The following is a 288,358-nucleotide window of genomic DNA, read 5'->3' as shown; positions in this document are numbered from 1 at the left end:
ATTTTACCACCACTGAATAGTTAGCTATATTTCCAGCACCAATCATAATAACTCTTTTATTAAGCAGTCATTAGTTCAATTGCACAGTTGTTGTGTGCCATTATTGCAACAATAGGGTTATCATACCATACTGGTTTTTTATGTGGTTTATAGGTATCAGAGTTGGGAGAGACTGTGTGTTACTTCCACCCTTTGGATGCATGCATAATGCCTTTCATACCATGAAGCTATTCCTCAGGGAGTAGACCTTGAGTTCAGTTATACTTCAAAGCTCTCTGATTCCTGTTTCTGAAGTATGTGGTGTCTTTAGAAATAAGAAGTTACCTTTCACGTCTGAGGAATAACCATGGTCAAGAGCAGTAGTTTCTATGTTTTGGGTGTCTTAGAAAGCTCTGGCAAAGAACTCAAAAGAGTGCTTCTCATGTCTGATTTTTGTGGTTTTTGTTAGGTAACATTTGAGTATTTGAGGGAGTATCATAAGCCCAGAGGAAAAAAATCATTAAAACTCTGTATGTACATTTATACACAGAATTCATGCCTTGTGCTTTTCTATGTATGCTTTATTCATTTAATTTTTTTAGTAAAAAAATAGTTCATAGTATGATTTCATGTGTGTTATTTAGTCACCCTTATTTTTATCTTTCCTATATTCCTCTTTTACCTATCTTCCCTTCCCCTTCTCTTAGGAACCTCTACTCCTCCATTTTTCCCTATTAGATCAATTGTATCTTGATTTTTATCTTTACCTTCCTCCCATAAAAAATTGACTTCATATAACTTACATTACAGATGGCCCCAAATTACTAGAGAAATTGTCTAAATTTTCATATAGAAAATATTAGGTATCCAATCTAACACATTAAATTTCTAGGAATGAAGAGTAAAAATATATTTATACTATACTTCAAAAATTAGTGTAAGTTCTAATATGAAAAATATGTTATTAAATTTAAGGGCGTCAATATTTAATTCAGGCAAAGGCATATTTGTTTTGATTTGATTTTGAGAAACAATGTCTCCTGTATTCAAGATGACCTAGAATGTAGAATGCTTCTAAATCAAACCTCAAACATTGACACAATCTAATTTATTTACTGTTGATGAATTACATCCTTCATCATAAACTACTCCATGAATGTTTGGGAGATTTTTACCTTGCTCACTTGCTTTCTTAAGGCTTTCAACACAGAGGAACTTACTGAGCTTTGCCTCTATGTCGAATTTCACATGTGGAAGTAGGACCCATGAGTAGGAACTACTTATATTACTCCCACATAGACAAATGTGATCTGCAAACAAGTTCTTTTTCAAAACAATTCTAAATGAAATTATCTACAAGATTTTATTCAAATATTCTCTTTCTACAACTTTTTGCAGATCTCCCCTACATACCTAATCTCATGTTTTCTCTATCAAATAATCCCCCAATCCAAAAAGTAGATAAAAAATCAAAACTAAAAGGAAGCACAAAAGCAAACAAACAAAACAACAAAAACCATTGAGACAAAAAAATACCAAAACAAATGAAAATCTCACAAAATAATGACTTTGTGATTTGTGTAGAAGGGTCCTTCTCTGGAGTGTGACTGACATATTCAGTGACACTTTGCTGGAGAAAAATTATTTTTCCTTTGCCAACATGGATTAATTGTAAGTAGTATCTTGGAGGTGGAATCATCAAGGTATTTTTAAAGCAGCACATTCAATTTAAAGTATTACTATAAATTACCAGGGAAAAAATTTAAAATCTTTAACTGGTTAAATTTTTGTAAGACAACATTTTGGTGTTGGAGTGCTATTTATGTTGTTTAAAAAAATGAATAAGCTGAGATGTATCTTAAATGTTGCAAACTTTATTTTTTTTTCTTTTATGGCATCCTTACTGGTATATCAGAATATCTATATTTTACACACACACACACTCATACACACACATATATATAATTATATCAGAAATATACATATTTATATGAATTTCAATTCATATGAGGGAATAAAAATATTACCAATTATATTCGATAAATATCCTAGGTCAGAGCCTAGGGTTTAGGTTAAACAACAAAATATGACCCATACATTTATGGTATAATATTTAATGTGTTTTTAGCACTATATAACCATGTTCAGCTTGAAGCAATACTATAATTCAGTTATTTTAACTTTTATTCAATTTTTATAAACATTATTCCTTTAATCAATAAATATCTTCTGTATCTTTGTCTTAAATCAACAAGAGAAAAGCTTCATCTCCTTCACCCTTTTCACAGCATCCTTCACTTCCTTTTTCCTTAAACTGTAAATCAGTGGGTTCAACATGGGAATCACCAGGGTGTAAAATACAGACACCACCTTCTCTTGTTCTAAGGAGTACTGCAAGCTTGGCTGAATGTAACTGAAGCTGATGGAACCATAGAACAAGGTCACAGCTGTGAGATGGGAAACATCGGTGGAGAAAGGCTTTGTGTCTGCCTGCTGTGGAGTGGGTCCTCAGGATAGCAGAAACAATGAAGATGTAGGAGATCATCACAGTCAAGAAGGTTATCATTGCAATGACTCCAGAGAAGACCAAAAGCAACAATTCATTAATGGAGGTGTCGGAACAGGACAGCTTCAACAGGGGAGGAAGGTCACAGAAGAAGTGACTGATGATATTTGGCCCACAGAAACACAGCTTCAGTAAGCCAATTGTATGCATCATTGAATTAATTAAACCTCCTATACATGAGCCCAACACAAGCCCAACGCAAACCATTTTAGTCATGGCCACGGTATATTGTAATGGGTTCACAATGACCACATAGCGGTCATAAGCCATTACAGCCAGCAGAAATCCCTCTGTGGTAAGCAGTGATACAAACAAAAAATATTGCAGGATGCATGCAGAGAATGGGATGGTCTCTTTTTCCGCAAAGAATTTCAGCAGCATTTTGGGGGCAAATACTGAAGAATACCATGCATCCACAAATGACAAACAGCTAAGAAAGTGATACATGGGCGTGTGGAGTTTAGGTGTTATGTAGATCAGTAAGAACATACCTATATTTCCTAACAAAAAGATGGCACAGATCAACAGGAACAATATGAAGAGGAACACCTTGAGTTCATCACGATTTGTCAAATTCAGTGACAAAAGTAAAGTTGACACCACCCATGAACTTGTGTGTCTTGGTACCTGTTAACGATGGACTCAGATAAATCGACCGTACCAGTAGAATATCAACATCTCAGGAATTTCAAACTAGCCAAATTATCTGTAATATAGAATCTTCCCTTTGATACCCCTGCTTATATAAGCACAAAAGAATTTAATAAAAAGTTCATTTTTTGATGCTGTTTTGTTGATTTTTGGTAATATTATCCGTGATTAGATAAAGAAAATGTTGGATTCTTAGGCAAATATATATTAAATTAAATATATTATATTATATTTCACATAAAACTAAACAGAAGTCTGGCTAACAACAGTAAAAATCTTATTTATAAAGCATAAGTACTTATGCTGGAAATATAATCTTTGTCTCCATTTTATGTTTCTGTTTTATCATTTCAATCAACATTAATAGCAGCAATGCAAAAATATATCAACATAGAAACCATGTTAAAAGTCTGAGATAATTTAGTCAGAATGAACCTCAGTGGTACAGCATTGCCTTTTGTTATTATGAACCCACATAAACACTAGTGTAATACTGATAACTATATTTACTTTATGCCTTCAAATTTGGTCTTACTCTCCAAGTGTGTGTGAGTGTGTGTAGATGTGTATGTGTGCACATGTTGGCAGTTGTGTATGTGTGTATGTCTGTGTGTTGGCATGTGCATTGAACACAAGGACTTGTACATGATATTTAAGTCTTCTGCACATTGCCTGTGACTATTTGTTTTCTTTTTAACTGTGTCAATAAGCAGAGGCCAGGCACTCAACTCTTACACTTACTCTATAACTCAGGACTCTGAGGTTTCCTGGCTTCCATAGTCTATATAAAAATAAATGCCTTAAAAATATAACAGATATTTAAAATATTAAGACAACTCTTTACAAATTATATTTGCTTTCTTGAAGCAACCCAATTTTTAAAATAGGCAATGTCTGTTAGTTCAGTGTTTCCCTGGAACTCAATTTTTCTTTACATAAATGTCACAAATAAAAAAATATAAAACACATACTAACTGCTTGTTATGAGAAATATTTTTCTTTGTTTTACTTATACTGCTGTGGTCCTGCTTCCTATCTGGAGAACCATGCATAATGTAGAGTTTAAATGAACATGCCTGTTTGACTTATTCTAAGTCACATTCCAAACTATTGATCCCCAAGAAGAACATTGTTTAACTAGCTTCTTTAAATGCCTTAAAATTCTACTCAATGCTGATTTTATTTAACTATTATTTATTACTATTTATATATTATCAAATTATTTGTAACTTATTATTGTAATTATTTATTATTAATTATTCTGCAGAATTCATGGCATATGTACCCTTTTTTGTACACTTGATTCCAGTTATTTCAAAACACAGTACCAGTTCAATTATTTATATCTTCCTTTTATTGCTTATTTTAGAAATGAAAAAACTACAAAAAAGTGAAGGGTGCAAAGATATCATTATCACAGCTGGAAGCCTATCAACATCTAGAGCGTTGGGGATCCCTGGGTAAGAGTGTCGAACAAACAAGGACACAGGGGATGCAGTGTGAAAAATAGTATTTGCAAACTGCACGCTGTGTGTTTATTAAGTAATCCTTTTATACGCTTTGGAAACAATTGCTTCAGTCAACAGTTTTATCTAAAAGAGAAACTATAGATCATGAGTTAACCAAGGACTTATTTAGATTATGCACACAAAGCAACTTACCGTAGCAAGGGTGGTCTGGGGGCTTGCAAGACATCCTAGCCTATTTTAAACAAGGGCCTCCAGAGACATTATCTCACTGTCCCAATCTATTCTAAGGCTTCCTTCAGTGAGCAGAACAGCTGCTTCATGCTGAGACTGCGGCCTCAGGGCAGCCACTTCCACAAACCACAGGGTATGTGACACTTGCTCTCAGAATTAAAAGTCAGAGGACTTGTCACTCTGAAATGTCCCATAGCATTCCATGGAACCTCTCTTAGATTCCAAGGCAGTAGTCAACACCTCCCCTGGCGTGGGTGGCATGATCCCTGCATTTTATAACACAGTCTCCAAATCTCCACAGAGGCCAACCCATCTGATATCATCAATACCTTCTGGAGCACAGGACATGTTTCATAAATCACTCAGTAAATGTCTCCGAATCTTAGTCTTTCTGAAAACTAGACAAATGACAGCATCATCTAAAGAGTAATATTGAACACTGATGTCATCATGTGTTCATTTGGGATTTGTTTCACTTATACTGTAATTAAAACTTTGAAAAAGAACCACAGTTAATAGGTATTCATAATTTAAAGAAGAAAATAATATCGTATCTATTTTATCATATTTAAATGGTAGACATAAGAATCTATTTTTACATAAGTACCTATATTAAACTATAATTCTTATTTTATGATGTAATATGACCTAACACACAATTGACTTAATATATTTTTGAGTTTGTGTTTGTGTATGTATATATAAGTATTGAATAGTTGTAAATACTATTTGATGTTCATAAAGAAAAAGAAATGTATTTAAAACAAAAAAGTGGATAAGTAAGTTACAACTAGTCTTCCCTTTATAATTTGGCAACTCAATCAGAATAAAATTTTGACATTGAGTTTAATCAGTAAGACAGTAGCTAAATTATATGATTGTTTATTTAATAATTAAATAAATGAATTTAGTTTACAAGTAAAAGAAAAAATATCCAACATCACAGCCCCTTTAAGAACCTAGTGGCCCTCTATGAACCATGTTTTCTCTAACATTCTTGCAAACAGAATTTAAAATACAACACTAAAGGTTTTTTTTAAAATGATGGGCAAATTCAGCAAATGACAAATTTGCAGGTAGCACTGGAGAAACTGAAATCTATCCTTACATTTAGGAGACTCAAATCCACAGAAACCTTGAAAAGAGAACATGAGTGAGATTATTAAAATCATGACGGAAGACAAGTTGAGATAAGATGGTCGGTTATATACATGCCTTGGTTCCAAAAAAACCTTCCCTGGAGTCAAACTCTGAAGGCTGTAATACACATTTTACTAACAGTTTCTCTGTGTTTCTACAGGGATTTAAGAGACTCATAGGAACTTAATGGCTCCCCAAAGGCATTCCATTTCCTGAATATTTTATTGAAAAAAGTAGAGTCAAAAAGTAGACCATATAATTTAGAAAAATATAGCAACAAAAACAACACATATCTTTTCTTAGTACTTTACCATGCTTTCCAGAACAAGTTACTTTGATTTAAGTCACAAACAGAAAACAAGCAAATGAAGAGAAATATCAGTGGGTCCTATGTTGGGAAGAGCACAATGAGAAATAACAAAAATAAATTTTCGTCTTAATGAGATTGAATAACAGAAATCACATCAAGTAAAATCAATGTCACACCTTTAGTTGCTTAATGCTTTCTTCATCTATGGTGTACCAGCCTGTGCAGAAATTTCCAGTCATTTACTTTACCTAAGATCATGTCTGCATGGAAATTTGTAGTAGTGTTTTAAGGTGCTCTCTACGCATATGTTTAAGTAAGAATTATTCTCAATTTTCAAAGCTACAGATAATTTCCTCTAAAGCGTATGCCTTGATTTTCTAAAACAAAAACTAGTCCTGTGAGGTTTCTCATGCCTATAATCCCAAAAACAGGCAGTAGGGATGTTGAGACAGAAAGATCCCCATTGATTCTGGAATACTTTAGACTACTACTTAGTTCCAAGCTCATCTGACCTGTAGAGTAACATCTTGAAAATAAATAAAAGAAAATAAATCACCCCCATAAAACTGATAGTGACTCCATAATGGCTATACCAGGTTGCACTCCCATAAACCATATGTGGCAGATTTCCTTTCCTATACCCTTGCGTGCATTTATTGCCTATTAACAACTTACCCTTCCTAACTGGGGTAAGAGGAAGGAGGTATTTCTTAATTATTTGTCTTTATTTTCTTGAGAAGACTTTTGTCAATCCTATTGCCCATTTTTAAATTGAGTTGTTTATTTTCTTGGTGCTTATTATTTTGAGTTCTTAGTACTTTCTACATAGAACTCCTTTGTAAAATGTATAGCTGCACATGCATTCTCTGCCTCTTTGGTTGGTTGATCATGTCTCTTACTACAAAAAGAGTTTTAGCTTAACAAGGTCCCATTTACTATTAGATATGGAGTGCTTTGTACAGACTGGCATTTTTGTTTCAGAGGAATTATGACCATTATCAAAATAAAAGAAAATCTATAGATCCCCAATTCTGTCTTTTCAAGAAATATCATTTTCTGTCTCCAACCTCAAAGAATCAATGATGTGTTTAAAAGTCCTTGTGTGAGTCACTGCTTTTGTCTGTGGTAATATAAACTTGTCTCACTTCCTGAGAATTGATTCCCAGAGTTTACACAGAAAACCCAATCCTCAGAGGCTTAGATGTTATGCAAAACAATGTACTTAACATACATTTATTCTCTCCTCTTGCCAGACATTTCTGGATTATTAAGAAAGCCTAATACATGGAAAATGTGTGACAGTACTGCAGAACCGTCATGTTAAAGGTGTTATAGCAGAAAATCTGGATATTTAAAAATAATTTTAATCATTACTTGATCAAACCTCTTAATATACACATCATGGCACAACATGAAGGACACAGCATTATATTCCTTTATACCTGGATGCTTTCAATCCTATTCTTGTGTTTGGAGTTTTCCATTGTTGACTGTTGTACAAGACATTAACTAATTGTTCTATTCCTACTGACAGATAATCTACTCTATGGATTTTACTAAAATTTTATGGATTTTTCTGAAATTTTTGCAATAGTCAACAAATCACAGCAAAGCCACCATAAGCTTTGTAGTATAATTTTTATGCATTAAGGAATTAGTTGTTTTGAAGGCATATTTAAAAATGGAGTTTTATAACCTACTAACACTTCTCCACTAGTAAGCAACACTGATATCATTCAGCCATAATTTATAATAGTCAGTTCTTTAAAAATTTGATTACCATTATCCTATTCATCCATAAATACTTTGTAAATTCAAAGATATATATTCTTAACTTCAGATTATAATAGTTTGTTATTGACATACAGAAACACGGTTGATACTTATGCAACTTACTGCAATAATTTATTAGAAGCATATGCATATAAAGCAATGTTTACCATTGACTGAGAATGTTGGTAATGTTAGATTTGTGTTATAATTGCCAGGTCCTGGGTTCCATCTCCAGCATGTAAAAATAATGGTAGAAGAAAACCAGCAAGGGGAGAGACTAGAAGGAAGCGGGAGGCAGAATAAAGAGAAATATGCTCTGAACTCTTTGAAACTCAAAACCAGAAAATTGAGAATAAGCATCAATTTTGTTACAAACAGGATATAGTATAAGGAACTTAAAATTAGAAAACAATTCCTAAAATATTTTGCGTGAATCATAAAATAAAACAAAATGTAATTCTGAATAACTTCTCATCAAAGTTAGAATTACATTATAAAGAAAGATTTCCATAGCCATAAACAAAGGACATTAAGCCTAAAGTTCGCAAGCCTAAAGAAGCCAATAACAAGGTGAACCCAAAGAAAAACATATATAGATCCTCCTGGAAATTGGAAGAAAACAAGATTGCAGGGCAAAAGTTGGGAGCATAGGGATGGGCTAGGCGTGGGGGTGGGGTTGGGGCAAGCAGAGAGAAGGGAGAAAAGAAAGACTGGAGAGAGCTTGGGGGAGTGGGAGGGTGGAGTTGGAGGAAGGGCGGATATAGGAGCAACGAAGAAGATATCTACTTTAAGGAATCCATTTTAGGGTTTGCAAAAGTTTTGGCTTTAGAGGGGATCCCAGGTGTCAATGAGGATGTCCCCAGCTAGGTCTTTGGGCAGCAGAGCAGAGGGTGAACTGTCCTTGCCCCACTATCACACTGATTATCTTGAATATCACCATAGAATCTTCATCCAGCGATGGATGGAGATAGAGACAGAGACCCTCATCAGAGCAACAGACTGAGATCCCAAGGTCCAGTTGAAGAGCAGAAGAAGGGAGAAGATGAGCAAGGAAGTCTGGATCATGAGGGGTTGGTCCATCCACTGAGACAGTGTGCCTGTTCTAATGGGAGCTCAACAAATTCAGCTGGAACGGGGTTGAACAAGCATGCCATCAAACCGTACTCTCGGAATGTGGCTGACTGAGAAGCCATTGATAAAAGCACTGGAACTTGTTTCTACTGGCTTTTTGGCCTCGATGGGGGGTTGTGGGGGCTTGGACTTCCCAAAGGATAGGATTCCCTGCCCTCTCTTAAGGAGCGAGAAGGATGAGTGGGGAAATGGGAAGCGAATGGGAGGAGGGGAGGACGTATAAATTTTTGAATGGAAAATGAATAAATAAAAAAATAAGCTAGGTATAATAAAACATGGTACTTAGATATAGATATTACACTGTAAGTAATTTTCAAAAATATTTTACTTTGTTTTAGATATTATAAGGATTAAATATAAAATACTATAAGCATACACAAGCTTACTCATGTATAATGAAATGTTTTAGCTTAGATTATGCAATTATATAGGCATTATGTGAATATTGACCTATTCTGCAGAATGAGAAAACAATTGAGCAATAAATTACATAGAGAATAAGAAATTGTTTTCTGTTTGTAAATGATTCTGATATTCTACAGTAGGAAACAGTGAGATGAAAAAGAGAAATAAATTTAAGTCAACCTCAATACCAGTTTCTAAATAACTTCTTAGTAAGTGAGTTCAAGGGAAGCAGGTAGAGAACGTACTAGAAAAGTCCATGTCTCTGAACTTTAATGTTTTACTTACCTATTATTTTTATTATATACTATTATTTATATTGTTATTCTTTCATATGTTACCTCCTGACTGCAGTTTCCTCTCCCTCTACTTCTCTCACTCATCCCCAGCACACACCTCCCTTCTCCCCCAGATTAATCCTCCTTACTTTCTCTTCAGAAAAGAGCAGGACTCCCAGTGATATCAAGCAAACCTGGCGTAATGAGTTACAGCAAGACTAGGCACATATCCTCATTTCAAGGCTGAATGAGGCAACCCAGTATGAAGAAAGGGGTCCCACAAGAAGGTAAAAGAGTCAGAGACACCCCCACTTCCACTGTCAGGAGGTCTACCAGCTGATCGTTTATGATTGGAATATTTTTCACTCACAGAAGCATCTGCATGATGACACTTTGGGTTATAATGACCACAGAATAAGAGATCTGCAGCTACCACAACACAGTTATTGGATATTATGGACAAGAGACTGCTAGTTGTTATTACACAAACTAAAAATAGCGAACCCGACAAATACTGACAAGGAATGTCTGAGACTTACGTTCTAATGAAATGAAACAGCATCTTATTTAAATAGTTTATCTCTTTCTGTAACAGTCCAATCGTCTATCACCTCTGAATTACTAGTTTGATATTTCTATATTATGTTCTTTTCTTCTATCACTTATTTGTGTGTATCTCTGCTTCCTAATTAAATTCCCAGATAAGTCCACATCTCTGATATTTAGGTTACTCCCTTTATCTTTTATGCAACAATTATTTATTCATTATAATTTTTGACTTTCTTTGTTTTGCTTTTTATAGAAAACAATTTTTCTCCTATATCTTGATTTCAGTTTCCTTTCCCTTTAATTTTTCTGAATATACCTATATTCTATCTCTCATTAGAAAAAAAACAGGGTTCTAAGGTATAATAAAAAAATACGGTGCAGAATAAAAGCTAATGTTAGAATAGGACATAATAAACAGAAGGAAGAGATACAAGAAAAGAAAAGAAAAGCCACAATATAAAGATATAGATGCAGAGATCCACTTATTCACATACTCATGAATCCTATAAAAGCATAATGTCATAGGCCAAGAGACATATACAATGGAGCTCTATGGTGAAAAAGAGAACAATATATATGATAAAATTAAAACCAAAAGAAGCAAAAACTGCCCTGACATAATACTTGTCATACTGTATTGACATAATACAGATACATTAGAAATCTGTAATGCTGAATTTGTGTTTTATTGATAATCTAGCCCTAGGCACATGGTATACCGTCAAAAACAGTGTATTTTCCCAGCAAAACTTCCTAGGAGAAAACTAAATTTTCCTTCTCAAATGGTTATCAAATGCAGATATATTTTGGATTAAGGATAGGAACAAGTGCCTACTTTTTTCAATGACAGAATTCCAGGTGTTTCAGAATCTATGAGTTCATGAGTGTCTCTCTTATTAACTTGGATGGCCTTATTTTTAATATGTCCTCCATGTCCTCTGGCTTGTATACTCTTTCTGCTTCCTCTTCTGCAGGGATCCTTTGTTCCTGAGGGGAGAGTTTTGATGAAGACATTTTATTTAGGACTGAGTGTTCAAAGGTTTCTCACTTTCGACATGTTGTCTGGCTGTGGGTCTCTGTATTTGTTCCCATCTACTGTAGAAGGAAGCTTCTCTGATGATGGCTGGGCAAGAAGTTCATCTGAGCACAGCAGAATGTCATTAGGAGGCACATTTTGCTACCTTTATAGTAGCTCGCTGGTACTGTTTTTACACTATGGAACTAGGCTATCTAGTCTTAGGTTTTTGGCTACCTAGACAGTATTAGGGATGGATTCAATTTTATATTAAACCAAGTTTAACAGCCCAACTTCTATATTTTTTATGCAGAGGAGCTCTTTTCCTTTCTTCTTTATCTAATAATTTTACTTTTAACACTTCAGTTAAATACATAAGCCACACAAATTGTCACAATATAGGACTGTTTCATGGAATCTGGTTTACTTAAATCTTTCAGTCATCAGCTACATTGTTATTCAGCCACTTAGCATACTATGAAAATTGTATGAAAAATGGAAGATAATTATTTCTGCTTTTATGGAGACTGTATAGACCCATATAAAAAGACTCGTGGACGTCTAGTCATTAGGCACATTTAAAATTTTTCTGAGGAAATATAGTAATTCACAATTCAAAAAACTAAAATATTTTGGTGTAAAATTTTATGTGACTCTTATGAAAAACTAATAATTTTCCATGAAGTCAGTTTGAAGATTCACATCAAATTTGCAGAGTCAGAGAAAGGACAGAGTCAAGAGTTGCTCCTCCCCCTACAAATGGACCTCTTGGCTGCTTTCTTCACATCCTTGTTCTTCAGGATGTAAATCAGAGGGTTCAGCACTGGGATGATCAAGGTGCAAAACACAGCAGACACTTTTCCTGTTCCGTGGAATACTGAGAGCTTGGCTGGATATAACTAAAAGCTACAGAACCATAAAGTAATGTCACCGCTGTCAGGTGTGAGGCACAAGTAGAGAAGGCGTTGCGCCTCCCCTTTACTGAGCGAATTCTCAGAATGGCAATGACAATGTGGCTATAGGACACAATGATAATAATAAAGGTGAACATAGCAATCACTCCAGAGAAGATCAAAAGCAGCATCACATTGATGTGTGCATCAGAGCATGAAAGCTTCAGAAGAGGAGGGACGTCACAGAAGAAGTGATTCACAATGTTTGGGCCACAGAAGTCCAGTCTGAGCAGACCTATTGTGTGAGTCAGAGAGTTAGTGAGGCCACCCAAGTAACAAGCAAGAACCATCTGAGTGCAGATGGTGGGTCATAATAACTGTATACATTAAGGGATTTGTGACTGCCACATAGCGATCATAAGCCATCATAGACAGGAGGATGCCGTCTGTGGTTACATAAACTGCAAAAAAGAAGCTCTGCAGAACACAAACAAAGAACATACTAGACTTGTGTTCTTATACGAACTTGACCAGTATCTTAGGAGCAAAGATAGTTGAGTAGCAGATGTCTCAGAAAGAAAGGTTACTAAGGAAAAAGTACATTGGTGTATGAAGTTGAGCATTCACCAAGATCAAGATAATCATACCCCAATTACCCACAAGAATGATGATATAAACTAGGCCAAAAAACAAAAAGAGGGGAACCTCCCAATTGTGATCTTCCATTAAGCCAATCAGTATGAATTCCTTTACACCTGTATGATTCCACACTGCCATGTTTTCATCATTCTACAGCTCCTAATTAACAACGTACTATCATGAGATTTAAATGAATAATAAATAAATAAAAAGATTTCTTCCAGGATCTGATAGTCATCATGGTGTGAGACACTGAGAGCTGACCCTGTAATAGATGAAACAAAGAAAGAAATTTTAGTGGTAGCCCACATATATGCAAAAAGTATATTTATGATGACTCAAATTACTGCAGCTAAAATTAGTGTATTCCCTTTTATCAATTATCACAGAAAAGGAAAGGATAAGAAGAACTCTCTTATGACACAATGCTCTCAGTTGGTAGAATGGAGATTTTAATTTAGAGGTTTGTATACAACCTCTGTCTTATTCTTTAACATCCATCAGCCTTCTGCTTAGGAATAATATAAACTTGCTCTAATCTCACGACAAGAGAAATGTCAACATTCTTTGGATAGCCATTTGAAAGTATTCCGCTTCTAGTTAACCTGAACAAATGGGTTTCAATACGTTGTCACCTCCCCCTTTTCAAAGACCTTACCTAAAATATGTCCACCTTATGTCTGAATCTCTGATTCATGAGATTTATGTCACCCTGAGATGACATTAATATTGAGACCTGAGCCACGACAATATAGATCAATGTTTTCATTTGTTCTTTGTCATAAGAATAATGAACTATCACAAGTGTCATTATATATGACAATTCTTTCCTTCACATTTTTATTCAATTTTTCATTTTATATTCTGTGAGTGTTCTTCTCAGCATTACAAATGGTAAAGCAATCCAGAATACACTTTGTAAAAAGGAAATAGCTTGTATGTAACCCCAAAATTTGCAATTATCTACATATTTTCTTTTCAGAAATATAAGATACTACTTCACATGTATTCTTTTGCCTATTCTTTTTGCATTGCATTGTGTCATGTTCAGTTGTTATCATTCTGAAGGCCTGCTCTTTTATGAAGGGAATTGGAGGAGCAGTGAATTGGGGAAGAGGGGAAGTGGGATGGGGGAATTAACTCATTTTCAATCCTGTAAGTCTTAAGGTAAGCATCAGAAAAACAAATTCACCATATTATTTCTTGCATCACTGATAAATATGCTTTATTTACTAATATGAACCCATATGTTCCTTTTTGTCTTTTTTTTAACTTTTTGGTTTCTTAATGATATTTATTATTGATTTTTCTTTATTCTTCTCCCTTAGGATGCACTGAAACTTCAGCATCCCCTCCCTCTTACCCTTCTACCAGTTCCCTACCCCTCTTATCTGCTTCCCCAGATTCACTGCTCCTCCATTACCCTTCATGGAAGAGTAATCCCTCTGAATGATACCAACTGAACATGGCACAATACAATGCAATAGGAATAAGCATACACCCTAATATCAAGTCTGATAAGGCAACCCAGTAGGACAAAATGTGTCCCTTGAACCAGAAAAAAAAAGGACATCCCAATTCCCATACTAGATAACCAACCACAGCATGTTTATGTGTGATTTCCCTCTGTATGCTGTGATTACCATTAATGAATAAAGAAAAGTGTCTTGGCCTGTTGATAGGGCAGAACTTAGGTAGGTGGGGGGGGGATAAGGGGGGAGGAACTAAACTGAATGATGGAAGAAAGAAGGGTGGAGTCAGAGAGACATCCTGAACCTTTGCTGGTAGGCCATGACCTCAGATTAATAGAGATGGGTTAAATTAATTAAGAGTTAGCCAATAATAAGGTAGAGATAATGGGCCAAGCAGTGATTTAATTAAGATAGACTCTGTGTGGTCATTTCAGATATGGGTAGCTAGGATGAACAAGCGGGCTTCCTGTAACATCATGTAAGCAGAGGATCCAGTACAGACCAGTTCAGGCTCCTTGATTGCTGATTCATTCTCCCTGAACCCTATTGAGCCCTCTTTATTTGATTATGTAAGTTGGAGTACTGGTCACACCTGTGGCCTCTCATCAAGTAGGGAGTCTCCACAGAGCTTGGGGCTGGTCATCTCTCAGGCATGACTGCCTGCCAGTGGACCTTCCACACTCTCTGGGTTCCCTCAGGCAAATAATAAAGAGCTTCTTTCCCAAAAGCTCAACCACAGGCCTTGCTAGTCAATACACCAGACACCCACATTTTAGTCATAGGTCATGACTGACAAAAGTTCAGGTAGAACGCCTACCCAAGGACCTCCCCCACTATCCTGATTCCCTCGAGCAGACAACCCTTGCCCACTGAAGTCTGCCAGAAGATCAGCCTATCCCTAGCCTCTTTCCCCTTCTAACCACCACATCCCAGCATTCTACACAGGTGAAACTTCTCTGCTGGATCATAGTCCACACTGTCCACCAAATCCCTTCCCCCAACCCAGGCAGAGACCTCATGCTCAACCAAGGGCCATATAGGTCAGAAGACCAAACAGGAAAAAAAAGGCATAAATAAAATATCCATGTAACAAAGACAAACCCAGGAACCAGCACTGAGACCTATAATCAACGCAAACTCAGATGACAAAATGTGAGCATAAGAACACAGTAAACAACAGCAAAAGCAATATAACACAACCCATGTTTCTTTTGAAAAGATGGAGTACTGAAATCAGCAACTTCATATCTTCAAGCAGATGATGCCCTGATAGAGAATAAATATGTGTTAATAAAATCAACTACAAGGACTTGCATATAAAAATTAAACTAAGACAAAATAGAAAGAAATGGTAAGTGCTGTATTATAAAAAAAAACATTAATTTCCAACAGTTTGGAAATCAGAAGCATGACATCGTCTGATTTCCTAGTTATAATCTGCATAGCTATGAGGCCACACTCCTATTGGAAGCCCTAAGAGCGAAAGCACTTTGTTGCCCTTTTGAGCCTATAATGCTTCTGCCATTAGCACCTGACCCATTCTTCAAAGACAGCAGTAAAATGTTTTTGTCTTCACTGTGCGTTCTTCCTTTCCCAGTTTGAATAAACAATTTAAATATATATAAACCCTACTCTCATAACCCAACATATTGTCTCTCATGGTCTTTCTCTGACTTACATGTAAACAATCTCTTTTTCAGTATGAGGTAGTATGCATGAATTCTAGACATAAAGATTTAAACAGCACTAGGGACTCTCATTCAATCTGTTACATGTGAGATGTTCAATGAAGGACTTTACATAAGGTCCACTATGAGTATAAAATAATCAAGTGATTTAATGAGATATGGAGATGTTTTTAAAAAAAAGTGTCCCAAGAAGAGAATATAGCATGTTCAAAACCCAAACTAGAATTGTGCATGATAGGAGGGCTTCTAAATGTTCCTAAATGAAAATTAAAGCAAGGATGAATGCTGAGGAATAATAGATATTGTTTGTGTGGCCATTGAAATGTTGATGAAAACACTCAGTGTGGTGGGAAAACATTTGCACAACACATCACAGTATTTAAATTTTGTGCTTCAATCTTGCAAAATATTTTCCTATTTTCATCATTTTTATTTTAGGATTTTACATTTGTAATGCTTGTTCAAAAGCAATTTATCATAAAAATTAATCTTGTTATTTTTATTTTGTTATTCTATTCAACTGCTGTATTGAATTTCATGACAATATAAATTAATCTGGTTTTAAAGGGACAAGTGTATATTTCATTAAGTGAAGTATTTACAATCTGTTTAGCATAAAAGGAACATTTTGTCTCTTTACAAGAGCCTATGAGACACTTGAAACTTCAAGAAAATTATTTGGTACCTCAAGTTTACCAGTCAGAACATAGGTAAGTCTAGCACACTGTCCCATATTTGTGGATATTGCTGTATCAAATTGAAATGACCATATACAGGAACACCTACTTAAACCAGGAAATATATCTTAGTTCCTGTCTATGTACAAGATCACTAGTCTTTGGAAGAAGAGTGAATCTGATTTCACTCTATCATAGGGAACAGGAAGTAGGCATTTTCTTTTAAACATTTTTGTAATATTGATATTATGATGCAATTTAATCATATCCCCTATCCTTTTCTCCCTCAGAACCATCCCATATCCTCATGCTTGTTCTCTTTCAATTTCATCCCCTATTTTTTCATTGATTGTCATTATATTAATATATCTATGTATATATCCATACATGGACAAATGCTTATATTTCTAAATACAAAGTTGCAATCTTTTTAATCTATATAAATTTATATTTTCTCTTTTGAAAAACTATACATTTTACTTGAAATAATGCCTCCAAATAAGGATTCAATACATTAGAGTTTGCATAAGATTCCAAATTAATACCAAGGATACATATTCAAAATTGCTGACCAGTTTGATTGCCTCTGAGTTTTCAAATTGTGCTTAAAAAGATGATTTCATTGATAATCACATGGATGAGGAGAGGAAAGCAATGTGATGGAAATATGGTCCAGTTACATTTATGACATTATCTACCCAGAATAAAGAAGAATAGGGGAAATACATAAATGCATCATCTTCTGTTAACATATGGTTCACATCTATGATGTTAGAATTGTAGGTCGAATATGAATCCCTCTAAAAATTAAATTCAGCACTTTTCTGCAGTTAATATTGCCTTCTTGATTGAGATAAAAGATTTACAAAACTAATTTCTGTTTTCTACCCTCAAAAATTTTCCTTTTAAAGACATATTTTAATTTCATTTTGCATTCTCAAATTAATGAGGCTGATCTATAGTCACAAATTAACCTGTGCAAAGTAATAGGGGATTTTTCCCCATCATTTTATAATTATATAACAAAAATCAGAATGAATGGTTGGCAATGAACAATAATACATTGATAATAGTTATGTTTTAAATATTTTTTCATCAGAGTTAAAAATGCAATCCAGAAAAAGCACATGAAATGTGCTAATGATTATTAAATTTTTTCTATCTTCATGAACAGGGAGTTATTCACATAAGTAGACATGTCACCTCAAAATAGATCCATGCCACTAGGGGAAACCTACCTCTGACACTGTCTGGAGGACCAGGAATAGAGTCTGGATAGCTCAGCAACTTAGGATAGAACCAAAGGCAACTGTTAAAAAAAAGTTCAGTGTAATGATTCCTAGTGATATTCTGCTGTACTTGTAGGCAAGAGCCAAGCTTAATTATCAACAGAAAGGTTTCTTCTAGCAACCAATGGAATCCGATGCTAAGATTGGTGTAGCATGGAAAATCCTACAAATGAGGAAGAGGAAATATTGTAGGAGCCAGAGGGGTGAGGAACACAACATGAAAACCCACAGAATCAACTACTCTTGGTGCACAGGGCTCACAGAGACTGGACCAATAATTGGGACATTGCAATGGTCTGAGTTAGACCCACTACACATATGTTATTGTTCTGTAGCTTAGTCTTCCTGTGGTACTTCTAACAGTGGCAAGGGGGGTGGGGGAGCTGTCTCAGTCTTCTGCTTGCTTTTGGGTCCCTTTCCTTCTATTGATTGCATCTTTTGTCTTAATACGGGCTTGTTGTATCTTGGTACTTGATGTTTGGTTGAAATCCCTGGGAGTTCTTCACTTTCCTGAAGAAAAAGGAGAATCAGTGGATATTGAATGAGAAAGAGGTATGGGAGGAGGGACTGTGAGTCCACAGAAGGTGGTAAATGATGGTTGGGATGTTATATATGAGAGAAGAATAAAAAAAATTAAAAGATATTGAATTTAAATTAATGTATCATTCATGCTTTAGACAAGAATGAAAAGGTATTTTATTATACATGAAATGTTGCTTTTATACATTCAAACTGTTGGAATTTATTCTTATAGATGTACTTGTATTTTAAAACAATGCACATTTAAAACAATGGCATTTAAAACAATGCCAAAAATTTAAAGATAAATAAGTAAAAATCTTTATATACATTTATGAAATTATAAAATTTGACATTGAGAATAAATCTACATTTAAACCGACAAGCAACATCAATATCACAAAGTAAGTGAGACAGAGCTACAAATTCTATCTCCTACCTTAAAATAAGTACGCCACTTAGGAGATTTGAACTACTATGGCTAAGAGTCTGAACTCTCTTATAATCTATACTTACAATAAAACCTTGTACCAGGATAAAAAACAAATGGAAGAAAATTTGAAAAATTTCTTAAAATATTTTATTGAAACGCTTAAAGAAATAGTCTAAATTGTTTAAAAGTATGTTATTTTATTAAATTAATAGGAAATAATATGTATTATATACTAATTATAATTATTAGTCTATTTCTTAAATTTGCATAAGTGTACAAATACTTTTAAGATACTATATAAGATGGTATTAAACAATATAAACATACTTGTCCTTAACATTTGTAAGAAAGTTTAATATAATTATTGATGGAACAAGTCACAAAACAAAGCAATCCCATACCAACTCGAAATTAAGATTAATAAAAGGGTTATTTATTTAAAAGGAAAACTTACAGATCACCGTCCTAGACAACAGCCACCTGCAGGACCAGGAAAAGCATCTGATAGCCAGAAGCGGAATCTGAAGCAAGCAAGCAAGAGAGAGAGAGAGAGAGAGAGAGAGAGAGAGAGAGAGAGAGAGAAATGCCGCTTATTTATAAAGCAAAAGATACCACACCCCAATGGGCTGGTATCTCAAAGGCTATTGGCTGAAGGAGCAAAAGTAGTTCCTGCAGCATTTGTAAAAAAGTGTGATATAATTATAGTGTAAATTTGTAAGCATTATATCAATAATGTTCTAAATAATTCTCTTGTCTATGAAGTATGGTGAATTAAGGATACATAATCTTCAAATTACAACATATATTCTAAATTGTTGACCATGATGTTACATTTGGATTACTGGCAATGAGCTTCCATTAGTGTTCAGTAAATAAAAGAAAAATATCACAGTCTTAAACGGAAACAGCCCTTCATTACTTACAATTTTTCAAAGTTAGAATGAACCACATGTTTTCTGTAGAAAACCTGGTTTTCACAAGTCTTTAAGGACTTATTATGTGGAACAAGGTGGTTTAATGGTAGTTTCTACTCTACTAGAGAAATAACCTGTAGCTCCTTCCTGCTGTGTATGCAAGTCTCAGTTGTCCACAGTTGAGTCATTAGCAAAACAGTAACAATAGTGAAAACACACCAAAGCAGTACTATTTTTGGTGTGGAATGTGTTATGGTGAGTGTCAAAGTTGTTGAATAGTGTAGAATATTAAATGCATGATTTGATTAGTGAATTTATTTATTCATTTATTTATTGAATTTTTAAATATAGCAGATATGTTTTGAGGTAACTTACATCGATATATAAATTCTGTGCTATTAAATGTAACATTGAATTGGCTTAAACCAGTGAAGTTGAGTATAGCAAACCAACAGCTGATATTTTTCTAAGTAAACATATGTGTTTGCTATTACTATGTAATAGAATAGTATAATTTATAGTCAGATAATTATACAGAATATGAATAAAATGTCTTTTATTCTGGAAAGAGGAGAACTAAACTTAAAATATCACATGACCTTATGCACAAAAAATACTGAGGATTATAAAAAAGGCTGTTGCAAGAAGTACAGGAGAGATGCAAGGCATAGAGTTAGTCTTAATAATAAGTAAAATTTATAGACACTAGCTGGAAATAATTAAATGTCATAGTAGATATAGTCAAATATTTGGGTCAAATGTAATAATATTTAATGAATGAAATGTTTATGAAAGTAATTAAAGAAGTAAATAAATGGAGAAGTATCACTTTAAATGAAGAATAAATATTTTTCAACATCTGTGTACCTGAAGTCACATAGAGTAGTAAATTTATAATATTATAAAAGTAAAGTATTCATTGAAATATTTTAATAATGACAAGCTATATCATTATAATCAATCTAGAATAAATATTTCTAAGTAACTTGAATTCTCATTCATTTAATAATCCCATTTCTTTCAAACAATTTTTTGACTGCATTTTTTACATCCTTGTTTCGGAAGCTGTAAATAATTGGATTCAACATAGGAAAGACAACAGTGTAAAACAGAGCGACTACCTTATCAGTGTCTGGGGAATAGCTGGTGGTGGGACGCAAGTACATAAAGAGGAGGGTTCCATAGAACAAGGTGACAGCTATGAGATGGGAAGCACAGGTGGAGAAGGTTTTGCCCCTTCCTCCCGAGGACTTGATGCTCAAAACCGTGATAAGGATGCAGAAGTAAGAGATAACGATGACCAGGAAAGAACTCATCTGGATTGTGCCACATAAGGCAAAGAGCAGAAGCTTGTTAATGTGGGTATCTGCGCATGACAAAGCAAGCAGTGGTGGGATGTCACAGAAAAAGTGGTTGACAATGTTGGAGCTACAGTACGGAAGCATAAATGTGAGGGATACATGCACCAGTGAGGTCATGCTTCCACTAAAGTATGCCAGCATTATGAGGCTGAAACAGACCCGTCGGGACACCAGCGTAGAATAAAGCAGCGGGTTACAAATGGCTGCATAGCGATCATAAGCCATTGCCGCCAGGATAAGACACTCTGCATCTGCAAAGCATGCGAAGAAAAACATCTGCACAGCACATCCATAGAAAGAGATGCTTTTCCTGGCAGCTAAGAAATTTGCCAGCATTTTAGGAGTAATGGCTGTAGAATAGCTGATATCTAAGAAAGATAAATTGCTAAGAAAGTGATACATGGGGGTTTGAAGTCTTAAGTCAATTCTAACTAGAATTATTAACCCCACATTTCCAACTACAGTCAATGTATACACTATGAAAAACACCAAGAACAGCATGAGTCTGAATGGCAGATAATCTGTGAATCCAATAAATATGAACTCTGTTGGCCTGGTATAGTTTGTGCGCTGCATTTCCGAGGGCTTCTTGCTTTTCTCATCGGCAGTCGATGATATCCAGCAATGCGAAGTTACCTGGGTGTTGAATGAACCAAGGTCCTTGTTTTCTCTTCTAAGGAAGCAAGGAGAATTAAAAAAATAAAACAAGCTAGAAAAGAACATGTCTTTGTCTCTTTACACTTTTATTACCTTTTCATTATCCACTCGTCACTTATGCATTTTGGGACTAATGAAGAGAACTAGATATATGCTATTTGAAAGCAAAGGGAAGACTACATAAGCAGAAGGAAGAGATCAATGGAGGAGAATGATGGATAAGAGCAATGCATAGTGACATTATCAGTGTCATAATCAGACCTATGAGATTGCCTGTTAACTTAAAATTAATTAAATTAAATCATATTTGATGTCATTACATTATTTTTATCACTATTTATTTTAAATTGGAACCGAGAAGTTATTCTTGATTCCTAAAAACTATTACTTAGAAGATGGCTTTTCTCAAAGCAGTAACCCTACTTTAGGTTTGCATTTTCTTCATTTTAATGTGAGATTATTTGGAGTCATTTCTGAGATTGGGAAAATAATGAATATCTTAAAATTTTTTAGAGTCGGTTAAAATTTTGGGGTCAAAAATCTATATTCTTGTATATTGTCAAGTGAATAAAACTATGAGAATGTTATTGGTATATTATGATATAAATTGTGATAATCATAGAACATCTGTGATCAAGAAATAGACAACCTAATACAAAAATATAGAATATTAAAAAGTAGGCACAAGTTGTCAGATGTGAATCTTTGCTACCTAAAATTTGTGTGACATAGGTAGCATCACTTAATCACTTGGAATTAAATGAATATATAATTTGTTGGCCATGAAAAATATTATATTAACATGTTGCAAATAATATATATCAGAATTTAAGAATAAAATAATACGTTTTATTTAGAGTTTACTTGTCTCAATATCCTGAAATGTCAAAGACAATTTTTAACTTATTTTTGGTCTGGGTTTATGGACCTCTTTTCCTTTCTGATGATTTATAATTCACTAGGGATTAGATGATAGAAAGATGGCTCTATTCAACAGCAGTATACAACAGCATACAAACTATCTACACAGAATTTTTTTAAAGTAATAACACACAGGAAGAGCACATTTGTCTTTCTTTGGATAGAAAAGTCACAAATATTCTTTCAAACATGAGAAATACAAGTTTGGTGCAGAGAAAAATCTCTATAAAAAAATCTTTGGTTTGATTACCAATACTTAAATTAAAGGTAAACGCAGACTATAAAGAATTACAAAAGCTCTAGCTCCAAGAAAAGCAACTAAGGAGATATTTTGCCATAGTTTAAATACCATAGATTATATCAGTGATTATAAATCATAGATTATACCATCTGCAAAATCAGCAGCAACACCAATATTTGACTTGAACCCTTGTCTATTGTTGGAGTTCTATAAACCCAGATATTGGAGATGCTGAGTCAAGAAGAGGAAGTTGTACAGATATTTATATTGTGAAAACAGGTTCATCAAGTGTATCTGCTTATTTGGCATGTAGTTGATACAGTTGTAAAAATGATGAACATTTGGCAGAATAATAAAATAATTTAGTGTCTAGATACATTGGCTTTTCTCCAGATAGGAGAGCAAACATTATTTCTTTATTTCCTCATTAATGACAATGATACTTATTCTAGTTGTTGGAGCTAAAATTTGAGGCTAATTAGATAAAGTATATTTTAGAATTTTAAAATTTATTAGAAACTTTTATGTTTGTCTAGTGTGTGCTATTGGAATTTTATAAAATAAGCCACATATGTCAGAATATATTTATTTATTTTTATTAGAAACAATAGAACAACTATACATACAATGAAAAATGAATAATTGAATGAAATGTCACTGAATGTAAATAAAATATAACCATGATAACATCAGCACACAATAAAGTAACACTTTACCAATAAAGCAACACTGCAGAGTAAATTTCCAGTCTATCAGTTATAAATATTCCTAATTGTAGGAGGTAGAACTTGAGTAAAATTTCATATAACTCTTGCTTACACATGTTAGTAGATAGTGATGATGCTGGTGATGATCCTGATGGAGGCAATAAACAATTAATAAAAATAATTAACTATGGAGAGTATCATATGTGTTTATACTTTCTATATTATTTAGATTCCTCAATTGTCCTGAGACATTCTATTAAAGAATTTTTTTTATAAATGGAACTGAAATAAAGGAAAGAAGTAATTTATCCATGTTCATATATTGAGTGTTCACTTGTCTACTCAAAATACTGCAATGTTTCTGATTATGAATCGTTTTATACAGCCATGAGGATTTTTAGGGTAGGTTATAAAATTCAAGAATATTAACTGCAGTCAGAGAAATTTAATACTTATTTTTAAATTATCATATAGAGCATTTAGTTCCTTTGAAAACAATCCCCAATAAGGAATATATTCACTGAGGATTTTTTATTGATTTTATTGCATTATACAATTTTCTCTGAACACCTTCCTTCCTTCTCTCTCCCCTAACCATTACTACTGTATCCCTTTTTCAAAAACATAATACAGAAGAATATAAGTACATTTTTTCCTTATTATATGATTATTATTGCTCACAGTTTCATCATGACCACTATATCAGTAAGTATATCAGTAAGTACTTCATAGTGAAATGCCAATCCCTCCTACCTGATATTTATAACAGATACAAATAATTGACCACACAAGAATGAGACATAGCAGAAGGGTCAACGAGAAAATAATCAATAAAAAGCGTCTTGTAGTGTCAATAGTTGAATCAAAGTTTCAATAAAGAGTAAAGTATTAAGAAACTTCTGTTTCATGGTAATTAATTATGGAGAGTCTCTGCTATTGTTTCACAAGTTTCTAGAATGTGAAAAGTCAGCTTCCTTCTTCTGTCAGTAATGTAAATAACAGATGGAGCGGTGTGTTTGTGTTATTGTCATAGGTGATGCTGTCTTAGGTGTAGCACGCTGTCTGCTGCCACCTGTTTTCTTAACCACCATGCAGCCTGACTCTCACATGGAATCAACACAGGTGCATATTATCTAAAGCCCAAGGATTAGTTCTGTAACATTGGTCTTAAATACTTTGCTGCTATGTCAGAGATTAAAATACTTACCTCACCACCATCTAAGACTTTTAACAGTGGAACCTATTTTGATTTAGAGACAATATTTATCTCCAGGTTTTGAAGATAAGTATTGTAAGATCACTATTTATCCTGTAGTCCATGACAAGTGGGATGTTGTCCCAGGGTAATTGCCAGCCCCTGTGGAAAACTGTGTAGGGAATTACTTTTTGCAGAGATGTGGCTTAGCTGACTTTTAGGAGTGACAACATGACTGACCATTGGGTAAGAAATAATGTCACATTTGATTACAAACCCTAACAGCAGAAAACACTACTAGTTTGTATGGCTTTTGCTACTCTGTGACAATCTTCTCTACTTTCTGTGAGAATTCACCGTGACTTCATCGACTGCATGAATTTTTGATGCTTGCAGTGATGTGAGGAAAATACAAGGAACAGATTCAGTAATGTTTGAAAAGATGCTGTTTAGGAGGCTGGATTGTTTTATCTGCCAGTTAAAAAACTAAATATAAAAAGTCTTTATTATAGCCAGAAGCAACAAAGAAAATATCTCAGACACAATAGACAGAGTCTACAGTTTAAAATTAGTTTTAGATCAGTTTCATTTCTGGAGTCATTGGGTTCTGAATTTTATATGCAAGGTGTTTTCATATACAGTAACTTCCTTTCCACCTCAGACGGTAAACAAGGGCAAAATCCAGAGGTTGTATGTTTTGGGAGTCTCTTTGATAGCTCTGTCTATCAATTCATATTATGTCTGTCTTTGGGACTTTGGTTTGGTAGCCTTTGCTTTTTGGAATGAACACTGACAGGAAAAATGAAAAAGCCAGCTGGATGGCCCCTTTCAAAGACGATGCTATAAAATTTTTCAAATGAATGAGACAACCAATGTTTCTACCCATCTGTGACGCCTATAAACCACATCAATTACCAGCATGGCAGGACAACCTTAAGTGTATAGCAGTGACATGCGCACCTTGGTAGTAACCAGCACCTCTCTATTTGGATTTAAAGTGCTCAGCCAGGAGATACAATTTCTTGTATTAACTATATAGTGCTAATGAAGTAATGGCTATCGGAGGAGAATCTACAATCTCAAATTTACTAAATCAGCATAATACCTAATGACATTTTATAAACATTTGTCCTTATACCACAGGCAAGCATGGTGTTCCTTCCTCATTAAAAAAAAATAACAAAAACAAAAAACAAAAAAACTCCACCTCTTTCTGAAACACATGCATACAACTACAGAAAACACAACTAATAAAAATGCATACTTGTGTGATCCAGTCCTAGAAGACATACACAAAACACTTTCCCACTTATGGCTCAGGAAATACCCAGAGGAGATGACAGAAATATGAGGACAGAGGTTTGGAGATTTGCTTTGAGATGTGAGATATTAGAAGCTACACACATAAGGTTATACTAACATTAGCTCTCAAACCTGAACTGAATAAGGATAACCCATCAAACACCCCAATCTGTTGAGGGAAGGGTTGCTTGTTTGTCCCTGCTGCCCAGAATCGAAATAATCACACAGAAACTGTATTAATTACAACACTGCTTGGCCCATTAGCTCTAGCTTCTTATTGGCTGACTCTTATATCTCAATTTACGCCATTTATATTAATCTGTGTATCGCCATGTGACAGTGGCTTGTCAGCAAAAATTCTCAGCATCTCTCTCTGAGGGCTCCATGGCTTCTATCTGACTCTGTCTTTCTTCCTCCCAGCATACAGCCTACCTTTCCCCGCCTAGTTCTGTTTTTCCCTGCCATAGGTACAAGCGATTCTTTATTCATTAATAAATAAAAGCAACACATAGAAGGAACCTCCCACACCACCAAAATGGTCAGGTAGGACTTCAAGATGATACAAACGACTATGTAAAAGCCACTGAGTAGAAAGCTAGGATCAGAAAAGAAATATGGGGAGGTTGTTTGGAGAAAAGTAAAAAGGGAAAAGATGTAATTATAATTTCAATAAAATAAAATAAAGTTTTGGTGAACTGGAGTGGGTATCTCCCTTCTTCTTCCATTAATTTAAGATGCTCAGTTTAGAAAAAGAAAAAAGAAAAAACTCACAGGTCTACAGCTGGGGATAAGCATTTAGCAGTCTGGCTTTCAGTTTGCCTCACCATGCTTGACTGGTCAGCCAGCAGGTGAACCATACTAGCAGTAAAATCCTTACTAAGGGAGAAAGGTTGTCCAACCTATCTCTCAGAACAGGAGTGGTGTAGGAGGTCCTTCTGTCCATGAGTTCCTTTCATTAGTTAATGAATAAAGAAACTGCCTTGGCATAGTTGATAGGGCAGAACTTAAGTAGGTGGGGAAGACAGAACTGAATGCTGGGAAGAAAGGCAGAGTAGGAGAAGACACAATGGAACTGCCAGAGACACTGGAAATTTTACCCGGAAAGCCACTGCCAGGTGGTGATACATAGACTAATAGAAAAGGGTTAAATTAAGATGGAAGAATTAGCCAATAAGAAACTAGAACTAATGGGCAAAGCAGTGATATAATTAATACAGTTTCTGTGTGGTTATTTCAGGGCTAAGCTAGCCAGATGGTCAGGATGAACAAGCAGCCCCTCACTGCAACACAGGAGGTTGGGCAAGAAGCTGTATTCCTGTCAGGTATCTGTCTAACTCCTAGTCTTTCTGGATCTTTTCCTGGATTTTAATTTTGATTTGCCCGTGATGACCCCAACAGACCTGTGCTATTGAATAACTGGCCTGCAGGTATTTGAGAAGCCTAGAAGCATTAGTGGATGGGGCTGAGCTTGAGCTATTCCCCAAAGACCTGATTTTATTGCTTATATATTATCTAGAGAATCTTCATTTAATTTTCTTGTCTTTCAAGAAGTACATTTCCTGTAATTCCTCTACTACTATGATTTTCTACCTCCCCATAGAAACAGAAATACAGAGAAAAAGTCTGTCATATTTACCCTTATAAATCATGGGCCTTAAAAAATAACCTATGTCTTTAACCGATTTCTATCAGGTATTTAGTCATAGCAATTATAAAAATAATTACTGCAAATATTTTTTAACCTTTTTTGACTACAACTTAAAAGAAAAAAAGCATTCAATATATGCTTTCAGTTCTTGACATTAAGCTCATTTTGTATACAACTTAAGGTTTTTTTTACATCAGTAACTCCTCTTTTTTGTTTGGTTTTCTATTTTCAAGATAGAGTTTCTCTGTGTAGGTTTGGTGCCTATCCTAGAACTAACTCTTGTAGACCAGGCTGATCATGAACTCAAAAAAATCTTCCTGCCTCTGTCTCCCAAGAGCTGGGATTTTTACTTTTCTTTATTCTCTATGAATTTCTATCTCTTACTTTATGACTGGCTGTGTGACTGGGTGAGTGGCTCCTGGTACCCTCTTCTCATTCCCTCACTTTTTCCTCATTATCTTCTTCTTCCTCCTCCTCTCCTCCCCCTCCTCCTCTTCCTCCTCTCCTCCCTCTCCTCCTCTCCTCTTCTTCCTCCTCCTTCTATATAGGCTAGATTTTTAATTGTATATATTTTCTCTTTCTGCTAGACCCACCTCTCCTTTCTTCTGTTCAGCTAGTGACCATTCAACACTTTATTAGATCAATCTGGTGTTTTAGGTAGACAAAGAAACACAGCTTTACATGGTTAAACAAATGGAACATAGAAGAATGCAAACCACATATTTGATTCCTTAAATAAATATTCCACAGCATAAATAAACACAAAATATCTTAGGCTAATATTCCACAAAAGGAGTATGATACATGTCCTGTCCAGAGTTGAGAGCTCCAACTTTGGTATCTCTGTACATTGAGCCACCCTGACGTTCTTTATGAAATGCTATCTACAGTGAAAAAGTAGCTTTATGAAGAGGTCAGAGAGATATACTACTTTTATGGGACTGGTTATTAGATGTGTCCATTTAGCAGAATATTGGAGTCTTCAAGGCATCCTCTTTATATATTGACTGCCGATTAGAAGGCTCCGTAGATTAGGGAGAAAAAGATTTTTCCCAAATCATTTTATTTTCTAGAAATACTGACAGATTGCCCAAAAACACGTGACTCTTAGTAGATTATTGGTACAGTCAGATAGATAATCAAAAGGAACTATTACAGTAAACATTCTAATTTCAAAACAGATGGTTGTTGGCTTAAAACAAAAAGGCAGGTACAAATTGGAATCAAGGAGGCAACACACAAAAACAAAAACAAAAAACAACTTGCAGACTAATGAGTGGCATTTGAAGCTAAGAATGACATCATTTGCATTGTCCTACACAGCTTCTTTCCTCCATCTCTCCTGATTGCAAAAACATAGTCCTCAGTTTTACAGACTCTTTTTGTTGCCTGTAGATTTTCTGATCAGATGTCTCTTGTCTAAGTTAGGTTTACATGTAGCTATTAGATGTTTTAAATTGTGTCAGAAGGAATCAATCCATCAGTTAAAGAGTCTGTCAAAGTATTATGTAAATGGACTCTCAAGATATTAGGCATATCCCCACTTGCAAATCTATCTCACTATTTCTGTGCCCTCTCCCAAATATCTCTCCAATACTATATGCCTAGTGAGAATGGCTGCTCTCAATAAAAAAAGCAATTGTCACAGACAACAATCCTCCTAGTAGTGGCAGAGAAAAGGGTGGTGTTTCTTCACATCTCTACTCCACTTAAATATACATTGAACAACTATGTCAGAATATCTCATATTTATAAATAACATCTCTATTCAATTGTATGTTTTATTTCTCTGTAGGTAGGTAGATGTAAGGTTGCAATATTTAGACTTCAGCTAGCCAAGTCACTTTTATTAAATTAAACTGTTTCGGGGGGAATACTTTAAATAATTATCTCCTGTCACACAAAGTCACAACTTCTTGAGCTCAGGATGCAATTCAGAGAGTCACTGAAAGTTAGCACTCACATGGTACATAGGACATTGCTATCATATATCTAAATAGCTGATTTTCATATGCATGTTTTATTCTCATAAATGTCCCAAACCCTGAATTCTACCTCTTTTTTAAGTTTTGTCTAGAAAAACATGGCACACAAACTATGAAAAAATAAACTACAATTATACACAGAAGGTGAGAGTAAATTCCTAACTGATTTTTTTCATACAGTTTCAAAAAGCGGTTAAGATTAAAGTAACAACTGTTAATTCTGATTGGAATGTGCATTCTGCTTCAGTCCACAGAGTGCCAACGTGGAATAGAAAGGACTGAAGTTAATGAAGTTCTCATATGAGTCATTGACATGATAAGAAAATTAAAGGTATCTATATAAATTAGGAGAAATTAATCTGAAGAATAGCAATCTTTTACAACCCAAGATTGAAGAGACTTAAAAAGGGTAATGTTTTGTTGGTCTAAGTTTTTCTGTGTGACACTTTAAGCATACTACCAAAGATAGTCTCAAAGATAGTTTATACTAACATCTTTTTTTTGCCCACTGCCATGGCCAACACTTGAGGGTAAGTGTGAGGAAAGTAGAATGAAATGTGAAATTCCAGAAGGTTTCTCCAAAGCTAGACAGGGTTGGACTTCACACTTGGCTTCATATCTAGTTGTCAAAGAAATTTGTGAGGTTCTTAAAGTTGCAAGAATGACTTGTAGCCCAAATAATAAAAACCCAGAGACAGAAATTGGTGTTCAATCCGGAATTCAGAAGAGCAAAGCATCCGAGCTACTAAAGAAGTTTTACTTCTGCTAAGGTTGGACAATATAAAATTAAGCAGACTATGCCTTTCTTTCCTCTCATTTTATATTCCATCTAGTGTTAGGATAAAAATATATGACTCCCAAGGACTGGGATAAAAGGTTAGGCACCACCACATGAGATTTCTGTGTTGTTCTTGTATAGTCAAGGATGACCTTGAACTCACAGAGATTCATCTGCCTCTGTGTCCCAGATCCTGGGATTAAAGATGTATGTCAGCATTACCTGACCTCCTGTGACTGTAGCTTTGCCTTTTGTTTTCAGATAAGATATATTTATCAGAACACAAATAATATATCACCACAATGACTAGAACTGTGGCCATTCATAAGAAAAAAAATCAGAAGAAAATGAGGTGAATGCATACCAGTAATGTCTGCTACTATATAATATACTAATATAGTATATAATATCCTTTGGAGAGTCAGTCCCACTCTGGAGAGTATTTTAAACAAACAACAACAACATAAAATCATTCAGTTTATATCACAACAAATGATTACTTTTAAAATAAGTTAGGATTAATGAACATAATATAGTAATGAAAACAAAATCATTTTCATCATATATAATTTTTTAAATTTAAAATTTTAAACACAATTTATTTTGTGAGGTGGAGTATGTACTTTGACAAGCATGTCAGAAGATAATTCCTTGCATAAGTTCTCTTTCTGATATGTCATTTCCAAGGAGCAAAGTTGGATCTTACCACTTGACACCCAGCAGTTAACCTGTTGGGCTATCTCCCTAGTTCAGTATTTTGATATTAAAAAAAAGATTATAAGCATGCAAATTAAAATCATTTACATAAGGAAAAGTGACCAATAAAATTGACATTACCACAGGGTCTGACTCTTTTAGTGACACACTAGATGACAGGGTTTTCAAAAAGACATACACACTTTGACATGGTGACACACATCCATTATCTCAGTCCTCCATAAACTTGTTGTTAGTAAATTATGAGTGTAAAGTCAGGCTATGTAACAGATTCCAGACAAGCATATCATTGGATCTTATGTCCTTAAACCCATGAGGAAAGATGTGTGCAGTAATTATGCTGTTTTTCCAAGTTATTTTGTTTGTGTGCAATAAAAATGATAACCAAACAAAAATATGTGGATGTAATATCTGTGCATATTTTCAGATTCTGTATAGATTATGTGCCTTCTACTTAGTGTTTATTTGACCACTTGTCTTCTGGTTGATCTTTAGAGTAATGACCTCTCTTGTGTCTTTTTCTACTCTTTTTCATAGGGAATTATATTGTATTATCAATTCAAATGATGTGCAACTGACATATTCTCACTAACAACAAAAAATACAATGTATCATAAATAATTTGAAGAAGTTAAATGAATCTTATACAGACTTAACTAGATTTCTATACATTTAGATCATTTTGGGAACCTGTCAATAAATATTAGACAAGTCAAAAGGCTGAGATTCAAGTCATACATGAGGAGAAAATATCAAATGCTTCCTGAAGGAATGGGCCTGTTTACACTGAAAGTCAGTAGTTCAATGTTAAAGAGAACCAGAAGATTTGCAGGTGTAAATCAAAATTACCATTGCAAATGCACAAGATTGACTAACTATTAAAAGTTAAATTCCCTAAAATTTCAAAAGACTATAAATGTGTTTATGAATTTGATTATCTTATACAACTTTTCCCAATAGCTGTAGTCTCCAAAGACAAAAAGTATGGGGACAAAACCTAGAAGAAATGGCCAAGAAACTACTGCCCTTGGCATAATCCTCAGAGACAAAGTTATAATAAGCTAATGACAGAATCAAACGGATTTGATCACTAAGTTATCCCACAATGAATATATTGCTGATGTATTGCACATAATGCATCTCAGAGAAAAGAATGTATCTTAATGAATAAGGAATGATTTCATGATAGTTGAGTTAAAGCTAAAGAACATGCTTTAAGAGCATGGAAAATGACTGGATTTATTACTTGAAAATTACAAATGAAAATATAACCTATAGTATATGAGACAATTCTTCTTAAAATCGGGGGTAACATATTTATTTGCTCAGCACATATAAAAGGTAAGCAATATTAGAATCACCTATTAAATTACAGTGGAGTGTTCTAAACACATGATCAAAAAGTATCACACATGATAAAAATTGCTTCAATTTAGTTGATTTCATTAGATTAATTTCCTTAATTCTGAACATGATAGCCATACCTATAAAAAACTATCTCTAATTATTATAATGAGATTTTGACTTCAAATGAAATTATTTTGTGGTTGAAAAAATTGTTTGGTATTCCTCAAAATTTATTGCTATTGCTAAGAATATAGAAACAAAAATAATGTTTTCTGTTTTTTTTTTTCATCATGCTTTTTGAGCTTTCTATGAGACTACAAACTCTTGAATTACAAGGCTCACACAGAATTCATCAGTCTCGGCAGTACATAGGTTTTTTAACCACTCTTTTCCTTCAGGTACACATGAAAAGTTGCAGAAAACACTATTTTATTCGAAACACATTAAATAAGACATATAAGGAACTCACTAACACAGCACTTAGTACATAAGAAACATCTCAGAAACTGTCAGTGAAAGGACAAAATATGATCAATCAGATTTGTCTGTTTATTCTTTAAATTTTTTCTTAGTGGCAATAAAAGAGTAAAACAAGAAATCAGGGAAAGGTGATTTTCTTTTGATGGACAAAACACATTTTCAGGATAGATAGTGTAGGAACCATGGTTTCCAACTAGAAACTGTCAAGGCAACTGTCACTTGTTGCCTGAAAGAGTCCCTCAACTAAAATGATAGAAATGATCAAAATACGTTCTTTTTAGGATACTATATTTTATATTGTGACTTGGATCACATATTTGATATGTTTTTGTTTTTATATCAAACTCCTCAGCTATTATGAGGTGGAAATACAGTTGCTCGGGCTGACGGCTTTCTTCTTTTTAAGGATGGGTTTTTCTTAGTTGTGGTTGCTTCCTCATATCACTCAGTGCATTATAAGCTATTAACTCTAAGCTTAATATTTTTGCTGATTCACATTTTTTACTCTCATAAAGTGAAGAACAAGGGTGATATGATAATATGGGCTTAAATGATAATGATAATGAGAAATAAGAAGTAAGCGATAAAGTCAAAACCTACTGAGGCTAGAGCTGTTATCATCTGGATCAGTCAGTTCATAGCCTATGCTATTCCTGAACTAAAATAGCCACTTGAACTTCATGGTTTCCCTTGAAGTACCAAATATTTCAGTGAGGGTATTGATACATTAGTACTAAATTTTAGATAGAAAATTTGATATAATTAGATACCTAATTTCTATTATAAATCACTTGTTAATTCATTTTATTAGTGTGTTGTTGAAGCCAGTGAGGAATCATCCCTCCAATAGTTTTGTAAATATATATTAAATGCTCATCTGTGTACAGAACTAATTATTTATTAGAACACAAAGCCAAGTAAGAATATGAAGTTGTTTCCTCCTAGAAAGCATTTTTCATCTTTTTAAAATAAAAAATTTTAAAAAATGATTTATGATAATCTATATTCTGAAAACTTTCCACATCTGCTACTGAGTTTCAATACTTTCATTCTCTAATATTTCAGTATCTTAAATACATAGTTATGATTTATTCCTACAAATTTGTTTTTATTTAGATATATTTTGGTTTAATGTTAGGATCTAAGCTCTATAAGAATAGCATCTATGCTATGTGGAATTTTATACACACTATATGTGCATCCTTATGATCCTTCATACAGAGAAGACAGATATTACATAATCGTCATCTACTCAGAACTACACAGTCAGCTACTCAGAAATATCAGGAAAAAAGAAACTTCAATTCTCCATGTGCAAGATGTTTTCTTCAAATTTATTTTGCATGAGTGCTGTGTTGCATATAAATAAGAATATCTATGGAAAAGTTATGTAAATATTGAGTGTTCCTGAGAAGCTATAAAATAAAAAGAAATTGTATAGTTATGAAAAGGAAGCAAATACACAATTTCTCAGTGTTCAGAAAGCCAAACTAGAGTTTGCAAGTAAAGACATTATAGATAACACTTTCTGTAACTTTTTATAATACTACACTCTATCCAAAATTTTTGAAGTCTTTGATATTTACTCCTGTGAATGTGGAAGTCATGAGGAGGTTTAGAATTATTTGAAAATAAAATTTACAATCAAAGTTTTAGTGACCCCCAGAAATTCAGGATTAATAAAAATTAAACACCAGGTCAGATTTTAAATTATGGTAATGTTTGGGGAAAAGAGATAGACAAAGAAACTTGAAATTCTAAGAGCAGAAATCAGTAATATGGAATCAGGAATGTACAAAACTCAAGGTTTCAGGAAATATTAACTAAATGGAACAATTACTAATCCTAAATAATTATTTTTATAGATCAAAGATGTTCAAGGCCTACATCAATGCACTAGATCTTATTATTTTTGTTTTTTATTACTTTTAGCTTTTGTTTCCTTCCAATACACTGAACTTATAATTATTTTTCATAAGTGAATTCTGCAAAATTGACATGACCTTGAGTTTTATATATTCCTCATTTCATATTACTGATCAGAAACTCATTTATTTCTTTAAGGTAATAACATTCCTCACTGTGCTACACACTGAATGCAACTGTTTATCTCCACAGGATACACAGCCTGAACCATTGAAATCATGTGTTGTTGTTCTGTGTCTTGCTCTTTTGGTTTGTGGCAAACCATCATACTTTATTGTGAGTATGAAAAACAGATTTTATATATCCTTTTCTTGCATCCTATGAAAATTTAGGAAACGTGACTACATAGGCTTGCAAAGAATTCAAGGAAATAAATACAAGTGGACATCTCTACTGGGTCTGTGGATTTGACACACAATTTGTCACTTTTTTCGAATTTGTGTAGTAAATGACTTATAACTTTGATACCTGTCTTCCATGTTTGAATCAACATTACAAAAGTTCCCCAAAAATAATCCTTCAATAGTGTTGGAATTCATCTTAATTAGATTTCCTGATATTCCCAATTTGCGAAAATTTCTTTTTGGGATGTTCTTAATAATGTATATAATTATTGTGATGAGCAATAGTTTTATCATCATAATTACTAGGACTTACTCTTCCCTGTAGACTCCCATGTATTTTTTTCTTAGAAATTTTTCTTTCTCAGAAATATGTTATGTGTCAGTCATTCTCCCCAGGTTATTAATCAGTTTCTACAGACAAGACAGAAGCATTTCCATTATAGCATGTGCTACTCAAATGTATTTATTCCTTGTCTTGGGGGTCACTGAATGCCTTATTCTGACTGTTGTGACTTATGACAGATATGTTGCCAGTTGCAACCCATTGCTCTACCCTCTCATCATGAACAATAGTTTCTGTATACAACTGGCAACTGGCTGTTGGATGAGTTGTGTTCCTGTGCATATAGGGTTCACATATTGAATCTTCTCTCTACCATTTTGTATATCAAATCAGTTGAATCATTTTTTCTGTGATGTACCTCCAGTAGTGAGCCTAGCTTGTGGGGACACTTTTGCTAGAGGTAGTGATTTATGTGATTACCCTTTTAGTGGTCACAATTCCTTTTATGCTGATTCTTGGATCTTATGTAAAAATGATCTCAACCATTCTGAAGCTTCCATGTGCTACTGGTAGAGCCAACGCCTTCTCTACATGTTCTTCCCACCTTATAGTTGTAGCTTTATTCTTTGGATCAGGTATCATCACATATTTGAGACCAAAGTCCAGCTATTCAGCAGTAACAGACAAATTTCTTTCTGTTTTCTATACAATTGTGACTCTAATGTTTAATCCCATCATATGCTGTTTGAGAAACAAAAATGTTATGATTGCATTGAAAAAGTTCCTTCTAAGATGTTTTGTGTTATGACTCAACAAACAAGTTGATTATATTTATAAACTTCTTATATTCTGAAATTGTAGTATAAATATGTCATTAATTTAATGTCTTCTCTCCTTTTACTCATTTAGGTAACTTTCCCCTTATGCCTGGTCAATAACATGGCCCCATTTTAAAAATTATTTTTATGTATAAACCTATGTACATAAAACACAATAAACATTGCTCTTTTTCATACAGTATTTGTGATTATTTTTTAACAACCTTGATTTTGAGTCATTCTGAAGGGTGCTCATGTTTTATGTTATGCAAAACGAACTCAGTGTTTATTATCTCAAGCTGCAGGGCGATTGGTAAAGAAAAGTCCCCAGACTATCTTGATACAAAATATACAGCTTTAATAAACAGAAGTAAGACTTACAACAGCTTACACCAGAATCCAACCGATCCTTCCGGACGCAGGAGCCAGGCGAAAAGAGAGCTAGCAGAGCGCATTTGCTAGGTTTATAGGCAGGCTTTTGCCTGAGGGCGGCACGCCCCGAAAACAGAATATGATTGGCTGAACTCCCCTATCAATTATCAAGCAATAGATTACTTCCAAATTTTAGTTCTTATTTATGTGCAAATAAAAATTCAAGAAAATTCTTGATTTCAAAAGTAATAATGGTGTTACTAAAGAATTGTTTAATTCTTTTCATGATAAGATTCCAAAATAACTGCTCTATTTTCTATTTCATGAAAGTATCATGCAGATGTAAGCTGTACTGCAGAGTTCAGTGCCACCTTGACAAAAACTAGAGGCAGTAAAGAGGAGGGAACCTCAGTTGAGGAAATGCCTTCATTGCTATGAGCAAAAGGATTATTTATTAATTAGTCAGTCTCATTTCACATGGTCAAACCATCAGAGTGAGGAACTGTGAATGGAAGTTTAAATGCAATGTAAGGAATATCGGAATTATTGCCTTGTGGGTAAAGAGACTGTTGCTGCAGTTTCTTCACCATAACCTATTTCTTTCTGTTACAAATTTGTGATTTATCTCACAGTTCATTACTATTTGATCATTTACCGGACACAATTTTACCTATGAATTTGCTGTTTACTGATTACATCCTCTAGGTATGTGTGAAAACAGTCCCACAACCAAGAGTTTGTTTCTGTCTCCTACATAAATGCAGGAATCTGACTTCCTGCAATAATCTTTATTGACAGGCATTTGGTCAGTGTTTAGGGTCTATGAAAAATATTCCATTGAAGACATTCCCAGATATCTGAGGAAATAGAATTATTTGTGCCCAAATTTTCAGATTCATTGCTACTCAGATACATAGAAAATATAAGCATTTGCTGGTTTTACCTCACTAGTAGTTAAAGAAGAAATGATCTAAATGTAGCTTTGTGTTAAACGATTCCTAACTCCCCATGATCATCTTCACCTCAATTTACTGATGACTTTTTTCAGAAGATTTACTACTGTGTCTTAACCTCAACACAAACAATTGACCATCTCCCCACAGCCCAGAGGAAGGCAAACCTCCACTAGCACCTCTGGTTGGCATCAAGCCAAAAATCTTGTAATTTTGAGGCTTGGGTCTCTTCTTTGTTCCAACTGCTTAGAGTAAGTGAGTAAATGCTATAAACTTCAGATCCAAAAGGCCCTTAGAATTTGCAACATTTGGCAAAAGTGGTAACGAACAGTAGACGGTAAACTTCCCTTATCTCTGATTTGGGCTGCCTGCAAGGTTTTGTGGGTCTATGTAGCTGGGTAAGAACAAAGCAAGTTAACAGAAGTTGGAGCAGAAGCATCCTAGAAATTAGCAGAGATAGGAAAATGAAGAAAAAAAGAAGAAAAAGAATTCATCAGAGGATTGAAATTGTCATTAGAATTGAGACAAAGAATTAGAGCTATGAAATTATAGACAGGACAAGAATTAGAATAAAGAAAAAGAAAAATAAAGAGACAAGGATAGAAAGAACAGATTGTGAGTAGATTTCATTGGCTTACAGTAGCATCCTTTTTGAACCTTGAGGGTAAACTTTACTGGCACGAATTTTAAAGTTTTCAATACTCCATGAGATCTGGATATAAAGCATTTTCTCAATGAATGATCATTGGTGAGGAACCACATTATTGTGGAATGTGCCATCCATGGGAAGCTTGTAAGTTCTGTAAGAAAACAGACTGAATAAGGCACAGGAAGCAATCCAGGAACAGCTGCCCTCCGTGGTCTCTGCATTAGCTCCACCCTCCAGGTTCCCGCCTTATTTGAATTACTGCCATGACTACCTTCGGTGATGAATAGCATTGTGGAAGTTTAGGCTGAATAAATCCTTTCCTTCACAATTTACTTTATGGACAGGATTTTTAGTCACAGTAATAGAAGTCCTAAATTTGACAAATGTTTACTCCATCATAATGTAGAAATGAGTTAGCAATTAATAGGGAAAACTCAATTATTAATGCTTTAATGCATTTTAATTAATAATTGCTAAATAATTATATAATTATTTTAAAGAAAATTCAACATCCATTTGATGTGGTATTCTCCTATGTATGCTGTGAATGTGTGAATTACATTTGATTAATAAAGAAGCTTTTTTGATCAATGGCTTAGCAGATTAAAACCAGGTGAGAAATCCAAACACAAATTAAGAAAGAGCATAGGCATAGTCAAGGAGATGCCATGCAGATGCCGAAGGATTAAGATGCCTGGAAACTTTCCTGTAAGCCACAGCCTCATAGTGATACACAGATAAACAGAAATGGATTAATTTAAGTTGTTAATAACTTGGCCCAAGAGTGTTGCAATTAATATTGTTTCTGTGAGAGATTATTTATGTGTGAGCAGCTGTGAAATGAATAAACAGTCTTTGTCTACATCCAGTTGACATTGTGTATTTTTCATGTTAAAGACATCTTACTCTCTGATGAGTAGCCTGCTCACACACGTGGGTTTAAACAATCCTTTATCAGATGGACTTGGTGGTACACACATTCAATTTCATCACCCTAGAGGCAGAGACAGGTAGATCTCTGAGTTAATGGTCATCATTCAGAGCAGGTTCCAGGACACCCTGTGTTACATAGAAAAACCCTGTCTTGAAACCCTCCCTCCACAAAACATTCTTTTCCTTAAAACATTCCTCTCTTTTTTTCTTTAAGTTCTGTAATTAATGGATGTAGAAATATTTTTTAATTGTTTTCTAATATTTTGAAAAGTGGAAAACATTGGCATTCCATTGAATTTTAGTATTAACATATTTGTAAGATTTATCAAAATATATCACTGGAAAACAGTGTATTCAAATGCATCTCAGTGGCTTTACAAATTTTCTTCGAAGATGAAGATAACCCATCCTCTAGGCTAATCATTTTCTAAATATAAACCTCCTTCAGGAAAGCACACTTTATTTAGCCAGGTTTTGCATAGAATCATAGATCACACTAAAATAAATAATTCAATGAATAAATAAGTAGGTATAATCCTCAATATGCTAATTATAGCAATGTTCAATTTATTCTTTTTGTTTTTTGAATGTTTAGCATCACAATTTTAAATTTTCATTTTCTTTTTTAATTCTGCAATGTTTTAATCTTATAGATGTACAATTTATTCGTATAGGACACAAGGATGGTAACCTGAGGCTAGATAAAATCAGGAGACAAGATCTTCAGGAGTGGTTGATAAGTGGTAGTAAGTTAGAGCTTTGCATTGCAGAATGAGGAGAGACAAGGGTAGCAGTGTGCTAGGTAGGGAATCTTCACTAGTATACATTATAGGTTTTACTTAGTATTTTTATGGGACTCCTGGCTATGAGAATGAATGGGTTTCTGACCCTCACTCTTTGGACTCTTTTTCTCCATGACTTGCTGTGTCCAAATTCAATACAATATTTTTGATTCTTATTATTATATTTTAATTTGTCAAATCGGGTTGTTAACTCTTAGAAGCTGGTTCTATTCTGCCAAAAGTCTAAAAGAAGTGGACATCATATTGGGGAGGAACTAGGAGGTGTTGAAGAATGGTAAATTATAATTAGTCTATAAAATATAAAAAATAACCAATTTTTAACAACGAAAAAAGAAATACAAAAATGAATAAAAGCAAATAAAGGCTTGTGCCAGTATGCCCTGTTTTGGTTTTACTTTTTTAATAATGGTAAACAAAATTGGATATGAAGTTGATGAATTAAGAGATAGAAAATGTTATTATTCTGGAATGCGGGCATGTAGTAAAGTTTTACCCAGTTATAACAATGATTGACAGCAGTTCCACTGAGGAAACTCTCAGTACTCCAATAAGAAAAAAATACACAGCCAGGGTGTGGTGGTGTACATCTTTAATCCCAGCATTCCTGAGGCGGAGGAAGGCAGATCTCTATGAGTTTGAGGCCAGCCTAATCTATAAGACCTAGTTCCAGGACAGATTTCAAAGCTACAGATAAACCCTATCTCAAAAAATAAAAATATAAAAGAAAGCAAAATGCATATTTTAATCATATCAGTCCATTTTTAAAAGTGTATGTCTCAAATTTTGAAAAATTATGGATTTTCTACCATTGGTTATCTATCAATTTTATATTAAACACAATGGAAAACAAATCTTTCAATACTCTCCTCCCTATAGATCCTTGTTGCTGGACCCAAATGTCTTCCTCAGGAGAGGGGGTAAGAAGGCACTATGTCCATGTCTTAGATACTGGGAGTCAGGCACGAAGAATACTGCAGACTTATTTATTTAACAATGGGGATAAACTTATAAACCCTCCCGGAACACTGGCTTTCTGATTCATTGAAAGTTGACATCGCTTGGTTGTACCTCACTGACTGGGCACTATTATGACCTCTGACAGTGCCTGTTGCTAGGCACTCAGGAAATATCATGTGGTCATCAAACATCAACTAGGACCTCTGACAGCACCAGGCAGACTACAGGTTTCCTCCCTTTGGTTTGGTTGGCCTTAACTTCCTACACATCCTCACACTAGATAGTGTGTATTGCAAAGGATGTGCATATAAGCATATATATTTATATTTATATGTATAATATGTAGTAGTTCAGTGAGGTAAAGAAAAGCAATGGAAAATATCAGTAAAATTCAGGATTCTTTTTGGTTCTCTCTAGAGATTGTGTATTGTGAAATTCAGGACATATTTTTTAAAGAAATCTGGACATGTGGAGTTTTCTATGGAAAAAAACAGAGAAAATGGATATAATTTCTCTTTTCATGTACCTCTACAAGTTTTCACTCCTATTAGGAAAGGTACTAACTATTAATAAAAGCCGTCACAAAAATAATGAAGTATTTTTAGTCTAATATATCATACTTGATTTTCTCCACAAAAGTAAGTGTCAACTTTTTTGCAGAACATCAGTAAACATACTCTATCACACAATAATAAGGACTAGAGTAGATACATTTCAAGCTTTTTAGTATTCTTACAATATTTTATATTACCTGCTACGACCTTATTAACATAATGGAACACAAACATCTTATATAAGATTTTATATGTTACAATCTCTCTAAGGATCTATTTTCTTTGCTCAAGATCAGAGAAAGATAGATATTATAGGGTCACCGTAGCAGAGTATTGATCTGAGGTGAATGGTGGTTGTATTTAAAATACTGAAATTGGGCAGAGCACCATCTGCTAATATAGTAAGCGCAACTTATCTTTATTTCTTAGATTGCAGCTTCGTGTACTCAACTTGACCACTGAATAGTAACAAATTAACTTTGAGTCAAGATGCTATTATTGTGATAACTATCTGAAAAGGAAGAAAAAAACAAAAACAAAACATCCCATCTAACATCTCTACTTTTCAAACTTCTCTAGGTAGATTTTATCATTATTTTTCTGGTTGCAATATGATGAGATTAAACTAGTTTTAGAAATATTTGTGTCTTAAATGGTGTATTATATCTGTCACATTCTCTATATATTGCTTTAAAAACTCAACATTAGCAAAAAATTACTTACATAATTTAGCTACTAAATATGCTACCACATCACTAGCTTTTGCAATATACAATTCACATGACTTTTACTTTAAAGAAAAAGTTCAGAGAGGCCAGATTTTATCCCAGTTTTGCTATTTTGTTGTGATTCAATTTTGTATTAGCACTAAATATCACCATGTATTTATGTATATACCATTTGAAATTATAATTTCTGTAAACTTGAGCTCAACTCTTATAAATTAAAGACCACCTTACTTTGTATTTCAACAAAAATAGTAGCCATCTGTCCATTTTTATTGTACAATCCTTCTTCATCTGAAATATGATTTTCTGGGTGAGTTTGTTTTATAGTGAGACATTGTTGAACTCATGGTGATGTTTTAAAAGTAATGTTAAACAAGAAAACTATGTTTATTTTTATCTTAAAATAAGCCCAGGATTGAGCAGGCAAAAGGGAACTACACAATGGTGACTGTGTACATGTATTGATTTCTTTTATGTATCATGCACACACTCAATAATCATGTTGTGCAATTCTTCATTGATGAATCCATAACTTCCTTTTACATGGAGGGAATGAGAATTCTAGAGTTTTTGACAGTTGCTCCAGATCAAAATGTGGTGTTTCAGTGTGACTATTTAGAAAGACTTCTGCTATTCACATGATGAAGATCTGAATTTCACTTTCTCTTACAGATTTCTGTTCAGTATTTGATCTGTTGGTTGTGAATAGAATGTTTTATGTTGTATTCTGTTTCATTTGTAGAGTAAAGAATCAAGAGCCAGGATGACAGGACATAAGTTAATGAATAATAATGTTACAGATTGAACATTCTGCCTTTCACCAACCTGGTTGTCATCAGAACTGAGACCTCTTTACTATCTATCAAATCCTGGGAGATAACTTCAGAGCTGAACACCAATTAAGACCCAGGAAGTTTTCATTGTCCCTATTAATTGGTTCCTCTGAAACTTGTTTAAAAGTGTGACAGATCATTTATTAAGTTTTGCAATTATTTGTCTCTGAGCACCCAATAAGTCTTAATTATGCTCAAGGCATCTTGTTAGAAAGATCTGTAGGAACTGTTTCTCTTTGGAGACCCAGTCCTGTACAGGTAATAAGAGTTAATAAGAGTTTAATGGTTTCTCTGCAGCATTAAGTACTGTACCCTAGGCTCCAAATTCATGAAAAGTTTTATGTAGTTATGAGAATGCTTGACTAAAAAGTACACTACATGTGATCTGTGATATTGAGAGGGAACCAAATAAAAATAGGGATATAGAATAAGTTATGATCATAAACTGGTCTAAGACCTGACCTTTCTGATGTTTTAGAGTAACGTGACATGTGCTCAAAAAGGCAGGATGGAAAGGGCATGAGGACAAAAGACGAAAATATGTTGGGGGAAGAAAGGAAGGAGAGGGAGGGAGGAGAGGAGGAAGGAAAGGAAAGCAAGCTCAGATAGATGTCAAACTGGAAAGGGAATATTAAATCTTTTATGATTAACTTATAGTTTTTCTAAAGAACTTAATATTTAAAGATAATGCTATATTATGATAATTATGAAACTCCTGATACGGCAGTGAGGTGCTTATTGGACCTGAGATCCCTTATTTCCTGATGAAGCCAATTAGTGGAGGAAACAACTTTGTTCTCTCAGGGGAACACTTGCTGGAATTGTTCTAGTCTTTCTTCATCTTTATTCACATGGTTGTTTGTGAATTTATCTAGATGTTTTCTCTGAGAAACATTTGATAGCAAATTAAGGGATATAAGTTTTAGAAATGTATTTAGATATTTATATGCATAAACATTTTATTTCTTGTGCTTGGAAAATCATTGTGTATATACACATTTACCATAGCACACATTTAAATTATCTCAGTGGAGATTCGGAAAAGATTATTCTCATACACTTCTTGAGCCCCAGGTCAAATTAGGGAGCTACCAAGATCCTATCAGATATGTAGTTTGCAAATACTTTCTTTTATTCTGTCATTTATCCCTTTTAGTTTAGCATATTCCATTGGTCCATTTTTGGTTTTGTTTTCCATTTTACCTAAAAATATTCCTACCTGTGTCATCCCCTGAGTGTTTCTCTAAATCTAGCAGTTCCTTAGTTTAATTCTTAGAGTTATGTTTTTAAGACACAGAGTGTTGAATGTTGGATAAGGTGAGAGACATAGATTAATTTTATTTATCTCATGTAAATACTCTGTTTTTTCCCATGACATTAATTTTAAAATTTCTCCTCATTTCTACAGTTTATGGTCATGGCACATTTGTTCAATAGCAGATTGTATATATTTTTTGAAGGTGTATATATTTTGTTTGCCTATGGATCTATTTTAATGCTAGTGTTTTACTCTTTTGGTCACTATTACTTGAAAATTTAGTTTGGGCTCTGACTACTTTGACTCTGATATCTTTTGTGATTTCATATAAGTCCTAGGTGTTTTTCTGGTTTTGTGAGGTGTGACCGTGATATTTTTGTCATGGTGTTCATCTCAGTAATAGAAATCCTAACATACACAGTCACATAACCTTTCTCTCTCCCTCTCCCCACTCTCTCTTAAAGAAAGTTTAATTACTTGGACTGACAGTGCTCATTACAAGAACTATAGACTAACAAAACCACAATACCAGACAAGAGGAACTTCCCTTTGAAGGCTTAGCCAGGCTGGTCCTGGTGACTCTCAAAAACAATATTATCCATGTAGACCTTGGTTGCCTCTCAAGGGTTGATAGCTGACCTTTATTGCTGAAGACACCATCTATTTAAGACATAAAACTTGGGTCTGGAGCTGGATTTGACCTGAAAGCCTCTTTCCTGTGGCATATCTTTCATGATTCCAAAGTTTACTATGAGCAAAGGAAGGAAGCAATTAAAGAGTCCAAATCAGATAAAATACTTATGAACCTACGGAGAGCACCTATGGACAGAAATTACTAAGTATAAAGGTGCAAACAATGGCACTCGCAGGCTGGTGGTAGCCAATGGCTGTCTAGTTGGCTCTAAGACTCACTCGACAGAAGGAAAATCATGCATGGTACTAGAAACCTAGCCATGTTTCCTGGGCTGGTAAGAGCACAGATCTTACACTGGGATGGATTCTGTTGATTCTATTCTACCAGCAGTTTGCTAGAAGATTATAATTACTACATTCTGAATCTTATCCTTATATCTATCTATAGGTAAGTATAGTGATCACTGCTATAGAAGAAGCTTCACTTTACAGCAAGTGAAGACCATCCCAGAAATCCAGAACTAGACAAAACATCTCCACCCATCACAGTTCCTGCTCAGGGAACATCTTAGAAGAGGATTTGGAAATACTGTATAAGCAAGACTACCAAGAATCCTGCTGCGGAACAGTTTCTCCTGGAACTGTTTGCATAAACAGGACCGGTACAGTGGCAGTGTCAACAGATATGTTAATGTGGAAGGTGAAAGTTATGTGTGGTGTGGCCCCTTGGTAAAGAACGATGGAATTAATCCCGGCTAGGAGGAGAGTTACACTTTCCCAGAGATGAGACCAGTTATTGATTGTTCAATGCAGAGTGTATGCTTGTTCAAACACACACACACACACACACACACACACACACACACACACACTCACTCACCATGTGCCAAATATAATAAAAACAACAACAAAGAGGCTACCCATGCATTGTTGATACCTATGGGAGACCTGCTTCTTCTGGAACTGAGACAGTGAATGGGAATGGTGGAGAGCAGAGAGGTGAAGGAGAAAATGGGAGGGGAGGAGAGAGGAGAAACTGCAGCCCTACAGTCAGGATGTAAAATAAAATAATACGTTTAATTTAAAGAAGTCTGTCAGCTTTAGCGGGATGGCAACATGAAGGGACTTAAAAGAGGATAATTGTGAGGAACTGGAGGGTAAAAAAAGATGAGGAAATGATACAATGCCATTTCAATTTAAAATATTAAAAAATAAAATTAAAATATGTTCATAATAAATATATTGATAAGGTAAGCACAACAGATATTCAAAATGAACTGATAAATCATTACAACTCAAGCCTCCAGCTTCCCTAACAGCAAATATTTTTAACAGTATGTATGATTCCTTCTACCAAATTTTTTGCAAGGATACACCGGAATATATTTTTAAGATATACATCAATAAGATGAGGAGCACTGAATACAGAGTTTATCAGTTTATATCCTTGATTATCTGAATGTTAATTAATTATAACAACTCAATAAATATTTATGAAATGCTGCCTTGCTAAGAATGAGTTTAGGGCAGGGAAGAAAATCAGGGGACTTGCTTCTTTGAATCTGTGGTTCTGGGGACACATGGGGCAAGTTTCCATCCCAAACCCATGCAGATTTTACAATGTAATAAATGGCACAAAGTTTGAGATTCTTGGCTTTAGAGATTTTGATATGTACAGATTCTCTTAGAGTATTCAGCGCAACAGAACTCATGTATTGGAAGATGCAGTTCCCTGTCCATCATGTGGCTGGAGATGCTGACCACAGACATTGCTTATCCAGCACCACAAGATGGCGTGAATTCTCCAGAATTGCCTATTGAGCTGAAGCTCAGAAAGGTTTAGTGGTTTATAATAAAAATGTCATATAAGACAGTTTTTTATAAACTTTTTTAATGATTATTTGGGAATTTCACATCATGAGCCCTGAGCACTCTCACTTCCCAGTCCTCCCAGGTCTCATTTTTCCACCCTTGTGATCTCCCCCACCATCACTACCCCCAAAAATAGAAGAAGAAAAAGTAAACAAAAAGAAAAAAAAGCAAGTTCCAATTTTGTTGCCCATATAGTCACTGAAGACACATGTCCAAGCTCCCAGTGTCTAGTCCCTTAAAGAAAACTGGGTTCGCCCCACCTGTATTACCCAACCTCTTTCCCTTCCACAGAAACCACTTCAGCATCCTTATGAAAAACGTTAAAAGTTCTCTTTGATGGCTTTCAGTCTAAGCTGTTACTTTTTGGGGGTGTAGGGGTGGGAGTAGGGTGGGGATATGAGTTGTCACAAAAGCCTTCTATGTGTCTTTCTCTCAACTTTGAGTCTGTGGTCATCAATGCCTGGACAAAGTAGCTTCTTTGTCCTTTACAGCCAGTGGGAGCACAGAGAATAGACAAACTCATGGTTTCTGGCAACAGCGTGGTCCTTGAAAACCCCCATGATCTCTGCATTAGCACATGCCACAGACCTCAGCTTGGTCTCCAGGGACAGCACAGGCCATGGACATAAACATGGACCTCTGATGCTGCTCAGGCCAGGTAAACCATCCTAGCTTTTGTTCAGCAATATAGAGCAAGGGCAACAACACAGTCTCAGGTGACAGTGCAGGCTACGCAAATCAATATGGACCTTAGTGGCATTACAGTCCATGGACATCAATATGACTTCAGGCAAAAGCACAGGCCAATGACAACTGCATGGCTTTAGGTAGTAACACGGGCCACAGAAATCAACAGAGAACCAGACTGCTTGAGGACATGGCCTATATATGGCTCTGGAGCAGCAGCAGCAGGAACTCAGATATCAGCATGGCCTCAGGTGGAATTGCAGGCCACTCACATTGATATGAACTCCAATAGCAGCATGATACATGGTCATACTTTTGTTTTGTTTATAATATTGCCAAGGCTAAATTTTAATTTCAACTCCATGCGTGCTGTATTATTTTGTGCCTCTTATTAAAAATTCCAAATCCCACTGAAACCCATAGAAGTAAAAGATGAGTACCTTCTTTCAAACTTCTACTTCATGGTTGCTCCTTCTCAAGCTCAACTTATAAGTCCCTTCTTTGTAAAAGGCATTTGATTTTTTTGAGAATATAATCATAACATTTCCCTTTTCCTTTAGTCCCTCCAAACACTCTCATATACCCCTCCTCCTTTTTGAAAATTTATGGCCCCAATTTAAGCTGGTATTGCATGCATGCATGCGATATCTATCTATCTATCTATCTATCTATCTATCTATCTATCTATCTATCTATCTATCTATCTTCCTTCCTTCCTTCCTTCCTTCCTTTCTTTCTATTTATCCATCCATATATCTACATCTATCTCTATCTACTTAGGATAAAAAGCCATGATCAAGAAACTTAGGAAAGATAAGGTTTATTCAACTTACACTTCCGCAAGATTTTTCATAACTTAAAGAAGTCAGGACAGAAACTCAAACAGGGCAGGAACCTGGTGGCAGGAGCTGATGCAGAAGCCAAGGAATGGTGCTGCTTACTGAATTCTTCTCAGAGATTCTTTATCCTGCTTTGTTCTAGAAACCACGACCAGCAACCTAGGGTTAGTGCCACTTACCATTGGCTGCACCATCTCTCATCAATCGCTAATTAAGAAGGGTGCGTCCACCCACTGAGACGGTGGGACTGATCTAATGGGAGCTCACCAAGGCCAGCTGGACTGGGAGTGATGGAGCATGTGATCAAAATGGACACTCTGAACGTGGCTGGCAATGAAGGCTGACTGAGAAGCCAAGGACAATGGCATTGGGATTTAATTATACAGCATGGACTAACTTTGTGGGAGCCTGGTTTGTTTGGATGTTCACCTTTAAAGACCTGTATGAATGGGAGAGGACCTTGGACTTCCCACGAGGCCCGGAACCCTGACTGCTCTTAAGACTAGAGAGGAAGGGGGAGGTGTGAAGGGGGAGGGAAATGGGAGGCGGGGAAGAGGTGGAAATTTTTAATTAATTAATTAATTATAAAAAAAGAAAATGCCTTACCACTGGAGCTTATGAAGGCATTTTTAGACTAGAAGTTCCTTCTATTCAGATGACTCTAGCTTGTGTCTTGTTGACATACAACTAACCAGGAGGGATACACATGCGCGCACACACACACCTAAATATAACCTGTTCCTTCCACAGAATGCCACTTGTATGTGTTTTCAAGACTGAGCATTTGACTTTGGACAACCAATTGATGTGCTCTTCTTTGGGGAAGGCGAACTCTCCAGCACCCAGCTTTTCTCAGTTTCTTACAATACTCTATCTAAGGTTGGGGCTTCATGGGCTTTTCCATGTCCAGATTGGTCTGCTCATTGATATATCCCTTATTTAACTTACGTTTGATTGTTAATATTGGTGAGACTTTATGAGTTTTTCTTCTAATGTTAGTAAGAGACATATTTCAAAGAAAATTCTGGGGTCCTCTGGCTCTTACTATTTTCCTGCCTCTTCTTCTTCAACATTCTTCGTTCCTGCCTCTTCTTCTTCAACAGACCCTTAGTTGTGTATATATAGTATAGATGTTTTTACTGTCTGTTGTACAATATAAATCAATATCAGTTATATTGATACAATGTTTATTATATACTAGAATCATTTCTGATATCTACTGTTTATAGGATATCCTACATACACTGTTTTTATAGTTTCTTTATAAATGAATTTATCCTTTGATATTTTTATACACATATATAAATATTATATTCTGGTCATCCTCACCTTCCATTTTTTTTGTCCCTGTCCTCACCACACCAATCCCTTCTTTTCAAGAGGTTTCCATCCTACAATCATTTCTTTTGTTTGGATTTTGCTTTTTACCCACTGAGTTTAGTTATAGCTTCTCACATGAACATGGAGAAAATATTTCATTTGGAAAATGGGGAACTCGCTAATGGCAATATTATTGATGATTATGTCTCTTGCTAGTTCCTATTCATTTCAAATTCATCATTTAACTCACAAAAAGTTTTTCCCTTTACAATAATTGGCTCTGGATTGATCTATCTCTCATTGGTGACCTTGTTCTAGAACATAACTGAACACTATAATTGGTCACTTGGCACCAGAACAGCACATGGAGATATTTTCTTTAGCAATAGTTCCCAGTGGGCTAGTCAGGATTATATGATTCTAGTACCAGTAGAATTAAATCCCAATGCCATTGTCCTTGGCTTCTCAGTCAGTCTTCATTGCCAGCCACTTTCAGAGTGTCCATTTTGATCACATGCTCCATCACTCCCAGTCCAGCTGGCCTTGGTGAGCTCCCATTAAATCAGTCGCACCGTCTCAGTGGGTGACGCACCCCTCGTGATCCTGACTTCCTTGCTCATGTTCTCCCTCCTTCTGCTCGTCATTTGGACCTAGGGAGCAAAGTCCAGTGTTCCAATGTGGGTCTCTGTCTCTATCTCCATCCATCGCCAGATGAAGTTCCTATGGTGATATACAAAATATTCATCAGTATGGCTATGGGACAAGGCCAGTTCATACACCCTCTCCTCTGCTACCCAGGGAACAATTTGGGGATCTCTCCTTGGACCTGGGAACCCCTCTAGAATCAAGTCTTTTGCAAACCCTAAAATGGCTCCCTTAGTTGAAATATTTACTTCCCTGCTCCTATATCAGTCCTTCTTCCATCCCACCCATTCCATTCCCCCAAACTATCCCGAATCCTCTCCTTCTCCCTTCTCTCTACCCATCTCCCCTTACATCCACTCCCCCGCCCCATGAACCCAAGTTTGCCAAGCAATCTTGTCTACTTCCAATATCTAGGAGGATAACTATATGATTTTCTTCAGGTTCACTTTCTCACGAATGCATCTTTAATGAGCATCTAGGGTGATTGCATTTTCTGGGTATAATGAATTGAGTGTTTGAGATAGGCTCTCACTCTTTGGATAGTGTGGCCTAGAACTCAGTAGGTAGCCTAGGTTATCCTCAGACTTATTGTGGTCTTAGGTTTCCAAGAGCTTGGAATATATTCACGTGTCACCAAGCACTATTGAATTTTCAGTTATAGCCTAAGATGCAGTAAGAATAATACACTATAAAACCAAATAGTTTAAAGGCCTAATGAAAAATTGACTTACTCATTCCATGCCAGTGTTCCCATATAGACCATAGGATTCCCAAACAACCTATCCATACTGGAAGGGCAATGCACTATTAAGATCATTTGCTAATTTTAATCTGATCGTTTATTTACTTCATTGTTAAAACTGAGTATGTTTTGGATCCCTACTTTGTGTATTTGCTCCTTGTTTTCTTCCATTCTGAAGTTTGTCTCTTCTTCCTGCTGGTTGCTCTCTTTCCTGTCTGGAAGCTTCTTTGTTATGTGCGGTTCCAGTTGTCTATTTTCTTTTGTTTCCTGTGATTGTGGAATTACAACACAGAAACCACTGCCCTTTCTAAACTCTTGAAGGACTTCCCTGGATTTTCTTAAGTTATTTTGTGGCTTTAGGTTTTACATTTAAATAGCTTTTATTAAGAATTTATCCATGCACAGGATGAGTGATTGGAGTCAAGATTTAATACTCTCCATGTGAGTTTTTTCAACACCACTAATTAAATCAGTCATTCTTCCAGTGGTTCATTTCGACAAGTGTGCTGTAGATTAGCTGATTATACAGGTATAGATGTCTCTCTTGAAGTTAGAATCTCTGATTTGTTCAATGGTGGACAATATTCAATGACATTAACAATTATAGAAAAAAAGCAAAAATCATCATGAGACATAATTTCACTCTAGTTAGTGTGGCTATATAGAATATATTATATAAAAGATTTATATAAATTTTTAATAAAATGTTTTAGTTGACTTAGAATTTAAAAAATGCCAGTATGCATGTGAAGCAGCATCCTAAAGAGATGTTTGCATGCTTACCCTTACTGTGATACTATTCACTATTGCAAATACATGGCATGAATCAAAGTGTTTGCCTATGAGTGAAGAAGTATAATACACATCCAGTGGACTTTTATTCAGTCATAAAGAATAGTGCCCTATCATTTTCAGAGATCAGAACATGAGAATATTAAGTAAGTAAAACAAGCTGGAACAGAAGACAGACAGTGCATGTACACAGTAAGAGCAAGGAAATATGGACGAAAGCTGGAAAGAAGGAGCCTACGATGATTAGTGAGCAGTAATTTATACTAATAAAAGTAAAAATGTAATATTAAAAAGAAAAGACTAAACCATGGGTTCAAAATGAATTTAATTAGTTTGATGATACAGAAAATCTTGATATCCCATTAAAGAGAAAAACAGTTCTTATTAATAAATCTTACTTTAATTACTCTTTAGTTTACTTTTTTCTTAATTTTTTTAATTGAAAAATAGATTCTTCTCTCTTACAATACATCCCAACTATGGTTTTCTTTCCCTTCAGTCCTCCTAGCTCCCTTCCACCTCCCTTTTGTTTCCTCTTTAGAAAAGATCAGGCCTCCAAAACACAACAGACAAACAGGACAGAACAAGATACAACAGGACAAGGCAAAAGCCCTCATACCGAGGGTGGCCAACACAATAAAAGGAGAAGAATCTTAAGATCAGGCAAACAAGTCAGAGTATACCTACTCCCAATGTTAGTGGTTCCACAAAACCACCAAGCTAGCAGCCATAATAAATATGTGGAGGACCTGGTTCAGATCCTGGCAGGCACAACGCTTGCTGCTTCAGCCTCTGTGAGTCCATGTGAACTCTGCTTATCTGGTTCAGTGGGCCATGTTCTCCTCATGTTGTATCCCTTCTGAGTCCTACAGTTTTTCCTCCCCCTCTTCTGTGGGTTCCCCATTTCTGAGGCAAGGGACCTCATAGAGACTTCTGATTAGTGTTCTCTCTCTCTCTCTCTCTCTCTCTCTCTCTCTCTCTCTCTCTCTCTCTCTCTCTCTCTCTCTCCCACACACACCGCATAATGCCAGGATGTAGGTCTCAGTACCAGCTACCATTTGCTACTGGAGAAAGCCTCTGTGATGATGACAGGACAAGACACTGATCTATGAGTGTAGAATATCATTAGGAATTTTTAATATCATTATTACTATTTTTATTGAGCTCTACATTTTTCTCTGTTCCCTTTCCTACCTCTCCCCTCCCCTTTAACCCTCTCCCAAGGTCGTCATGCTCCCAAGTTACTCAGGAGATCTTGTCTTTTCCTACTTCCCGTGTAGATAAGATCTGTGTATGTCTCTCTTAGGGTTCTCATTGTTGTCTAGGTTCTCTGGGATTGTGATTTGTGGGCTGGTTTTCTTTTCCTTTTTTTTTTTTTTTTGACCAGTCATGTTTGGTACAACCCAACCCTAGGTCTCTGGGTTATTCAGGTTCTAGTCTCTGGTCATCCAAGCAGTGTTGGTCAAGGACTGCCTTTTGTGGAACGGTCCTCCAGTTAGAGCAGACATTGGTTGATCATTTCCACAAGTGTTATGCCACCATTGCCCCCTAGAACATCTAACAAGTAGGTGAAGGGTTTTTTTTTGGCTGGGTTGGTGTCCAGGTTTCTCCTTCCATACCCTTTAGAGGATCTTGTCATACCAAAGAGACGGGAACATAGGGGTGCAGTTTTCTTATCAATAAACCTTACTTTATTTTAACTAGTTTTTAGTTTACTTTTGTCTTACCCTAACTCAGTCTAATAAATGGCTCTCCAATAAACTGTCTACCACACTGTCAAAATCAACCCTAGTTCCTTGGGATAGATAAGCCTCAGACATTACGCATTCTGGAGTGCACAATTAGATCACTATGCACCATATGTGCAAACCTGGGTGTGTTTATGGCATCCATAAAAATAATTAATAAACTTAAGGCAGAAATGTGAATAGAGCCATTTAAAAGTATTTTATTTTTGCCATCGGATAGTTAAAGAAAAGTATAGTATCATTATTTCCAGATATCACCATCAATTATTTAATTTCTGAAGTCATTTATGGAGTACTGTACTTTCTTTATAAAATTGAACTATTAATGCCTTATGATGTCCAAAGTAAACAATAAAAGATTTGAAATAAAAAAGGTGGTATACAAATTCATAAAGATGGAGAATTAGGTTGGAAATGTAAGTGATATGCACTATTATATATTTAGTTACTGACCTCTGTGGGTAATATGGGGCTGATCTGCAGTTCTTTGTAGTGGTACCCAATTCACTACACATACATATCATAATTGCTAACATTTACAAACCAGTGATTTTACTTTCCAGTTTGTAGAATGGTAAATAATAGAGAAAATACATAGTGCATTTTCAGTCATAATTTAATCTTTTCATAGAAAGTACAATAAATACCCAAAATCATGGATGAGAAAAATGTTACTGAAGTGAAGGAATTAATCCTTTTAGGATTCACAGGAGACTTAGTGTTACAGCGGATACTCTTTTTCATCTTCCTCATCATTTATGTCATCAGTCTCCTAGGGAATATCACCCTGATTTCTCTCATCTGTAGTGATTCCTGACTCTACACACCCATGTATTTCTTCATAAGAAACCTGTCATACCTGGATCTCTGGTACTCTTCTGTCTATGCCCCCCAAATCCTGATAACATGTATTTCTGAAGACAAAAGCCTCTCCTTTGCTGGATGCCTGGCTCAATTCTTCTCTGCCGGGTTGGCCTACAGTGAGTGTTACCTACTAGCTGCTATGGCTTACGATCACTATGTGGCCATTTCCAACCCCTTACTTTGTTCCCAGGTTATGTCCCCAAGGTTATGTGCCAGTTTTGCTGCAGATTCTTACTTTGTTGGCTATTTAAACTCCACCATTATCACCAGCGAGACATTTACCCTGAACTTCTGTGGAGACAATATCATTGATGACTTCTTCATTGATCGGCCTCCTCTTGTGAAGTTGGCGTGTAACATGAAGGAGAGCTACCAGGCTGTGCTGTATTTCATACTTGCCTCTAACGTCATCGCTCCCACTGTGCTTATTTTGGCCTCCTACCTCTTCACCATTGCAGCCATCCTGAAGATCCGCACCCACCAGGACCATCTCAAGGCCTTCACTACGTGTGGTTCTCACCTGAAAGCTGTCACCTAGTACTATGGTTCAATTCTCTTCATTTACTCCCGGCCAAGCACGAGTTACGCCCTGGAAAGGGATAAAGTGGTGTCAGTGTTCTATACGGTGGTGATTCCGATGCTGAACCCCTTGATTTACAGTTTAAGAATCAAAGATGTCAAGGATGCCTTGAGAAAAATGCTAGATACAGCCAAGTTTTCATGAAAGAAAAAAAAGTCTAAGCAATTATAAAATGTTTATCATCATGCATTTTTTTCTTATCTGGTATGATCAGAAATAAGTATACTCTGGATGTGAAAGTAATCCCTTACTGTGCAAAAAAGAAGTCTGTGTTTCCTATACATTGAATTATATTCTTTGAAACAGTAAGATACTATTAAAATGAAAATAATTTCTTTCTGCACACATAAGATTATCGTTTTCTCATTTTTATTTTAAGTTATTTTAATAATTGTACAAATGTATAGAATAAATAGTGTCCATGTTCAACATTTTAATGTCACAAATATATTTGTTTCTTCTTATTATTTTTATTCATTTATTAATCTCTGTGTATGTTTTGTGTATGTATGCGTGTGGTGGTATGTGTCCATGCCAGCAGAACAAAAGTGTCATGGTGTGCAACTGGAGGTCAGTGATCCACCTCTGCTTCAACTTTTTGTTTTTAAATAGGCTTTGTATGCTGTTCACTGCTGTGTAGGTCAGACTGCAAGTGTTCAGGAATCCTCTTATTTCCTGTCTCTGCCTCCAAGCTCCTCACAGGAACTCCAGGATGTGCCACATGTGCTTCGATTTATGTGAAATTTGAGAACTCCAATTCATATCCTTATGTACTCACTGAACTTTCTCCAAAACCTCATTTATAATTTAATGATAACACAAAGTATTGGGTTTCATTATTATTTTTCAATCAGAATTTGTTTTTGTTGATTTTGCTTTTCTTTTCTCCTTAACCCTCTGCCACCTCTTTTGTTTGTCCCTGAAAACTCCTGTCCATCTTCATCCTTAGTTCTTGTTCTTCTTCAGTTCCTCTCCAACATCTTCTTCTCCCCTTCAGATTGCAAAGTTTATTCTCATACTTGTTTGTGTGTGCGTGTGTGTGCAGGTGTGCACAGAGTGCATTAAAATCTGGACTTCATAGATGGGAGAACATGGAATATTTGTTTTTCTGAGGTTAGATAACCTCACTTAGAATAATACTTTCCATCTACTTTTAGCAGATTCCATTTTTCCTTACGCCTGAACACCTGAATAGAATGCACACACACACACACACACACACACACACAAACACACACACACATACACACACAAACACATGAAATTTCTTCATCAGCATCTAGGCTGAATGAAGTTGAATCACTTAACAAAACTGTTACACTTGTCATGTTGAAATCTATTTGATAAGGACAGTGGGATTATGAGAAACTTTAATGTTTCAGAAAACATTTTGCAACTTGCCTTTACTTTAATATCTCAAAGTGAAATTATATAGAAATTATATAAATGTTTATAGAATTATTAGCAGTGTTTGATGTATTCAATGGTCGATTTCAAGCCATTTACATTGGTAAACAAACTGGAATCTAAATCTGGATCTGATAACTGCAAAGTACGTACATCACTTAATGCGAATAAGAGTGGTTAGAAAGTCATACTAGAAGTCAAGAAAGATGATGACTCAGCAGTTAAGAACATTGGTTTCTGTTCTAGGGGATCTAGTTCTGAAACCCCAAATTGAGCCTTGTAAGCATCTGTGACTCCAGTTCCAGGGGATATGGTTCTTCCTTCTTATATCTTTGAGCAATAGGCATGCATGTTGTTCATGGAGAAGCACATCAAAATAACTCTTCATTTTATTCATAGATTTGTGAATCTGGTTTAGAAATTAGATATTTATACTTGTATTTACTTACAACAATGGCTTAAATGTAAAGCAACCTAGCAACCTAATGATATTAAAGGTGTCTTAGTAAGGGTTTCAATTTCTGGGAAAAGGCACCATGAACAACTTTTGTAAAGGAAACCATTTAGTTGAGGCTAGCTTACAGTTTCTGTGGTTCATTATCATCGTGGTAGTAACACATGGTGGCCTTCAGGCAGTCATGGTGCTGGAGAAGGAGCTGATAGTTCTGCATCTTGATCTGTAAGCAACAGGAAATGAACTGTCTCTGTCCACACCAGGCATAGTTTGAACATAGGAAACCTCAAAGCCCATTCCCACAATGACACACTCCCTCCAAAAAGGCAACACCTATTCCAACAAGGCAACACCTCCTAATAGTACTACTTCCTATGAGCTTATAGGGGCCAATAAAATTGTAAGTCAAGCATGAAATCATATATCTATATCCATATTCATATATAGGAGAAAATTCTAATACATGCCATAACATGGATACAATTTGGAGACATTATGCTAGGAAAAACAAAATATTACTGAAAAGATAGGTACTGAGTAATTCTATTTACAAAACACTTAGAAATTAAACTCACAGAAACAAAGTGTCATGGTTGCGCAGGACTGGAGGGAACAGGAAATGAGTAAAGATTCTATCTTGCAAGATGATCAATTTCTGTGAGCAGATCCTGGCAACGGGTACATAAACTATACCTGCACTGATTGCCAATGAGCTATACACTAACAACCAGATCAAAATAACTGGATTGAAGATATAACTCATCAAACCTCACTGAAGGGGCTTTAATTTGTAATAAGCATGTACTAACCTAACACAAAGGGTCACAACTTATAGACATGCCGAGAATAAATGTCTAGAGAGTGCTCAGAACTAAAAAGAACATGTTTATTACATGTCTTCCTTTCCAGGATATGGCATCATTATGCAACAGGGGGGCAGAAAGACTATAAGAGTCATGGGAAACAAATGAATATAAGAAAAAAGTGTTTTTCCAGATGCAGTAGGGTAATTTCACATATAATTCACAGTGGTTGTTATAGAATATACAAGACCTGCATGAGCTTAAGCTAGACCAAATTTCATCACTAAAGGAGTGGTTGGATCTGAAATCATGCCTCAAACTGAGAATTGGTAATTGAGAGTTGTTGGGAGATAGAGATTTAGTTTTCTTTAATTGTCCGGCTACTGTTAAAGTAATCCAGTGTTTAACTATATAAATAATAGTATATAGACAGCATTAATTAGGGTATGATCAAATACAATGTATAAAATTTTTTAATATTAGTAAAAATGTCTTTGAGTCCTTTTGATTTGCATTCTTCTTTGGACTTCCCATGGGGCAGGGAGCCCTGACTGTTCTTAGGACTGGAGAGGGAGGGGAAGCTGGGGAGGTAGAGGGAAGGGGGAGGCAGGGAGGAGGTGGAAATTTTTAATAAATAAATAAATAAATAAATAAGAATATTAAAAATTTCTTTAAGTGTTTTTTGACCATTTGAGATTCTTTTACATTTATAGGGGTGTATGCTATAGGTATTTGCATCGGTACGGATCTTGGTTTACTGATAGAAATTTAAGGTCAATTTTGTTATACTGTGTATATGTATTTCTGATCTTGATTAAGGTATTATGTTTGTCTAGCTCATTTAGAAATGTAATGTATAATTTAAAAACATAGGTTAATTGATAATCATCTATAATAGTCAAGCTTGCAGTCATGTTAATTAGATTTTCTAGATGGACAGATATGTATTTCATATGGATAGACATTCTTCAAACCTTTCAAAGATCGTCAGAATATGACATTCAAAATGTTTAAGAATATAGAACTTTTCATAACAATGAGGCACATTTGCTTCTGCCAGCACCAATTATTTCAAGAGGAAAATGTTTGTATTGGGACATCATGTGATAAAGGTTTACTGGAAAACCTCAATAAGACAGAACAAGTATGTTACTCTTGATTCCATTATTTTCGCTGCTCTGTGCTGTTCACACTAGTAGCATGAGTTTCTTTAATTTTTTGGAACTCACATTTGTGACCAGATAGATACAATCTCCAGTGAAGACAACATGGAATGGAAATGCTGCAGAGATGATGAATTCTCATGAGCCAATCCATGTGGATGCTGCAGCATGATTGCTTCACACTGTGTTGTGTAATTTGTCTTCTTTAAATGACATTTATATAACTTCATTGAGAAGTCTACACAAAGTATTTTTTGGTTACATTCAAGCCCTCTGTCCCAAAATTTCCCAATTATGATTTATTTCCTTATTTCACTGTCATATCCTTATTCTTTGCTTCTAATGTCCATCTTCTCCTGTTCATATTGCCCATATATTCTTGTGTGGGGGCCATCCTCTGGAGCATGGTTAACCTGTCATAGGTGAAACTCTTAAAGAAAACCTTCTCTCCCTTTCCCAGAAGATATCAAGTCCTCAGCTAGAAGTAGGACTTTGTTCTCAACTCCTCCCACAATGCTTGTTTGAGAGTGTATCTGAGCACAGCTTATCGAGTATACATGCTTGGGGAGGAGAAGTCTAGAGACTGATCAGTCTTAGAGACTTATTAAAGTTATATTGATATGTTTACTTTCTGAGCTTCAGGAGAGTTTCCTACTAGATAGACTATTTCACCTGACTTTAGAAATTCTATTGGTTTACCTTCCTATGTTTTAATGAGCCCTCCTCTTAGTTGGAAGGTTTTAGTCTCAGAAGAAACTGTCCAACCACAAAAGCATAGTTCAACCTACTCTTGAACAGGTATTGTGCTACAATTGGTAAAGTGAGACCATTATAAGTCCAGTAAAATTCAAAACCACAACAAAGATGTACAGACACTATGTTGGGTTTATTGCATCCAAATTTCTCATCTTCACTTTTCCCCTACTTTCTCTTAAAAAAATGTATTCCCCCTCTATTTTTTTTAAATTAATTTTGACATTACATACTCATGTTCATATTGACTATTATTGAAGAATCCTTGATAGTATTTGGACAAAAGAAATTAAGGTAAATTCCCAACCTATCATCATTCTATAGGATATTTCTTTTACATATTCATGTTATTGAAGATGATAATTGGGTAGTGATTAGGAAGGAAAATAAAATGAACTCCAGTCATCTGAGAAAGTATTACATGCTTTCCACTCTCACACTCAACTCAAGTTCCACCCTTTAAAAGCTGCTTTAATAATAGCATAAGCCTAGTTCATAATTAGATATAAGTGTATATGAAGGGAACATGAGCAAAGTTCATTATATAGAAACCTGAATATATTACAATTGAACTCATTATTTATTATACTTAAAAACAATTATATGTTTAAAAAAACATGAAAAATTTTTGGTGGAATTTCAAATAATAGAAAATTTATTTTTTTATACTCAGTTTTCCAACCTGGCTCTCATTAGTTTGTTATCACTTAGTCTTTTGCTTGCTTGGTGCAGACACACTTAGACATTAGAAGGAGCTAACTGGAAGAGTTTTCTCAGTGCTTCCTTCACATCTTTATTCCTCAGACTGTAGATCATGGGGTTCAACATGGGGAACAATACAGTATAAAAGGTCAATACCATTTTGTTCCTCTATAAGGAGTAACTGGAGCTTGGGCGAGAGTAGATGTAGAGAATGGAGCCATAGTACAAGGTCACAGAGATGAGGTGGGAGGAGCAGGTGGAGAAGGTCTTGAGGCGGCTTTGGTTGGAGCGGATCCTCAGGATGGCAGCAATGATGAACATGCAAGAGGCCAAGATGAGCAGGGTGGGAGTAATGACATTGAAGGCTGTAAAGAGCCACCTGAAGAAATCGCCATTATAAGATGGCGCAGGTCGTCCTGCAGCTTGGAGGTAAACAAATCCTTTTGAAGTTGCTGAGTGGGCCTTGGCCTGCATTTGCATAACTGAGCCTTGGTTCCCTTGCCTATCCCAAAGCCCTGGGTTTCAGCAAAATGGTGTTCACCAATCAGGACAATGTCCGAGCCTCTCCACCCTAGAAAAGCAGCTGCCGCTTGGGTCTCTCTTTCTTTCGCTTTCTCTCTCTCGCCTGCTCTCCCTCTCTCTGTCTTTTCTCTCTCTCTCTCTCTCTCTCTCTCTCTCTCTCTCTCTCTCTCCCCCGTTCCTCACTCTCCCTTCAACCGAGAGGCTCCAATAAAGTGTGATCAGAGAAGAATCCTCAATCTGTGGTCGTTCTTCCTTGCTGGTCCAGGAGCGCACCACAACTGGTACTAAAAACCCGCGATTCAAAACTCTGCTCACGGAGCAGTGACGTTGGGAAAATCCTCCAGGTATGCTGATTGCTGGGGTTGGTACAGAAGCACCAGGACAGCCTTTCAGAATCATATCATAAAGGGGAGGATACAGAATAGGCCTAAAAGAAGAAAGGAAATATCAAAGAAAAAGGATCCGCAAATAGTAACAAAAGAAACGGGGAAGAAAAACCCCATAAGTTCAGTGCAGGAGGAGCTTGAGAAAACAGCTGCCAGATATGAGAAAAAGAGAGGTAACCGAAGGTGGGGCAATGAGGACGTGTTTATGACGGGGTATGGGTACGGGAGACCCGCGGCGCCTGCGGCTTCTGCCCCTCCCCCGTTCGTCCCTCCACCTACGTACTCACTGGCAGCGACTGGGGGCTGTAGTTTTATAGGGAGGCAGACTTGGTAGTGTTTGACGACTGCCTTCCCTGTTCTTGAAGAACCACAGAGCTTTTGAGGTGATTTTTGTCTAATTTTGATGAGAAAGCTCAGTCCCTGGCTCTGACGTACAGAAAACTTTAATTTTGGTTGAGGAAAACAGGCTGGCAAGCACAACTTGCGCCCGATGATAGTTTGTTTCCTAGGCACTTAGGAACAGAGAGACAGGCTGCTGGATGGAGCGGGGAGGAGCGCAGGCAGCCGCCGGGCCCTGCCTATGAGCGGCAGGGCCATAACAGGCAGGTCAAGGAGGGGAGAGAAGCAGCGACACAGCCGCACTGACAAGATAAAAAGGAGAGTGCTAGGCAGCCGAAAAAAGCGGCGATGCCTGACTGGGGTCGACAGTGGCAGCGGCTATCAGCAACACTGAAGTGGCGGGCACGCTAGGCTCCTGGCTGACTCCAGCATCTCCCGGGTGGGGGCTTTGGGAGAAAGACGCAGGGCAACACCGGGCGCAATGCAGGTTGTGGGGGGGGAATTGCCACCTCGGCAGCTTCAGAGGGAAGACATATCTCCATAGTGACATGGGCGAGCTGAGGCCCGGATTACATCGGAGGCTGTCTGTAATGTTATGTAAAGCTTGAAATGATGCCAACAGAGCAAAGGCTGCGCACGCCTGCAACTAAGGCCAGGCCAGACACAAATGCCTTTAAGCTGACAGAGGCCACGAGCCTACGGTTTTTTGGCAGGCAGTTGCTACCTTTGGGCTAGCTCAGAAAGCCCACCATAGCTGGAGAGTAGCTTCACCAGGTTGCCAGTATCCTAGATAACAAAGGTGGACCAATAGCCTGGGGCAATGGGCGGGGCAAACAACGTTAAGGCTGCTAGCTCAAGGATTTTCCATCTCAATAGAGAGCTAAGAAAGGGGGCTGGAGAGATGGCTCAGTGGTTAAGAGCATTGCCTGCTCTTCCAAAGGTCCTGAGTTCAATGCTGGGAGTTCAATTCCCAGCAACCATATGGTGCCTCACAACCACCTATAATGAGATCTTGTGCCCCCATAAAGATAACAATTTTAAGAATTCTATCCAGTTATGTAAATGCTCATGTACTGGATCAGATAATTATTTTCTGCCCCTGGAAAAGTTCCAGATGGACGTGATTCTAAAAGATGTTTTGGGGCTGGCCATTCAGCCCAATTCAAAGACCTGCCACAAAGGTGCAGGCCAATTAAAAAAAATAATGTTTTAAGGTTGGCTATTCAGCCCAATATTAAGGCCAGCTCTGGTGGCGCAGGCTGGTAGGATTTGCTAAAAAAGGCTGAATTAAGATTCTTTGCCATTCTCCATACAGGGTAATTTCCATCGCCCCAGGAGACAGAGTGGCTCAACTCTTGGTTCTGCCTTCAGGGTGTAATAAACTTCCAGCAGAAAGGTTTGTCCTAAAGGATAAAAGCCTTGGATCTGCAGGAATGGATTTGGCTTGTTTATCCTTGGAGCTTGATCAGCGGCCAGTTTTAAATTTGGAAATAGAAGGAAAAGTTTTTTCAGGCCTGGTGGATGCATGGAAATTCCATGGGAGCAAGAACTGTTCAATATTATCCAGAATTGGTGGCTGGCCAAGCATTAATGGGAATAAAGCTTTGCTTAGCCTACTTTGCGAGAATGCCTGACAAGTTGGTAATTCCCTATACAAGGGAACAGGTAGAGGTTTTGACAGCCACGGTGGATGGCTGGGCTATCCTGCTTTGTGCATTCCCAAATGTTATTGACAATCATGTGCCAAGATACCCCTTGATAAATTTTGTGGAGAAAAATTTGGTGTATTTCCCCAGGATTACCTCGCCTCACCCATTAGAAGGAGCCTTAACAATCTATACAGATGGCTCCAAGATGGGGAAGGGGGCTTTGGTGGCAGGAAATGCTAAACCTGTGGGCTTTCAATTTCGGCCTGATTCCCCCCAAGTCACTGAGTGCTTGGTGGTTTTGGAGGTGTTTCAGAGATTTCTTGAGCCATTTAATGTAATTTCAGATTCACAATATGTGGTCAATGCTGTGACCTCTCTTGAGGTTGCAGCCTCAATTTGCAGCTCAAGTACAGTGTCCAATCCAAAAACAAAAAGGGTGAATAACTAAAGCAATGTCCCCCAGAGAAAGGATCTCCCTTGCACTCTTTACACTTAATTTTTTTAATTCAAAACATTGCTGAAAAGACAGCAGCAGACAGGCATGCCCTGTATGAAAGCTCTACGGAGCAAGATTTGGTCATGTGGAAAGATGTATTGGTTAACAAATGATACAGACCGGATCCAGTGATTTCCAGATCCAGGGGAGCTGTTTGTGTCTTCCCTCAGAATCGAGAGGATCTAATCTGGGTGCCAGCAAGACTGACCAGAGAAGTGAAGGATGCTGCAAAGGATGAAGATTCGTGCGGAGGCAGCAGGGATGACCCTCTGGGTGGTGACAAGAGCAGCTATTTCACATTATCACCTTGAACAGCACCCGTGTGCAGCCTCTTACCTTTGAGCAATTTTCTGACTGACTCTATTCTGCCTTTTCCTTCCTTCAGAATGGGTGAAAATAGGGATATTTTTTGGCATGCTGCCTAGGTGGATGTGCGGTATGTCTGTGGTTGGTGTACCGTCTACAAGCCCAAATGAGGAGGAACAAGGTCATTGTGACACAAGCCTTGGCTGTCTTGGATTGTGGATCCTCACCCCAGATTTGGCTTTCAGCCTTATAGAGCTCGTAGGCAATATGCCATGCATAGCCTTTGCACCCTCTAGGGACCAGATAGTCCCATTGCACAGTGGAAGGTATGCATAGGCGAGTGTGTATAGATACAGCCCTTGCACTCCCAGGGAAAAATTTATCCCATTGCACGGGAAGGGTATATCTTGTTTTTTCATTTCCCTCGATCGATCCACACATTATGAGGTGGGGACCAGATTGGGAAATAGGTTCTGCCTTATCGCTCTTAAAAACTAAAAGGGGGAACTGTAAGGAGCCACCTGAAGAAATCGCCATTATAAGATGGCGCAGGCGGTCCTGCAGCTTGGAGGTAAACAAATCCTTTTGAAGTTGCTGAGTGGGCCTTGGCCTGCATTTGCATAATTGAGCCTTGGTTCCCTTGCTTATCCCAAAGCCCCTGGCTTCAGCAAAATGGTATTCACCAATCAAGACAATGTCCGAGCCTCTCCACCCTAGAAAAGCAGCTGCTGCTTGGGTCCCTCTTTCTTTCACTTTCTCTCTCTCGCCTGCTCTCCCTCTCGCTGTCTTTTCTCTCTCTCTCTCTCTCTCTCTCTCTCTCTCTCTCTCTCTCTCCACCATTCCCCGCTCTCCCTTCAACCGAGAGGCTCCAATAAAGTGTGATCAGAGAAGAATCCTCAATTCGTGCTCGTTCTTCCTTGGTGGTCAAGGAGTGCACCACAGGAGGCTAGAAGGAAGTACAGCACAGACTGGTAACTCTCCCTGACATCACATGCCAGCTTTATGAGAGGAGGAACATCACAGAAAAAGTCATCAATGATATTGTCACCACAAAAATCCAATGTGAATGTGTTGCTGGTTAATATAGTTGCATTGACAAATCCTCCTGTATAGGAATATATAACCAAAGAACTGCACACCTCCTTTGACATAGTTTGAGCATAATGTAGGCGATTGGAGATGGCTGCATAGCAGTCATAAGCCATGGCAAATGGTAGGAAGCATTCACTATAGGCCAATCCAGCAGGGAAGAAGAACTGAGACAGACATCCAGCAAAGGAGATGCTTTTGTCTTCAGAGATGCAGGTCACTAGGATCTTTGGAGTGTAGACAGAGGAATACCAGAGATCCAGAAGTGAACGTGCTTGTGATCAAATCAGACTCTCTGAATGTGACTGACAACGAGGGCTGACTGAGAAGCCAAGGACAATGGCACAGCGTTTTGATTCTACTGCATGGACTGACTTTGTGGGAGCCTAGTCTGTTTGAATGCTCACCTTCCGAGACCTGGATGGACGAGGGGAGGGCCTTGGACTTCCCACAGGGCAGGGAACCCTGACTGTTCCTAGGACTGGAGAGGGAGGAGGGAATGGGGGTAGTAGGAGGAAATGGGAGGAGGGGAGGAGGTGGAAATAAATTTTTAATAAATAAATAAGTAAGTAAGTAAGTAAACAAATAAATAAATGAAAAAAAGACTGTTGCCTGAGATGATCAAGATTCACAGGACACTACATGTAGGACTTGATCATAATTCTGAATTTTCTTTAGGTCCCCAAAAGATTATCAGCACCCCAAACAGTAGGAAGTAGCCTGGAAAACTCTGCCCAGAAATACAAAAAATAAACTGTGGATGTTCTTGTTTTCTTAAAAAATGGGGGAGGGAATGGTGCGGGACAATCCTGTATTCTGTCAATTATGTTTTAAATAAATGATTATTGGCCAGTAGCCAGGCAAGAAATATAGGCAGGACAACCAGACAGAAAGTAGAAATGGGTCAATGAGAACAGGAGTATTCTGGGAAGAAGGCTGCTTTTCCACAGTCCTGTCCAGACACTGAAGAAGCAGGATGTGACCTTCCCTGATCAAAAAGGTACTGAGCAATGTGGCTAACATAGATAAGAATAATGGACTAATATATATTATAAGAGCTAATACAAAGCCTGAGCTAATGAGCCAATCAGTTTATAACTTATGTAGACCTCTGGGTAATTTTCTTTGGGGCTAAAAGGCCGTGGGACCTGGTGGGAAGACAGAAGCCAAGCAGGCCCTCATGTTACAACTCTCTGTGTATTTTACATCTTTATGTGGCTTTATTTTAACCTCTATTTCTTTTATTTTTATTTTACATTTTTGGATTTTTTGAAACATAGTTTCTCTGTATATCTTTGACTGTCCTGGAATTCACTCTGTAGACCAGGCTGTTTTGGAAGCCTTTCTCCAGAGACTCCCACATACTGCTTCTACATTTCTTTCAATTTCACAATCTCTTTTAGTATTAAAACTTTATATATATATATATATATGAATATTATACTATATATATAATATGACATTATTATATTATTATAATATGACATATATATATATATATATATATATATATATATATATATATATATGATATGAAATTCCCCCTTTGTATGCTGTGAATATGATTGATAAATTAGTAAAGGAAACTGGTTTGGTCTGATAGGCCAAAAGAATAGAAGTAGGTAGGGAAAACTAAACTGAATTCTGGGAGAAAGAAGGGTGAAGTTAGAGAGAAGCTATGGAGCTGCTGCCAGAGACAGAAATGCTGCAACCTTGCTGGTAGGCCATGAGCCTCATGGTAAAATATAAAATAATGGAAATGGATTTAAATTTAGAAGTAAGTGTTAGCTAATAAGAAGCTAGAGCTAATGGGCCAATCAATGATTTAAATAATGTTTTCTTTTTGATTATTTCTGGTCTTAATGGCTGGCACAACCAAGTGGCCTCCTTATAACATATATGTGTAGATACATATATTCCTAAATACAACCTGCTCAATCTGTATCATGTTACTTTTTGTATGTTTTCAAGACTGATCGTTTGATATTGGATAACCAACTGAAGTGCTCTTGTCTGGTGAATACAGAAGACTATTTCTTTTGCTCTCAGCATGCTATAGTTGTCTTTAGTTTTCTGGTACAGTTCAGGCATTCTGGCCATTTCTCAGTCAACCTTAGTATGTCTATTGTTGTTGTCCTTGTTAGAAAACTTTAGTTAGTCAAACTGGTGAGACTTTATGTGTGTTGGGAGTATAAATACTGTAAAATTTTGGAAATAAAATTTAAAAATTGTAGGTGTCATTTGCCTTGTTTAGTTAAAATAAAAATTAATTTCTAACATTCATGCCCTAATTGCTATTTATCTTTTTACAAAATCTGCAAATAGCATCAAAGTTCAGTAAGGTAATAAACAGAAAAAAGACATCAAGATGCTTAATACCAACAGAGAGTGATATAAACATGAGGGAAAACAAAATTACTTACAGTTATACCAGTAAGTGAATATCTAGAATTTAACCACATTAATATAAACTGTAGTATTTAAAACTGGCAAACTGATACATATTCTTCCATCATTGGGAAAAATATCAGCATGTAGACTCGATGACAATACACAATTCTTTGTCAAAAATTCTCTGATCACTGTCACAACTTTCTGGAAATTAATTACAGATTCTCACAGTCATTTAGTATTTTCTTCCATTTAATCTGTGAATGTGAGTTAATCTGTATTTATAAGTTTTTTGTGGTTTTGATCAAAATTTTTCATAGGAATTTGGAGTCAAAAAGGGCACTCATTAATGGGGAACTCAAAGAATGAACAGTTGGATTCAAGACTGTAACATCTGAATGCAATTGTTGTTAAATCCTGAGAAATCTAGTCCATCAATGGTTGCCCAGGTATCAGGTAAATTAGTAGTCTATCCTCCCAGTGGCTGTAAATTTACAACTAGTTTTTGATGTGTTATTGTTACATGAAATTCTGTATACATTTCCTGGTTCAAATAGTTTAAAATTGAACATGGATAGTTTTATAAACTAAGTAATGAATTTATCAGATGAAAAAAATGTGCCCATATTAGGCAATATATTTTTCAATGAAAGACATATATAAGACATCAAAATGTTGTTGTGTCTGTGGTGTCAAAATGTACCTTTTAATTTACTCTTAGAAAGGGTATACGTTCATTCTTGTTCAACTGTCTTACATGAAATGTCTTACATAAACTGTCTTATATAAAATGAAGTTAAACTTAGGTATGTGTCAGAAATCTGCTGATTTCAGACAAATGAAGTCATAGGTAGGTTTATCACAGCATTTTTTTTGTCATCTATTGGTCCCTTACCTCAATAAATAACAGAGCTGGAAATTTGACTCAGTAGATGAGTGTTTCTTTTCCATCAGAAAGCCTAAGTTTCATTCTTCAATGCTACAATAAAAGCATCCCTACAAATTTAAAATATTTTCCATCTCTGGTTCATGTTATACTGAAGTAATGAATGACAGGAGAAAGGAATTCTCTACAATTCTAAATTAACTTGGGAAAGGAGTTGTCCCCAGGGTAGAGAACATTCCTTTTTAAATAGAATAGTATGTTATGTCAGGAGAATATATTTTGGAAGGTATTTGACCTCTGTTTCAAATAAAGGAAAACTCTTGACTTTAGAAAAATAAACTTCTTTATAATTTTACTATTGTATGTCAATAAATCAAGGTAAGAATAACAATTTGCCTAATTCCAAACAGCATAGTCTATGTTTAACGGGCAACATATTTGTGCTCATATATATACATATATATATATATATGTATATAATATCAGCATTTGGATAAAATTACACAAAGTAATGAAAAGAAAAATTAAATCATTTATTTTGGTGAAGCTTTATAAACCATTTCTGCTAAGCTTTTTATGACTTTCCTGACATTTGGTGATATAAGATGCAAATAAAACAGCATATACAGTCCAGTTTAATATGGAAGATTAATACATTAAGAATCATGGTTTTCACCATAGTATGTGCTAAGATGTGTTACATCATTATGTTATGTTAAGTATATGTTTAAATGTTTCAATGATATAACAGTTAGAGAACATATATTCTAAAATTCCAATTATAAAAATAGAGAATGAAAACGTTGATTGAAGATCATTGATAGGGGCTTGACACCTATAGTGATTGAAATAGTTCCTTGTGGCATACTGTTAAGATTTTACAGCAGTGAATCTGAAAATGTTATAGAAATATTAGCATATTTTCATTTGGTTCTACAGAATTTTGTCATTAGAAAACTCTCCAAAATTAAGACAATTATATAATGATACAATATACATTTTATATAATTTTTAATTTTTTGAACTATAATTACTATAATGGACGTAAATAAAAAATCACATGCTTATATCAGTAGATGCAGAAAAGTCATCTCTATTTTTACTTAATATTATTTTTAATTTCTTAAGTTCATTAGTTAAACTTAATACAATCTATATTAAGGATTTTAATTAATACCACAATGTCCACATTAAAAAATCATTATTTCAAATGTGATAGCAGCTAATATTCACAACATATTAATTAAAATCAAATGCTTACAGTTACTTAAAATTTCTACTGAATTTCTTTCTTAGTATAAAAATGAAAGTTTGAAAGTTGTTAACTGACTCACCTATATACAAAGACAAGAGAGAGATAGAAGGGAAGAGACAAAAACACAGAGAGAAATGTTAAGCGATTTGAAGCAGATTGTTTAGGCAATTAGTGTCTATAACTTGCTAACAGGAGCTAGGGAAATTGCTTGGGAGTAGACAGCTAGTCTTGAATGCATAAAGTTATGGTTTCAGCTTTTGCACCACAATCAAATGAAACTACAGAGTATGTACTATTTGAAAAAAGCTCTAATCACTATATCTTTTGATTTACAAATAATTTTAAAAATATCCATAAATATAAAGAATATGAATTCTGATTGCATAGATTTTTACAACAAACTTACAAAAATTTTAAATGTAAAATAAAATCTCATCAATCGTAGTTCTCAGCTTATCATTAATTTTTAATTAAATTTGCAATATATGAAATAGCATATATAAAGGATTATTGGGTAAAAAGGAGTTTAGAAAACCACATGAAAACATAGAATAAATTTTTCTCTAGATAAATTTTAAGTGAATAAAAGACTTTTTCTATGTATATATCTTGAAAACATATATACATATTTATGCAAATATATACATAAATATATGTAAATATATTTGCAAGATGAACTGAGAACATGCAAATATCCAAATGTGAAGACATCAGTTTCAGAATGATATAACATAGATGATGATAAGGAAGTGTACTTCTTGTTGAATCATCTCTACAGATGAAACACACAGACATCAAGAAAGAGGACAATGCATCCACAGTTACACAGTTTCTCCTCCTGGGATTCTCTGACCTTCCCAAACTCCAGGGTTTTCTATTTGGTATGTTCTCCATAATGTATGTGAATATCCTAATTGGAAACAGCTTCATAATTGTGATAACCAGAATAGATTCTACACTACACAATCCCATGTATTTTTTCCTGACAAATTTCTCTTTTCTGGAAATTTGTTATGTTTCAGTCACTCTCCCTAGGGTTCTGTATAGCATTTGGACCCAGGATAGAAGCATTTCTCTTCTGGCCTGTGCCACACAAATGTATTTCTTCCTAATGCTGGCAGCTACTGACAGTATTCTCCTAGCTGTGATGTCCTATGACCGCTATGTGGCCATCTACAACCCTCTGCACTATCCTCTGGTCATGAACCAGACGAAATGCACACAACTGGCAGTGGGCTGTTGGCTTGGTGGCATACCTTTCCAGCTAGGGCAAACATGTCAGATATTCTCTCTACACTTCTGCAACTCTAACAAGATAGACCACTTCTTCTGTGACATACCCCCTGTGCTTAAGCTGGCCTGTGGAGATACTTCTGTTAATGAGCTGTATGTCTATGTAGTGGCTATCTTGCTTGCTGCAATCCCTTTTATATTAATATTAACATCATACAGCAAAATTATTGCCACCATCCTTAGACTGCCAACTGCTCAAGGATGGGCAAAAGCCTTCTCCACATGTTCTTCCCATCTGGTGGTGGTGCTTTTGTTTTATGTCTCTGCATCTATTACTTACTTAATGCCAAAGTCAACACATTCTGCATTAAGTGACAAGCTCCTCTCTCTTATTTACACCATTGTGACCCCCATGTTCAACCCCATGATATACAGCCTTAGGAACAAAGATGTGATTGCAGCTCTGAGAAGATTATTGCTTAGAGCATAGTGCAATGGATTTAGGTACAGTGATTGAATTGCAACCGTTGTTCTCACATAGACTGTTACATCTGTATTTGTGCTTTAGGATGTTATTTACTGTTTTGACCTCTCTTTGTTAGTTTTAAAAATTAGTATAAAATTACTTTCTATAGAATACACTAACTAACTACATGTGTATAATACATTCTCTACTTCTCTCAAAACTCAGCTCCTCCATCCTAATCCTTCCCCACATATGTCTTTTTATTTTCTTTCATAAACTATGGAGATGAATTGAGGCTCTCTGTGTGACCACACGTTTGACTATATTATATGTAATTAACTGAGGGCACTGACTCCTGCTCTCACTGAATTTGCTAGCAGATGAGATTTCTGTAGGCAGAGAAAGTTTCCTCTTCATTTTCATAACATATATTTAATATATCCGGTTTCATTCTGGCCCAGTGAAGGGAAGAACAGAAGCTGTTTCTTTAAAATCCCCTTTACTTTGTTAAGCTCAATTGTTGGTATCTTCTAAGTACTCTCCCCTTCCTGTCCCTCTCTAATCCTTTGTGTCTCCTTTTCTAATATTCCTAGAACTTTATTTGGAATATAGGTGTCTTGTACAGAACTGAGTATTCAATTCTTATCTATTGTCAACAGTTTAAGCAGGTATATTTATGCACATTCGCCATGAAGAAAATGCAATGTGTATCACAATCTCTGTATAAATACAGTAAGCTTAATCAGTCTATTTTCATGTGAAATATCAATAAATGTAATTTGCATTGTCCCTAATCTTCACATCTGTATTTCTTAGTATTTTTGTTTAATACCATATTATATTTAACAGTTATAATGGCAAATTGTATGTTAAGTAATGAAATTTACAGTGTTACATCAGAATTTTGGTAAACTTTGAGATGGCTAATCAATAAACTTTGAAAGCAACATTGAACCTACCATGTGTCTTGGTAACATAACTGCGTCCTAGTAACAAATTATGCTCTTTTGGATTTAATTTTCAAACCTAGGATGACTGAAAATATTGTCATTTAATTTTACATCTATAATAAAACTATTGATACTATTATAGAATTTGATCAGTAGGCATCCTGACTATCTATGTTTAGGATATGCTGTGTTTCTTTCCATTTCTACAAATACATAACAGTATATATTTCTCATATAAACTACTAGTTTATATAAGCTAGTGTCTTGACATTATATAAGATACTTTCAGTATACTTCCTCCTAATGTCCTACTTCCAAAGTTTTCTTGGCCTTTCTCTATTTCTAACACACATTGTAATATATATATATATATACACACACATAGTGCACTTATATACATATATGAGTTGAAACATGAACATGAATAAAATACAGAGTCCACTAACGGCAGACAAAACAGGCAATCATTCATGAATGACAGTAATAAAGTCATATTTCTGAGAAGAATTATGTTTTTTCAATTCTATACATTTTCCTCTAAAGGGCATAATTTGTTTTTCTTCATGTGTTTCCATAACAACTATTGTGTGTTTATATGCCACATTTTTTAGTAATTCCTTTTGCAAATGATACTTAGTTTGCTCTCCCCAATTGCCCATTATTAACCATGCTGAAATGAACAACTATGTGCCAGTTCTTCTGTGATCTGATAATATAGAAACATTTGAACATTACCCCAAATTTCTATAGCTTGACCACATGGATTATTTATTTTTAGTTCAGAAAAAATGATTTTTAATGTTTCCTTCACTAGAGACTAGATTTTTCTACATTCCACAAAAATAGAAAAATTATCTCTTTTTTTCTTGTTCTCACATGTTTGAGGTATTTCTTTCCTTTATTTTGAGTTTCAATTTATGTATATTGGTGTGTGTCTATGTGAATTTATGTCCATAACAGGAAGTAATGAGGGACTGGAATGCAGAAAAGTTTGTTATTTCCTTTGAAACTTTAATTTTTCTTAATCGCTAAGCTACCATTCCAGCCCTGTTATTTATTTTCAATGATTAAAATTTACAGTGTGTCTAGATGCAATCATAGTTTAGTTTAGATCCAATTTTATTTGATCTCCAGTTTGGTAGAATGTTTTACTCTATTGAGTAGATACCTGCATATCACCTTTTGTGAATTGAGTGTTTCAATAATCTGTTTATATTTTGGGAAATTTAAAACATTTTCTCTTTTAGCTTTTTTTAAATGTTTATATACTCTAGATATTATTCTATGCCTGTTTAGGTCCAGCAAAGATATCTTACATTCCATAGATGACTCTTTGGTTCATTGTTTCAGTTGCTGTAGATACCCATTTTCATTTAATTAAATCCTTTTTTGTCATTTTTAATAGGGTCCTAATGAGGAAGTTATACCACTTTCTAGGTCTGATATTTCTTATAATTTCTTGAGAATTATTCTTAGGTTTGTTTTTCTGATAGAATGCTAGTAGCCTGTGCACCATATAACCACATTTCACCACAATAAATTCATAGGTTGGTACACAGTGTGTACCAAAGAATAAGTCATTTAAGAATCCGTACTAAATGTGTGGTTCCAGAGAGATGGCATCATTTACTTAAACACTCAAGGACACAAACAGTCTGTATCAAAAATGGTGCCAAACCTGCCTTTAAAATGGAGTCCCTTAGGTCAAAGGAAGTTCTGGGTAACCACGCTTTACAAAACATGAAGAAATAGTATAAGGAAAAGAATTATAGCAACACTTTTATATTTATGTCTTATGTTAAGGATAGTAATTTAAAAAGTAAAATAAAAATGAAACAAAGTAAACGTGCATAAAGAAAACAAAGAAATTTTTTATCAGAAAAATATATGATCTACAAAGACTAAAAACCAAAGAGAAAGGTCTCATATGTGCAGTAAACAAGTGAAAGTTTAGCTTTATAGAGAATAAGACATAAGCTTCTGTAAAGGGCTTTTTAAACATTTAAAATTAAACTTCATTGTAAGCTTTCTTACTATGTTATAGGATGTTTTTTATGCCCCTAGTACTTATCTGTGGGTACTTTAGTATACTTGCTAAATAAGATATGTCCAGTGTACAATATCAGTATGAATCCTATGATGAGAGCCAATGACTACTAATTAGATGTCAGGCCTGCTTTACAGGATGAAATTTATATCTGTTACTATAAACCTAGTCAAAACCCAATAGCTAGGGAAGTCATAGGCATTGTATATCCCTGTTGATTTCCTAGGTGGTTATTTGGTTACTGATCTTCTATTTTTTTTTAAATTTATTAAGCTCTACTTTTTTTTCTGCTCCCCTCCCTGCCTTTCCCCTCCCCATTCAACCCTCCCCCAAGGTCCCCATGTGGAGATCTTGTCTTTTTCTACTTCCCATGTAGATCAGATCTCTGTATGTCTCTCTTAGCGCCTCCATTGTTGTCTAAGTTTTCTGAGATTGTGGTTTGTAGGCTGACTTTCTTTGTTTCATGTTTAGAAACCACCTATGAGTGAATACATGTGATAATTGTCTTTCTGTGTCTGGGTTACACACTCAAAATGTTTTCTAGCTCCATCTATTTTTCTGCAAAATTCAAAATGTCATATCTTTTCTGCTCTGTAGTACTCCATTGTGTAAATGTATCACATTTTTCTTATCCATTCTTCAGTCGAGGAGCATTTAGGTTGTTTCTAGGTTCTGGCTATGACAAAGCTTCTATGAAAATAGTTGAGCACATATCCTTGTGGCACATTTGAGCATCCTTTGGATATATACCCAAAAGTGGTATTACTGGGTCTTGAGGATGGTGGTTTCCTAATTTTCTGAGAAAACGCCACACTGACATCCAAAGGGGCTGCATTCCCACCAGCAATGCTGAAGTATCTCTTTTCCCCACAGCCTCTCCTGCATAAGTTGTCATCAACGTTTTTGATTTTGGCCATTCTTACAGAAATAAGATGGAATCTCAGAGTTGTTTTGATTTGATCTGATGAATAAGGATGTTGAACATTTCCTTAAGTGTCTTTCAGTCATTTTAGATTTTTCTGTTGAGAGTTCTCTGTTTAGGTCTGTACTCCATTGTTTTTTTATTGGATTATTTGTTTTTTTGGTGACCAATTTCTTGAGTTCTTTGTAAATTTTGGAGATCAGACCTCTGTCTTATGTGAAGTTAATGAAGTTCCTTTCCCATTCTGTAGGCTATCATTTTGTCTTGCTGACCATGTCCTTCGCTTTGCAGAAGCTTTTCCATTTTAGGAGTTCCCATTTATTAATTGTTTATTTCAGTGTCTGTGCTGCTGGGTTATATTTAGGAAGTGGTCTCCTGTGCCAATGCATTCAAGTGTACTTCCCACTTTTGCTTCTATAGGGTTCAGTATAGCTGGCTTTATTTTGAGGTCTTTGATCCATCTGGACTTGAGATTTCTGCATGGTGATTGATATGGGTCTATTTTCATTCTTCTACACATTGAAATTCAGTTATGCCAGCACCACTTGTTAAATATGTTTTCCTTTTTCCATTTGATATTTTTTGCTTCTTTGTCAAAAACCAGGTATTCGAAGATGTGTGGATTGATATCTGACCTTCTTTTCAGTTTCATTGTTCCTCCTGTCTGGTCTCCTAAATTCTGATTGTGGTGTAGAGGAATATGGTATGTATTCACTCATAAATGGATTCTAGTCATAATTAAATATCTTTGAGCCTATTATTCGTGATCCTAGAGAAGCTGGATAGGAGGGTGAACCTGAAGAAAATTCAGGTAGTTTTCCTCCTGGAGATTAGAAATAGACAAGAGTTCCAGGTAACCTCGGGTGCATGGGGGGGGGGGTAGGAGGGTTGTTGGAAGGGGAGAGGGTTAGAGAGGAGGGAGCAGGGGAGGAAGGGGGAATGCTCGGGGGACTGGGAGGGGGGAGGGAGGAAGGATAGATATGGGATCAGGGAAGAATATATCTCAACTAAGGGAGTCAGTTTAGGGTTTACTAGAGACTTGATTATAAATGGGATCCCAGGTCCAAGGAGAGATCCCCAGATTGTTCTCTGGACAGGGGAGAGGGTGCCTGAACTGGCCTTGGCCCATAACCATACTGATGAATATTTTGCTTATCACCATAGATCCTTCATCGGGCGATGGGTGGAGATGGAGATGGAGACCCACATTGAAACACTGGACTTAACTCCCTAAGTCCAAACGAGAAGCAGAAGGAAAGAGAATGTGAGCAAGGAAGGCAAGATCAGAGGGAACCTTCATCCGACGAAGGATGGCGATACAGACGGAGACCCACATTGGAGCACCAGACGGAGTCCCCCAAGGTCCAAATGAGGAACAGAAGGAGGAAGAACATGAAAAAGGAAATCAGGACCGCAAGGGGTGTGATCACCCACTGATACAAGGGGACTGATCTAATGAGAGTTCACCAAGGTCAGTTGACTGGGACTGAGCGAGCATGTGATCCAGCTAGATTCTCTGAATGAGACCGGATTCTCTGAATGTGGCTGGCCTGGAGTCTTTCTGAAAAGCCATTGACAATGACATTGGGACTTGTTTCCTCTGCATATACTGGGTTTCTGGGATCCAGTCTGTTTGGATGCTCACCTTCCTGGACCTGGAGGGAGAGGGGGAGGAGCTTGAACTACCCACAGGGCGGGAGACCCTGACGGCTCTTGGGGATGGAGAGGGAGGAGGGGAGGGAGTGGGGGGAGTGGGAAGGAGTTGGGAGGAGGTGCGGAAATGGAGACTTTTGTATTTTAATAAACTTTGAGAAAAAAAAGCAAAAAAAAATTGTATTTTACGGTTAAGATGATTAATGCAGAGAATGTTCACTGATAAAAGTGCTAAGAATCATTGGCAAAATGGAAAGAAGGGAAAATGTTCCACGCCCTGTAAGCAGCAGAGCTCAGCACCTTCAGCCCCATGATTCTGGGTTTGGAGTTAAGGATAGAAGAAACGTGTTAGGGGATTTGCCTCCATGATTAAAGAAAGCTGCTGAAGTCAGGCATGTGTCATGACTGCCCTTGAAGGCAGGTCTAGTAAAGATGTCACTGTGTGAGGCTTTGAAGTTGATGCCTGGATGGAGAACAAAGATGTTAGAGACACAAGAGTCAGGGGATAATGGGATGTCTGCCTAGGAGAGGTGCTAAATGGGAGAGGAGCCAGGCCAGGAAAAGAAAGTGTTTGCAGTCACCAAAACTGAACAGAGTTGAGATCTGGAGTGCGTTCAGGCATTAGAAACAGAGATTTAGAGTTTGAAATTTGCCCAGCTGGTTTTCAATCTTGCTATTGTCCCTTCTCCGCATTTTTGAATGGTAATATATATCCTATGCTATTGGATGTTGGAAGTACATAATTTGCATTTTGATTTTGACTTTTGCATGCAGTTACAGTTAAGAGGCTGTATGAACCTCAGGAGAGACTTTGAACATTGGGTTTTAAAACATTGGTGAGTCTGTGATACACTATGGAGACTTTTGAAAATGGACGAAATGCATATTCGTTATGACATTGTTACAAGATTATGAGGCCACAGAGTGGAATGAGGCAGTTTGAATGTAAATTGCCACTTAATCTCACAGAAAGTGATCATTTCCTGGAATTTTACTTCTCATTTGCCCGTGAAGCCCCCAACAAACCTGTGCTATTGAATAACTGGCCTGCAGGTATTTGAGAAGCCTAGAAGCATTAGTGGATGGGGCTGAGCTTGAGCCATTCCCAAAAGACCTGATTTTATTGATTATATATTATCTAGAGAATCTTCATTTAATTTTCTTATCTTTCAAGAGGTAAATTTCCTGTAATTCCTCTAATATTATGATGTTCTACCTCCCCATGGAAACAGATATACAGAGAAAAATTCTGTCATATTTACCCTTATAAATCAAGGGCCTTAAAAATAACCCATGTCTTTAACAGATTTCTATCAGGTATTTAGTCATAGCAATTATAAAAATAATTACTGCAAATATCTTTGAACCTTTTTATGACTACAACTTAAAAGAAAAACACATTCAATATATGCTTTCAGTTCTTGACATTAAACTCATTTTGTATGCAACTTAAGGCTTTTTTTACATCAGTAACTCCTCTTTTTTGTTTGTTTTTCTATTTTCAAGACAAAGTATTCTCAGTATAGTTTTGGTGTCTGTCATATAATTAATTCTTGTAGACCAGACTTTCCATGAACTCAAAAAATCCTCCAACCTCTGTCTCCCAAGAGCTGGGATTAATGGTGTGTGCCACCTATGCCAGGCAGTAAATCCTCTTTTTTTAATATTTAATTAAATTTGAATAAATTCAAAGTTTATTAAATTATAAAAGTTTTCATTTCCACCCCTCCTCCCAACACCCCCCCACTCCCCCCACTCCCCCTCCTCCTCCCTCTCCATCCCTAAGAGCAGTCAGGGCTTCCTGCCCTGTGGGAAGTTCAAGTTCCTCCCCCTCCCTCCAGGTCCAGGAAGGTGAGTATCCAAACAGACTGGATCCCAAAAATTCAGTATATGCAGAGGAAACAAGTCCCAGTGTCATTGTCAATGGCTTTTCAGAAAGGCTCCGGACCAGCCACATTCAGAGAATCCGGCCACATTCAGAGAATCTGGTTGGATCACGTGCTCGTTCAGTCCCAGTCCAACTGGCCTTGGTGAACTCTCATTACATCAGTCCCCTTGTATCAGTGGGTGAACGCTCCCTTCGCGGCAAATTTTTGTTCCTTCATGGAAGAATGGACCGTCAAAGTTACACATCAAAATATCTACACCTCAGAAATTTTTAAAAATGGGATGATAAATATAAATACACAAGTTCTCTTTCTTTCTCTTTCCCTCTCTCTCTAATTGGAGCATTATGGAAGATCAGAAGTTGAAGGTCTTCCTCAAGCTACATAGTGAGTTCAATACCATCTGACTCAAAAAACATTAAAATACTGTAAATTCATTTTAATTCTTCATTGTAATTGCACATAAAATTCTGAATTTAATTTTTCTAGATTTCTCTGAAACATTATTCACAGAATGTGTGAACTAACTACTAAATCAAATTCCCTTATCATTATAAATATTTAAGGAAGAAGCAATGAATGAATGCAACTGAATGATGGCCTCTGAGCATTCAAACAAACAAGCCACAGTAAATTTGACTCTCCTCTATTTGTGAAAGTGTTGTCATTTCAGTTTTTATGCCTCCAAGCTTTTCATGTTACCACAATACTCTTTGATTATTTAAATAATTAACTTAATAAATACCCAAAGTTGTTCATCAATGAAAATCTTCTAGTATGGTTTTTAAAATGAACTCAAAACTTATAGAAGCAATCATTACATATAGGGTAAATATCATAAATGATGAGTGTCCCGGGTGAATAGTGAACATAGAGTGAAGTTATTTGGATGATTCAGAAACTTTTTACTGCGAGTTAATGAAGTCTACTTGCAATTGTATAATTACTTTGCTGTGCAGGGAAGGCAGGCAGCATTAGAAAGTGTCTTAACAGTATTGCTTTCTACTGAATCTCAAGAGAAGGCATAAGCCTTTACAGATATGTAATGAATCAGTGTGTTCTCATTCTTTTTCAGATAAAAATTCAAATAGATATTTTAGCCACAGAAATGACTGCAAATACTACATGTTTTCCTTACATTATTAATCCTATGCATTTGCTTTATTGACACAAAGGAGCTTACTAGAGGGAAATATAAAGATGGTTTACTTTTTGAGGAGTTATTAAAAAGTCAAATCTGCTCATTCATTTTGAAATTGTAAATATTTGTTCAATGCTTATTATTTAATATATCATGCAATTAACTTGGTCAACAATCATAAAAGTATGTGAACAGAAATACTTTATAGAAAATGGAAATTAATAAAAGACTAACTAGAAAACATTACATTGCTACATACTCTAACTATAATTAAGTATTTTAATTAAGTGCCTTAAATATGCTAGGGATTATGTTCAGTTTTTAAAAATTAATCAGAGAGAATGTGGCAATTACATGCAGTAAAATCAAGGTCTTTGAAAAATCTATGTCAAGAAAACTGTCCATGTCTTCTTTATATGTAATTCAATCAGTAATAAAGATACTGAAATTATTACATAGTGTTCCAAGTCATCTTCTTAAACATTGTTTTAAAATAGTTATTGTTTTTATTTCTCTCTTTCTTTCTCATTCTTTCCTTTCTATAATTGTTGAAATGCAGTCTTTTTCTTCCCTTCCTTTCTTTTTTCCTCCTTCCCACTTCCCTCCCTCATGCCCTTCCTCCCTCCTTCACTCCCTCCCTTGCTTCCTCTCTCTTTCTTCTCTTTGAAGTGGAGAACTAACATGGTGGCTTAAATAAAAGCTTTATTTGTGTTCATAACATCAGTGTTTCAGAGTTCCTGCTTTTTCATTCATTCTCTTATTTTACATTTTATAACATTTTAAGTCCTTTGATATTAGTACATGAGAGATTGAGTCTCACTGCCCTTTGATTTTCATTTGTTTATGATCAGTAATGGTGAGCATTTTATCATATAATTGCAGTATATTTACCATATGTGTCTTAATCAGATTAATGCCTACTCAAGGTTTTTAATCATTTCCATCAGCATCATTATTTTGAATCTTGTTGCGAAATAGTTGTATGGATTCTCCAAATGTATTGGTTATGTTTTGTGTTCAGTTGACACAATCTATAGTACCTTGGGAAAAAGGAGAAATGGTTAAGAAAAACCATCTACCATATTAGTCTGGTAAATTTGTTCATTACTTACATTAGTAAATTATGGGGGTGCACCCAGCTTAATGTGGTTGGTGCTACTTGTGGGCACACTTTTCTAGGGTGTGTAAAACCGCAAGGTGAGTATTAGAACTGAGCCCAAAGGCAGTATGCTTTCATAGCTTTTGATTCAATTCTTGCCTCAATATTCCTATCCTGATTTCATTAAATTATAGAGTGTGATGCGGTGCTATCAGCTGAAGTAAACCCTCTCTTTCATTGTTGGCTTCTGAGAATATTTTTTATCATAGCAAAAGAAGCTCTTAAGACAATTGTGATTTTGTCTCATATTTAAAGTTTGGAATTGTTTTCTTCTGACTTTTTCTTTGGTTGGTGCTTAAATTATTGGGCAGGAGCTATTGAATTTGCGATTCGTACCAACTCATTTCTGCTTGTATTAACAAATTTTTGATATTGTATCTACATAGTAACCTCCATGGTTATTAGTCTTTATCTTTTTTAAATGATTTCTTGTCTTAAATGTATTCTTAAAAATTAAAAGATTTTTCTGGGCAGTGGTGGTGCACACCTTTAATCTCAGCACTCAGGAGGCAGAGGCAGGCAGATCTCTGTGAGTTCGAGGCCAGCCTGGTCTACAAGAGCTAGTTCAGGACATGCTCCAAGCTTCAGAAAAACCCTGTCTCAAAAAAAAAAATAAAAAAGATCTTTATTTGAATTATATATTATATACTAAACCCACATACTAACAGCCACACATATATGATGTTAAAGATTAAATGAAGAAAAACAGACTTTCGAAAATGGATCTTATTATAAAGCTTCGACTGTCCTGGAATGCTCTGTGTACACAAGACTGGCAATGAACTCACAGAGATGCCTGAGCTTCTGCTATTTTAGTACTGATTGCCATCAAAATTGGCATTAGGTAGTATTTCAAACTAGTTTCAATTTGCATTTCCCTGATGGTCAATGACATTCAAGTGTTGCTCATTTGTTGGTAGTCAAAATTTCTCGCTTTTATTTATTTTTACCCTTTTATTAAATGTAAAATATTTTCTCACATAATATAATGTGAAGACAGGTTTTCCTCTGTCTTTTCTTCCCAGTTTCTTCACACCTCCTTTTCCGTCCAGATCTTGGATGAGCCAAGGCAATAGTAAAGTTAAAGGGCCTGAAGAGAAGGCAGTAGATATGAGAGCCACTGGTATACGTATTCAGGAATTCAGAATTCAGGAGTCCCATACAAGTACTAAACTCAAAGTTATTGTGTATATCCATAGGATCTGGTGCAGACCTGGATAGGACCTGTGCATGCTGCTATTTAGTCTGTGTGAGTTCATGTGCACTTTGCTCAATTGTTTTAGAGGATTGTGTTCTCCTGGTCTTCTGCCTCCATTATATCTTCCTCACCCCCTATTCCTTCCCTTCTTTGAGGTTCATTTATCTCTGGAGAGGTATTTGTTGGGGACATCTGTGTTCTTCAAGGTCTCTTTTTTTCAGCATAAAGACTTACTGTGGGTCTCTGTATTTTATTTGCCTCTATTGTAGTAGAAAATCTCTCTGATGTTGGCTAAATAAGGCACTGATACATGAGTATAGCAGAATATCATTAGTAGTTATTTTATATTTTAAACCAATACTATTTAGTTTGCCTTAGATCTCCTAGTTATCTAGACTGGTTCTTGGTCACCCAAGCTGTGTCAATTGTGGGTTTTATCTCATGGACTGGGCTGCAAGTAAAATAAGATACTGGTTGGTTACTCACAAAAGGATAGTTTCTCTATTGCCCTAGCATATTTTGCTGATAGAACAGATTGTAGATCAAAGGTTTTATGGTCGGTTTTATGTTTACTTTTCTCTTTTAACTGTCCCCAGAGTATGTTTCCATGACATAGGAACTAGAATGTAGTTATGAAGTTTCTATTTAAGTTCCATCTCATGCTCTCCGTAGTGAATGAGTTGTCAATGAATGAATGAATTAATCTTGTCAGTTTGTAGAGAGCAACCTACTGTTTTGGCAATAGCCTAGGTTGTTTGTGTATTTACATGGGAATGCATTAGACATCAGTTCAATTGTATTATGATGCATGACTAATAGAAACTCAGAAACAGATATTAGGATTCAACCTGAAGACCAGAAAAGCAAAGCAGCCAGCCACTGACTCTTACCTCAACCTCAGTCTGAAAATGGTATTCCTGCCTCCAGCAATCTCAGAATGAGTCTGTGACTGAGAGTTGTCTCCTCCCATTTTATAATCCTCTCTAGTTCTGGGATTAAGGGTTTACATAACTACCACCTGGTTTCTATGGAAACCTAGTGTGGCTACTGGGATTAAAGGTGCCTGTTACTGCTGCCTGGTCTTTTAGGCAGGCCAGTATGGCAGTTTTCCTTTTCTGATCTTCAAGCAAGCTTTATTTATTAAAATAGAAATGAAATGTCACTGCAGTGTTAAATTATTCCAGGCACTGGAAGCTTAGTTTGATGTCAATTCATCACCAATAATAGCTCATTCTTGGCCATTATTTCCAGACTTCATTAGGATTGCCTTTGTAATTATAGGAAATTTCCACTGAATCAGGTTTCCATTCTACAATGCAAATTCTCTTCAGTTCTAGCTATCCTGTTTCTCCCTCCCTCCTCTAATCCCATCTTCCTGCCCACTTCTATCCTGATCCTCATGTTGTAGACCCCGCCTTTTCTCCACAGCTCTCATCCACTCATAACACCTATTCCGTTTCCCCCTTCCAGGGAGATCCACCTTCCCCACTCCCTGTTCCTTCTTCTATGACTAGACTCTCTGAGTTTCTATTGTAGCTCAATTCTCATTTATCTAATGACTAATATATATCTGCAGGCTTTTTGAAAATCCTGCTCAATGGCCACCTTCAGAGTACGTAAAAAAAAAATCCATGAATGTGGCAAGGGCTAGACATTTTTGTCTGAGAGTGACTAAGGAAATATATTCTTTCTGATGGTAAATTTCTTTTTAAACTCATTTTGAATAATCTTTATCTGAAGAATCTCTTTGCACAGTTACATCTCTTTACATATAGTGCAGACATTTCTTTACATGCAGATTTCTCTCTTCTACACAGCCATACATCACTACAGTTACATCTATGTTCACACTGCTATACTCTCCACACATTCTCCCTACATTCTTCACACAGCAACATACCTTCACATTTTTTCTTTACACAGCCACATCTCTCTCCACACAGTTACATTCTCTACACAGCCATATACTTCTTCTGCATTGCTGTGCATCTCATCTGCACAGATTTCTCACCATTTAGCCACATATCTTTCTACACACACATCCCTCCTACTTATGTAACTCTCTTATACACAGCACATTTTCTATATTTCTCTACCCATTCAACTACATCTAATCTCTCTCTCTCTCTCTCTCTCTCTCTCTCTCTCTCTCTCTCTCTCTCTCTCCATGCTTAGCAACATCTCTCTTTCAGCATACCCACACTTCTGTCACATTTCTCCCCTCCTACTGCAATCTCTGAACAAATATGAACCACATTTTCAGGGTCACACAGCACTTTTTGAGTAAACAATAAGGAACTGAGTCATTCTGATCACACAATTCCTCTCAGGCTAGGGAGGTCGTGCTCACCAGGCACAGTAAATAAAGTAGGCAGGTAGCTCTGACTGATCAGGGCTCCCAGACAAAAATGACATTGAAATTCAGAACTTAAATAATAAACAATTAGGTGGCTTAACCTTGAGGCTAGGAGTACATGCTGAAAGTTCATTATTGCAGGAGGTCATGTATACCAAAGTTGTTTCATGCCTGATTTTGAATTGACAATAAACCTTTCTTTTTTAATTGTTTCACATGAAAACTTAAAGGACAGGGAAGGACAACTTTTGTGTATTTGTATGTATATAACCTTCTCACAAACAACTACAGATGTTACCAGATATTATTATGCTTATACAACATAGTTTTTAAATACCTGACATTCTAGTCTTTTCAAGTGTTAGGACTAAGTGTAGAGACTCTCAGTGTATGCTTGTATGTATGTGTCTATCTATCATGTATCTGTCTGTCTGTCTATTATCTATCTATCTATCTATCTATCTATCTATCTATCTATCTATCTATCTATCTATCATCTATCTATCCTCAATCTCCCTGTCTATCATCTGCCTATTTTCTATGCTTTTTTTCCTCAATTATCTATACTCTCAGATTTCTATAATCAACCTTACCATTATTTAACTCTTTATCACTTTTTTAGCTTTCCATGTTTTATCGTCATCTTTCAAATATCAGCAAATTTATCTTTTTGTCTTTCAAATATTTATCTATTATTCATCCTTCTCTTTCACTGAAAAACACCTGCAGTCATCAATCATCTGTCTAGACATGATCTCTTTAAATATTCATCATATATCTTTCTGTTAACCATTCACCCATCATCATCTATTTATCTATATATTATCTGTTATCCACATATATCTGCTAACTATCCAATTAATTATTAGTCTTTTATCATATATCTATCTTCTATATACTGATCTCTATGATACCATATCATATATCTACTGATCTATCAGTTACCTCCCATGTATGTAGTTACCCAACTATCACCTATTTATATAACATCTATTTATCTGTCTATCTATCATCTCTATCTATCTATCTATCTATCTATCTATCTATCTATCTATCTATCTATCTACCTATCTATCATCTGTCATCTATCACATTTCAACAATATGCTTACTTATCCATGTGCTTGTTTCTTGTGTAACTGTAGTATTCTTCTTTTGTCTTTTGGGGAATTATAACTAATATTGAAAAAAAGAGTATTATATAATTATACAGAAATATTGTTTAGCAGTGAGTTACTTTCATGCTTCCATGTTCAGGAATTGATATGTTATTGAAAAGATGTGAAACTAGGAATAACTTACAGAATATACTGACAGGACATGATATGAACTGCTTCTATAAAAGTATAAAATATTTTTGATATGGATTTTATAACAAACACTTTAAGAGGTAGATTTCTTTGAAGACTCTTCAGATTTAGTTGAAGACTCTTCAGATAACATCTTTGTTCTTGGTAAACTAAGAGTGATGATGGCATTGGATCATTCATTCTAACATCATTATATTAAGTAATAAAAGAAGAGGATAAACAGAACATTCTCTAAGAAGTTACAAGGCTAAGATTTCCTGACAAAAAATGTTCAAATTTAGTTTTTGATTAGCTAATATACAGTATTGTTGATCTTTCAATTTTGCAAGATAAATACTGTTAATAATAAGGGATTGATAGCACAAAACATTTACATGCTAAAAAAATCACTGAGAAACACTTAGAGAACAGTTCAACATCCTTAGCTATCAGGGAAACTCAAATCAAAATTACTTTGAGATACTATTTTACACCCATCAGAATGGCTAAGATTAAAAACACATATGACAGCCTAAGTTGGAGAGGATGTGAAATAAGTCAAAGACTCTTTTAGTGATGGTAGGAGTGCAGGCTTGTACAGAAAGACAATTTGAAAGTTGGTACAGAGTTTACTCAGAAAATTGAGTATCAATCTACCTTAAATCCACTCATCAGTGAATATTAGCTATAATATAAAGGATAACAAGACACAATATATAGCATCAGAGAATCTAGGTATCAAGGAGTATCCAAAGGTTTATCTTTCTGAGACTGGGTTAACTCACTCAGTATGATATTTTTCTACTTTCATCCATTTGCCTGAAAACTTGGGTATTTACACAAAAGATGCTTTATCATATGCTCAACTATGTCCTTTAATAGCATTATTCATAATTGCCAGAACTTGGAAACAACATAGATGCCACTCAGCCAAAGAATAGACAAAGAACTTGTGGTTTATTTACATAATGGAGTATTATTCAGTGTTAACAAGAAACAGCATCATAATATGATGAAGTTTTCATTCAAAGTGTGTGCAGTAATTATGCTGATTTTCCCAGTTATTGTGTTCATGTGCAATAAAAATGAGAACCAATCAAAAACATTTGGATATAATATATGTGCATTGTTGTAAAAGGAGCGGCAGGCTGTGTCCCACCACCTGACTCACAGGTAGCTTTATCTGAAGTAACTACATGGAAACTGTATTCTTTTAAACACTGCCTGGCTCATTATCTGTAGCCTCTTATTGGCTAATTCTCACATCTTGCTTAAACCCATTTTTAGTAATCTGTGTAGCATCATGAGGTGGTGGCTTACCGGGAAAGATCCTAACCTGCGTCTGTCTCAGAGAGGAGAGACATGGCGACTGACTCATTGCCTTCTTCCCAGCATTCTGTTCTGTCTACTCCACCCACCTAAGGGCAAAGGCAGTCTCTTTATTAGCCAATGAAAGTAACGCATAGACAGATGACCCTCCTCCATCAATTTCCCTTTTTCTCTTTAAACAAAAAAGATTTTAACTTTAACATAGCAAAATTACATATAACAAAACATTTACAAAGCAAGAATTATAGTTACTATATCTATATCTATTTTATCATAACTAAGGAAAACTATAACTATAACTAACTATTCTTCAACTCCATCAAAGACTCCAGAAGGATATAATATTACCTAAGTAAACGAGAAGTAAGCAACTATCAAACTCTAGAAATGACAGAGACATCTCGCTGTCTGGACAGTCACCCAAAATTTTTTTGTACTGTTGGGGCATTCATCTTCAGCCTATAGGCCCATAGTTTCCAGCAGACATTTCATGAAGCAGAAAGTTTTAAAGGCATTTTAGTCACTATCTTCTGTGTCCTGCAGAATGTCTCACAGACTCTTTCATGAATCAGGAACCCCGAAAGACCATCCCACCTTTAGGCAAGTTCAGCAGTCTTCTCTCTATGGGTTTTCTGTGTCCAGTTCATGCAACAGTCCAGGCAAGAGTAGTTTATTGCCAAAATGCCTAACCAACTCCATAAGGAGCCTCTTCGATGTCCATCTTCCTCTTGAAGTAGATTGCTGCTGCCAGTAGCAGACGTGTCTCACTGACATGAAAATCCCTAAGTTATTAAAACATTGAATGTCATATTCTGTAGTCTTTGAAAGATATGAATAATGCCTATCTGAAATATGTCTATACACATCTAGAAATTCTAACAAACATGACTACAAGCTTGATTATTATTGATGATTATCCATTAACAACCTATATTTTCTAATTATACATCACATTTTTAGAAGAACTACACAATAACAATACCTTAATCAATATCAGAAATACATATACATATAACAAAATTAACCTTAAAATCCATACCAAAACATATTATTCATATCTGTATCATTTCTCCCTTTAAATGTAAAAGAACATTTATAAACAATATCTTGGAATATGGAAGTAGTTATTTCTCTCTAAACTTCTTCCTGATGTATATGGGCATTGTTAATCAGGTCTTTCATGGTATAACCTCTGTGCCAGGTTCATCTCAGTTGGCAGTTGAGTGAAGTAATTTTCTGAAGGTATTCATGGTGAACTTTCAGGCGGTCGTGGTCTATCATACCATATTGGGATAGAAGCAATCCACAGGGTCTCATGCTCTGTGAAAACAAAAGAAGAATCTCTTTTCCAAAGTATCATATCCTTAGATCCAAATTCTGAAATCAGAATACCGTTATAACCATTCTGGTTTAGCTTGGCAGCCCATATAATAAAATGTCTCTCTGTACTTAGCTCCTCCACAGTCAAAAATTTTAAAGAAAACATAATATACAGAATGCAAACTCTCTGTGAATTTTACATTTTTATGTGGCTTATTTTTATTTATTTCTTTTAATCTATAACTATCTGTGCTCTGTCTCTTTAAAGACTTTACCCTTATTTAAACATATTAACTTCATTCTCTATATTCCTTTTCTTCTCTATCCCAAGCCTACATACAGTCATCCAACACTGTGACCCATTTAGAGGTCTTTTATGTCTGAATCTGTCCTATTGTGAATCTGTAATTTTTTACTATCAAGGAGCATTTTTGGTTTGCAGTTTTAAATCACTAAGCACTTAAGAATCTAAGCTGTGACATTACTAGGTCAAAAACAGGTACTGCCTGCTTGCCCTGCCCAGCCCAACATGGGTGAGCTGCTCATGCCTCTGAGCCTTGCACATTGCACTGCTAGCATGGTGGAGCTGCTCATGCCTCTGAGCCTTGCAAATTACACTGCAAGCATGGCGGAGGCACTTGTACCTCTGAGTCACAGCACACAATGAACCCCTTTTAAGCATACAGTGAATCTAGTTGCCATCAAACAAATCGTAGCACTTTACTCCAAATGCTCCATTCAAAAGCTCTGTCTCCGGCAGGAGCCAGACAGAGATTGCAATGGCGGCACAGCCCAGAAACTGGTTTTTCAAAATGGCCACTTTCAAGTAGACCTGATCCCACTGCTTACTCAGACAGGAAGACCTGAGTCATGGGCATGGTGTCAGCTACTTTGTTCCCGACCCTGAGTGGGCACACAAACATCTGGGCCCAGAAATTTTCCATAGCCGGAGTTTGCACCAGCTGAAGGGCTCATGATGCTGCATTTTAAAATGACACAGCTTTTTTTCTGCTGCTGTTGCTGAATCAGGAAATCTCTCTACAGCACACCCTAGCAAACACCAAAAAGTTGTGTTAAACTCTCTCTTCCCCCTTTTTTAAGCCCTCTCAGGTTTTCAAGTGAATTTAGTTACCACGTTGGAGCACCAATCTGTTTAATTCACTTTCCCATTTTTTTTAAACCCTCTCAGGTTTTACATGGAGTTCATTGGTATTCTGGGCGCCATTTGTAGAAAAAGCGGTGGGCTGCATTCCTGCCTGGCTCCCGCATGGCTAGCTTTACACCCAGAAATAAGAACACACAAACTGTATTCATCTAAAACACTGCTTGACCCATTATTTCCAGCCTCTTATTGGCTAATACTCACATCTTGCTTTAACCCACATTTAGTAATCTGTGTAGCACCATGAGGTGGTGGCTTACCGGGAAAGATCTTAACTTGCATCTGTCTCAGAGAGGAGAGTAATGGCAACTGACCCATTGCCTTCTTCCCAGCATTCTGTTCTGTCTACTCCAACCACCTAAGGGCTGGCCTATCAAAAAGCCAAGGCAATCTCTTTATTAACCAATGAAAGTAACACATAGACAGATGACCCTCCTACATCAGTGCATATTTTTAGATCCTGTATAGAGTATGCACCCTCTACTTAGTATTTAATTGACCACTCTTTTTCTGGTTGATCATTAGAGTAATAACTTTTCTTTTGTCTTTTTCTACTTTTTTATCATAGGAAAATTTTTTTATTCTGTTATCAATTCAAATGATCCGCAGATGATATATTATCACTAACAATGAAAAAAATAGACAATGTGTCATAAATAATTTGAAGAAGTTAAATGAATCTTATACAGACTTAACTAGATTTCTCTACATTTAGATCAGTTTTTGGAACTTGGCAGCAACTATTAGACAAGACAAAGGGCAGATATTCAAGTCATCCATGAGAAGAAAATATCAAATGCTATCTGAAGGAACAATGGACCAGTTTACAGTGAAAGTCAGAAGTTCAATGTTAAAGAGAACCAGAAGATTGGCAGGTGTAAATCAAAATTACCATTGCAAATGCACAAGGTTGATTAAACTATTAAAAGTTTAATTCCCCCAAGTTTAATAATACCATGAATGCATTTATGACTTTGACTATCTTATACAATTTTTCCCAATAGCTGTAGTCTCCAAAGACAGAAAGGATGGGGACAGAACCTAGACGAAATGACCAAGAGACTACTGCCCTTGGTATATTCCTCAGAGACAAAGTTACAATAAGCTAATGACAGAATCAAACAGATTTGATCATTAAGTTATCCCACAATGAATATATTGCTGATGTTTTCCACATTATACATCTCAGAGAAAAAAATATATTTTAATGAATAAGGAATAATTTCATGATAGTAAAGGCTAAAAAACCTGCTTTAAGAGCATGAAAAATAACTGGCTTTATTACTTGAATAATACAAATGAAAATATAACCTATAGTATATGAGAAAATTCTTCCTAAAATCGGGGTAATTTATTTATTTGCTTAGCACATATAAAAGGTAAGCAATATTTGAATCACCTATTTAATTACAGTGATTTTTTTCTAACCTCATGATCAAAAATTATTACACATAATAAAAAAATGTTTCAATTCAGTTTATTTCATTAGATTAATTTTCTTAATTCTAAATATGATAGCCATACCTATAAGAAACTATCTCTAATTACTATAATGGGATTGTGATTTCAAATGAAATTATTTTGTGGTTGAAAAATTGATTGTTATTTCTTGAAATTTATTGCTATTGCTAAGAATATTGAAACCAAAATAACATTTTGTTTTGTTTTCCATAATGTTTTTTGAACTTTCTATGAGACTTTGGACTCTTGGATTACAAGGCTCATACAGAATTCATCCATCTCCACAGTATGCAGGTTATTTAAACACTCTTTTGCTTCAGCTACTCATGAAAAACTGCAGATAACTCTATTTTATTTGAAACACATTAAATAAGACATATAAGGAACTCACTAACACAGCACTTAGTACATAAGAAACATCTCAGAAACTGTCAGTGGAAGGGCAAAATATGATTAATCAGATTTCTCTGTTTAATCTTTAAATTTATTCGTAGTTGCCATAAAAGAGTAAAACAAGAAATCAGGGAAAGGTGATTTTCTTTTGATTGAGAAAACACATTTTCAGTAATGATAGTATAGGAACCAAAATTTCCAACTAGAAACTGAGAAGGAATCATTTGTTGTTGCCTGAAAGAGTCCCTCAAGTCCAATGATAGAAATGATCAAAATATGTTCCTTTGAGGATACTATATTTTATATTGTGACTTGGATCACATATTTAATATGTTTGTGTTTTTATAATAAAGTCCTCATCTAGTATGAGGTGAAAACACAGCTGCTCAGTCTGAAAGCTTTCTTCTTTTCAAGAAGGGGTTTTTCTTAATTGTGGTTGCTTCTAATATCACTCAGTGTATTATAAGCTATTAACTCTAAGCTTAGTATTTTTGCTGATTCTCATTAACTGAAGAACAAGGGGATACAAGGGTGGGATGATAGTACAGGAGAATTGTCTGTATTCTGTCAATCATGTTTTAAATAAATGGTGATTGGCCAGGCAGGAAGTATAGGCGGGAAAACCAGAGAGGGAGTAGAAATAATGCAACAAGAACAGGAGAATTCTGGGAAGGAGGAAGTTGATTCCTCCAACTCCTGACCAGACCACCGAAGCAGCAGGATGTGTACTGCCCCTCTGAGAAGGGTACTGAACTATGTGGCTAACATAGAATAGAATAATGGGTTAATATAAACTACAAGAGCTAATAAGTAGCCTGACCTAATGGGCCAATCAGCTTTATAACTTATAGAGATCTCTGTGTGATTTTCTTTGGGACTTGCCGGTTGTGGGGTACCAGGCGAGACAAAAAACACAACAAGAAAGCCACCTCATGTTACAGGACAATAACGTGGGCTAAAATTATAATGAAAATGAGAAGTAAGAAGTAAGCAATAAGTAAACACCTACTGAGATTAGAGCTGTTCATAGCCTATGCTATTCCTGTACTAAAATAACCACTTGAACTTCATGGTTTCCCTTGAAGGAAAGGCAAGTACCAAACATTTCAGTGAGGTTATTGATATATTAAATACTAAATTTTAGATAGAAAATTTGGATAATTAGACACCTAATTTCCATTACAAATCACACATTGTTAATTCATTTTATTAGCATGTTGTTGAAGAGTGAGGAATCATCCCTGCAATAGTTTTGTAAATAAAAATCAAATTATCACCAGTGTATAGAACTAATTATTTACTAGAACACAAAGCTAAGTAAGAATGTGAAGTTGTTTTCTCCTAGAATGCTGGTGTGGGAGAATTGTCTGTATTCTGTCAATCATATTTTAATAAAACGCTGATTGGCCAGGCAGGCAGTATAGGCGGGAAAGCCAGACAGGAAGTAGGGGTGGAGCAAAGAGACTGGGAGTATTTTGGGACACAGGAAGCTCTCTCTCCACTCCTGCGCAGACCACCGAAGAGACAGCATGTAACCTGCCCAGCTGAAAAAGGTACAGAGCCATTATGGCTAACATAGATGAGAATAATGAGCTAATATAAGTTATAAGAGTTAACAAGAAGCCTGACCTAATGGGCCAATCAGTTTATAACCTTATGGAGTCCTGTGTGTGATTTTCTCTTTGGGGCATGCCGGTTGTGGGGTATCAGGTGGGATAGATACCCCAACAAGCCGGCCCTCATGTTACAGAATGCAGTTTTCATCTTTTTAAATTAAAAAATTTAAAAAAGATTCATGATAGTCTACATTCTGAAAACTGCACATCTGCTGCTAAGCTTCAATTCATTTATTTTCTAATATTTCAGTATCTTAAATATATAGTTATGGTTTATTCCTATAAAGTCTTTCAAATTTAGATGCTTTGGTTTAACGGTAATCTCTAAGCTCTATAAAATTAGCACCTAAACTTTGTGGAATTTAATACACACTGTATGTGCATCCTTATGATCTTTCATACAGAGAAGACAGATATTACATCATTGTCATCTACTCAGGACTACACAGTCAGCTACTCAGAAACATCAGGAAAAAGAAACTTCAGTTATCTATGTGCAAGTTGTTTTTTTCAAATTATTTTGCATGAGTGCTGTGTTGCATATAAATAAGAATATGTGTGAAAAAGTTATGTAAATATTGAGTGTTCCTGAGAAGCTATAAAATGAAAAGAAATTGTATAGTTATGAAAAGGAAGCAAATACACAATTTCTCAGTGTTCAGAAAACCAAACTAGAGTTTGCAAGTAAAGATCTTTTAGATTACACTTTCCATCATTTCACATAAAGTTACACTCTATTCAAAATTTTTGAAGTCTTTGATATTTGCTCTTGTCAATGTGGAAGATATGTGGAGGTTTAGAATTATTTGAAAATAAAATGAAAAATCAAAGTTTTAGTGACCCCCAGAAATTCAGGATTAAGAAAAAATAAACATCAGGTCAGATTTTAAATTATGGTAACATTTGGGGAAAAGAGATGCACAAAGAAACTTGAAATCCTAAGAGCAGAAACCAGTAATATGGAATCAGGAGTGTGCAAAACTCAAGATTTCAGGAAATATTAACTAAATGACATAAATACTAACCCTAAATAATTATTTTTATAAATCAAAAATGTTCAATGCCTACATCAATGCACTAGATTCTATTATTTGTTTTTTTGCTCATTTTAGCTTTTGTTTCCTTCTAATATACTGAACTTGACTTTTTTTTATATGTGACTTCTGCAAAATTGACATGATCTTGAGTTTTATATATTCCTCATTCCATATTACTGATCAGTAACTCATTTCTTCCTTCAAAGTAATAGCATTCCTCACTGTGCTACACATTAAAGGCAACTGTTTACCTCCAAAGGATAGACAGCCTGAACCATTGAGATTATGTGTTGTTGCTCTGTGTCTTGCCCTTTTGGTTTGTGACAAACCATCATACTTTATTGTGAGTATGAAAAAAAAATTTAAACATCTTTTTCTTGTATTCTATGAAAATTTAGGAAACGGGACTACATAGGCTAACAAATAACTCAAGAAAATAAAAACAAGTGGACATCTCTACTGGGTCTGTGGATTTGACACATAATTTGTCACTTTTTTTATAATTTCGTTGGAGTAAATGACTTATAACCTTGATACTTGTCTTCCATGGATGGATCCACATTACAAAGTGCCCAACAAAAGAACCATTACACATTGGTGGAATTCATCTTAATTGGATTTTCTGATATTGCCAATTTGCAAGAATTTCTTTTTGGGGTGTTCTTGATAATCTATTTTATTATTGTGATGAGCAATAGTTTTATCATCATAATTACTAGTACTGACTCTTCCCTGCAGACTCCCATTATTTTTTCCTTGGAAATTTTTCTTTCTCAGAAATATGTTATGTGTCAGTCATTCTCCCCAGGATATTAACCAATCTTTATAGACATGACAGAAGCATTTCCATTATAGCATGTGCTACTCAAATGTATTTATTCCTTGTCTTGGGGGCCACTGAATGCCTTATTCTGATTGTTATGGCTTATGACAGATGTGTTGCCATTTGCAACCCAATGCACTACCCTCTCATCATAAACAATACGTTCTGTGTACAACTGGCAACCAGTTGTTGGGTGTTTGGAGTTCCTGCACATATAGGGTTCACATATTGGATCTTCTCTCTTCCATTTTGTGGATCAAATCAGTTGAATCATTTTTTCTGTGATGTACCTCCAGTAGTGAGCCTAGCTTGTGGGGACACTATTGCTAGAGGTAGTGATTTATGTGATTGCCCTTTTAGTGGTCACAATTCCTTTTATGCTGATTCTTGGATCTTATGTAAAAATAATCTCAACCATTCTGAAGCTTCCATGTGCTACTGGTAGAGCCAAGGCTCTACATGTTCTTCCCACCTTATGGTTGTAGCTTTATTCTTTGGATCAGGTACCATCACATATTTGAGACCAAAGTCCAGCTATTCAGCAGTAACAGACAAATTCCTTTCTCTTTTCTATACAGTTGTGACCCCACTGTTTAATCCCATAATATACTGTTTGAGAAACAAAGATGTTATGATTGCACTGAAAAAGATCCTTTTGAGATGTTTTATATTATGACTTGCAAATCATGCTTGATTTATTCTTAATATTTTTTTTTATTTTCTGTAATTGTAGTGTAAATATGTCATTGATTTACCTCCTTCTCTTTTTCTTACCCATTCCATGTAACATCCCCGTTGGGTCAGCTCAATTTCACAGCCCTATTTTAAAAATTATTTTTACATATAAATCCATGTACATAAAACACAATAAACATTGGCCTTTTTAATACAGTATTTGTGATTATTTTTCAACAACCTTGATTTTGAGTCATTCTGAAGGGTGCTCATGGTTTTTGTTATGCAAAACCAACTCAGTGTTTATTATCAAGCAATAGATTACTTCCAAATTTTAGTTCTTATTTATGTGCAAATAAAAATTCAAAAAAAAAATTCTTGATTTTGGCCAAAGAGTGTTGCAATTAATATTGTTTCTGTGTGTTATTATTCAGGTCTAGACAAATGTGAAATGAATGAGCAGTCTTTGTCTACATCCAGTTGACATTACATATATTTCATGTAAAAGACATCCTACTCTCTGATGAGTGGCCTGATGACACATGTGGGTTTAAACAATTCTTTATCAGATGGACTTGGTAGTACACACTTTCAATTTCATCACCCTAGAGGCAGAAACAGGTGGATCTCTGAGTTAATGGTCATCCTAGCATTCAGAGCAAGTTCCAGAACACCCTGGTTTACACAGAAAAACCCTGTCTTGAAACCCTCCTTCCAAAAAACATTCTTTTCCTTAAAACATTCCTCTCTTTTTTCTTTAATGCCCAGAAAGAAGAGATTTTTCTTTTGTTTACACAGGAGATAAGCTTCTGATGACTCATTACTGATGAAGAAAAAAATAAAGTTTTATTGGCTTTGGATTCATTCTAAGTTAAGAAAAATAAGCTTTGATGAAGGTAAACCCCTTGAAAAATCTTCAATAGGAGTAGATGGCACAGATGATTCAACATTTTAGAGCAATCCTGCTCCAGTTTCCTCTGTGTTCTACATCCAGAACTGCTTCAATACTGCTACCTGGAATGATCCAGACTTACAGAATACTTCAATCAGGACTTAACCTTAATCCTAAACTTTCTTTGGGTTTCCATAACATTATCAGCTCCCCTTATATGCAAGAAGTAGCTAGAAAACTACACTGGCATTATCAGAAAATGAACTATGGATGCTTGTCTTTGCTTGGTGTTTTGGTTACAAGTCGTTATGGATAATTTTCAGGAAAAGAAGCTTAGCAAAAGAAATTAGATTCAAGGTTCCTGTTTTGAAAAGAAAAAAGGGATATAGATATAGCAGGATGAAAGGATAGATTATTGAATCTACTCTGTAAAGAAAAATGGGAGGCAATAAATATGATAAGCTAAGATGGTAGATTATCATATCTACCTATGAAAATTAACTACTAGTTTGATATGGTGGTAGAACAGGCTTCTATTAATCAAACCCTTTCCTTTGTGAATGCGTTATGATTTGTTACATTTTTGTGGGCTATGAATATTACTTTGAAGGAATCTTATACTAGTGAGTTTAGTTCCTATCTTTTGTTTTAGAATGTTTCTCTGAGAGCCCACACACTATTAAATCCCGTGATTGTTTTAGTTTTCTTTCTTTTTTCTTTCCCTTTCTGTAGTATGAAATAGCAGCTTTGAGGGAAAAGGTATTCGTGGTTGTTCTTTCAGAAACTGTGGCTTGAACGACTGCTGGGATGACCACTCCAGTGCTGTCTTGTTGGTTCAGGTACCAGCCGTCATATCACTGCCAATTACCAAAGAGACTGAGCAAATTGAGATGACCCTGTATCGAGAGAAATGAGATTTTGGAGTGACAGCTGCAGTGGTTGCTGTCATTGTGGTGTTTGCTGCTGCAGCCATGTTTGCAGGACTGGCAATAGCACAAATATTATTGGTGTCGGACACCGTGGATAAACTGGTGAGACAAGTCAGCAATGCTCTCCAGACTCAGAATGCCCTGAATGTCCACATTAAATTTGGACTTTCCAATTTAAATCAACAGACTGCCATATTGTAGGAGCAGGTGGACTTATGGCTAGTACAACAAATGTCTTGTTCACACTTTTATCATTCCATGTGTGTGACATCTCTTAATATTGCTAATGCCTCTTATGTGGTGAAACAACTCAATGGTTACTTGAGTAGCCCTTGAAATGTTACAATTAGCACACCAGATTGTTGATACCTGTGTGCCCTGTTTTAGCCAAACGGTTGGTAGAATACCATAACCCAAATGGGAGGCTGGATCCAGTGGTGACTAGCGACCCTATTGCTGGCAATCTTAATGCTTGTTGCCATGGGCATTCATCTCTGAATTCTGCGTAAGATCATACAACCTATGAGAATGCAGCATATGGTCACTTAGCAAGTTGTCCTGAGCCTGTTGGCCAGTAACTCGAACGTACCCCAGGTTTGGTTGCAAATACTGCACAAACAATGAAAACTTCTACGTAGACAGGCAACATCTACAGAATAGGTCCCGCCTAAGACAGGGAAGGGGCCTCCCAAAGATGAGTAAGTGTTTACTCTTCTGAAATGACCTAGGACAGAAGGGTCTTCTGTTTTATAAAAAATTTAGGGGGGAGATGTTGGGACCTTTTGGAGTCCTGGCCTTCAGCTATTCTTCCCTGCTAGAGCCTTCTGATTAGAGTTACTAAAAGCTGTGCCTTGCCTTGAGGATCAGAGGATAAGGTTTTCACATGTTGCCCCACTTGACTGTTGGGTATATAAGTCTCCATGTTGCTATTGAATAAAGGGCTTCTTACCAGTGATTAGACTTCCACGTGTCTGTCTCTGTGTGTGTTTGTGTTTGAGACAGCCCCTTGTCTCAAACTAGTGAAGTAAATTCTTGAACATAGAGCACAGATGGGGACGCAGTGTGCAGCAGCCCAGGGCTCAGTACTCCCAGCCTGGGCAGGCAGCAGGAACAAGTCTGCTAGGAGCACAGTCTGGAGAGCATTGCATATTTCCACCGCCTTACATAGAGATATTTCCAGGCCTTGCACTGTGCTGCATGGCATATTTAGTTATTACTCAGATAAAAAAGGGTTTATTTTCTGCATGCTCCTCCTCAGAGTTAGAGCATTGAGCACAGGATTTACTCTCTTCTTAAAATGTGTTTGTGTGTATGTTTGTGTCTCTGTGTGTCTGTGTATGTGTATGAAACTGAGTGACTACATGGTTTTAAGAAGGAGCTAAAGGACTGGGAAACTAGATGAGTAGCAAAATTCTTCCTTCATATGCAGGGGTCATTGAGATCTATTCAAAATACTTCAAAAAGATGAAAATAACTAATTATTTTGGTTACCACTTCATTATGTTTCTGCTGTCAGAACTTGTGTTTCTTAATAAATGCACACAAAACATAAATATTAAGGGTGTATAGGATCAATAGCCCAAGGTTATCATTTCCCTCATTTATTAATTTTTATTATTACTTTAAACTCCCTGAGTAATAAGACAAATTTTGTTTCATTCAGTTAAAAAGTGACATGGGAAAGGAATTTTTCCCTAGAGTAGTGAAGATCTCCCACTGAAATTGCAGTGTATCTTCCTCCAGTAGAATATATACTAGAAGATGGCCAGTGTAACACTAAACAAATTCTTAAACACAGTTCAACTAATTTCTTCATCAGTTCTGAAATTTATCAATCAATAAATGTAAGAATTCTATATGTTTAAGTCTGAAATGATACTCTTAAGCTACTTTTGGCAAATGTCAAATTTACTTCTGCTTTTATTTTTTTTAGTATCAATATTCTAACGGAATCACACAAAGTATTGAAAAGGTTTTAAGGACTTTTTATTACTTCAGATTGACTTTTTGCTGTTTAATATTTGACATTAATTACACAAATGAAAAAATATATTTTTAAAAGAAAGATGAGGACAATTGTTGTCATTGATATTGTTATCTTATGTGCTAATATGTATCCCATCATTTTATTTTTGGACAGATATGTTTAAATGTATCTGTACTAAATCTGGATTTCCAACTGTATAGCAGATGATCAAAATGTTTATGAATATGATTGAAGTTTCTTGGTAACCTACTGTTACCTAAAGTGTTCCTAATTGTTCATGATACATTAATCTGGAAACATTAACATATTTCCTTTGGGCTTTAAAGAAATAAAATTTCTTATTTCCCATCTTCAATTTTACTCATACACTTTTTCATAAAATTAAAAGTGTTAGGTGTACTCAAATTGTTTTTAAGTGTTCCTGTTAATATCACAGCAATAACTGCAGTAACAGAAATCAGTGTTTCAAAAAGGATGCAAGTTAAATTAAGGTAAGGTACATGAATCCTAAACCTACCTGAGATGCCTACTGATTTTCTCTTTCCTACTGTAATTTCTCACTTCTAATGGTATCCAAAAATATCTTCAAATTGTTAGAAACAAAATAGCAGACATGTTAATCCATTTGAAGAAGGAAATATGTCAGGTTAGAATGTTGTTTGACATACATGAATCCGTGTGTTAGAGCAGAGCAACAAATAAAAATATGAGAATTTAAGAACATTTTGAATCATATAATTGCATTAACTCTGTCTTTTCTTGTAGTTTTAAATGTTAAAACTCATAAAGCTGAGTAAAATTACTTGTTCTTTTAACAGTGTAAAACTGAGACTTCTCACCTAATACCAAGCAAAATATCAGAGAAATTTAATATAGAAAGAAGTAAAATTCTAGTAATGTCGAGGTAATGGGTCTGTTCATCAGGTTTTTTTTCTATAGAATATCTCATCAGTTTTGTTGAGCCCAGTGTAGAGATGCTTTCTATTACTTAAAGAGCAATGGGGGGTGAAAATTGTAAGCAGGAGCACATTGAAGGAAGAACAAAGTGATATTTTATATGTGGCATTGTTGTGGTGGAAACAGTTTTCGGGGAAAATGTTTGTCTAAACAAACTCAGAAAACAAACTATTTTCTAGTCCTTAATGAAATGGATAAAATTTTATCATTGTATTCTATAATCAGGTACATGTTTAGTTAGGTGGTTGAATAAATCTTCACATTAATTTTATGATGCAGTGTAGGAAAATGGAAACTTCTTAGTTGTATGTTTGTGACTATGAATCACACCTTCACAATGTGGGCACTTCCTACTAGTTTCTATTCCTTAAATTTTCAGTTAATTCATTCCCATCTTTTAATAATTGCTTTTTATTAATTAATATTCATTATGAAAACCTAAAAATTGAAAATAAATTATATTTTTACATTTCTATACTCAGAAAAATTATTAGTTTACTTTTTCGTATTTAACACAAGCTTTCTAGCTTGTAAATATGTTTTAGAACTAACATCATGGAAAACCATGCACATGTAAGTCTTTAAATATAAGTAGTGGTCTGCCTTCTATATGCTGTGAATTTCACCTTTTTTTGTGATTTAATAATAATTAAACGCATCCTTAAAATATATGTTGTGAGCTATTTCTGTTAGAGTTGATGAAATAAGAGCATTCCAATGAACTCATCTACTGAATACATGACTGAATAAAAATTATAGAATGTATATAAAAAATATGGAATATCATGTATATATGACACCACATGAAATTATAACATTTGTCTGGTGACAAAAATGAGAATGAGATGATTGTGATAAATAAGAACTTAATAATAAATGCATAAATGAACTCTTGGACTGATACAATGCAGAAGACAGACTGAAACAAAGGAGAGCAAAATATTAAGGAAAATAGTGAAGATTTTAAAGATTTGGGAACAGCTCAAAAAAAAGTGCAGTGGATATCCTTTCTGCAGCATCTCTACTTTCAGAGCATAGAAGTGCACACCTTCTTAGCTCTCCCTTTGGCCATCAATGTCAGTGGCAATTTTTCTGCCTCCTGAGTTAATCTATACTAGAAGATAATCCTGAAAATTAGATTATCCACCTTAAATTTTCTTAAAACCTGCATTAAAGTGCTGAATGTCAATTTTTATGGACTTTAAAATTGAAGATAAGCTTGGCATTACATATTAGTAGCACCTCACTATGCGTGGTAGTTTGTTAATAATCATTTAACAATGAAAGGTTTTGTGCCAGAATAAAGATATTAAGAATATTTGAGAAAATAAGTTTTAGATAATAAATATATTCTTGCCTAAATTCTTTAAAAAATTTTTAAGAGTATTTAGAGCAGCTGAGGTTCACACAAGATAAAATCCCAGCACTTAGAGTCAGAAGAGAACATGAGTTCCCACTCCTAACCTAAAAGCTATTTACAATTGATACCTGCTGTGAAGTGGAAAGCATGACTTCTCTAATAAAGTGTCTCTGAGTACACAAACAGCCCATCTTGCCCAGGAGGACTTGGAAGAGATAGCATAAACTTCATGTTTTTTTTTTTTGTTTGTTTGTTTGTTTGTTTGTTTTTTCTTTTTTTTTTAGCTTTAGTTTTAGCTTTGATGGTCTTTTGTTTTACTTGAAAATGATTGTCTTATTTTTTTGTTTGCTTTGATTTTCATTGTTTGCAGAGAAAGAGTAACAGAGAAAAAGAACATAGAGTTGGAAAGTAGGGATGTGGAAAGGATCTGGAGGGTGTGGGCAAAATGAAAAAACTGATAAAACATATGTAAAACAATAATTTAAAATAGCAAAGTGAATCTTTATTAAACTGCAAAATCATAAAGTGTGATAATTACACATACAAAAAGTAAAATATTAGGCAAAAAGAAAAAAATATAAACTAAAGGAATAGAATCGTTGCATAAAGGAGGATCTACTTTGGAGTTCTGCTACTGAGATATAATGGCATTCCTTATTATTATTAACTAGAACATACATTGACATCTAGTCAGGAAATTAAAAAAAGAAAAAAATTCCTAATGAGCATATTTAAGAATTTGAGTATTATGCTGTTTTCAGTGTACAGATATACTCTGTGAGTTCAAGGCCAGCCTTGTATAGAAGAGCTATTTTAAGACAGGCTCCAAAGCAACACAGAGAAATCCTGTCTCAAAAAAAAGTAGATAATGACGAGGAAATCATTTCACTTTTGCTTGAATTATCTCCACAGATGGAATATACAGTGAACAAGGCAGAAGATAATTCCACTACAGTGACACAGTTTCTATTTCTGGGATTTTCTGAGCTTCCCAACTTACAAGGATTACTGTTTGGGATGTTCTCTGTAATGTACATGATTATCATAATAGGAAATAGCTTAATAATTGTCATAGCCAGAATTGACCCTGCATTACAAAAGCCCATGTATTTTTTTCTGGCAAATTTTTCATTTCTGGAAATTTGTTATGTATCAGTCACTCTTCCTAGGATTCTGTACAATCTTTGGACTCAAGATAGAAAAATTTGTCTTCTGGCCTGTGCTGTCCAAATGTTTTTCTTCACAATTCTGGCAGCTACTGAGTGTTTCCTACTGGCTGTGATGTCCTATGACCGCTATGTGGCCATCTGCAACCCTCTGCACTATCCTCTGGTCATGAACCCAACAAAGTGTACTCAGATGGCCGTTGGCTCTTGGCTCGGTGGCATCCCAATCCAGATAGGACAAACTTGTGGGATATTCTCTCAACGTTTCTGTCATTCCAATAGGATAGACCACTTCTTTTGTGATATTCCACCAATTCTCAAGCTAGCCTGTGGGGATACTTCAATGTGTAAGATGGCTGTCTACGTAGTCTTTATGATGTTTGTTGCCTTCCCTTTTATGATGATACTGGGATCTTATAGCAAAATCATTGCCACTATTGTGAAGTTGCCAACAGCCACAGGACAGGCAAAAGCCTTTTCCACATGTTCTTCCCATCTGGTGGTAGTCGTTTTGTTTTTTGGATCAGGAACCATTAACTACTTTAGGACAAAATCCACTAATTCTGCAGGAACTGATGAGCTACTCTCTCTGGTCTACACAACTGTGACTCCCATGTTCAACCCCCTGATATACAGCCTTAGGAACAAGGATGTAATTGCAGCTCTGAGAAGAGTTTTGCTTAAAATGAAGAGCCACAGAGTTATATACAAGTGAATGAACAGTTTCTTCAACACTTATCAGAAATATTCCAAATGTTTTTATTCCTTTTACATGTCTACTGTGTTTATGTTATAATATGATCTACTTTTTAAATTTAATGTATTTAATTAAAATATGTTTACATCATTTTCCATTTCCTGCCCCTACTTCTAACCTCTCCCATGTCCCTTCCTCCAGTCCATTCCATGTTACCTATACCATCTCCTTTCCAAAATGATGGACTATTTTTCTTTGATTATTATTGGTATGCGATTAGATAGTTGATTATAGATAAATAAATATTTAAATGATAGATGATGTCTAAGTAGATACATATAAAGATGCATATATATATAAATGACTGATAGATGATAGATAGTTATATAGACATAAACAAATACATTAAGACAACTTTCTCAGTCTTTCTGTTTTGTTTGTGCATACACGATTTCAGGCCAGATAGCCTCATCAAGTATCATTTTCTTTTTTGCAAATGAAAGCTATTTTGGAGGATGATGCTTGTTGGTTCCCCACCACTTTGCCCTGAAATAATCACACAGAAACTGTGTTAATTAAATTATTGCTTGACTCGTTAGCCCTAGCTACTTATTGACTAATTCTTACATATAAATTGAACACATTTCTATTATTCTATATATTTCCACATGTCTGTGACTTACTGGCTAAAGTTCTGGTGTCTTCCTCCAGTGGGGCTACATGGTTCTCTCTGACTCCGCCCTTGTTTCTCCCAGCATTCAGTTTTGTTTTCCCAGCCTACCCCTATTCCCTGCACAGGTCCAAGGCAGGTTACTTATTCATTAACCAATAAATGTAACACATAGACAGAGAACCTCCCACACCAGGTTATTAAAGAAAACCACAACTGAACATAATGTAGATAATAATGGGTTATGAAAAGTCCAGCACCAAGTTATACATCTTCAGCTCAACTCCTGCATACAAGACTCAGGAAACATGACAGAAGAGTAGAAGGGGATTATAGAAGTCAGAAGTCAAGGATTCCAGCTGTGATGCCAGAAGTGGTGGCTTAAGTGAGACTTGAACAATGATAATATCAATAAATATACTTTCAAAATTCTTTTGAACTATCATAAAATGGTTTATGTCATAAAATATAATTTTTAATCCATCCTCATCCATAAATTTCTATTATATTCAAATTGTTGCTCACATTATTTCCACAAATGGTTGTAGTTAAAGTTCTTAAAGTTTTTTTTAAACAAGAGATTATGTTAATATTTTGTGTAAAATTGCTCAGTGGTAGTGTGCTATGTTTTCAAAGCAGTCATCTTTGGTTTTTGATTTTGCGATTGCTTTCATTTTTTATTGTAGCATTGAAAACCAACAAACAAAACAAGAGCATCTACACACAGCCTATATATATTTGCTAACCATAGTATCTTTTAATCTATATTATTCATAAGTATCAAAACAGGTTTATTCATTTAAGATATTTTGATTATGGTGATGAAAGATGAGGTATTTTAGTTAGTATTTTACTGTTTAATATGGAGTTTTATATATGGAAAATGAAATTTTTTAATATTCCTGATATCAAAATGAAATACTGAGTATTTGCAAGTATATCACATCTTACTATACTCAGTTTTTCTCTAGGTATTAAGCTTGGAATCTTGAATAACATCCACAAGTAGCCTTTAAAATATAAATGGAAGCTAACTTCCTAATTGCATTGAATATGCCTCATTAACTTTAAAGGTGAAATCCTTAATATGAAAATGATTATAGATGAAATTGATTTGAAAACATCTCTATGACATGTTGACTTCAATTGGTTTGGATGAATAGCAGTTTAGCTGGGTCATTTAAGAGTTCTAATGTTAGCTTTGGAATGTCTTTCAAACTGAGGTTTATACACAGACCAACAAATATCTCATATTATCCCTATGGTGAAATTGTGCCCTAAAATTTTAATTATCGATTGTATTCATTTTATCAATATAATTGAAATAATATTAAATCCATTTCTGCCATCCCTTTTCTCCTTTCTGTTTTATCCCATTATTCTCCTTTAAATCTCTATGAAATACTTCACTCTTATTAATTGTCTCTTTTTCTTTTATTATTATTATTTTACAGACACACATTCACACATACATACCTAAAAGCAAATACACATGTGTACAAATACACAATTATATGCAAATACAACATGCTGTATTTTTTTTATTTGCAAATATGTGATTTTTAAAGCTGACCAAACTACAATAAACAACCAGAAAGGGGCTAATCATTAGGAAAGCCTAGTTTTCCTTTTACCTGTAGAAAGTATTTACCTGTGTTCTTTTTTTTCTTTTTGTTTAAGACTAGAAGCCTAGGAAATTTTCCTCTTCCCATGTTAACATGTCCATTGCTTTTACCTTTATTATGCACTATTTTATGCAACCACTTTTATTTTCAGTTTCTAAATTTTATTATTTAAAAAAATACAATGTATATTAAAATTTTAATTAATACCATAGTATCTGCATCAAAGAAAATCTTTGTTTCAAAAGCAATAACAGTTAATATTTATAAAGAATTTAAATATAAATCAATACCTGTAGTTAGTTTGAAATTTCTTCTAAATTACATTCTTAATATAAACTTGAGAATCTGAAGAATTGTAAATGACACACCAGAATATACAAAAGATGGAGAGAGAAACAAGAACAGAAACGTTAAATGTTTTGAGAAAGCTTTTTTATCTATTATCAATTTGTGTGTATAACTTGCCTAGAGGAGTTGAAGGAATACCTTGGGGGAAGAGAGGTCACCTAGCATTCATGAAGCTATGTCTGAGACAGTTGCATCACAAACAAAGGAAACTGCAGAGTGAGTACCATTTAAAAATCTAGGATTACTGTGTCTTTTGATTTACATTTAATATCCAATAATTTCAACAATATAGAAAATATAAATTATGATTGCATAGATTTTACATAATATTCCACAATTTTATATGTAAAAGAGAATCTCATCAAATAATGTGTACAATTTATTATGTACTTTGCAATGAAATTGTATATATTTTGGATTATTGGGATAAAGGGGATTTAGAAAACCACATGAAAAGATTGAGTAAATTTTTCTGTTCATAATTTTAAGTATATAAAGGATATTTAATCAAAATGAAATTGATTTGTAATAATAATAAAAAGCAATTTTGGAAGAATATTAAGGAGACAACTAGAAATGAAATAATTAATTCAGAATTTGTCACATTGGATATTTAGATAAACATTTAAAATATTATGAGTCATTGTGCCATTAAAAAGAATATGTATTATATATCTAGTGGAGAGCTGCAAGAGCAGAACCATTTACCTCAAAGGTACATTTAGTAACAAAGAGTATATGTCATTGCAATTTCTGATTTAATAAGGTATTTATTTGTAAGCAAAACTTAAAATACACAAATAAGACGCAAAGCTGAGGATAAGGAAGTGTACTTCTTGTTGGATCATCCTCACAAATGAAACACACAAATATCATGGAAGAGGACAATACTTCCACAGTGACAGAGTTTCTCCTCCTCGGATTCTCTGACCTTCCCAACCTCCAGGGCCTTCTATTTGGGATGTTCTCTATAATGTATGTAATTATCCTATTTGCAAATAGCTTCATAATTGTGATAACCAGAATCGATCCTGCACTACACAATCCCATGTATTTTTTCCTGTCAAATTTCTCTTTTCTGGAAATCTGTTATGTTTCAGTCACTCTCCCTAGGGTTCTCTATAGCATTTGGACACAGGACAGAAGCATTTCTCTTCTGGCCTGTGACACAAATGTGTTTCTTCCTAATGCTGGCAGCTACTGACAGTATTCTCCTGGCTGTGATGTCCTATGACCGCTATGTGGCCATCTGCAACCCTCTGCACTATTCTCTGGTCATGAACCAGACAAAATGCACACAGCTGGCAGTGGGCTCCTGGCTTGGTGGCATACCTTTCCAGCTAGGGCAAACATGTCAGATATTCTCTCTACATTTCTGCAACTCTAACAAGATAGACCACTTCTTCTGTGACATACCCCCATGTGCTTAAGCTGGCCTGTGGAGATACTTCAGTTAACTAATTGTACGCCTATGCAGTGGTTATCTTGCTTGCTACAATCCCTTTTATATTAATATTAACATCGTACAGCAAAATCATTGCCACCATCCTTAGATTGCCAACTGCTCAAGGATGGGCCAAAGCCTTCTCCACATGTTCTTCCCATCTGGTGGTGGTGATTTTGTTTTATGGTTCTGAATCTATTACCTACTTAATGCCAAAGTCAACACATTCTGCATTAAGTGACAAACTCCTCTCTCTTTTTTATACCATTGTGACCCCCATGTTCAACCCCATGATATACAGCCTTAGGAACAAAGAAGTGATTGCAGCTCTGAGAAGATTATTGCTTAGAGCCTAGTGCAATGGACTTATGTACAGTGATTGAAGAGAAACCACAGTTATCACAAAGCCTGCTACATCTGTATTTGAACTTTGAGATGTTAGTTACTGTGTTGTCCTCTCTTTCTAAGTTTTGAAAGTTAGTATAACATTACATTACATAGAAATGCACTAACCAAATTTTTATATTGTCAATGATTCATGAAAAAATAACATTTTAATTAAATCTGTTATATGACTTTTTTCTATATATGTGAAGAACATTCCTTACTTCTCTAAAAGCTCAATTTCTCCATCCAAATCCTTTTCCACGTGTGTGTCTTTTTGCTTTCTTCAATGAACCATAAAATTTAACTGAGGCCCTCTGTGTGACCCCATGTTTGAAGGTTTTATGCATAACCAATTACAGACTCCTGCTATCTCTGAATTTTGTAGTAGGTAGGATTTCTGTAAGTAGAGTAAGTCACCTCCTCATTTACATTACTTGTTTTTGATATGACTAGTTTCATTCAGGCCCAGTGAAGGAAGAAAAGCTGTTGTGAGTTCAAAATCTCCATGGTTTTGTTACACTCAGTTGCTGGCATTTTGTAGCCATTGTCCCCAATCTGACACTTTCTATTCTTTCAGTGTCACCCTTTATAGTATTCCTATAATTTTTGATAGGTATATAGATATTTTCTATGAGGTTGAGTATTCAATTCTTATTTATTTTGAACAGTTTGAACAGCCAGGTATATGTGATTTCATGATGAATAAAACGTAAGGTGTATCACAAGCTCCATATGAAAACAATAAGCTGAATCATTCTGTTTTCATGTGAGATATTTATGCAGGTCTAAATTATATTGTCTCTAATTATGACATGTGTTTTTCTTCTTATTTATTTATTTATTTATTTATTTATTTATTAAAAATTTCTACGTCCTCCCCTCCTGCCTTTTCTCTCCCCCTCACCACCTCCCTCTCCCTCTCTAGTCTTAAGATCAGTCAGGGTTCCCTGCCCCGTGGGAAGTCCAAGGTCCTCCCCCTCCATCCAGGTCTATAAAGGTGAGAATCCAAACAAACCAGGCCCCCACAAAGTCAGTCCATGCAGCAGAATAAAAACCCAATGCCATTGTCCTTGGCCTCTAAGTCAGCCTTCATTGCCAGCCACATTCGCCACATTCAGAGTGTCCGAAAAGAGGAATATTATGTACTCACTCATAAGAAGATTCTAGCCATAATTAAAGGACATGGAGCCTATAATTAGTGATCCTAGAGAAGCTAAATATGAAGGTGAACCCAAAGAAAATCATATACTTATCCTCCTGGATATTGGAAGTAGACAAGATTGCCAAGCAAATCTTGGGTGCACGGAGGTGTGGGGGGGTGGATGTAAGGGCCCATGGGTAGAGAGAAGCGAGAACGGGAGGATTCAGGAGAGCTTGGGAGAATGGGATGGGTGGGATGGAGGAAGGGGGCATATGGGAGCAGGGAAGTAAATATCTTAATTAAGGGAGCTATTTTAGGGTTTGCAAGAGATTTGTCTCTGGAGGAGTTCCCAGGTCCAAGGAGAGGTCTTCAGATTGTTCCTTGGGCAGCAGAAGAGAGAGTGCCTGAACTGGCCTTGTCCCATTAGCCACACTGATGAATATCTTGCATATCACCATAGAACCTTCATCTGGCGATGGATGGAGATAGAGACAGGGACCCACATTGGAGCACTGGACTTAGCTCCCAAAGTCCAAATGAGGAGCAGAAGGAGGGAGAACATGAGCAAGGAAGTCAGGATCACGAGGGGTGCATCCACCCACTGTGATGGTGGGACTGATCTAATGGGAGCTCACCAAGGCCAGCTGGACTGGGAGTTATGGAGCATGTGATTAACATGTTTTTCTTCTTTTTAAATATCATATATACTAACAAATATAATGACACATAAAATATTTTTTAGCATAGAACACGTTGATCAACAAACTAGTGAAACTTGAAGTGTTCTGTTTGAATTTTGGTAAACTTAGAAATTCTAAAACAGAACACCTTGAAAGCAACATTAAAACCTACCAGGTATCTCAGGAAGATTTCCGCACTCACATAAAAAAGTAGGTTTCTTTGAAATTATTTTTAAAACATAGGATGACTGGTAATATATTTAATTCAACTTCTATACCAGAATTTATTGGGGGAAATTATAGAATTTGATTTAGAGGTGTCCTGACCATCTGCATTTGGAATATATATTTTTCTTCTTCACATCCCTACACACCAAAAATGGTATATATTACTTGTATTTGTATATGCTACTATTTTATAAACGTTTTTTTCATATAAATCCATAATATATTTCAGTAGATGCCTCCTATTAAAGTCTTTCCTCACCTGTCTTTTTGGCCTCTCCTTCTATTTCTCTTTAACAATAGTATATTACATACATGAGTTATAATACACATCACTATATATATAATATAGAATCCAGAAATGACAGAAAACAAGAAACAAGGAATCTTTCATTAATGACATAAATAAACTCATATATTTCTGAAAAAGAATTAAATTATCATTTTTTCAATTGTATGGATTTTCTGTAAAGAGGTTGTAGTGATATTTCATTTGTAAGCACTTAAATGAACAACAATGTGCCAGTACCTATGTGATCTGTTGATATAGATCCATTAGTTCTTTACCCTAAAGTTCTATAGTTTGAACATTTTGGTTTGAAAAACAAATCTCTAATGCTTCTTTCCATAGAACCTAACCTGTTAAACATTCTACAAATGTATAAAATAGTCCTTTCTTTTTTTGGCCTTGCTTTTGTAAAATTTTAGTATTTCTTTCCTTTATTTTGATTTTTCTCATTATTTTCATTTCTTTGTACCTGTGTGAGTTTATGTCCATTACAGGAGGCCAGGGCCACAGGAAGACAGAAAGGCTGTTATATCCTTTGGAACTTTAATTTTTCTTTATTTCTAAACTACCACTCTAGTTCTTTTATTTGCTTCCTTAATGACTAAAATTTAACAGGGTTTCAAGATACAATCTCAATTTAGTTTGGTTCATTTTTCCTTGATGTCCCAAGAGGCAGAACATATTACTCTATGTGCAATGAATATCAGCTTATTATCATTTGTAAGATGTCTGTTTTAGTGGATGGTTTATATTTTGCATAATTTAAATTATTTTCTCTTTAATTGTTGATATATATATATACATACATATACATATATATATATGACATTAATTCTATGCCATATCTTGTCTAGAAAAAGTATCTTAAATTTTGTGAATGTCTCCTTAGTTGATGTTTCATTGCTGTATAGAGCTGTATAGATATTTTTTATTTAATGAAATAATTTTTGTGATTTTTAATAGGGTGCTGGTGTGGAAGTTGTACTACTTTCTTGGTCTGTTGTATCTTATAAGTCCTTGGGCATCATTCTTATGCCTAGTATCTGATAGTATTTTAGTACCCCATTGACCATATAATCTCAACATACCCCAATAAATTCATTGGGTGTCACTCACTGCTTGTGGGGGCCCAGGTCAGAGTTTTTTAAGAATCTTTGCTGGATGTGTGATTCCAAAGATATATCATTTACATAAATATCCAGGTACACAATCAGTCTATATCCTAAATAAAGTCAAACCTGCCTTTTAAATGGATTCCCTCAGGGAAAAACAAATTCTGGGAAATCATTCTTTATACTAAATGAAGTAAAAGTGTAAGGAACAGAAGAAATAGAGCAACACTATTATATTTCTATCTTATATTAATGATAGTGTTCAAAAACAAGTAAAATTAAAATGAAATATAGTAAATGTATGTAAATAAAACAAAGAAATTTTATCAAAAACAGGTGTAACCTAAAAAAACTTTCAAGCAACAAGAAAAGTCTTCTTTGTCCATTAACACCATGAAAGGGTGAAAGTTTAGCTTTACAGAAAAGAAGGAATAAAGTTTTGTAAAGGGTTTTTTAAACATTTAAAAGAAATTCCATTCTAATTTTTTTTTTGCAATGCAATGGGATGTTTACCTTCTCCAATACTGGATGGTGTGTGTTTTAATATTGATTTGCCAAGTGAGATATGTGTACTGAGCAATATCAGCATGATTCCTGTTAGGATAGCAACTGACTCCTAATTAGATGCCTGGCCTCCTTCACAGGAGGGCCTAGTCACAACCCCATATCCAGGGAGAACATAGTCCCTGATAGAGATCTTCTTGATGGTGACATTCTAAGTGGTTATACCATCACCTGCCTTCTAAATGCTGTCTATGATGCTCCCAAACTTCCTCCAAGTAACTTGTCTTTTACAGTTTGTGATGATTAATGCAGAGAATTATCACTGGCTAAATTGCTAAGAATCAGTGACTAAATGTTCAATTAAAGATGGGAGATTCATATCAACTTTCTTCAATCCAGTGTTCTGGAAACATCTTGAAATATTAGGTATAAATATGTAAAGACCATAAGCTGTGGAAGTGAAGTGTGGTAGTATAAATTTAATTAACCCCCATCATCTCATAAGGAGATACACTCTTAGGAGGTGTGACTTTGTTGGAGTGAGTATGGCCTTGTTGGCAAAATGTGTCACTTGTGGGGGATGCCTTTGAGGTTTTCTTTGCTCAAGATACCTCCCATGTCTCAGTCAACTTTCTGTTTGCTGCAAGATGTAGGACTTTCAGGAACTCTTAGAGTACTATATCTGCCTGTATTCTACAACATTCCTCACCATGATCATGACAGATTGAACCACTGAATCTGTAAACTGCAACTCCAATTAAAATGTTTTCTTTTTTTAATTGTTTCCATAGTCATGGTTTCTTTTCAAAACAATGAAAATGGTAAGACAGAAGCTGACATTCAGGGACTTGGGTACTGATACAGCAGGCATGGCCACATTTTTGTTTGAATTAATATGTACTTTGGGCATTTGAGTTAGAAAAGCAGTGAGATACTTCAAGCTCTGCTTAATGGGCAGTGCTAGTAGGAGCATGGAACACAGTATTGCTAAATTTTATTTGGTGAACTATGGGGATCAAGAGTGTTCATAGAATAATGATAGCATGTGGTCTATAGACTAGCATTGTGATATGTTGGTGAAGAAAATGACTGTTCTTTTTTCCCTTTGTCTGAAAAATCTAAAGTGAAGTGTTTTAGATAAGTTTGTTGGCATATGAAATCTCAAAACATTCTAGTAAGGACTTTTCCATGTAGATATCAGTGGTAATTGTGATAAAGATTTAAATATAAATATAAAAGATTTAAAATATAGAAAGCTGAGCAGAATAAATTAAAAATTTAAATTTAGAGGCAAAATAGAGCACCAGAAAGTACAATGGAGTTATGTCCTGCAATCAAGGAAATAAATAGATTAAACAATTGGAATATTGATAGTAGTAACCAAGGCAAGATCTCATCCAGCTAAGTTTTTAACTTGTGAAAATAAAATTTAAAAAAAAATTAGTAATGGTATATAGTGGGTATCATCTTTGATCCCAGCACAAAGAAGACAGATGCTGGCAAATCTTTGAGTTTGAGGGCAGCTGGGTCTACAGAGCAAAAAAGATTCCATCATGATGATTAATTAAATTTTTTTGTTTGTGGAGTATGGTTTCTCTAATATTCAAGTTAAGTTTAGTCATCTTTTTTTCTTTTCTTGTTCTTTAACTTTTATTATTTTTATTATTATTATTAAAAATTTTCACTTCCTCCCCTCATCCCATTTCCCTCCCCCTTCCACCTAGTCATCTTTTTTTTCAAAGTTTATTAAATTATAAAAGTTTCCATTTCCGCCCCCCTCCCAACACCCTCCCACTCCCCCCACTCCCTCTCCTCCTCCCTCTCCATCCCTAAGAGCAGTCAAGGTTTCCTGCCCTGTGGGAAGTTCAAGTTCCTCCCCCCTCCCTCCAGGTCCAGGAAGGTGAGTATCCAGACAGACTGATCCACAAAATCCAGTATATGCAGAGGAAACAAGTCCCAGTGTCATTGTCAATGGCTTTTCAGAAAGACTCCGGGCCAGCCACATTCAGAGAATCTGGTTGGATCATGTGCTCGTTCCGTCCCAGTCCAACTGGCCTTGGTAAACTCTCATTTTTTAAACTTAATTGTGAATTATTCTCCAACTATCCAAACAACTTATTATTCTTTGCAATATGATGTAAAACATTTCTCAATACTTCAGCTTTACAGGTAATTCTCCTTCAACTTCAAACCCACAAGTCATCAAACTGCATCTGAGGCCTACCACAGACACTCTTCTTTCCAATTCTATAGCCTTCCTTCCTAATATTTATATAGATAAATTTATTAAGTGCTATAATTTTTAGCTTTACTATACTGTAGGGTATAAAGGTATAAAGTGTTTATGTAACCACTACTATATAAAAATAAACTATTCACAGCATCATGAATCTGTGTTTTGCGTCCATAGTCATATATATTTGTGTCATCATCATCATTATTATTATTATTATTATTATTATCATTATTTGGTTTTTCGAGACAGGGTTTCTCTGTAGCTTTGGAGCCTGTTCTGGAACTAGCTCTGAATACTAGACTGGCCTCGAACTCACAGAGATCCACCTGCCTCTGTCTCCCAATTGCTGGGATTAAAGGCATGCATCACCACTGCCCAGCCCATAGTCATACATATTTGTGTCTTAACGAGGTAAGAGTGAGTGTTGTGTTTTGTAGCATCATCAACACATATGAAGTTACCTTTTAATATATAATTTTTTCCAAACTGAATATCACTTCCTCACCAAGGGAGAAAGGTGTCTCATATGACTCAGAAAACAAGCAAATATCAACTCTCTCAGAAAACAAATATACAAGATTTAAAAGACCCTCCCAAAGTTTGAGGAAGTATCAAAAAATAGCTGGAAGATGAGATTTTTCTAACCTGGAGAACTGCTTGTATAACATCTAACTCTGATGCTTTGAGAAAGTTCTATAGAACGATTCAGGAATGCTTCTTTTATGGACTTCACCAAGTTTGGGCTGAGACTTTCTTAATGTTGCGACCTTGAATCATTCATTTTTTCTGGTCTTACAGAAGATGGTAGAAATATCCTGCTTAGAATCAAATACATGACATTTTATGTTCTTGGCACCCTTTTCTAAGCATCAGTTGATATTCAGAGCAAGGAGAAACTTCTATGATTAAGTGAATGTAGCACAAGCTATTGTTGTGGGACAATAGTCTGTACCCTGTTACCTGTATTTTAAAAAAATGCTGATTGTCCTAATATCTCAGGATTCTTATCAATTAATTCTTACAAAATATATCAGCCCATAATTCTAGTCTGTGGTAGCCACATGGCAGAAACAAAGGTAAAACGTCTTCTCCAAACTTACATATTTTTGACATAAATTTTAAAGTCAAGGAATTTTTGAAATATATATATTGAATTAATCCAGCAGCATTTAAAAATCACAAAGTTTTTTAGCAGTTTTTGCTCCTCCCTCAGTCAACAAACAATTTAAAGACAACATAATAACATACAGTATCCAGAATCTCTGTGTATTTTGCATCTTCTTTTTAGTTTCTTTTTTAATTTATTTATTTGTTTATAACAATTTCCACTTCCTCCCCTCCTCCCCATACCCTCCCATTCCCCCCACTTCCTCTTCTCCTCTCCCCCACTCCCTCACCTCCTCCCTCTCCAGTCCTAAGAGCAGTCAGGGTTTCCTATCCTGTGGGAAGTTCAAGTTCCTCCCCTCTCCCTCCAGGTCTAGGAAGGTGAGCATACAACCAGACTAGGATCCCAAAAAGCCAGTACATGGAGACAAAACAAGACCCAGTGCCATTGTCAATGGCTTCTCAGTCAGCCCCCATGTCAGCCACATTCAGAGAATCCGGTTCGATCATAAGCTCGTTCAGTCCCAGTCCAGCTGGCCTTGGTGAGCTCTCATTCGATCAGTCCCCTTGTATCAGAGGGTGAACGCACCCCTCGCGGTCCTGATTTCCTTTTTCATGGTCTCCCTCCTTCTGCTCCTCATTTGTACCTTGGGGGCTAAGTCCAGTGCTCCAATGTGGGTCTCCATCTCTATCTCCATCTATCGATAGATGAAGGATCCCTCTGGTCCTGCCTTTCTTGCTCACGTTCTCCCTTCTTCTGCTTCTCATTTGGACCTAGGGAGTTAAGTCCAGTGATCCAATATGTGTCTCTGTCTCTATCTCCATCCATCACCAGATGAAGGTTCTATGGTGATATGCAAAATATTCATCAGTATGGTTATGGGCCAAGGCCAGTTCAGGCATCCTCTTCTCTGCTGCCCCGGGAACAATCTGAGGACCTTTCCTGGGAGAAGATTTTCACCAACCCCTCATCAGACAAAGGTCTGATCTCCAAAATATACAAAGAACTCAAGAAACTAGACACTAAAACTCTTATTAACCCATTAAAAAATGGGGTACTGAACTGAACAGAGAATTCAAAACAGATGGCCAAAAGGCACTTAAGGTCATGCTCAATCTCCTTAGCGATCAGGGTAATACAAATCAAAACAACTTTGAGATACCATCTTGTTGATATACACCTGTCAGTATAGCCAAACTCAAAAACACCAATGATAGCCTATGCTGGAGAGGATGTGGAGTGAGGGGAACACTCATCCATTGTTGGTGGGAATGCAAACTTGTGCAGCCACTGTGGAAATCAGTGTGGCGGTTTCTCAGGAAACTGGGAGTCAACCTCCCTCAGGACCCAGCAATTCCACTCTTGGGAATATACCCAAGAGATGCCCTATCATACTACAAAAGCATTTGTTCAACTATGTTCATAGCAGCATTATTTGTAATAGCCAGAACATTACAATAGAACCTAGATGCCCCTCAATAGAAGAATGGTTAAAAAAGGTGTGGAACATATACACATTAGAGTTTTACTCAGCTGTAAAGAACAATGACATCTTGAATTTTGCATGCAAATTGATGGAAATAGAAAACGCTTTACTGAGTGAGGTAACCCAGACACAAAAAGAGGAATACGGTATGTACTCACTCATAAATGGATTCTAGCCATAGTTAAAGGTCTTTGAGCCTATAATTCGTGATCCTAGAAAAGCTAAATAAGAAGGTGAACCTGAAGAAAATCATATGGTTATCTTCCTGGATATTGGAAGTAGACAAGATTGCCAGGCAAACTTGGGTGCACGGGGGGTGGGGGGTAGAAGTAAGGGGAGATGGTTAGAGAGAAGGGAGAGGAGGAGGATTGGGGTTGGCTTGGGGGAATGGGATAGGGTTTGCAAGAGACTTGATTCTGGAGGGGTTCCCAGGTTCAAGGAGAGGTCCCAATATTGTATTTTGCATCTTTATGTGGCTTTATTTTAACTTCTATTTCTTTTATTTTTATTTTTCATTTTGGTTTTTTGGAAGCATGGTATCTCTGTATATCTTTGGCTGTCTAGAATTCACTCTGTAGACCAGCTTGTTTTGGATGTCACAGAGATCCTCCTACCTCTGCCTTCCAGGTGTTGGGATTAAATGTGTGTTCCAACTAACCAAACTACTCTCTTTTTTCTTTTAAGGACTTAATCGTTTTTTTTCTTCTTCCAAGCCTATATATATTTTAAACAACAGTAAACCATTTAAGGTTTTTTTTCCTCTTTCAATCTGACTTTACTGTGTATCTTTCTTTTTTCTGATCTCACGAATCTTTAAATTGCTAAGCAATATGGCTAGGATTCAAGCCATCACTTTGATTTTTTTTCTTTTTTTCTTTCTTTTTTTTTCTTTTCTTTTTTTTCTGAGAGTTTAGCCTCATGGCAGACATACCGGCTGGAGCCATGTTTATTATCACAACTCTATGCTGTTTCAACGTCCCTGACACCACCAAGAAGTAAGCAGTCAGCTTTTCATCAACACCATTTAAGTGTTTCATGGCAGGACCTCTTAAAAGGCCTGCAAGTTTTTGCAGCTAAAGCTGAGTCAGGAAGCCTCTCTTAAATGGAACACTTGCCTCTAGCAAGCAGAACCCACCCTAGAAAGTGCTGTTCTCAAAATGCTATGCTTAACTCTTCTTTTCTATATAGAATAATTCCGAAGCTCTCTCAACCTTTTAAGTGGATTTGGTGAACCCCACATTGGCACGCCATTCTGTTTTCTAAGGTTTCCATCCTGCCCAGTTCCTGCAGTCTTTAAGTTCCTAAAAAATCACACAGAGTTCTACAGTAATTATAAATTGATTGGCCTAGTGTCTCAGGCTTCTTATTAAATCTTATAACTTGTATTAGCCCATAATTCTTGTCTGTGTTAGAAACACGGCTTGGTAACTTTTTCAGCAAGGCAGAAACATCTTGCTTGCTTTGTGGCTGACTTGCTCTTTATCTGGGTGATGACTGTAGACTGAGTCCTCTTCCCAAAATTCTCCTGTTCTCTCATGGAATCCATAATGCTTATGCCCTATTTCACTTTCCTGGAGACCACATGTTGACACCCAGGCATTCAGGCTTGACAACAAAGAAGCAGAACTGGAAGCTATCTGTGTTTGCTTCAGCATTTTCTATGGACAAGATCCTACAACCTGTATGCTCCAGTATGAAGTTCTCATCCTCAAATTTCTCCCAGTTGATTAGCCTACAGTCAGTATGAAATTGTGAAGCTGCAAATCTGGTACACGAATCCTGAAATAATTCTGTTTTAGAAGGTACCCTAACATCCACATATTTTTCTACTGATTACAACATGAAAATTTTCAGTTGCCTTTAGAAATTCCTATGAAAACAGCTCAAAAGAGTGACAGCACAAGGATCCACTCTGACTTCCATATGGAAAAGCAGTCACAGAAAATGGCAGGGAAGGCACAGCCCAGCAACAAGACTTTACCTGTTTCTGAATCATGAATCATGGGCAAGAAAGAATCATGTAAAAAGCCAGCGATGTTTTGGATGCTTGTGGGGTTGCTCCAAACAACAATCTTTAAAAGCTGTCACAAACCTGTCACTGAGGTTTTATTTATTAAATAATGACTTTGAGCCACAGAATTCATCCTTATAGAATATTATCATTCTAACAGTAGTTTTCATTGAAATATATGTGAGAAATTACAAAACATACTTATTAAACCAATTTTAAGTATGGATCTTTTATCTTATACTGGTGACAAGGAGTGGAATAGAATCTCAGAAAAGCTAAGGATGATGAAGCTCAAAGTTGGCTACATAGATTTTAAAGGTAAAAGATCACTTGAAATTCAAATACATCAATCGTACATGAGGGTCACAACTTCTGTTTCCTCAGTATAGTAGTTGCAGACGCAACATGAAAATAAATTTTGATTTCTTCCTTTATCATTTGTATTAGTTAATGTTTAGTTTGTATAAGTATTATTTTTTAGAGATATATCTAAATAGTGGTCAGGGTCATAAATAATTCCATGAGTTATTATGACGGTAGAATGCAGAGAAGAGTCTAAGCAAACACATGATGTCTTTGCAAGATAAATTTATCTTAATATCTTCAAGTTTATAAAATACTAGATATCAATATGTTTATTTTAAATATCAATTTTAGTTAGTCCTTCTTATCTGTCTCTTTGTCCTGTCAACTATTCCAATCCAGCTGAAACTTTCCTCTTTCCAGTCTGCTGTCTCTAAATGTTTGTTGTTGTTCTTGCTCTATTTTTGTCTCATTCACATGATATCTAACTAACTTGTTATATTATTTCTTTATTTAATTTTTTAGATTCTGTATTTGTCTTGTGGGAAATTCATAAAATTTATTTTATTATATTCATTCTCTATCTCCAATTCTTTTCTTATAGCCTTTTCTTACCAATTTAATACTTTTATTTCTCCCAATCATTTCTACTGTATACTATCCACAGTATACTGTATACTGTCCACAAACCCTTGGATGTGGAATCATTTACTGATGTTTGCTTCACTTATCAGAAGTTATACTATTGAAAAAAGATATCCTTTTCCAAGAAGCTACCAATTGCCAATAATGTTGTGGAATATTTGAATATCCAGTGGAATATTTGCTTAATTATACAGAGAAGTGTCATCTTCCACACATGGAGAAGTTCTAGGATTAGGGTAAGACTCTCATCATTAAACACAAAACTTTGCATAGATAAACACCTCAGATTTAACATTAGATAAATGTTTGTGGTACAGAAGTGGATATTTTAATCTTGCATTATTACATAAATATATTATTACAAACTTTTTAGTTCATTCCTTCTCTAATTTCTCCATAGCAATATATATCAAGTTTATTATCTACACTTCATGTGAATCAGATATCCCCTTCTCTTTTTATGGTTTGGTTCTCTATTTAAGGTCTCAGAAGTTTATGAAGGTGTTGACTCTTGATGTGCCATCTTAACATAAGGTTATACTAATTGGAGTATGAGAATTCACTTCTTCACATATTTGTGTTTTAAAGTTTCAATCCTGTTTTAGCAGTTAGTAGAAACATTTCTAAACATCAAAAGATTGCCTTTAAAATAAGAGATGTGATTAAATTAATGACATGTCATTTCATGGATACCACATTAACAGTAATTAACAAGTTTTCATTAACAATGAAACTATGTAATATTAAAACTTCCTACACCACAAGTAATTAATACTTTATTTTCAAAAATGTCAAATCTTTTAACAAGTCCCATATGTTTATAATTTTATCATCTCTAGGAGTATTCACAACTCATTATTACTATACTGCAGTGACTGGGGAAAATTATAGTTTTTGTTCTATTTGCATAGGCTACTTAGCAAATACGTTCCCATGGAAGAGTCTTGGGAAGGAGAGTATTGTATGCTTATGCAGTGATATCATTTGGTCAAATTATAAAGGATAACTCTTAAGTAATTGAATAGAAATCAAAACACTTAGTTTATGCAAAGTTCAAAGATTTAAAAACATTGAAAATAATTGCTAGTATATCAATAACATGACAAGGATTCATATGATTCACCAATATAATCATGACTATAAAATGTGACTTGCAATATTTTAAAGACAATTCTTAGGAGAAAACATACTTATTGCTCCCTTCATGATTTTCTGGTATGATCATTCATTAGGAAAAAAAGGTACTTATTTATAAAAAAAATAGGATATGTATGCTGTTTATTTTTAATTATTTTAAGAGGAGTTTTGCATATATGATTCTCAGGTAAATTGATCTGTAGTTTGCACTTGATTTTTTTTTAAAGAAGAACAAAGATTTCTTACCATAGTAATACTAACTTCCCAGAGTGAATTTGGAAGTGGACATGATCATTAATTTTACAGAATAGTTTGAGTAATAACCAATATTAGATTGTTTGTATTTTTTTAAAAAATATCAATCAAATTTTTCACTCCCTCCCCTCCTCCCATTCTCTCTACACACCCTCCCATCCCACCCCCCTCTAATTCTAAAAGAGGGTAAGGAACTTTGTTTTGTGGAAGGTCCAAGGTGTTCCCTACTGCATCTAGGTTGAGCAAGGTATACATTCAAAGAGAATAGGATCCCAAAAAGCCAGTACATGCAGTAGAGCTAAATCCCAGTGCCACTACCAGTGGCCTCTCAGTCTGCCCCAGCCACACAACTGTCAGCCACATTCAGAGGGACTAGTTTGGTTCTATGCTTTTTCCTTCCCAGTCCAGCTGGTGTTGTTGAACTCTAATTAGCTCAGGTAAACAGTTTATGTGGATGGTCTTGTCCTCTTTGCCCATATTCTCATTCCTTCTACTCTTCAATTGGACCTTGGGAGCTCTGTCCAGTGCTCCAAGTGCGTCTCTGTCTCTGTTTCCTTCTGTTGTTGGACGAAGGTTCTATGGTGATATTTAAGATAATCATCAGTCTACAGGGCAAGGCCAGTTCAGCAACCCGCTGCTCTATTGCTTAGGGTCTTAGCTTGTGGATTCTGGGAATTTTTCTAGACTCAGGTTTCTTGTTAACCCCATAATGGTACCCTCAATCAAGATATTTCTTTCCTTGCTGTCATATCTGTCCTTTCTTCATCTCGACTATCCAATTCCTTCAAGTTATTCTCCAACCCTCCCCTTCTCCTCTCTTCTTACCCTTATCCCCTGCCTTCTATTCTCTTATCCCCATGCCCCCAATTTTGTTAGGAGATCTTGTCTGTTTAATACCAGGTAGGTCTACATATGTGTTTCTTTGGGTTCACCTTATTACTTAGTTTCCTAGGACCATGAACTATAGGCTCAATGTCCTTTGTATATTATAGCCAGTATCCACTTATGACTGAGTACATACCATATTAAATTTTTTGGTCTGGGTGGGTTGCATCACTCAGGATACGGTTCTCGAATTCCATTTATTTGCATACAGAATTCAAGATGTCCTTTTTTTTAATTGCTGAGTAGTACTCTATTGTGTAAATGTGCCACACTTTCTTTATTCATTCTTGAATTTTGAGGGGCATTTATATTATTTTCAGGTCCTGGCTATTACAAATAATGCTGTTATGAACAGAGTTGAATAAATGTTTTTGTGCTATGATTGAGCATCTTTTGGTTATATTCCCAAAAATGTTATTGCTGGATCCTGAGGTAAATTGATTCCCAATTTTCTGAGAAACCGCCATATTGATTTCCAAAGTGGTTGTACAAGTTTACATTCCCACCAACAACTGATGAGTGTTCTCCATACTCCACATCCTCTCCAGCATAAGCTATCCCCTTACTCCACATCCTCTCTAGCATAAGCTATCATTGGTGTTTTTGATTTTAGCCATTCTGACAGGTGTAAGATGGTATGGCAGAGTTGTTTTGATTTGCATTTACCTGATCGCTAAGGAAGTTGAACATTTCCTTAATTATCTTTCATGCATTGAATAAGTATTATACCTGACGAGGCTTTAAATTTAATATTGTTGGTAGGTTTAACAATGACATTGATTTTCTGTCTCATTATTGGTCTATTTTTAATACTCTATTTACTTAATATTTAGTATATCCTAAGTTTTAGAATTTTTGCAATTCTATATCTGTAAATTTACTAGACAAGACTTTGCAGGACATCTCCTCATGGTCTTGTGGATGAACTATACATTTTTCATCTCTAATTTTGTTAATTTTTCTCTTCTAATTATGTAAGATTAAAATATCTGACTGTCAGTAATGTTGCTGGCAGGTGTTGTACTTAGGACACATTAGAAGATAACTTCATTACAGAAATCCATAGTGATTTAGACCTTTATTTCTAGTGACTATGTAGTTTACCTCCAATACTTAGTAAGAGAATCCCAGGAGAAATGTTATTGATGGTTATTAAATAGGTTCAGGTTAGTGATATTTCTCAGGTTCTAAATACTACTACATAGGAGTACTAAACTGTTTTTCTCTTAAAATTCAAGAAAACATGGAAAAATATAAGGTAATTTATAGAATTTATAAGGTATAAGGTATAAAAAGTATAAGGTAGAAGGCACTTAGTAAATGTTTCAGAAAGTTCTCATTACATTGAAGCAAGTATACTTCCATCATATACTAATGTTAATTACAAGCACTTGTGTTTCTGGAGTGTCTGCTAGACTGCTAGAGCATAACAATGTGATAGGAGGGTGGTTCATCTTCATTCCTCTGGTTAGTGTAAATTCTCCCCATGGGAATGATAACCAACAACATCATACAGCTAAGAAATCAAACAGATAAACAAACAATGTGAATGCTTACATTTCATAGATAATATGAAAGCTGTAATATGTATTCTTCTGGGGTTAGTGAATAATTGGAAAGTGTTTGGGGAAGAATTCTGTGGAGATGTTACGAAAAAAGTCTAGTGTGTCATATACAATAGTAATTTGTAATATGGACACTTGCCAAATTAATTACAAGCTTGGACACCTAGGTATTAATTTAAGTGTGACTAGTTATCCCCACTGGAAAGAAGTATTTTCTCGATAAATGAACTAGGGTGTTTAGAAGACAAGTAAGGTTCTGATTTCACTGTGTTATAACTCCTGTTTATATATATTAAAAACAAAGTATTTCAATAAGAAAGAACAACTTTTACAAAACCAAAAAGGTAACCTAAAAATATGTTCTCATTTCTCTCTACAATATAAGTTTAAGGATCATGATTTAACAATTCATATTAATCATCTGAAATAATGAATTTTAATTTATTGAACTTAAAGTTTTATTGCTTGGTATTCTGGACATTTTTACTGTATAATTTAATTGATAAAATAATGTTGTAATCCACTAAAAATTTATTTCTTTACATTTATCTATCATTATGAAAAAATATTAAGAAGGATAATGAAAGAGTGTTGTTTTGATTATAATGAAAGCACATTGAGTTATGATGCTAATAAAGGGCAATCTATGATTGTAACAGCTTTCCTAGAAATACTTTCCATGTATTAAAGATTCTCCTGGCAGACGGAAAAACAAACAGAAATTGTTTCTTCTATATTACAAGTGTCATGACTGCTGAACAGTAGCTGATTTGATTATTAGGATTTGTACCTTTATATTGGACATATGACGTCCAACAGAAATCCTGACAGAATTTGTATGTAGTATGGGACTAAATCTGCTTAATATGGTAAAAGTTGTTTTACTTTTTATGAAATTAATTTAGATAAAAGGAAAATATACAGAATTTTTCTCAAATGAGTAAAGAATAAAAACAATTGTACATTTTATGTAGTACCACATATTGTAATCTAATCGGTAAAAATTAGTATGATATTTTAAAATCTTGATTCACATGAAGTAGCCAACTCTAGTGATAAGGTGTATCATTACTTTACTTTGAAATCACGCATCAGTTGAAGTAGTAGAGAAGAATCTTCTATGTATCTGTAATACAATGGATCATGTTACATTGTGTGGAGTGCAGAACAGACATGAACACAGACCAGAAGGGGGTGTTTTCAGAATCTAGACAACATGATTGATAACTAGATTAGAGTTTTGTTTTTTTCTGAATACTGTTAAATATTTGAGTTCACATAAATAGGCAAATATAATACTTTGTGGTACTTTCCTGTAACTACCTCTGAATGTTTTCCAACCATAAAAGGCACATTTTTATAGATGCATATAATTTTTCTTTTCTTTGATTAGTATACAACATCTGCTATTATGTTAGCATTGGCCTATTTTCCAGCCTTATTTCCTTCATAAAATCTGGTGAAATCCTTTCATTAACAAATAGACACCAAACAAAATGAATAGACGAAAAGAATTAAGAAATTTTAAATAAAAATTTGAAAATGTGACAAAAAGAAAAATCTCTAAAATTTCAAAAAACAACATGATTGTTTAAACTAACAACATCTGTTATTGGGAGAATGTTTTATTTTATGAGACATTTTACTTTTAAAACCAGGATTGCTTTGATCTCACACTAATACTCTAGCCTCCAAATCCTAAGAAATTGGATTATGGATACGCATTACAACAACTTGTTTTTCATGAACATTTTGATTCTCATTTTTTTCATGTACAATAAACAGTGGGGACATAAACAACTTATTTTTATTACATGAATTGATGAAATATAAATAATAAGCCTTTTGACCTATTTTATGAATGTGATTCATGATAATTCTCACAAGCAACATGTGATGTCTATGAAATCTGTAAATGCACTGAGTTTCCCATATTAGAAGGTTTCGAAATATGTATTTCTTCACGTCAAAAATATAAGGAAATAGTTGAAGGTATTTAAGCTTGGCTTTCATAGGATCCTGAGCTAGAACATAGTATTAGAAACAATAGATTGGGGGAATGAATACATAGAGTTGCACGGTTATGTAAAAAACTGTCAGAGTTGAAGTTTGGTTAAATAGCTCAACGATAAGGGAAGTTGCTGCTTGAATTCAATTCTTTGGTTCCACAAGCAAGAAAAAAATCAAATACCAATAGAAATAGTATGACTTCTGCTCATGGGTTGTGGAATTTGTACAAAACCCTGTGCAGGCTACAAACACAAAAAGAGAGATAGAGAAAGATGGAGAGACAAGGAGATAGAGAGGGACTGAATGAGAAAGGGATAGGAGAGAGGTGGTGAGGAGAGGGGACATGAGGAGGGGGAGAGGGGAGAGACAAAGATAATAAAAATTATAAATAGGCAATTTGAAATTAAATAATTCTTTGTATTGCATAAAATGAAGGGAATTTAGATATATCAAATATGAGAAGTTAAAAGAAATTTTAATACCAATTTAAAATGATAGGCTTTATGTGCTGTTTATCTTTCTGGGTCTGTGTTCTCTTATACAATGTAAAATTTTCTAGTTCCATCCATTCTCTGGAAAACTTCATGATTACATTTTTCTTTACAGCACAATATAATTTCATAGTGTACATATGCCAAATTTTCTTCATTAATTTATCATTGAGGAAAACTTAGTTTTATTTCCATCTTCTGGCTATTGTGAATAAAGTGACAATCAACACAGCTGAGCAAGTGTCTGTGGAGTAGGCTGCCAGATCTTGTCTATGTGTCAAAGCCATCCCAAATGATAAATCCTTATTTGTTTATTTATTGAGATTAAAATGTTTATTCCTTCTCTTTCCTACATAATACCCTACATTTTAGCCTGATTTTGTAATAATTGTTAACATATTGTCATTGCTGAAAGCTGTATATTATTTAATAAAAACATAAAGATAAATATTTTTATTTGATTCACTTTATTTGTTACTAAAATAGGTAGTGTCATTACAGATTAACAATAGTCAGTCATTTACTACACTACAAGTGAAAAGAAACATCCTTTAAAGGAATACCAACCTCAACGTTTTACACATATAAAGAGAAATGGTAATTCCATACACAGGAAAAGTAACTGGAAATTCTCCTCCATTCATTGCCAAATGAGGCAAAACCTTGAGTCCTGTTTAGCTCAGACTACATGCAAGATTAAAAACTCATGAGGGAAATTAACAATAATAAAGCCTCTAAGATGTCAAGGTTACTTTTAAAATTCAAAGATAAATAATATTCTGAAAGTTTTGAAGTTTTTAAAAGTCAGGAACTAGCTTAAACAAATTCTGAGGCTATGATAGACCAAGGGAGAATAGCGAAGTGTACCTAGAGTGGAACACGAAGATCAAGTATGTGCGTATTATCTTTCTGCTAGGGCAAGTGAGTAAAATCATGCATCTGTATGGATTTCATTGGTACAATTAGAATATATATCTAACATGACAAATACATTCAGAAGACCTTACTAATAAAACTGGTTACATTTTAATTCCTTCCTTCTATTTTCAGAGCACAGAAACTCCAACTGTAAGATTCAGAAAAATAGAAGTTATAAAGACCAAAACATACATTCCTTCTTGTTTGAAAAGAGGAAAATGAAATTCAAACTGGTAAACGTACAGAGAGCAAACAAACTAAAAATTGTCGAAACAAATCTTACTCTACCTATGGAATTTGTTCTCTTGGGATTTTCTGATATTCCCAAATTGCACTGGTTTCTCTTTGGAATCTTCGTATCCATCTACATAATTATTCTGTTGGGGAATGGAATCATCATTCTCATCACAAGGATTGAGCCCACTCTGCAAACCCCCATGTATTTTTTCATCAGCAATTTTTCTTTCTTGGAAATCTGTTATGTATCTGTCACTCTTCCTAGAATGCTTATGGATCTTTTCACAATGAGAGGAAATATTTCTTTTTTTGCCTGTGCTGCACAAATGTGCCTATTCCTTATTCTGGGGACCACAGAGTGCTTTCTCCTGGCTGTGATGGCCTATGATCGTTATGTGGCCATCTGCAACCCTCTACACTATCCTGTTGTCATGAGTCACAAGATGTGTACCCAACTAGTGGTTGGTTCCTGGATCATTGGGATTCCCATTCAGGTGGGGCAGACATATCAGATTCTGTCTCTTCCCTTCTGTGAATCTAACCAAATCAATCACTTCTTCTGTGACATACCTCCCCTGCTCAAATTGGCATGTGGAAACATCTTTGTGAATGAGATTGTGGTTTTTAATATTTGCTGTCTTGATTGTCACTGTCCCTTTCATGTTGATCCTTGCATCTTACAGCAGGATCATCTCAACAATTCTGAAACTGTCATCAAACACAGGAAGGACCAAAGCCTTTTCCACATGCTCTTCCCATCTTATAGTTGTGTTTTTATTCTATGGATCAGCTAGCATCACCTATTTAAAACCTAAGTCTAATAAGTATGAGGGGACAGACAAACTTCTTTCTCTGTTTTACACCATTTTGACTCCAATGTTTAATCCCCTAATATACAGCCTGAGGAACAAAGATGTCACAGGGGCACTGAGAAAATTATTTACGAGATTGGCATCAGTGTGAGAAAAATAATGTCCGTTAAAATATTTTTATATATTTTATACATTTAATTAGAGCATAATTTTATCTTGTAAACAAATTAATAAAATGGTTTACTCTAAATGAACTCTGTGTTTCATACTGATGTGCAAGCTTTTTAGCCATGTTCTGATGTTAAACATCAGTGTTTCTCCTTGCTTTATATGTGTGAACAGAAGCTTGTAAGTCAACTAGAAATGATTGTGCTTTGCCTACTGCAAAGAATCATCAGTAAAATCTCTGTTCTTGTGTTCCTCTCACTATTTTACTTCCCCTTGGGAACTTTTTCCTCTACTGGTTTTCTACATCTGGTCGTGACAAAAGGGTATATGCCTAGTCTCATTGCAACTCTTTATGCAGTGGTAAGTTTATAGTCACAGGAGGCCTTCTCTTTTCTGAGTGGAAAATGTTGATGGGTGAATCTAGGTGAGAGGAGAAGTGTGGAAGAGAGTGTGAAGACTGGAGGGGAGGATAAACTGTGCTAGGTATGTGATAAGTGAGGTAATAATAAAAATAAAGCTACTTTTCCTTTGTTTCCCATACCGTTATTTACAATGTATGGAACGTTCAAAATTATAAACAATATTTCAGCATTAGAGCATAGTTTTTCTAAAAGGGGACATCTTTTTAACAAAGGAAAATATCCATTGTAGGAATCCAGAGAATAATAAATTATGCCAAAAAGTCACTGTTTGCATAAACATAGGGATAAAATATGTAATCAGGTTTGCCACATACTGTCTTAAGTATGGCAGAATGGTTTGTTCTTATGTTGCATAATGGTTCTATGATGTATACACTCTTATTAGCTCTTAAATTTTGTTTTGTTTTCTAATATCACAATATGTGATTTGTATGTTTCGAAGTTCTTAGATAGAGTTATGCTTCTAATACTTCCATATTTGAAAAAATTATTTCTCTAAATAAAGCACTCCAATTTATAACAATTATATTACTATAGTCAATACTGGTGATTTAACTTGAAAACATAAAATAAATATCTATGATAATATAATACCCTCAAGCAATATTGTATATGATGATTAGAAAAATTACTCAATTATAAAGATCATAGTTCTATTATCAATAATTTTATGAAACTTAATATATGATATATTATTTTGTTATTTTAGAATAAGTTTCAGTTTTGAAGGGAAGAAATTTTGGTGAAATAGTCATTTCTATCTACAGCAAGCAAATGGTTAATATTGGGATACATACATATGCATTTGTTTTTAGAAGTAGTTATACAAGCCAACACCAATGACAATCCATCAGTAACCTACTTAAAAACATAGGCTATTATTGCAAATATTATAAAATACTACGACCAGTTGAAAGCTAATCATTCAATGTATAAGACATTTTGCGTGTGTGTGTGTGTGTGTGTGTGTGTGTGTTTACGCATCTAAGTGAATATGTGGTTTAAATGAGCTAAAGGTTTGGGAGATTAAAATTCTTTCTTTATATACAACTGTCATTAGGTTTTATCCAAAATACATAAAAGTATAAAACCTCTAATTACTGTGCTAACCACTTTATTAGGCTTTCTGATGTCAGTTTTTGTGTTTCTTAATAACTGCGCACATAACAGAAAGACTAGTTCTACAGCCCATGGGACTTTTTCCTGATTTAATCAACTTATTAATATTTAAACTCCCTGAGTAGCAAGAAAAAATTTTGTTTTGTTCAATTAAAAAGTAGCATGGAAAAGATATTTATTCCCAGAGAAACTGCACTGTGTTTTTCACCAATATAATATATACCAGTCTCTGACAAAAACAGAATTTTGAAGCACAGTTTAATTTTTTCATCAGTTTCTGAAGTTATTAATTAATAAAGGTAAGAATGCTCACCTACTGTTACCCAAAGTGTTCCTGACTGTAAAGAGATAATATTAATGAAAAAATAATCTGTAAATATTAACATATTTCCTTTGGGCTTTAATGAAAAATATTTTTATTAACCATCTTCAATATTATTAACACACCTTTGCAGAGAAATAGAATAGTTGGTGAACTCTGATTGATATTAAATGTTACTCTTAACCACAGCAATAGCTACAGTAACAGAAGTCAGTATTTCATAAAGAATGCCAATTAAATAAAGATAAAATTCATGAACTCAATATTCCTAGAATTACCTGAAATGACTATTGGTTTTCTACTTCTTACTGTAAATACTCATTTATAAAGGTTCCCAAAAATGTTTTCCAATTGTTAGAAACATAAAAGCAGGCATAGTGAGACATTTGAAGAAATTGGTGCCAAGACTATATTAAGGACACTTGTCAGGGGTAGAGTGCTTGACATATATGAACCCCTGAGTTAGAGCAGAAGCACAAACAAACAACGGAGAATGTAAGAATGCTTTGAATCATACAATTTCGTTCTCTTTTCATTTCTATTCAGTTTTAAATGTAGAAATTCATAAATGTGAGTAAAATTATTTGTTCTTTAAACAGTGTAAAAGTGAAATTCCTTCATCCAAAACCTTTCAAGAAAAATCAGAGAAGTTTAATAAATAAATACAAAAGAATTCTAGAGATGTAGAGGGAATCTGTTCATGGTGTTTTCTTTTCTTAAAATGCTCTAAACCTAGTTTAGTTCAATGTAAATATTCATTATATTGCATAAACAGTAAGCAATGATGGATAAAAGTGTAAGAAGAAGCACATGAAGTTCAAACAAAATAAGGCAGTGTTCTCTATTTATGCTATTTTTAAGGAAGTTGTTTCTGAGAGAAATATTTGGCTAAACAAACTAAGAAAATCTAATACTTCCTACTCTTCAATTAAATAAAAAATATTAACTTCATTGTGTCTACAATTAGTCATACATTGAAATAAATGGTTGAATAAAGGTTTACATGAATTTATCATGTGTAGAAAAATGAAAATTTTGTGTTATACATATGTGATTGTAAAATCATACCTTCATAATGTTAACTATTATTCACTAGTTTCTGTTCATTAAATTTTCAGTTAATTCATTTCACATCTTAGTAATTGTGTTTAGTTCATTAATATTTAATATGAAAAACTTCAAAATGGAAAACAAATTGTAATTTTCCATTTCCATTATCTTCATATCTAACACAAGCTTTCTAGCATATATATATTATATTTATATATAAATATATAAACATATATATATTTTAGAACTAACATCTTGGGACACCAATCACATCTAAATCTTTAAATATTCCTGATGGTCAGCCTCCTATTTGCTGTGATTTTGTATTTCTCTTTGAATTAAAAATGATTAGTTTAGATATTAATCAACAAATACTGAAAATAAATCAAGTTATGAGTGATTTCTCTAAGAGGAGGTGAAAATGCTATTCAATGTGTTTGTGTATGCATCTTCTGAAAATATGACCTAATGCATATTATACATTATCTCTCTGTCTCTCTGTTTCTGTCTCTCTCTACACACACACTTATATGTATATATACATATACACAAATATATATGACACCAAGTGAAATTATAATACATGCCTAAAGACAAAATGATAAATTATGATAAATAAGAAATGTATACATGAACCCTGGCAAACTAAAACAATACAGTAGACAGAATGGAACAAATGAGACTGAAAGGATGGGGACAACCAGTGAATATTCCAGTGATTTGGGATTAGCACAATGATAACTGCAGTTGATACCCTTTATACAACAGATCTACATTCAGACATAGAAATGTCCACCTTCCTTATATCTTCTTTTGACTTTCAATGCCAATGAAACTCTATCTGTCTCAAGAGTTATTCCATACAGGAAAACCACCCTTAAAATAATTTTCTGCATCCTAAACTCACAGTTGGATGACACACCATACTTAAAATCTGAGTAAAAGTTATAAATATTGATTTTTATTGCTTTATAATGAAATGTAACCATGAGTTTACATATTAATAATACCTCACTATACATGGTACCTAGTTAATAATTATTTAGCAATGAATGACTTTGTGAAGGAATAAAGAAGTAAAGAAGATTTGAGAAAATAACCTTTAGATAAATATGTCCTTGCCTAAATTTATAACAAATGTTCTGAGGATAGTTCCTCATGTACAACAGCACAGGTTCACAACAGACAAAATCCCAGCACTAAAGGCTGGGCGGTGGTGGCGCACGCCTTTAATCCCAGCACTCGGGAGGCAGAGGCAGGTGGATCTCTGTGAGTTCGAGGCCAGCCTGGTCTACAAGAGCTAGTTCCAGGACAGGCACCAAAAACTACAGAGAAACCCTGTCTCAAAAATAAAAAAAAAATCCCAGCACTAAAAAACAGAAGGGAACATAAAGTCCCTCCACTATAGAAACAACTATTTGCAGTTGATACCTGGCGGAGAGCAGAAAGTTTGTCTTTTCTAATGGAATGCCACTATGTATACCTACAGCTCACCATGCTGAGGATGATTTGCAAGACAAACAAATATCATGTTTCATTTTAATTTTGGTGAACTTTTGCTTTGTTTTGCATGAATATTGTCTTATTCTTTTTGTTTGTTATCTTTTTCATATTTGGAGAGAGAGAGAAAGTAAGAGCATTTTTCTTTCTTTGAAAGAACATAAAGTTGGATGGTAGAGAAATGGGTAGGATCTGGAAGGATGTGGGCAAAAGAAAAAATATGAAAAATACATTGCATGAAAGTATTATTTAAAACAACCAAATAAATCTTTATTAGACTTAAAAATATCATTAAATGTGATAATTACACATACAAAAAATAAAGTATTGGGTAAGAATAAAATATAAACTTAAAGATTAAAACTATTGCATAAAGGAAAATTGATGTTCCTATATTTTTATATTTATAATATTAACATTTGGATAAAATTACACAAAGTAATTAAAAGAAAAAATAAATCATTTATTTTGATGAAGCTTTAGAAATTATTTCTACTAACCTTTTCATGACTTTCCTGATATTTGTTATATAAGATCCTAATAAAACAGTATATATTGTCCTATGTAATATGGAAGAATAATATATTAAGAAACAAGGTTATCAACATAGTATGTGCTAAGTTGTGTTACATTGTTATTTTATGTTAAGTATATGTTTAAATGTTTCAGTGATATAACATTTAGGGAACATATATTCTAAAAATCCACCTATCAAAAATAGAGAATGAAAATATTGATTGAAGGTCATTTCAGGGGCTTGACACTTACAGTGATTGAATTAGCTCCTTGTGGCAGACTGTTAAGATCTTACAGAAGTGAATCTAAAAATTTTATAGAAATATTAGTATATTATCATTAAGTTCTACAGAATTTTGTCATTAGAAAACTCTTCAGAATTAAGACAATTATATAAAGATACACTTATATGTTTTTATATAAATTTTAATTTTTTGAAATATAATTACCATAATGAATTTAAATAAAAAATCACACGCTAATCTCAGTAGATGCAGAAAAGTCCATACCTGTTTTTATTTAATATTCATTTTAATTTCTAAAGTTTGTTAGCAAAACTTAATACGATCTATATCAAGGATTTTAATTAATATCACAATGTCTACATTAAAATAATCATCGTTTCAAAGGTAATAGCTGCTAATATTTACAAAATATTAATTAAATTTCTTCCAAATTTCTTCTTAGTATAAAAATGAGAGTTTAAAGGTTGCTAACCGACTGAACTACACACAAAGACAAGAGAGAGACAGAAAGGCAGAGACAGAAGCACAGAGAGAAATGTTAAGTAATTTGAGGCAGTTTGTTTTAGCAATTAGTGTCTATAACTTGCTAACAGGAGCTGAGGAAATAGCTTGTGGGTAGACAGCTTGTCTGGAACTCATAAAGGCATGCCTTCATCTGTTGCACCACAATCAAATCAAACTATAGAGTATGTACTATTTGAAAAAAGTTTTAATCTTTTAACTATTTCTGTTGATTTACAAATAGTTTTAAAAATATCCATAAATATAAAGAATATTAATTCTGATTGCATAGATTTTTACACTAAACTTCCAAAAATTTAAAATATAAAATATCTCATCAAATGTAGTTCTCAGCTTATCATTAATTTTTATTTAAATTTGCAATATATGAATTTGCATGTATTCAGAATTATTGGGTGAAAAGGAGTTTAGAAAACCAAATGAAAAATAGGATAAATTTTTCTCTAGATAACTTTTAAGTGAATAAAGATTATTTCTATGTATATATCTTGATAAACACATATATATGCAAATATATTTACACAAACACACATATATATGTATATATATTTACAAGCAGAACTGAGAACATGCAAATATCTAAATGTGAAGACATCAGCTTTAGAATTTTATAACAAAGATAAGGATAAGGAAGTGTGCTTCTTGTTGAATCATCTCTGCAGATGAAACACACAGGCATCAAGGAAGAGGACAATGCTTCCACAGTGACACAGTTTCTCCTCCTCGGATTCTCTGATCTTCCCAACTTCCAGGGCTTTCTCTTTGGAATGTTCTCCATAATGTACTTAATTATCCTCATTGGAAACAGCTTCATAATTGTGATAACCAGAATTGATCCTGCACTACACAATCCCATGTATTTTTTCCTGACAAATTTCTCTTTTCTGTAAATCTGTTATGTATCGGTCACTTTGCCTAGGATTCTGTATAGCATTTGGACCCAGGACAGAAGCATTTCTCTTCTGGCCTGTGCCACACAAATGTGTTTCTTCCTAGTGCTGGCAGCCACTGAAAGCATTCTCCTGACTGTGATGTCCTATGACCGCTATGTGGCCATCTGAAGCCCTCTACACTATCCTCTGGTCATGAATCCAACAAAATGTACACTCCTAGCAGTAGGCTCCTGGCTTGGTGGCATGCCTTTCCAGCGAGGGCAAACCTGTCAGATATTTTCCATCCATTTCTGTAAATCTAACAAGATAAACCACTTCTTCTGTGACATACCCCCTGTACTTAAGCTGGCCTGTGGAGATATTTCTCTTAATGAGCTATATGTCTATGTAGTGGCTATATTGCTTGCTGCAATCCCTTTTATATTAATATTAACATCATACAGCAAAATAATTGCCACCATCCTTAGATTGCCAACTGCTCAAGAACGGGAAAAAGCCTTCTCCACATGTTCTTCCCATCTGGTGGTGGTGATTTTATTTTTTGTCTCTGCATCTATTACCTACTTAATGCCAAAGACAGCATATTCTGCATTAACTGACAAACTCCTCTCTCTTTTTTACACCATTGTGACCCCCATGTTCAACCCCAAGATATACAGCCTTAGGAACAAGGATGTAATTGCAGCTCTGAGAAGATTATTGCATAGAGCGTAGTGCAATGGACTTATGTACAGTGATTGAATGCAACCAAAGTTCTACCATAGACTGTTACATCTATATTTGCACTTTGAGATGTTAATTACTGTTATGACCTCTCTTAGTTACTTTAAAAAATTAATATAACATTACTTTCCATAGAATACACTAACTAAAATGTTAGATTGTTAAAGTTGTATGAGTGTTAAAGTTAATGAGACAGTTTAATGAAATGTGTTCTTTCATTTTTTTCTACCCATGCTTAATATATTCCCTATTCCTATCAAAACGCAACTCCTCCAACCTAATTCTTTCTCACATGTATGTCTTTTTGTTTTGTTTCATATATGATGGAACTAAACTGAGGTCCTCTGTATGACCATATGTTTGAATATATTATGCCTAATCAACTGAGCCCTTTGACTCCTGCTCTCACTGAATTTGTTAGCGGAAAAGATTTCTGTAGGCAGAGGATGTTTCCTCTTCATTTTCATAACTTATTTTTGATGGGTCCAGTTTCATTCAGGCTCAGTGAAGGGAAAAGTAGAAGCTGTTTTTTCAAAATCTCTTTTACTTTGTCAAGCTCAAGTGTTGGTATTTTCTAACTACTTTCCCCTTTCTGTCATTCTCCATTTCTTTTGTCTCCTTTTCTAATATTCCTAGAACTTTATTTGGTATATAGGTATCTTTTACAGAACTGAGCATGCAATTCTTATCTATTGTTAACAGTTTAAGCAAGTATGTTTATGCACATTCTCCATGAAGAAAATGCAATGTGTATCACAATCTCTGTATAAATACAGTAAGCTTAATCAGTCTATTTTCATGTGAAATATCTATAAATTTAAACTGCATGACCTACAAAGACTAGCAACCAAAGAGAGAGGTCTCATGTGTGCAGTAACACCATTGTAGAGGTGAAAGTTTAGCTTTATAGAGAATAAAAAATAAATTTCTGCAAAAGGCTTTTTAAACATTTAAAATTAAATTTCCTTGTAAGTTTTCTTACAATGTTATAGGAAATCTTTTTCTGACCCTAGTACTGGTCTGTGGGTACATTTGTATTTACTTGCTAAATAAGATATGTCCAGTGTACAATATCAGCATGAATTCTTATCAACTTCCCTCACCCAATGTTCAGAAAATGATGGAAGATTGAGTATAAATTTGTAAAAGCCATACAATGGGAAATAGATGTCTGGTAGCTTGGTGATAAGCAAAATATTCATCAGTATGGTTATGGGCCAAGGCCAGTTCAGGCACCCTCTCCTCTGTCCAGAGAACAATCTGGGGATCTCTCCTTGGACCTGGGATCCCATTTATAATCAAGTCTCTAGTAAACCCTAAACTGACTCCCTTAGTTGAGATATATTCTTCCCTGATCCCATATCTACCCTTCCTTCCTCCCCCCTCCCAGTCCCCCGAGCATTCCCCATTCCTCCCCTGCTCCCTTCTCTCTAACCCTCTCCCCTTCCAACAACCTTCCTACCCCCCCATGCACCCGAGTTTACCTGGGACTCTTGTCTATTTCCAATCTCCAGGAGGAAAACTACCTGAATTTTCTTCAGGTTCACTCTCCTATCCAGCTTCTCTAGGATCACGAATAATAGGCTCAAAGACCTTTAATTATGGCTAGAATCCATTTATGAGTGAATACATACCATATTCGTCTTTTTGTGTCTGGCTTACCTGACTCAGTAAAGCGTTTTCTTTTTTTTTTATTATTATTTTTTAATTTTTTTTTTTTTTTTATTTTGGAGATGGAGACGGAGACCCATATTGGAACACTGGACTTAACTCCTAGGTCCAAATGAGAAGCAGAAGGAAAGAGAACGTGGGCAAGGAAGGCAAGATCAGAGGGAACCTTCATCCAACGATGGATGGCGATACAGATGGAGACCCACATTGGAGCACCGGACGGAGTCCCCCAAGGTCCAAATGAGGAGCAGAAGGAGGAGAACATGAAAAAGGAAATCAGTACAGCGAGGGATGCGATCACTCACTGATACAAGGGGACGGATCTAATGAGCGTTCACCAAGGCCAGTTGACTGGGACTGAGTGAGCACGTGATCCAGCCAGATTCTCTGAATGATGCCGGATTCTCTGAATGTGGCTGGCCCGGAGTCTTTCTGAAAAGCCATTGACAATGACACTGGGACTTGTTTCCTCTGCATATACTGGATTTCTGGGATCCAGTCTGTTTGGATGCTCACCTTCCTGGACATGGAGGGAGGGGGGAGGAGGTTGAACTACCCACAGGGCAGGAGACCCTGACTACTCTTGGGGTTGGAGAGGGAGGAGGGAAAGGAGTGGGGGAAGTGTGAGGGGGTTGGGAGGAGGGGCGGCAATGGAGACTTTTGTATTTTAATAAACTTTGAGAAAAAAAAAAGAAGTCTACTAGCTTGAATTTAATTGACTCCCGTAATCTAAATGGGATTGGACGTATAATAGAATGTGGTTTGGTTGAAGTACATATGGAGGAAGGGTGCCACTTTAGGGACAAGACTTGCTTTGCTCAAGATACTTTCCAAAGTCTCAGACAATTTCTTTCTCTCTGCAAAATGTAGGACTCTCAGCTACTCCTACAGTACCACATCTGCCTCCATGCTACCATGTTCCACACCATGATGGGAACAGACAGAACCTCTGAACCTGTAATCTGCAATTTCAGCTAAATATTTTCCTGTATAAGTGTTACCATAGTCATGGTGTCTTTTCACAACAATGAAAATGCTAACTGAAACAGAAGTTGGTGATTGGAAACTTCGGAGGGGGTATGATAGGCCTGTTCATGTTTTTGTTTGGAGTAATATATGCTTTGGACATTTGAGTTAGGAAAGCAGCAAGATACTTTAATCACTGTTAAATGAGCCATAAGTAGGAGCATGTAAAACAGTATTACTGAAGTTGAATTGATGAATTATGAGAAACAAGAGGTTTCAGAGGAGAAGAATGATATTATGTGACCTAGAGACTGGCTTTGTGATTTTTTTTTTGAAGAAATGATTGCTTTTTGCCCCTGTCTGAAGAATCTGTCTGTAGCTAAATTGAGTAGTATTGGGTTAACTTGTTTGGCAGAGAAAATTTTAAAACAGCTCAGTTTAGACACTGTTCTGTAGTTATTAGTGGCAGCTGTAATACAGTTTGTAATAAAAGGTAGCAAGCTGAGCAGGGTCAATTACAAAATGTAAATTTTGAGGAGAAATGTGCTTCAGGAAGTACAATGGAGCTAAGTCCCATGTTCAAGAAGATAAATGGATTAAGAAATGAAATATAGGGAGTGCTCACAGTGACAGAGTACCACCCGGATAAGATTCCAACTTGTGAAAGGAAACAAAAGGAAAACTTACTGATGGATATGCTGGGGAATACCTTTTATCCCAAAACTAAGTAGACCGAGGCTGGTGTATCTCTGAATTTGAGGGCAGTCTGGTCTACAGAACAAATTTCAGGAGAATCATGCTTAGGCATTGAAGGACAGAAAGCTGATGAATGGAATGAATGGAACATAAGGCTGATCCAATGGAATGAATGGAAAATACTCCAGACCCTTTAAGCAGCAGAGCTCACCACCTTCAGCTACAAGATTCTGGCTTTAGGGTTAAAAATAGAAGAAATATGTTAGGGGATTTGCCTCCATGCTTCAAGAAAGCTGCTGAAGTCAGGCATGTATCATGACTTCCCTTGAAGGCAGGTCTAGTAAAGATGTCACTGTGTGAAGCTTTGAAGTTGATGCCTGGATGGAGAACAAAGATATTAGAGACACAAGAGTCATGGGATAATGGGATATCTGCCTAGGAGAGCTGCTAAATGGGAGAGGAGCCAGGACAAGAAAAGAAAGTGTTTGCAGTCACCAAAACCTAACAGAGTTGAGATCTGGAGTGCATTTTGGCATTAGAAACAGAGATTTAGAGTTTGAAATTTGCCCAGCTGGTTTTCAATCTTTCTATTGTGCCTTCCCCGAATTTTTGAATAGTAATATATATCCTATGCTATGGGATGTTGGAAGTACATAATTTTCATCTTGATTTTGACTTTTGCATGCAGTTACAGTTAAGAGGCTGAATGAACCTCAGGAGAGACTTTGAACATTGGGTTTTAAAACATTGGTGAGTCTGCGATAGACTATGGAGACTTTTGAAAATGGACGAAGAGCATATTCGCTATGACATTGTTACAAGATTATGAGGCCACAAAGTGGAATGTGGCAGTTTGAATGTAATTTGCCACATAATCTCACAGAAAGTGACACCATCAGAATATATGGCTTTGCTGGATTTGGTTTAACCTTTTTGAAGAAAGTTCATCACTGTGTAGGAAAGTTTTGAGATTTCCTATATTCAGGATACTTCCTAATGTCTAAGTCAACTTCCTGTTACCTGGAAGATGTAGGACTCCCAGCTTCTCTTCCAGAAACACCTTTGCCTGCCTGCTGCCAAGATCCTCACCTTGGTGTTAATGGACTGAAACTCTGAAATGTAAACTACAACCTCAATTCAATGTTTTCCTTTATTAGCATTGCCATGGTCATGGTGACTCTCCACAACAATGACAACTCTAACTATGGTAAGAGTTATTGAAATGCTGTCTTCCTCATATGACATGACTGTTGCACATAGTACCTCACAGCACCTATGACTGTCTGCACATCTCGAGAACAATTCTATATTGACTTCGACAAGAATCATACAGTCCCACTCCAGTTAAAAGTCTATGGCTTTAATAACAGCTATTAATCTTTACTTTGATGATATCTGTAGGTCGCAGGCTCATTTAGGCTACACCTTAATAAATGCAGTTATATATTGTAACAAGGCTTTTCCTTTTTACAGCAAGTCAAACATGATACAAATAAAAAGAAATTCTATCTTCTTAGCCATTAGCAAAATTGAAAACAAACACTACAGTGAATTTCCAACTCATTCCAGTTAGAAATTCTGTAATAAAATAAAAGAAGGAAATAACAACAATAATACTGTAGCCATATAATCTGTCGCATATGTGGGTAAAGAGAACATTTATAGAGAGTTATTGAGAATAAAATGTGCCTTCATTATGGAACACAGTATGGATAATCCTAATAAAGCTGAAAATTGAACAGCTGTAAACTCTCCAAATAATAATTTGGGGTCTATGCTAAATTGTTCTAAATAAATATATCATAGAGTTTCCAAGCATCTATAATTCATAGCTACCAAATGATAGAATTATCCTAATTCCTCATCAATATATACCCGTGTAAAGAAAAATATAATATATGTGTATATGTGTATGTGTGTGTGTGTTGCATAGAAATTACACTTATTCTTTGCCTTGAGGATTTTGAATTTTTATGAGTAGAATAAAAATCACACACACATACACACAGAAAGAGAATGATTCTCATATCACATATCCAGAGGAAAGTAATGAGGATGACAAGATAAGAGAGGCAGATGTGCCCAAAATATTCCATAGACATGAAATTCAACACAATATGCAAGGCATATATACCATAAGATATTCAAAGTGATCCAAAGTTAAAAATTCTTTTTTTTGTTTGCTTGGTTTTTTTTTTTTTTGACTTACGAAATTTTTTTAAAATTTATTGAGGATTTTAATTGATTTTTTCAAAGTTTATTAAATTATAAAAGTTTCCATTTCCGCCCCTCCTCTCAACACCCTCCCACTTCCCCCACTCCCTCTCCTCATCCCTCTCCATCCCTAAGAGCAGTCAGGGTTTTCTGCCCTGTGGGAAGTTGAAGTTCCTCCCTACTCCCTCCAGGTCCAGGAAGGTGAGCATCCAAACAGACTGGATCCCAAAAATCCAGTATATGCAGAGGAAACAAGTCCCAGTGTCATTGTCAATGGCTTTTCAGAAAGACCCCGTTCCAGCCACATTCAGAGAATCTGGTTGGATCACGTGCTCGTTCAGTCCCAGTCCAACTGGCCTTGGTGAACTCTCTTTAGATGAGTCCCCTTGTATCAGTGGGTGAAGGCACCCCTCACAGTCCTGATTTCCTTGTTCATGTTCCTCCTCCTTCTTCTCCTCATTTGGACCTTGGGGGGCTCAGTCCGGTGCTCCAATGTGGGTCTCCGTCTGTATCGCCATCCATCGTCAGATGAAGGTTCCCTCTGGTCTTGCCTTCTTTGTTCATGTCTTCTTTCCTTCTGCTTCTCTTTTGGACCTAGGGAGATAAATCCAGTGTTCCAATGTGGGTCTCTGTCTCTATCTCCAACCATCGCCAGATGAAGGTTCTATGGTGATATGCAAAATATTCATCAGTATGGTTATGAGACAAGGCCGGTTCAGGCCCCCTCTCCTCTGTCCAGAGAACAATCTGGGGATCTCTCCTTGGACCTGGGATCCCCTCTATAATCAAGTTTCCTGTCAACCCTGAAATGGCTCCCTTAGTTGAGATATATACTTCCCTGCTCCCATATCCATCCTTCCTCCCTCCCCCCATCCCAATCCCCGGCGCTTTCCCCATTCCTCCCCTACTCCATTCTCCCTAACCCTCTCTCCTTCCAACAATGCCCCACGCCCCCATTCACCCGAGGTTACCTGGGACTCTTGTCTATTTCCAATCTCCAGAAGGATAACTACATGATTTTCTTCAGGTTCACCTTCTAATTTAGCTTCTCTAGGATCACGAATAATAGGCTCAAAGACCTTTAATTATGGCTAGAATTCACTTATGAGTGAATACATACCATATTCCTATTTTGGGTCAGGCTTACCTCACTCAATAAAGCGTTTTCTATGTCCATCCATTTGCATGCTTAATTCAAGATGTCATTGTTTTTTACCGCTGAGTAAAACTCTAATGTATATATGTTCCACACCTTTTTTAACCATTCTTCTATTGAGGGGCACCTAGGTTGTTTCCAGGTTCTGGCTATTACAAATAGTGCTGCTATGAACATAGTTGAACAAATGCTTTTGTGGTATGATAGGGCATCTCTTGGGTATATTCCCAAGAGTGGAATTGCTGGGTCCTGAGGGAGGTTGACTCCCAGTTTCCTGAGAAATCCCTACACTGATTTCCACAGGGCCTGCACAACTTTGCATTCCCACCAACAATGGATGAGAATTCCCCTCTCTCCACATGATCTCCAGCATAGGCTATCGTTGGTGGTTTTAACTTCAGCTAATCTGACCGGTGTAAAATGGTATCTCATAGTTGTTTTGATTTGCATTTCCCTGATCGCTAAGGATGTTGAGCATGACCTTAAGTGTTTTTTGGCCATTCAAAGTTCTTCTGTTGAGAATTCTCTGTTCAGATTAGCACCCCATTTTTTAATTGGGTTAATTAGAGTTTTAGTGTCAAGTTTCTTGAGTTCTTTGTATATTTTGGAGATCAGGCCTTTGTCTGATGAGGGGTAGGTGAAGATCTTCTCCCAGACAGAAGGTAGCCTTTTTGTCTTATTGACAGTGTCCTTTGCTTTACAGAAGCTTCTCAGTTTCAGGAGGTCCGATTAATTCATTGATTCTCTTATTGTCTGTGCTACTGGGATTCTACCTAGGAAGTGGTCTTCTGTGCCTATGTCTTGTAGACTACTTCCCAATTTCTCTTCTACCTAGTTCAAAGTGGTCAGATTAATGTTGAGGTCTTTAATCCATTTGGACTAGATTTTTGTGCATGGTGATAGATATTGATCTACTTTCATTCTTCTACAGGTTGACATCCAGTTATGCCAGCACCATTTGTTAAAGATGCTTTCCTTCTTCCATTGCATACCTTTAGCTCCCTTGTCGAAAATCAAGTGTTCATAGGTTTGTGGGTTAATATCCGGGTCTTCTATTCGTTTCCATAGGTCGACTTCTCTGTTGTTATGCCAATACCAAGCTGTTTTCAATATTGTTGCTCTGTAATAGAGTTTGCAGTCAGGGATGGTAATGCCTCCAGAAGTTCCTTTATTCTGTAAGATTGTTTTGGCAATCCTGGGTTTTTGTTTTGGAATATAAACTTGATTATTGTTCTCTCAAGGTCTGTGAAGAAGTTTGATGGGATTTTGATGGGGATTGCATTGAATCTATAGATTGCTTTTGGTAGAATTGCCATTTTTACTATGTTGATTCTCCCAATCCAAGAACAGAGGAGGTCTTTCCATTTTCTTGTGTCCTCCTCAATTTCTTTCTTCAAAGACTTAAAGTTCTTGTCAAATAGGTCTTTCACTTCCTTGGTTAGAGTTACCCCAAGATATTTTATGCTGTTTGTGGCTATCGTGAAAGGTGATGTTTCTCTGATTTCCCTCTCTGCTTCTTTATCCTTTGTGTATAGGAGGGCAACTGATTTTTTGGAGTTGATTTTGTATCCTGCCACATTACTAAAGGTGTTTATCAGCTGTAGGAGTTCTTTGGTAGAGTTTTTGGGGTCGCTCATGTATACTATCATATCGTCTGCAAATAACGAGAGTTTAATTTCTTCCTTTCCAATTCGAAGCCCCTTGATCCCCTTATGTTGTTGTATTGCTATTGCTAGAACTTCAAGCACTATATTGAAGAGGTATGGGGAGAGTGGACAGCCTTGTCGTGTTCCTGATTTCAAAGGAATGGCTTTGAGTTTCTCTCCATTCAGTTTGATGTTAGCTGTCAGCTTGCTGTAAATAGCTTTTACTATATTTAGGTATGATCCTTGTATCCCCAATCTCTTCAACACCTTTATTATAAAGGGATGTTGAACTTTGTCAAATGCTTTTTCAGCATCTAAAGAAATGATCATATGGTTTTTTTTCTTTCAGTTTATTTATATGATGAATTACATTGATAGATTTGCATGTGTTGAACCAGCCCTGCATCTCTGGGATGAAGCCAACTTGATCATAATGGATAATTTTTCTAATGTGTTCTTGGATTCGGTTTGCCAGGATTTTGCTGAGAATTTTTGCGTCGATGTTCATGAGTGAGACTGGCCAATAATTCTCTTTCTTGGTTGTGTCTTTATGTGGTTTTGGTATCAGGGTAACTGTAGCTTCATAAAAAGAGTTTGGCAATGACTCTTCTGTTTCTATATTGTGAAATACCTTAAGGAGTATAGGTATCAGCTCTTCTTGGAAGTTCTGGTAGAATTCTGAATTGAAACCATCTGGCCCTGGGCTTCTTTTGGTCGGGAGGCTTTTGTTAACAGCTTCTAATTCTTCGCAACTAACAGATCTATTTAGATTGTTCACCTGGTCTTGATTTAACTTTGGTAAATGGTATTTTCTAAGAACCAATCCATTTCTTGTACATTTTCCAACTTTGTGGAATATAAATATTTGTAGTAAGATCTGATGAGTCTCTGAATTTCCTCTGTGTCTGTTGTTATGTCCCCCTTTTCATTTCTGATTTATTAATTTGAGTGTTCTCTCTCTGCCATTTGATTAGTTTGGTTAGGGGTTTGTCAATCTTGTTGATTTTTCCCAAGAACCAACTTTTTGTTTCGTTGATTCTTTGGATAGTTTTCTGTGTTTCTATTTTGTTGATTTCAGCCCTCAGTTTGATTATTTCCAGTCTTCTACTCCTCCTGGGTGAGTCTGCTTCTTTTTTTTTCCAGAACTTTCAGGTGTGTTGTTAAGTCTCCAATGTGTTCTTTCTCCGTTTTCTTTAAACGGGTACTTAGTGCTATGAACTTCCCTTTAGCACTGCTTTCATTGTGTTCCACAGGTTTGAGTATGTTGTGTCTTTATTTTCATTAAATTCAAGGAAGACTTTAATTTCTTTCATTATTTCTTCCTTGACCCAGGGATGATTCAGTAGTTGACTGTTCAACTTCCACACATTTGCAGGCTTTCTGGTGTTCGAATTGTTATTGAATTCTAACTTTATTCCATGGTGATCCGACAAGACACAGGTGGTTACTAATATTTTTTTGTATCTGTGGAAGTTTGCATTGTTACCGAGTATGTGGTCAATTTTCGAGAAGGTTCCATGAGCTGCAGAGAAGAAGGTATATTCTTTTCCTTTTTGGAATATATATCTGTTAAGTCCATTTGATTCATTTCCTCTAGTATTTCTCTTATTTCTCTGTTGAGTTTCTGTCTGATTGACCTGTCCATTGGTGAGAGAGGTGTGTTGAAGTCTCCTACTATTAGTGTGTGTGGTTTGATGACTGCCTTGAGTTCTAAAAGTATTTCTTTTACATAAGTGGGTGCTTTTATATTAGGGGCATAGATATTCAGGATTGAGACTTCCTCCAGATGAGTTGTTCCTGTTATGAGTATGAATTGTCCGTCTCTATCTCTTCTGATTGATTTTAGTTTGAAGTCATTTTTGTTAGATATTAGAATGGCCACACCCGCTTGTTTCTTAGGTCCATTTGCTTGGAAAACCTTTTCCCAGCCCTTTACTCTGAGTAGATGTCTATCTTTGGGGTTGAGGTGTGTTTCTTGTAAACAGCATAGTGTTGGATCTGTTTTCGTATCCATTCTCTTAGTCTGTGCCTTTTTATAGGTGAGTTGAGTCCATTAATATTAAGTGATATTAATGACCAGTGGTTGTTGATTCCTGTTATTATTTTTTTGTGTGTGTATGTGTGTAGTAGAGTTTGTGTGTTTCTCTTCTTTGAGTTATGGTTATGAAGGGTCGCTAGATGTCTGGGTTATTGTAGGCAGTGTTGGCAATGTTGGATTCCTTGGATTGCGATTTTCCTTCTATTACTTTCTGTAAGGCTGGATTTGTGGCTACGAATTGTTTAAATTTATTTTTATCCTGGAATATTTTGTTTTCTCTGTTGATAGTGAACGATAGCTTGGCTGGGTATAGTAGTCTGGGTTTGCATCCATGGTCTCTTAGTTTCTGCAGTACCTCTATCCAGGACCCTCTGGCTTTCATGGTTTCCATAGAGAAGTCCGGTGTAAGCCTGATAGGTTTACCTTTATAAGTTACGTGACCTTTTTCCTTAGAAGCTCTTAATATTCTTTCTTTAATCTGTATGTTTTGTGTTTTGTATATTATATGGCGAGAGCATGGTTTTTTCTGGTCCAGTCTATTCGGTGTTCTGTATGCTTCTTGAACCTTCATAGGAATATCATTCTTTAGTTTGGGAAAGTTTTCTTCTATAATTTTGTAGGATATATTTTCTGGGCCTTTAATCTGGAATTCTTCTTCTTCTTCAATCCCTATTATTCTTAGATTTGGTTTTTTATTGTGTCCCAGATTTCTTGAATGTTTTGTGAAGAGAATTTGTTGGATTTGTCATTTTCTTTGATCAGAGCGTTTATTTTCTCTATGGTATCTTCAGAATCAGAGATTCATTCTTCTATCTCTTGTATTCTATTGGTTATGCTTTATTCTGTAGTCTCCATTCATTTACCTAGGTTGTCCATATCCAGCCAGTTCTCGGTTTGTGTTTTCTTCATTGCCTCCATTTCAGTTTTCAGTTCTTGAACTGTTTCCTTTACCTTTTTGATTGTTTTTTCTTGGTTTCCCAGGGTATCATTCACTGCTTTACTCATGTCTTCAAACTTTTTGTTATACTTCTCATCCATTTCTTTACTCATTTCTTCAAACTTTTTGTTATACTTCTCCTCCAGTTCTTTAAGGGAATTATTCATATCCTGTTTAAGGGACTCTATTGCTTTCATAATGGCACTTTTTTCCACTTCTTCTGGATTAAGGTGATCAAGTCTTTCTGTTTTCATGTTGATTTTCAGATTGTTGGAGGAGGTCTTGCCTTGGCATCTGTCCATCTCTTCCCTCAAATGCTCTCTATTGGATCTTCTGGTACTGGGTCAGGTTCCCTTGTTGGGCAGGGACTTCACTGACAGAAGGCCTACCTGTCCTCAGGCAGGCTTTTAAAACACAGGAACTGCCTCCTGCTGGGATGCGCCTACAGCCCAGGCCCAGTGCAAGGCAGCTGAGCTGGGGAAATTTTATGGCCCTAGGGAGATTGGAGAAATATAGGAATGTGTACCTGGATGGAAGCTGGGATGGCAGGCAGGAAAGCTTAGAAGGGTGGAGCCATCACTGCAGGCTGACCTGGGAGTCTAGGGGGTCGGGGAGAGTCTGCACTCTTCCTTGCTGGACTCCTGCCGTGGGCCAGAAACAAACTCACCCCTCCGATGGCTGTCTGCTAGAAGTCAATGCCGCTTGCTGGTCAAGAATGTCACTGAGCTGACACAGGGCCCACTTGTCCTCAGGCAGGCTTTTACAACACAGGAACTGCCTCCTCCAGGGATGTGCCTACAGCCCAGGTCAAGTGCAAGGCAGCTGAGCTGGGGAAATTTTATGGCCCCAGGGGGAAGGGAGAAATACAGGAAGGTGAACTTGGATGGAAGCTGGGATGGCAGGCAGGAGAGCTTAGCAGGGTGGAGCCAGCACTGCAGGCTGACCTGAGAGTCTAGGGGGTCAGGGAGAGTCTGAACTCTTCCTTGCTGAGCTCCTGCTGCCCGGGCCAGAAGCAAACTCACCCCTCCAATGGATGTCTGCTAGAAGTCAATCAAAAATTCTTTTTTGATCATAAATCACAGACAATTTAATTTTATATCTCACCATTTAGATTTTCAGTTACAAATAGGTCTTTTAAAACCTTTTGCAGTGTTCTATATATTTGTTTTGTGTGCACATACATGTTTGCATGCATTTGGCACATAAATTGGTATGCCTCTTGGTTTGGAGTATTCTATTGATTTTCTTTTGCTCTATCACTCAGTACTTTATTTGTGAGGCAAGATCATTGCAGAATCTGGAGCTAATTGATTCAGCTTGTCTACCAAACCAGCCTTTCCAGTATGCATTTTCTTTAACTCTCCAGCACTTGGGCCACAGGCAGCCTGCCCACCTCAACTGGGACTTATTGCCAAGCTCTGTCCTTCACACTCAAGGGACAAGGCATTTTTCCAATGAACTCTGTACCCATTATTTAGAATCCATATTAAATATTATTGCATTAAAACAAAGGTAATGTGTAAGCAGAAATAATTCAGATACACAAAAGAGGAAGTTCTAAATTCACTCATCTATATGGAGTATAGTGGGAATTTTGATAATAATGATATATTTTTATAGAATGTTCTGAAAATTTCCACAAGAAGAACACTCTGAAATACCATCTCCTGTATTTGAGACCAAGAAATATTTGATCTTACAAATTTTACTGACATTTTAATACATCTACATTCTACAGGTTAAAACAATAAAATGATGAAAATTGAAAGGAAATAATTCTAACTAATTATGGGATTAGTAAGATATAGAGAAAATAGAAATGAAATAAAGTACTGGTTTCAAAATGATAATGAAAGAATCACTTTCTATGTAGGTCATTGCATTCCTCTGGCAACAATGGTGTGGGAGGTCTTTCTGTCTATGTGTTTCTTTTATTGGTAATGAATAAAGAAACTGGCTTGGCCTATAGCCAGGTAAAAGTTAGGCAGGGAAAGCTAAGCTGAACACTGGAAGAAAGATAGTCTATGCTGGAGAGGATGTGGAGTAAGGGGAACACTCATCAATTTCTCGTGGGAATGCAAACTTGTACAACCACTTTGGAAACCAGTGAGGTGGTTTCTCAGGAAACTGGGAGTCAACCTCCCTCAAGACCCAGCAATTCCTCTCTTGGGAATATACCCAAGAGATGCCCTATCATACCACAAAAGCATTTGTTCAACTATGTTCATAGCAGCACTATTTGTAATAGCCAGAACCTGGGAACAACCTAGGTACCCCTCAATAGAAGAATGGTTAAAGAAGGTGTGGAACATATATACATTAGAGTTTTACTCAGTGGTAAAAAAAAAATGACATCTTGAATTTTGCATGCAAATGGATGGAAATAGAAAACGCTTTACTGAGTGAGGTAACCCAGACACAAAAATAGGAATATGGTATGTACTCACTCATAAGTGGATTCTCGTCATAATTAAAGGTCTTTGAGCCTATTATTCGTGATCCTAGAAAAGCTAAATAAGAAGGTGAACCTGAAGAAAATTATGTAGTTATCCTCCAGGATGCTGGAAGTAGACAAGAGTGCCAGGCAACCTTGGGTGCGGGGGGGGGGGGGACGTAAGAGGAGAGAGGTTTAGAGAGAAGGAAGTAGGGGAGGTAGGGGAGGATTGGGAAAAGCTTGGGTGATTGGGATGGGGGAGGGAAGAAGAGGGGAGGGAAGAAGGATGGATATGGGAGCAGGGAAGTATATATCTCAACTAAGGGAGCCATTTTAGGGTTTTCAAGAGACTTGATTCTAGAGGGGTTCCCAGGTCCAAGGAGAGATCTGCATATTGTTCCCGGAACAGCAGAGGATAGGGGGCCTGAACTGGCCTTGGCCCATAACCATACTGATGAATATTTTGCATATAACCTTAGAACCTTCATCTGGCGATGTATGGAGATAGAGAAAGAGACCCACATTGGAACACAGGATTTAACTCCCTAGGTCTAAATGAGAAGCAGAAGGAGGGAGAATGTGAGCAAGGAAGGCAGGATCAGAGGGAATCTTCACCTGATGATGAATGGAGATTGAGACAGAGACCCACATTGGAGCACTGGACTGAGCCCCAAATGAGGAGCAAAAGGAGAGAGAACATGAACAAGGAAGTCAGGACCACGAGGGGTGCATTCATCCACTGATACAAGGGGACTAATCTAATGAGAGTTCACCAAGGCCAGCTGGACTGGGACTGAACGAGCACGTGATCAAACCGGATTCTCTGAATGCGGCTGGCATGGGGACTGTCTGAGAGAAGCCATTGATAATGGCACTGGGACTTGTTTTCTCTGCATGTACTGGATTTTTGGGATCCTAGTATGTTTGGATGCTCACCTTCCTAGACCTGGAGGGAGGAGGGAGGAACTTGAACTTCCCACAGGGCTGGAAACCCTGACTACTCTTCGGGCTGGAGAGGGAGGAGGAGAGGGAGTGGGGGGAGTGAGAGGGTTTTGGGAGGAGGGGCGGAAGTGGAAACTTTTATAAATTAATAAAAAGGAAAAAAAATTGGCTGTGGAAGCCAAAAGAGGATACCCAATTTCCTAAAATTAGCATTACAGATGTTAATGAGCCAGTTGTTAGTGATGAGAATGGAACCCAGGTCATCAGGAAGTGGCATTGCTCTTTAGTACTAACCCATGAATCCAGAATCTTTAATGTGGAAATTAAAATGCATCATTGAATGAATCTAGGAGGCAAATGGTATACAAAGATAGGTAATATTTAAAATCTTATCATGTGCTGTTAGAGAACAAGTATTTAGAACAAGTATCCTGAGATTTAGTGATTTCTTTCAATTATAGGAGAACAACTAATCAATATGAGAGTTTCATTTTATTTTGTTAGTTATTTTATTCACTTTTGTATATGTTAGATTATATATATGATTAGCAAAACAGCTAGTGAAATGGGTGTGTTGAAAGATTCAGTTTTAACATAAATAATAATGAAGGGATAGTAGATAAAACACATATGTGTTGCAAGTGAATAATATAACAGTAAAATTTGCCATAACAGGGAAATATGAAAGTAGTTTTAAAGGAGAAATTTAGAGAAGAACCTTCTAGTATTCATGTTTACCATAATCATTACAGTGATGGATTATGCAGAGCAATATAATAAGGCAACTCTTATTAGAAAATTACGCTTTAAGAAAATTAACTTTGGTGAATTTTTTTTCATTGCTCATTTTTAATGTGGCATTTTTGGCTGTTTTCTTTTTGTTTTAGTTTTTTGTTTTAAACTATATCTATGGAATCGCATACTTGTAGAGGACAGATTTTGGTGTCAGGAATAATTCCTAATTGCTCTTCTTTTTTATGAACTTACAATTGTCCCAGGAACAATCCCAGTACTCAGTGAGATGGCTAGTCTAAATAATAGCTTGTTGTAGATTCTGTCTTTGTCTTTAATGGGTGGAATCATACCTGGAATTCTACAACCATGAAACATTTTCTTGGTTGTCTGGAGATGTGAGCTCTCTTCTTCAAGGTAGCAAACTGCTAGCTCCAAGCATGTAACCACAGATCATCTTTGCATGCAGCATCACAACCTGTGGATTTTACAATGAAATATTTAAAACTTATTTTGTATAAGAATTAAAGAAAAATTTTACTTAATATCAATGGACTCAATTCACCGATAACGCACAAGTTAAGAGAACGAATAAGAAAACAGGATCCAGCATTTTGCTGTTTACAAGAAACACATTTCAACCTCAAATACAGACACTACCTCAGAGTAAAGGGTTGAGAAAAGGTTTTCCATTCAAAGGGACCTAAGAAAAAAGTGGGTGTGGCTACCCTAATATCTATCAAAATTGATTTCAAACAAAAATCAATCAGAAGAGATAGAGAAGGACACTTTATCCTCATAACAGGAACAATTCATCAAGATGAAGTCTCAATCCTGAATATCTATGCCCCTAATATAAAAGCACCCACATATGTAAAAGTAACATTCCTAGAACTCAAATCACACATCAAACCCCACACGCTAATAGTAGGAGATTTCAACACTCCTCTCAGTAATGGACAGGTCAACCAGACAGAAACTTAATAGAGAAATAAGAGAACTAACAGATATAATGAATCAAGTGGACTTAACAGACATACATAGAACATTCCATCCAAACAGGACAGACTATACATTCTTCTCAGCACCCCATAAAGCCTTCTCAAAAATTGATCACATACTCGGTAACAAAGCTAACAGCCACAGATACAAAAAAATTGGTGTAACCACCTGCATATTATTGGATCACCATGAAGTAAAGTTAGAATTTATCAACAATATCCACCCCCAGGAAGCCTACAAACTCATGGAAATTGAACAGTCAACTAATGAACCACCCCTGGGTCAAGGAAGAAATAAAGAAAGACACTAAAGTCTTCCTTGAATTCAATGAAATTGAAGACACAACATACGCAAATCTATGGGACACTATGAAAATGAAGACACAACATACCGAAACCTATGGGACACTATGAAAGCAGTGCTAAGAAGAAAGTTCATAGCACTAAGTACCCACATAAAGAAAACGGCAAAAACTCACATTAGAGACTTAACAACACACCTGAAAGCACTAGAATAAAAAAAAAAAAGAAGCAGACTCAACCAGGAGAACTAGAAGACTGGAAATAATCAAACTGAGGGCTAAAATCAACAAAATAGAAGCACAGAAAATTCAAAGAATTAATGAAACAAAGAGCTGGTTCTTTGAGAAAATCAACAAGATGGACAAACCCATCTCCAAACTAATCAAATTAACAAGATCAGAAATGAAAAGACAGACATCACAACAGACACTGAGGAAATTCAGAGAATCATTAGGTCTTACTACAAAAGTTTGTACTCCACAAAATTGGAAAATGTAAAATGGACATTTTTTTAGGTAAATATTGTTGGGACCAATTGGAGTCCTGGCCTTCAGCTGCTCTTCCCTGTCTAGAGCTTTCTAGTTAAAGTTACTAAAAGCTGTGCCTTACCTAGAGGATCAGAGGTTGGGATTTTCACCTGTTGGCCATTGACAAGTGTGTATTTAAGCCTTCATGATGCTATTAAAGAAGGGCTTTTGTACCAGTGATTAGACGTCTGTGTGTCTGTCTGTCTCTGTGTGTTTGTGTATTTCAACCTCCAGCCTCTTGCCTGAATCTCACGAACTGGATTCTAGCACATAGAGCACAGACAGGGGGAACGGTACGTGGCAAAATACCATATACCAAAATTAAATTAAGACCAGGTGAACAATTTAAATAGACCTATAAGTTGCAAGGAAATAGAAGATGTCATCAAAAACCTCCCAACCAAGAAAAGCCCAGGGGCAGACGATTTTATTGCAGAATTCTACCACAGCTTCCAGGAAGACTAAAAGTTTCAAATAAAATGTATGAATTTAAAAACTTTATATTGATAAAAACAAAGTAAATTTAATACACAAATGGAAAATCAGAGAAAAAGTTTGTAGTAATATCTTACTTTTAAGAGCAAAGTACAAAGTTAAAATTTCACTACAGTGTGCCCATATTATTAACGTATATATCTCAAAACCTTGCTGAAATATAACTGAATCTAGCAAAATAAAGCTCATGTTCTGGGTTCATTTTAACCACATACCAGTGCCTTTTTAAGCTTTAAAAGGTTATGTTGTTGTTAAAAATCAGAATTACCATAATTAGCAGTTTTAAAGAACATATAACTCAGGACCGCGAGGGGTGCGATCACCCACTGATACAAGGGGACTGATCTAATGAGAGTTCACCAAGGCCAGTTGGACTGGGACTGAACAAGCACGTGATCCAACCAGATTTTCTGAATGTGGCCGGATTCTCTGAATGTGGCTGGCCCGGAGCCTTTCTGAAAAGCCATTGACAATGACACTGGGACTTGTTTCCTCTGCATATACTGGATTTTTGGGATCCAGTGTGTTTGGATACTCACCTTTTTGGACCTGGAGGGAGGGGGGAGGAACTTCAACTTCCCACAGGGCTGGAAGCCCTGACTGCTCTTAGGAATGGAGAGGGAGGAGAAGGGGGAGGGGGGAGTGGGAGGGTGTTGGGAGGAGGGGCAGAAATGGAAACTTTCATAATTTAATAAACTTTGAAAAAAAAAGAACATATAAATACATTTATCTCATTCAGCCAACGTAAGAAACTTGTGAACATAAAAAAAAAATGTGTCAAACATATGGAATTTGTTTATACTGCAGCAGAAGAGCAAAGTAAAACAAAAGAATTCAAATACTACACTTGCAGATTTTTTTCTCTTAGGATTTTTGTGTGTACCCAATCTCCAGCGTATTTTTGGTAATGTATTTAACTATTCTGATTTGTATAGCATTATAACATTAATGACAATAACTGACCCTGCTCTGCAAACCCTCAAGTATTTTTTTACTAGCAACTTTTCTTTTGTGGAAATCTGCTTACATCTAGCAGTCACCATACAGAGGATGCTCATGGACCTTTATATACAAAAAGTGATTATTCCATTGTTTTCTTTTCCTACGCAACTCTTCTATTGTCCTCATGCTTGGAGGCATAGAGTTCCTATGAACATCATGGCCTATGACCATTATGTGGCCATTTGTATTCCTCTGTACTATCTCTTGGTCTTGAAGAAGATCTGTGTGGTGCAACCTGTGTTTGTTTGCTGGATCAGAATTATTCCGGTTGTCAAACTTATCACATTTTCTTTTTGTCTTATTGGGCATCTAAAAAAATTAATCATTTTTAGTTACATCCCTCCAATACTCAAGCTTGCTTGTGGAGACACATATGTGAATAATTTAGCAGCTTATATTGCTTCAGTGGAGTTTATGTTGGTTCCCTTTCTGGTGATCATTGGCATCTATGGCAAGATTACCAGCAACATGTTAAGAATCTCATCAATTGGAGGGAGATCTAAATTTTCCACCTGCATATCTCATGTTATAGTTGTGGTTTTATTCTATGGAACAGCTATTATAAGATATGCACAACTAAAATCAAATCCATTACAAGGCACGGGGATGCTGTTGTCTCCTTTCTACACCATTTTGATTCCACTGTTGAATCCTATTATATATGCACTGAAGAATAAGGACATCTTGATGGCAATGAGAAAATTGCAAACAAAATTATTAACATATGGGAACACTTAAACTACAAATATGATTTCTTTATATGTTATTCATGTATGAACAAAAGGGCATAATGGTTAATTTTACTTCTCAATTTCCAATTAAAATAATTAATGTTGAATATCATATCAAATGAACATTGTTTGATGAACTTTAATCAATTGAATCTATGAAAATCCAGAAATAAAAATCCAGAAATTAAACAATCTTCAAATTCAGGAGTCAGCATTCTAGCACAAGGATGTAGGTGATAATGAACTTCCACCCCTAACTGAGAAGAATTTTGCTGTTGGTGTGTTCTTGGAGCAAGAAAATCAATTTTCTATGAGAATTTGAAGTAAAGATTGCTAATTTGGGGGAAAGACACAGAAAAGATCTAGAGGTTGTAGGAGTTAGGGGATGGGTTAAATGGTGAATGTGATCAGAATATCTTTTACAAAATTCTAAAATCATCCTATAAAAATGGTTTTCATGTGTGCATTTGTTCTTTGTGTATTACTGAACTGCAATTTACTTTTCACACTTTTGTGCAGTGAAAATAGTCTCTAAAGGACAATGTGATTTTGTAAAGAATTTTCTGAAACCCAGTTGTTCATTATTGTCTATGAATGGCATAATCAGAATTCCTAATTGCAAACCACAAAAGTGTACTTCATTATAAATAAAGATTATTTTTTGGAAATTGTTGGAAAGGCAATGTTCTAGTTTCTGAGATACTTCAGGTTATTGTTACATTTTAGTCAATCACAAAATATTTACTTGGTATTTTAGTGATAGGATATAAAACAGACCAAGATACATTTCATTTTTAATGTATGCAGAGGTACAATGAGTGACAGTAATGCTATTGTAAACGGACACAGGATTCAGATCACAATGAAAATGAGATTTGGGAAAAGTGTTCTAAAGTAGCAATAGAAAAGCCAGTTGGATGAGTAAACGTGACTGTATCCTTAAAATAATTGTGTAAGGTGTGATCTATAAACACTTGCCTAAATTCTGCTCTTTATTCAGGCTGGTTGGGTTCTTTGCCTATAATTTTTTAGAAGTTGATTTATGAATACAAACTCCACTGCTGAAAAGGTTTCTAGTCCTCTAAATATGCAAGATAAAGAACCCAGAATGTAGGGAAGAACATAGGCTCATTGTCCTTTAGGACAGGATTGCCTGGGTTTGTGAGTCAGGAGAAATATAAAGGAAAGCAAAGCCTTGTCAGTAAGAGTCTCAACTGCAACACCTGGAAATAGTTCACATATTTCCCTACAGTAAAACTAGCAATTATTAGCATTTGACTTTGAGAGGACTTCCCAAAATTACAAGAGTCATCTATGCCAAAAAGAGTTTACAACAAAGATTGGTCCATTCAGATATCATGGCTCTGAAATAGAACAAGAATAATTACCATCTGAGTGTCTACTAGAAATTATATTAACACATGAGTCCAGGTGGTCCCCAGGGGTAGTGTATGTATTTCATTTTAGACTACTAAATGCCCAGCAATTACCTTTTGCTGGCAGAGTGATTTCCTGAGAAGGGTTTGATAAGACACAGGTTAAAATACACTTCTATTATCCAAAGTAATTTGATGAACTAAATCAAGGTAATAATTAATTTTGTCGCTACAGTATATAACTTAGGATATATTTGAACTTAAAAATCAAGTCATTGAAGCAAAAACCATGTAATTCTGAGAAAATCCTCTAAATAAGCCAATTGTTTGCTATAGTTCCTGTATTAGTTCATTTTCTTAGCTGAAAGGAAACAATACTTATTTTAAATAATATTAGTGATAATAATCATGTTATTAATGTATTTGAAATTGTTTTAAATCTAGAACTTACAAAAGTAAGAAAGTATGAGGAATTTTTGTCTACTGAAATCTATTCATTGTTTATATTGACTCAGGGTAGAAATTAATGTTCTCAATGATATATAGGTGAAATATAGCTTAAGAAAAAATACACATGAGGTTTCTCAGAATTTCAGAGAAAATTATAGAGAAAAATTCTACATTAAGAAGAGCATTACAAAACAAAATTTGAGCAATAGCTTCTACTCATCAAGTTAAAGTTAATGAGATGAACTATATCAGATATTTGTTCATTCACACGTCAATTGAACCTATGCACTCCTATCAGTGGAGAGTGTTATAACTCAAAGCTTCAAGTCTGCCAGAATTAGTGTTTTGCGCACCTCGGATCAGAGCTGCAGAGTTGAAAACTTTCCTGAGCAGAAAGCTGAGGCTAAGGTTTTCATACCCGGAATATTTGAGAGGATAAAGGTAAAAAGTAGAGTCATAACAAACGCCTTTTTTTTTTCCAGAAAGTATTAACTTTAGAAATTTGACTCTAATTAAAATTTTAAAAGGAAGACTTAACTCATTTTGAATGAAAAGCCACAAAAATTTTTAGGGAAAAAATCTTTGTAGGGAACAAAGGTAGAATAGAGATATAAATATTATAAACCCAGACAAAATGTTAAAAAATAATGTAACACAATTATCTCCCATTATTAAAATGCTTTTTCATAATATATAACCACTAGAAAATTATATATAATAATACATGTATCAATAAAATATATTACACTTATGTATTCAATTGTTTTCAGCTACATATTTGTTTTTGAAATATCAACTCTCATAGTCAGAGTAATGTGAACCGGGATTTAATACAACGTATGGAATATGTGCATATGACTCAGTTATTTTAATGACTCACTGCAGTTCAAAATAGGATTGAATTTACTATTTCACATTTACCATGCCTGCAGATGAAGATCAATTTAAAACAGAAAAATCAAATGTCTCTACACTGGTAGAATTTATTCTTCTGGGGTTTTCTGATGTTCCTAGTCTACAGTGGACATTGTTTATGATATTTTTGTTCATGTATCTGGGAATTCTGATGTGCAACAGCATTATAATACTGTTAGCAAAAACTGACCCTGCTCTCCAGACCCCTATGTATTATTTCCTTAGCAACTTTTCCTTTTTGGAAGTTTGTTATGTAACAGCTACTGTCCCAAGAATGCTTATGGATCTTTACACCCTAAAAGGAAACATTTCTCTCCTTGCCTGTGCAACACAAATGTACTTTGTCCTTATGTTGGGTGGCACAGAGTGCCTCTTGCTGGCAGCAATGGCCTATGACCGCTATGTGGCCATTTGCAAACCTCTGCAATATTCTTTACTCATGAAGGACAAGGTGTGTTTGCAGCTGGTAGCTGCCTCCTGGATCAGTGGGATTCCAGTAGAAATTGGGCAGACCTACCAGATATTCTCTTTGCACTTTTGTGCTTCTAACAAAATTGATCACTTCTTCTGTGACATCCCTCCAATACTCAAGCTCGCTTGCGGTGACACTTTGGTGAATACAGTAGCAGTCTATGTGGTTGCAGTGATGTTTGTCATGGTTCCATTTCTTCTGATCCTTGTCTCCTATGTCAAGATTATCTGCAACATTATGCAACTGTCTTCATCCAAAGGGAGGGCAAAGGCTTTTTCCACCTGCTCTTCTCACCTGATAGTTGTGATCTTGTTCTATGGATCAGCTAGCATCACTTATTTACAACCCAAACCAAATCAGTCAGAAGGAATGGGAAAACTGCTCTCTCTCTTCTACACCATTTTGATCCCAGCTTTGAATCCTATTATATATACTCTGAGGAACAAGGACATCATGATGGCACTGAGAAAATTGCAGAATAAGTTACTGATGTGGTGGAAAAGTTTAATATAGGAAAATACAGATGAAGGTCTGTTTCATGGTTAACAAATTACAATGTTTAAAAAGACACGTGTTGCATAGAGCTTATTGTAATGAACAAAACCAGTGTAAAAGAATTAACTCATTGTGAAAATATAATTTTTGAGATCTATTAATGCTCTTATTGCTAACTATTGTATTTCCAGGCAACTTTTGTAGCATGTAAGACAGTTAAGTTACCACCAAGTTTTGGGGTCATTTGTTCAAATGAGCTTTGTATATACATTTTAGTCCTCCTTTGGTTTGCTGTTCTCTGTTCTTCAGTTTGCATTTCTCATGGCTGATCACATCCTTCAATTTTCTGCAGTTGTTACCTTCCTCCATTTGTGCTTAGGTGTCCCTAATCTGTGAGTTTTCTTAACACAATTCTCCCTGTGTCTGTTTTATAAACTTTAACATTTGTGTTTTGTGGGTTTTTGTATTGATTTGGCTCCCATAATAACTAATTTTGATCATATTTTCAATCTGTTTTTCTAGAAAAATTTGTTTATGAAAATAGATGGCACTTTTGATCTGCCTCTAATCTGTTTGTTTTCCGTTTTTCCTTAGTCAATTAATTTCGAAATTCTATATCTGCTAATGATCTTACTGTCCCATATTTTAAATTTCTCTTAGAACATTCAACTGTCTGTTTAAAATTCAGGTGTTGCTTTTACTATCTGTTTAGAAGTGTAAGTTACCAAATACTGTTGATGAAAATAACCAAGTGAACAGCATTGTTTAAATGCCAGATTTCAGTTATGTCACAAAAATAAATGTACATACACATATGTATGTATATGTGCCCACATATATGTATGCATATATGCATATGTGTATATAATTACATATAGATATAAATATATATGGAGAGAAAAAAGGAGAGACAGAAATACACAGACAGACAGAAATAGAGAGAGGGACAGAGAGTAATTTTGTTACCTTATGTAGTGACCGGACAAGTCAGAAAACTTGCCCTACCTCATCACATGTTAGAATTCTGTGTTTGTTTATGTTTACAAATAAAACATAAACATTCTTCAAGGAGAAATATGTTTCTTTCTTTTTATATATCCTGGTTTTCATGATCTTTATGAATAGTGTGAATACTGAGAAAGATATCGTAAGTGCCTTAAGATTCTTGCATGAAATTTCAAGTATTAGTTACATATTCATATCTTTTGCATAATCATAAACTTTTGCTTTGATTTCCTACCATAATGTGCACAAATATTCTTCCTCATTCATGATAGTATGTTTATATATAAGAATGGATAATAATAGTAATTTCAACTGTTAATTCAAAATTGTTCTTCTCTCTAAGTTATCATTCAAAGTGAATGTTTAAACTTAAAAGAGTTAAATATGGCACATAAGCCATTTTCCAATAGAAACTGCATAAGAATAAAATAAATTTTTACTAGAAAAATATAATTGATTCAAATAAAGTCAAGTTAAACCAAATAGAAGAGAGATCAGAAAGAGTTTAAGAGCCAGAGGACATGGAAGACATGAAAACGAGGCCCCTCAATTAACATGATGAAAGCTCATATTAACTCACAGAGACTAAGGCAGCATGCATAGGACCTGCAGGGGTTTGCACCAGGTTAATTTTGTATATATTGCAGCTTCCAGTCTAATATTGTCATTGGATGTCCAAGTGCTTGAGTGAGTAGGTCTCTTTCTGTGTCTTCATCTGGGCTCTTTCCCTCTGTTTGTTTGTCTTGACCAACTCTAATGTACCAGTTTTTATTTTACATTATTAGATTATATGTTATGACATCATTTCTAAGCCTGCTTGCTTTGTAATGAGAGAAATAAATGGACTGGATCTTTATGGGATATGAGATGAGATAATATTGAAAGATTAGAGAGTATTGAACCATGATCAGGATAAAGAATGTTAGAACATACTACGTTTTCGATAAAAGGGAAAACAAGCAATGAGGTGAAGCATGACTGAAGGCTATATTCAATGTTAATCTCTGGCACAAACACATGCAAACTATTTCATCTGCACACACACACACACCACACCACACACACACACACACACACACACACACACACACACACACTAGAAGACACACATTCAAGAATAAGAATAGGAGGACTAAAGTTTATATGACATTCAAGGCTAGAACATGAGTGTGTATTTCAGGAGAAAGCCAATCTTTTTTAAATAATACAAAAAATGCTTAAATGTACAGTTATAGTCTCATGGTGGGAAATAATGTATGTTAGACAATAATTTTTTAAATGTAAATCAGTCAATAAATTATTTTAAACTTTGAAAAAAACCAAAAAATAAATATCCCAGTAATAATAAGCAATATGGAAATATGTGGTGAGCCCACAAGACTCCACAGCAAAATTACAGCTAACAGGCCAATAGACAGCAATATGATCTGGTAGAGAACCTGAATGCAAGATTCAGGGAACACTTGTTTGTTTGACAAGTAACCATCAATTCTGTAAAATTCTTGTAATATCATGATGTTTCTCTCTTCCATAATGTCCTAGGAGTGTATAAATCATTTTTTAAACTTGACTTTTCCTTTGTGGGCAACTGAATAACTTTTCCCATACCATGAAGCAATGGTGTGAAAGCATTCACTTGACTAAACCTTTGCTCTCATATACAAATCTACATAAAACTAGTCCAACACACATATCCTATGAAAGGACTTCCACAAAGAAAAGAGTACTAAACAGCATCCACTGGGGAGGGAGACAGAGAAAGAAAGAGAGAGAGAGAGAGAGAGAAAGAGAGAGAGAGAGAGAGAGAACATCTGGGTGGCCCCTCTGTCAGCAAACTCAGGAAGGTATAATCTACTGGTCTTTTGCTCTAACCTAGAAAGTTACTAGTATTCGGTATTTACCCTTCACCTTGGTTTCAATTAACATAAGATCATAGCCCAGGAAATTAATTGTTTATGTCTTTAGACTCATTTTAACTCAGCCAGCTTGATACTGATGAAAGTCAAACAACTTGCCTTAGTTGCAAACCCTCAGGTTGTTGTGGTTACCAACACTGTGTTACCAGCAGCCGGGGAAGGAAGCAAGAGTGCTCAGAAAATGCAAAAGCACTGTTGTGTTTTTCTGCAATTATTAATCATAAACTTCTAATTACACTGAAAAATGTGGTTAGTAAACAAAAACTTCTTCTTAGAATTTTGTATCACATCTCAATTAATCCTTCCAGTATTGGCCAATGAGTTTCACAGTCATGCACGTTCTGTGATGCAAGGTGTCTCCTTGCCAGATCCATCAGTTCTTATGATTCTGTGAAATACATGCTTCTTACCTGTCTGTGTATAAACTGGAAAACATGTGGGATTGGTAGAACTGTAAGAAATACCTAGTGGGCATTAGAGTGGTCACAGCAGGAATAAAAATGACAAGACAAAAAAGATTTACCTGAGTCAATTTATTTTTATTTTATCCTCTACCCTATTAGTCAGATTTTTGTCTGCTATAGTGGTCCTTCTGAACCATGAGAGGTTTAGTGGATTTATCCCCAATAGAAATATAACAAAATAAGACATGTACACCACTATTAGATTGATAAATATAAATGAAAAAAATAAACTACTGACAGTTTTACATTCATGTAAGAAAAAGAAAAATAGAAACCTCAACGTGCTGGCAAATGATTTGTAGTCACACTTTAATCAACAGCTTGTCCTCATCCCTCACCTAGGAAAGATACGTAGGTATTTCTGTCAGTGTTGTCATCAAGGAGGTTCATTTTATGTATAAATCTTATTTTTGTTTGTTAAGAAGTTATTAGCTGGGCAGAGGTGGTTCATGCCTTTAGAACCAATACTAAGGAGACAGAGGCAGGTGGATTTATGAGATCAAGGCTAGTGTCTGGCCTACAGTGCAAGTTCCAGAATTGCAAGTGATACACAGAAAAATTCTGTCTCTAATTTTTTTTTAAAATCCTAAAATACACATGATAGTTTTAGCAAATGATAACAATGAAGAGATAAAAATTGAGAAAATGATAAGACATGTAATGAAGATAACTTTGTTAGTAAAACAAGATATAGCTAGGCAGTTTATACATAAACAGTGATATGATTTACTTATAATTAAATATAATATACTTATAAAATTAAAAATGTGCATGGAATATCTATGTTTTCATAGATTTGCTACATATATAAATATAGATGCTATAGATATCACTATCATGTATAACAAAATGATATATAATAAATGGGATGTTGTTATTGTTGTTGGAGCTAGTATAGACATAAGAGTTGGTTTGATTCCCTGAAAGTAATAATTAATAACTATTCAAAGTGATCTCCAACTGATTTTCTCATTTTTATAAATCAGTATACCAGAAAGCACATATTACCACCAATATTTATAAAAATTATTTCTGTCTCCAGCTAAAAAATACTGCAAAAAAGGAAAGCCAGAATTTTTGTGACAAGTATAGAAAAGCTTTGTATATAGAAGGAATAACACCAAAGAGACAAATAGGTGGGTATAATCTTAAAGGGGTTAGGAAGTGAGTAAAATGATCAAAATTGATTGTAAGAAAGTATTTTAAAAGCATTATTAAATATACAGATAAAACCTTTTTTAAAACCTACGGGATATGATAAACACAGTTCTAAGAGGCGAGTACATAGAATTAAGTGCCTAAAATAAATTAATAAATAAAAGTTAAAAAAGAGATCTCATAATAACAATGGCACAATTAAACAATATCGAAGCAAAAAATAATAACCACTTGAAGAAGTAGTTTGCTATACATTTTCAACACGGGACTGAAAACGATAATACAGAAAAACACATACAGACTTTATATGTGTGTGTGTGTGTGTGTGTGTGTGTGTGTGCACATATGCACACATAGTTTTCAATGGAAACAAGTTGGTTCTTTAAAAAAATCAATAAGAATAATAAATTATGAGCCAAATCAACTAAATTATGGTTAATATGCAAATTAATTAAAATAGAGATTAAAAAGGAAAACAGTACAACAAAAACTCAGGAAAACAAGACAAATATATGGATATACATTAAAAATCAGTGCTCTGTCCAACATAAAGGATAAAAGAAATACATATTTTTTGATACACATGGCCAAACATTGTTAAATTCATATCAGGTGAACAATTTCAGCATACTAAAAACCTTATTAGTGTAGAAACACTAACTGACATCTGACCCTCATATTCACCACCCAGAAAACATGATAAAATTGTTTAAGTTTAAAACACTTGTTTTCCATTGTGCATTTCTGGGTTCTTTATCAAAAATCATGTATGCACTTTTGTGAGGATTTATACTTAGGTCTTCATAAGGAAGAAAAATGTAAATAATTCTCAAAATATGCTACAGTCCGAAACAGAGGGAGAATTGTCTAATTCTTTTAGCAAGGCCACAATTATTCTGATATCTTACCACACTAAGGTCTAATAAAGAAAAAATTGCAGGCCAATTTCCCTTCTGAAAACAGATGTGAAAATTAACTAATAGAGTACTTACTAACTGAATCTAACAGCCAATCAAATAGATTATCCAATATTATCGTGAAAGCTTCATCCCAGAGTTGGAGTGATAACTTAAGACACATACTCAGTATATGTATTCCACCATATAAGCAGTTTGAAAAACACAATACTCATATTCTGTAGTCTTTGAAGTGTTGAAGATTATCTAACTGAAATACATGTTTGTATAACTAGAAATTGTAACTACCATGACTAAAGTTTACCTATTATAAATTACTATTTACTAGTCCATAAATTTTAAGTATACATGACATTTTTAAATGAACTCTATAAACATAATATCTTAAACAAGAGGAGAAATATGCATATAACAAAATTGACCTTAAGATTGTATCAATAAATCAAAGTCCATACCAATATAAAGTATTCACCTCTATATATTATATTCCCCTTATATTTTTTTTAGAAACTGACTATGACCCTTAGTTACTTATAATGAACATAAAGATTTTATTACATAATATGTAGGTCTCATATCTTCTAGTATTCTATGTGTAAGAGTTGATTAAAATGTAGAATGAACATCATAGAAATCATCTGAACCCCTGGAATCTACAGGGTTTGTGTTAACTGACAGCTAAGAAATTACAAAATTCACCATAAGTAAATTTGAAATTTAAATTAAAATGTTGAAACTTAAAATTTCCAATCATCTGGAAACCCATTTGATATAGTGAACATATTGTTGATACCGTCTAACTGATCAAAACTAGTTTGATGCTTTGGGTTATTTAATCTATCAGATCAGAATTAATAAAAGGCTTCCCTGTGAATAATGTTACTAGGACAGAAAACAAATTATCCTAGTTTATAACCATAAGAAACTAGTGTGAAGGTATATGTTCAATCCACACAATATTCAGAAGAGATAAGAGTTGGTATGCTCATTATTACAAGATCAAATATAAGCTACTTTGGTTCCAGAGAAAAGAAAGCAGAATTCTGGTAAAGTTATTAGTGCTGAGAGAAAACTCACTGCTATGAAGTAGTTGACTTCCAATTTTGTCTTAGGGTGAACATATGTCTGAGCTCAAGTTTTACCCTTGAAACATATTTGAAAGTTCAAAGAAACATTTGTAATAACATTAAAGATGCTCAATAAGTAATTGTAATAAAATATATTTGTTCAGAATTATGAAACAGAAAATATTGAATAGAAAAGGCATTTTCATGAATAAAAATCATTTACAAGACATTTTAGGAGTATATATAAAATATTAACTCATTAACTTCAGACGATAATAACAAAATGTTAGAAAACAATAGAAAATAACAATGGGAATAATTAGTAACTGAAAGAAAATTCAGAATTTATTTTTTTGAAAATTTAGATACAGATTAAAGGGGACAAACGTAATCTTATGACCTGGAACACATATTAAAACCTTGTGAAGACTGAAAAATATAAAATCTACTTAAACAAATATGTTAGGTTTGCAAATGTTTACTAAAATAATACATAGAAAAAAGACATGTCAAAGATGCTTAATACCAATTAGGTAGTGGCATAAATGTAAGGAAATATAAAGTGACTTACACTTATACCAGTATGTTATTTATGTCTAAGATTTAACAACATTAAAGCAAACTACATCATTTAAAATTGGCAAATTAATTCATAGTCTTCCATCATTGAGAATGATGTCAGCATGTGGACTGGATGACAATGCATAGTTCTTAATCATAATTTCTCCATTCGCAATCTTAATCTTTCTATAAATGAGTATTAAGTCACAGTCTTTTTATATTACTTCCTTTTATCTTCTGAATATGAGTTCATGTGTGTTTTGTTGGGGTCTTTTGGGTTTTTAATCCAAACTTTTCTAATGAATGTGGAATCAAAAAGGTCAATCACTGATGGGATGAACCTCTGCTCTGGCATCTGAATGCAATTGGTGTCAAGACTTGAGAATACTAGCCCACCAATGGTAGTCCAGATAGACAATTCATTTGGAAGTTGTAGATTTGTATCTAGGTTTTGATGTGATATTGTTACTTAAAATTCTACATATGTCCTTGTTTCAAATATTTCATGGCAGACCATTGGCAACTGTATTTATTTGTTTATTATTTGTTGGTTTGTTTATTTTTGTCAGATGAGATAAAATGTGTTTATTCTCAGCAGTATGTTTTTAAATGAAAGACATATTGAAGATATCAAAATGTCATTAAACTTGAGGTGTCAAAAAGTACATTTTACTCTACTCTAAGACAGTACAGACTTTCAGTCATGGGAAAATGTCTTGCTTATATAAAATGCAGATACACTTAGGGATGTATCAGAACCCTATGATTTCTGCACTATGAATAAGCAAGTAATATGATCACAGTAAGTTTTTTTGTCATCTCTTGATCTCAATACTCAACAAAAACAGTTCTGGAAAAGTAATTCAGTGACTGAGTGTTTCTTTTCCAACAGAAAGCCTCAGTTACAATCTTCAGTATTACAAAATTGTAGTTACCAGCTTCTGTTATTTTCAACTCTAGTATTTTTTAATAATAACAAAAACATATATATTTAGTCAGTACATATATAATATATTAATAATATCAGAAATGAATGCTGAATAAATATGTATATATTCTATATATAATAAGTTTATATATGCATATATACATATATTTAGTCAGTATTCTTTTCAGTTGTTGTTAAGAAATTTTATGTGTGTGTATGTGTTAATTTAATTTGTGATTCTTCTAATGCTAAATTCATGACTGATAGCAAAAAATGGTTCTTTACATTTAGAAATTAACACGGGAAAGAAGTTTTCCCATGGTAGAGAACAATCTTTGTTAACTAGAATAGTCCATTATGACAGGGGAATATATTTTGGGAGGCGTTTTAACTCTGTTTAAATAAATAAAGGAAAACTCTTGCTCTTAGAAAAAGAAATTTCCTCATCATTTTATCATTGTATATCAATAAATCAAGGTAAGAATTATAACTAATCTAATTCCTAAGAGCATGGACTGAATTTGATTAACAACAAGCTTGACTTCTTTTATTTTTACATTTTTTATATCAGCACTTGGATAAAATTACATAAAATAATTAAAGGAAAATTTTAATTATTTATTTTGGTTTAAGTTTCAAACACTATTTGTGCTTGGTTTTACACTGCTTGCAACAAATGATGATACATGATCCAGAGGGAAAAAAGAAAGCATATGCAATTTGTTTTGATATAAAGGACTGATGAATTAAATACCATTGTCACCAAAACCAACATAGAATTGGTAAGATGTATTTAATTATTATTCTCTGTTAGGCATATATTTAAATGTTTCAGTGATATGACATCTCGAGAACATATATCATAAAACTCCACCTATCTATAATAGAGAATGAAATGCTGAGTGAAGATCACTGAGGTGGATTTGACACCTACAGTGATTGAAACCGCTCCTAGCGGCAGAGTGTCAATAGTTGTCACAAGTAAATCTTAAAATATTTATTGCATATTTTCATTTGGTTCCACAGAATCTTTTCTAGAAAGCTTTTCAAAAAAGACAATTATATATAAATCTTTAATACAAGACCATAAATGACCTTAAAGACAAACTCACAAGCTCAGATCATTAATAATTTTGAAAGGTCTAAATCTTCTTTTGTTTTCATATTCATTTCATTTTCTAAAGTTTATTAGTAAAATACAACACAGTATATAATAATGATTTTAATTAATGCCACACTATCTAAATGAAAGAAAATCAGTATTTCAAAAGTGAGAACAGCTAATATTTATAAATATTTTATAATTTCTTTTATAGCATGAACAAGAGAATCTAAAGATTTATAGATGACACACCTGCACACCTGAAGACATGAGATAGAGAGGTAGAGACAGAGAGGAAAGATTGAATGATTTGAGAAAGTTTTTTCAGTTATCTATGTGCATAACTTGCCTACAGGAGCTGAGAAAATATCTTGGGGGTAAACAGTGCATCTAGCATTCATAAGGCTGTGGTTTGGACTACTGTGCCAGAAACAAATGAAACTAGAGAGTAAGTACCATTTGTCAAAAATGAAGTAATTGCTGTATTTTTTGATTTGTCTATGGTGTCAAAGAATTTCACAGATGTAAAAATATAAATTCTGAGTGCATAGATATTACAACTAACTTAAAAATTTTAAGTGTAAAATAGAATCTTATCAAATATGGTCTTCATTTAGCATAAATTTTGCAACGAAAAGCAAATGAATATCAGGATATATTGGGCTTTAAAAATCACACTAGAAATTTGAATAAATTTTTCATTAGATAATAAATATGTCAATAAAGAATTTTTATCATAATAAAGAAAAACAATTTTGGTATTAAAGAGCTAAATGAAAATTAAATAATTCTGAAATTGCCACTTTGGTTTCTTAGATAAACATTGAATATATTATGTGTCATCATGCCATTAACAAGAATGTTTTTTAATCACTCAGTAGAAAGATGTTAAAACAATAGCATTTATTTCAAAGATATAATTATTTCCAAAGAGTATATGTCAGGACAAATTATAATTTCATCAGTATATGTGTATAACTTTATGAATATATATATATATATATATTTGTAAGCAGAAATTAAAATCTTCAAATATGACAATATCAATTTCTGTATGATAAAATAATACCGAGGATAAGGAAATGTAATTCTGGTTGAATCATCCCCACAGATGAAACACACAAACATCAAGGCAGAGGAAAATACTTCCACAGTGACACACTTTCTCCTCCTGGGATTCTCTGACCTTCCAAACCTCCAGGGCTTTCTTTTTGGTATGTTCTCCATAATGTATGTGACTATCATAATTGGAAACAGCTTCATAATTGTTATAACCAGAATTGATCCTACACTACACAAACCCATGTATTTTTTCCTGACAAATTTCTCTTTTCTGGAAATCTGTTATGTATCAGTCACTCTGCCTAGGATTCTGTATAGCATTTGGACCCAGGACAGACGAATTTCTCTTCTGGCCTGTGCCACACAAATGTGTTTCTTCCTAATTCTGGCAACTACAGACAGTATACTCCTTGCTGTGATGTCCTATGACCGCTATGTGGCTATCTGCAACCCTCTGCACTATCCTTTAGTCATGAACCAAACAAAATGCACACAATTGGCAGTGGGCTCCTGGCTTGGTGGCATACCTTTCCAGTTAGGGCAAACCTGTCAGATATTCTCTCTACATTTCTGCAACGCTAACCGGATAGATCACTTCTTCTGTGACATACCCCCTGTAATTAAGCTGGCCTGTGGAGATACTTCTCTTCATGAGCTGTTTGTCTTTTTAGTGACTGTCTTGCTTGCTGCAATCCCTTTTTTATTAATATTGACATCATATAGCAAAATCATTGCCACCATTATGAGATTACCAACTGCTCAAGGACGGACCAAAGCCTTCTCCACATGTTCTTCTCATCTGGTGGTGGTGCTTTTGTTTTATGTCTCTGCATCTATTACCTACTTAATGCCAAAGTCAACACATTCTGCAGTAAGTGACAAGCTCCTCTCTTTTTTTTATACCATTGTGACTCCCATGTTCAATCCCATGATATACAGCCTTAGGAACAAAGAAGTGATTGCAGCTCTGAGAAGATTATTGTTTAGAAGAGTACAATAGACTTATGTACAGTGATTGAATTGCAACCATAGTTCTCACACAGACTGTTACATATGCATTTCCCCTTTGAAATGTTACTAACTGTTATGACCTCTCTTTGCTACTTTTGAAAGTTAGTATAGCATGACTTTTCATAGAAATCACTAACTAAATTGTTTTATTGTCAATGTTTATGTCTAATAAAACATTTTAATTAAACTTTTCTTTGACATTTTTCTACATATGTGTAACACATTCCCTATTCTTATTAAAACTCAATTTCCTCTATCAAAATTTTTCTCCACATGTAGGTGTTTTTGCTTTGTTTCATGACTCATTGAACATAACTTAGACCCTCTGTGTGACCACAGGTTTGAATGTATTTTGCATAATCAACCTAGAGCATGGACTCCTATTCATTCTCATTGAATGTTAGTAAATAGGAATGATGTAGTCAGAATAAGCTTTCTCATCATTTTCTTAACTTATTTTTGATAGTGTCAATTTCATTCATGTCCAGTGAAAGGGAGAACAGCTGCTTGACTTGAAAATCCCATTGGATTTGTTAAGCACAGTTGCTGGCTTTTGTAACCATTCACTGCATCCTGCCACTCTATATTCATTTGGTGTCTCCTTTTTTTTAGAGGGTATACAGAAATCTTGTCTAGGACTGAGTATTCAATTCTTATTGATTGTCAAAAGTTTAAACACCCAATATATGTGCATTCACCATGAATAAAATGTAGTATGTACCACAATCTCCATATAAAAGTAGCAATATGAATCAGTCTGCTTTCATGTGACATATTTATAAATCTAAATTACATGGCCCCTCTTCTTCACATCTTTATTTCATGTTTTTTTCCTTAATACCATATTATATTTAATAATTATAATGACACATTAAACATTTTTAAAGTATGGGTTAGGCTAATTGATAAATTGTTTAAACTTACAGTATTCTATCAGAATTTTGGTAAATTTAAGAAGACAAAAAATGATTGAAAACCACATTGAACCTACCATGTATCTCAGTAAGATTACTGCACTCACATAAGAAAGCAAGCTTCTTTGAATTTATTTTCAAAAGCTAGGATTATTTATAATATTTTCATTTAATACTGCATCTATTCCATAAATTTCTTGGAATATTAAAGAATTCGATTTATAAGTGGTCTGATTGTCTGGATTTCTTCCCATTCCTACATACACACACACAATGGTATGTATTATTTATATACTACAAATTGGTAAAAGGTTTTTTCAAGCATGTACAGAAATACTTTCAGTAGAATTCCTTCTAATAGCCTGCATCTCCTGTCATCTTGGCCTTTTGTTATTTATCTCCGAGACACACACTAATACATATTATATATATATATATATATATATATATATATATATATATATATATATATTTGAAATTCATATTAATATAAATAAAATATAGACCCCAAATGACAGAAAACACACAAACTTTAATAACCAAAACAAATAAAGTTTTATGTCTGAGAAAGAATTAATTTATGATGACTTTTTGAATTTTCCTCTAAAGGATGTAATTTACTTTCTTCATAGTTGCTATAAGATCTATGTTCATATGCTATACTTCCTTTAGTAATTCCTTTGCAAATGATACTTAGTTTGCTTTTCACACTTACCTATTATTAATATTGCTATAATATTGATTTGATAGTACCTGTCATCTGTTGATATAGGAGTCCTTAAACATTACTCAAAAGTGCTGTATCTTGGCCATATGGTTGATTTATTTTTAGTTTGGAAAAACTTTAATGGTCTTTAGAGTCTAGATAGCTTTGCATTCTACAAAAGTATGAAATGGTTCTCTCTCCTTTTCCCTTGTTCTCATTATTTTTATGTATTTGTTTCCATTATTGTGATTTTCTATTTATGTGAATTTGTGCATACCTGTGTGGGTTCAGGTCCTTCTCAGGTGGACAGGAGCCACTGAAATCAGAAAGGTGTTTAAGATCCTTTGGAACTTTATTTTTTCTTAATTGCTCCACTACCATATTTGCCCTTTTATTTATTTTCCTAATGAATAAAATTTACAGTGTAACAAGATACAAATTCAGTGTAGTTTTGATCCATTTTTTTCTTGATGACCAAAGAGGCTGTGCATTTTACTCTGTGTTGTGAACATCTCTATACTATATTTTGTAAACTGCATATTTCCAAATTTGTTTATATTATGGAAAATTTAAATATTTTTCATTACATAGGTATATATACCAGAACTATGCCTAGCAAAGATATCTTATATTCTGCAAATATTTCTTCCATTGATTGTTAAACATGGACCTTTTTATTTAACAAAATTGCTACTTTTACATTTTTCATAAGTTCCAAGTGAGTAAGATATCCCTATTTCTTGATCTGGTGTATTTTATAAGTTCTTGAGCATCATTTGTAGGCCTGGTTTTCTGATAGAATTTAGGTACCCCATGGGCAATATAATCTCAATTGACAGTCAATAAATACATAGATTAGCTCCCTCTCTATGTCCAATACCAGAGCTCACCAACCCCAACTGGACAGTGGGGGAACAAACATAGGACCAAACTAGGCCCTCTGAATGTTTTATGACAGTTTATGGATGTGGCAATGAGATCAGGATTTAGCCCTTCTGCTTGTACTGGCTTTTTTTGGGACACATTCTTTTTCGAGGGAGACCTTGGTCAGCCTAGATGTAGTGGAGAGGACTTTGTCCTGCCTCAAAGCAATGTGCTAGACTTTGATGACTCCCATTGGGAAACTTTACCCTTTCTGAGGAGTAGAAGGTAGTGGATTGAGGGGGATGTTGAGGGAGTGGGAGAAGAGGAAGGACTGGGAACTGGAATTAGAATGTATAATGAGAAGAGAAGATTTTTACACTAATTAATTTATTAAAGAATATATTTACTAGACAAAACAATCTTTCTCCAATGCTATGAAGAAATATATCTTATAAATAAAGTAATATTATATATTATATTATATATATATCACATTTTCCATTGGAAACATAAGCAGAATTTAATCTGTTGATATATGAGGAAATTATCCAAATATGTGAGCCTTTCCCACCTTGTCTGTAGATCAGAGTGGAGTTTATGTTCCTTGCTCAAAGTTGTTGATAACAGGTATGGCTACACACCTTAACTTAGGGTTGGTTACTTGGTGCTTTGGATGTTAAGATTGCCCATAGAGGTACATCCGCTCCACCCTGTCCAAAAGCCAGAGTCTTTAAGCAAACTTCTGCTATTTCTTTTGAAGAAAGGGAATGGCTTTTGAAGAAGGGAATGGCTCACTTCAGGATACTTGATCCAGGGTATTTTCACTATCTATACACAGAATGCTTAATGTAGGATTCAGGAACTTGATGTAACAAGTATTGGGGAAAGTAACTGCTTTGATTATCCATTGTGTCATGTTAAAGCAGCTTTTTGCCTTCTTCCCCCGATTCATATTAGGGTATAAAAGTTTATGGAGAAATAAACATGGACAAACTCAGAAGACAGAAGAATTCAGTAGTTAGCATTCTCTGAGTAGACCCCTGTTACTATCCTGTGTCTCTGGGTTTCTTTCTTATCTCCATTCCTCCTACTTAACATTCCTAATCTTCAAGTCCCTTCCCTTGTACATATGAACACACTTGGGCAAAGATCACAACAGAAGTTATCACATAACACGTTGCTCCTGACATTATACCTGTAAAATTGTTTCCCATAATGATTTCCCAAATCATCACAAGAATATTTCCTGTGCATCATTTTGTACTGCATGGTCTAAATTGTGGTACTCAAATGTCGAAGATTAATTGAATAAGAGACTAAATACATTATTGAATCAGTGAATATTTCTTAACCTATTTCAGAATTTTGTGAAATTTTGTTGAATACCTCACATCAACACATGAAAACAGCATTTAACTTAATATATTTCAGGACCAATTTACTGAACTCATATATTGAAAGACTATCTTACAGATATATCTCCCAATGTTAGCCTTTCTTTCACAGCACAAACTGATGATATGTTCATTCACTTAACATTTATAGCCATCAATTTATTTCATTATAACAGAAATTGAGTCATACATCATCTATACAATTTTGACAAAAATGCAAAGTGTTTTTGTTTCTGACTCCATTCCTTATACATCACATTGGGACAAATGGACATTTTCGCACAGTAGAAAGTGCACTTGGAGGAAATTTCTCACTAATGCCACCTTCCTATGTCTTTTTCTCCCTTCTGATTTGTCTCCCTTTTTTCCTCAAGTAGTTGCCCATTAACCCTTTGCTTTTGTAAACATTTTATCTTTACTTTTATCTCACAAATACATATACTTTAACTTAGGAATTCCAATAAAATATCTCAAGCTAAATATTTTGTATTGATTTTTTGAGACAGAATGAATGAATTTAATTTGATTTTTTTTAATAATTGCATCCATTTTTTTTACAAATTTCATGATCCCCATGCTCAAAATTTACTCAGGAAATCTTGTCTTTTTCTACTTTCATATAGATTAGATCCATATATGTCTCTCTTACAGTTCTCATTGCTGTTTAGGTTTTCTGATATTGTGAATTGTAGGTCAGTTTTTTTTGATTTATGTCTAAAAGCCAATTATGGGTGAGTATAATGATATTTGTCTTTCTGGGTCTGGGTTACCTCATTCAATATGATACTTTCTAGATCCATTCATTTGCATGCAAATTTCAAGATATCATTTTTTTCTGCTGTGTGTCTTTTAGCGGGGAGAATTAAATTGGGAGAAATAGGAGAGTGGCAAGGATCTGGGAGGAATTGGGGGAAGGAAGTATTATAAATGTATATTATAGACTGGAGAGCAAGGGGGAGTGGGAGTGGTGGGAGTGAGAGGGAAATGGGAGGATGGGAGGAGGTGGAAATTTTTAATAAATGAAAAAAGAATGAAAAAGAAAAAAGTATATTGTACAAAATAATTGAAATGAATTTTTTAAAAAGAAACTTTAAATAAAGAAAACTCAGAAAAGTTATTTAAAACTAACTTTGCCTGCAAAATAATTTCAAGGGAAAATCCTAGGTGTGTTCAGTGTGAATGAACACTAGATGAAGTGGTTTATCTTTTCTTTTCATAAAAATTTACTTCTTATTTTATTTTAATTTTTATAACCTAATTATATTTTATTCACAACTCCTTTCTTTAATCCATACCTTTCCTTGTACCCCTTCAGGTTTTTCAAATTCATTAATATTTTACAAACATATACGTGTATTTGTAGACATATATATTTCCTAAGCACAGACTGCTCAGTCTGTTTAATGTTACTTGTTTGCATACTTTCAGGGATGATCATTTGGTTTGGGATAACCATTTCGCCTGCTCTTATCTCGGAAAGACAAAAGAATATTTGTTCTTATTTTTGCCTTTTGTTGCTTGGTACAGTTCATGCTTTCTTGATTTTCCTCATTCCAGCATTGCATGTCTATTGTTGTTATCCTTGTTTAGTCAAATTTTAGTCAAATTGCTGCGGGAGCGCCTTCTGCTCCTTCAGCCAATAACCGCTGAAATACCAGCCCATTGGGACGTGGTGTATTTCTCTTTAAAAAAGAGCAGCAAGCCTCGGTTTGCTCTCTTGGTTCTGGCTCCTGCACCAGTGACTACTGGCTGAAGGAGCAAAAGGTGCTCCCACAGCATCAAATTTGTGAGATTTTATGTGTTCACACACATACAAATGATATAAAATTTTGCAAAGAACGTTTAGTAATTGAAAATGGCATTTATGGTCACTTAAAATTAAAAAAAAGTGAATTTCTAGCCAGACAGTGGTGGCACACTCCTTTAATCCCATCACTCAGAAGCCAAGGTAGATTTCTTTGAGTTCCAGACCAGCCTGACCTACAAGAGTTAATTCCAGGGCAGGTTCTAAAACTACAGAGAATCCCTCTATTAAAAAGTAAAAACAAAAAACAAAAAAAAAGAAAAGAAAAACAGAAAGGAAAAGAAAATAAATTTCTAAAGTCATTGTCTGAATTGTGTTTATCTTTGTACAAAATATTCAATAGAATAAAATCAAAGTATTAGTAAGAGACTAAATGGGGACAAAGCATGTAAAAGATGCTTGATACCAATTATGTAGTTGTCGGAGCTTCGACAAAAATATCTCTTGCCAGGTTAGGGCCATTGAGATTTAAAAATATAGTAAAGAAAATGAAGACATGAAATATAAGGCAGAAAGTCATAGAATAGTATTGGGAGGGAGTTTCAGTGAATACTGAAATTGCCTGCTTTTAATTTCCAATTGCTTACAATACCCAAGACCCCAAAATTTAGAAAAAAGACAAAAAAGGGCATTAACATGATATAGGGAAATGAACAGATCAGTTGAAGTTTGTGGGCTATATCAATAGTTAAACATTGTGTTGCTAGAACAAAACAAGGCATTCTTACACCGTAGACCAAAGTATTCTGTAAAGTGATCTCCTTAAAGGAACTGGAACACTCAGTTGGATCCTTAGACTTTTGTTTGAGGTAGAAACATATCTACTTCTCTATTCCTGAAAATATGTGTTGTGGTTATTAGCCACACCTGTTGACAATAACCTTGAGAGATCAGAATGATCTGAATTAAATCTAGGTGGGAGTTTTGTTTACGGTAGAAACATAATAATCTTGAAGAAATAGAGGTTAATCCCAATTCTCATTATGTTAATGTTCAATGATTTGAGTTTGTTTTTGCAATTTGTGTACATAACTTGCTTACAGGAGCTGAGCAAATACCTAGAGTTTAGACTGCTTGACTGGCCTTCGAAAGGCCACAGTGACACATTTTCCACTGTGGACATACTTCCACAGTGACACATTTTCTCCTCCTGGGATTCTCTAACCTTCCAAACCTCCAGGGCTTTCTATTTGGTATGTTCTCCATAATATACATGATCATCCTAATTGGAAATAGCTCCATAATTTTGATAACTAGAATTAATACTGCACTACATAAACCCATGTATTTTTTCCTGACTAATTTCTCTTTTCTGGAAATCTGTTATGTTTCAGTCACTCTGCCTAGGATTCTGTATAGCATTTGGACCCAGGACAGAAGCATTTCTCTTCTGGCCTGTGCCACACAAATGTGTTTCTTTCTAATTCTGGCAACTACAGACAGTATTCTCCTGGCTGTGATGTCCTATGACCGTTATGTAGCTATCTGCAACCCTCTGCACTATCCTCTAGTCATGAAACCGACAAAATGCATACATCTGGCAGTGGTCTCCTGGTTTAGTGGCATTCCTTTCCACCTAGGGCAAACTTGTCAGATATTCTCTCTACACTTCTGCAATGCTAACCTGATAGATCACTTCTTCTGTGACATATCCCCTGTACTTAAGCTGGCTTGTGGAGATACTTCTGTTAATGAGCTGTATGTCTATGTAGTAACTATTTTGCTAGGTGCAATCCCTTTTTTATTAATAATAACATCATACAGCAAAATAATTGCCACCATTTTGAGATTGCCAACTGCTCATGGATGGGCAAAAGCCTTCTCCACATGTTCTTCTCATCTGGTGGTGGTAATTTTGTTTTATGTCTCTGCATCTATTACCTATCTAACGCCAAAGTCTATACATTCTGCATTAAGTGACAAAGTCCTCTCTCTTTTTTACACCGTTGTGACCCCCATGTTCAATCCCATGATATACAGCCTTAGGAACAAAGAAGTGATTGCAGCTCTGAGAAGAATATTGCTTAGAGCATAGTGCAATGGACTTATGTACAGTGATTGAATGCAACCACAGTTCTCACATAGAGTATAACACCAGATTTGTCTTTTGAAATACTAATTACTGCTGTGACCTTTCTTTATTACTTTTAAAAGTTAGTATAACATTACTTTGCATGGAAATACACTAACCTGATTGTTACAATGTCAATCTTGTATGTCTAATGAAGCATTTTAATTAAATTTTTTCTTTGACATTTTTCTACATGTGTGTATTGCATTCCCTATTCCTCTTAAAACTCATTTCCTACCTCCAAGTTCTCCCCACATGTATGTCTTTTTGCTTTGTTTCATGACCCAACAACATTAACTGAGGTCTTTGTATGACCACAGGTTTGAAAGTATTATGCATAATCAAACTCGGGCATGGACTCCTAATCTCCATGAACTTGTTAGTAGGTAGGTAGGTAGTAAGTTTCCTCCTCATTTTCTTTTTTTTTAATTTTATTAAATTACAAGTTTCCATTTCCTCCCCTCCTCCCAACACCCTCCCACTCCGCCCACTCCCTCTCCTCCTCCTTCTCCATCCCTAAGAGCAGTCAGGGTTTCCTGCCCTGTGGGAAGTTCCAGTTTCCCCCCCTCCCTCCAGGTCCAGGAAGGTGAGTGTCCAGACAGATTGGATCCACAAAATCCAGTATATGCAGAGGAAACAAGTCCCAGTGTCATTGTCAATGGCTTTTCAGAAAGACTCCGGGCCAGCCACAATCAGAGAATTCGGCCACATTCAGAGAATATGGTTGGATCGCGTCCTCGTTCAGTCCCAGTCCAACTGGCCTTGGTAAACTCTCATTAGATCCGTCCCCTTGTATTAGTGGGTGATCGCATCCCTCGCAGTCCTTATTTCCTTTTTCATTTTCTTCATCCTTCTGCTCCTCATTTGGGCCTTGGGGGGCTCAGTACGGTGCTCCAATGAGGGTCTCCGTCTGTATCGCCATCCATAGTCATATGAAGGTTCTTGCCTTCTTTGCTCACTTTCTCTTTCCTTCTGCTTCTCCTTTTTGGAAATATAAAACGCTTTACTGAGTGAGGTAAGCCAGACCGAAAAAGAGGAATATGGTATGTATTCACTCATATGTGGATTCTAACCATAATTAAAGGTCTTTGAGCCTAATATTCGTGATCCTAGAGAAGCTAAATAAGAAGGTGAACCTGATGAAAATCAGGTAGCTATTCACCTGGAGATTGGAAATAGACAAGAGTCACAGATCCTTCATTTGGCGATGGATGGAGACAGAGACAGAGACCCACATCGGAACACTGGACTTAACTCCTCCTCATTTTCTTAACTTATTTTTGACAGTGCCAATTACATTCAGGCCCAGTAAAAGCAAGAACTGCAACTGTGACTTCAAAATCTTATTGACTTTGTTAAGCTCAATTGCTGACATTTTGTAACCATTCTCCTCATCCTGTTGTTCTCTATTCCTTCAGTGATTCATTTTTAATATTCCTAGATTCTTTAATGGTATACAAATGTCTTCTATAGGACTGATAATTCAATTCTTATTTGTTGTCAACAGTTTAAGCAGTCACATCAATGTGCATTCACCAGGAATTAAATACATTGTGTATCACAATTTCCATATGAAAACAATAAGCTTAAACAGTCTGTTTCTATGTTACATATTTATAAATCTAAATTATATTTTCCCTAATCGTCACATCTGTATTCCCTGCCATATCCTTTTTAGTACCATAATATACTTAATAATTATATTGGCATATCAAATATTTTTAAAGAATAGATTAAGGCAATTGATAGAGTAATGAAACTTAAAGTATTCTGTCAGAATTTTGGTGAGTTTAGAGTTTATAAAACAATAATTGAAAACAACATTGAACCTACGTATTATCTCAACAAGATTACTGCACTCACATAAAAATGTAAGCATCTTTGAACTTAATTTCAAAACAAATGGTAACTTGTAATATATTCATTTAATACTACATTCATAACATAAGTTATTGGAAATATTATAAGATTTGGTTTATAATTGTGTTGACCATCCTCATTTCTTTCCTTCCCTGCACACACACATAATGGTATATATTACTAGCATTTACTACTAATTTATAAAAGATACTCTCTTGCAAACACACCAATACTTTCAGTAGACTTCTGACTAATGTCGTACCTCTCTTATCTTCTTATTATCTCTCTTTCTATCTCTCTTTCTCACACACACTAATACATGCTCTAAATATACATATATGAATATACATATTGATATATAAAATATAGAATCTACAAATGACAGAAAACAAAAAATCAGACTTTTGCAAATGAAAGAAATAAAATCATATTACCGAGAAAGAATTACTTATTTTGAGTCTTTTCAGTTTGTATGTGAGAGTACTTCTGTGATCTGTTGATTTAGAAACATTTGATGCTCCTTCCTGTAAAGTCTAGACTGGTTTGCAGTCTACAAAAGTTTAAAATTATTCTTATTTTTTCTTTGTTCTCATTACTTTTGGGTATTTCTTTTCATTATTGTGGTCTTCTATTTCAGTGAATTTGTGTACACCTGTGTGGATTTAAGTCTATCAAAGGAGAGCATGGATCACTGAAAATCAGAAATTGGTGTTAGATCCTTTGAACTTAAATTTTTCTTAATTGCTAAGCTACCCTTCCTGTTCTATTATTTTTCTTCCTAATGTCTAAAATTCACAGTGGATCAAGATACAATTTAGTGTAGTTTTGATTCATTTTTCCTCGGGGGCCAAAAGGGCAGAACATTTTACTATGTGTAGTGGATATCTATTTATCATCTTTTGTAAACTGTTTGTTTCAATAGCCATTTATATTATGGATAACTTAAAATGTTTTCTCTTTTATTTTTTATGTTTTTATTTTAGATGTTAATTCTAAGCCTGATGCATCCTAAAAATTATATCTTGTATTCTGCGTATATCTCTTTAGTTGATTGTTCCTATGGATACTTTTAATTTAGTGAAATTATTATTTTGTTCTTTTTTAATAGAGTCCTGGTGAGAAAGTTATATCACCTTCTTGGCCTGGTATATCTTATAAGTTATTAGGTATCACTCTTAAGTATGGTTTTCAAAGAATTTTAGTACCCCTTGTGTCAAATAATCTCAGTTTATCCCAATAAGTTCATAAGGTGGGTGTCATTTATATAAACACTCAGATTCACAATCAACCTGTATCCTAAGTGGAGTCAAACCTACCTTTAAAACGGAATCCCTCAAGGCAAAGCAAACTCTGACAAACCACTCTTTACACAAAATGAAGCAATAGTCTAAGGAACAGAATTATATCAACACATATATTTTTATCATATATTAATGATAATGTTGAAAAACAAGTAAAATTAAAAAGATATATAGAAAATGTATATAAAGAAAATTGTTGACAATAAATAAGAATTGAATTCTCACCTTATATAAGACATCTGTATAACATCTAAACTTCTAGGAATATTAAAAATGAGTCACCAAAGAAGTAGAGAAAAACTGGATGAAGAGAATGATTACAAAATGTCAGAAAACACATAAACATTTGTGACTGACGAAGACTGGTAAGTAAAGAAAAAATCTTATATATGAAGTCACACCATTACAAAGGTTAGCTTTACAGAGAAGAAGGAATAAATCCTGCAAAGTGCTTTTTAAACATTTAAAATTATATTTTTCATTTTAAGTTTTCTCACAATGTAATATGATGTTTTTCTTCTACAATACTGGACTGTGTGTACTTTAATGTTGACTTTCCAAGAAAGATATTCCCAGAGTGAAATATTTGTATGACTCCTATGAGGGGAGCAAATGACTTTTAATTAGCTGTCAGGCCTGCTTCACAGGAGGGAAATCATGTCTGTTACTATAAACCTAGTCAAAATCCCAAATCTAGGGAAATCATAGGCTCTAGTTAGGGATCTTCTTGATGTTGCTAAGTGGTCATATTGTTACCTGCCTTATAAATGATATATATCTGTGTTGCTCACAAGCTTACTCAAAGTAACTTATCTTTTGTGATGATTATGCAGAGATTTATCAATGGTTAAATGCTAAAAATTAGTGACTAAATGTTCAGTTATAGATGGGATAACTCATCCTCCTTTACCCTAGTGTTCAGGGAACATCTTGAAAGACTGGGTATAAATATGTAAAAGCCATAAGATGGGGAAGAGAAGTGTCATAGAATAAATTTATTTATCCCCCATAATCTCAAAGGGAGTGGCACTATTTGGAGGTAAGGCTCTGTTAAAGTGGGAATGGCCTTTTTGGAGAAATTGTATCACTTGTGTGGAAAGACTTTGAAGTTTTCTTTGCTCAAGATAACACCCAATGTCTCAATCAAATTTCTGTTGCCTGCAAGATGTAGGACTCTCAGTTATTCCTACAGCACCACGTCTGCCTGCATACTACCGTGTTACTCAACGTGACAATAAGGAATTGAACCACCGAACCAGTACACTGCTACCTCAATTAAATGTTTTCCTTTTTAAGTGTTGTCATGGTCGTTGTGTCATCTTACAACAACAAAAACTCAAAACAAGATAGAAGCTCATACTCAGGGCTTGGGCACTAGTGTTTTAGGTCTGACCACGTTATGTTTGGGATAGGATGTACTTTGGGCAATTGAGTTAGGAAATCAGTGGGATACCTTAAGCACTGTTTAATAAACAATCCTAGTAAAAACCTGGAAGACAGTGAAGCTGAATTTGAATTAATTAACTATGGGATTTAAGTGTTTTCAGAGAAGAAGAATGAAATTGTGTGGTCTAGAGACTGGTATTGCAATATTTTGGTGAACAAAGTGATCGTTTTTGCCCTTGTCTCAAGAATGTATCTATAGCTAAAGTGAAGAGTTTTGAAATAACATTGATGGCAGAGGAAATCTCAAAACAGATTAGAATACTTCAGTGTGGTTATTAGTGGTAAAAATAATAAAGATTAATAATAAAAGGTATCAAACTTACTAGAAGAAATTATAAAATATAAAGTTTAAGGAGATAAAAAGCACCAAAAGGTAGAAAGGTGCTAAGATCTGTGTTCAAGAAGATAAGCAGTTTAAGAAATAGAATATAGGAAGTAGTAACCAAAGCAAGACACACCCAGCTAATTTTCCAACCTTTGTAAAGGAACTAAAGAAAATCTTACTGATGGGTATGGTGGGGATACCTTTTATCCCAGTTCTAGGAAGAGAGAGGCTGGAGTATCCCTGAATTCGAGGGAAGCATGGTACACAGAGCAAGTTTCAAGGTAGTAAAGTATAGGCAGTGAAGGACAGAAGATACATGAAAATGTAATGGACTGAGGGGACCATGTTTACAGTCCCAGTATGCATCAGAACTCAGCAGGTTTGGCCACATGGTTCTGTTTTTGGAAGTAAGGGTAGAAGAGATAGGTTATGGGAAATTTCTTCATGCCTAAAAAATCCACTGAGGCAAACATGTGTCAGGGGTGTCCCTGAATGCAGCCCTAGTAAAGAGGCCTTTGTGTGACACTTTGAAGTTGATGCCCCAAGTGCTATTTCATTTGTATTTTAATAAATAAAGCTTGCTTGTAGACTAGAGAATAAAAAAGCCCCAGTAGTCATTCTTAAAGACCAAGCAGTGGTGACACACCTTGAATCCCAGTAGCCAAACAAGTTTGTCAAAGAACGCAGGTGGTAGTGGTACACACTTTTAATACCAGCCCAATAGAGGAAAATAAGATGGAAGAGAACAGCTCTCAGACACAGTCTCATTCTGAGTTTCCTGAAGGTGGGATCGCCATTTCAGAGTGAGGTAGAAGTAAGAGCCAGTGGCTTCTGTTTTGCTTTCCTCGTCTTCAGACTGAACTTCAATATCTGTGTCTATATTTTTATTAATTAAGCTACCAATGGCACCCAACATTCAGCAACTACATCCACATAAAACCGTGAGGGCTTGGTAAGGAATTCTAGACACCAAAGAAGGGAGTTATCCACAGTTTTGGAAATGACTCTGTGGTTAAGAACACTGCTTGGTCGTCCAATGGTCCAGAGTTCAATACCCAGCAAATACATGGTGCCTCACAACCATCTGTAATGAGATTTGGTACCCTGGTGGAAGAGACCTCATCGGTCATTTTCATCAACTTAGATCATCAAACCCAATGTAGACAGTTCATCAGAACGGGGATATATGGGCTGCACGTGAATGCTTCAGCATTGCCAGTGTAAACATTTCATTTCATTCATTTTTCTTGGTAGCATCACCTTCTATAGTAGGTTCTATTTGCTGGTGGCAAGCAGAGGCATGGATCCTTCAAGAGAGATTACCTGACTCAACATTAGTGGTAAAAAGCCTTGCAACTCTTTTAAAGGCCCTGTCATGAAACATTAAATGGTGTTTTGTTTTTGTTTTTAAAATGATGTTTATGAGCAACGGACAGCATGCTTCTTGGTGTTATGGGGCTAGAAACTCTACAGAGTTGTGTCAATAAATTTTACTGACCATTTAACTGCCGAGTCTAGCTTCTACATGTTAAAGCAGAAAAATGATGAATAATTGAAAAGGAATAATTCTAACTAATGATGGGATTAGTAAGATATAGATAAAATAGAACTGAAATGGAAGTATTGGTTTCAAAAAGATAATGAAAAAAATTATTGTTCTTTGTAGAAAGTTGTTTTTCTCTAACAATACCATGATTATTACATAAAATCTTTGACTACAGAAAATATAGCTTGCTCAGTACTGCAACTAATGGAACATAAAATTTGGTACACTGTTAGGAGTTTAGGGAGTAGTAATGGAACTATTGACCTTTCTAGAAGGATGGATCAGAAGGTCATAAGGATCTCAAGTGGGATTTAAGTATTTCTCCCTACTGTCTTCTTACAGATTGTTACAATGTATAGGGAATAGAAGTTGAGTGAAGGGGACCTTTTGATTAAACACCCTTGATGTCATCTTCCATTATGTGGTGGGATTTTAAAGAAGTGCAGCTATTTTGGGGTCATTCATACTCCTATGTGACTCTTATGTAAAAGCCTACAAAAGGGTCATTGTTTTGCAAATCAGCTTCTAATGTAAATTTATAAAGTATTCTTTTTTTAATCTGAATATAATCCAATTTTACCCAATAAAGCTGAAATAGAATTATACATTTGACCATATAACATTTATTTCTGTTTTACAATGCTTGAGACTGAACTCATCAAATCTACCATAAGTGAAAAAGAACAACATCATCAACTCATCAATAGATAGATACAGCAGCAATTTGGTGTAGGGAAGAATAATGGTTAAGTATTTGGATTTTGGGGGTTTGGGGGGTGTATTTTGTTTTCTTTTGCTTTGTTTTATTACAGAATTTCTTTGTGTCAAAACCCTAATTTCCCTAGAAATGGTGTGTATACCACATTGGCCTCAAGCACACAGATCCACCAGCCTCTGCCTACTGAGTACCTGGATTAAAGTCATATGCAACCACTTCTGACTATATAAATAGGTTTCAAAACATGAACAGAATGTGAGAAAGTTTGGAAAATTATTAAAGGTTGATGTGTGCATGAGCATACATAAAATACATAGTCTAAATAACTCAGAAGAAAGTGTTGTGTAGTGCATGAAGACTATTTGTGATTTCTAGATCCAAATAGTGACACCTCAAATACCTATAGAAAATAACATAAAAGTATTCACATAATTTTATAATAGAGGAACACAATTTGATTAATTTCAGTTTCTCAGAAGCTCATTATAAATAATCCCCTGAAATTAAGTTGATGCACAAGAGAAATATTCTTCAGAGGTTTGACAGTCTTTTTTAAATAACAATCCCGATCTGAAACCAAAATAATTAGTGTAGGATCAGTGTGGCTATTTGAGGAAAGCAAAATCATATAAAACACAAAAGATTAAAATTTCCATTTGCTTTTACTGATGATTTCAAGTAGATGTTTAGAGGTAAGCTTGAGTTCTTTTCTTACACCATTTACCAAAAATTTACCTGCAGGCTCAAGATGCTCTAAAAATACCACAGATGTGTCCATGATTTTACTCTGAAAATGATCTACCCATTAAGCAGGTCTCACTTACCTCTATTTCCTTATTAAGACAGGTTTGATATTTGTCAAATTGTAGTAATGATGCCGTTGGTAAAAGAATGAATTGCATATATACCAAAAGTGAGCAGAGAGAAGTTAAAAGCACAGGCACATGTGATCATATTTATGTTAATCAATACCTTATTTTAACTTTTATTAAAGTTTTAAAAGAATATTTTGTATGTAGTTCTCTGTAGCACATGCATGTCTGATGTCCTTCAAGGACAAAAGAGGATACCAGATCTCCTGCAATTATCATTACAGGTGTTAGCTGCCTTGTGAGTGCTGAGAATGGAACCCAGGTCATCTGGAAAAGCAGGACCTGCTCTTAATGCTGACTTAGAAAACTAGGCACTCAATGTGGTAATTTACATGCATCACTAAATGAATCTAGAAGACAAATGGTATACAAGGATAGGAAATATCTAAATACTTACCATGTGCTATTAGAGAACAATTACTTAGGAAGTGTCATGAGATTTGTTGATTTTTTTCAATTATGCAGCAGAACAGAAAATTAATATGAGAGTTTTGCTTTATTTTGTCAATTACTCTTCTTACATTCAACAGTCAAGAGAGTTGATGAGTTGGGTACGGTGAAAGATCCAGTTTTACCACAAATGCTAATAAAAATAAACTAGACAAAACACACATGTGTTACAACTGAAAAAACTAACAGGAAAATCTAGCATTACAAAGGTACTATGAAAGTAGTCCTAAATGAAAATATTAGAGAAGAAAGTGATTATGTTTATCATAATTATATCAATGATGGATTGCATCGAGCAATATAATAACGCAACTCTTATTTCTTATCAGAAAAGTTTTGTTTAAGAAAACTGACTTTGGTGGATTTTATTTTTCATTTCTCATCTGTAATGTGTTTGGGTTTTTTTTGGCTTTTTGTTTTTGTTTTAGTTGCTTGTTTTTTCCCATATCTATGAGTGTTCACACTTGTAGAGGTAAGGATTTGATGTCAGGAATAATTCCCAGTTGTTCTTCTACTTAAAGAGCTGAATTATGTTCTCAGGAACAATCCCAGCACTCAGTGAGATGGCTAGTCTGGACATCAGCTTGCTGCAGATTCCATCTTTGTCTTTAATATTTTTGTAATTTTTAAATTTTATATTTTTTTAAAAAATATCTTTTCTTATTTTACATGCAAATCCCGATTCCCAGTGCCTCCTCTCCTCCTTCTCCCTCCACTTTCCCCCTTTGCACCCCCATCCACTCCTCAGAGAGGGCAAGGCTCCCATGTGCAGTTAACAAGGCCTAGCATATTATTTTGAGGACAGACCAAGGCCTTCCCTACTATATCTAGGCTGAGCAATGTATTCCTCCAAAGAGAATGTATCTAGTACTGATGTGGAAAGTCATTTTGTACATGTGTTGCTTTTATTGGTTAATGAGTAAAGAAGCTGCTTAGGCCAATGACAGGGCAGAATAGAGCTAGATGGAAAAACTAAACTGACTGCTGGGTGAAAGAAGGGAGAATTAGGAAGAAACCATGTAGCTGCTGGAAGATACAGACCTTGGAAACTTGCTGGCAGGCCACTAGCTTGTGGTGATACACAGATTAATAGAGATGGGTTAATTTAAGATATAAGAGTTAGCCAGGAACATTCCTAAACTATTGGTCAAGAAATACTTTAATTTACACAGTATCTGTATAATTATTTTTGGTCTGGGTGGTTGAGAACGCAAGAGTGGTCTCAGCCAAGGCAGTCCAAGCAGTAAGAATAAATCCTGGTCCCACAGCCAGTGGCCCCACAGTCTGCCCCAGTCATACAACTGTCACCCACATTCAGAGGGCCTAGTTTTGTCGTATGCTGGTTTGCTTGCTGTCAGACCTGAGTTGGTGGGCTCACATTATCTCAGGTAAGCAATTTCAGTGGGTATTCTCATCATGATCTGGCTACGACTGCACATAGCCGAACAAGAGGTGAGTGATCAGGTACCCTTTGATTTCCTGTACTGTACAACTCTTGTTTTGTGATTTTGCCTGGAGGCATGGAGAACATCCTAATGAGAGGGAAGGCACCTAGCTGAACACCCCATTCTCTAGGCCCTTGATACCAGGGCAAATTCCCACACCCCTCCCCCACGTGCCACAGCTATTCTAGTCAGCCAGCAGGAAAGCTTCTTGCAGGTAGGCTACTCCAAAACCTCCACCTTATGGAACAGATCATGCAAGCTACAAGTCTCAATCAGCCTTCAAACCCTCTTATTTAAAGGGACCTCAGCGGAACTCTCAAGCCCAGGTCAGACCCACCCAGCGGGACACCCCACTCTTCTGTAGAATCATACTAGGACTTTCACAAGCACATGGGTTTCTGGAGATGTGAACTCAGCTTTTCAAGGTAGCAAGCTGAAAGTTGAAAGCTGCAAGCATATATCCATGACTCCATCTTTATTCGCACACAGCATGACAACATGATTTCAAAATAAAAGGCTTAATACTTCTTTAGAATAAAAATTAAGAAAAAACCTCAATTAAAATCTTTGGATTTAAAGACTTTGTACTGAAAAAAATGAAGGAAAGGCAATATGCAAATACAAAAACAGAAAAAAGTTTGCAGTAATATCTCATTTTTAAGAACAAAGTGCAAAGATATAATTTCTGTACAGTGTGCCAATATTTGTAAATTTTGCATCTCAAAACCTCCTGAAACATAGCTGAATATAATAAAATTAATTGATGTCATGGGTTTATTTTAACTATATACCAGTTCTTTTTGATATTAAAATTGCATGCTATAGTTAATAAACAAAAAGGTGGTTAATGTCTCTGTAAAAGAACATATAAAATATTTATTTAATCTCATTCAGTCAACATAAGAAACTTGTGGACTTGAAAAAGCAAATGCTTGGAACATATGGAAATTGTTTTATCTGCAGATGAAGAGCAAAGAAAAACAGAAATTTCAAATATTACAATTACAGAATTTATTCTCTTAGAATTTTCAGATGTTCCCCATCTCCAGTGGATGCTTTTTGGGATATTTTTTCTCATGTATTTGACTATTCTGATGTGCAACAGCACTATAATGCTAATAACAAGAATTGATCCTGCTCTGCAGATCCCTATGTACTTTTTTCTTAGCAACTTGTCTTTTGTGGAAATCTGCTACGTAGCAGCCACCATCCCGAGGATGCTCATGGACCTTTGTACACAGAAAGGCACTATTCCATTGTTTTCCTGTGCTGTACAACTCTGTTTTGTCATCATGCTTGGAGGAATGGAGTGCCTCCTGCTGACAGTCATGGCCTATGACCGTTATGTGGCCATTTGCAATCCTCTGCACTACCCCTTAGTCATGAACAATAAGGTCTGTGTGCAGCTTGTGGCTGCTTGTTGGATCAGTATCATTCCAGTTGTGATTGGGCAAACTTATCAAGTTTTCTCTTTGCCTTATTGTGGATCTAACAAAATTAATCACTATTTTTGTGACATCCCTCCTATACTTAAGCTTGCTTGTGGAGACACATTTGTGAATAATTTAGCAGTCTATGTTGCTGTGGTAGCTTTTGTCATGGTTCCATTTCTATTGATTATTGTCTCCTATGGCAAGATTATCTGCAATATTCTAAAACTTTCATCAGCAGGAGGAAGATCTAAAGCCTTCTCCACCTGCTCATCTCATCTTATAGTTGTTGTTTTATTCTATGGAACAGCTACAATAACATATGCACAACCAAAATCAAACCGATCAGAAAGCATAGGGAAGCTGCTGTCTCTGTTTTATACCATTTTGATCCCTTTGTTGAATCCTATCATATATACATTGAGAAATAAGGATATCATGGTAGCACTAGGAAAATTGCAAACTAAGTTATCAATATATGGGAACTCTTAAAATTACAGCATTGTTTTCTTTATATGTTTTGCACAATTATGCACCACAGTAGACATAGTAAATTTATTTCTGCAATATCTAATTATAATAGTTAATGTTGCATCTCATGTGTAGTGAACTGTTTTGGGTGAACTTTAATTAAGGGGGTCTACAGAAATCCAGAAATTAAAACAAATTTAATTTCAGAAATCAACATCTTAACAAATTTGGTAAGGGATAATAAACTTTCATGCCTGAGAAAATTTTTGCAGTTTAATGTTCTTGGAGAGAGAAAATTAGTTTTCCTTAGAGATGTATTGACCCCTGATGATTCTATCTAGAATACAGTGGATGATCCTTTACCCAGGAGCACAAATTTGACTGCATGGAAAAAACAAAATAAAGATTACTAAGTTGGGAACAAAATATATATAGATATTGAAGACATTAGGGAACTGGTTAAGTATGAATGTGATCAAAATACATTCTATAAAATTCTCAAATATTTATGTAAAATGATTTTCATGTATACATTTGTGTTGTGCATATCTATCATTTGCAATATACTTCTCAAATTATTATTTAATAAAATAGTCAATAAAAGACAATGTGCTCATGAAAGAAATTAAAATTGGTAAATTTATTGTGGCAATAATCACCATTTTATATAAAATACAAAGTTTTAAACCTAGGAGTAGAGTTATAATAGGTAGAAACAACTGTGACATATATCAAGTGTCCAATGTGGAAACACTTAGTTTTTTGCACACTTAAAAAAACAATAACAATTCCAAAATAGTACAAAAGGGTTGTTCTTCTAATAAAACTTCCCTTTTGGTAGACTATTCATATAATTCTGGATAAAATTATCAAAATAAGGTGTAACATGATGATGTGCGGGCAATGTTACCTCTTCATCTCCAAGAAGATTAAGACAGAAGGATCAAAAAGGCAAGAACAGACTTGAAACTATATTGTGAGTTGGTGACCAGTCTGATATAAAGGAAATATTGTCTCAAAAGTTAAATAAATAAAAGATAGATATGTAAGTCCACTATAATTTAGCAGCTCTCCTTGAATCCAAATATTTTTGATTTATACATATTATTGAAACAGAATTTCTAAAGATCACGTGCTAACACAGGAGAAATGTTGACTCAAAGCTTATTATACTATGTCCAGATGTTTTACTTGAGTCTATTGTGTATAATCATTATGGAAGTGCATGTAGAGGTATTAGAAAGGATTCAGAAAGATCTAAAAGTATACAGTGCTTTGGTGATATTCAATATACCATAAGGAAATACTGCTTGCACAATTAGATCAGAGGGACTTAAAATAAATTGCACTTTCTAATATAGTGATAATACATTATGGAAGTGGAACAAAAATCAGTTAATGCATATTTGAATCAGAAAGTGTTTAGTATAGAAATATTTTGAACTATAGTCTTAGAAAACCAAAAGAAGGTTATTCTTGCTTCCTTCATGGGAAGCCCTAGCCATATCCTTTCTTCCCTGGACTCTTCAAGATGTCTCCGAATTTTCTAGCTCTGATATAATACCCCATCCTCCCATGAAAAAATCCTGAAAGGTGAACAAAACCTGCATCCAAACAATTTACAAATTGAAATTTCATTTCAAACTGAAAAAAACATGTAAACAAATATGGTTATATAAACGGAGTTTGTGATATTAGTATGAATACGTAATTCTTGAAACAACAACACTGAAATCAGTGTGGAAGATGGCAGGCAGAGAGACAGACACAGTGGTTGTGACAGCATACCCAGAGCCTGTACAAGACCAAACCAGACCAAACAAACAAGGAAAGCACACACCAATGTAATTACGTTATCTTCTGGGAAAGGAAGAGTCATTTTTCCCCTATGGTGTAGGCCCTGGTAAGTCAACAAAGTTTTGGTGGAAGATCAGACTCCCAAGACCATTTGGTGCTGCAATAATTTCTCTTTGTGGGGGATTTAAAAAAAAAAACAAGCCAGGACACCTAGTAGGTAGAAAGAGAATGGGGGGTATATCTGGTGCAAAGTGACATGGTGAAGATGACCAAAACATGATTTATAAATCTGGGAACTCATAAAATATATTTAAAATGAAGATAGGTAATAAAGAGCACAGAACTTTAGCACACAGGATCGAATCCAGTCTTACTGATTCTAGACAAGAAGTGACACTGCTAGCAATCTAATCTTCTCTCCAGTACTAGAACATACTGCCATGAAAATAAAATAACAAAATAATTCATAAGGTCAGAAAACGTGAATTGGACTCTTTAAAACAAAAATATATTGAATAACTTAATACAAAAAAATGTCCTAAGTAGGAAAGGAGTATAATTGCTTATATTAAACATGCATAATCAAACAACTAAGCTTAATTAAAGGAACATATTCACTGATGGTGGGAGCTGAAACTTAAATTCAAGACAGTTACAACTGTATACAAAAGTGTGGGAACATGGGTGTTAGTGATGAAAATAGTAAGACCATATAAGAAAACATTGTGACTGTTTTCTAAATTTGTAAACATGTATAAAAATGTAAAGAAGAAGATAAATATAGGATGAAGGTAAAATTTGTTCATGTAAACACGTTTATAACATTTAAAGCTTAGAGGAATCAGAAACTGATCAGAGATTAATTGCTAAAAAAGTCACGTAATATTTATCCAATGAAATTATATTCTTCAATGATTATTGATGAATTAATGAGAAATATTGCTAACATGAGTCTTAAATTCTTTTTCTCAAAGAGTATTTCTACACACGACATATTGAACTGCCAAGAACTTAAATTATCCTGAAGCAAGGTATTCTACTATTGAGTCAAGACATGGAATCTCCAGTGACTGTATCAATCTTATCCTTCGGAAATTTCCTATTAGGTAACATATAGCCACCAAAACCCCTTAAAATCCAGAAAAGGAATAGAAAATAGGAAATGTTACACTAAACCAACCTAGAAAAAAAAACAAAGAAAACAAAAACCAGATATCAGCACCTGGAACTATAATCTTCCAAATCTCAGGAAATATGTCTCCAATAAAGACCAGTAACTCTCACACATTAGGCCCTGAATATCCCAATTAGGATGAAGCACAAGAAAAACACCTTAAGATTGCCTATGTGACTATCATAGAGGTTCTAAAACAGGATTTATACAAATTCTTTAAAAAATCTAGGAAAACGAAAAACAGTGGAGAGAAATGAATTAAGCTGTTGAAGAGCTGAAAATGGTAATGGTATTGATAAAAAAAATCAACTAAAAAAATCAAGGAATTGTGGAGATAAAAATTTAGGAATGCTAACAATATCTACAGGGCCAGGCTTCACTAACAGACTACATTAAATGGAATACCTAATATAAGGTATTGTAGATATGAAAGAAGAAAGAGAAACACTTATCAAAGAAAATCTCAGTTCTAAAAAAAACTTATGACATAAAACATGAAACATTAAGACCAAATTTAAAAATAATAAAAATAGAGAAAAAAGAAAAAATTCCACTCAAATACCCCAAAATCACTTTTAACAAAATTATAAAAGAAAATCTCCTAAAGATAAGATGTCTTTCTTTCTTTCTTCCTTTCTTTCTTTCTTTCTTTCTTTCTTTCTTTTTTCCTTCTCTCTGTCTTTCCTTCTTTATTTATTTATTAAAAATTTCCACCTTCTCTCAGCCTCCCTCCCCCCCAGCTCCCCCTCCCTGTCTAGTCCTAAGAGCAGTCAGGGTTCCCTGCCCCGTGGGAAGTCCAAGGTCCTCCCCCCTCCATCCAGGTCTATAAAGGTGAGCATCCAAACAAAGCAGGCTCCCACCTTTAAAACAACTTCCATGGATCTTGATTCTACTGCATGGAAGATGTCTTAAAGGTACAAGAAACCTAAAAAAGGAAATGCCTAAAAAGCTACAAGAATGGTATAGAATACCAAATAGAATGAACCAAAAAGAAAGTCTCCATGACACATAATAATAGTAAAATAAGCATAGTGAGCAATAAAAAATATCAAAAACTGAAAGCAAAGGACAAATTCACACATAAAGGCAGATCTAACTTACCAACAGAAACTCTAAAAGACACAAGGGTCTGAACAAGGTTGCTGCATAGTCTGAGATCTCCGTTTCTCCCACCTACTACAGATAGCACAGATATAGATCACATGATAATTGTTCTAACAGGAAAGTTCATAAAATGAACCATCATTATCAAATAATTGAAGAGAAGTCATACTAGCATTGAATAGCACTACTGGAAGTTTTGGGGATACAAGGATCATACCTAATATGATAAAAGCCGACAGCTAACTGCAAATTGAATGGTGAGAAACTCAAAGCCATTCCACTAAAATCAGGAACACGACAAGGCTGTCCACTCTCACCATACCTATTCAATATAGTGCTTGAAGTTCTAGCAATAGCAATAAGACAACATAAGGGGATCAAGGGGATTCGAATTGGAAAGGAAGAAGTTAAACTCTCGTTATTTGCAGATGATATGATAGTGTACATAAGTGACCCCAAAAACTCTACCAAAGAACTCCTACAGCTGATAAACACCTTTAGTAATGTGACAGGGTACAAGATCAACTCCAAAAAATCAGTTGCTCTCCTATACACAAAGGATAAAGAAGCAGGGAGGGAAATTAGAGAAACTTCACTTTTCACGATAGCCACAAATAGCATAAAATAACTCAGGATAACTCTAACCAAGGAAGTGAAAGACCTATTTGACAAGAACTTTAAGTTTTTGAAGAAAGAAACTGAGGAGGATACCAGAAAATGGAAAGACCTCCCTTGTTCTTGGATTGGGAGAATCAACATAGTAAAAATGGCAATTCTATCAAAAGCAGTCTATAGATTCAAGGCAATCCCCATCAAAATCCCATCAAAATTCTTCACAGACCTTAAGAGAATAGTAATCAACTTTATATGGAAAAACAAAAAACCCAGGATAGCCAAAACAATCTTATACAATAAAGGAACTTCGGGAGGCATTACCATTCCTGACTTCAAACTCTATTACAGAGCAACAATATTGACAACAGCTTGGTACTGGCATAAGAACAGAGAAGTCGACCTGTGGAATCAAATAGAAGACCTGGATATTAACCCACAAACCTATGAACACCTGATTTTCAACAAGCTAGCTAAAGGTATACAATGGAAGAAGGATAGCATCTTTAACAAATGATGTTGGCATAACTGGATGTCAACCTGTAGAAGAATGAAAGTAGATCCATATCTATCACCATGCACAAAACTCAAGTTCAAATGGATTAAAGGCCTCAATATTAATCTGACCACTTTGAACCTGATAGAAGAGAAAGTGGGAAGTAGTCTACAAAACATAGGCACAGGAGACCATTTCCTAGGTAGAAACCCAGTAGCACAGACAATAAGAGAATCGATGAATAAATGGAACCTCCTGAAACTGAGAAGCTTCTGTAAAGCAAAGGACACTGTCAGTAAGACAAAAAGGCGACCTTCTGACTGGGAGAAGATCTTCACCAACTCCTCATCAGACAAAGGTCTGATCTCCAAAATATACAAAGAACTCAAGAAACTAGACACTAAAACTCTAATTAACCCAATTAAAAATTGGGGTACTGAACTGAACAGAGAATTCTCAACAGAACTTCGATGGCCAAAAGACACTTAAGGTCATGCTCAACCTCCTTAGCGATCAGAGAGATGCAAATCAAAACAACTTTGAGATACCATCTTACACCTGTCAGAATAGCTAAACTCAAAAACACCGATGATGGCCTATGCTGGAGAGGATGTGGAGTGAGGGGAACACTCATCCGTTGTTGGTGGGAATGCAAACTTGTGCAGCCACTGTGGAAATCAGTGTGGCGGTTTCTCAGGAAACTGGGAGTCAACCTCCCTTAGGACCCAGCAACTCCACTCTTGAGAATATACCCAAGAGATGCCCTAACATACTACAAAAGCATTTGTTCAACTATGTTCATAGCAGCACTATTTGTAATAGCCAGAACCTGGAAACAACCTAAGTGCTCCTCAATAGAAGAATGGTTAAAGAAGGTGTGGAACATATACACATTAGAGTTTCACTCAGCGGTAAAAAGCAACGACATTTTGAATTTTGCATGCAAATGGATGGAAATAGAAAACGCTTTACTGAGTGAGGTAACCCATACCCAAAATAGGAATATGGTATGTACTCACTCATAAGTGGATTCTAGCCATAGTTAAAGGTCTTTGAGCCTATAATTCGTGATCCTAGAGAAGCTAAATAAGAAGGTGAACCTGAAGAAAATCATGTAGTTATCCTCCTGGATATTGGAAGTAGAGAAGATTGCCAGCAAACTTGGGTGCACGGGGGTGGGGGGCGGAAGTAAGGGGAGATGGTTAGAGAGAAGGGAGAGGGGGAGGATTGGGGATGGTTTGGGGGAATGGGATGGGAGGTAGGAAGGAAGGATGGGTATGGGAGCAGGGAAGTATATATCTCAACTAAGGGAGCCATTTTAGGGTTTGCAAGAGACTTGACTCTAGATGCATTCCCAGGTCCAAGGAGAGGTCCCCAGATTGTTCCCTGGGCATCAGAGGAGTGGGTGCCTGATCTGGCCTTGGCCCATATCCATACTGATGAATATTTTGCATATCACCATAGAACCTTCATCTGGCGACGGATGGGGATAGAGACAGAGACCCACATTGGAATACTGGACTTAACTCGCTAGGTCCAAATGAGAAGCAGAAGGAGGGAGAACGTGAGCAAGGAAGGCAGGATCAGAGGGAACCTTCATTCGACGATAGATGGAGATTGAGACAGAGACCCACATTGGAGCACTGGACTGAGTCCCCAAGGTCCAAATGAGGAGTAGAAGGAGGGAGAACATGAACAAGGAAGTCAGGATCAGAGGGAAACTTCATCTGATGATAGACCAAGATTGAGACAGAGACACACATTGAAGTACTGGACTGAGCCCCCAAGGTCCAAATGAGGAACAGAAAGAGGGAGAACATTAACAAGGAAGTCAGGACCGCGAGGGGGGCGTTCACCCACTGATACAAGGGGACTGATCTAATGTGAGCTCACTAAGGCCAGCTAGACTGGGACTGAACGAGCATGTGATCAAACAGGATTCTCTGAATGTGGCTGACATGGGGGCTGTCTGAGAAGCCATTGATGATGGCACTGGGTCTTGTTTTGTATGTATGTACTGGCTTTTTGGGATCCTAGTCTGTTTGGATGCTCACTTTCCTAGACCTGGAGGGAGGGAGGAGGAACTTGAACTTCCCACAAGGCAGGAAACTCTGACTGCTCTTAGGACTGGAGAGGGAGGAGGAGAGTGAGTGGGGGGAGTGGGAGGGTATTGGGAGGAGGGGAGGAAGTGCAATTTTTATAAATTAATAATAATAAAAAAATAAAAACAAATTAAAAAAAGAAAAAAAAGGCTGATCTAGTACTTAAAATAAGCACCTATCTTCACACTTTACATAGCCCCATAAACTTATTATTACTAGTTTTGTTGTGGAATATTATTTCAAGATGTGCTACATTTGTTTATGCTATGAAACATTTGTTTTAATGATGCAAAAATGTGTTGCCTTCTTTAATGCTGCATTTGTTTAACTCTGTGAAACTGTGCTGCTTTACCTGTCTAAAATACCTTATTGATCTAATAAAGAGCTGAATGACCAATAGCAAGGTGGAAGAAAAGAGAGACAAGGTTGGTAGACAGAGAATAAATAGGAGAAAAAAAAGAGCAAGAAGAAGTTGCAAGAGAAGGAGGAGGACTCAAAGGGTCAAACATCGAGCTACACAGCAAGTGACAGAGTAAGAATTAAAGAAAGATAGGCAGAAATAAAGAAAAATAAAAGACCAGAGGCAAAAGATAGATAAGATAATTTAAGAAAAACTGGCTAGAAACAAGCCAAACTAAAGCTGGACATTTGTAAGAAAAAATAAGCCTCCATGTGTCTTTATTTGGGAGCTAGGTGGCAGGCTCCCAAAAGAGCAAAGAGTAAAACCAACTAGCAGCATATCTTACTTTGCAGGTGTTGAAACTGGAGCCTAGAGAGGTGAAATGACATTTCAACACAACAGCAAAAAAAGAGTAGGAACTTTTACTGACTTAATCTGTTCTTAGGTCTAGTGAATAACATGTATTAGAGCGCTTATGGAATCAGGCAACTCTATTAGAAAACCCAGGGGGCTGGGCAGGAAGAACACTGTGTGTGAAACAAAGTTAGAACTGCCTAGGAGCACATACACAGAATCTTGGTGGCCACACTAGGGATTTTGACTTTCAAGGATATTAAAATGGAAATGGTGTGCGAAGTACTTCTGTATCTGTGTTGCTTTTATTGGTTAATGAATAAAGAAGTTAGTTTTGGCCAATGACTTAACAGAACATAACCCGGCTGATATACATATATCGTATATATGTATATACATATATGAGAGGGCAGATGAGGGAGTAGGCAGAGTCAAATGAAGCCATGTAGCCCCACTGGAGACAGATGCCAGATGTTGGAAGAAACTTTACAGAGTAAGGCACAGCCACGTGGCAATACACAGATTAATAGAAATGGGTCAACCAAAGATATAAGTGCTAACTAAAAATATGCTTAACTGATTGGTCAAGCAGTGATTTAAATAATAAAATTTCTGAGAGGTTATTTAGAGTCTGAGCATCGAGGAACAAACAAACAACCTCCCACTACAAATTGATGCCCCAACATGTCCTAGCTAAATCCACATAAAACCTGAGAGGGTTTGGAAAGAAATTCTAGACACTAAAAAACAAAAATTTTCCCCCTAAATGGGCTCTGCTTTCTGGTGGCATGCTGTGGGTCCTTTAAGAGAGGTCTTGATTCAGCAGTAGGAGAAAATAAAATGCAGTTTCAAAATGGCAGCATCCTGGTTTCCCAGCACAAACAGTTCTGACTCTTTTGGGAGGTCCAGTCAAGGAGAATTTAAATGGGGTTTGTAAGCAGTGTGTTACAAACTGCTTAATGGCTTGACATAGACCTGTTGTATACTTGGAACTGGGTCAGAGTGCACGACTTGCAGAGGCAGTGAACATGCCTCCAAATGTTGGACTGGGTAGAGCCAAAATGCAAAACAGCCTTAGTCCTAGTAACACACCTTAGCATTTTCAGAAGCACTCCTGGATATAAAAGGATTTCAGATAGACAATAGGACATTTTCAAATAAAAATGACATCTACATGGGTCACAGTGTTGAATAAATGCATGTAGGCTTAGGAGAGAGAAGAAAAAGAATATAGAGAGTTATAAAAACAAGTAAATGTTTTTTAAAAAGTTAAACAAATTATTTAAAGAGACAGCATAAACTTGTAGAAAAAGCAAAAGAGTAAAATAAAAAGCCATGTAAAGATGGGATATACACACAGATTCTGGATTATGAATACTATTGTGTTTTCTTTAACTTGTTTGACTGCAGAGAGACATTTGATTCTGGGGACTGCTAAGCTAAACCAACATATATACTTTAAAGGTATCTTGATTTCAAAATTTGGGTCTAATTATATGTTGCTTTAAAAAAGAGGTTCTACATTTTTTTTCCACAGAGGATGAGAACCTACAGATTCCTTCCAGACTAATGTGGTTTAATGGACCAAGAGGCCCAGAAAGATTGCTGTGAGTACTGTCAAGAATTACTTTGCCCAACAAAAAGCAGGAAGCAGCTTGGAGAGAACTACTCCCAATTTCCCAAATATTGTTTATGAATGTTTCTTTACATTTAAAGTGAAATATGCTATAGAAATGGATACTTTATATAGGTGTGGATCTTGGATTATTAATAAAAAATTTAGGTCAAAAAAAGAAAAGAAAAAGAACAAACCACACTCAAAATGATAAAAGGGCAAGAGATAGTCAAATTCAGAACTATAATCAATTAATAAGAAGCAAAGTGAACATTAAGAAACAATAAAATAAAGAGTTTATTCTTTGATAAAATCAACAGTATAAACAAGCCCTTATCCAACTTATCAAAAGACAAAGAAACAACATTCAACTTAATAAAATCAGAAATTAAAAGATAGATATAATAACAGACACCAAGTAATTCCAGAAAATCATAAGAACATATTTTAAATATTTGTATTCCATCAAATTAGAAAATCTAAAATAAATGAATAATTGTCTCAATACTTACCATTTCTTTAACTTGAATCACAATCAGGTATGGAAATTAAACAACAAATAATAGGATAGTATACATCAGTGACCCTAAAATTTTTACTGGAGAATACCTCCAGAAGATGAACAATTTTATTTAGCAAAGTAGCTGAATAAAAATTAGCTCACAAAAATTTGTAGTCCTCCTATATATAATGACAAATGGACAGACTGAGAAACCAGGTAAAAAATAATTTTTACAATAGACTAAGGAAATATAAAAAATTATCTTGTGGTAACTCTAACCAAGCAAGTGTAAGACTTTTATGATAAATTTTACTATGTTAAAGTTAAAACCTTTTTTATTTAAACATAAAAGGGGAGGCAAAGTGGGAGTTCCCTCTATATCCTGTGATTACCATTAATGAATAAAGAAACCGCTTTGGACCTATAGTAGGGCAGAACTTAGGTAGGCAGGGGAAGAAACTAAATGTTGTTAGAAAGAAGGACGGGATCAGAGAGAAGCCATGTAGCCATGCCAGAGACAGATGCTGGAACATTATCTGGTAAATCTCAACTGTGTGGTGATGCACAGATTAATAGAAATGGGTTAAATTAATATGCAAGAGTTAGCCAATTAGAAGCTAGAGCTAATGGGTCAAGAAGTGATTTAATTAATACAGTTTCTGTGTGATTACTTCGGAGTCTGGGCAGCTGGGAAATACACAAGTAGCCAAGTGTCCTTAAACAGTCAGTTATTTTCTCCTGGGTGGTATTAGTAGTGGTAAAAGAAGTTTGTAACTTTGTTTTTTCATTTGTGGTATTGTCTTTGCTCTTAGCTTTAACTGAAACATATCAATATGTTTGTTTTCAGGAATTTTTCTTAAACGGAGTATTATATGGAAGTAACATAAAACAGAAAGCTCACATGCACTTGAATATGAAAGCAAGATAACACACAAGTGCCCCATATAATTATTATATTTGTTGTTTTATATATTTATTTGCACTTTTAGTTTTTGTTACTCATTACTACACATGTGCAAATAAATCTGGCATATAATATGACTGCTAAAAATATTAGTAAATAAATAATATCAAAGGAGAATGTAAAGAGGCTCTTTTCCAAATGCACTTCAACTGAGAGTAAGAAACAAACAACATATCTAATCATGAACGCTTTAGGAGGACATAGAATTGTGTGGGAGACTTCTCTTGTATGAAAGGGACTGGAAAGACTTGGAAGGGAGAGTATGTGAGTAGATATCATCAAAAATAATTGTGTTTATGTAGGATATTTTCAAATAAATAAATAAAAATAATTGACATACAACAAAAACAAAAAAGATGTAGTTTCTCTAGATTCATTATGGGTTTCCCTATATAGTCTAAATAGTGACAACGTTGGGCTTTTCAAGCATAGATGGGAACATACACATGTTTTTCTGCTTTTTTTCTCTCTCACACACACATAAGCAACCATGTTTATATGTGGGCATGATTGGTGTACACTTATATTCACAAACATCACACACAAACACACACACATACATGTACACACTCTATCACACATAAATAGTCATAGGCTACATAGTATTCTTTCTCTCCTCTCTCTCTGTCTGTCTGTCAATCCCCCCATCTGTCTCTCTCTAAAACACACAAATACACACACACACACACACACACACACACACACAACCCTATGAATGGGCTAGACTAATGATGATGAGTGGGGACAATAGGGATTTGTCTATGCAAAGAAAAATGTTGTGAAAAGCAAACCAGAGTTATTGCCTAATGAAAGGTTTTTTTGAAGGTAAGCTGGTACTCAGGGAAAGCTTATCCCCAAGGCAAATGTCAGTATTCATATTTAAGAAGCACTGGTGTTCAAAGTAAGCAAACTACAACTTGAAAAATTGGTGTGACTTCCTGAAATAAAACTGTTTAAGAGGTTATAAATCGCCTGAAAGTACTTGGGCACTTCATGCAAATGTCCAAAAGTAAGTTGCCATATTGTTGCTTGTTGATAACTTAAGGATAGCTATAAATTTATGAAAGAGAAAAATAAATAGTTGTGTGCACCTTAGTTAAAATGCATGACTTATTTGTACTAATCACAGACTTTTCAGCTTTATTACTTATAATATCAATACATAATAGATGTTTCAAGTAATGAAAATTTATATCATAAATGGAAATTAGACAAATTTGAATACTTGTCCTAATGGATAGTAAAATAAGAGGGACTGTTTGAACCCAAATTTAGTAATCTCATAATCAAAAACTTCACTACATTGATCTGGGAGTTATGAACTGTAGACAGTTATGAAAAGATAAAGAACAATCTTGTTACTCAAAGAGGAAATAAACATGAAGAAAATGTAAATGGATCATCAAACAGTCCTGACTTCTTTGTCCTATGGTAATATGACGTAACATAAGAATTTCTGCTTACTTTTGCTTTTAAGGCTCCTTTTCATGTTTGATCACTTGAAGACCCCTAGCACATACTACATTTGCTGTTTTACAAAGCTATACCTTAAAAGAAAAATATTATAATGTGAGAATAGAGAGTATTAATTGTACTTGAAAATAAGGAAACATTGTTAAATGAGACCCTTACAAAGAACCTGAGAAAGAATAGGTAAATGCTCTTTTCTTACACCATTTACCAAAGACAGCTTTGACCGTCAGGGTCAAGATGCTCTAAAAATACCACAATATGTCCATGATTTTACTCTGAAAGTGATCTACCCATTAAGCAGATCTCACTTGCCTCTGGTCCCTTATTAAGACAAGTTAGATATTTTTCAAATTGCAGTAATGATGCTGTTGGTAAAAGAATGAATTACATATATACCAAAGGTGAGCAAAGAGAGAAGTTAAAAACACAAGCACATGTGATCATATTTATTTGTCAATCAATACCTTATTTTAACTTTTATCATGTTTTGAAAGGATATTTTGCATATAAGTCTGTAGCACATGCATGTGTGGTGCTCTTCAAAGAGCAAAGAGGATGCCAGATCTCCTGTAATTAGTATTACAGATGTTAGTGAGTTTCCTTGTGAGTGCTGAGAATGGGACCCAGGTCATGTGGAAGAGCAGGCCATGCTCTTAATGCTGACTCAGAAAACCAGGCACTGAATGATGCATCACTGAATGAATCTAGAAGACAAATGATATACTAGGATAGGAAATATCTAAACACTTACAATGTGCTATTAGAGAACAATTATTTAGGAAGTATCATGAGATTTGTTAATTTCCTTCAATTATACAGCAGAACAAATATGAAAGTTTTGCTTTATTTTGTCAGTTACTCTTCTTACATTCAACAGCCAAGAGAGTTGATGAGTTGGGTACAGTGGAAGATCCACTTTTACCACAAATGCTAAAAAAATAAACTAGACAAAACACACATGTGTTACAACTGAATAAACTTACAGGAAAATCTGGCATTAAAAAGGTACTATGAAAGTAATCCTAAATGAAAATATTAGAGAAGAAAGTGATCATGTTTATCATAATTATATCAGTGATGGATTGCATTGTGCAATATAATAATGCAACTCTTATTTCTTAATAGAAAAGTTTTGCTTTAAGAAAATTGACTTTGGTGGATTTTATTTTTCATTTCTCATCTTTAATGTGTTTGGGTTTTTTTGCCTTTTTGTTTTTGTTTTAGTTGCTTGTTTTTTCCCATATCTATGAGTGTTCATACTTGTAGAGGTCAGGATTTGATGTCAGGAATAATTCCCAATTGTTCTTCTATTTAAAGAGCTGAATTACGTTCTCAGGAACAATCCCAGCACTCAGTGAGATGACTAGTCTAGACATCAGCTTGCTGGAGATGGCCTTTTTGTCTCTAATATTTTTTGTAATTTTTAAATTTTATATGTTTAAAAAAATATCTTTTCTCATTTTACATGCCAATCCCAGTTTCCAGTGCCTCCTCTTCTCCTTTTCCTCCACTCTTCCCCCAGCCCCCAAACCCTCCTATTTAGAGGGATCTCAGCGGAACTCTCAAACCCACGCTGGGACTGCACATAGCTTACCTGAGGTGAGTGATCACCCACCCAGCCGGACAATTTCACTCTCTAGGTCTGCAGTACTGTCTTTGTATATAACGGGTGGAATCATACTCAGTCTTTCACAACCACAAAGAATTACCTTGGGTTTTTGGAGATGTGAACTCTGTTCTACAACGTAGAAAGCTGAAAGTTGAAAGCTGTAAGTATCTATCCATGACTCCATCTTTCTTCGCACACAGCATGACAACATGATTTCTAAATAAAAGGCTTAATATTTCCATAGAATAAGAATTAAGGAAAAACTTCAATTAAAATCTCTGGATTTAAAGAATTTGTACTGAAAAAATGAAGGAAAGGCATTATGGAAAGACAAAAACAGAAAAAAGTTTCTCAGTAATGTCTCATTTTTAAGAACAAAGTGCAAAGATATAATTTCTGTACAGTGTGCCAATATTTGTAATGTTTGCATCTCAAAACTTGCTGAAACATAGCTGAATATAATAAAATTAATTGATGTCATGGATTTATTTTAACCATATACCAGTTCTTTTTGATATTAAAAATCACATGCTGAAGTTAATAAACAAAGTGGTGGTTAATGTCTCTGTAAAAGAACATATAAAATATTTATTTAATCTCATTCAGACAACATAAGAACCTTGTGGACTTGAAAAAGCAAATGCTTGGAACATATGGAAATTGTTTTATCTGCAGATGAAGAGCAAAGAAAAACAGAAATTTCAAATATTACAATTACAGAATTTATTCTCTTAGGATTTTCAGATGTTCCCCATCTCCAGTGGATGCTTTTTGGGATATTTTTTCTCATGTATTTGACGATTCTGATGTGCAACAGCACTATAATGCTAATAACAAGAATTGATCCTGCTCTGCAGACCCCTATGTACTTTTTTCTTAGCAACTTGTCTTTTGTGGAAATCTGCTACGTAGCAGCCACCATCCCGAGGATGCTCATGGACCTTTGTACACAGAAAGGCACTATTCCATTGTTTTCCTGTGCTGTACAACTCTGTTTTGTCATCATGCTTGGAGGAATGGAGTGCCTCCTGCTGACAGTCATGGCCTATGACCGTTATGTGGCCATTTGCAATCCTCTGCACTACCCCTTGGTCATGAACAATAAGGTCTGTGTGCAGCTTGTGGCTGCTTGTTGGATCAGTATCATTCCAGTTGTGATTGGGCAAACTTGTCAAGTTTTCTCTTTGCCTTATTGTGGATCTAACAAAATTAATCACTATTTTTGTGACATCCCTCCTATACTTAAGCTTGCTTGTGGAGACACATTTGTGAATAATTTAGCAATCTATGTTGCTGCGGTAGCTTTTGTCATGGTTCCATTTCTATTGGTTATTGTCTCCTATGGCAAGATTATCTGCAATATTCTAAAACTTTCGTCAGCTGGAGGAAGGTCAAAAGCCTTCTCCACCTGCTCATCTCATCTTATAGTTGTTGTTTTATTCTATGGAACAGCTACGATAACATATGCACAACCAAAATCAAATCGATCAGAAAGCATGGGAAAGCTGCTGTCTCTGTTTTATACCATTTTGATTCCACTGTTGAATCCTATAATATATACATTGAGAAATAAGGATATCATGGTAGCACTAGGAAAATTACAAACTAAGTTATTAACATATGGGAACGCTTAAAATTACAGAAATGGTTTCATTATATGATTTGCACAATTGTGCACCACAGTAGACATAGTAAATTTATTTCTTCAATATCTAATTATAATAGTTAATGTTGCATCTCATTTGTAGTAAACTTTGTTTGATGAACTTTAATTAAGTGGGCCTTCAGAAATCCAGATATTAAAACATTTTTAATTTCAGAAGTCAACATTTTGACACAATTGATTAAGGGATAATGAACTTCCACTCCTGAGAAAATTTTTGCACCTTGCATGTTCTTGGAAAGAAAAAATCAGTTTTATTTTAGGGATGTATTGACCACTGTTGGTTCTATCAAGGCTACAATGGATGATCCTTTAACCTGGTGTACAAATTTGATTGCATAAAAAAACAAAATAAAGATTACTAAGTTTGGAATAAGTAACAAAAAAGATAGAGATGTTGGAGAAGTTAGGAGATTGTTTAAGTATAAATATGATCAAAATGCATTGTATAAAATTCTCAAATGTTTATGTAAAATGATTTTCAGGTATTCATTTGTGCTGAGCATATTGCTCAGCTGCAATTTGCATCTCAAACTATTATGTAATAAAATAGCCAATGAAAGGATACAGAAAAATGCAAATGTATACAGTACATTACTTATATTGAATATATTATAATTAAATACCACTTGTATAATTAGATCAGAGGAACTTAAAACAAATTGAACTGTCTAGTACAGTGATAATACATCATGAAAGAGGAACAGAAATCAGTAAATGCATATTTAAATGAGAAACTGTTTAGTACAGAATTATTTGGGACTATACACTTAGAAAACCAAAAGAGGGTTATTCCTGCTTCTCTCATGGGTAGCCCTGGCTATATCCTTTCTTCTCTGGACTCTTCCAGATGCCTCAGGATATTCTAGCTCAGCTATAATACCCTATCCTCCCATGAAAAAAAACTGAAAGAAGAACAAAACCTGAATCCAAACAATTTACAAATTAAAATTCAGTTTCCAATTGGAAAATATGTAAAATAAACAAAGATGGTTATATGAAAAGATTTTGTGATATTACTATGAAAACATAAGTCTTGATACAGCAAAACAAGATCCATATGGAAGAGGGGCAGGCAGAGGAGTAGACACAGTGGTTGTGACAGTATACCCAGAACCTGTGCAAGACCAAACCAGACCAAACACAAACAAGGAAAACACACACAAATGTAATTACGCTGGCTTCTGGGAAAGGAAGAGTCATTTTTCTCTTATAGTGTAGGCCCTGATAAGTCAACAATATTTTAGTAGAAGATCAGACACCCAAGACCACTTGGTGCTGCAATAATGTGTCTTTGTGGGGGGTTCAAAAGAAACAAACCAGGACACCTAGTAGATAGAAAGCGAATAGGGGGTAATCTTGGGTGAATTGGCATGCTGAATATAACCAAAACATGATTTATAACTCTAGGAACTCATAAAATATATTTAAAAGGAAGATAGGTAATAAAGAGCACAGAAATTTAGCACACAGGATCGAATCCAGTCTTACTGATTCCAGACAAGAAGTGACACTGCTAGCAATCTAATCTTCTCTTCAGTACTAGAACATACTTCCCTGAAAATAAAATAACAAAATAATTCATAAGGTTAAAAAACATGTATTGGACACATTAAAGCAAAAACAAGTCTGAACAATGAAATCCAAACTGAAATAGCTCCCTGCATTCTAACACACAGCCATTATTACAGCTACATATTGACAAGAGAAAACTTATAGACTCATTGAAACTGAACTCTGTAATAAATTAAAAAAAAATCTGGTCTGTAAACTTTCCAGAATTTAATGAAAATAAATACAGTACACAACCAAAAATATAGGCCACATGATAATCGTTCAAACAAGAAAGTTCATAAAATGAACCATCATTATTAAATAGTTGAAGAGAATTCATACTAGCAATTTAATAGCACTTCTCAAAGCTTTAGAAGAAAAAGAAGAAACCACATCAAAATGAGTAGAGGGCAAGAGATAACAAAATTCAGAACTATGATCAATTAATAGAAAACAAAGTGAAGATTAAGAAAAATGAAATAAAGAGGTGGTTCTTTGATAAAATCAACAGTATCCACAAACCGTTATCCAAATTATCAAAAGACAAAGAGACAATGTTCAGATTAATAAAATCAGCAATGAAAATATATAGTAACAGATACCAACTAGTTCCAGAGAATCATAAGGACATGTTTTAAATATTTGTATTTCAGCAAATTAGATAATCTAAAAGAAATGGATAATTGTCTAAATACCACTTATTTAACTTAAGTCAAGATCAGGTATGCAATTTAAACAACAGAAAATAGGATAGTATACATCAGTGACCCTAAAATTTCCAATGGGGAACACCTCCAACAGATGAACACTTTTGTTTAGCAAAGTAGCTGAATACAATATTAACTCACAAAAATTAGTAGCTCTCCTATATATAATGACAAATGGACAGAGAGAAAAAGCAGTGAAATAATAATTTTCACAATAGCGTTAAGTAATATAAAAAAAGTATCTTGGGTAACTCTAACCAAGCAAGTGTAAGACTTTTATGATAAAACATCGAGTCTTTGAAGAAAGAAATTGAAGAAGATATCAGAAAATGAATGATCCCATATTCATGGGCAACAGGATAAATATAGTAAAAAGAAATTATTTTGCCCAATAAACATTGGGAAAAAATTTGGACAGAACTATGCCCATATTCCAAATATTGTCAAATATTTGTTTACACTTAAAGAGGTATATGCTATAGAGATTTGCATGGGTATGGATCTTAGTTTATTAATACAAAAATGTAATATCATTTTGTTATACTATGTATATATATTTCTGCTCTAGATTAAGGTATTGTGTTTTTGCAGTTCATTTAAAAATGTCATGGATTAGATAGTCCTCTATAATGATCAAGCTTGTAGTAATGTTAGTTAGGTTTTCGTTTTCTAGATATACAGAGATGTGTTTCAGATGGATAGACATTCTTCAAACCTTTCAAAGACTACAGAATATGGCATTTAAAATGTTTAAGAACTAGGGACTTTTCATGACAATGAGACTCATCTGCTTTTAGCAGCAGCAGTCTACTTCAAGAGAAGGTGGGCATCAAAGAGGCCCTTTATGAAGTTTGTTAGTCATTCAGACAAGAAACTGCTCTTGCATGAATGGCATGAAGAACTGGACATGCAGGACCCACAGAGAAGTGACTGATAAACTTGCTTAAAGGTGAGACCATCCTTTAGGATTCCTGCTTCATGAAAAAGTCTGCCAGACATTCTGTAAGATAGAGAAGAAAGTGACTGACAAACTGCCAATATAAGCAGAACTATCTTTAAAATTTTGTGTTTCATGGAAAAATCTGCTGGATTCTATCGGCCCATAGGCTGTATATGGATGCACCAATGGTACAGAAGAACTTTGGGTGTCTGTTCAGGCAGTGAGATATCTCTGTCATTTCTAAAGTCTTGGAAGTTACTTAGAATGTACTTCCTGTTTACTTAGGTAATGTATCCTTCTGGAGTCTTTGATGAAATTGAAGAATAGTTGTAATTATAGTTTTCCTTAGTTATAATAAAAGATAGAGTAGATATAAATATTGTAACTGTAATTCCTGCTTGATAACTGTTTTATGTAATTTTACTATGTTATAGTTAAAACCTTTTTTATTTATACAGAAAAGGGGAGGTGATGTGGGAGTCCCTTTTATATGTTGTGATTACCATTAATGAATAAAGAAACTGCTTTGGACCTACAGCTGGGGAGAACTAAGGTAGCCTGGGAAATAAAACTGAATGTTCTTAGAAAGAAGAACTGAGTCAGAGAGAAGCAATGTAGCCTTGCCAGAGATGGATGCCGGAACTTTATCTGTTAAGTCACAGCCATGTGGGTGATGCACAGATTAATAGATATGGGTCAAATTAATATGTAAGAGTTAGCCAATAAGAAGCTAGAGCTAATGGGCCAAGCAGTGATTTAATTAATACAGTTGCTGTGTGTTTATTTTGGGGTCTGGGAAGCCAGGAAAAGAATAAGCAGCCAAGCAGCCTTCTTCATCAGTCAAAGTTATTTTCTCCTGGGTACGAATAGTGGTACAAGAAGTTCGTAACTTTGTTTTAGAATTTGTGATATGGTCTTTGCTGTTAACTTTAATTGAAAAGTATTAATATGTTTGTTTTCAGAAATTTTTCTTAAAGAGGATACTGCATGGAAGTAACATAAAACAGAAAGCTCACATAATCATGAATATGAAAGCAAGAAAACACACAAGTGCACCATATAACTGTTATATTTGTTGATTTATATATTTATTTGGACTTGTAGTATCTGTTACTCATTACTACACATGTGAAAATAAATCTGGCTTATAATGTAACTGTTAAAAATAGTAGTAAATAAATAATATAAAGGGAGAATGTAAGGATGCACTTTTCCAAATACACTTTAGCAGAGATTAAGAAACAAACAACATATCTAATCATGAACGCTTTAGGAGGACATAGAATTGTGTGGGAGACTTCTCTTGTATGAAAGGGACTGGAAAGACTTGGAAGGGAGCGTATGTGAGTAGATATCATCAAAAATAATTGTGTTTATGTAGGATATTTTCAAATATATAAATAAAAATAATTGACATACAACAAAAACAAAAAAAGAGATGTAGCTTCTCTAGATTCATTATGGGTTTCCCTATATAGTCTAAATAGTGACAACGTTGGGCTTTTCAAGCATAAATGGGAACATACACATGTTTTTCTGCTTTTTTTCTCTCTCACACACACATAAGCAATCATGTTTATATGTGGGCACGATTGGTGTACACTTATACCCACAAACATCACACACAAACACACACATACACATACACACTCTATCACACATAAATAGACATAAGCTACATAGTATTCTTTCTCTCCTCTCTCTCTGTCTGTCTGTCAGTCCCTCCATCTTTCTCTCTCTAAAATGCACAAATACACACACACACACACACACACACACAGACAGACATACACACAACCCTGTGAATGGGCTAGACTAATGATGATGAATGGGGACAATAGGGATTTGTCTATGCAAAGAAAAATGTTGTGAAAAGCAAACCAGAGTTATTGCCTAATGAAAGGTTTTTTTTGAAGGTAAGCTGGTACTCAGGGAAAGCTTATCCCCAAGGCAAATGTCAGTATTCATATTTAAGAAGCATTGGTGTTCAAAGTAAGCAAACTACAACTTGAAAAATTGGTGTGACTTCCTGAAATAAAACTGTTTAAGAGGTTATAAATTTCCTGAAAGTACTTGGGCATTTCATGCAAACATCCAAAGGTAAGTTGCCATATTGTTGCTTGTTGATAACTTAAGGATAGTTATAAATTAATAATAGAGAAAAATAAATAGTTGTGTGCACCTTAGTTAAAATGCATGACTTATTTGTACTAATCACAGACTTTTCAGCTTTATTACTTATAATATCAATATATAATAGATGTTTCAAGTAATGAAAACTTATATCATAAATGGAAATTAGACAAATTTGAATACTTGTCCTAATGGATAGTAAAATAGAAGAGACTATTTGAACCCAAATTCACTAATCTCATAATCAAAAACTTTACTATATTGATCTGGGAACCATGAACTCTATGCAGTTATGTAAAGATAAAGAACAGTCTTGCTACTCAAAGAGTAAATAAACATGAAGAAAATGTAAATGGATCATCAAACAGTGCTGACTTCTTTGCATTAGATGATGGTAATATGACGTAACATAAGAATTTCTGCTTACTTTTGCTTTTAAGGCTCCTTTTCATGTTTGGTCACTTGAAGACCCCTAGCACATACTACATTTGCTCTTTTACAAAGCTCTGCCTTAAAAGGAAAATATTATAAAGTGAGAATAGAGAGTAGAAATTGTACTTGAAAGTAAGGAAACATTGTTAAATGAGATCCTTACAAAGAACCTGAGAAAGAATAGGATAATGCTATAAATGAAGAGTATTTGTTAAAGAGAATAGTTCTAATTATTTAAAATAAAATTCAAAGGAGGTATTCAGATAAAAGTATAATTTTACAAAATAATAAAACTGATAATAAAATAACACCAATAAAAACATACCTATTTTCCATCTTGATAACAAAAAATGAAAATGTTGACAGAGCAATGAGAGACAAATAGAACCAAGGATGCTTTATGAATCCTCAAGAAATTATATTATTTTACATTTACCTAAAATTACATGCAAAGTCTATATACAGTTATACATACATATGGATAGTCTTCATTAATTATTTTGTCAAACCTTTCTTTTCAAGCCCTATCTCTATTTTTCCTTGACCAGCACAGATTTAGGTAGGCTCTTTCTTTTAATTCAAATATGTATGTTTCCTAGTAATATATATGTGTATATATGTCATATCACTTGAGCAGACAATATCCCTCACAAAAGGCATATGCCTCACAAAGACATAAAATGTCTTTGAAGTGATAGTGGCCACTATTCAGTATCTTTGTCTCAGTTCAGTCAAATTTAATAAAGCAGAACAGATCTTATTATTTCAATTAAATTAGTTTTAACTATTTTATTTATTGGCTTTATAATTTTCAACTCTCATTTGAAACACTCTAAGCTAATGTAACAATTTAAGTTATGTATATTCTTGTTAGAAATTCAATTAAAATAACAGGTCAATGTAATGTCAGGTATGGATTAATTGCCTCCTATGATTTATTGTCTGCAGATGAACAGAAGTTTACAACAGAAAAGTCAAATACCTCTTCTCTGATCGAATTTGTCCTACTTGGGTTTTCTGATGTTCCCCATCTCCAGTGGATGCTTTTTGGGATATTTTTGCTCATGTATTTGACTATTCTGATGTGCAACAGCACTATAATGCTAATAACAAGAATTGACTCTGCCCTGCAGACCCCTATGTATTTTTTCCTAAGCAATTTTTCTTTTGTAGAAATCTGTTATGTAACAGTCACCATCCCGAGGATGCTCATGGATCTTTGTACTCTAAAAGGAAATATCTCTATATTCGCCTGTGCTACACAAATGTGTTTCATTCTTATGCTGGGAGGCACAGAGTGCCTCCTCCTGACAGCCATGGCCTATGACCGTTATGTGGCAATTTGCAACCCTCTGCACTATTCCCTGGTCATGAACCACAGGATCTGTACACAGCTGGTTGCTGCCTGCTGGATCAGTGTCATTCCAGTTGTGACTGGACAAACTTACCAGATATTCTCACTATCCTTTTGCGGGTCTAACAGAATTAATCATTTCATCTGTGACATCCCACCTGTCCTCAAACTTGCCTGCGGAGACACATTTGTGAATGAGATAGCAGTGTACATCGTTGCAATGGTGTTTGTCATGGTTCCCTTTTTGCTGATCCTTGTTTCCTATTGCAAAATTATCTTCAGCATTCTTAAATTGTCCTCATCTAAAGGAAGGGCCAAAGCATTCTCCACCTGCTCTTCTCACCTGATAGTTGTAGTCCTGTTCTATGGAACTGCTGGCATCACGTATTTACAACCCAAGCCAACCCAATCAGAAAGAATTGGAAAACTGTTGTCTCTTTTCTATACCATTTTGATCCCAACTCTGAATCCCATTATATACACTCTGAGGAACAAAGACATTATGATGGCTTTGAGAAAACTACTCAGTAAGTTAGTAGCATGAGACAAAGGCTTGCAAGTATATATGTATTCATTATTTATACTAACAGAAAAAATGTATTTTTATTCTGATGTTTTTTAATACTATTAAATTTTGTTAAACACCCTAATATTATCATGCAATCTTAATTTTATATGTTATTACATGGCTTCCATCTTTTCAGATTACAGATGGTCAGCAGCACATATCTGTTATCAACACCTTCTTTTATCATGTTAGCAAAATACTTTGCTCAGATTGCCTGAGCAGCTCTTCGGATGATTGTGATCTATGAGTAGAGACATTTGTCTTATTCTGACATGAATTTAGTTTGACGTTCATATGCTTTCTTCTTTGATTCTCTGTTTAGTTTTTCTTCCTTTTTTTGTACACTGACCGATTGAAAGTAGCTAATGTAGTAGGAGTGTAATAGGTCGAGCATGGGTGCAGGAGTAGCTCAACAGAAACTAATTCTCACTAATGACTTGTCTCTTATTTATAGATTTCAGGTGAGTGGGTCATTTTCTTTAGTCATTTATTCACCTATCACATGGTCACTTTCCAATAGATAATTCTGATCTGTGGCCACACAGAGGGCCTTGGTTGTACTGAGATACACATAAAAACAAAAGCCATGATTCTGAGAAAGGAAGAGATAGAGAGAAGACAGGATTGATAGGGCAGAGAGAAGAAGAGAGAGAGAGAGAGAGAAAGTATATAAAATTCATTATATACATAATCTGTATCTAGAATCATTATACACACAGTGTAACCTAAACTAACTGTATGCATGTATAAAATTGATGAGAAACGATGACAGAAAACAAGTGACAATGTGTTGAATCTTAATTACATCTTTTATATAAATTGAAGCAAGTCTCACTTCCTTCTTCTTTGTAACATTAGGAAAAGGTGTGGCTACTGATAGAACATTACTTTTGAAGCAATCTTGGCATTCTGTTTATTACAGTCATACCAACCATGTGCAGAAATAAGATGAAAAGTATGCAAATATGTTTAGAAAAAGATTAGCAGCAAAAATTCTATGGATTACTTAGAAAAACAGCTATTTACATTGAGGTAACTCTTATCAAAAAATTACAGATCAACATTCCTATTTCTGAAAGATGAAAATATGTTCTTTTTGAAAGTGTCAATATTTTCTTAAACTGTGAGGTTTTATTTATATATACAAATATCTTTAGGGTTTGGAGAGATGATTCAGTGGTTCAGTGTTGTTCTTGCAGAGGACACAGGAGGTCCTATTCTTGTCTCTGTAGACATCAGGTATGCACAAGGTACATAGACATAAAATTGAAAAGCACTCTATAAACATAGTTTTAAAATTAATGTATTTTTATTTAATGAATATATATAAATATCAAAATACTCATATATATATTAAGTATTGATGCATTGTTCATTAATATAATGAACTACTATTATACATATAAATGAATAGTATATTGAATTATATATATAAATATATTCTGAATATATTTATAACCTTGTCAATATATAAAATATATTGCTGACAATATAATAAAAGTCATATAAAATTTCTAGAATACACCACAAAAAGTAACACAATCAATTATAAATGAATACATTCATAATTCTTGAAAGAAATCTTAAGAATTTCAAGCACCTCGAATGCACAATTTACATCATTATATTTTAAAATAAAAGTGTGTCTCTTAATAATGTGTGAAACCTTCCCCCATAAAATCTCATAAACATGACAGCCTAAATATGAGCTGAATAAAAATGTTTCCAACAGGCATTCCAAAGTTGTTTATAAAAAGCCCATAGGGCCTTAAGCCTCACAAGTTTGTAGATAACTAAAGAGTGCTGAGAGCAAGATAACTAGTCATCATACAGAAGAAAACATCAACTGATTATCCAGTACCAGATGACCAATTCTGCAAGTATGTATGCTAGTAATACTATATAAACTCAGCTGTTATTTGTAGGAATGTCTCTCAATATGCATATATGTAGGTAACAACAGTTAATGAAAAAGAGGACAGAAATTTGATGGAGTACAAGAAAACTATATGGAAGACTAATAGAGAGAAATTGGAAGGGAGGAATATTCCAATTACATTAAAATATCCAAATAAATAAAATAAAAGTTACTTGACCCCATCAAAACAAACAAACCAAAACCAAGAACTATAGTAAACACAGAAAAATAAGGGAGATATGTAAAATAGCAATAACAATGTCTGAAACAAAGCATAAGAAATAATCTTAACAATTTACTTAAAAACAAATCCTCCAAACCTGTAATACGCTTAATTCTAGATTTGTTTGCTTGTTTTGTTTTGTTTGAGAGATAAGATCCCTCTATTTGGTAGCTCTGGTTGTCCTAAAACTTGCTCTATAGAACAAAATGATATAATGAAGTCTTCTCATTTGGGCTGATATTGCTCCCGCTAAGTATCAAAGGTCATCTATCAAAACTCCTAATATCAGATATCAGAATCCCTTTTTTAAGTTATTGCCCAGGGAAATCCAAGAGTGTCCCAAAATATATAGCTAATTACTGTTGTCCTTGATTATCTCAGAGAAGCAAAATGTAAGTCACTTTTCCTGAAGATATCATAGATTTAAAAAACTGAGCTTAGAATCTTCTGAGCAGGAAAGGATTTGATTGCTCCCTCATTGACTACCAGCTTTCATGGTACCAGAAGGTGCTTTGGAAGCTCCAAAATGAGAGAGGGTCCCAAGAGTTCAACACTATGATGTCTATAACATAAACAACCATCATGACTTGATACCCTTTAGGTGCAGTACTGGAGCGCATTCATTGACAGTAAACCTCAGCTCACTAAACAGACTTAACAGGAGGAATTCTGCTCACCAAGAGGAAAACCTATCTAAAACATTTGTCTTTATACCCACGGATAATTGTAGATTTCGAAGTTTATCAAGTAAGCACTTCTTTGAAACAGGAAAATTGCTAGAAGAAAACACAACTAATCAAAACACAGATTTGTGGAGACTAGTCCCAAGGGACACATCTACAAAACACCTAAATATAAAACACTCATGGAATATTGAGTAAAAGGTGGTAAAAAGATTGTAAAATCCAGATGATTAGAGAGTTTGCTGTAAGATTGTTTATCCTAGTCACACCAGAAGCCATATCCGTGGAGTCTCACAAACACCTCTTGTCCAAGCATGAGGTGAACAAGGATAACACCAAGGAACATGCTAAAGTGGACAGGGAAAAGCCCATTAGCTGTCACTATGACACTAGTAGCTGAGAAAAGCTTAGAGAGGAGAGGTGGCAATTTCCAGAAAAGAGCATACCAGTTTGTGTCAAGTGCCAAAGAGACAACACTAAAAACATGTACCAGTAACATTATACATACTGAGCAGCACATATTTATATATATTCCTGTATGTGTGTGTGCACATGCGCGTACACATGTGCACGCAACAGTAAACATATATACATATATGAATGCAATAAAAATTAGTGGTAAAGAGGCCATGGATTTGGAGCATCAAGAGTTTTAGAGTAGACTTTGGAGGGAAAGTAAGCAGTGTTAAAATTTTAATCTGAAAAATAAAATTAAAACTACAAAACGAAGAAATACAAAGTTCAAAATGTTATGACGCAGACATAGGATATGACTCGGTCAGCAGGTGTTTACTGTATAAGCATGGAAATTTTATTTTGTATCCTGGAGACCAGCTTCTTCAATTATGATACATTGACAAATGCTTGTTATTTTAAAGCTGAGGAGCTGGAGTCTGGAAGATTGCTGGACTTGCTAGCCCAGTAATATGTCTTAATTACTGTATTACAAGTATCAGTAGAAAGCCATGTCTCAAAAAGTGAGGGACCTCTGCTTACACCCAGGTGTAAATGTTCACCTGCACATACACCCAGAATCTGTGCATTCCAAATACACAAATATCACAAGGAAACATTTAAATTATGTAATCATAGATATATGATCAGAAGATAAAAATAAATGGAAGTGATTTTCTATGAAGGTTATGTTTATAAAAATATGAAAGGAAAGACTTTTAAAAGAAGCCAAAATGAAAGTGCCTATTTATATATATATCTGATTGTTTATAAATTCAAGCTGAATGTATATTGCTTGTATGCTTAGATTTTTATCAGATATTAACTAATAAACATTCCTGAGTTTTATTAGCATAATTCACAATGCTTGAAATTGGGTGAAGAAAAAAATATTATATATTAATTAAACATGTATAGTTAGTACACTTTAGAAAGACAACGGGGAAAAAATACTACAGGGTAAATGGTTGCTTTTACTATTATCAAAGACCACAAATGGAGAAAAAACAAAGAAAAGCCAAGAGATATAAATAGCATTTCAAAACTAAATTTATTCTTTTCTAATTTTGTTGTATTTTCAAACTCTAACATTTTATGAGTTGTCTGTAAGATCATATTAATAATGATTAGAAATAACATCATCACTTATTTAGCTAATGTAAATTAATTTTTTACTTGTTTTGCCATTGTTGCTTTATTATTTTCATTTTTATTCAAATGGTAGTAAACTCTAGAATTGAAAAAAAATATGTCTCATTCTTTTTTCTGACTATGACACAAATAGGTCTTTTTCCTCAATGTTGGACACAGAGTATGTCTTTTGACAGTGACAGCTGAATTCTGTATAGGAATTTGTAATGTTATTTAGCTGAAGAAGTCTTCCCTCAAATAAACCTCAGAATATCACATATCCTGAATCTATTAGAAAAGAAAATGGGTATACAGGCTTGAAATAACTGCTATGGGAAAAATTTTCTTTTTTTTTTCTTTTTTTTTCTTTTTGAAAGTAATTTTATTAAATTACAAGTTTCCATTTCCTCCCCTCCTCCCAACACCCTCCCACTCCCCCCACTCCCTCTCCTCCTCCCTCTCCATCCCTAAGAGCAGTCAGGGTTTCCTGCCCTGTGGGAAGTTCAAGTTCCTCCCCCCTCCCTCCAGGTCCAGGAAGGTGAGTGTCCAGACAGACTGGATCCGCAAAATCCAGTATATGCAGAGGAAACAAGTCCCAGTGCCATTGTCAATGGCTTTTCAGAAAGACTCCAGGCCAGCCACAATCAGAGAATCCGGCCACATTCAGAGAATCTGGTTGGATCGCGTCCTCGTTCAGTCTCAGTCCAACTGGCCTTGGTAAACTCTCATTAGATCCGTCCCCTTGTATCAGTGGGTGATCGCATCCCTCGCAGTCCTTATTTCCTTTTTCATTTTCTTCATCCTTCTGCTCCTCATTTGGACCTTGAGGGGCTCAGTCCGGTGCTCCAATGTGAGTCTCCGTCTGTATCGCCATCCATCGTCGGATGAAGGTTCTATGGTGATAAGCAAAATATTCATCAGTATGGTTATGCGCCTAGGCCTTTTCAGGCACCCTCTCTTCTGTCCAGAGAACAATCTGGGGATCTCTCCTTGGACCTGGGATCCCATTTATAATCAAGTCTCCTGTAGACCCTGAAAAGACTCCGTTAGTTGAAATATATTCTTCCCTGATCCCATATCCATCCTTCCTTCCTCCCCCCCAACCCAGTACACCGAGCTTTCCCCATTCCTCCCCTATTCCCTTCTCTCTAACACTCTCCCCCTCCAACAACCCTCCCCCCCATGCACCCGAGGTCACCTGGGACTCTTGTCTATTTCCAATCTCCAGAAGGATAGCTACATGATTTTCATCAGGTTCACCTTCTTATTTAGCTTCTCTAGGATCACGAATAATAGGCTCAAAGACCTTTAATTATGGCTAGAATCCACATATGAGTGAATACATACCATATTCCTCTTTTTCAGTCTGGCTTACCTCACTCAGTAAAGCGTTTTCTATTTCCATCCATTTGCATGCAAAATTCAAGATGTCATTGTTTTTTACCGCTGAGTAAAACTCTAATGTGTATATGTTCCACACCTTCTTTAACCATTCTTCTATTGAGGGGCACCTAGGTTGTTTCCAGGTTCTGGCTATTACAAATAGTGCTGCTATGAACATAGTGGAACAAATGCTTTTGTAGTATGATAGGGCATCTCTTGGGTATATTCCCAAGAGTGGAATTGCTGGGTCTTGAGGGAGGTTGACTCCCAGTTTCCTGAGAAACCGCCACACTGATTTCCACAGTGGCTGCACAAGTTTGTATTCCCACCAACAATGGATGAGTGTTCCCCTCATTCCACATCCTCTCCAGCATAGGCTATCATTGGTGTTTTTGAGTTTGGCTATTCTGACAGGTGTAAGATGATATCTCAAAGTTGTTTTGATTTGCATTTCCCTGATCGCTAAGGAGGTTGAGCATGACCTTAAGTGCCTTTTGGCCATTCGAAGTTCATCTGTTGTGAATTCTCTGTTCAGTTCAGTACCCCATTTTTTAATTGGATTAATTAAGGAAGTGAAAGACCTATTTGACAAGAACTTTAAGTCCTTTGAGAAAGAAATTGAGGAGGATACCAGAAAATGGAAAGACCTCCCCTGCTCTTGGATTGGGAGAATCAACATAGTAAAAATGGCAATTCTACCAAAAGCAATCTATAGATTCAATGCAATTCCCATCAAAATCCCATCAAACTTCTTTACAGACCTTGAGAGAACGATAATCAAGTTTATATGGAAAAACAAAAAAACCCAGGATAGGCAAAACAATCTTATACAATAAAGGAACTTCTGGAGGCATTACCATCCCTGACTTCAGACTCTATTACAGAGCAATAGTATTGAAAACAGCTTGGTATTGGCATAACAACAGAGAAGTCGACCTATGGAAGCGAATAGAAGACCCGGGCATTTACCCACAAACGTATGAACACTTGATATTTGAGAAGGGAGCTAAAGGTATACAATGGAAGAAGGAAAGCATCTTTAACAAATGGTGCTGGCATAACTGAGAAAAATTTTCTTAACAAGACACTAGTAGCACAGGTACTAGAACAACTAAGAACTGGTACAACTTGAAGCTGCAAGGCTTCAGTACTGCAAATAACCCCATCTTTCAGAAGTGGTGGCTAGAGAATAGGAGACAATTTTACCAAATACACATCCAGAAAGGCTAAGTATAGAAAGTTTTTATTAATAATTAAAAATACTACATTCAGAAAAACAATAGCCCAATTAAAAATGAGGTTCGGAACTATGCAGAAAGTTCTTAAAAGAAGAAATAAAAATATCTGAGAAATAAAGAAATCTTCAACTAATGATTTTTTTGCTGATTACACACACTGATTGTTAAGTCATATTGCTAAAGACAACATTTATATTATGGGACATCAAAAAGTTGAGCTGGTGCCTAAATGGAAGCTTCTTCATTCTGACTAACAGTCATAGTATGGAAAGACACACTATTAGAGGAGAAAGATAACCATCGTTGTATCTACAAAACCTCTGATCTGTAATGACCATCCTGTAAGTTATGATGATGCACTAGTGACTCAAATGTCAGAGTACAAACCACTCAAGGTTGGGTTTACAACTCATCCAATCAGATTGACCAGTGGTTGACACAGCTGGAGTAGATAAACCACACGCCTATGGGAAAACTGAATACCTTTTGATTCTGGTAATGGAACATAGAAATAAAGTGACCCCTTATGACATTCTGCTATACAAATCGACCAGTCCCTTGCTCACTTATCTTCTGAGAAGCTTCCTCTCACAGTAGATGCTAACTAGCACAGATAGTCACAAGTGGACAATGCACAGAGAATAAGAGACTAAGAAACACTCAGCCCTAAACTGACGTCTTCAGGAAATCCTTCCTTCCTGGATCAGAGAACTACACAGAAGAGGAAGGGAAAATATTTCAAGAGCTGAAGGGAGTGGATGACTCCACAGAAACTACACACACCAGGCAGAACAAGTCTGATGAAATATGAATTCACAGAGAGTATTGTATCACTTTCGGGTTCTCCACAGATTCAAGTCCCTGTGTTGAAAAGTGAGAAATATACACGAGTGCCTATCCCTAACAGGGAAGTTATCTGCAAATGATATACACTTGTAAAGAAAAACTTGGTTTTCTTTATGAAGACTTAGTGGGAATATTAGACATATTTTAGAATAGGTCCCTTGCCCATCAGTGAGATGTTCTACAGAAACAAAGTTAATGGTATTCTTTGTCTCATATTACTTTGTTTGGACAACTTTTTGTCTTATTGCTTATTCACTTCTGTATTATAATTTTATAAATTCTGTTCTGTGGTTCTCTCTCTTTCTCTCTCTAATGTGTTGTGTGAGAGAGAGAGGATACAGAATCTTTTATTTTTCCCCCTGTTGTATTCTATTGAGAGAAAGAAGGAGCTAAAAGGAGGAATTTGACAAAATGGGAGCATCTGAGAGGGAATGGAAGATCAAAATAATTGTCAGAATATAAAGTCGGAAAACTATGTAAGATGAAAAATACAATCATTGAAAAAATTGTTTGCATTTAGTTTTTATCTTTAAGAAGATAGTGAGTGAAACTGAAAGAGGAAAAGACTGAGATCCTTTAACAAATGTGGGCTGCACTTTTTCTTATGTAATAAATTATATGCTAATCAATAAAAGTAGCCTAGCATTGTTGCCAAACAGTGGTGCCCTGAAGTGGAGGAACAACACCTTTAATCCCAGCACTTGGGAGGCAGAGGAAAGTGAATCTCTGTGAATTCAGGGCCAGTACAGGCCGAGGTTACCTGGGACTCTTGTCTATTTCCTACCTCCTGGTGGATAGCTAAATAATCTTCATCAGGTTCATCTTCTTATTTAGCTTCTCTAGGATCACGAATAATAGGCTCAAAGACCTTTAATTATGGTTAGAATCCACTTATGAGTGAATACATACCGTGTTCCTCTTTTTGGGTCTGGCTTACCTCACTCAGTAAAGCGTTTTCTATTTCCATCCATTTGCATGCAAAATTCAAGATGTCATTGTTTTTTTACCGCTGAGTAAAACTCTAATGTGTATATGTTCCACACCTTTTTTAACCATTCTTCTATTGAGGGGCACCAGTCCATACTGCAAGAACTAGTCCCAGGACAGACTCCAAAGCTACAGAGAAATCTTGTCTCAAAACCAACAAACAAAAACAAACAAAAAAACCAAAAATATCCTGTCTCAAAAACAAACAAAAACAAAAAACAAAAAAAAGAAAGAAAATCTAAAAGAATATATGGATTTAAGAGTGTTACATGTAAATACCTGACAGGTCATTCTTATAAATATTAAAGACCTTGTAAATTAAAAAGAAACTTGATAAAAATGTTAATTAATTATTCCCAAAAGTTTTCTATTGATGTACATGGGAGTTCGATAATTTTGAGAGACAAGAGGTGCATATATGCAAAAACCAGAGTCATATGAAGGTAACTACAGAATGGTTCATATCAAGTTTACTGTATAGGAAAAGAGAAACGATACTGTGATATTAAACATATTCTTAGCTTAAAAACAACTCAAAGTACACATCTTTAGTTAGGTTCAGTTATATTAGTACAATATTCTCATGTAGAAGTCAAATAAGCCAAATAAACATTTTAGATTATTGTAAGCTCTGTATATGTTAAGATTTAAATGATTAATACAGGTAGGTATCTGTCCCAATGTTTATAGTATATTTTTTTCTTTTCTGTGATTAAATATACTAGTCGTTTTTGGACTTCCTTTTGATAAGTAAAATTCTATTACTGAGAAAGTGTAGCTTTGCAGCACAATTAATATAAACCCAAAGACAGAAATTGGGGTTCACCATGAAGATCAGAAAAGCAAAACAGACAGCTACTGGCTCTTATCTCCACCTCAGTCCGAAATGGTGATCTTAGATGACACCGTGGGTGAAATCTGTCTCCTCCCATCTCACATTCCTCTCTCATGCTAGAATTAAAGGCATGCACCATTACTGCCCGGTTTCTATGACAAACTAGTGGCTACAGGGATAAAGGTGTGAGTCACTACTGCGTGGTCTGTAAGGGTGACTAGTGGGGCTGTTTTACTCTCTTGTCTTCAGGCAAGCTCTATTTATTAAAATGCAAATGAAATGTCACTACTTAGCTCTGTACTTGAGACAGGAATTTTAATTTTTTTCTTATTTGTTAAAATTGACTTACAGTGTTTAATTTTTCCACACATAATTATTTTATTGTATAATTTATTTTGGATTTTATTTTGATTACTTAAAATTTAATTTTGATTGGTAATCCTATAAAAATAAAATATTAGATAATTTTGTAATTTTACAATATACATAATATTGTGCATAAGTTAATCTCAATTTTGTTATAGTATAAATTATTAATAAAAGGTAAATTCTTTCCTAAAAGATTAATCAATTGTCTAAATAATTTTGTTTTAAATGTACAAATTTTATAAATTTGTCTCACCAATTTGTTATATAATTTTCATTCATATTTCTTTGGTTTGGCAGTATTGTCTATTCTCTATCAACAGAAGATCTTTCGGTCCATTCCTTTGAGGACTTAGGAATCCCTTCTCATCAGCAACTAAAATATCTGTGGTTGGGATCTCACTGTCATCCTGAGTTCTGCCCCACGTGACCAGACATAAGGCCACACTTCTTGTTTCTCATTTAATTTCCATGACCATTTTAATATTTCTTCAACTTCTAATGAGCTTTACCAATGTTATTTTCTCTCATAGTACTATAGGCCTTATCTGAAATTATTTTCTAAGAATCACGAAATTTATTAAAAGTCGCTATTTAATGTATAATATGAAGCTGTCATATGTTAGAGACCTAAAACTACACTGAAGATGCTTTTGTAAATTATTTTTTATTTATTTATGTTCTTAAAGCATATTTTGACAATATTATTTTCCTCATTCATGAAGACTATTAAGATGCATAGTGTTAGAAGCAATTGTTACTCTCAGTCTTGAAGTTTGGAATACACTGATTTCTTTCTTCTTGGATTTTCCATTATGGAAGCTTAGCTTACTCCAGGCTTTCATTTCATCATAAATAAAGGTTATTCTGTTTGTTAAAAGCATAACACAGGTTATTCTGTGAATGCAGGACACAGAACACATTATAGTAGACAGACTGCAGAAAACTACATGCTCTCAGGCTCAGTCTACTATGAACCAAGGTTATACACAGTGTCTTCATAGTAGTGAACATCACAGCCAAAAGTTTTTTATTCAAGTTATGTAATTATTGTCAGCGTGCCACTGTCTCTCCCAGTGTTGCTCAGCAACGGTCTATGTCTAGAAAACAAGCCACACTGTGCCATAAGTTCCACTGGGGACCCAAATTACATGTTAAAATAGAGTAAACATTATCTAGTGAAATAAAACAGTCAAAGAAGGAAGTATTAAAGAGATTTACTGAGAGAATTTAGGTCTGAGCACCAAGATTTACTGTCAGAGATTTAGGAATGTGCACCTATTTCTGGTGGAAGACAGAGCTGCATTTGGTTGAAGAGAACCTTATGATATTCAGAAACAAAAGACCGTAACAGAAGATTACAAAGCTCTGATGATACAAGTGGTTTCATTTAAAATAAATTGGACATCTAAATCATGGTGATAAAAAATAAAAATTAATTTGCATTAAAAAGGTAAATATGACTTATATTACCCATTAGAGTTCAATATTAATGTATTCAAAATTTTCACTAAACTTAGTTTAGAAAACAAATTTATTTAATTGTTAATGTATGTTTTAGTAAGTAAATATAATTTGTACAGTAATTGTTACAGTAAACACAGGTGTTGAACCACTTTAAATTAAGGAAATATTCAGCTATGATAGTTTTGTGAAGCGCAGATAATTTTATAGAAAACTTCACATTGAAGGAGCACATTTTAACAATTTAAGAAGGAAGTGCAATATTCCTTAAATCAGTCTTATTCATATTTTAATCAGAGTCTTGGAGTTAAATAACACATGTAATATATTTGTAATACTAGTGAAATCCAAAAATAAGTTATTTTTGAAGAATCATGATGAATTCTTGGCAATAAATATTGTGTAATATAAAAGTAACGAGTGTATTTCAAGATCAATGTCATTACTTAAATTCATTACCGATAGTATAGTATTCATGCATAGCAAAACGCACTCTAAAAACTTTATGGAAATTCTGAACTTTGACGACCTGAGAATGCTCTTAAAAGTTCATTTAAGTCTTTGGATTTATTCAGACAAGAGAAACTTAAAGTAGAATTTCCCTGGCATTATTTTTATTACTCAAACATATTAGATATTAAACATTTACTTTTAAAAAAAGGATATTATTTGGGAATACCATAGTAAATAGATTTCTCCTCTTTATATGTTCATCTGTTCAAGAGCAGAAGATGCGTATGGACAGAATGTCATTTGAGTAACTATATTTAGTACAACACAATATTCAATTGAAGAGTGAGTAAATCTAGAAGTATTATATAGGAATGAATTGCATTATTTAATACCACTTGAAAACAGCATGTCGGAGAATTTTACTGCTCTTTTCCAACAATTGATTATTTTTTTCCTCTTGACAGTGAAAATTTACTTTAAATTGAATATTTTTTTATTTCTAAGCTGAAAGGCACCATAAGTATCAGACAGTGCAGAGTATACTATTTAATAAAAAAAAATAACTGAAATAGTAAAGTAGTCATGGCCTTTTCTTTGTTTGCCATTTAGGATTTGTGTGATAAATTTCACTATAACCATTGAAAAATTTTCAAAAATTTTCTTGTGTAAAGTCTTGATATTGTAGTCACACGAAAGAGAGGTTCAAGAAAGAAAATAAATGTGAAAATAGATTCATGGCTGCATCACCTTCAGAAAGATTTCAAATGTTTCTTTAAAATTTTGTCAGTGAAGGGAAATGACACTCATTACAAAAATGAATGTCAAGCAGATGGAGATTCAAAAAATATCATTGACTAAATTTTAATTAATCTACTTGGAGTAAATTCATCAGAACACATAGAATTAAGCATAGTATTTGAAAACAAATATTGACAGGATTTGTAGAAACCTGTGTACTTTTACTACCTCAAGATTTTTACCTATATTTATAGGTGTAATTCAGAAAATAATCCTAAGTAATTTTAGAATTGCTAGGTCAGTGAATAGCTTAACAAATTATGAACCAATACTACCACAATATATATCTTATACATTAGAAGAAAATGGAAAAACAATTCAACTACACCATACTTTGCAGGAATCAGTCCAATATTGAAGAATCACCTTGTGTCAATAAATGATACTTTATCTTACAATATTGAGCTCTCACTAATTAAAATGCTCAAAAAAGTATTGTGTCACAGAAATCGAAATGAGGAGTTTGAGATGAAACATAAGCCCAGTGAAGAAGGTTTACTATGAAGAAAGTCATAACACACTAGTAAAAGTTATATGTGCTCTAATTTTTCATCACTCTATTTCTTTAAAATGTGAAGTTAAACAGTGCTTATCCGGATAGCTGGTTTGTAGAGAACTTTGAAATTGTGATGGTGTACAGAGTCCTGAAAGCTCAACATGACAGACAATATCTTTGCTCCATATGAACACAGACTCTACCCGTGTCCTCTAGACATTGTGACCTGTCTGTCCTCCATTGCACTTCTATCAACATCCTGATAAGAAGTGTGTTTCTAAGAAGGATTAAATGATTAAAATCTTCTACAACCCCTACTTAATATAATTCAGAAAGGCATTTCTTTTAACTATGATATCTCAAATGTTTAAGTAATTATTGAAAAATTGCTTGTTATTTTGAAGGAAAAATGAGGTAAACATGTACAAATTAAATGATAAGATGAAAGAAACTCTTAAACTAAATAGATAAAATATGCTGTAGTAATGAAACTATCTAAAAATGAGTACTTTGAAAGTTTTAATTATAAAATAATTTTACAAATGTTAAAGAAATAAACTGTAGTATGCATGTATTAAAATACATTTGCTAAATCATTTTCGTATACAAATTTACATTTTTCCATCATTTTCTTTTTAATTGAAATTAAATTTTTACTACAACATATTCTGATTATGGTTTCCTCTCTCTGAACCCATCCCAACAAAATCCATATTTTTTTCATTAGAAAACAACAGTCATTTAAAAAATAATATGAAAATAAAGCATGATTAAAAAATACCAGCATCAAACAAAACAGACAAGCAAGAAGAAGGTAACAAGCCAATAAAATTTAAAAAAAAAACACAGAGGCTCAGATATTCCTACACTAAAATCACTGCAAGCTCAAAACTGGAAATGATTATATGTAATCAAAGGGCTTGTAAGGATTAAAAAATGCCATGACAAAGTATTATAGACAATATATAAACCCCAAATTCTACTGTGTTTGTTTTGTCCTGGACTTCCACTGTTGGGAATGGGGTCTGCACTAAAGAGTGGTTTGTATACCAATGAGACTGTACTGGAGTAAATAAATTTTTGTTTTGCAAGTGATTATCAATTGGAGATAATTTATGGATAAGGGTAGAACCTTATTACGAAAATATTAATGATTTAGTTTTCCCAAAAAATCTAACAAAATTTACATGAAGAAAGAAATAACTGTGCTCTCTTAAATCTCTTTTTTATTTTATTTCTATTTTATGGGCATAAGTGTTTTACTGGAATACAAACACTTCTTATTAGCCTGTAACTGGAGTTACAGTTGCAAGTAGGAGTTACAGTTGTGAGCTGCCATTTGTATGCTTGTAATCAAACCAGGGTCTTTTGTATGAACAGTCAGTGTTTTTAACTGCTGAGCCAATTCTCCAAACAAATAGAAGCACTGTCAGATATATAACTGGGGATATTAGAGACAATACAAAAATGTTGAGGAATTTAGCAGAATTTTCAAGTGTAGCCAAGGTCTTTGCTGTGTGGAGCATAGTTTGTGTATCCTGAGCTGTAATTTGAAGTTATATTGGTGAATCTTTAACACAATAATGCACAAGTTCTTAAATAACTAAAAGTAAAATTTGTAAGCAGCCATACTTTTACAGTGCACAGAGATTGCAGATAATGAAAATTAACCAGGTACTGGATACTAGGATAGAAACGTCTTACTCCCAATGAAATGTACACAACCACGTTGACTGACTCCTCTTCACAGATGAAAAACCAACAACAACCACAAGGAGGAAATCTGACCAATCTGAAGGAATTTGTGCTTCTAGGATTCTCTGATGTTCCACATCTCCAGTGGTTTCTATTTGGACTGCTGATTGTCATGTATTCCTTTATCCTACTGGGCAACGGCACCATTGTGCTAATCACAAGGCTGGACTCTGCTCTTCAGACACCCATGTATTTTTTTCTTGGCAACTTTTCCTTCTTAGAGATATGCTATGTATCAATTACTCTCCCCAGAATGGTCTTCAACCTTGGGACCCAGAGAAGAACCATCTCTTTCATTGCCTGTGCTACACAAATGTGCTGCACTCTCATCCTGGGGGCCGCAGAGTGCTTCTTCCTGGCTGTCATGGCCTATGACCGTTATGTGGCCATCTGCAAACCTCTGCACTATCCTCTGGTCATGAACCAGAGAGTGTGTTCTCAGCTGGTGATTTGCTCCTGGATCAGTGGAATTCCTGCACAGATAGGGCAGACATCACAGATTTTTTCTCTTTCGTTCTGTGGTTCTAACCAAATCAACCACTTCTTCTGTGACATACCCCCAGTACTTCACCTGGCCTGTGGGGACATCTTTGTGAATGAGATGATGGTTTTCCTAGGTGCTGGAATATTTGTGTTGGTTCCATTCATGTTAATAATCTTTTCTTACAGTAAAATCATCTCTACAGTGCTGAAGTTGCCATCAACCACCAGTCAGGTCAAAGCTTTCTCTACTTGTTCATCTCATCTTGCAGTTGTGTTGTTATTTTATGGATCAGCAATGGTTACATATTTTAGATCCAATACTAGTCATTCTGGTGGAACTGACAAAGTGCTTTCTCTTTTCTATACTGTTGTGACTCCCATGTTTAATCCCATTATATACAGTCTAAGAAACAAGGATGTCAAAATAGCATTGAGAAAATTTTTATGCAAACACTCTATTAAAATATAATATGACTTATATTGTAGATATGACTTTGTATGTGTCTATAATTAAGTTCACAGATATATCTATCTTCAACTATGTATCTTTTCTGTTTTTATACTGATGATTTATTCAAAATAAACCTTTTGTTATATTGAGAGAAATATATCTTTAAACATTCAGATGCAATGATTTTTAAAACTACTCTGTAAAGTTAGTTTCAATTAGGTCAGTAAGATGATCTAGTGTGTAAAGACTCTTACTGTCACAACTAATGGCATGTATATTATCCCTAAAATTCACATAATTATGCAGAAGAGTACTCCCACTTTCAGCTTGTCGTCGGATGTCCAATCAGGTGCTGGGGTAATATATTCCAACAAATTCATACACACACACACACACACACACACACACACACACACACAATTTAGAAATAGTTCCATGAGAATAGTACACTAAGTTTATCATGTCATTTAGTTCCAGCATTTTCCAGTTTATATTTTGTATGAATGATCTGTTTCTTGGAAAGAGTGGAGAACTGAAGACATTCACTCTGACTATATGAAGAGCAATATGTGATTAGAGCGAAAATAGTGTTCCTCTTACGAAATTGAATGACCTGGTGTTTATTGTCTACTTCAGAGATGTAATAACTTTTTCCATGATTTTTTCTTTGATTGAATATAATATATATTATATCTGTTCTGGTTAGTTTAATTTGAAGTCTATTTCATCAGATATTAAAATGGCTACAGTAATATATTTCTTGGTACTTAAGCTTTAAATAAAAGCAAATAAAATTGTGTACATTGTGAGTGTAGCAGTCATTAATAATGTCTTTCAAAATATTCTTTATAATTGAAATTAAAATTTATTCACATTGTCTCCCCCTTGCTTTCCTCCCTAATATCATTGCTATTTGTGTCTTTTATTAAAATCATGACCTCTATTTCTTTACTCTTGTCACACAGAGACCATATACATATAATTATATATACATGTGATTATATAAATAAACTTTTTCAGTGATTATAAATTTACAAATATTATTTCAGAGTTTATTATCTGGTACAAAATAACAATGAGACTATTTCACTCAGCATTCCTTAGTTACCTCTAGTTCTTTGTTTCTGAACCCCATGAATTTTTATCCATGATGCCTTATCTTTCATTGTAGAACTTGTAGAGGCAACCATATTTCTAACCATGGGTGTAGCTTCTCTGATAGTCTTAGAAGACTTTATGTTAATATTTGCAACTTCGTATTTATACTAAAATCTAATTTTTTGGTGTCTGTTCTTAAATTAAAAAGGCTTATATAGGAATGAAATAAATTCAACACATGGTGACCTAAAAATCAGATATAGGCATCCAACACATTGTGAAATTTGTATGTGTTCTCCAAGGTCTTAGTAAATTAGTGAATTCAGCCACTTCTAAACACATGTATTTGTAGATTCCAAAGTTAGACTAAAAAAAAAAACACAACGTGTTAATGATTTTTCCTTAGAAAAAGACAATGTAAATGTGTGTTAATCACCCAAATGATCAATAATGAAAAGTCTACCCTAAATGATGTCAAAAAATAACATATAAATCACCAATTATCTTATGCAAAGAGGTCATAAGACACTAATAATATGTAGTAGAAATTTTAATATCAACAGGCAAATAAAACCAAAAAAAAAAACAATAAAAACTCATAAAGGAAAGAACCTCTCCAGCTACCACAGAATGAATGGAAGAAAACTGAAACTGAAAAATCCCTATGTTTTCAATGTGCCCAATAAAGAGAAAAAATAAGGAGTTTGGGCTGAAGCAAGATCTGTTTTTAACAAGAATAATGTTTAAATCCTTATGTGATTGAAAAAGTCCAGTGATATCCATTACAAATAGAGAGTCAGCTGACTACTGTAGTCAGAGACACCAGCTAAAGATTTGGAATTTGATTCTGTTTCTGAAAAACTGGAAATTCATGAGTGGTCTTTTTCAGGGTGAAGACTGTGTGGGAATGTTACTCTATAAAATACTTGCCTAACCTCATTCTAACTTGCTGCAAATGGGATCTATCTATCATTGAGATTATATAAATTACACATTACTTTTTAAAATAAATGTTTATGGGTTTTAAGAATCAATGTCACCTACTTAGCTTACATAATGCTGAAAAATGTGAGAAATATTATTTATTACTACCTAAATACCACAGTTCTAAGAAGTGCTTATTTAATTTCTAATATTTGCTAAGTGTGATTTATCTTTTCTTCTTTGAAGATTTCAGTGTCCTGTACATTACATATTACATTGAACATTGCAAAGAATTGTCTTGCATATGAAGCTCTATTTCATCTACTACATGTAAATCATAAACAACATTACTAAACACATCAGTTCCTTAAAGTTTTTATGAAAGCTAGCTTAACTGTCTTAAAGGTTTTCTACTTTTCTTTATGTCTTTGATCTCTTTAGAAAATCTGGGAATGTTGCAATTGAATGTCCCCTTTTATGTTTCTTCTTCTTCTCGATAACATTACTACTGTTATTGTTATTGTTATTAGTATTATTACTAACATGGGCACATTATTATCAGCTAACAGCTTTTGCTGCTTCTCTTCCACATGATGGGTATGTTATTAACACACCCACATGAGTTGGCTTAATACCACCTTCACTCCAGCTTCAGATGCTCAAGTGTCCTCTTCTTCCCTCCATGGTACCAACCACATGCATGCTTGTGTACACATAAATAATAACTAAAAATTTTGTAAAATAAGCATCATTATCATCATGATGTAGTGGTTTGAATGTAAAGTGTAATAATAGTAATTATTATTTCATATGCCATAAACATATTAATGACTTCAAGTTCACCAAATTTTCCTGCCTCAGCTTCCCAAGTGGTGGGTTTAAAGCCATACACCACCACTATTTCTGACACTAATAATTAGAAAAATAGAAAAAAAAGTTAAAACTACAAAAGGAATAGTTTACTTGAGTACATTTCTGTAGTTTTCGCTTCTTTGTTTGTTTTGCTTTGATTTATTGAGCTTCTTTCATAGGGAAAAATATTCCGACCAATTAAAATAAATTCCTTAGGAAAGAATTTATTCCCAGAGCAGAGACAGTATGTTACTTAAACCCCACGGTGTGAAAAGTGTGCTAGAATGTGATTAATCTCTTTCTAAATCAATTTATACTTAAGCTTAGAAATAAAAAAACTGATTTACTATTATTTCTCTTTTGACAATTTATAAAGGTAAGGATCATGTTTCACATAATTCTATTTTGGAAAGTAATCAAATTTATATTTCTATGTACTTCTTTGAATTGACTTTAAGATGATATTGCTAAGTCAGATGAGAGCAAAATATGAACTCTTTTTAAAAATGATGAGTAATGTAGCAGAAAGTATTGTCAATGTCACTAAAAACATTATCATCTTATGTATCATCTTAAATCAAATTTTCCATTTTAGTTAATTTCAGAGTAATGATTTTCTGTTACACATTATTTAAGCTATTTTACAAATATTAGAACTAGACATCAAGACTGGGGAGATTGCTCTGTGGGTTAAAGAACTGGCTGCTCTTCCAGAGGACCTGGGCACAATTTTATATACTCACAGGGCAGCTTACAACTCTCTGTAAATCTGTTCCAAGAAATCTGAGACCCTTACCCTTGAAATAAAACTAAATAAACTATTTAAAACTAACTAAAAAGCAAACAAAAGAACTAGAGATCATATATCATAATAATCTATCTACATAAATAAGTAATCAAAATGTTTATTGAACAACAAATGTACCTGTATCCTACATTTATCAAAAGAACTTATGGTTGTCAATAATTAGGAACAGAAATAAAAGAATCTACAATTGTGAAGGGACATTGGCGTATTTTCCATTTCAGCTTTAAAATTTTTGCTATAGAGACATTTCTGAACTCATACATTCAATTATACTTTTAGTTCCTATATTTGATTTGATTCATATATTATCTCAGGCAGTATTTTATGGATACACTTATTGGTATATTTGATATCACAGTATTGGCAACCAAGAAATTGATTGTTTAACAAGATATGTGAATTAAATAAGCTTAGATATCTTTATTCACAGCAAAATAGCTATACTTTTCTGAAATGCCTAATAATTTTACAATTTTATTTCTTGATTATTTCTTACACAAATATATCATTTCCACATATCCCTCTTTAAGCTTTGTTTCTTAGTTAAAATTAGATATTTAAATGTTTTCAAACAGAGAACTAGAAGAGCTGCTGCATCATTTGGTCACACTTTGTGGACAGAAGTGCAAGAACTGATGGGATAGTACAGTGCCAGGCCAATTGTCTGGCATATATCAGGGTCAGGGATTCATCTGGAAAATATTAAAATAAGGAACAAATAAATGGTAAGTATGTTTTGATAGATATATGAATTTTCAATTTAACTTAAAATGATAAATTCAATAAAAGTGAATGAAAAGCATGTCTTTCTTATTTAAAAAGTTATTTATTTATAACATTTATTATTTGTTTGAAAATTTCATTTATTTATACAACATACAGTGATAATTTATTCTTTCAAATGAAATATTGATACTTCCTATTAAAACAGAAAAAAATTTCTGTAGAAATAGAGAAAGTGAAACTCCTGGTAATGCAATTTTAGATAGTATCTTTAAAAGCATATCTCTATTTAGAAACACACATTTTTATTGATATGGTTGGAAATGCCTCAGAACTTGTTTTAATGTAAAAATGTATCACCCCCACCTTCAACAATCAAACGCAGTAAAACCAAAGCAGATGGCACACTTTAAGCTTCTTCATTTCTTAGACTGACAATGGCACTTTTCATGGTAACACCTGTCAAGCCGATCTGGCACACATCCTGGTCTTCAAGAAAATGATCTAGCTGGATGAGTTTCTCGATATATATATAACTAGATTGTGATAACCAATTGGAAAAAATGGTTAAATGCATTATGTAGTGATTACATAGTGTAATGAAGTAGAAAAGAATTTCATGAACAAATTTTATGATTTTGAAATGATAGCTTAATTTTGCACATTTTACTAAAAGTATTTATTACTGAAGAGAGTTAAACGGATGCATGGTTCAATTGAAGGATATCTACAAGAAGGATGGGGGTAGAATCAGAGTATGTGATATTTTTTAGATGAAGAAACGCTTTGGGTTATTATTTATGAAATACTTCCAGAAGTTTCTAAATGCTTTGAAGTTTTATGAAGAACTTTTGAAAGGAGAAAAATGCATGGTAAAAGAGAATTAAAGGGAAACTTTATTTCTAAAGGTAAATATAGCCTAGGATAATGAATAAGGGAATGTTAGCATGTTAAAGCTTAAAACCTCCAGAAAAGCATAGAGTAGAAAAATGGAAAAAGTGAGGGAGCTGAGTAAGTACACCAAGGGTGAAGATGAAGGGCTTAGAACAGCATGACGTGAGATCCTATGGACATAATTTTGATGCAATAGACATTTATTCAGAATAGAGAGATACACCCGTTAGGTACACTGTTCTGAACATGTGGGCAGATGGGAAAGCATGGGGCAACTTCTGATCCTTCAGCATCCTGAGATTGAATAACATTAACTTTCTTTATTTATTACTAAGTTTCTAGTTTAAGGACACAATCATTAAATTTGTATAAAATTTAGGACATTGGTTTTCATAGTCTGAACACTGAAAGGAAGCACCACATTTAATTGTTTTAAATTCCATATAATATTTGGTGGACAGTTCGACTATTTGTACTAAATAATCCTATATATCAAAATAGCAAAGCTAAAATAGAAATAATTTTGAAAGAGTAATATATTTTATCACTGCACATTTTCAAGGACCTTTCGAATATCTTCTTATGTATTATTTATTAATTTCTGAAATTAATTTCAAAATAATTATAAAACAAAATATTTGGCAGAGAAAAATGTCAATAGTAAGAAAGAATTATACACATGGGAGACATAACTTTTCTGAACAGAAATAAAGGAGTGGATTGAAATAAGATAAAGCAATAAATTAAGAAAAGTGAATCATTGCTTAACAATATTAATTAAAATTCTGTGTTTCAAATATTGAGAAAAATTAAAGCTGTGTGTATAATAATCCAAGAAAGCACAAAATGATAACAGTACAAATATACAAACAAAAATACTGAAAATTTTCTATACATATGGTAGCTGGTTAGAAATATACTTCCTCAGCATTTGAGAAAACATATATGATGCATGTGTATATCTTTTTATTCTTTAGAGAATTAGAAAGTTTTATGTGGATATATGTAGCTTATATGCTATATAAGAAAATAAAGGCAGTGATATGATCTCCACTTCTGAATGAGTCATCTCCAAACATGGAATATGCAGAGATCAGGAAAGAGAACAATGCCTCCACAGTCAAACAATTCGTCCTTCTGGGATTCTCTGACCTTCCCAACCTCCAGGGGTTTCTCTTTGGAATGTTCTTCATAGTTTACTTAATTATCCTAATTGGAAACAGCTTCATCATTGTGATAACTAGAATTGATCCTGCACTACAGAAGCCCATGTATTTTTTCCTGGCAAACTTTTCTTCTTTGGAAATCTGTTATGTGTCAGTCACTCTTCCTAGAATTCTGTACAACATTGGTACTCAGAATAGAAACATATCCAAGCTGGCCTGTGCCACACAAACATGCTTCTTCCTAATTCTGGGAGCCACTGAATGTTTCCTTCTGGCTGTGATGTCTTACGACCGGTATGTGGCTATCTGTAACCCTCTGCACTATCCCTTGATCATGAACCCAATGAAATGCAGTCATCTGGCTGCAGGCTCCTGGCTCGGTGGCATCCCAGTCCAAATAGGACAAACCTGTCAGATATTCTCTCTTGATTTTTGCAGTTCTAACCAAATCAACCACTTCTTCTGTGACTTACCTCCCATTCTCAAGCTGGCCTGTGGGGATACTTCTATTAATGAGCTGTCTGTCTACCTAGTGGCTATCCTCTTTGCTGCTGTCCCTTTTATGTTGATACTTGCCTCTTATACCAAAATCATTGCCACGATTCTGAGGTTGCCGACAGCCACAGGAAGGGCAAAAGCCTTCTCCACGTGTTCTTCTCATTTGCTTGTAGTGTTTTTATTTTTTGGGTCTGCTACTGTTACCTACTTGAGACCGAAATCCACTCATTCTCCAGGAACTGACAAATTACTATCTCTGCTCTACACCATTGTGACTCCCATGTTCAACCCCCTGATATACAGCCTCAGAAACAAGGATGTCATTGCTGCACTGAGAAAACTGTTACTTAGAAAATAACAGAATGGGTGCCTGCACATATTTGGATAAAATACTTTTTTTAACTACCTGTGTTCCTGGGACACTCTTAACCTATGGCTACATGGCCTTCTGTAGCCCTCTTTGCTGATGTCTAAACTATGGATCCAGTTGTGGTGGATACTTAGGTTGGTAGAATCCTTATTTACATGGGGCAAATTTGCAGATTTTTTTTGTTTTTTTGATTTTGATCTGTTTGTGATTACTACTAATTCATGTTTTTCACTGACATTGCCTCTCCCGCTGTTTCACTTGTTTTCTATGGATATGATTGTGAATGAGATGATGGGCTTCCGTCGTGGTGTACTTTTTGTTTTGTTTCAATTTCTGTTAATTTTCTACCAATGTCCAAAGTCTTAATATTACCATTGGTGTAATTTGCTATTTGTGTGCCTAAACTTGTTGTGTCTGTTCTCTGAATCTTCTTGATGTGCTATTACTATTGTGACACTGATATTTATTCTCAAGAGAAAAGGATATCATAATGACAGTGAGGTAGCTATAATGTAAAATAAAATAACTGAATTTTTCAAAACAAAAGGAAATTTATGGTTTTATATTTGTTTTTGCGTGTGTGTCTGTATAACATTTACAGAACTATTCTCGTTTAAGTGTGTAATTTTGCTTTATTTTTTCAATGGCAAATATTTCCAAAATAAAAGTTTATGCCTTTATGTCGAAGGGCTCTTCTGTATCTGCTACCAAATAACCATTATTAACTTCTAAACATGCAGTGCTTTATAACAGAAAAGCAACTAATCAGGCTTCCTAGGCCAGTGGTTTACTAAAATGTCAAAGCAATGACTACAGAATGATCTAAAAATTCTAATCTCCGACCACAAGCATCAGGCAGAACGCACACAGGGAATGTCTTGAGTCTTCTAGCAGAGATGCTATTATCTTATTGCAAATTATGTAATTATCTTTTATAATTTAGAGTTATGTTAGAAAGTGCTTTTTTAGAGATATAGGTTAGTTGCTCAATTTCTTTGTCAACTTGCCACAACTATTTTCAGTCACGTGACATGTGGAGACATTGTAGGGATTTTCCTCCAATGAGGTGGGGGGGGGACGTTTCCTGGATATGTCTTTGGGGAATTTTCTTATATATATATTAATTTATAAAGGTTTCCATTTCCACCCCTCCTCCCAACATCCTCCCCCTCCCCCCACTCCCTCTCCACCTCCCTCTCCAGCCCTAAGAGCAGTCAGGGTTTCCTGCCCTGTGGGAAGTTCAAGTTTTTCCCCCCCTCCCTCCAGGTCTAGGAAGGTGAGCATCCAAACAGACTGGATCCCCAAAAATCCAGTATATGCAGAGGAAACAAGTCCCAGTGCCATTATCAATGGCTTCTCAGACAGCCCCCATGTCAGGCACATTCAGAGAATCCGGTTTCATCACGTGCTCGTTCAGTCCCAGTCCAGCTGGCCTTGGTGATCAGTCCCCTTGTATCAGTTGGTGAACTCTCTCCTCACAGCCCTGCCTTCCTTGTTCATGTTCTCCCTCCTTCTGCTCCTCATTTGGACCTTGGGGGCTCAGTTCAGTGCTCCAATGTGGGTCTCTGTCTCAATCTCCATCCAGCGTCCAATGAAGGTTCCCTCTGATCCTGCCTTCCTTGCTCACGTTCTCCCTCCTTCTGCTTCTCATTTGGACCTAGGGAGTTAAGTCCAGTGTTCCAATGTGGGTCTCTGTCTCTATCTCCATCCATCGCCAGATGAAGGTTCTATGGTGATATGCAAAATATTCATCAGTACGGTTATGGGCCAAGGCCAGTTCAGGCACCCTCTCCTTTGCTGTCAAGGGAACAATCTGGGAACCTCTCCTTGGACCTGGGAACCCCTCTAGAATCAAGTCTCTTGCAAACCCTAAAATGGCTCCCTTAGTTGAGATATATACTTCCCTGATCCCCTATCCATCTTTCCTCCCCCCATCCCATTCACCAAGCTTTCCCCAATCCTCCCCTACTCCCTTCTTTATAACCATCTCCCCTTCCTTCCACTCCCCCTCCCCATGCACCCAAGGTTGCCTGGCACTCTTGTCTACTTCCAATATCCAGGAGGATAACTCCATGATTTTCTTCAGGTTCACTTTCTTATTTAGCTTCGCTAGGATCACGAATAATAGTAGCAAAGACCTTTAATTATGGCTAGAATCCACTTATGAGTGAGTACATACCATATTCCTCTTTTTGTGTCTGGTAAATGATGACATTACACAGAATAAATGTCATTAAAATATAACTATAAATGACAACTAAGAAAATGAATATTGAGAATATTGGCAAGTAGTTTTACAATGAACATTGACAAATTGTTTACTTTAACAATTTTCCTGTGTAGATATAAAATATAGTATTCTAATGAAGAAGACTGAACCTTATATAAAAGCGTGCATTTTTTTTACAAAAGCAGGCATATCAAATTCGCATTCATAACTGTGGAGGTATGAATGAAGATAAAATCATTAGCATGCATTGTGTCTGTATCACAGTCTTTAATTATCTTCTTACGCCTCCCTGGTGTCACTGATACAGTGGTCCACATATGGAGCTATAAAGGCACAAGTATAAAGCACTAACACACATTAGAACACACTCAAATATCCATGGAAATTTCTGATTCTCTCAATATTCATTGATTGTTGCTGTTGTTGTTCTCAAGACTGGCTTTCTCTGTGTAGCCCTTACTGTCCTGGAACTTACTATGCAGATCAACCTGTCCCGGAATTCAGAGACTCAACTACCTCTGCCTCCCACGTGCCTAGATTAAAGAGGTGTAAGACCACTGTTTGGTAATATTCATTTTTCTTAATAGTTACAAAACTGAAAAACAAAACAGAATGTGCTAAAGGAATAGTCTTTATTTTACTTTTCTCATTTTATTTATATATTCTTATGCTTCACTTTTAATGGAAAGACAAAAGTTTTCCTCTGTTAGAATGTAGCATGTGGAAGGTATGTATCCCCAGAGATAGAGATCATTTCCTATTTAAGTAGCACTGGGTACTTCAAAATACAATACAGGCTTGAAAGTGTTATGCCATTAAACATAAATGAAGTTTTTAAGCCTTAAAACCGAGGTTTACCTATTATTTTCTTTTACTAGCAAATAAAGGTAAGATTTTTATTTAACTTAGTTCTACAAACATAAGCTCAAAGTGTGTTTGACTCATATCAAATATACCTGGAATTTGTCTCCCTTTTTAAAATACCACCATGGCAGGGAATTGTACAATGTAATTTAAAAGAATATTGTATCTAATGCTTTTTTATTTCAAATGTTGTTTTAAAATTTTTAGCTTTTCTAACATTTTATGATACTGATCAAAGAAAAAATATAAAATATGCTTTAGTATAAAAACCATTATATTAAAAAACAAAATTATCAATATGAACACCATCTTATGTGCTCATTTATATCAGTATGTTAGTCTATTTTATCCAATTAAAGTTATAATTTATCTTTTATGAAATTTTCATTTAAGCAGTTTATATATTTATTTGTTTCATATGAATTAGTAGGAAATCATAACTCATAAAATAAATGTACATTCTAATACATTCAATAGTAAGTACCATTAAAATATATATACAAACAACTACAAAGTTTTCTAGCACTTAATGATTAAATCCTGTAGGTTAAAATGAAAATGTTATAAAATTATTAAATTTCCATGTGTCTTATTGATTTCTGCCAAGAGAAAAACCTTTCTGAATTCATAATATTGTACATGTCGTTCCTAACCTTTATCTCTTTCTTTATAAATTTTATCAGAGAAGTATAAACCCCGTGCAACAGTGGACTAACTGTAGGGAAGGCAATCAGTCTTTCAAAGAAGATGACAGATAAATATGCATAAAATAATTGAATAAGACAAAAGTGTTTACATTAACAAAATGCGAGGGGTTTTCGTTCCTAGAGTATTAACTTTTTTTCTGAAAGCTTTTAAGAGCAAAACAATAGCTGTAATTGCAAAGATTTTAGAGAACAAGTCTTACAGTCACTGGATCTCAGGGAATAATATGATAGCCGAGTGCTTGCCTGAAATATATGAGCCCAGGGCTACAAGGGCACCATCACCAAAAAACTAGTTAAGTTCGATTTGGGTAGATTAGGGTAGTTCCAGCATCTTTTTCATAGATGGTTTTAAATAGTTATTACCATACTGAAAATAAAACTACGGAAAGTTTAAAAATGAAAATATGTTCCCTCACCAAATCAGGAAATAGAACAAAATTAATGAAAAGATTTTCTACAGCTATGGAAGAAGTAAAACCCTTGCTAATCATTTTTAATACTTTGAAAACACTAGTAGACTCTAATTTAGAAATCTACTACATTGGGATTTTTGTATTGGTACATTCTCAGTCTTCTGTGATGAAGGTTTGCGATCTATTATCCAAGCAAATATAGTATACATAATGCTTATAAATATATGATAAAATAATTTAAACAAACTATTTGTTTTCTTTTTAGTTGTTGTCTCTATAACTACTAATACAATGAATTTAATAAAAGATAAAGAAGTTTAAATAATTCATTATTTATATTTAAATTATAGCCTCAGACTGTAGTTTTTGTCATTGGAATCATAGTTTAGCAATGGTAGGCTCTATCTGGCAGTTCCCATTCATTGCATATATTCACTTACAGCATTTTCAGAATACAACATTAAATTATTATTGAAGTGTCAATATTTTGTTGAAAGTTTTTATAATTTTATTTTATTAAGGATTACTGATTTTGTGGTATTTTATATTCCATATGAAAATTGAGAATACAAAGTTAAAGATTTTTAACATTTGATCATCCCAAAAGGCTACTGACCTGCCTCATTTTCATTTAGCATCAACATTTGGAATGTGAACTCTTGAATATCAGTCATACACATTCTCTAAATCATGGGTTGAGGTCAGTCACCTTTCTGTTGCCAGTTTGTCCCTTTGTTTTAGATAAAGAAAAATATGTCAATCAGGTCAATAAATATAGAAAAGAATGACCTAATTAAGAGATTCTGTAAGAGTGAAAACCTCTAATTCATATATTTGGTAACTATAGAGTCAAATAAGTCATGGAGAAAAGCATATCTGCAAACTAGTGAAGAAAAATACATTAATCAGAGTAGAGTTTTGAAAATTAGGGAAATGAAAAGAAAAGGGAAATATTGGGCACGGGAATATATTAATTTCAAATAAAGTTGTGCATGGACTGCTACCATTTAACAGAAATTTTAAAGGTTACCCATTTTCAAATAATTCATAGATTTTGTAAAATAAAATAAAATTTAATTATTAGTAGTCTAGAAGTAGATAATAACAAAAAAGAGCAAAATGAAAAAGAACATGCCAAGGTGATCATGTCTGTTTCCACACAAATCTGTTCAGTAAAGTAGATTGAGTAGAACAGAGTTTCTAGGAAAATCAGCATCTTTGGAAAGATGGGAATAACAAGAAAACGCTCAGAAGGAGTTGCTGTAATGCTGCTTTCCTGCTGTAGAATTATACACAGTAGAGGAATGTACGATCTACTGTACCAAAGACACTAATGAGACTACTCCAAACTTTCAAATTCCCTGGATAAGAAAATAATCTGACAGTCTTCACTACATCTTGAGTTTCTATTTGAATGTCATGTGAATATGAAAGTGTGACTAACATTTATTACTTCCAATTTCAAAAATCTTATTCTGAACCGAAAACTCAAAATAGTCACAAGGGCCACACCATCTAATATTGCTGTTGCAATTAACTAATTTCAGATTAAAATGATCCATAATGGAACTATTGCTAAAAAGTACTTTAAGTGTCTTTAAATATATTTATGCATATATTAAAATGACTCTTGAAATACTGATCATACAACAGCAATATCAGTAGAAATATATAAACTGAAAAACAGATTGATTATTAAAATAAATATAAGCAGAAATTGCATTTTCAGCTAAGAGAACAAAATTAACATATCATGGCTTACCACACAAAACCAACAAAATAACAGAACACTTGGTGTTTCTCAAAAATAAATGACTATTTTGTATGACTTTAAGCAAAAAAAAAAATCTCCTTTAAAACGTTGGAGCATATACAAATCATAAATATTCTTTATGAGAAGTGGAAAGCTTAGAATTATGCTACCATTGCTTTTTACGTTATAAAAAGAATCCATGGGCAAGGAAATATTCTGTGTTTTTTCTTGAATCATCTCCATAGATGAAATTCGCAGAAATCGGCAAAGAGCACAATGCTTCCACTGTGACACAGTTTCTCCTCCTGGGATTCTCTGACCTTCCCAACCTTCAAGGGTTTCTGTTTGGCATGTTCTCCATAATGTACTTGATTATCTTGATTGGGAACAGCTTCATAATTGTGATAACTAGAATTGATCCTGCACTACAGAAGCCCATGTACTTTTTTCTGGCAAATTTTTCTTCCCTGGAAATCTGCTATGTATCAGTAACTCTGCCGAGGATTTTGTTTAACATTGCTACTCAAGAGAGAAGCATTTCTCTGCTGAGCTGTGCCACACAAATGTGTTTCTTCCTTATGCTTGGAGCCACAGAATGCTTTCTCCTGGCTGTGATGTCCTACGACCGCTATGTGGCTATCTGCAATCCTCTGAACTATCAACTTATCATGAACCCAACAAAGTGCACTCGGTTGGCAGCAGGGTCCTGGCTCGGTGGCATCCCAGTCCAGATAGGACAAACCTGTCAGATATTTTCCCTGCATTTTTGCAATTCTAATCAAATCAACCACTTCTTCTGTGACTTACCTCCCATTCTCAAACTGGCCTGTGGGGATACATCAGTGAATGAGCTGTCTGTCTATTTAGTGGCTATGTTGTTTGTTGCTTTCCCTTTTATGTTGATACTTGCCTCTTATACCAAAATTATTGCCACTATTCTGAGATTGCCAACAGCCACAGGAAGGGCAAAAGCCTTCTCCACATGTTCTTCTCATTTGCTTGTGGTGTTTTTGTTTTTTGGATCAGCTACTGTTACCTACTTGAGACCAAAATCCACTCATTCTCCAGGAACTGACAAACTGCTCTCTCTATTCTACACCATTGTGACTCCCATGTTCAACCCCCTGATATACAGCCTCAGAAACAAGGATGTCATTGCTGCACTGAGAAAACTGTTAATTAGAAAATAGAACCTAGAGCTTTGGAATAAATGTTTAATTGCTTCTTACGTAATTATTTAAGAAATTGGTTAAATTTTATTCATTTCTTCAAAATACTAATGACTCTATTTCTCATAAGTGCCTTTGTCATTTTGAATAATAGTTTGATTCATATTCTGCTCTGAAATATCTTCTACATATTAATCTGTCCACATTTAACAAAATATAAAAAGAACATGGTATTTTAATGTGAATGTATGATGTGAATTACATATTCTGTTGTAAAATTTTGAACATAATACATGTTTTAAAAATATGTTATGATTGAATGGAAAGATTATATACCTAATTTAATATATCATTATCCAATTTTTTGATATTTTCTCATTCAGCTTTCAACAGTTACCAATAGTACTTTAATAACAATATGTGTTGAATGAATTGTTATATGAATTAAATAGGTATTTACTATTACTATTCTGTGTCTAAGAGCTCTGACAACCTCTGGGTATGCCACATCTTACACTTGAAAGCACCTTTTAATTATTAAGAATATGGGTAGAGTTCAGTAATCTCTATCATAAAAGCTATTTTTTGTTCCCATGTGCTTTTGGACAGTGCACAAAGATCTTGATGATATATTTATCACATTTAACTTCCATCAGTTCTATCCAACTTTCTGACATTTTAGTAACCATGGTTTTCAATGAAGTTCACAGTAAGAAACCCTGAAATCTAGCATGTGAAAAATAAAGGAGAGTAGGAAAAGGCACGTGCTGACATGGCTTACTGGGTAAGAGAGCTTTCTTCGCAATCAATATCTGAGTTTCAATACCCATCACCTACTTAAAAATATGGTAGGGTCATAGATGTACCTGTAACTCCTGGACTGTGAGGAACAGATAAGTGCATGGTTAGATCTTGGTTTTGGTTGTCTATTGCCAATTACATGAAAGAAGAAAATAGGATGGAGAGCAATACAGGACACTAAACATTCTCCTCTAGCCTCGGTGAGAAGACAGTCAGGCACTACGATAAGCATGATTCAACACCTCACATATGCAAGCACATATAAGCACATTCATGCTTGGTCCTAAGTCACATTTTTAGAGGGACTTCTGCCAGTCTTCTAGCTACCATGGGTTCATTCATTCCAGGAAAGGGGTGTGGGAATTAGAATTATTAGGCAAAAGGAACAAAGATATAGGAGAAATAAGAGACAGATACAGAGGATAACATTGGGAAGCTCATCTAGTATATGTTGAAAGATACCCACATTTAATTTTCATTTGGTTAAATACCACAACCCAAAAAGATAGGAGTAAGATAAAAACTACATTATTGTGATACAAGGAAATGAACAGACCAATTGAAGAATTACAGGATACATTTTCAGTTAAACATTCTAATGCCAGAAGAAGACAAGTAACACTCACACCCTAGACCAAAACACTGTAGGCAAACCACTGCCTGCTTGGAATCCATAGTTATCTCCCTATGAGAGTAAGAACTTAGTTGTAGCCTTAGTTCTTTGCTTGAGGTAAAAAAATATTTAATTCTTAATACCTGAAATTCCAGGGCTGGATTTTAGCCACACCTGTTGACAACAACCTTGAAGGAACAGAAGTTCCAAATCTCTAACCTTTAGTCAAGATAGAATGAATCCATACCTAATGGCCCTGTCAATGAATTCACATAGGAACACACAAGCATACATGCACACACACACACAAACACACACACACACACACACACGCTTGCACAAACACACAAATAAACACACACATACATCAAAGTCATAGTGTTTTAGGTGGAGATGTTCTATTGTTCCACCTTTAAGATATCCTGAGGCACCTATGGGTCATTGGCAGGAGGTAGGAACTTCTGGGAAGTTATAGTAGAATAAGAGGCATAAGCGGTTGCAGTAGGAAAGTTTAGTCAAGAGCTTGGCAAGAAACATTGAAGCAGAAGACTTTATTGGCCTTCAGGATGAATTACAGAAGCTAAAAATGATATCACTTAAGTAGAAAAACTTAAAGATGATTGTCAAAATAAGTAAATATTCAGAAGCATTTAAAACAGGCTAGGCTTCTAATCCATAAATCCAGATATGAAAAATATATAATCTCATGAACTCAAAATAGATGTCATCCCATAGTAACCAGTCAGACCCATAACTGTGTGTCTCTGACACTTAATGTCCATCAATATTGCATTCATGCTTTGCTATCTAGAGTTCTTTAAAACTGTATTATTTTAGGAGAGTCTCTGGTACAATAATCATTCTATATAATATAAAACTATAAAATTCAATTTGCTTAAATTACACCATTTTATAGTGCAAACAGCATATGTCAGGTCTTGAGAATATCTTCCCTGTGAAATTTGTCATTCTCTCACAGCTATTTTCCTCCTTGACAATTTCTTAAGGATTCAGTATCCATAATTAATTATTAATTAGTTAGATGAGTTTTTGTTGTTGTTGTTGTTTTCGAGACATGGTTTCTCTACAGCTTTGGAGCCTGTCCTGGAACTAGCTATGAAAGACCAGGCTGGCCTTGAACTCACAAAGAGCCACCTTCTTTTGCCTCGTGAGTGCTGGGATTAAAGATGTGTGCCACCACGCCTGGCTGTTAGTTGAGTTTTCTATTATTTTTATGTGAACAAGTTTGGTTGTGTGTACCTTGGATATTGCTTCTCAGTGGGCACATGTGGTCATTCATTTTGTTTTGTAGATGGGAACTCTTACTGGACTGCAACTCATCAATTATGTTTATAAGTCAGGTTACAAACCCAAGATCACCACCCATCTTTCTCCCTAACCAATGGGATATAAGCATGTATCACTGCTCAAGGCTTTCTTACATTGAATTTACATATGTAACTCATATAATTATGCTTGTGTATCATCCCTTGATATACTCAGCTACTTCTCAAGCCAATTGTGTATGAATTTTAGGTGAATAAAGGATTTTCTTTGCTTATTTTATTTTGGACCTTCAGCTCATTCTCTGTCTGTAAGGTGAGAGGGGGAGAGAAAAGGGAGAAGAAAGAAGGGGAATGGAGAGAGTTGAGATAGAGGAAGGACGGATATGGGAGCAGCGAAGAAAATATCAGTTGCACATTCTTACAAAAAAAGTAAGCAATGAATATTTTACAGATGTATTACAGTATATCATTCATCTTGTACAAAAATCGCAGAAAGATACCTTTAACCACAGACATTTGTCTTTGCAGGATATAGTACAATTTCTATCATAATTTTACAAAGAAAACATCTTTCCTTGTTATACCTAGCATCCAGGTTGATGGTTATCACACATGGTTAAGTATATTTTATATATTTAATGTTTCATGTTGGATGTTATATTGAATAATTTTTAGTTGAAATTCTAATTTGAGGAAATACATCACTAATTAAATTTTTATCACTAAATACAGTATGTACAAAATTTGAACTATCAATAATATACCATTCATAAAAGCTGATTTTGTCTTTTTTCTGTATATAACATAAATTATCACGTAATTGTGGAAAAATAAAAGGATATATGGATTATTGGTATTATCTTTTTAAAATCTACAGTGTAGTCAGTCTTATATATGTAAATATTAAAGACCTTGAAAAAAACTAAAAATTAAAAAATTCCAAATAATTATCTACTTATGCCTAAGTGAGAAATATAAGTGACTGATAAACTTGTAAATTGAAAAGAAAACTTAAACCAAATGAAACAAATGTACAACTAACTGAAGAATGATTTCTGTGTAGTTATCCTACAATGTTCATATACAGTGCAAAAAAGCAATACAAGAAATTTTAGATTATTAAAAGCTCTGTGAATGGTCAGATTTATATAATTATTGCTTTAGGCATCTGTCCAAATATTTACAGAATTTTTTCTTCTCTTCTATAATAAAATATATTATCTATATTTTGTATTTCCTTTGATGAGTAAAATTCTACTTACTAAAAGCATCCTGCTCTTTGAGATGTAAATTTTGAATTTTTCTTATCAAGTTTGAATGTACACTATATCCAACTCCTTTACTTTTATAATTATTTAATTTATGTTTTTTAATTTTTATCTTTATTTGAAAAATTTAGATTTGAATAGATTAGCATTTTTCCAGAAATAAATGTTAGATGAGTTCATGATTCCACATTCTAAAGAAGGCCCTAAATAACTTAACATCAGTTTTTTATAGTTTGAATAATTAATAACAATTTCTTTCCTCAAAGGTTATTCGGTTGTATAAATCATTTTGTTTTAATATCTACATTTTGAGAATTTGTCTTACTATTTTTTAAATAATTATTTATGTTTGTTTGATTTTGCAAGATATTATATTCTCTACCTCAAAAATATCCCTCTGTTAATTCATCTAACTTTTGAATGTGTACTTAAAAAATATTATTCCTGGTAGGTATTACAATGTCATTCTGAGCTCTACCACAACAGGTCCAGCATGAGGTATTACTGTTAGCTCCTCCTACCTTTCCATGACCATTTTAGTGTCTTCTCAATGAGTAATGAACTTTACCAAATGTCATTTGCTCTCTCATACCACAATAAGAGAGACAGTCTTATCAAGAATGATTTTCTAAGGATCATCAAAATTATTAAAAGTCACTATTTGGTGAGTAACATGAATATGTATTGAAGAGAGACCTAACAAATTCATCTCCAGTGAAGATCCTCTTTTAAATAACTTTTATTTAGTTCTTTTTTTCAATATATTTACAGCATATTGTTTTCTCATTCATTGAAGATTCCTAAAGATTCTAAAAATTAGGAGCAATTGTCACTCTAAGGCCTGAAGTTTAGTATATATGGACTCCGTCCACAAGGATTTTTCTATTAATGCAACTTGACTTCATATAAGTTCTCATTAGTCCTATTAAAGTGCATTTTTTTTGTTAAAACAATAACACAGGAAACCCTGCAAATACCAGAGTACAGAATCTATTACGGTATACTGGCTGGAGAAAAAATACATGTGTCCAAGCACTCTACTATCAACTAAGGCTATACATATTATCGTCATAATAGACAATATCACAGCCATATATTTTACAAAATTAGGTAATTATTATCATGGTGACAATTTTGTATTATTTCTCACAGTGTTGTTCAATCGCTGTCCATATCTAGGAAACAAACCACACCATACTTTTAATTCCAGTTGGGGCCTAATTTACAGGTCAAATTGGATTAAGCATTATCTAGGAAGAAAATAAAACTAGAAAATAATCAAACACCAAAGAGGTCATCTGATGTGGAAATTTAGATCCATGAAAAGAATTCTCATGGGGACAGAGCTGCTTTTACTTGAGGAGAACTTTACGGCTGTCAGAAACAGACTTTCTTTACAGAAAAGTATAAAGCTTTAATGACTCAACACAAGTGTTTCCACTTGATATAAAAGACAACAAAATCATGGTGATAAAAAGTCATAACGCCCATAAGAAGGTAGGTATTACTTATCTTATTCTGATATCCACTGTAGTTCAATATGATATATTTCAAAATGTGTATATATTTTAAGAAATCCTTTAAATTTAATGCATTTTATTAAATAAATATAATTAATATTGTGATTGTTATAGTTAGTACAGATGTTGAACCATTTCAGAAAAAGAGAACTTTGCACCATTGATAACTTTAATAAACATATAAAGTTTATATAGAAAACTTTATTTTGAAGTAATACATTTTAACAAATTAACAACAAAAATGCATATTTCTTTTTTAGGTCTTAATCACATTTTATAGGAAGTTTATTAACTTATAGAATAGATTTATAAAACTGAGAAATCCAAAGACTAAGTGATTTTATTTATTTGATAATTATAATAAATTCATGAAAATCAGGATTTTATAAAATAATAAAAAGTATTTCAGCTTCAATGTAGTTATTTAAAGTCATTAAAAGAATTATGGTATGTATGCCTAGCAAATGCACTCTGAAAAGTTTATGAATCTTCTGACATTTCAGTGACTTAGATTACTGTTACAAATTCTTTTAAGTTTTTGCATCTATTCAGACAAAAGAATATAAGATATATAAGAAATACCCTGGAATCAATTTTATTACTGCAATCTTATTATAAATTAAACATTTGCTAAAACTACAAATATTATTTTAGTAGAGGTCACTGAGTAAATTCCACCTATTTATAGCTTAATCTCCTTGAGAGCAGAAGACACAGCAATGTCCAGAATGTAATTTAGTAACTAGATTTAATATTACATAATTTTAAATTGTAGTGTAAGTAGGTCAGGAAATATTTGTTAGAAGTAGCCATATTAATCATTGCCACTTGAAAACATAGTATGGGAAGATTTTATTGTTCTTTTTCTCTGTGTTATCAGCTTCTTATTGAGAATGAGAATTTCCTTTAAACAGAATCTGTTTAACTCAAAGCTGAACTGCATAATGAGCATCAGATAGAACTGAAAACAATCTAATAAAAAAATATAGATGACTGAAGAAGTGAATTATTTTCCTCTTACCTTATTTAGGATCAGTCAGACAAAGTGTATACCAAAGCATAAAGAAAACAACAAAAGGTCCTCATGTGGAATCTTGATAATGGAGACCTATTAAGGAGAAGTGAAAGAAAGGCAAAGAGATAAAACCAGACCCATGACTGTATCACTGTCAGATACACTTTAAAGGTTTCATTAAACTTTTATTATTGTAGGGAAATGACACTCATTTCAAAAAAAATCAAACAAAGAAGATATTCAAAGACTGTCTTTTTGATGAGATTTTTGATTAAAACATTTGGAATAAAACAATTAGAAAATGTAGAAGAATTAAATGTAGTATTTGAAAAGTAATATAAATAATATTTTTAGAATAAAGAATGACATGTCTGTGTCAAGTGGTTTTTACTTTTTGTCTATAATAACATATGTGAGTCACATAATAATCATAAGAGTTCAATAACTCTCATGTCATTGGATAGCTTAATGTATTGTGGTCAAATGTTATAATATATTGTGTAATATATGTTACACAATAGAAAAAAGTGGAATCAAATTCAGCTACAGCACAGATTATGTACTGATGATTCTGCTACAACAGCTTTAGTCCTAGACGATATCCAAATCATCGCTTTGCTGAGAGTCAGAGAACATCTCAGATGGAATTTCCTAGGAAACGTCTTTTTTGGCATTGGAAAAGTAGAAAATTAGCACCTACAATAAATGATGACCCCTTTGGGGCTGCATGAAAATATTCTCTTTGACCTTACAAAAGTCCTAACTCTCAAACAAGAAGATTTGAATAAAAAATATTTTTAGCAAACTAAATAAATAAGGTCATCAATGAAGTTTAATTAAGAAATGTGATGAATTCCTGGAATATAATAGTTCACTAATATAAAATATCTAGATGGTAATATAAGTAGAGAAAATTAGCAAATAGTCTCTTTTAGATAATAAGCAATAATTTCTACTCTTACAAATAAAACTGATCAAAGATGGTTTTATTATCTCACCTATAAGAAGCAGAAAAGTTAAAAATAAAATTAAAGTCCAGTGAAGAAAGTATACTATGAGGAGAAATAATAAAACAATATTAAAGTTTATTAGATTTTAGGATCACTATAAATCCTTTTGTAAAGTGAATTTAAAAATGTTTATCTGAATATTTTGCTTGGGGAACTTTAAGATTGTGATTGTGTTCAGAGTCCTGAGAGTTTAACCAGACAGTCCATGACTTTGTTTCCTGTGACCGCAGACTCTACACCTGGGCCCTCTACACTTAGTGCCGTCTTTCCTCCGATGCACTCTTACCTTCCTCTTGCTAAGAAATGTGATATAAGCAGAATTAAGTGAATGAAATCTTTTAAAGCTACTACTTATTATAATTCAAAATGATGCTTCTTTTAACCATGATATTCCAAATGTTTATGGCATGATTGATACATTGCTTGTCATTATAATGTGAAAATGAGGTAAATATGTACAGATTAAATCATAAAATGAAAGGAATGCTTGAAATAAATAAATAAAATTAATAGTAGTACTCAAACTAGCTAAAAGGAAAAACATTGAAAGTTTTAATTGTAGACTATTACAATAAAATGATTGAAGAAATAAATAATAATGTGTTAAGGCATTGGTGTGTACAATTTTACATTTGTCCATATTTTTTCTTTTTTATGGATATTAGCAATTTTTTTCATAATATTCTGATTACGGTTTCCTGAGCCTGATCTTCCTCCCATCAAAATACACATTTCTTTCTTTATATCATTAGAAAACAACAGAACTCTAGCAAATAATAATATGAAAAATAAAAACAAACTGGAATAGAATAAAGCAAACAACAAGAAAAAAAGAGTAAAAGAAAACCATAAGAAGTACATACCATACAGACACGTATATTCTCACTCACAGAAATTCCACAAAACACAAAACCAGAATCCAAAATATATTTAAAAGACTTGTAAGATTGCAAAAAAAAAAAAAAAGAAAAAGAAAAAGAAAAAGAAAAGGACAGACAAATCATTAAAAAGCAAAAAACCTCCTAAAATGTTATTGGGATTATTTGTGTTGTCCATGCAGTTGGGCATGAGGTTTGGGATTAAGAGTGGTTTGTATGTCCTGTGTTTCTCCATTGGAGAAAACTAATTTTTCTTTTTCCAGTGGTTATTAATTGGAGATACAATGTGGTTAGAGAGGAAACAGAAAGACAATTATTACATGTACTCACTCATAAGTGGTTTTATAACATAAAGAAACAAGCCAGCCCACAAATCACAATCTCAGAGAACATAGACAATAACTAAAACCCTAAGAGAGACATACATAGAACAATTTTATTTTATATTTATAGTAAATGATTTAAAAGTTATATTATAAAAATATCAATGATATTTTGTTTTAGAAATCTAACAAAATTCATAAAAAGAAGAAAAACATTTTCTTTCTAATGTTTTTTAGCTCCACATTATATGTTTAAGTTTTTTGCTAGGTTATATACATCTCAAATCATCCAGCCTAAGCTGGAGTTCCAGAAAGTTGTGAGCTACCAACTTGGTACTGGTAATTAAACCAGGGTAGTTTTAAGTAAAAACCAGTGTTTTTAACCGCTCAGATCACCCTCCAGCCCACTTCTCAGGATATGTAACTAATGCTATTAGAACAATGTAAATGAATCTGTTATTGTATTTATCAGAAGTACCTTCCAATGATGTTGAGGTCTCTGCTTTGTCTAGAGCATAGCTTAGTATACCCTGAACTATGGATCTGGGCATTCTAACGTTAAGTTTTAAAGAAATTTTAGGGAATATATACAGCAATAATGAAAAAGTGATAATATGCAAAAACTAAAATTATGAGCAAAATTTCCTTTACGATAGACACTATTGATCAGATAATGAAAATCAATCTGAGTGAATTTATATTAGGATAAAAGCTTTTTTCCTCAATGGGAAAGTAAACATCTGTGCTGACTGAATCTGCTTTACAGATGAACCATCAAAAACCACAAGGAGGAAATCTAACCAATCTGAAGGAATTTGTGCTTCTAGGATTCTCAGATGTTCCGCATCTCCAGTGGTTTCTATTTGGACTGCTGATTGTCATGTATTCCTTTATCCTACTGGGCAACGGCACCATTGTGCTAATCACAAGGCTGGACTCTGCTCTTCAGACACCCATGTATTTTTTTCTTGGCAACTTTTCCTTTTTAGAGATGTGCTATGTATCAATTACTCTCCCCAGAATGGTCTTCAACCTTGGTACCCAGAGAAGAACCATCTCTTTCATTGCCTGTGCTGCACAAATGTGTTGCACTCTTATCCTGGGGGCCGCAGAGTGCTTCCTGCTGGCTGTCATGGCCTATGACCGTTATGTGGCCATCTGCAAACCTCTGCACTATCCTCTGGTCATGAACCAGAGAGTGTGTTCTCAGCTGGTGATTGGTTCCTGGATCAGTGGAATTCCTGCACAGATAGGGCAGACATCACAGATTTTTTCTCTTTCGTTTTGTGGTTCCAACCAAATCAACCACTTCTTCTGTGACATACCCCCAGTACTTCACCTGGCTTGCGGGGACACCTTTGTGAATGAGATGATGGTTTTCCTAGGTGCTGTGATATTTGCACTGATTCCTTTTTTGTTAATAGTCTTTTCCTATAGTAAAATCATCTGTACTGTACTAAAGTTGCCGTCAGCCACCAGTCAGTCCAAAGCCTTCTCTACCTGTTCATCTCATCTTGCAGTTGTGATGTTATTTTATGGATCAGCAATGGTTACATATTTTAGATCCAATACTAGTCATTCTGGTGGAACTGACAAAGTGCTTTCTCTTTTCTATACTGTTGTGACTCCCATGTTTAATCCTGTGGTATACAGTCTAAGAAACAAGGATGTCACAATAGCACTAAGAAAATTATTATGCAAACACTCTACTAAAATATAAGATGACTTATCTGCAGATATGGCTTTCTATGTGTCTGTAATTAAGTTTGGAAAGATATCTCATTTAATTATCTATCTTAACTTTTCTATGCTAGTGATTACCACTAAATAAAATTGCTTTGTAATGTTGAGAGAAATTTATCTCTTATGTATGTCTCTTAAAGTCTAGGTTATGATTTACCTATTACTAATTAAATACACTTATTTTTACATGTGTATTTATTGTTGACTATCATTATAAAACAATATTTGATACAATTGATATAACTCTATTTTACCACATATTCTGGAATACTATGTTTATTCCTGTATACCTCTTTATATATTCACATACAATGATTTTTATTTTTAACTTTATTTTTTGATATTTTAAAATTCTTTAATGCAAGCTGTATTTGGAACAGTGAACATAAAAAGTAAATGTGAATGGCAAAGAAAACCAAATGCCTAATGAAAGAAATCACTTTGCCTAAAGAAATGCAAAATCATCTGATTAGATTTTTAACTAAGAAAGGTTCTAAATGCTATCAGAATATTCTACAGATATATTTAGAAGGTGAAAATGCATCCCTGATTATTTGTTTGTTCTTTGTGATATAGGTCTTGCTGGCTTCCTATATTTCTTCTTCTTTTCTTTTCTTTTTTTTTGTGACAGTGTTTCTCTTTGTGACAGCCTGTCTATTCAAGAACTCTCTTTGTAGACCAGGCTGGCCTTGAACTCACAGATGTCCTCTTGAATGAATAGTGGGATTTAAAGCATGTGTCACCCTTGCCCTGTCATCTCACCTCCTGATTTCTAATGAATGTTGGTCTGGTATAGCTGGGGCTACAGTAAGGTATTAGAGAAGGATGGAATGTTGGAAGGCATTAGAAAGGTAAATCAAGGGGCTGGAAAGATGACTCTGAGGTTAAGAGCACTGGATGCTCTTCTAGGGGTTTTGAATTCAATTCTCAATTACCACATGGCAGCTCATAGCCCTCTATAATGAATTCTAGTACCTCTATTTGGGGCCCTCTTCTGGCACATAGTCATGCATGCAGGCAGAAAGTGGTATATAATAAAGACATTTTTTGTAAAATGGGGTATCAAATTAATCATTGCAAAATACTTGGAAATAACCTTTATCAATCTTCCTTGGTAAAGAACAAAATTTACATATAATTTTTCCCATCAGTTTTGTAGAGGCAGCTCTGTAGGAGCTAACATGAATGGAAAATGCCACATTCATAAAGAAAAACACAAATACAGTATCTTAACTGCTCTGAAAATAAAATGGTTCCTCATAAGATGAAGGATAATCAGCTGGGAACCTGTTGGTTTCACTCTGCCCAGTCAACACCAGAGACCAGACATGTTATGTGTCTTTTGAATACTTTTCATGAAGTTCCTGATCACTGTTAGAGTCCATCTCTTCAATCAGTACATCCTAAAGGAGTTATAACAGCACATCAAGCTAATTTTCATTCTTAATTTTTTCATCTCTTAGCTCAAACAATGTGATATCATTAAAATTGTTCTAAGATGATTTAATTTGATTAAATCCTATAAATATATATTAATAATATAAATTAATTAGTTAAATTAATGTTTTTCAAGGGAAAAACACAGGTGCTGTATGTCACAGTGGACTGAGAAATGTTTACATCATCTAATGACCACTTTATCATTCTAAGTAGTACAGTAAGTATTTGTGAAACAGCATTGGTTGTATGATTTCCTTTTTTAATCATTAAGTAGCTGAACATACACCTCTAAATCATGGGGAAGAAGATAAATTAGGGTATCTACTGCTGTAATAACATAGCATGACCAAGAGCAGCATTGTAAAGAAAGGATGCATTCTCTGGGAACTGACAAACTTCTCTCTGTTCTTCAGGATTGTGACTCCCATGTTCAACCTCCTGATATACAGCATTAGGAACAAGGAAATGATGGCTGTACTGAGGAAACTGTTATTTGTAAATTAACACAATAGTGTCTGCACTAAGAGTACTTCCTTTAACTACCTGGAATTCAGGGACACTCTTACCCTAAATGCCACAGAGTGGCATACCCTAGCTACTGCTACTTGGGCTTCTGTATCTCTTTTTGCTAATCTATGGTGACTAGTGGCTAATGGCACAAAGTGGTCACTGACAGGACAGGTCCCTTGCGGCTAAATGTAGATAGGATCAGGCAGACAGTTAGCTTTGAATGGATTTAGCTGTATAGGAGGAACAGGAAGAGAACCCCCACAGGCACACCTTGGTCTCAGGTAGCACAAGCTGATAATGAATGCTGCCAAGGCTGACCTTAAACTCCTGACCGGTCCATCTCCATTTCCCAAGTGTTGGGATTATAGGCAGGTGCTACCTGACTAAAGCAGCCTTTAAATACTTTTTAATTTATTTTTATTACTTTAGAAATAATAGCAATCAAAATTCCCACTTCCTTCTTGCCTCCCACTTTCCTCCCGCTCCCTCCCTACACATTCCCCCCACCTCCTCCAGTCCAAAGAGAGGACTGGTAACCCTGCCCTGTGGGAAGTCCAAGGCCCTCCCCCATCCATCCAAGCTTAGGAAGGCATCCAAAGAGAATAGGATCCCAAAAAGCAGTACATGCAGTAGAGACAAATTCCAGTGCCTCTATCATTGGCTTCTCAGTCAGCCCTCTCCAAAATCACACAAATATAACTTACAATAGGATTAAAAATGATAAGGCAAGTTCTCAATGTGTGGATATTTAAAACAAAATTATTTAGACAAATCAGTAATATTTGAGGAAAGAAATTAATTGTTGGTAATTATTCAAACCTTTTTTAGTTTATTTTTTGTCTTTTTTATTATTTTATTACTTTATAAAAATTACAATCCAAATTCTCACTACCTCCCCTTCTCCCACTCCCTCCCCATACCCTCCTAACCTTTCTCCCTTCAATCCTAAGAGAGGACAAGGCACCCTGCCCTGTGGAAAGTCCAAAGCCCTCCCTACTACATCTAGGTTGAGCAAGGTATATATCCAAAGAGAATGGAATCCCCAAAAAATCCAGTACTTGCAGTAGAGACAAATCCCTGTGCCACAGTCAGTGGCCACTCAGTCTGCACCAATAGTCAGCCACATTCAAAGGGACTAGTTTGATCCCATCCTCATTCACTCCCAGTCCACTTGGCGTTGGTGAGCTCGCATTTACTTCCGAAATATAACCCCAGTAGTCCAGACACTAAGAGGAACAATAAGTAAATGGAACCTCCTGAAACTCAGAAGCTTCAGTAAATCAAAGGACACAGGCAATAAAACAAAAAGGCAGCTTACTGAAGGGGAAAAGATCTTCACCAACCCCACATCAGACAAAGACCCTTTTTAAAATACATATTTATTTAACTATTTGTTGCAATATTTTGACTATATTATTTTCTCATTCATTGAAAATTCCTGTGCTACCTAAATACTAGTAGTAATTTTCACTCTCAAGCCTGAAATTTGATACAAATGGAATTCTTTCCTCATGGATTTTTCATTATTGCTGCCTGACTTACTGCATATTCTCATTTAATCCTTAAAAAGTTTATTTTAATGTTAAAATCATAGCACAGACTACCTTGTGAATAAAGGACACAGAACTTTCTATAATATACTAGCTGGAAAAAATACAAGCTTATACACAGTCTACTGTTAACCAAGGCTATGCATAGTGTCTTTATAATAGAGAATATTGAAGTCATGAATTTTACCAAGTTAGGTAATTATTGTCAAGGTGACATTTTAGATTTTCTCTCACAGTCTTTCTCAGTAATAGTCCATGTCTAGGAAATAAATCACACTGAGCTTTCAATTCCAGTGGGAGTCCAATTTACAGGTCAAGAAGATTAAGCCTTATCTAGGAAAAAATAAAACAGGCAAATAAGCAAACACCAAAGAGGTTCTCTGATGTAGAAAGTTAGATCTGTAGGGAGAATTCTAGTGAAGATAGAGCTACTTTATTTAAGGAGAACTCCTTGATCTTCAGAAACAGACTTCCTTAACAGGAGACTACAAAACTTTAGTGATACAAGTGGTTCTACTTGATTTTAATGACACAACTAAATCATGGTGATAAAAGGTCTAAATTAACACCCTTAAAAAGGTAAATATGATTTATTTTATGCTGATATCCATTTTAGTTCAATATCAATTTATTTCAAACTTCATATTTAACATGTTTTAGAAAACAAATTTATTTAGTTTGCTTTATTAAATATGTACAGTTAATATTGTGATTGTTATACTAAGCAAGGTGTTGAACCACTTCAAATAGAGAAATTTGTACCTAAGATGATTTTGTAAACTGCAGTGAATTTTATAGGAAAACTCATTTTGAAGCAGTACATCTTAGCAAATTAATAAACAAAGATTCATATTCCTTTTTTCAGTCCTATTCATATTTTAATATGCGGTTTAGTGTTAAATAACTTGTAGAATTGATTTATAAAAACCAAAGAATCCAAAGACTGACAGTTTTTAAAAAATAATAATAAAATAATTAAAATAATAATTTAGTATAATAATAAAAAGTATTTTAGTTTCAATGTAGTTACTTAAGTTCAGTAAAGGAACTATTATATTTATGCATGCACTAGGAAATGTTTGTGGAACTCCAGAACTTTGATTGACTTAGACTATTGTTACAAATTCTTTAAGTCTTTTCATTTATTCAGACAAGAGAGACTTAAAAGAGAAATACCCTGGAATCAATTTTATTACTACAATCCTATTATAAATTAAGCAGTTGCTAAAACTACAACTATTATTTGAGAAGAGCTCACAGAGTAAATATCTTCTTTGTAGATTAATCTCCTTGAGAGCAGAAGACACACCTATGGTCAGAATGTAATTTAGTAACTAGATTTAGCATTGCACAACTTTAAATTGTAGTGTAAGTAGATCAAGGAATATCTCATAGCAGTGAGTCATATTAATCACTGTCACTTGAAAATCATATGAGAAGATTTTGTTGTTCTTTTTCTCTGTATTATCATCCTCTTATACTTCAGAGTGAAAATTTAAACTAAACTGTCTGTTTAATTCAAAGCTGAAAGCCATAATGATCAGCAGCTGGTGCAGAGAAACATTTAATAAAGAAAACAAGATGACTGGAGCAGTAAAATATTTTCCTCTTCTGCCGTTTATGACCATTAAGAAAAATCCATAGAAAAGCATACAAAAAACTTCAATGAAAGTTTCACTTGTGAAGATTTGATATTAGACCCACATTAAGGAGAGATGAAGGAAAGAAAATAAATGTAAAAACAGATCCATGGCTATATCACCTTCAGATAGACTTCAAAGGTCTTATTAAAATTTTATCATGCAGGAAGATGATATTTTTTCCCAGAACCGATGCCAAGTGAAAGGAGAGATTCAGAGATCGGCTTTTTCACTAAATATTTACTAAATTATTTAAACTAAAACAATTAGAAAATATAGAAGAATTAAATATAGTATTTGAAAGTGAATCTAGATAATATTTGTTGAATAAAGAATGCCATGATTGTGTCATGGGTATAAACTTTTTGCCTCTCTTAAGATTATTTCACACAATATTTCTAATAGTTTTAGAATTCTAGGGTCTTTGGATAATTTAAAAAATTGTGGAAAAGTCTACAATAGTATACATATTACAAAGTAAAATAAAGAGTGAAAGAAAAATTTAACTAAAACACATTTTATATATTAATGACTCTCTTGTTGCACTTTTTTTTTTTAGACAAGATCCAATTATTTTGTGGAAAGATGAGAGAAGAATCTGTGCAAATGAAGAGTCAGAGATCATCTCAGATCGAATTTCTTAGGAAGAATCCTTCTCAGAATTGTGTAAAAGAAATGCAGTTAATAAAATAAGCGAGGACCTCTTTGATGCTGCATGAATTCCCTCCATGTGAACACGCAAGAGTCCTGACCCTGAGAAAAGAAGGTGCGAATATAAAATTTTCAGTAATAAATCAATAATGCTATCAAATGAAATTTTAATAAATAGTGAAATTCAGTCCTGGAATTTAATACCCCATTAATATAAAGTATCAAGAGTTTATGTTAATAGAGAAACTTACAAATAACTTCTTTTTGTTCATGGGAAATGTTTTTTATATTGTTTTACTTATCTCTCACAAATAAATTTGATCAAAGATGATTTTTATCATCTCAGAAATAAACAGAAGAATTTGAAGTAAAATTTTGTCCAATGAAGAAAGTCTACTATGAGAAAAAAATCATTAAATTCTAGTAAAGTTACCAGTCTTTAGGATCACAATAAATCTTTTAAAAGTGAAGTTAAAAATGTTTATCTGAATAGTTGGTTTGTGGAACTTCAAAATTTCAATGGTGCACAGAGTCCTGAGTGTCTAACAAGACAACCAGTGTCTTTGCTTCCTATGACACCAGACGCTACCCCTATGCCCACCACACATAGTGGGCTGTCTTTTCTCCATCACATTCCTGCCTACATCCTGATGAGAAATGTGTTCCTGTTCTTAGGCAGGTTTAAATGAAAGAATCCTTCTAAAATACCTACTTAATATATTTCAAATAGCTACATTTTATAATGATATTCCAAATTCTCTGTCATTATTTTAAATTTTTTGTAATAATGTACTGCAAATGAGGGAAATACATGCAAATTAAATAGTAAGTTGAAAGAACATTTGAAATAAATTCGTAAAATGTGCTGAGGTCTCAAATCAATTGAAAGGACATTGAAATGTTTTATTAAAAATCTGTTGCAAATTTTTTTACTAAATAATAGTATACATATTTGATACACAATCTTTCAAGGCATTGTCCAGTACAATTTTATATTTTTTAATCTCTTTTTCTTGTTTGGTTGAGATTTTTTTATTAAATAAATTCGAATTATGGTTTTCTGTCCCTGAATTTCTCTCACTCAAAATTATTCCATTTACTTTTCCCATTAGAAAAAAGTCAGGCATCTTGAGTATAATAAGAAAATAAAATATGATAAAATAAAAACAGACTGGAATACAACAAAACAAACAAACAGACGAGAGAGCCAGAAAACAGAAGTACAAATCACACAACACATGTATTCTCACAAACAGAAATTCCACAAAACACAAAACCAGAAACCAAAATACATATTCAAAATATTAGTAAGGTTTAAAATGAGAGAAAAATAAAATCCCAACAAAGCATTATTGAATAAATAGCCTCTCCCAAAGACACTGAGTTTGTTTGTGTTGTCCATGAACTACTGGCCATTCAGTCTCCTATAAAGAATTGTTTGCATCCCCAGGGATTCTCTATCAGGGAAAGTTAATTTTTCATTTCTCAGTGGTTTTACATTAGAGATAACACTTGGGTTAGGGTGGGAACAATTTTATTTGATATTTCTATTAAATGTTTTAAAAATTATGTTTAGAAAATATCAATGACAGAGCTTTTACAGAAACCTAACAAAATTCAAAGGAAATTTAAAAAGCACTTTCTTACAAATGTTTTTCAGTTTTACTTTGTTTGTATCAAAGTTTTGTCGTGGTTTATACATCTCAAATTAGTCTGAGTTGGAATTATAGACAGCTTTGAGTTGATTCATGGGTGCTGGAAATCAGTCCTGGGTCTTTTAAGGGAACAATTAGTGTTTTGAACTCCTGATCCAACTCCCCAGCCCAATAAAAGGGTTGTTAGAAACATACTTAACGGTATCAGAAACAATACAAATCTGTTGATATATTTATTAGAAGTGTATTCCAAAGACGACAAGGTCCCTGCTGTGTGAAGTTTAGGGTAGGCAGAGCTGAAGACCTAGGCAGGCTAACATTAAGTTTTGAAAGAATTTTACGGAATCTATACTGCAATAACACACGAGTTCTAAAGTGTCAAAAGTAAAACTTATAAGCAGCAGTTCTTTCACTGTAGACACATTTGGTCAGATACTGAAAATTAATCAGGGTGACTGGATATTAAAATAAAAGCCTCTTATATTAAGGAGAAAGTGAACAGCCATACTGACTGAATCTGCTTCACAGATGAACCACCATCGAAAACCACAAGGAGGAAATCTGTCCAATCTGAAGGAATTTGTGATTCTGGGATTCTCAGATGTTCCATATCTTCAGTGGTTTCTATTTGGACTACTGATTGTCATGTATTCCTTTATCCTACTCGGCAACGGCACCATTGTGCTAATCACAAGGCTGGACTCTGCTCTTCAGTCACCCATGTATTTTTTCCTTGGCAACTTTTCCTTCTTAGAGATATGCTATGTATCAATTACTCTCCCCAGAATGGTCTTCAACCTTGGTACCCAGAGAAGAACCATCTCTTTCATTGCCTGTGCTGCACAAATGTGTTGCACTCTTATCCTGGGGGCCGCAGAGTGCTTCCTGCTGGCTGTCATGGCCTATGACCGTTATGTGGTCATCTGCAAACCTCTGCACTATCCTCTGGTCATGAACCAGAGAGTGTGTTCTCAGCTGGTGATTGGCTCCTGGATCAGTGGAATTCCTGCACAGATAGGGCAGACATCACAGATTTTTTCCCTTTCGTTTTGTGGTGCCAATCAAATCAACCACTTCTTCTGTGACTTGCCCCCAGTACTTCACCTGGCCTGTGGGGACATCTTTGTGAATGAGATGATGGTTTTCCTAGGTGCTCTGATATTTGGAGTGGTTCCATTCCTGTTAATAGTCTTTTCCTACAGTAAAATCATCTCTACAGTGCTGAAGTTGTCATCAGCCACCAGTCAGGCCAAAGCCTTCTCTACCTGTTCATCTCATCTTGCAGTTGTGATGTTATTTTTTGGATCAGGCATGGTTACATATTTTAGATCCAATACCAATCATTATGGTGGAACTGACAAAGTGCTTTCTCTTTTCTATGCTGTTGTGACTCCCATGTTTAATCCTATTATATACAGTCTAAGAAACAAGGATGTCAAAATAGCATTGAGAAAATTCTTTTACAGACAATTTGCTAAAATATAATATGTGCTAATATGTATTGCAGATTTGGCTTATGTGTCTGTTGTTAAGTTTGCTTGGATAGCTATCTTTAACTGTGTGTCTTGTCTGTTCCTGCAATAGTGATTAATATAAACTGAAATTCCTTTGTGATGTTGAGAGACATTTATTTGTTTAAGTACATGCTAAGTAATGTGTGTATTAGAAAACTTAAAGGACTTCATATTAAATGAAGCAATGGTGGTGCGTGCATTTAACCTCAGAATTCCTGAGGGAGAGACAGGCAGAGACCTGTGAGGGAAGGACCAGCAGGGTATACAGTCTGAGTTCCAGACATACTCCAAAGCGACACAGAGAAACCCTGTCTCATAAAAACAAACTACTTACTTATCTAATCAAATTTTTAAAAAGCTTATTTTAAATTATATTTACTGTGAACTATCTTTCTCAAAAGAGCATCTAATATAATTGGGTTTATTGTTAATCATATTCTGAAATACTAACTACTGAAATTTATATATGCATTTAGTTACAATGATTTTTAAAATAACATAGTAAAATTAGTTTCATTTTGGTTTCTAAGTTTCTAGTATGAAAGACTCTTTTGGCCAGTCAGGTATCTACAATTTCAAGTTGTCTTATGATCTACTATGAAGTGCTAGGTTATATATGTTCCTGTACACACACACACACACACACACACACACACACTCACATATATACATACAATCCCACATGCACACACACACACACACACACACACTTACACATCATTTTAGAAAAAATTCTATGAAGTGCTATAAAGAAGATATTTTCTTCTGTGTTTGGAGAGATGTCTGCCTTCTTATCCTTAGTTTTTCTTAGTTTATGATTTCATTTAATTCCAGAACTTCCCAGTTTAGGTTTTATCTGAGCGATCTGTATCTTGTCAAGATTGGAAGACTGAAGTCACCACTGTCATTGTGTGAAGGCCATTATGTGATTGAGCTATAGCAGTGTTCCTTTTATGAACTTGGGTGACCCGGTGTTTGTTGCCTAGATATTTAGAGTTGCAATAACCCCTTGGCAGATTTTTCTTTGATAATTATGGTTTTAATAAATGGAAATTGAAAATTCAAATTCATTGTAAATGAAGGTATGAGTAATAAATTCTTTTCAAATATATTTATTTTAAAATCATAATATATTTAAATTATTTCTTCTCTTTGCTTTCTCTCAGTCATTCCTATATATGGTTATTATTAAAATTTGCCCCTTATTTCTTTTACTGTTACACATTGCACACACCATATACACATAAGATTATATATATACATATATATTTATTTATATTTATATACACAACTTGTTCAGCTAATAATGTTATTTGTATGATTTCCACATGGTACTGGATAAAAGCATGTTTGCTCTTCATTGGAGGAGACTCTTTCTCGTGCACTCAGTATTCATCAGTTTCCTCTAGGTTTTTGTCTACTTTTGAGGCCCAGTGAAACTCTCCCCTTCTATGTTTCCTTTTCTATTGGTGTTGTCTTCTTTGGGCAGCAATTTTTCTAATACTCCATGGGTATAGCTCCTCTGGTATTTTTAGAAACCTTTCTGGTGATCTTTCTATCTTCATATTTATACAATTAAACCTTATTATTTAGTATTCTGTTCCTACAAATAGATGGCTTTCAATGGGATGAAATAAATTCAGATACATGATGACCTAACAATGAGATTCAGGCATCCATATGTTACCTTAAAGTGTTCAGTAGGTCCGTGTAATCAGCCAGTTCTAAGCATGTTTATTTGTAGATACCTGTGATATATTGGGAACACAATGTGTTACTTATTTTTGTCTATATAAAGACAACAGAAATGTGTGTTAATCATCCAAATGACAAATGTTATGAAGTCTACTCCAGGTGATGCAAAATTTAATAATGAATAAATCACCAATAATCTCAATGAAGCAGGCATCAGACACTACTAAAATGTAGTAGAATGCGTACCAGCAAGAGTGTCACTATCACTAAGAAAGCAATATAATAAGGAAAACCATAAAATAATCCATTTCTTAGCTACGTCAGACAGAATGAAATAAAATAGAAGATGAAATATCCCTTTATTTTTAATGCACTTGTTAAGCTAAAAAATGTTTGGGCGGAAGTAAGGACTGTTTCCACAAGAAAAAGGTTCAAATCCTTACATGATGGAAAAACTCCAGTGATGTCAGTTATCAACAGAGAACTGACTGACCACCACCAGGGAGTTACACCCACAGAACAATTTGGCATTTGTCTCTGCTTTGAAAGACTGGAAATTCTTGAGTGGTCGTCATCAGGCAGAGGATAATAATGGATGTTGCCTTACACAGCTCTTTCTTTCTCTTAAGAAATAAATTGCAAACCTTAAAAGTTATAATAAACTTATATACTTACATAACTCCCATTCTAATTTTCTAAAAGTCTCTAAAGACTCTAAAATTGATAACATGAAATAACTTCTATATTATATTAAAAATGTTAAAAAGTTTGTGGGTTTTAAGAATCAATGTCACACAGATAGCATATATAATGTTTATAAGGTGTGCAAAATAGTCTTTATTACTCCCCAGTAGCTTGGCTGTATGAGGTGCATATGTATTTAATATCTAATATTTGACAGTTGTGATTTTTCCCCTGTCATGTCAGTGTTCTAAACTTTAAAATTTACAATGAACGTTGAAAAGAGTTTTCTGGCATATGTAGCTTCGTTTTATCTATTCTAGGTAACTCATGAACAATAATACTAATCTCTTAAAATCATTAAGCTTTTGGAGGTCTGCTTAATTATCTTAAAGGTTTTATACTTTGCTCTATGCTTTTGTTCCCTTTACAGAATTTTGGAAGAGTTACAATTCCATGTACCCTTTTATATTTGTTCTTCTGGCTTTAATAATAATAATAATAATAATAATAATAATAATAATAATAAAAATCTGGGGACAGGTTATTATCAGAAATTGGATAGCTGAATCATCATTTAACACTCTTGATGTTCCTTTCGAAGTAATGAGTGTTTTAAGCATACACTCACATGTATCTGCGGCTCCAGGTGCTCAAGTGTCCTCCTCTGCCTTCCAAGACATCACATGCATGCACTTGTACACATAAATAAAATGTAAAACTTTTTTTTAAAAAAATAAAGATTCTTGTCATCATTATGTAGCAGATTGAATATACATTTTAACAATAACTATTTGGTATTGCATAAACATTTTCATGATTATAGTTACAGTGAAATTATTCCTTGAAACTGTAATCAAATATCAAATAGTGCAAAGGACCTGTTGAATGTGTGTGATTCTAAAGTACTCATTTTCATTTTTCGATTCTAAAATGTTATGTCTGTATTAATATAATAAGATCTTATGTGTTGTTTTAGTATTCTTCTCCACTATATGTGTGTTCTGATAGAGCATCTGAAAACTCTACAGAAATCAGGTATAGTACTTCATGATCTGCCTTAAGAGATCTTAGTAGGGAAGCATGTAGAATTCTGAGTTGGGACATATTAGCACAATCACTAATTAATAAATACTGAGTGTTAGTTGTTTACATGTAGTTATGAGAGAAATGGTACTTCCTATTCTCACCTTCACTACTGCCATTATGAATCTACATTTTAGATGAACAATTATCCCTGGAAAAGTCTATATCACTTCCCCAGTTTACACACTAAATGGGAGAAAAGTGAGGTTTCCTTCCTTCCTATTGTTTTTGGACCAATAAAGTGAACGTGATAAACGAGGGTTCAAAACTGGGACAAATGTTGAAGATTTCAGTGGTGGTCAATAATTAAGAACCTCTTTTGCTTTTTCTGTTATCTACAAAACTGCATTATAAATCCAGAATTTTGTCACTATTTTTTAATATTAATATATAAAACGTGTGTATAGTAGAGTGTTTTTCTGTTTGCCACTAATCTAAAGACTAAGAAGAAGAAGCAGGCAAATCAACACAATGCTGAAGTCTTAGGAATCTACATAGGGAGCACCAGTTAGTCCAGACTGCAGACAAGACTTAACCTTCCAATGGATTAATACAATTAAATAAATTAAATAGTTATCAATTTCTGGGGTTTCATGATTTTTATTTCTCTTCTGAGAAGTGAAAAAATTCTATCAAATGATCTATTGATTAATTTATTTACTTAGAAACAAAGCCTTTCTATGAAGCCCTAGGTGGCTTCAACTCACAGTTCTTCTGCCTCAACTTTCCAACTGCTCACTTTGTAGTAATGCGCCTCTATTCCTGGCATTCATAATCACAAATAGAAAAACATAATATTTAAACTATAGAAAATAGTAGCTTACTCAAATAGTTCTTTTTCTTGCTTTGTTTTGCTTTGTTAGGCATCTTGATTCACAGGGAAACATATTCCCGCCAATTAAAAAAGTGACTTGGGAAGGAATTTATTCCCAGAGCAGAGACTGTATCCTACTTAAACAGCACACTGTGAAATATGTGTTAGAAATTGATTAAACTTGTTTTAAATAAATTCATACTGAAACTTAGAAAAACAAATTTATTTATCATTATCTGTCTCGTACCTATGTATAAAGGTGAGATATGTTTTACACAGTTCTACTTTGGATGCATGTCAAAGTAAATGTTTCCCTGTTGTTTCTTGGGTTGGCTTTAAGATGATATTACTATGTCTTTTGAAAGAAAACTATTTAATCATTTAAATATGAAAGTTAATAAAGCAGAAAATATTGCAAAAATCAATAAACACCTTATCATCTTAAATACAGTCTTTAGTGATTCTAGTAGCGGTTAATTTTTTATCTAGTTATTTATAGAGTAATGATAGTCTGTGCCCCAAGTAATTATCTATTTTACAAATATAAGAGCTAGAATTCATATATCATAAAATCTAACTATATAGATAAATGATCAAAACATTGAAAAAACAACACTGAATTGTACACGTGACTTGATGTTATAAAAAGAGCATTATTGTTAAGAATTTACATTAGTGAGAACAGTATTGAAAATTATTTGGGACATATTAGCATATTTCCTATTTCAGTTTATATATTTTGGCAATAAAATGATTTCTGAATTTACTTATTCTATTCTACTTTTGTTTCCTATAATTGATTTGATTTATTTTACCAGCTGAGTATGCTTCTGGATGCATTATTCATATTGAGATATTACATTATTTGATATTCCAATATTAACATCTAAGAATTTCATGGTTTCTCAGGCTATGCTGTTTCCTAAGCTTAAATATCTTTAGTCAATACAAACAATACAGTATTTAGTAAGAAGGTCTAACAGTTTTGTAAATTGTTTTAATGTTTCATGTGTGACTGTTAATATTTTATATTTTCCACTTTGAACTCTATTTCTTGGTAGAAGTTAATTGTTTGAAAATTTCAAGCAGGAGAAAGGATTGCTGCTACATCCTTTAACGATGTTTTGTGGGAGGTGGCGCTTGTGTGTGCAGGAGCTGGCAATAAAGTACAGTGAAAAACTGATTTTCCAACATGAATTAAGCCAAAGATTCATCTAGCAATAATCAAAATAAGCTACAAAGAAAACTGTAAGTATGTCTGGACAGATATGTGAATTTCCAATCTCCCTCATTTAACCTGTGGATTAAAGTGGGAAATTTAATAAATGTAAAAAAATGATATGTTTTTATTTAAAATATTTATTTATATCAATTGTTAATTATTTGGAAATTTCATATATGAATACAACATACATTGATGATATTCTCTTACAAAAGTAACGTTGATACTTCCCAATTAAAACAGAAAAAAAGATTTCTGTAAAAGTAGAAAAGCAAAACATCTGCCAATGTTGTTTTGTCAAGTATTTTTAAATAGTATTTCTATTTGGAAACAGACATTTTCATTGCAATGGTGTGAAATGCTACAGAACATATTGCAATATGGAAAGACCCTGTATGCTACACCTGCTTCCCACATCATACAATCAAACACAATAAAACCAAAGCAGAAGACACATTTTATCTTATCCATTTCTTATTTTGTGACAATGGCACTTTTCATGATGATATCTGTCAAGTAGATTTAGCTCAAATCATACATACTGGTCTTCAAGAAAATGATCTGGCTGTAGGGTTTTGTCAGTATCTACGTATATAGTACCAGATTGTGAAAATTAGGTGAGGAAACATGACTAAATGCATTATGTAGTGTTTATGTGGTGTAATGAAGAAGAAAAGATCTTTGTAAACAAATTTTACTACCACTAAATGACAGTTTAGAACTGCCAACTTTTACTAAAAGTTTTTGTACGTTTTGAGTTTCAGTTATAGCAAGTTTATATTTTCTTTTTTTTTTAACTTATTCCTCTTCTTGTCAAAAATTCTTTAGGAAGTTCAAGTTAGGTTCAAATTTTCCTAATTTGCATCTATATTTGAGACTGAAATTTGAACACCAGACATATTTAACGCTGCGAAAACACAACTTGATGTCAAATTCCTTTAGCAGTAACTTTGCTGATTTATCTTCTCTTGTGTATCTTACTGAACCTGAAATTTTTTGACACATGGAGGCAAATAAGACAATTAAATTTTTCTGACAGGGTGGATGATGGTTGTAAATTCCATATAACACCTGTGGCTACATACAGTAAGAGAAAAGGTGCCTACTACTGAGCACAGTTAAATGTATGCACAAGTCGATAGAGTATTTGTATGTGGAAGACAAGGGTAGAATGAATACCATATGTAAGCATTTTGAATTTTCAAGGGTTCTAAAATACTTCAAAAAGTTTGGAAAGGTTCGGAAGATTTATAATGAAATATTGAAAAGCAAGAGATACAAGGCAAATGAGCTTAAAAAGAATTGTTGTTCTAAACGCAAATAAGACATAGAAAATAAAATGAACGGCAGCATGCTCAAGCACAAAACCCACAGGCTTATAATGAAAGCGTGGAATAAGAAGCGAACTAGTTATGTACATACAAGCGGGGTGGGTATGAATGACTTAGGGAATAGGAAGTGAACTCTGTATTGCTACACTAGATTCTTTCAGAATAAAGAGTTTTACCCCCTTCAGTACACTTCCCTCACCATGTATGCTAATGAGGAAAGTGTTGGACAGCTTCTGAACCTTGAGCATACTGAGAGAAAGGTCTTAATATTCTGTGTTTTTCCACTTCCTAGTTTAAGTACAGAAACTTTAAAATCAGTATAAAAATTATGACATTGATTTTCACATTCTGTAAACTAAAAACAAAAACTGCATTAAATATTTTAAATTACCTATAATATTTGGTGCACAATTAATTACTAAGTTTATTAAATAGCCTGAAAACAAAAACAATCTAACCAAAAGGGAAATGATTCTGAAATAATATATATTATCCCTTAAACTTTTTGAAAACTTACTTATGTATTATTTAAAGTTTTTAAAATTAAGAACAAGCTAAAAACCATAAAAATATTTGGTAGAGATAAAATATCAATTATATGAAAAATAATATAAATTCAAATTTTGCATTTCAAGTATTGAAAAGAAAAATAAAATAAAATAGCAAGCATAATAATTGCAGATGTCCAAAATTGCAAACAGTACAAATTGACAAAAAAATCCGTAATTTTTTTCACTGCAATTCTCAACTGGCACGTGATACACTTCCCCATCATTTGAGAAAATATATAAGATGTACATGTTTATTTTTTATTCCTTTAGAAACATTAGGAAGTTTCAAATTGTTGTACCTGTAACTTAAATGTAATATAAGAAAACCAAATACAGTAACATGATTTCCACTTTGAACTGAATCATCTCTAAGCATGGATCTCACAGAGAGCAGGAAAGAGAACAATGCCTCCACAGTCACACAATTCATCCTTCTGGGATTCTCTGACCTTCCCAACCTCCAGGGGTTTCTCTTCGGAATGTTCTCCTTAGTGTACATCATTATCCTAATTGGAAATAGCTCCATAATTGTGATAACTAGAATTGATCCTGCACTACAGAAGCCCATGTATTTTTTCCTGGCAAACTTTTCTTCTTTGGAAGTTTGTTATGTATCTGTCACTCTTCCTAGAATTCTGTACAACATCGGTACTCAGAATAGAAACATATCCAAGCTGGCCTGTGCCACACAAACATGCTTCTTCCTAATTCTGGGAGCCACTGAATGTTTCCTTCTGGCTGTGATGTCTTATGACCGGTATGTGGCTATCTGCAACCCTCTGCACTATCCCTTGATCATGAACCCAATGAAATGCAATCAGCTGGCTGCAGGCTCATGGCTTGGCGGAATGCCATTCCAAGTAGCACAAACCTGTCAGATATTCTCTCTACGCTTTTGCAATTCTAATCGAATTAACCACTTCTTCTGTGACTTACCTCCCATTCTCAAGCTGGCCTGTGGAGATACTTCTGTTAATGAACTGTCTGTCTACTTAGTGACTATCATCATTGCTACAGTACCTTTTATGTTGATACTTGCTTCTTACAGCAAAATCATTGCTACCATTCTGAAGTTGCCAACAGCCACAGGACGAGCAAAAGCTTTTTCCACTTGTTCTTCCCATTTGCTTGTAGTGTTTTTATTTTTTGGATCAGCCACGGTTACTTACTTGAGACCAAAGTCCACACATTCTCCAGGAACTGACAAACTGTTCTCTCTATTCTACACCATTGTGACTCCCATGTTTAATCCCTTGATATACAGCCTTAGGAACAAGGACGTGATTGCCGCACTGAGAAAATTGTTACTTAGAAAATAATGCTGTGTGTGCACTAATGTTTAAATTAATTTGTGTAACAAGCTGTGATACTGGGACACCTTATTCTGGATGCCACAGAATGCTACTTACTAGCTACGGTTACATGGAATTCTGTAGCCCTCTTTGCTAATATTTAGTCTATGGACCTTGTTAGTGGTGGGCTCCTATGTCAGCAGAATTCTTGTTTGTGCAGGGAAGACTTGCAAATGTTCTCTTTGTCATTTTAGGGTTTCTAGAAAATCAGTCACTTCTTTGACATCACTCCTTTTGTATATTTACTTACTCTGTGTGGCTATCTTTTTGAATGAGATGGTGATCTTTTTTGGTGCTGTGTTATTCGTCTCATTTTCCTTTCTGTTAGCGATTTTCTACTAGAATAAAATCATGTCTATGATCTTAAAACTTCCATAAACTATATTTATCCCCAAAGTTGCTGCTCTGTCCATTGTATTTTGTTGATGTGATGTTACTGTTGTGACTCTGATGTCTATTCCCTAGTAAGAAGGATATCAAAATGCAGAGAAGTTATAATATAAAGAATTAACAGTAATCGAGTGTGAAAAGTTAGAAGATATGGTTTTATATTTGTTTTATTATGTATGTATGTATGTTTGTTTTTTTGTATGTATTTATGTATGTATAACATTTCTAGGACTCTTCTCATTTAAGTATGTAATCATTTTTTCACAATGATAATAAATTACAAATAAAATTTATTTTGTTGAAAGATGTACTATACATACTATGAAATAACCAGCCATTTCATTTTTTCCTGCACAATTTTGTCTAATATTAGTATGTTTCCAACCCAATAAGAAAACAGAACAAAGACAAATGATAATATTTCCTGTAGTAATAGATGAACAAAATCTCTCACTAAAGTTGCATGCCTTTTTAGTATTTTGAAAAGATAATTTGACCTCTGTGTAGAAATCTATTTCATGAGGGCTTTTACATCTGTGCTTTTTCAATATTCTGGAATGACAATTTTTGAAAGCAATATTTATTCAACCAAATAAAGCATGTATAATGTTCCTAATTCTACCATAAAATAATTTAAACGAATGTTTCTCTTTCTTTTCCAGCAATTGTCTCTATAAGTACTGTATTTAATTAAGTAGGTGAAAAAGAAGCTTAAATATTTCATAGTTTATTTTTTAAAAATAACTTCATGGTTAAGTTTTTGTCCTTGAAATCATAGTTTAGCAATGTTAGGTTTTTTCTAGCCATTTCTGTTCATTTTGTATACTCAATAACAGTATTTTCACAATATAACATTAAGCTATCACTGATGATTATTTTTAATATAAATATTTTATTTTAAGCAGTACTTATTTAAGATAGTATTTTAATGTTTAATGTCAAAATTTTGAAAATGGTTAAAAATACTTATAATCATAAAATCCTTGAGAAATGAACAGTTTTCAAAGATCATAACTCATTTCCATTTGGCATCAATGTTTTGACTGTGAACTGTGTACCAATCACAGACATCTCTTAAAAAATCATGACTGGAAGCCTACTGTCCCTTTATTCTTCAGGGAAACAACAAAATGACAGCTGGTCAATAAATACTGAAAAGTATAATATAATCAACAGTTTCTATAAAAGTTGAAAATTGCGATTCTTACTCTCAGACACCATGACTACAGAGACTCAAACATTATGCAGAAAAAGCATCTGGTACCTAGTGGAATTGTACAAATCATGACAGTAGAGTCTAGAAATATAGGGAAATGTGAAGAAAAAGGAAATGTTGGACCCAGTAAATATTAAGTGCAAGATAAATTAAAATTAAATTCAAAACAGCTATTTTAAAACTATTATAGAAAATAAATTGAGAAATTTTTGGGTTGCAATGTTTAATGCTGATTTCCTGCAGTAGAAGTATACACAGAATTAGAGGATATATGCTCTACTTAGACTAACATCTTGACCATGGATGCTGATGAAAATATTCCAAACACCTGACTTCCCTCAATAAAACAATGATCTGAAAGTCTTTACTTCATCTTAGTTGTCTATCTAAAAGTTATGGGAACAGAGAAATGTGATTAAAAATCGAGAATTATAATTTCAAAAACACTACACTGAACTGAAATCTTAGAAAAATAAGGAGTAGCAGTCCATCTGATGTGACAGCCTACTATTCACTAATTTCATCATAAATTCTATCTGAAAATTACTCTAAAGGTTTCTCAGAATATTTAGTCATCTATTAAAACTAACATCAAATTAGTAATCATAATACAGCAATATAAGAAGAAGAGATTAATAATTAAAATAAATATAATCTGATATTACCTTTTGATTTATGAGAAGAGAATATTTTATAGTTATCATCAAAAATCACAAAATACACAACTCTCAGTGTATTAGAAAAATATATAACATTTTTATGTTATTAGCAAAAAAAATATTTACTCAAATTTTAAAGCATATACAAGTCATAAAATTTTCTCCATGAGTGCTGGAAAATTTGAAAGTGTGTTAACATCATCTATACATAATAAACAATAATGGAATGATCAGGAAATGCATTGAATTTTTACATGAATCATCACTACAAATTAAATGTGCAATAATCAGGGCAGATGAAAATGTTTCCAATGTGACATTTTCTCCTACTGTGACTACCCAACCTGTTTGAGATGTCTAAATAATGTACTTTATTAACTTAATTAGAAATAGTTTCATAATTATGATAACCAGAATTGATTATGCCCTATAAATATTCATGTTTTTCTTTCCTAAAAGAATTTTCTTCTCTGGAAATGTGCTATGTATCAGTAATTCTCCCAAGGATTCTGTTAAAAAATGGTACTAAAAATGGCATTATTTCTGTAAATTGTGCCACACAAATGTGTTTCTTCCTTATGCGGGGAGTCACTAATGTTTCCTCCTGGCTGCAATTAACTCATAATTCTTATCCATGTTTTGCCATGAAGATTTGGACCTTCTCACAATAAGTCATTCTCATCTCCCTTTCTCTATGTCTGGCTTATGACTGTGTCTCTGCCTTTCTTCTTCCAAGAAATCTCCTAGTCTGGTCACCCATACTATAGTTCCTACCTTATTACTGGTTAGTCTGCATTTTACTAAACAAATAAAAGTGACAAATCTGTACCGGGTACAAGAACATTATCCCACAGAATTTTCCCATTTTTTTCATTTCAAAACAAGAACCCTGAATCTAATCACCTTTTGGGAATGTGAGCATAGTTTACTAGGATACTTCCTGTTGATTAAGAGAGCTGATAAAATTTGGGGACCCAAAGAAAATTAAGAATTTTGATAAAATCTTGGTAGGAATATTATTGATCATCTCAACCAGCAGCCTTAAAGCTTTTCTAAATGCAGAACTCAGAAGAAACTGCAAGAGAGATGCTCTCAAATGTTAGATCATCTGGGCCATCCATTACCATTGGACAATTTTCAGGGTGTAATCCTTGATCAAACATTGCTATTCTTAACCAAGAATGACTTTACAGCCTCTAATTTCCTATGAAAACAAAGCTAATCCTCTTCTCCAAAGTAATATATATTTTGAAATAAATATTGAAGGCAAAGCATTTTCAAAATATATAGGTTGGATTAATTCAACAGTATTTATAGTCAAGTGTGTTTTAGCAGCTATTGTTCCTTCTTCAGCAGTCAAACAGTTCAAAGACAACACAACAACATACAGTATCCAGATTATCTGTGTGTTTTCCATCTTTACATGTTTTTCGCTCTATTTCTTCTATTTTCTTTTTCTTTTTTTTAATTTATAAAAATTTCCACTTCTGCCCCTCCTCCCAATACCATCCCACTCCCGTCACTCCCTTTCCTTCTCCCTCTCCAGTCCTAAGAGCAGTCAGGGTTTCCTGCCCTGTGAGAAGTTCAAGTTCCTCCCCCTCCCTCCAGGTCCAGAAAGGTGAGCATCCAAACAAACTAGGATCCCAAAAAGCCAGTACATGCAAAGGAAACAAGTCCCAGTGCCATTATCAATGGCTTCTCAGACATTCCCCATATCAGCCACATTCAGAGAATCTGGTTTGATCACATGCTCGTTCAGTCCCAATCCAGCTGGCCTTGGTGAGCTCTCATTAGATCAGTCCCCTTGTCTCAGTGGGTGATCGCACCCCTCGCGGTCCTGACTTCCTTGTTCATGTTCTCCTTCCTTTTGCTCCTCATTTGGACCTTGGGGGCTCAGTCCAGTGCTCCAATGTGGGTCTCTGTCTCTATCTCCATCCATCGCCAGATGAGGTTCTATGGTGATATGCAAAATATTCATCAGTATGGTTATGGGCCAAGGCCAGTTCAGGCACCCTCTCCTCTGCTGTCCAGGGAACAATCTGCAGATCTCTCCTTGGACCTGGGAACCCCTCTAGAATCAAGTCTCTTGTAAACCCTAAAATGGCTCCCTTAGTTGAGATATATACTTCTCTGCTCCCATATCCCTCCTTCCTTCCTCCCTCCCCCCCCCATCCCATTCCCCCAAGCTTTCCCCAATCCTCTCCCTCTCCCTTCTTTCTAACCATCTCCCCTTACTTCCAACCCCCACCCCATATGCACCCAAGTTTGTCTGGCAACCTTTCTACTTCCAATATCCAGGAGGATAACTATATGATTTTCTTTAGGTTCACCTTCTTATTTAGCTTCTCTAGGATCACGAATTATAGGCTCAAAGACTTTTAATTATGGCTAGAATCCACTTATGAGTGAGTACATACCATATTCCTCTTTTTGTGTCTGGGTTACCTCACTCAGTAAAGTGTTTTCTATTTCCATCCATTTGCATGCAAAATTCAAGATGTCATTGTTTTTTACCGCTGAGTAAAACTCTAATGTTTATATGTTCCACACCTTCTTTAACCATTCTTCTATTGAGGGGCACCTAGGTTGTTTCCAGGTTCTGGCTATTACAAATAGTGCTGCTATGAACATAGTGGAACAAATGCTTTTGTAGTATGATAGGCATCTCTCGGGTATATTCCCAATAGTGGAATTGCTGGGTCCTGAGGGAGGTTGATGCCCAGTTTCCTGAGAAACCGCCACACTGATTCCCACAGTGGCTGCACAAGTTTGCATTCCCACCAACAATGGATTTTTTTCTTTATATACAGGGTTTTTCTGTATATCTGGCTGTCCTATAAATCACTCAGTACCCAGTTTTACCTCACACTCAGGGATCTGCCTGCCTCTGCCTCCCTTGTGTTGGGATTAAGGGCATGTGCAATCATAGTTAACTTCTCTATATCCTTTTTTAGGAACTTTCTCTATCCTTTTTCTTTTCTCTCCCAAATCTACATGTATTTCTAAACACACTGTAAACCATTTAGAGGCTTTTGCCATCTGAATCTGTCTTTACTGTATATCTCTATATTTAAATGAACACATGATTCTTTAATCTGACATGTAGCATTATTATGATTAAAGTCATGGTTTTGATAGTTGGCTCCACCTCATTACTTTGTTTTTGAGAGTCTAGTTCATGGCAGTGGTACCAGCAGGAGTCATGTTTTCTGTCACCATTTTGGGGAATTTCTAATCCCATTTCACTACCAAGAAATATGCTGCCAGCTTCCCAAAAACACGATCTTTAGAGACAGGGCCTCTTACAGGAGCTGAACAGTTTTTACTGAAAACACTAAATCAAGAAGCCTCTTTTAAGGGAGCCATGCCTGAGATCACCACCAGCAAACAGACTGCCATTGTAAAGAAACTGCAGTTGGCTTTGTTCTTTTGAGTCTAGAATCCCTTCCCAAGATCACATTTTGAAGTCAAAAGTTTCTGTCCCATTTGGTCCTATAGCCGTCAATCCCAAATAAACACACAGAGGTTTATATTAATTATAAACTGTTTGGCCTCTTAGCTCAGGCTTATTACTAACTAGCTATTGCAACTTAAGTTGACATATAATTATTATCAATGTTTAACAACATGACTTGGTACCTTTTCTCAGTAAGGCATTCTCATCTTGCTTTCTCAACATCAAAGTAATGACTGTCTCTCTCCTTTCCTCTTCGTAGGATTTTTCTAGACTGGTCACCCTGTATCCACTTTCTGCTTGGTTACTGGTCAGTCAGCAATTTATTAAACAAATATGACTGACAAATTTTTACAGTATACAAGAACATTCTCTCACAGCATAAAACTCTCTATACTACCATCTAGTCATGAACCCAACAAAGAGTACTCAGATGATCACAGACACCTGGCTTGGTGGCATTCCAGTACAGATAGGATAAACCTTTCAGATATTCTCTCTACATTTCTGCAATTCTAATAAAATCAACCACTTCTTCTGTGGCTTACCTCTCATTCTCAAGCTAGCCTGTGGGGATACTTCAGCGCATGAACTATTTGTCTACTTAGTGGCTATGCTGTTCTTGATACTTGCCCTTTCTTTGTTTTCCAAGACAGAGGTGTTTTTGTTTTGTTTTGTTTTGTTTTGTTGTGTGTATGTGTGTGTGTGTGTGTGTGTGTGTGTGTGTGTGTGTGTGTGTGTGTATAACAGCTATAGTTGTCTAGGAACTAACTTTTGTAGAACAGGTTAGCCTTTAACTCACAGGGATCCACCTGCCTCTGCTTCCTGAGTGCTGGAATTAAAGGTATTTGCCACCACAGCCCATTCAATACTTGTCTCTTATACCAAAATCTTTGCCACCATTCTTAAGTTGCCAAAAGCCTCAGGATGGGCAAAAGAATTATCCATGTACCCTTCTCATTTTTTTGTGGTGTTCTGTTCTTTTGGATTAGCTATTGTTTTCAACTTGAGGCCAAAGTCTGCTCACCTTCCAGGTACTGACAAATGAGTCTGACTGTTTTATAGCATTGTGATTCTCAAATGTAATCCACTGATGTACAGTCTTATCAATAATAATGTAATTGCTACACTGAGAAAACTACTCAAAAAATAGTGCTTTGAGCTCTGGAACAAATATTTTTTTCTTCTTACATAGTTAATGACAAAATACATCAATTTTTTATTCCTTTCTTTGACATATAATCAGTTCATGATTCTAAAATGCCTTTGCTATTTTGAATAACATCCTGAGATATATTCTCTTTGGAAATATCCTATACATATCAATCTATCCACTTTCCATAAAATATATTAAAAACAAAAATATCTTGATATGAATAAAATACAATGTGAAACATGTGACCACATGTTCTATGGGAAAATTTTGAAGAGAATTCAAACTTTTGATATTTGATATAAATACACAAATTATTTATCTAGATAATTTACTATTATCCCCATATTTTCTGCTATTCTATTTCTCAGAGCTCTTCAGATTTGCCAGCAATAATTAAATATTAATATGTGTTTATTTAATTGCTGAAGGTATAATAAAATAGCTAACATTTTGGTATGTCACAGTTTAAATTAATATGGAAGAAATATTTCAAGTTACTACAAAATCTGTATAGAATTCAACCATAACAATATGATAAAGTCTGCTTTTGTGTTCCCAAGTTCTTTTTTTATCAACGTGCAAGGGTCTTGATAATATATTTATTACATTTAACTTCTATTAGTTGTATCCAACTTTCTGAAATTTCAATTGGCAAGATTTTCAGCAAAGTTCATACTACCAATTCCTGAAATCAAGTACATAAAAACTAATAAAAAATTGTTATGGATCATTGTTAAGATAGTTCAGTGAATAACAGAAATTTCTCTGTAATCATATAGCCTGAGTATTAGTACCATCATTTGGGAATGACCATACATGTGCCTGTAGCCCCAGTAATGTGGAAAACAGATAAATGAGCATTTTCAGACCTTGTTCATGGCCAGTATAGTTTAAATTAAATGACAAATACAACCACAAAAAATAATGTGGAGAGATGTACAGTAAGAAACATGACATTATTCTCTGGTCTCTGTGAGTAGACAGATAGGTAGTAGACCACTCATGTGCATTTACATATATAAATATATGCACGTATGGACATGCTCACACATGCATATGTGTACATGCACACTCACAAACACACACACACACACACACACACACACACACACACACACACACACACAATCAAAACCATAATGTTTTATGCCCTGATTTTTTTCTTGGGCAAGGTTGATAGCAATCGTGAATTTCCTGTGGCCCTTTGACCACCTGTTGGAACCTCTTGAATTCACCTATTAATATAAAATGAATAGAATTTGAGTACTAAGCATCTGTACTGTTTCTGAAATATAATTACTAAGACATCATTAATAGCAATTAGTGACTTTTTGTCAGAGATTAAATGATTAACATTAACATTGGGTTTATTGAGACAATCTCTCTGAAGCATTTTGTAAACATAAACGAGTTCCCTAAAGACCATCAAGTCATTTTCATAATATAATGTGAGTAAATAGTTACTTGTCAAATGGGATACTTGTGCTTGTATATAAACAAAAATCCACACATCCTAATTATTTTTCTTAATGTTTAAACAACAAAAAAAGCACATACCCTATTAGGCAATTACAAACAAGGAGGGAAAATGAGGCATCAGGATTTGTTACCATTTTTGCTTGTGCAAATTGACTAAACAATAATGTAGGAGGGTAATGCCTCTTACATTACTTAACTTTTCTTAGGAAAACAATAAACTTTTCCAGGGCATTTTTCACATCCTTTTCCCTCAGGCTGTAAATCAGAGGGTTCAGAATGGGAATCACAAGGATATAAAACAGTGAGTTCATTTGTCTTGATCTAGGGAATAGGCAGAACTTGGTCTGAAATACATGAAAAGCACAGTATCTTGGGAAATTGCAACTGCAGTCAGGTGAGAGGCACAGGTGGAGAAAACTTTAACTCTCCCCTCAGCAGAAGGGATCTTCAAGATTGATGACAGGGTATAACAATAAGAGATAAGGAGTCCTGAGACCTTGCAGTGGTGGCTAATGCATTTAATCCCAGCACTCAGGAGGCAGAGGCAGGAAGATCTCTATGAGTTTGAGACCAGCGTGGTCTACAACAGCTAGTTCCAGGATAGGATCCAAAGCTACAGAGAAGCTATATCTTGGGGGGGGGGGGGGGAGAAGGACAGACAAGGAGTCCTAAAATGGTGCTTGTTTTAATAATCCCCCAATTTTTGAATACTGTAAATTCATTGTCCTATATATCCGAGCAAAATATTAACAGTAGTAGAGGAATATCACAGAAAAAAATGGTTGATCTCATTGGACCCGCAGAAACACAAGCAAAAGACAAGGGTAGAATGTATCAAAGCATGTGTTGTTCCCACCAGCTAAAACGAGCTGAGAGCATAGAACACACCCGATTTGACATGTTTACTGTGTAGATAAAGTGGTTGCTGAGGACTGGTACCTATCATAGTCCATCATTGCCAATAGTAGGCACTCAGAATCAGTAAAGGCACAGGGTGAACAATTGAAAAACACAGCCAACCACAGAAATTAATTTCTTTCGAGCTGGAAAGATCCACAAGCATCTTAGTCTAGTTGCTCTGGAATACCAGAGGTCACAGAAGGACAGATAGCTAAGGAAGAAGTATATTGGGAGGTGGAGTTGAGAGTCCATTCTAACTAAAATGATCATCCCAAGATTGCCCAGAAAATTAATAATACAGACAAATAGGAATGTGGTGAAGAGGGTCACTTTCAGATCATGATTATTAATAACTCCCTTGAAAATGAATTCATCCAGAGAGGAACAATTTTCTTGCCCATTCTTCTGTGATAAACTTTGAAAATTAAAAGGTATTTATCCATAAAACTTCTATTATGCAGAGCATTATTTTATTTTTAATTTATTTTAATCCTCAAAAACACATATAATTATACTTCAATTTTCAAATAAGATTACATTATTTATTTTTAAAAGTATATCTGATATAACAATCAATAAATGCTGGAATCTGAATGGTGTTCTTGAGAAATATTGCCTTCTACATATTAGTTTTTCTTAACTTGCCTTCTTTAACAGGAATTACAAATTTAACAAAGTGCTATTTGATATTAAAAGTAAGATATGATCACCTCTAAGTTAGTGAAACTAAATGGTGAGATATTGCAGTTTCAAATTCACTGGACTTAATATTCAACTACACATAAAATTATCTCTAAAACATCAAGATGCTATGAAAAACCGTTAATTTTAGAAGTGATAACTATATTACTAATGAATAAAAGAGTTTTCATCTTCTAATATGTGTCATCAAATATCCTGCTTATTAGTACATGATAAGTAATAAACAATTTTGATTACTTTCATTCCCAAAACTGTGATGTTTTGGCTGTAAAGTTTATTGTATTTTAGAAGAGTAATTAAAACCAAAGAATAAATCTTCTAATCTTTTAAAGGAAAAGGCTACAAAATGATAAAAGTAACCTTAATAGAGAACTCTGAACAGAAGAATCTAAAATGGCTGAAAGACACTTAAGGAAATACTCAATAATCTTAGCTATTAGATAAATACAAACCATAACAACTCTGAGATTCCATTTTACACCTGTAACAATGGCCAAGATCAAAAAAACCTGATGACAGCTTATGCTGGAGAGGTTGTGAGGTAAAGGGAACACTTCTGCGTTGCTGGTTGGAGTGCAAACACTCCAATCCTTTGGATATCAATATGGTGATTTCTCAGAAAATTATGAAACAACCTTTCTCAAGACCCAGCACTACCACTTTTGGGTATATATCCAAAGGATGCTCAATTGTGCCACAAGGACATGTGCTCAACTACATTCATAGCAGCATTGTTTTTCAAAGTCAGAACCTGGAAATAACTTAAATGTCCATCAACTGAAGAATGGATAAGAAAAATGTGGTACATTTACACAATGGAGTATTACACAGACAAAAAAAATGACATCTTGAGATTTGGAGACAAATTGATGGATCTAGAAAACATCATAATGAGTGAGGTAACTCAGACTCAGAAAGACAAACAACATATATACTCACTCACAAGTGGCTTTTAGACATAAATCAAAGAAAACCAGCCTACAATTCACAATCCCAGAAAACCTAGACAACAATGAGGACCAGAAAAGAGACATACATGGATCTTTATTTCAATAAAATTTTATAAAATGGTAGAGAAAAATACAGACAAGTAGCATAGTTTTGGGTTTCACATATGTATCTACACACAGTTGTAGATACATAATCTTTTAAGGAAAATAATTAAAATATGTTTCAATAGGTACTATTAAGTACAGTCAGAATCTTCCTGCTCTGAATGTAAAATATCATTTTTATTAGATTTTAAGCATATAGCCCAAGTAGGCTATAAAATTTAATTAATTTAAAAATTATTTAGACCTCTTCTTAAAAGGGAATTTTTAATTTTGTATTTTTGGATTTGGAATTTCAGGAGCTTATCTGAGGTGGGGTGATTTTTGGTGGGAGAGCATGGATGACAACATTTTATTGCTTTATATATCACCTGGGATTTATATTCCTGCATTTTTCCCCTTAGACTTTGTGGCTATGAAAACATGAATAATTTTATTAATGAACTTATATCCCCATGTGGATACAGTAAGTTTCTCATTAAAAATGACACTACACTCAGTAAAGTGTTTTCTATTTCCATCCATTTGCATGCAAAATTCAAGATGTCATTGTTTTTTACCACTGAGTAAAACTCTAATGTATATACAAGTCCTTACTATTGTCATCAACTTGATTTGTCAAAATGAATATTTCAGTTTAATTTTATATTTTAAAATATATAGAAATTATATATATATGTATGTATGTATACAGCAAAATATAATCTACATTTTATTTAAATGAACCAGAATTTAATGAAAATGAAATTTCTACCTTTATGAAATAATTTCTAACACAATTGTGTTCAGTTCATCTTCCAGTTTTGAAATCTTCATTGATTTTGTCTCTGTAATTACCATTTGAATATTTAATTGGTAAACAGTTCATACACTATTTAATTGGCACTTGATGGATCCACCCAATGTATGCTATCTACAGTACCTGTTCCTAGAATAAATTTTAGCATATGTCAAATTGTGTCCTCACTGTATTCTCCACTTTCAGTTTCTGGAAAACTTCATAAATGATCTTTTCAGCATTTCAAATGATGGAGTGTATATGTTACTAAAAAGCCCAAGAGAAACAGAATGTTGCTTGCATCTTTTCAAATGCATATTATGTTCAAAGCAATGCAAAGTTGAGAGTAACTAAGAGCACTTGTAACTCTAGCAGGGGACTGGTTAGAATTTTAACCCAAACAGGTGAGCTATGGCCATCTGTAACTGTACTCCCGGCATTCAGATGCCTTCTTCTGGTCTTTATGTGTGCTTAGAATAGATGTGGTACACATACTCAAAGACACATAAAAGACTGATACACATTAAATAAAAATGCATAAAGTTTAAAAAAGAATTGAACAAAAAGTAATGTAAATTTGAATGTCTTGTCATGGGAGAAAATGTATTTAATTATACATATTATCATTGTTAGTTTAGATGGAATTGAATTAAAATTGATGTCAATTTTTCCTGCTAATTTCAGGAAAATGATAAATTTTAATCTTATATTAGCAAAATGCTCTTTAAATAGTTTTATTGTGGCTAAATCAGATCTTATCTATATATTGTTTATTTGAGTTTAGTAAAATATCTAATGTACCAAATTTTAAAACAATGAATTACCCACCTTTCAGTCAGAAATGCTATTTTCTTTAAGCAAACATATTACGTTCTTTTCTGATTCAAATAAGAAAAAAGAAAATCCCTATAAGCTATTTCATCTATCTGCAGTTGAGCAATGGGTGTGCTTTAATTTTCATTTTCCTAATTGCTAAAGCTGATGAATCTTTTTTGTATTATTTCTTAGTCACATTTATATCTCTGAATGAAAATGCTCAGTTCAGCATCCCATTTGTAATTGGCTCACATGTCTTCATGATTTTGGTTTGGGGGTTCCTTTTTATTCCACGTAGTAATCTTGGCCATGTATATTACTGGTTTAATATTTCTCCAACTCTATGAGCTTCTTCTTCACTTGGGTGACTACTTTCTTAGCAGAACTTTTGGATTTTGTAGTCATATTTTTTTATTTCAGGTTTATAAATTTGAGTATTGGGAGGAGAGGAGGAAGTGGAAATTTTTATAAATAAATAAATAAATAAATAAATAAATAAATAAATAAAATTTAAAAAAAATGAAAAAAAAGAAAAAAAGGAGCTTTGTGTAATAGAATATATACTATAGAGTAAACTAAATTCATAGCACCTTAACTGTCTGGGATTACAACTCTGTAAATTAGTACTATCGCTATTATTCAGAGCTACCTTATATTTCAAGAAGTTCAGAAGTGTTACAACCAATCTCAACATGGACGAAGGAATGAAAGTTTTCATGCCATATGCTATATCCAATTTGTGTTCCTGAATATGTAAACAGTATTAGTAAGTAATATGATACAACAGTTATTACACTTCAGAAAATAAAAATATATATATATATAGCAAACCAAAGCAGATATGAACATTGAGAAACAAGTAAGAAGTGTGTTAAGAAAGCTGTGCCAGCTTCTGTTGACCCCACAGCAGGCATATCCTCGTGACTGTTACTGCATAGCTTATGTATAGCAAGGTAACTATGAGGTTCAAATATTTACCAGACATAGGGAGACATTAAAAAAAACATGATATATTAATATGCAAGTCATTTCAACAGCTATTTTTTAAAAATAAAATTTATTGAAAAAACAGTAAAAAAGAAAAAACAAAAAAAACCAGAAGATTTCTGAGTTTTCTTAAGTATTTTGTGATTCTCTTTCTATTTCAAGATTTTTTTTTTCTTTGAAGATTGAAATGAGGATTTTGATTGAAAATGTGTTGGATCTGTAAACTATTTTTGGTAGAGTTGTCATTTTCATAATATTAATTCTACAAAATGACTGTGGGAAACTGTAACTGGTGTGTTACAAATGAAATTAAATAGTGAAACTTCAGATATAATTACAGAAGAGAATTATTTCACCTTAAAATATATAAAATATATCCTACTTGATTGGAGAGATGGCTCAGTGCTTAAAAGTGCATGATACCCTTGCAAGTTCAGGTGGAACCATAGTGAATTCAACACCTTCTTTTGAACTCTATAAGTACTATTTTGGTCTCCCTCCAAAATAATGTACCTCTGGCTTCTTTTCCTGCTCTTGAGATTTTTTTCCTCCCAGTTTGTTACCTTGTACAGCATCAATGTGAGGGCTTTTGTCTTGTCTTATTACGTATTATCTTGTCCTGCTTGAAGATTTTCTTGGAAAGATCTGTTGAAAAATAATAATAATAATTGGAGAGGGTGTGTATCTGGGAGGAGGGAAATTGGGGGAAACTATGAGAAATGGGGGGCTGGGGAAACAGTGTTCAGGATGTACTGCATGAGAAAAGAATCTATTTTCAATAAATATTTTTAAAGTAAAATAATTCCTTGAAAATATTTTGTGGTTATGAAATTTGGGTGACAGTGACATTTACTACAATTAAAAATACTATTTAAAAATAATTTATCCATAAAGATCGTTAACTTTATTACTAACCAAAAAGAAGTACTTTTGAAAGTACAGATAGGAATGGATCTTGAGATTGTAGAGAACCTATCATTATCTATCATCTATCTATCTACCTATCTATCTTTCTATCTTCCTAAACACAAATAAGAGTGTACATATATATGTATATGCATATGTGTTGTATATACGAAAATATGTTCATATATACACTAATACGTGTGTACATATGCCTGTATATGTACCTATATTGTGTACATGTGTATGTATATGTACCTGTATATGTACCAATATGTATGCACGTATGTGTTTCTAGTAGTATCTTTACTGAATTAAATAAAGTTGTGAACACTTCCAGCTACATGTTTGCTAAATATGGTGAGGTATTTTCAGAGGAAAGTATAGGAGAAGATATTAATTGGTTACATCAAAGCCAGGGGGAAATGATTTCACAACCTTCAGTCCCACATGACAGCTGGCGTAATAAAATCACGCTGTGACAGTTTTCAGGCAACTAGGAGCTGCTCTTCTCAGGTGGGTTTCTACATGTCCGTATGCTCAGAAACAGGGTAAAAATAAAGCAGTTTCAATTTTGCTTAGTTAGAAACATTTTTAGTGATGATTTTATTGCCTGCTCAATTTAAAAATTATTAAGGCCAATGAATGAATATTATTTTTAAAACAGAATCAAGATTGTTCTAAAACTTTTTAGTATCAGCAACATAGAATTTTTACTATTTTATTTTAATCTTACAATGTAAGACAGAACGACTTCTGTTAATTTTTTTTGGCCAATTATGTGGATTTAAGTGATTTAAATATCAAATAAAAGCTATTGTCTTATTGTGTCACAGATAATGCTTGCAATGTTTATACATTGTGAAATACTTTTCATATTATTCACACAATCTAAGTGAAGCAAAACTATGTCTTTAAAATTTTATATCTCATTAAACACATAGAAATATGCATATACATATAAAAAATATGAGAAATGCTCATTTGCATATAAGAAAGCAGATGTATTTAAGAACATTTATTGTGCTTTATCCTGATTGCATGTTTGAATGTTAAGAAAATGTAAATAGTTAAACCCAGCTGTATGCGACAATTTTTTGGGGGGATGCTGCTTGGTTTTAGCCATCTAATTTGTCAAAAGAATTATACTTTGGTCCCAGAACACTGATAATGGTGGGCAAGGAGTGCTATTGCAAATATAACATATTCTAATAGCAATGAGCAAATAAAAGTTAGCTTCTGTCTCAGTAAATTCTAACATAATATAACATAGACCAAGAAAAATAGCTAGTGTTTAAACTATATAAATACAACCAACAAAAAGTCAATATATTCTATATTTAGGTATATTTTTGCGTGCACACACACATACACACAATATAATAAAATGCTGCTCTCAATTAGAGAGTTGGAGCATGGAGTGGGGTAGAGAGGGAGGGTAACTAGGATGGGGATAGTCTGAGAAAAGGGAGGGGGAGCTGGTGTAACTTTGTTCAATTAAAAACATTAAAATATAAAACAAAAAACAGC

At 34.7% G+C, this 288,358-nt stretch overlaps 15 protein-coding genes and 9 pseudogenes across 15 annotated transcripts; 20 read left to right on the top strand and 4 right to left on the bottom strand.

Annotated features, from left to right (window-relative positions):
• Positions 1-2,226: 2,226 nt before the first annotated feature.
• LOC148122481 (olfactory receptor 5J3-like) lies at positions 2,227-3,152 on the bottom strand (annotated as a pseudogene).
• A 9,076-nt stretch (positions 3,153-12,228) lies between these two features.
• On the bottom strand, positions 12,229-13,164 carry LOC148122480 (olfactory receptor 5J3-like; annotated as a pseudogene).
• A 7,852-nt stretch (positions 13,165-21,016) lies between these two features.
• Positions 21,017-21,955, bottom strand: LOC148122479 (olfactory receptor 5AS1-like). The gene has a single exon (XM_087903829.1). It carries the CDS (start codon positions 21,953-21,955, stop codon positions 21,017-21,019), a length of 939 nt encoding a protein of 312 aa, XP_087759955.1.
• Positions 21,956-35,760: 13,805 nt separating this feature from the next.
• Positions 35,761-36,718, top strand: LOC148122478 (olfactory receptor 10AG1-like; annotated as a pseudogene).
• A 17,983-nt stretch (positions 36,719-54,701) lies between these two features.
• LOC125405181 (olfactory receptor 9G19-like) lies at positions 54,702-55,634 on the top strand (annotated as a pseudogene).
• A 5,174-nt stretch (positions 55,635-60,808) lies between these two features.
• LOC148122468 (olfactory receptor 9G19-like) lies at positions 60,809-285,249 on the bottom strand (annotated as a pseudogene).
• Positions 70,775-71,814, top strand: LOC148122477 (olfactory receptor 10AG1-like). The gene has a single exon (XM_087903828.1). The coding sequence runs from the start codon at positions 70,870-70,872 to the stop codon at positions 71,812-71,814; it is 945 nt and encodes a 314-aa protein (XP_087759954.1). The 5' UTR covers positions 70,775-70,869.
• LOC148122476 (olfactory receptor 10AG1-like) lies at positions 95,255-96,207 on the top strand (annotated as a pseudogene).
• Positions 103,244-104,212, top strand: LOC125399288 (olfactory receptor 10AG1-like). The gene has a single exon (XM_087903892.1). It carries the CDS (start codon positions 103,244-103,246, stop codon positions 104,210-104,212), a length of 969 nt encoding a protein of 322 aa, XP_087760018.1.
• LOC148122475 (olfactory receptor 10AG1-like) lies at positions 107,694-108,637 on the top strand (annotated as a pseudogene).
• Positions 127,885-128,866, top strand: LOC125399272 (olfactory receptor 10AG1-like; annotated as a pseudogene).
• LOC125399290 (olfactory receptor 10AG1-like) lies at positions 135,233-136,186 on the top strand (annotated as a pseudogene).
• LOC125399275 (olfactory receptor 10AG1-like) lies at positions 158,435-159,412 on the top strand. Its single transcript, XM_048432757.2, has one exon. The coding sequence runs from the start codon at positions 158,435-158,437 to the stop codon at positions 159,410-159,412; it is 978 nt and encodes a 325-aa protein (XP_048288714.1).
• On the top strand, positions 169,624-170,574 carry LOC148122474 (olfactory receptor 10AG1-like). The gene has a single exon (XM_087903827.1). The coding sequence runs from the start codon at positions 169,624-169,626 to the stop codon at positions 170,572-170,574; it is 951 nt and encodes a 316-aa protein (XP_087759953.1).
• LOC148122473 (olfactory receptor 10AG1-like) lies at positions 176,764-178,302 on the top strand. Its single transcript, XM_087903826.1, has 2 exons — positions 176,764-176,785; positions 177,389-178,302. Exons 1-2 carry the CDS (start codon positions 176,764-176,766, stop codon positions 178,300-178,302), a joined length of 936 nt encoding a protein of 311 aa, XP_087759952.1.
• LOC148122472 (olfactory receptor 10AG1-like) lies at positions 189,243-190,223 on the top strand. Its single transcript, XM_087903825.1, has one exon. It carries the CDS (start codon positions 189,243-189,245, stop codon positions 190,221-190,223), a length of 981 nt encoding a protein of 326 aa, XP_087759951.1.
• LOC148122471 (olfactory receptor 10AG1-like) lies at positions 205,058-206,038 on the top strand. The gene has a single exon (XM_087903824.1). The coding sequence runs from the start codon at positions 205,058-205,060 to the stop codon at positions 206,036-206,038; it is 981 nt and encodes a 326-aa protein (XP_087759950.1).
• LOC125399294 (olfactory receptor 10AG1-like) lies at positions 212,775-220,498 on the top strand. The gene is made up of 2 exons (XM_087903891.1): positions 212,775-213,722; positions 220,478-220,498. Exons 1-2 carry the CDS (start codon positions 212,874-212,876, stop codon positions 220,496-220,498), a joined length of 870 nt encoding a protein of 289 aa, XP_087760017.1. The 5' UTR covers positions 212,775-212,873.
• On the top strand, positions 228,780-229,736 carry LOC125399276 (olfactory receptor 10AG1-like). The gene has a single exon (XM_085690082.2). The coding sequence runs from the start codon at positions 228,780-228,782 to the stop codon at positions 229,734-229,736; it is 957 nt and encodes a 318-aa protein (XP_085546208.1).
• On the top strand, positions 236,095-237,039 carry LOC125399280 (olfactory receptor 10AG1-like). Its single transcript, XM_048432760.3, has one exon. It carries the CDS (start codon positions 236,095-236,097, stop codon positions 237,037-237,039), a length of 945 nt encoding a protein of 314 aa, XP_048288717.3.
• On the top strand, positions 243,264-244,208 carry LOC146894207 (olfactory receptor 10AG1-like). The gene has a single exon (XM_085690084.2). The coding sequence runs from the start codon at positions 243,264-243,266 to the stop codon at positions 244,206-244,208; it is 945 nt and encodes a 314-aa protein (XP_085546210.2).
• On the top strand, positions 253,656-254,621 carry LOC148122470 (olfactory receptor 10AG1-like). Its single transcript, XM_087903823.1, has one exon. The coding sequence runs from the start codon at positions 253,668-253,670 to the stop codon at positions 254,619-254,621; it is 954 nt and encodes a 317-aa protein (XP_087759949.1). The 5' UTR covers positions 253,656-253,667.
• Positions 262,619-263,575, top strand: LOC148122469 (olfactory receptor 10AG1-like). Its single transcript, XM_087903822.1, has one exon. It carries the CDS (start codon positions 262,619-262,621, stop codon positions 263,573-263,575), a length of 957 nt encoding a protein of 318 aa, XP_087759948.1.
• Positions 271,359-272,303, top strand: LOC146894208 (olfactory receptor 10AG1-like). Its single transcript, XM_085690085.2, has one exon. It carries the CDS (start codon positions 271,359-271,361, stop codon positions 272,301-272,303), a length of 945 nt encoding a protein of 314 aa, XP_085546211.2.
• Positions 285,250-288,358: the final 3,109 nt, after the last annotated feature.

This window comes from Myodes glareolus, chromosome 3 (assembly GCF_982192425.1).
Source record: "Myodes glareolus chromosome 3, mMyoGla1.1, whole genome shotgun sequence".
NCBI lineage: Eukaryota > Metazoa > Chordata > Mammalia > Rodentia > Cricetidae > Myodes > Myodes glareolus.
This window is presented reverse-complemented; position numbering and strand designations above follow the sequence as displayed.

What these genes read in the sequence shown, in the direction of transcription:
- LOC148122479 (XM_087903829.1), bottom strand. Translation starts at nt 21,955, where the DNA reads ATGCAGCGCACAAACTATACCAGGCCAACAGAGTTCATATTTATTGGA.
- LOC148122477 (XM_087903828.1), top strand. Translation starts at nt 70,870, where the DNA reads ATGAAACACACAGACATCAAGAAAGAGGACAATGCATCCACAGTTACA.
- LOC125399288 (XM_087903892.1), top strand. Translation starts at nt 103,244, where the DNA reads ATGGAATATACAGTGAACAAGGCAGAAGATAATTCCACTACAGTGACA.
- LOC125399275 (XM_048432757.2), top strand. Translation starts at nt 158,435, where the DNA reads ATGCCTGCAGATGAAGATCAATTTAAAACAGAAAAATCAAATGTCTCT.
- LOC148122474 (XM_087903827.1), top strand. Translation starts at nt 169,624, where the DNA reads ATGAAACACACAAACATCAAGGCAGAGGAAAATACTTCCACAGTGACA.
- LOC148122473 (XM_087903826.1), top strand. Translation starts at nt 176,764, where the DNA reads ATGAAATATAAGGCAGAAAGTC. An exon ending in GAAATATAAGGCAGAAAGTC is followed by an intron (nt 176,786 to 177,388) that starts ATAGAATAGTAT and finishes TCCACTGTGGAC; the next exon opens with ATACTTCCACAGTGACACAT.
- LOC148122472 (XM_087903825.1), top strand. Translation starts at nt 189,243, where the DNA reads ATGGAAATTGTTTTATCTGCAGATGAAGAGCAAAGAAAAACAGAAATT.
- LOC148122471 (XM_087903824.1), top strand. Translation starts at nt 205,058, where the DNA reads ATGGAAATTGTTTTATCTGCAGATGAAGAGCAAAGAAAAACAGAAATT.
- LOC125399294 (XM_087903891.1), top strand. Translation starts at nt 212,874, where the DNA reads ATGCTTTTTGGGATATTTTTGCTCATGTATTTGACTATTCTGATGTGC. An exon ending in GAAAACTACTCAGTAAGTTA is followed by an intron (nt 213,723 to 220,477) that starts GTAGCATGAGAC and finishes ACAACAGAGAAG; the next exon opens with TCGACCTATGGAAGCGAATA.
- LOC125399276 (XM_085690082.2), top strand. Translation starts at nt 228,780, where the DNA reads ATGAAAAACCAACAACAACCACAAGGAGGAAATCTGACCAATCTGAAG.
- LOC125399280 (XM_048432760.3), top strand. Translation starts at nt 236,095, where the DNA reads ATGGAATATGCAGAGATCAGGAAAGAGAACAATGCCTCCACAGTCAAA.
- LOC146894207 (XM_085690084.2), top strand. Translation starts at nt 243,264, where the DNA reads ATGAAATTCGCAGAAATCGGCAAAGAGCACAATGCTTCCACTGTGACA.
- LOC148122470 (XM_087903823.1), top strand. Translation starts at nt 253,668, where the DNA reads ATGAACCATCAAAAACCACAAGGAGGAAATCTAACCAATCTGAAGGAA.
- LOC148122469 (XM_087903822.1), top strand. Translation starts at nt 262,619, where the DNA reads ATGAACCACCATCGAAAACCACAAGGAGGAAATCTGTCCAATCTGAAG.
- LOC146894208 (XM_085690085.2), top strand. Translation starts at nt 271,359, where the DNA reads ATGGATCTCACAGAGAGCAGGAAAGAGAACAATGCCTCCACAGTCACA.